Source organism: Corvus moneduloides, chromosome 6 (genome assembly GCF_009650955.1).
Source record: "Corvus moneduloides isolate bCorMon1 chromosome 6, bCorMon1.pri, whole genome shotgun sequence".
Taxonomy (NCBI): Eukaryota; Metazoa; Chordata; class Aves; order Passeriformes; family Corvidae; genus Corvus; species Corvus moneduloides.
The window spans coordinates 12,350,840-12,623,929 of NC_045481.1; the positions used below are offsets into that span (position 1 = coordinate 12,350,840).

Below are 273,090 nucleotides of genomic sequence, written 5' to 3' on the forward strand. Positions count from 1 at the left end.
TTTTATTTTAAAAATATCTGATATAATTTATCAACTGCAAACTAATTTCACCTTTTCTGTCCTATGAATTTAAGATTCATGTAAGACTGATCATGATGTAAATGAAAGCAAGTCCTATTTTTACTTAGCCAGAGGAATATTTGCAGTGTGCTGAAGCTATAGTTGCATTTCTTATGTTCCAAGCCTTTTGCATTTCAGTTGTCAAATGCAAATACAAATGTTGCACTTCTGAGATTTTTAAACTTCTGGTGTTGCATTGTGTTTCTTTCTTTTTTTTTTTAATGAAACTATTAGCCTAATATTTAAAGCACTTTAATGATACGATCAAAAAATTTCTCCTTAGTTTGTATTCTCTTTGTTTGTCTGCTGTAGATACAGATCTGCCACCTCTTGCCTTGTACACGTCTCTGGAAGGGCAGGGACAATTTCCCTAAGATTTAGGAGACTTGAGTATTTTAGCACAATCACAGTAAAGAGCAGGAGTGTGTGAAGTTGTTGAAACAAGGCCCGGTATCCCCAAAAGCTTAACCCTTCTGTTTATCCCAGGGGAAGTGAAGGGGCAGTATAGCACAAGACATTTTTCCTCCATCAGCACCCCCCACTCCTGGCTGGGACCATATTTCCAGGCTCATACTGGTGACTTGGTAATTCGTGTCTCCCTGTATCTAGGGAGGGATGAGGCCCTGTCAGGGATGAGGCCAATAATTGGTCTCTCTTTGGGGTGCTGAGATGGGGACACCTGTTAATGATAAAGTTGACCGAGGACACCAGCCCCGTTGACACCAACTATTTAGCAGTTGTCAGGCAGTAATGACTCCCAGTCTCTCCTACCTCGCCTGGGTTTGAACCAGTAACTCAGAGACAAAGGCCTCGTATCTCATTACTGCCCTCCCTTGGGCCAGCCCACTCCCTCGCAGCAGATGTCTATTGCATTAGTGTCAAAATCATGTGTTTAAGGGAAGAAGTTTGCAAAAGTACATCTGTCCAGCACCTAAAAGCACCCTTCTGCACCCAGAAAGCTCTGTCTCAGGCTGCCAGCTGACAGGGAGGCACTGCAGGGTCTATCCCGTCGTGGGCTCCTGCACTGCCATATCCCTTTGCCTCCCAGTGCCCAGTGTACTTCCAAACTAAAAGTCTCTACTACATTATCATTAAAAGCACTATGTGTGGCCTTTTAAAATAGCTGGGGGACAAAGGAAGGGGCACCAAATTACAGACAGGTATAAAATCCATTCAAGTTAGCTGAGCTGCTCCCACTTACCCTAAGAGAGGATTCAGCTCATCCAGTGAAACTAAAATGAGTAGGCTTACCTGTCTAACATACCTGATAAGTACAAGGGCTGCAAAATAATCTTCCTTTAAGGACATACATGAAAATATCAGCAGCCAAACACATTTTGGCTTTACTTTATCAGGAGTCTGATCCAGATAGTATTCAGTAGTGAGCACTAGCCAAGCTGTGTTTACAAGCTCCAAAACAATATGTTTCTGGGATAGAAATGGCAATAAAATGTTACCTGAAGACACTACATGCAAAAATAGTTCTTACATCTTCCTCTTTCTCTTCCCCCTGCCTTCAACCTGGCAATGCTGAGCTCTGCCTACGGAAATGAACAGCTCCTGCTCTGGTAGGGATGCTGCTTCCAGCAGGGCTGGTGCTCGATAGTGGGCAGGGTCCCCTCCCAAGCCCCACGGCAGCTTTTCCAGTCTGTCAGGTCAGGTAAGTGAAGTGAAGAACAAAAGCGTGGCTGGGTGCAGGAAGGGGAAGGGATGGCAGAAGTGACTTGTGGCTCCCACAGCCCACCCTGCCCCTGCCCCAGCCCCCAGCAGTGAGAAGAGACCTTTGCTCAAGGGTTAAAGCATAGGAAGCACCGCTGATGTTGGTGGTAAGGTGTAAGTAAGAAGAGAGTTGACATGTCTCTCAAATCCTCTGCATACTCTTACTACAATAATAATTATTATTATTGCTATTGTTATTACTATTATTATTATATAGTTCATACAACAGTCACTTCTGTGGTCCCCAGTTGCAGACTCCAGGCCATGCAGGGTAATAGTGACTGCAGAAAGGCTTCCTCTCTGATCAGAAAATCTCTCAAGGACACCAGACTTGCATCTAGGAACTATTTGCTTTGGATAATCTGTGTGAGAGCAGCAATAGCAATCCTTCTGTACAGTAAACCGTGCAAGATGGTGACATGTTCAGTGATCAAGGGGGTAGGAAAGGGAGATGCAGTTCTTTTGCCATCACAGATCTCACACAGATGTGGTTCTGGGAGCAGTGACGGCAGCAGACAGGCTTGAGGGGCTGAACAGATACGAGGTGGCCAAAGGGCCTGTCCCACGTGCAAGAGGATCAGGAGAGACTCTGACCCCAGCTCCCCAGGGAGCAGGCATTGTGATGGCTCCTGGGGGATATTTTTATTGCTCCCTGAGGAGTTAGGTCTAACCTAGACACATGTCCTGGTTAACCTGCCAAAGAAGTTTCCAGCTCTATTTTTTTTCTTTCTTTTCTTTTTCCCCAGTCCTCTCTCTCTTTTCATTACTTGCACAGGGTTTGCATGGCAATATGCCTCACAGTTCAGGTAGCATGAAAACTTCCTTTCTCCAGCCTCTCTCTTTCACTATTCTCTGCAGATGCCTCAGCTGCAAATGAAACAGAAGTACCATGTATAGCAGTAGCTACTCTTTTTCTTGGCACAGAGAAAGTCACTGCATGGGACCATTTCTAGTCCAAAGACAGACTTATTGAAACAAGCAGAGTTAAGGTAAAGCTTTGGAAGCTTTATTGGCAGACTGGACACAGCCTTCTGCTGGTGGCAATGTGTGATGCTCCCTTTTTGCACTACACCATTTGCCACCACCCTGCCATATTTTCTACTCTTGAGCCTCCAGCTGAAGGCCAGCCCAGGATCAGAGAGACAGTCCACAGGGCCCAGCTGGAAGCTCCAGGAGGGTTGTTCAGTCCACTGCACATTCTAACAGGCAGGCAACCAGACAAGAGTATCCTCATCAATAGGACTGGTCCTCGTGGGTGATGCTGTTGGTGATCCCAGCAATATGCCTGACCTAAAGGACAGGGGTTAAGCTGCAGGGAGCACATGGGCACAATAAATGTGCTTTGATTTGCTCTGTTCAGCAGGAACTTTGGTTTCCAGAGCTGTCAATGCTGGAAACTTTCCTGAGCATTACATTCACTTCTAAAGAAGGCAAAGCAGGGAGTACAACAAATAAACTCAAATGTGCAAGCAGAACTGATCAATTAAGCCTGGTACATCCTGCATGCTAGCAAAATCAATGTACATCATGGCTGAAAAGTATTATCTGCAAAACAAAGCTCGAGTGGTACCCAAAATGTAAACCCTCGAGTTTGTCTGCTCTGGAAATGAATGGACGAATACAAGATTATAAATATGGGGAACCTTGCTGCTCTGGCTGCTCGGTGCTAGAATGGCTCCTGCGTCTGACAGATTATCTCCGCGCCAGTAAAAATGTTCAGCGCCCTAAGGCAATTAATTCCTCACTTTCAGAGTTTTACTTCTGCGGCAACAACGCTTGCCATGGACAATAACGTGGGCCGCAGAAAGGGGCAGGTTTGGAGTGCAGGTAAACAACCCCCGGCAGATAATGAGCGGTGAGTACAAAGGTACGGCAACCTGCTTGCTGGAGGGAAAAGCCCGAGCCAGACCAGCGTTTCTGTGACCCACTGAGCCGAGGGAAAGGCTTCATCACGCTGGTGAGGGGGTGCAGGAAATATAACAACAGCCAGTGCCATGCTGGGAAAAGTACCTCACCTCACATTGGCAATCTGATCACCCCACACCACCTGGACATCCCCCGGGCTCCCGTGGGTGGACAGTGGTGTCCTGCCTCCTCTTGATGTTCAGACGGCATCCCCACTGGTAATGGTGACTCTGTCTGGCAGTGGCAGCAGATGTGGGCAGAATGCAGAGAGGCAACAGAGTCACCTGCCAGCAGGACCTGCTGCAGTCACCCAGGCCAGAAAGAGGATTTCAGCCACCCCAAAAGGTGTGTTGACTGAGATCACCTGTTAGGAGGTCTAAAATGACTCCACCTTCCTGCTTGGTTCACATTTGCAGAGCCCATCACATGGTCCCCAGTCCCCCACCACGGAGCTGGAAAGGTGTCAGTGTTCTCAGGGCATCCCCTGCCCAGCACCCAGCCTGAAATATCAGACCCAGCAAGGATCACCAGTCCAAACTAAGGGCTGAGAAAAACAGAGTAGAAAACAGATCTGCAAACTCCAGAGGATTTTTTACTTTCACACACACAAGAAGAGACAAGCTGGAAGTGCTACTGTTATAGCAGAAGCGCAAGTGTGATTTCCTGGAGGGCTTTCCCTCACTCAACTCAGTGTGATGGTAAGGGCCCTTTGTAAAACATGAGTCTGGCTTCAATCCAAAACATCCTCAGTATTCCCAGATCCCTGATGAACCAGCAGCATAAACACCTAATCTCCAGCCTTTGCTTTGGACTTAATTGTTTTGAAAGGCAGTCACTATCACAAATAGAAAGTGATCCATAGCCCGGAGACCTGCGACAGCAACCTGCGTTCTGCAACATCTCTGCACTAGAATGAGCACAAGAGGGAAGGGTACTTTTTGTTGCCCCTTTTTCCAATCTGAGCCAAATTCAATTTCATTCCATTTCAAATACACACAAGGCAAAGGTAACGAGTAAAGTGTTGAAGCACAAGGAAATACCCATGTTTTTTGTACCATGATGGATTTTGTGGAAGAAAGAAATATGTGGAGTATTAATTTTTGTGCAGAATGTACTAAAACTGGGTGTTGTCACTTAAGCCACTGCTCCTTTAAGTTGTGCTGCTTGACACCATGAATTATTCAGATATCTCTATGATATAGGGAAGTGGCGTCAGCATTTTAGGGCATGACTCTCCTATCTTCTATAAAATCCCAGTGGCTTCATTGAGCTATAAAAGGCAAAATAAGGTCCTCAGGAGCACTGTTGTCTTGCAAGCAGAAAATACACTTTACCACTGAGTGAAGGGCACCAACAGGCCTTGCTTATAGTATAAAACCAGATATTTTCTAAGTCCCTGGTGCATCAATACATCTAAAAGGTCATTTATTCATCTGGGAATGAGAAATCAGAGTGCAATGAAGATGGGGGATAGTGTAACATTGCCTACTTTCTCTATTGCAGAATTACTCAGGTTGCACCGACCTCATGCTGCTAATACCAATGGGCTCATCTGCTTGAATAGCGAGGTGTCTGTCCTGCAGCCAGCAGTGCTGAGCCTGAGCACAGAGCTGTGCCAGGGAAAAGGAGGGTGTATGTGGAGTGAAGGAGCCCAGAATAGCCCCGGGGCTGCTGCATCCCCCAGGACACAGACTGTTCAGGGGCAATCTGTCAAGCTCAGAGGCTGACTGGGCTACAACCACGTGCCATGAAACTGAACAGTCCCTGGGAATAGTGCTGATAATTTTTCTATCCTTGCATTGATTTTTTTCTCCTGTTTTTAAACCAGTGATGTTAAAGATAATTCAGTTGAAACTGTTATAAATTCATTGTGGAGCATGGAAGAGCACTCAGTCTGCCTCCCCAAAACTGAGGGTTTGTTAGAGCTGTAAGAGAAACAAGGATAGAGGTGTCAAAAGAAAAAAAGAAGCACGTGATGTGAATATACTCTTGGCAAAGCCACATTTTAAATCACCGGTGGCTTAAATGATAGAGGTCTAAATCCCTGGAGTTTCCTGTGCTTTGTGGGTGGGTGGGTGGGTGCTGCACATTCAAGAAAGATGCAACTATAAACCAGGGAGTGTTTTGTCTGGCAAAATAACCTCCTGCAAGTCCTTCAGCCTTCAGGAACCAAGTTCTGCCCCCACATATGCAGAGCCCCATCCCGCTATGAGCTCTGTGTGTAACTCAGGGCAGAATTTGTCCTCAGTGATGCACTCTGAAGTCAGGGTAACTGAGGGCTGCAGTTTACTGATCCTAAGGCAGATGTAAACTCTTACCTTCCATTTCTCCCATCTATGTGTTGCAACACTTGTGTAGGTATTTACAAAAGGGGTATTTACAAAAGGCAAAGACATATCAAGCTATCTCTGGCCTTCTTCCCATGTTAGATAGGATAGTAAATATTTTTGGAAGGGATGTAAACCTTAACGCTTCTGGGAAGAAGCCAAGCAGTACCAGATGGCAGAGGAGGAAACTCACCCTATGAGCAGGTTTTTCACAGTATTCTCATCAGCATCTGGTATTTGCCTTTGGCAGAGACAATACAGGGGCCAGCACTCTGATCCTGTCTGTGTGTCTCTCTATTCCTGCTATTGACTTCTTACCTATTCAGAATAACTTTTGTAAAATTTTTTCTTGGCACACACTTGATTCCAAAGTCTCAGTATCTCTCCTCTTTGGGTGGATGATGGTGGAGCATGTGACAGCTCCCCAGGACATGGCCTCAGCTCACAGGCATGTGGCAATCCTGATGATTCAAATCTTGTAAGTGGAGTTCGGACATTTTTCTTAATACTTAAAAAAAAATTGCTCTGATATTGTGTATAGCCTTCTGAGTGCACAATGAAGTTGGATCCCCACTACACACTAAATTAGCAGTGAAATTTTTGCTCCAGTTATTATGTATGTGTTTGAGACATGCCAATCATCTGCAGCTCCCAGGTAGGAGCAGCATTGCCTACTCCTTCTTAGGGTTTAGCTTCCAGTCCTTTACCAACATACAGATTAGGGATGAGGGAAAAAACCTCCACATCTGGAGTTGCACAAAATGGTTATAAACTTCCATGAAAATGAAGTGGTAGTTAACACTGTGGGTGAGGGGATTTTTATGGGCTTTTTCTTTTTGGCTCAAACATACTGTGTATGCCTACTCTGTAGCTGCCACTGCGACAAGAGATCTGACTTGGTATTGCTCCATCAGCCCTGTAAGGATGCCTGCACCGAGCAGATCTACACCCAACACGTGAATGTGCACCTCTTGGGTGAATGCAGGACACTTCAAAACAGGACTGGAAAACAGCATTTGAGGCACATCTTGAGAACACACACCTCCCATGCCTTCCTTCAAGGAACAGCTCTTCATCTCCACTGGCCTCCAGTTTGGATGCTGCTCTTTGTAGCAATGTTTAGAGGCTACTACTTATGCCTTTTGGAGGACTTGTTTTTCTGGCAAGGCAAAGAGTTTGCTGGTTACAATCATAATAATTTTCTGAATATCCTGAAATCCTTAAAACAAGTCGGTGCATTGTAGAATTTTACTAGCAGTTTCAGGGCACAAAATAAAAAGGCTTTGTGGACACAAGATGAAATCCTCCACTAAAACATACCATTTTCATAAGGAGAGAGAATGAACTGGATGGCCCAGTTATATTGCCAGAAGCCAGCATTAAGGAGTGCTGCATAATCTTCCAAGAGACTGCGTTTTCCTCATTGCTCAGCCAGATGGGCAAATGGAGGTATGAAATCTTTTCACAGGATGGTTCAGCTGATCTGGGAAAAGAAGGAAGAATGACACAAGATGGTTCTTCAGGTCGTTGCTACCTGGAAAAGTGTTCTGGCTGAAAATACTGCTTAATCAGGCTGGAAGTGAGGTGCCTATCTTGATAGCAGAGTTTGGAGCACTGCACATTTTTTGTTATCGCACAGCTTTGTCTCACAAAAGAGAGCTCCCATTGTTGCAATCTGGATGCTCCATTTCAAAACATTAATCAAGTATTAGGCCTTGGTGCTGATTTATGGGAAAACACCAGTGCCACAGATGATTTATACCCCATGTAAATGATTCACAGAGTATGTGTTCTATGAAATGGGTCCCTAGCACACATAAACTGGATCACAGTCTTGATGCACAGGCAGCGGCGTGTATTTCTTAGGCTGCCTAAGAACACCAGGGTCCGGGAGAGTCTCACTGGGATTAATCCTGCTCCTCTGCCCACTCCCACACCTCTGAGTGGGCTTTGGAAGAGCCACCCCTCTCCGGGGTAGGGAGGAAAGCGGCAGCACAGCTCTGAGCTGCGGTGTCTTCTGTAATACTGACATATCCCTGTAGAGGGAATGCTTTGGTAAGACTTCAATGAAGCTGTGTATCGCTGTGTTCTATCAGGAACCAAATTCATTTTTTGCATCACCTGCTGAGTTCAGGAGTTAACATCAAGAGCATTTTTACCCAGTATGCTGCTGGTAGTTGTTTTGTTGTTTTTTTTTTCTAAAATTCTTATTTTGCTGCAATTCGTTTTAAAATTTCATCCTTGACTGAAGAGGGTGGAAGTGCCCATCTGATTCAATGCAAGGGATAGGCTTTGATGCTGTCTTACATGAGCATCAAAAGCTTAAGATAACATGCATATTAAAAGTTTTTCACTGGCAGCTTGCAGAAGGCCCCATGGCCAGATGTAACAAGAGGGAATCCATAGCGTGTTGTTTACCAACTGCTCCTACACTTCATCTAAATTGGCAGGAGGAAATCACAATGCCTTCTGAACAACACTGGGAAACAGGGTTTTTTCACTAAAACTGAAACTACAAACCCATCAAAAATACCCCAACATTATGTATTATTTGTGTTGATTAAAAATGTGCTTTGCAGCATTGGATTTGTTATTGATCATAAAACTGTGCATTGACCTATTCCTTTCCCTCCAAGCTATCAAAGCATTTAAAATCTTATCCCAACCCAGCCCTTGGTTCCACTGTGCCCATAGATCACCTGGGCCACAGACAGTTTTTGATACCCCTGCTCTAGCACTGCTGCCTTGCCTTTCAAAAATGAAGGGATTTTCCTCTACACTGCACTGCAAGGTCCACCTTGAAGAGAAGATTAAGGAGCAGTACAGGTCATGATGCATAGTGTCCACTTGATTCAGGTCACAGTCACTCACACCAGCTGCCATCTGCACACCTGGCAGCTTCAATGCCACCTCCTGGGCATACAGGCCTCTGGAAGCCCAAGCACAGCAGGTCACCATGCCTCAACAGCCCCCTGGGCACCAGAATGGCAGCATTGACAGCAAACCCCTTGTGGACAGCATCAGGGTGGATCTGTGGTGTTAACATTTCCAAAAGCACAGACATACTCACTGAGTACTGAAAGCAAGTCTTAATCATCACAGGGACATCCTCTGTGGATATTAATAATCTCCTCACTTCCTCTGAGGAGCCCCTGACTGCTGAGCTCAGTTTCTGCATCAATAATGCTCAAACTTTGACAGGTCTCACCTAGGAAAGACTGCTTTTCTTGGGAGAGTGGGGAAGCAAACATCACGCAAGCCCAGCAATAAACTGCCCAGGCCAGGCACTGCCACAGGGTAGCTTCACCTGTGTTTGTAACGCAGCCGCCAGAGGTTTCTCTCTCTTTTCAACTTTGGCCAGTGGCGAACGATTGCTCTGCAATATCCCCCTGCTCTGCTCCTCCTTCCCCCGGCCACTGGCCAGGGACCTGCTAGTCAGATCAGCGCTTGGGAGGGTCTGGGAGAAGCACTTTCCTCTTCCTGTGGGGAAGGATATGATTAAAACCTTGTAAATAAAAGGCTTGGCTCAAAAAACGCCTGGGTGCCTTCTAGATACAATGCAGCCATGAGCTGTGGTTCAGGGTGGTGAGAAGCAGCAGATGGGACACAGCCTGATGCCATGCTATGCTGGCCATGGCCTGTCTGTCCCAGACCCCAGGATCAGTGACCTCTTGGCATGGACACCTGCTGGTTTCCATGTCCTAAGGGCTGACTCTGCTGCTGAGGTGGCAACCTCAGGAAAGCCTGACCTGCCACAGCCAGGACTGCACCTTCTGGAGAGCTGTCACCAAGGTGGAACCCAGGTCAGAGCACAGCTCTTGTCCTGCGTGGCCCCTGGCTCCTTGAAAGGAGCAAACAGGACTCACCACTGGGTGTACAATGGGATTCCCTCCTCTCTAGGGAACTACCCTGGTGTGGGTTTGTGCTAGGGGAGAGCTGTCCTCTTCACATCTTCACGTCTGTGCGGTGTGCTACCAAGAATGCACCTGCAAATCCCACATGAAGTGAACCAGTGCCTGTCCTCTGTCCTAAGCTCCTCTTACCCTTTTGATAATAACGGGATAAACAGCTTCCTCAGGAGAAAAGGGACAACAGCGCCCACGGAGGGGATGAACTCCTCCAGGAGCAGGGAGGGTCTGCTGTTTTGCTGTGGTAGGGAATAGGCAGTTGTCTAGTTTGCTGAGGGTATATCTGGGCTCAGAAACCCAGGATGATAGACTTGTGCAGAAAACCATGAAGAAACTGCAGCTTTACCGAGACTGAGAAAGATAACATCAAAAGGCAGAAGTTGCAATCCTCCATCCCTCTCTGTTCCGATGTTCCCTCCATGCACAGGCCATATGCTCTGCATCCCATGCTCTGGCATCAGATTTGATGTCTCTTTATAGCTAGAGGGTGTCTTGACCAGCTTTCCAGTGTGGTCAGAAACCTGACGTTGCACTGGATTAACCCTGGAGTCAAACCATTTACTCAGGTTCCTAAGGAACACAAAGCTGGCAATTCCCCACGGCTTTTTAAGGATGTTAGGTGTCCTGGTACACCTTTCATTTTTACAGTGTGATACTGGCCAAAAAGCATCCCACAGACAAATATCATAACCCAAGGAAAAGTGCATTAGACTGAAACACAGGGAATGCGATGCAAAGATACAAGAAATCTGCCCACATGTTGCCTAGGAAATTCACTTTATGAACTTTCCATATCCTTTGCTAGGTTCTGTCCGATGTACGCAGAAGTTGAGGCTGGCACGCCAGCCTCCGGGCAGTAAGGATGACCAGAACCTGGGAAGATTCTACCGAGGAATAAGCGTTATCTGAGACTTCGGGGCCGTTTCCTCCCGCGCCACTGAGGTCTAAAGGAATATGCCGTTCCCAGGAGCGGAGAGGTGGCAGGGATGCTGGAGGCAGCTCTTTCAACCTGCCGAGGCAGGAGGGACCGGGGACAAAGGCGGCCACCCCAGGGGGAGGGTGGGCAGCGGGGCAGGGAGGCGCGGGGCCGGGGCCAGGGCCGGTGACAAAGCCCTTGGCGACGGCGGCAACAGCGGAGATGCTCCGGGAGATCCCGCTCCGCTCCCGGCCCACGGCGGCCACCCGTGACTCTGGGTCCCTCCCCGCGTCTGGACAGAGCGGGACCGGGGCCGTTTCGGCGCCGCTTCCCCGGGCCGCCCGGCAGGCGCGTTTTCCTGCCTGTCCAACCCCACCCTTTCCCGGGATGGTGCTCTCTCCGGTAGCTTTTCTTTAGAAAAAGACGGGAAAACCTATTTAAAAAATAAAAACAAAAAGAAAAGAAAAAAAAATAGGCAAAAAGCGGGGTGGAAGCCCCGGGGGGGCAGCGGCGAGCCGGCACGGCCGCGGCGGGCAGGGCACGGCAGGGCACGGCGGGGCGGGCGGAGGGCGGGGGGAGGGAGGGAGCGGCCCCGTCCCTTTGTACCTGCCGTTCGAAGGCGCCAGGCGGCCCCGCATTGGCTGCGGCGGCCGCGGCTCCCGTAACCCGAGCCGGCGGCGGGCGCGGCGCACCGGGCCCGGCCAGCGCCCAGCCCGGCAGGCCAAGGGGCGGCGCGGCTCGGCTCGGCTCGGCTCGGCGCGGCTCTCTCCACTCCGCCGCCAGCAGCCGGCTCTCCTTCTCCGCCGCTCGGCTCGGCTGGGGCAGGGCCGCGCCGCCCTGCCCGGCAGGAGGTGGGACCAAGCCGCGGCGCTGCCGCCCCCCTCCTCCCTCGCTCTCTCGCTCCCTCCCTCCCGAGGGCTGAGCCATTCCGGGAAGGCGCCGGCTCCCCCACCGCTCCTCGGCAGCGCCGCACCGGCATCGGCCGCCACCGCGCCGGGCTCGGCCCCACGTCGCCCCGGGGCTGCGGGCGAGCAGCGGCGGAGCGGGGCAGCGGCGGCGGTGCGCGGTCCCCGCGGCGGGCAGCGGCGGGCGGGCGGGAGGACAAGTGGCCGGAGCGACCGGGAACGGTGGGGCGGCCGCCGCGTAGTTGTTTTGCCCGGGGTAAGTTGGCCGATCCCTGCAGAGGCTTCGCTTGGAGAGTGCAGCGCTTGGCTCCCGGCTCCCTGTCGCCCCCACCCCCCGGGGCAGGGGGGGCGCCTTTTTTTAATTTCATTTCCCCCTCCTCCTTTGGTTTGTGTTTTCTTTTTATTATTATGGGGTCTATGGGGGAGCAGAATTTCCAATCCGGCGTTGCTTTTCTTCCTTGTCCAACGCTTAACGGAGAACTATAATATTTCTTCCCCGAGATGCTGCAGTGAATTTTAGTTCTAGGAAATCAGGCGAACAAAATCATCCGAACAACCCGAACCATTTGTTACCCTGTGAGAGCAAACGCAGCCTAGGCACAGATGATGGCAAAAAATTCCTTGGAAGGGTCTAAAGAAGACCTGAGCAAAATTTCGGAAGAGGAGATGCTGAGATGGAGCAAGGAAGAGCTGGTGAAAAGACTGAGGAAAGTGGAGAATGAAAAGATGAACTTAATGGTGGAACACGGCAACTTGATGAAAGACGTGAACCGGCGGCTGCAGCTCCACCTGCACGAGATCCGCGGGCTGAAGGAGGTGAACCAGAAGTTGCAGGACGACAACCAGGAGCTGCGGGAGCTCTGCTGCTTCTTGGACGACGACCGGCAAAAAGGCAAGAAGCTGTCAAGGGAATGGCAGCGCTTCGGGAGGCACACGGCCAGCGTGATGTGGAAGGAGGTGGGCATGTACCAGCAGAAGCTGAAGGACCTGGAGGCGAGGCAGGAGACCCTCCTGCGGGAGAATGTGGAGCTGAAGGAGATGGTGCTGATGCTGGACGAGGAGCGGAGCGGGCCCGGCTCGCGGAGCTCCATCGACAGTCAGGCCAGCCTGACCAACCTCAACGGCGGCTCGGCCACCAGGGACGTGGGGGACGGGAGCAGCACCTCCAGCACGGGCAGCGCGGGCAGCCCCGACCACCATCACCACCACCTCCACCACCACAAGGCCGGCGACAGCAAGGCCGGGGCCATGCGGAGGTCTATGGATGATCTGTCCGCGCCCCTCCACCACCGGAGCATCCCCAACGGCCTCAATGGTGAGCCCCTGCCCCCTCCCCTGCCCCCCGTCGCTGGCCCCCGCCACCTCCCCCGGCATGTCCGGTCCCTCTTGGCGCTGGGGTGAGGGACTCCGGGGGAGGGGGCTCCTGACCATTCCCAACCCTGTCCATCCTTGGTGACCTCTTTGGCAGTGCAGCCCCGGGGAGCCGGGGAGGGGCACCTGTGTGCGGGCTGTGTGTTATCTGTGTGTTGACTGTGTTATCAACGTCCTGGGCTGCGGGTTGGAGCCTCTTTTATTTCCAGCAGTGTTGGTGTTAGGTTTTGTTTGTTTGTTTGGGTTTCTTTTTTGACAAAAACCAGCCTGAGTTTTCAGGGTTAAATAAACACTGGTTGTGTTCCCACTCTTCCTCTTCTTTCTCTCCCCCTTTAAATATTTTGGTTTATGTTTGGCTTGTTTGTGTGCTAGTTTGATAAGATTGATAAGGATGGGATGAAATCTTGGAAGCATCTGATGAAAGTGCGGGTTTGTCCCACAGAGCATCACCTGTCAGCTCCACAGGACAGGCTGGCTGTGAAGTGCTCAGCAGTTTTTGAGAGGTGCAACTCGGCTTTTCCCTGTCTCTGCTTCAGAAAGAGGAGTTTTGTTTGTAGAGAAGAGATTGCTCTCGAAGGGACGCTGTACTCACAATTTTGTTCAGGCTAGTCATTGAAGTTAGAAACAAGCTCCACAATGAAATTGTGCCAAGCCTCCTCTGGCAGTTCATATTCAAGCAAAGTTTCTCCTGTTGTCTAATAGTGATCAGGCATTAAAATAATATTGGAATGTCTTTAAAATGGAGATTTTTCTTAATCTTTCAAAACCAACAAGACCAAATACGTTACTTCTAGAAGGAGTAGTGTGGTCAAGAGGGTTCAGTAGGAATCAAACCAGGCAGCAATCTAAAAAATTCTTGTATGTAAGACTACTTCTAGTGTTCTTAGTCCTCTTTTCCAACCAGAGAGGACTATTTTCTGATTGGGGTGCCCTTTTCCCTCTTCTAAGCACACAGAGGGGGATGGAGCCCCAGAGATTGGCTCTGATTGATGTCAGCAGTGAATGTCTGTACCTGATAACCATGCTTTCAGCTCCCAGAGCTTTTGGCAGTCCTTTTCTTTTTGGTGATTTGTGGCTAGTCTTTATGTCCCAAGAGACCTGAGGGCATGGAGGGTTGATCAACTCATTTCACAGGTGGTCATCCATGAATGTGCTGTTTGCAGTCCTGTTGCCTCAGCTGTGTGTCTCAACTCACAGCTGGAGAAGTTCTGGCCACCTTGCCCAGTAGTCAGGGATTGCTGGTTTCAAGGGTGATCCAGTCATCAGACAGTGCAGGGTACAGCAAACATCTTTACATATTTGGTGTGGAATTTTTTAGTCTCTCTCTTGTAGAGCTGTGTAAATCAGAAGTATCTGGTTTGTAAATCTGCAGATAGCTTCTTGATGTGACTTGACCTTATTTTCATAAAGCATTGCTCTCCACAGAGGCTTGGAGAGCACATGACAGATACTGAGCATGCTGTTGTTGTTTTGGGACAGAAGGGCTTCACCGTTCTGGTTTGTGAACCTTAGACCATGTCCCTTTTAGGTATTGGTAACTGAATAGGACAAAGGCAGTTGAATTAATCTGTTAACTCAGGGCTCTTGAGTATACAAAACATCACCAATACCTTAGAGCTGTCCTTTAAATCCGGGGTGAAGGCACACTGGGATACTTCACCTGGGATTCAAAATCGTCCCTGTCAGCAGGAAGAGGAAAGTCTCTGCTTGCAGAGCTCGGTCCTCGTTGCCCTCCTCAAGCGCTGTGTGTGGGACTGTGCCCAGCAGCGTCTTTTGGAGGGGACTGAGATCCAAGTCTCATGTCCTCCCCTATGTAGGGTAAGAGTAGGGAAGGGTGGCAGAGCGGCTGCACACACGTGTTTCCATGTGTGCCTTTGCACCCCTTCTCATTTGCCATATCGGAAGGAGGAGTATGGGCTCGAGCATTTCAGACGTGACCTTTAGGTTTTAGTGACTTCTGGTTCTGGGGTGCCTGTGGAAGGTGCTCTCTGTGCGAAGTATTGAAGCTCTTTCCTGTGAACCTGAGCGACTTCAATTCTGAGGGTGCAACGGATATAATTAGCACTTTTAAAGCTAATAATCCTGTAAAGATGTAGACAAGCCTGATCTCTCCACTTAGGTAGTGAAGCTGTAAAATGACTTGAATAGTTGTCATTCTCAGATAGCATCGGTATTCAGCAAGGCCATTTCCCTGACTGTGCCTTTGGAAATGCCTCTCAATACATATGCAAATGCAGGGCTTATCAGGCCCCTTATTTGACTGACAGCAAGAAGTCTGGGAGGGGTGTTTGCCTGGGACCAAGCAACAATTCTGTTAAGCCTGTGACGGTGTAGAGGAGCAGGGCAGGAGCAGGTGAACATGAAAAACCACTTCAGTGAGTCAGGTGGATGGTGGAGCTGTCACGGAGCAGCCCCGCAGTGATCATCCTGCCGTGTCTCCTGCCCCTGTCCCTGCCTTCTGCGCGTGCAGCCGAGATCTCAGCCGCTTTGTACTCTTTTCTTGGTGAGTTGTTTTCCTCAGGGATAAAACAGAAGGAAGGCAGAGGAAAGAGAGTGCATGGCCCTTCATTGTTTGGTTGTAAGCTTGGGTCTGCTTTGCTGTTTGTCTCATGTCTTTAAAGCACTGGAGAACTAACCAGTGGGTGAAACAGATACTGCCTGGCCAGCTGAGCTAATACTGAAATGAACAGCCCAGTGTGCTTTCATAGGGAGAGGAGGTGGCTGAAAGGGATGCAGTGCAGAATTTAGCATCTGTAGTAAGAGCACAGCAGAAACCTTGGGCAGCTGGTGGGAGCAAGGTTGCTACTTGTGAGCTGCTTGCTAGAGCATTTTTTGCTTACGGAAAAGCTGGAAAGTCCTGAAATTGAGAGCTGGAAAATGCAAAACTATACCGCCCCTGCTAGTGGTATCTATTGAGCTTCACTTGTTAAGTGCTTTTCTAAAGGAGTCAGGAGTATGGTGGCTGTTAAAACACTCATCGGAAGGTAGATTCTTAATAGAATCTTAGCGGGCAAAAGTGGGTGAAATGTTTCTCATTTTCTCTTCAGCAATCCATGGAAGTGAGTTGTTGAACCAGGGCTTGATTTATTTGACCAGTGACCCACCCCAGTGTGAGGTGATGAACTCTAGATTTGTAAGGTGAATTCAGAATAAATGGTGTAAGTATAAAAAACAACCTCAACCCAACTGGTGGTCCACCTTTGCTTCACTTTTCTGAAGTCTATTTACTTATGCAAGTTGTCTTTTGGAAGCTGATGATTATTCACTCATGGAAGATAAGATAATAAGTATAACATATCGTGAAAATGGCTAATATTAGCTGACATGTAATCCTGCTTGTTCTGAAAGTAAGAGGTATGGCCATTCTCTGTGTGCACTGGGACCTGGGCTGTGGGACAGGGGCACCTCCAAGCTGTGTGATGGGAACTGGCCAGTTGCCTCTGTATTGATATGCCACAGTTCTAAGCCTACCCAGATCTAGGACAGAAATTGAGACTCAGCCACTGTGTGTGCTTGGGAGTGCTCTGGCTTTCCTTTTTGTGCATGGTGTGGATCTCTGTGTGCACACAGTCTTTCTGCCCATCCAGATTTAGACAGCCCTGTCGAAGTGGCTGCTTGGCTCCTGACAGAATTAGGTTTAAAAAAAGAGAATAACAAAAAAAAAAAAAAAAAAAAAAAATAAAGGCAGGTGCATTTGGTGATGTTGATATTAACATGGCCTGGGGGAAGAAAAAACCCTCAGGTACCACAGGATATGTCCCTGGACTGTGAAGTATGTGGGAACATTGGGAGGAGTGACTCAAAGCTCCCTGAGGCCAGGGCAAGGGCTTCCACTGGTTTTAGCCTTATCTAGATCTGACTGGGACAACTGTTCATCCATCTGCAAGCCTGGAGGCATACAGACTCAGCTAGTGATGTGCCCGGGACAAAATCCTGTGCATACAGGCAAAGCTTTCAGGCTTTAGTTTTATTTCATGCCCATCAACTGAAGTTGTCATTAGAACTTCACCTTCCAGGTGAACCTTCTAGGTTCCCAAAATGGACTGAGTGGTTTCCAGTGTCTCTGACTTTGTTCCAGTTGGGTGAAGTGTTAATTATCTTTTTTTACCTTTTTTAAAAAATGTTTTGTTTTAATAAATTATTGAGAACATCAACAATTAAAAAGTGGTCAGAGAGGCCCAGAAAAAAGCTGTGGGTACAACAGAGAGCCTGTAGTAGCAGAGATGTTAATCTATGGCGTCTTGTTGCTGTCTTCTCCAGTGAAAGAAGAATGGTCTCTCTGGGTGAGGGGGTGGGAAGATCTCTAGTTCTATTGATTCCCACTTGTAGATGTCCACATATTTACCTAGAGGGTACAATATATTGCAGTTAAAATGGTGGCAGAGAGAAATGGCTGTTCCCTGTGGGTTGGTATTGATTGGTAATGCAGCTACTCTCTACTTACTTCTCTTCTTTGCACACCCTTTATGCCAAAATACTTTCTTTTATTAGTGTATTAATAATCAATATACTTATTATTTACTATGGCATATTAATGAGGCCTTTGAGATGAGAATATGCAGGGGCAGAAGCAAAAGATGAGGGTGATCCCATTTAATTTATCTCCGATATAGGCTGTAACAGCTGCATTCCCTTGGGCTTCCTTTATCCGTGTGGAGAAAGGCACTTTGGTGTCATGATTTACGTGAACCATGTCTGCTTCGAAGAGAGCAGAATTGTATGCTGGTTGTGCTCCTTCTCTCTGCTGATGAGGAAGAAGCCTGGTCAGCTCGTTCATATGCAGCCATCTAAAGCCAGATGAGATCAGCCCTGTTCCAGGTGTTGTGATGACCACTGTCCACTTTTCCTGTGCACCTGTCCTAGATCTGGTGAAAGAGAGGAAACCAACTTTCTCAGCAGCACTCAGATGTCACCTCTTTATAGTCCCCATATGGCATGGGCAGCCCAGGTCAGAAAAAGTCCTGTTCTCTGTGCTGGAGGCCTCTCAGAGCTCAGTGGCTCTTGACAAGCTTAAGCACAGGTTTGGTTACTTGACCAATTATTTTCTTTCTTATATCAAGAGCACTTTTCATCCTCTGAAAATGGCTTTAATGTTCTTTTTTTAATACTGCTGTTTTTAATGTGTTGGTATTTTTGGTGCTGTAGGCTGTTACATACAGACTCCTTGTGATTAAGACAGGAAATCAGCTCTGGGGTGGTACACTAGATAGATGTAAGACCTCTGGAGAAACACCGGTTTCCACCTCTGCTCTAAGTTCAATGAGTTCTGCTAATTGGCTTGTCAATGCTGAGGTAAGGTACAGCTTGAGTTTCTTGTAGCCAGTAGTCATTGGCCACTCATTTGAAGGACTGCCATGGAGTGTTTCATTTGAGGCATCTTTGTCATTGCCTACTCCTGCCTTCTTGCTGGGGCACTGTCTGTGTGCCAGCCTGCTTGGCTGCCAAACTTCAGGGTAGCTGGTGTCCCTGAAAACAAGCTTCAGGATGCTTAAATTAAAATTGGGCCATATCGGGAAATATATTCTCCATGGCAATGTGTTCTAATTTTGTTTTCCTCTCTCAATATTCTATAGACATATCTTATTCTCAGCTGTCCTGTTGAAGGAAAAAAAACTTGTATTGATTAAAAGACAATTTTCTATGGGCCGTTGATGGAATTATCCACTTAGTCTTGTTGAAAGCAATCAGAATAAGGGAAGTAAACTGTGTTGGTTACATGTAAATGATTTGGTCCTCTGGAGACATTTCGTCAAATAAAGCTGAGGATCGAATCAAATGGTGATCTAATGAAGTGGCAGGCATGAAAACCCAAAATGCAGCCCTGGTAGGTGTTACACTCTGTGTGTGTGGAGATGAGGGGTGTGAATACCAACACTGGCAAAAGCATTGCATCTGAAAGATGAAGGGTTAATACTTTGTGGGGACAAGGGTGACTGCATCCATGTGACCTTGGGGATACTAGAGGCGTACCCTGGGAGGCATTGGGCTTTTTATCTGTCCCACGGCATGGCTGTGGCCTTGCTTGCATCTCACACAGACATATCCATGGCAGGGTCTGCTGATATTGTCCCAGCAGGCTGCCCTTGCTGCATCCTTCTGTACTGGGGCTGCCCTTCAGAGATGCTCTGGGAACAGAACGATGGACAATGGCTGATGGTAGGTGAGCTGGAGGTGAGGTGCTTAAACTGGCAAAAATGTCTAGTATACATCAGTGAGGCAAATGGAAAACATCTAAGCCCATTTAAAATACAGCTAAAACGCTTGAACCCGGAAAGCTGATGTTCTTTCCACACTCACACGCTGGCTTTAATGCATCCCACTGCAAAACACACAACATGGCTCGCCTGGAACAGGGAAGGTCTGGGAGCTGCACATCCAGTTTTTCTGCGAATTAGCTGCAGCTGGCTGGGTTTGCTTCTGCATTCTGTATTTTTAACCTGACTTTTTGTCTGCCAGCCAGAATTCATCCTGCCCTGTCGCCAAATGTCATCATCCCCTTGTGGTTAACTTACTGCAATTCATGAAACACTTGGCTGCCATAAATAGTTATGTGCAGAGGTTCCTCTGCACGCGGAGCGGGCAGAAATGCGCAGGCAGCGCTGCTAGGCACTCACACACGAACATGTCCACCAAGAGAAAGTTGACCCACTTCTGCAAATAGATAACTCCTGGCAGAAAAAGTAACACTGTCTCAGAGAATCCATCTTCCCCTTGCTTGCTGAATTGTGAAGCAAAAAGCAAGCCAGCTTCATCTTCTGAATTAGCAGTGATGTGAGCACAGTACTCCTCATTGAAACCAGGGTGTGTAAATCAGCCCTTGATCTGAGGAGGGCTTAAAATGGCCACAATTTGGTCATGATTTTTTTTTTTTCCAGCATAATGAAAGCTTTTGTTAGTGAATGAGGTGCATGGAGTTCAGGACTCAGCTGCTCTTAGGCATTAGGAAACATTTATCACCATGGCAATTGAAGGCTGCTGTGCAGGTTATTTCGAACACTTTTCTAGTGACTCATGTCTGGGTCAGGACCATTTATGCCAGGTTACTTCAGCCCCTGAACATACAGGTATATGTATTCTTCCTTCCCTTAAATTGTTTCTTGCCTTGCTATTTTGCCCCTCTCAGGGAACTCATTGCTTGTTCTGACTTATGTCTCCAAGGTGGTGGGTGGTGCCACGTGTTCACCTTGCTCGGAGACTCTTCTGTAAAGGGTCTTTGTGACCTCAAGTCCTTGTGAAGTAGGTTACAGGTTAGTTTTGACTGGGTTTGAGACTTCATGGATCTTGCAGTGAGATTGAAGCAGTCCTAAATCTGATGTGAGTTATCTCATTGTCTGCCTGGGCTCTCCTATGGGCTTGTAGGATGGGATGTCTCCTGTTTGCCTGGGGTGCCTGTGGTGGGAGGGCTGTCTGCAGTAGAGGGAGCACCGTCAGTGAGTGTCGGGCTTATGGCATCAGGGCTTTGGCCAGCTGCACACTGCAGTCACAGGGTGACACGCTAGCTGTCTTCTGTGGTTGTGTCAACGCTGGCTTGCTGGCAGAATTAGTTCAATCAAAGCTGGAGTGCTCTGAAAAGCCCTTCAGACTTTGCTGCATCCCCCGGCTCTGTGCAGTGACACTCAGGACTGCATGCTGCTGCCTTTTCCCCCATTTGATCCCAAACTCCTCTGCTGCTGGGGCTTCATTCATGTATAAGAAGGTCAGTGGCATCTGAATGTCTGTGGGAGATGAATGATGAAGTGTGAGGAACAAATGGGTGGAGTAGGGCTCAGAGTAGGAAGCAAGAGGAGATACTTAGCTGCTCTTTCAAACCATTTCCAGGACAGTAAGATCAAACCATCAAACCGTCTGTGTCTGGGAGTTTGACACCTGTCCCTGCATTCCCAGGACAATGAGAGCCCCCAGGTGTGATGGGGAAGGCTGCAGAGCAGCTGCTTCTCTGTCCTTATGCTGTAGAAGAGCCATGAAGAGGAAAGGAGCGGGCAAAAGGAATACTCAAAGCAGAGCAGCAAAACCAAACCATTGTTTTAAAAAGAAGAAAAAAGATTTACAGCATTTCCAGTCCCCAAAGCGTAATATTTCTATGGAAATAGCAGGAGGAGGCTTGCTGTCAGTCTCTGATCTAGTGGGACTGACTAGATTTTGTTTGTTCTTCTCCACATCTTCCATCCTGGATCATCTGAAGACAGGTTGCTGTGCATCACAACTGCAAGTTTCCTGGTTTCTGACTTTTGGTTAAGCTAAGCAGTCTCTGGAGGGCTGGCATCTATCTTTCATCTGCAGTTTTTTACTTGCTAAGGTACATTTCTCTCACTCTGTGACACTTACTGATATTGCCTTGTCCTTTCAATGCCACTTCTGTGACACTGTGCTCCCATCATCAGGCTGTGCACTGTTCAGTGGTGTGGTCCATCTCAGTGACCAGTGAAGTTACTGTGGAACACTGTTGGACTTGAATGAAATTGAGACTTGGACTCTTTACACTTGCTTTGGTATTTTTTTCAAAGGAAATCCAGAGTGTCTTTACTCTCCAAGGGAAGTAATCTGTCCTGTTTAGGCAATGTTCTGCTTGATTTTTGTGTTGTCAGAGGACTACTGCTGGTTATATACATGCAGGAATTTACCATTTTCATGTTGATGTTTTCACTGTTCCACCCCCCCAGAATTCTTCTTTTTAGTAGGATCTAATAGAATAGGCTCCAGGACAATCTACTTAAAAGTCTACTGTTTTCTGCCAGAGTAACATCGTCAGATGCTAACAGAGTATCAGTAATTAAAAATAACTAATTTTGGTTGATGCTGAATCTTTTCCAGCTCCTAACAAAGGTGTTAAGAAAATCTTATTTTTATGTACAGCCATAAAGGGCTATTGTGATGCACAGTGTTCTTTTGTCTTCTTGGTTTCCTTGTCTTATCTCCCTTACTGGGATTTGCAGTCTCATATTTATCTATTTCCCAGCAGCTGAATATAACTTTGATCTATGCTTTGGATCTATGGAGCTTTTAATCCCTTTCCACTGAGTTAAAAGCTTGTTTGCTGTTGAATGTGATACATAGTTATAGGTTATATGATCTTCACCAGCGGCTCATGCATTGCACAGTGATGGCACATTGTGAAAAACTCTGATAAAATGTTCCCTTGTTCATTTTCCTAATTGTAGCTGAAACCCAGCATGGGAGTGAGTCAGTCATTCACTCCTGGTCAAACTGCTGATACACCTGTCCTTTGCTGTTACAAATACCTCTGCATTTGCTTGCTTTATTTCAATTATTCATTCATTTCTCCATGATGTTTATTTTTGAGGCTACAAACCAGTTGAGTATTTCAGTCAGTGCAGCAGCCTTTCCGTATTTTGATTCTGATAACATTAAGAGTGTTTTCCTTTTTTGTCATTTAGCACCTTTTAAAAATAGGTATCCATTTTTTAAGCCTATGTGTTTATTCCTCTTTGATGTCCTGAAGCATGATATTATATGCCTTGTTTGTGGAGATCTTCTCTTCTGGAGTGGCTGCAGTTTCCACCTCAGGAGCAATCATGATTTTTGCAGCTCTGTTTTCCAGGCCATGTGGATGCAGCTGCATGTGTGTGACTGTATTCAACCATCTTCTGAAAGTTGTTCTTCTCGAGGTTTTGGTGCAGCTGTTTGCTTCCTGGATTCTGAGCAGTTTATTTGGAAGTCTCCCATGCTTGTCTCCTGACCTCTTGTAACAAAATGCAGTCCTCTTTTTATGATGTCAGTTAAGGCTATATTGTTTTAGATGTAAGCTTTAAAATAACAAAAGGATGGATGGTTCTGCAAGTTAGAGCACTGAACTGGGACTCAGATTTGGAGTGCTGTCACATTGTTACATAGCTTTCTGATGTAGTCTGAGCTAAATTATGTGATTTGTGATTGTCCTTTTATGCAACCAGGATAATATATTTCCTTTGTCTTCTCCAAGTTTTTTGTGGTTTGTTGGGTCATTGATAACATGCTCATACAGTGCTCAACAGAATTAGACCCTTACCTCAAATGGGGCCTCTGACCATTGCTATGATACCAGTGATAACAAACAGGTTTTGAGTTATACTGAACTAGCAAGGAAGGAGAAGTCTTTATAGTAACTCCACACATTGCTAATTCCCAGTTTTGGAGTTGCTTCAAATCCTGTTTCAGCTTTACTGGGATAAAAGCACTTTACATGTTGGGTCGCTTCCCTCTGTATTGTACATACTTCTTGGAACCACAGGATGATGAAGTGTGGTCAGTCTCCAGCCAACTGTAATAAACCAGAAACTTGTCAAATAATAATTCTCCAAAATGAGAAGATGAGCAAAATTAGATAAAAAGCAGTGTTTGCCTCTCTACAGACACAGACAAGTGCAGAAAGAAGATGCTGCTGCTGTGACAGCAACATGTTACCTTGATATCTTTCAGAGAGTGGGCACAGCATTTGTTATTTCAGCTCATCCCATCTATGTTGCCCAGTTGAGTATCATGTTATATATGTGTATTTAAAATGAAGTTTATTGTCAGCCTAGTGCAGTTTTGGCTGAGGTGAAGAATCACGGCTGTGAGGCAGAATGGTCCTTCTTGTCATGTTGCTCCCCGTGTCACTGCAAAGCAGTGGTGTCTTTGCTGTAATTGCTGAAGGCACCCTTCCTCTTTCCAGTTAAATTCTTACCTGATCCCTTGGTTGCTTTATTTCTGGTGCTGGTAATTCGGTAACTCCTAAGGAGTCCTGACTGAAAAGTCATCAAAGTCACTCTTGGGTGTGAACTCAGAGTTTCTTAACCACATGGGCTTTTATTTCCATTTGCGTGGTGGAATTGGGAGGGAGGATCTATTTGTCGGCGTATCACTGGCACGTTAGGAGGGTGACAAGACCGCAGTAACTCTTCCTAGGCAATTATGTATGAAAGGTTGTCAGTGTCAGTAGTATGGGAAGTTAAAAGCCTTAATTTTCGTTTGGAATTGAAGCCCTAATGACTTTCCACTCCCACAGCTCATAAAGACCATGTTTCAGCCTCAAGTTGACCAAGAAAAGAAGGGGAGGGGACCTCTTTTATTTCGGACTTTTTTGTGCGAATTTTTTATGAAAAAACAGATTTATGAGTCACTGTTCTTTGTATAAAGATAATTACTGGAGTATGAATCTCAAGTGACATTTTATGACTTTGCCACTAGCCATGCATTGTGAGCTTCTGCTTTCTCTCTTTTCAATTACTTAAGTTAAACAACGTCTCAGTTTGAAAGGACTAATTTTATTCCTGTTTGTTGTTTGCCTTATACACTAAATATTTTCTCAATGTAAAGCTAAACAGCAGAGAGGGGAAGAGAAAGGATCATCCCGAGTGAATGCTCTCTAATCATTCAAAATGGTGGGTGCAGATCCTATGGGGTTAAGTGAAATGTTGTATTCAGTCACACTCCTCACTTGCAGCGCAGTAAGGGAGAGAAACTGGATCACACAAATCCTTCTGTTAACCCTAGGAACATAATTAAGTTCCTCTGGAAATTTGTTCTTTTAAAATACAGCCCTCTGAACGCCTATGTTGTTTAATCTGTGCTTAAAAGTAAAGCTATGTTTTTGTTCACTTTGGTGTGTTTTGTTGTTGTGAGTTTTTTTTTTTTCCCAAGAAATAAGGGAGCATTTTGTAACTCAGTAGCATCTGCTGCTTAACACAAGTGAGAGCTGAGGGCAGGAGTGTTGGTAGAGGTGGCATGTGCAGGTCAGAGTCCTGCTTTGGCTCTGTAGCCGCAGGTCAAGAGCTTGCACAGTGGCAAGTGATCCAGAGCATCTGTGTCTTTGTGGGTCCACCAGGGATACTGAAGGGCATTTTCTGTTCAAAGCACAGGTGCTCAGCATTTTCAGAGTATTAAATGTTCTGAGAGTGATGCAGGCTTCACTCTTGGAAATGGCTGAGGGGACTAGCTAATTTTCTTGGCCATGGGGCTGTGTTCTTGAGAAAGCATTGCTCCAGACTGTAAATGCCCTCTATCCATAACAGCATAGGTCCAACAAGTTTTCTGATCCCACATCTGTGGAGACAAGTCTGCTCAGAGACCTGCAAAAAGAGGAATGGATCATGTAAACAGCAGCTGATGCAGTTGTTGGAAAGGCTTCTATTTTTTCTTTCTTCTTGTTACAGCATTTTGGCAAGGTTGGACAGAGAAGGTTTCCAACGGAAGATCTGCTGTCCTGTGCTCCAATCTGTGTTATTTGGATAAAAATTACAGGACTGTCCTTTAAAATTTTTTTTTATTTGGCAGTTCAAAGTGAAGGAAACACAATATTTTTGGGAAAGCCTTGGAATTGCCCCTTTAAAAGGAATGTTGTCTAAAAAGTAAAACTCTCTGACTCTGTTATGTTCAAGGTTGGCGATATTTGAATTTGATCTTCTTTTTTTTTAAAGGAGAGGTTCCATATCTGGATTTAAACCAAAACTGTGTTATGCACAAAGGGACAGGTTTCTTCTGTTGAAAACAACATCTGTAGAGCTGGAGGGAAGGGCTGGGCAGCATGGAGTATGTGTCCTAGCGTGGGGAGCCATGGAGGTGCTGACTTCCTGGAGCTGCTTCAGGAAGGTAGGGAGCAAGGGGGCAGCTGGGGGGAGAACTTCTGTCGAGCTCAGATGAACCTCTAATGCAGCCCTTGGGCTGAGCTGGGGGGAGATGGTCTCAGTGTGTGAGGAGTGGGCAGCAAGAGCTGCCTGCCTAGCTCAAGATGGGGTTGAAGACCACTACAAAGGGATGTGGCAGCAGCCGAAGGAGGGAATGGAGTCAATCACTGCAAAGAGGTGGTTTGGGAGCTAGCTGTTATTTTTAACAGCTGATTTCGTTGAACTGGGTTGAACTCCCTCCAGCTCAGCATTGATGATGGTGCCTGGAGCTATAAAGATTGTATTTTGATCAGCAAGTCAAAAGCAAGTGTACCACTAGTTATGAATACATTTTCAGAATTACGAGCAAAGGAGATCTCAGAATAATAATGGGCACAAAAAGTTGCCTGAAGGAACTGGTTTCCTTGATAAATGCTGGAAGAGGTGTAGACCCTAACTGTTGCACTCCTTCCCATATCAGCTTTTTAAAAATGTGCCAACAGATCTAGAATCTGAGTTTTGAACCTGTTAAAATCCTGACTAGACATGATGCAATATGGCAGGAAAACCAATAATGCTGAGGTTTTGAAAATGCAAATGGTTCAGTTGTAGATGTGTGATATGAGGAAAAAAAGGGCATGTGTGTCCTGTGCTGTATATTGTTGACCCAGTTGGTTATTCAATGATGAATTCTGATCTGTATGTTTTGAATGACAGATCTGGGTTCTGAAATGCTGATGATTAGATTAAGACAGTGTAGTAAACCCTAATGGTGCATGAAGAGCTACTGCTGGATTTGCAGTAATACGTACTTTTCTGCCTTAGAACAGCATGAATAATACTTTATGGTTGTATAACTCCTTCCAGACAAGGAGTCTAGGAGTGCTTTGTAAACGCTAATGAGTTTGGCCTCATAGCATATTTATAAGGCTGAGAAGTAGCATTATTCCCCTTTTTTTATAGTTTGGATGTTGACTAGCCTAAGCATGCAAAGTGCAGGCAGCAGAGCTTTCATCTTCTGACCCTCAGTCCTGGGCCTTCTCTGCAGGACTCTGTAGGCTTCCTAAGTGTGTCTGAGGCATGCTCAGAAATTTACTGCAGATTCATTCCAGAAAAGGGGTTGGGTTATTTTGCAAACCTCTGGGTGTCCTTTGTAAAGCATAAAGCATTGTAATTATTTGGTGATAATTTCTTGCTTGCCTTTTTGTTCTACAGCAGCAGAGATTGAAACTAATCCTGTACTGGAATGAAATCAGATTGGGCATTATGATTCCTTGCCCAGAACAAAGAGACTTAGTTAATGTGAATTCAAAATTCTGTTATCTTTACATGGAAGTTGCAGGTGGGTAAGGAATGTGAGGTCAGAAGGATTGGGAGCAGATAATTGCCCGTGTCAAAGGGCAGTGAGAGTGATGCCTGTGAAAAATGCCTTGCAAAGTAGGTGGGATCAAACACTGCAATGGGCACACACAGATTTTTCCTTAGCAGCTTCTTCAGATGTTCATCCCAGAATGTCTGCATTATTTCTACATATTTATGTAGTAGGATGTTCTGCAACATGAGCACCGTGTGGATTGTAGATAAATGTTATAAATTTTTTGTGTGTGAGTTCAGTGTTCGGTGACACATGCTTTAAAGACAGCTCTAGAGGGATAAGTCCCTCTTTAGCTGTGGGATAAGTATATGCAAGCACACATTTCACATAATGCTTTCACACCCCTAACCTGAAAAAACTGCTCCCAAATCTCGCTGCTTTTTCATGGACTGGAGACCAGTGAGGATCCCAGCAAAGAGTCTGTAAAGTTCTAGATGTGGAGGTGGTGATCTTCATGATGTGTTTGTTAGAATTAGCAGCATTTCTGGTCTCATAGAATCATAGAATAGTCTGGGTTGGAAGGGACCTTTAGAGGTCATCTAATCCATCCCCTGCAATAAGCAGGGACAACTTCAATCACATCAGGTTGCTCAAAGCTCCATCCAAGCTGACATTTCTAGGGATGGGGCATCCACCACCTCTCTGGGCAACCCGTGGCAGTGTTTTACCACCCTCATTGTAAAAAATGTCTTCCTTAGATCTAACCTAAATCTACCCTCTTTTAATTTAAAACCATTACCATTATCCCTTGTTGTATCCAAAAAGGCCCTAATAAAAATTTTGTCCCGTCTGTCTTATAATCCCCTTTAAATACTAAAGGCCACAATGAGGTCTCCCAGGAGCCTTTTCTTCTCCAGGCTAAACAACCTCAAGTCTCAGCTTTTCCTCTTGGAGAGATGTTTCAGCCCTCTGATCATTTCTGTGTCTCTCGTCTGCACCTGCTCCAACAGGTCCATGTCTTTCTTTTGTGAAATTGTGTTCAGTGTGTTGCTGCACTTCAGAGCTGAAGTCAGTGTCACTGAATCAAGTGCCATTAAAGCAGTTGCCTGTTCCTTATGACCGGACTGTTTTCATCTGATTCTGGTGTATTAAATGCTATATTGGCATGTGACTTCTTCCTTATCTGGCTACTTCTGGAGCGCAGCTTAGCCTTAGCTCTTCAGCACAGAACAAAGGCTTTCCTGAAACACTGTTTGCACATGGCTACAGATAGAAACCGCAGGTGATTAGCAAGAGGTTTTGGCAAGTCATGCAGATACACGGGGTATTTCAGCATGTGACGTGGCATCCTTGCAGAGCTGGGGGCAGGAGCATCCTGTAGAGAGGCTCTTAGTTGACTGTACAGTGCTTAATCTTTCTAATACACCCCGTAATGTGTAGTGGAAGATCTAGATAATGCAAGAAAACAGTTATTTATCTGGGATTAACCTACATAAAACATTTCCATTGAGGAGTAACTAGGCCAGAATACCATTCAGTCTGATGAGGAGTAGCTGAGGGACCTGGGGAAGAGGAGGCTCAGGGGAGACCTTATTGCTCTCTACAGCTACCTGAAAGGAGGTTGGAACAAGGTGGAGGCTGGTCACTTCTCCTAGACAACAAGGAATAGGACACGAGGAAATGGACTCAGGTTATACCAGAAGAGGTTGAGTTTGGATATTAGGAAAGATTTCTTCGGCAAAAGGGTTGTCAGGTGCTGGAACAGGCTGCCCAAGGAAGTGGTAAAGGTGGCATCCCTGGAGATACTTAAAAGACGTGTAGATGTGGCAGCTGGGAATAAGGTTTAGTGGTGGACTTGGCAGTGCTGGGTTAATGGTTGAACTCAATGATATTTGAGGATCTTTTCCAACTTAAATTATTTAATAATTCTATGATCCTATGAATTGCAGTGTGGTACATCATGTAAAATCAAAGGAGCCTTTGTAGTTCCTTCAGTGAGTGGACATTGGCTCTGAATTTTGTCTTAGTACCGTTTTTTTTTTTGGTTTGTACCCCTTGACTTCAGCTTAGTACTACGGTCTATGTGTATTGATGTTCTTGCATTTAAAAAAAAAATGAAGAAAAAAAATCAACTTTATCCTCCCAAGCACCCAAACAAACACACCAAATAAGGAGAGCACAATTAATATCTTTTTGACAAACTCTCAGGTTGGCTGGTTACCAGTACTCCTTATGAAGAATAGCCTGCCTGCTTTTCCAAATTCTTGCTCTGTTAGTGGTGCATAAGGCATTTTCCTGAAGATTTATTATGGTAGGAGCTACAGAGTAATCCTTGGTAAATAGATTTATACATGTGACACTCTACTGAATGGGAGATTTATACTTGGCTATTCCATTGCTGCTCATTACCATATGATGTTTCATTGAATGCAATTATATGTCTGCCTCTACTCTTTGTAGTCCAGAAAGGTTTCACAATATTACTATCTTCCTCTGCTCAGCAGAGCCTCACAAAGAGGCGCTTTGCCATCTGATGGATGGGGTTTGCGGGTGGCTTTGTCCCTGGCAGGCCTGGATGTGTGAGGGAAGGTGGCTTTTGGCTGCTAGCAAGACTCATGGAGCTGTTGTGCTGAAGGTGTTTCAGAAGTTTTGCTTAACTTTGCCTGAACTCTGAGAGATTTGCATTGCAGAACTGACCTGGTCTTGTATGTTGTTAGTTGTGAAGACCCTTGTAACTCCTACACCTCTTAAAGAGGTGTAGGTCTTTCCTCTTGATGAATTTAGTGTAGTGTATTCATTACACCAGCTCAAGATCAGAATAGAGTATTTTCTCTGACACTAGAAGGATGATTTAGATTTTTATTAGCTGATATTTTCCACCTAGTTTCTTTGGCCCATATTTTACTGTTTACTGCCATTACCTGCTACATTTTTAATCAGAAAGCATTAAATCAAAATAATTTTTTTCCTGCTTTGGAAATCAACACAATGTAAAATCTTTTCAAAACTGTGCCCTAAAGCAATGGAATCTGCTAGGTATTTTATTAGTATAGATATTTTGGGAGACACCTTGACTACACTGAGGTCTGTGGCAAAACTTTCCTTGGCTTTGAAAGGACTGGGATTTTACTTCTTATTTTCTGTTTGCCCGTAACTTTTTGTCCCTGGCTATTGCATATTACATCTTTAATGATTTCTCTTCAATGTGGCTTTTATAAACCATGACCTTTTTTGTCCACGGTCAAGCCCTGTGTTGCTGCACCCCTGTGCTCAGAGACCTCATTCATAAACATCCCTCCAAACGCGGCTCTTTATCCCGTGTCCAGGGATGCGAGAGAATCCCAAACAATAGCGAGGCTGAGACAAAAGCCGGCATTGTGGAGAGGGCGCCGGGGCGGGAGGGCTGAGGGGCCCGGGAGCCTTGCTGGGCTGGGACCATTGTGCCCGTAATTGGATTTCTGCTGGTGGTGGCCGGTCGGAGGGAGCGGGACCCACCGGGACCCGCTGCAGTAACCCTGGCAGGGATTGGAGGAGGCAGATGACCTTTAAAGTCCGTGTTGTTGAGCGAGACCTAATACAGTACAAATGCACCAGGTTGCAACTTTATTAGTGATTAGACACAGAGATAAGCCTCAGCACATTGCCTAATCTGCAGAGTCTAATTCCAGGCATTGAAGCCAGGGATGCTGATGCAGACCGAGCGCCTGTTCGGGCCGAGTGAGCTGGAGTGACTGCAGAGACAATGAGAGGGAGTTTCTGAGTGACCTGGGTCTGGGGCAGGTTCTGATCAGCCCCTGCTGTGGGGGATGCTGGGGCAGGGAGGCAGGCACTGAAAGTATGGAACTGGGGACAGAGTCATGCAACTGGTGACTTCAAACTCAGCTGAACATTTGGAATGGCTGGTCAAGAGTATTCATATTGAGTAAGGACTGCTCCTTTCTGACAAAAATAAAGGTGCAAGCTACAGCTCAAAGTGACTTGTGGAGTATTTAAGAGGGAAACAAGCTCTTCCACGTTTCATTTTTTCCATCTGAGGCTGTTCCTGGCGCTATTCTGAATTTTTGTAGTCTTCTTTTAGATGTGGCCTCCCTTTCCTTTGATCCAGGATAGTGTCTTAGGTGGGTTTGGCCTGTGGTGATTGATCCATGGTGGGTGTATTAGTCTGTGAATCCTAGTAATGTGTCTGCATGAATGGTGGTGGAAAATGTCAGAGGTTGAAGACAAAGACGAATCACCATAGGCCAAGGGCTAAGACAGCACAGCAAGTATGATGCTGTGGTATGCTCTGTTTTTGGATTTCCTCCAAGGACTGCTCTTTGAGGAGCTTTGGCCTCATGGCATGCTGCAGAGACCTGCTGCTTGGTGCCATCCTGTAAGCACAATGTGGGAACCTCCAGTTGGATCGTACGCAGATCTTGGGCTGTGCTACAAATATATGCATTGAAGTGTTTGGCAGATCCACTCTGCAAATCCAGACAAGCCCATGCAACCTTAACTTTTAAATCCATGGCTTGGAAATCTGCCTCTCAGAGCCACTGCAAACTCCCTTGTCCTGGACTCTCTTGGTTGGCATCTGTCTTGTCTTCAGACCCACCTAGACAAGTACACAAGTAGGATCTGAGAAACCAGCTTGCTAATAGCCAAACCCTCAAAACTTTGTTGTTCAGAGGAGCTGGTTTTGACCTTTATTTGGGCAAACTGGTATTAAACTAATCCCACCCAATCTCTGTAGTGACAGGGTGACCTATTTCTTTTTAATCTTGTAAAATTATGTTGTTAAAGTTACTGCATCTCACTGCTTTTGCCCCTTGCCTCCAGGCAAAACCCATTTGGGATTCCTGCTTCTCTAGTTTTTCCCTTAGCCTTTCCTAACTGTGTTTTGACTTGTATTTTGGAACACCTGGCTCTGCATTTGGGACTGAAAAGGGGTGAGAATCTTCATTTGCTGTAAGGGAAGTATGACTGGGCTAACATTTACCCCCAGGCAGTGGCAGGCCACAGAAATTACCTAGGAGAAACCAAAACCTCATCTTTGCGATGTTAAATTTTTCAGTTTGTTATGGGGGAAGTCAGAGATGTTAAATTCTCTGATTCTCAGAATTGGGAAGTGACCTGGCCAAGGCCTAGCTGTAGGCGAGACCTTGGCAGGTCCCAGGTCAGTGCCCCTGTCCGTGGGAGAGCACTTTGTTGGGCTTCTGTGTCAACTTCCCTGCGGCTTTGCATTGTTTTCCCTTTTATCACCCACCCAGGGCTTGTTGTCGGACTTTTGCCTCCGGAGTTTTGGAGAGGAGCCACTGACTTCCCCTTCTGTCCAAGGCAGCTCTGCATTAACTAGTCCTCTCCTCTGGCTAAAAAGGTGTAAATCAGGAGAAGTTTCTGTTGCTCTAAGTAAATGTTGGACTCAACCTCATTTTGTGAAGTCAAAATCTGTGAAGAGCAAACAATACAAACTGCATGTCTGGTGGCAGGTGGCCTGTCCAGGCCATTTGGGCATCTTCCCCTCAGGTGTAAAGTGGATATTGTTCCACCAACCTTGTGTTTCATGCATCACCTTCCCTCAGGACAGGATTACACTTTGTTCTGGAGGTGCTTGGAGAAGGTGAAGCAGGAGCTGAAGTGGAGAGAAGTTGTACAGCCCACAGTTCATGGCTTGTCTGTGGTGGTTGATACGTGTGAAGGTTTCCTGGACTGATGCAAATTTTGGCTTTGTATATCTGTTTTTGTTTTCTGCTTGCACGCTTTGCTCCAGAGCAGTGTTACTGCTGCTGTAGACACCTCTGTGCCACAGCTTCTGCTGGAGCTGATTAGAGCGGGATTGCACCTAAAGCCTTAAGAGAAGCCTAAAGCCTGCTGCCTCAGAAAAGGGGAACTTCTTGTTTGCTCTGTTGTCTTAGAAGGTGGTGGTGTGACTTGTTCCCACCCACTTCCTTGGTGGTAAGGACAGCAGAAGCGAAAGACACTTGAGATAACAACTTGTATTTTCCCTATGAGCAAGCATTCATGTCCTGGGAGGAGGTTCAGTGAGCAGCAGGCTCCTCACTGCCTGCTGGCAGCTCCTTTCTGGGATCCAGGGGTGCTGCATCCTCTGCTGTCAGCCCTCTGCCACCCGCGGCAGTGGGGGTTCCCCGGCACCGTGGGGTTGGGGGAATACTTTGTTCACTAATCTCCAGACAGTGTGGCCTTAGTTAGATAAATCCATGCTTATAGGCAGCTTTCTGGGGCTCATTATAATACTAATTCAGTTGAATTCCTAATCAGAGACCAGTGATTTCGTGTGGGTATTGGAAGTCGGTGTAACTTTCTTAGGGTGGAGGAATCATCCAGTGAAAGCTGCTTTGGGGGCAGAGGCTGAAATGAGATTGGAATCTAAAAAAGGATGTCTATAAAATAAAGCATCCATTTTAAGTGTGTTGTATAGCTGGTGTATTATTTCAGATCAGCCAAGGTTTGGCATGATTATTTTAGTAGACTTTTTTTGTGTGGAAAAATGTCCATAGGTGAGGAGATATGTCTACTTTGAAATACTAGGAAGGACAGTTTTCAAGCCCAAATCCAGCCTTTCTCCTTTGGTGTAGGTGAGAGGGCTGCTTCAGATAATTGAATTATGATTAAATAAAAGCAGGTTTCAAGAGACAGAGAGAATCCAAAGCAAGCCTTGCCTGACCTCTCGATAACTGTGGAGAAATCCAAGCAATATCCCTCTTTGACCATTCACAGTTAGATATGTCCAGAACAAGCAGAACAATAATTAATTATAGCCAATGTATTTTAATTTTGTAAATGGGAAGAAGTGATCTGTCCACACTGTACCATGTCCTGGTTAGGTTTATAATCTCTTCTATTTATATTGCCTCTTATGTTTGAAAGGGCTGCGTTGGAAGGGCTTAGTTCAGGGAGTGTTTGTGCGTGTGTTTTTATGTTGGTGTTGCACTCTATCATTGCTCTAATGGATCTCTGGGGAATGTGATACAATAGTTAATGCCAGGTATGCTGTTAAATAATAGCTCTTTCAGGAAGGAAGTGAAGAATAATTTATGTACAGGAAAACAGAGCAGGTATACAGAGAACAATAAAAACAGATAAGCTGTGATTTCATTACAACAGTTGAGCCAAAAGTTGCTTGGGCTCTATGATGCCTGCTGGTACCCTCCTGCATGCTTCCAGCAGTGACAGCTCCATGAGGATGCTCCATGGATGGCCATTGGCCAGGGCTCCAGGGGCTTGAACACTCAGGATGACACAGTGGGGAGTGGGCCAAAGCCTGGCGTTGTTCAGCCAGTGCTGAACACCAGCAAAGACATGCATTCAGCAGCCCAAATGCAGTGTCCTTGCCCATGCACTTCCAAAATCCTGCACCAGTAAGGGTTTCAGGAGGGAGAGGGTTTTACCCCTAAGTGCAATCCTGGTGTGGGGGGCACTGGTGGAGCTTGTTTATACAGAGAATGGATTATGGACTGTGACCTGCCTTTTGATTGTACCAATATGCTCGCTCTTATCCAAATAGATTTGTGCATTAGCCTACTTAATTATCTGCTGGACACTCTCAACTTTTGTTTGGATAGCCTTCCTTTTGTATTTAAAGGTAAATGAATACTGATAGAGTAGATTGAGCTCCATGTGGGCTATGGGGCTGAACAGGAGTCTGTGCTGTGGTTGTGCTCCTGTGAGCTCCTCAAATAAACAGAGACCTTCTCAAGGGCTACTGGGGGAACTCCCCCACCACTAATTTAAAAAGTAACCTATAAATCAAAGCATATCACTCTCCTCTAGAATTTCATTTTTGAGGAAGGTTTACTTTTGCAGTGCACAGCTGAAATGGCAGCTTTTGATTAGTCCTTGCCTTTAGTCGCAGAGATGTATTATTTAAGTGTAAATACATTCACATGAGAAGTGGTATCCTGTGTCTAAGCTGTTAGGAAGTGATCACTGTTTATCTCGTCATAGACACTTCTTACCCTTTCTGCAGGCTTCACCTGACCACCCCCACCTCCCCTTCCCTGAGCCCCAGCCCCTCTCTCCCCATTTCATGTGTGTGGTGGCCTCTCAAGCAGAGAAGACATGAAAGCAAAGAAATCCCATTTGCATTCTTGTAAGGGAACAGACCACCTATGTGTTGGGGCACCTGGGCACATAGGTGAGCAGTATATTTTGAGAATGTGGATTACCTGTGGTGGGGCTGCAGTTCACATTCCCATATGACAGGGGATGGGATAGTGCTATCTGGTACCTCTGGCTATAGCACCACTATCGCTTTTCTACTAAAGTTAAGATGGTAATTTTAAACCATGGGAAAATATTTTTTCTCTTTGAAGAGTATTGTTAGTCGCTTGAAGTCTCCTCCCTTGTTCCTTTGCTGAGTGCATCAGCCCTTGATCAGATTGTGTGGAGCCCAGGATTCCCCGGGTGGTGTGGGAGGGGACTGCCCACTGCTGGGGTGAATGCAGGGGGCACAGGGGACTGGCATCGCTTTTCTTCTGGGCTTGACTCATGTGAGTGTGCTGGTCTGTGTTTGTGAGGGCAGGAATGCGACAGACACTTTTGGAGTTATTCTTGGATCAAATTAACCAACATTTCAGAAAAGGACTTTTACAAATTCACAAATTACAGTTCGGTCAAGAAAATACTAATTGCCTGCAATTTTCCTTCTACCCTTTCTCACCTCCAAGCATATCTGTGTTCCCTCACTGAATAAAATTCCACCTCTCTGGAAACGTAGTCAAATGCCTGCATGAATTTCAATGGAAGTGTCATTACAGTAAAAATGCTTAGTGTGTTGTGTACTGCCAGGTGTTATTGGCACAGGGGGGAAATCTGCACTTTAACAGATCCTTGGCTTAATAAAGAAGTGAAAATGATGCCTGGTATCTTAGGGTTGGTTGGTTTTTTTTAAATGGAAAAGCTATCCCTGATCTCTTATGACCAATGCACAGTCACTATAAAGTACTTGCATTTCAATAGTACTGTTTTTTTTCTCTCAGTGCTGGGTTGAGGGAGATCTGATAGTGCAATTCAGGGTGGAAAACCTTGAAAACCTGAGCTGTGAAAATAAAACACAACGTACTGTGTTGTATTAAAAGATAAGGCTACAAAGGTGTGGTGCTTATTTTTGTGGGTTTTTCTTTTCTAGAGGCAAGAGGTGGGTTTGACAAAGTCAGAGCAGGGAGTGGGGTGGAGGCAAATTTGTTGCTGGTGGAATTGTGCTCATGATGAATGCGTGCTACCAGGCCATAGATCCATTTTTAGATGTTAGAAATATTAGGTCTCTCCTAGAAGATAATGAATGACGGTAGGAAGCAACTTGTGAGATTAATACCTTTTTGAAGCTTTCTGCCTTTATTTCCTGAGCTGTTTCCACCGAATGCCTCTGCAGTCCCAGGGAGGGTGAGGAAATACCCGCCTGCAGCTGGGTGTGTGCCGGGCGTGATGTTGCCCTTACAGTAAAAACAAACCTCCAAAACCCCAACAAAACTAGAGCTTGTGCAGCTTCAAAGGAAAGGCAGGGCTGCAGGCAAGGGTATGCTGAGAATCTGACCCTGGGAGCGCAAAGCCAAAAGGGCAGCGGCGGGAGCGGGTTACGGCCATCCCGGCACAGCGGCTTTCAAGCTGTTTGTTCAGTTGCAGTTTAATTAAAAGCTGGGGTGGTTGCAGCCACATTGTTGTTTATTTATTTGTGCTGGTAGAAGCTCTTCCCTTTAGGAGAGTTTATGTTTCTGGAAGGCAAGTGGCTTGAGTGTTGAAGAAGTCTTTCTAAAGAATTACTTGTGGCATTGCCTGCTCTCCAAGGACCTCAGTCCCGTCTTCTTTGGTGGGCTTGGTCCAGTGATAATCTTGCAGCTACAAAACTGACACTAATGTTGTTTAGCTAGAATTAATTAGCATAGTATCATAGAATCATTTAGGTTGGAAAAGACCCTTAAGATGATTGAGACCAATCCTTAACCTAGCGCTGCCAAGTCCACCACTAACCCATGTCCCTAAGTGCCTCATCTACACCTCTGTTAAATACCTCCAGGGATGGTGACTCAATCACTTCCCTGGGCAGCCTGTTCCAATGCTTGACACCCCTTTTGGTGAAGAAAGTTTTCCTAATAGCCAGACTAAACCTCCCTTGGAGCAACGTGAGGCCATTTCTTCTTGTTCTTATTAGGAGCATCTCCTTCTACTGGAAAATAGAGACCCAGAAAATGCCCTTTCTTGGTGAGGGATTATTGGTTGATTCAGTTTTCTTTCCCTGGTGCAGATGCCAGGTCAAAGCTCACCCTCTGCCATTTATGCCCCAGCCTTATTACTGCTGTTTCTGCTCCAGAAAGGTGATAGCACCAATCCAGATATCTGTGTGACCCAGTTAGATCTGGGCATGCACAAACATTCCCAAAGATGTGATAAACTGATAGAATTTTTTCAAAGGTATAGAGTGCTGTCAATCCATTCATACCAGAGGATTTTTAGATATATTTTGTTTCCGTGCGCCAAGGCCTGTGATCTTGATGACATTCACGACTTTTTTGTGAGGTTTTCAATTAGAATATTGCATTAAAATTCAATGGCATTCTGCTGTCTTTAATGATACTCATGTGGAAAGTACAGGTAGGTAATTAAACATAATTTTCATGAGGTTTTTTCTGAAATAGACAACAATCTTCACATATACTAAGATGAATGACACAGAACAATCTTTTATCGAGTGTGCCTTAATTAATACAAATGTTAACTACTCTTACAAATAAGTCTCATTTAAATGTCAAACATTTGTTATTCATTGCCTGTGAGTAATTTTTCTTGCTTGCATATGTGTGAATGAAGCATATGTTTTGAAATCATTAAGTATCCGAGGTCACAACTAAAAATAGTGAGTGTACATTGTTTGCCATCAAGGGTAAAAGAAATTCTTGATTGCAGACACTTTCTTGCTGCGTGGTATTCAAGAGAGAGAGAGAAGAAGTGCTCTGAAGCATTTGTGTGGTGCTATGGGACCTTCCTGAATGCCGGAATTCGTAGGTTAGGGAAGAATTTTTTACTTTCCATTACAAATTTCCTTGTTTGTACAGTCTGCACCAGAACCATCACTGTATGGGTGTCATTCCCAGTGGCAGAGCTGTGAATCCAGATATACCACTTTAAAAAGGATGAGTGACAAGGCAGAGTCCTTCTGTTTGCTTTCCCTCTGTATTCACCAGTGTATTCATCCTATTGCAAAATGGTCAGCAAAGAGGTAGTTACAAGCCTTTGGTTTAAATAGTCTTTATGTGGAAATGAGTGGCAGCAGCTTGAACCCTGCAAGCCTCTGATGGCTTGAACTCTTTGTTTCCTGGTGGTGGTGCTCCTGTAGGCAGCACCAGTGTCACAGTGACCAGAGGAGCCTGCTCTGCTGCAGGCTGATACAGGGGGGCCCTTCTGCTGCTGGGGTGTTCAGTCTTAGGTAGGGCAGGCTCCTTGGTGGCCTGCTTCAGCCTGTCACTGCTGGTGGGAGCATTTGGAAGGGTCTCTGTTGGGGATACTTGGAAAAGTCCTTGTTGGGGATTGTCAGAGAAGTCCCCAGTAAGGACACTTGGAAAAGTGCTGTCGTAACCAATCCTTGAAGCTATTTATCTGGAATGGATGTTGGTTTTATTTCCTTCAGGAATCTCTCACGTGCAGCTTTTGCTGTTCTATGAGGTAGAAAGTGAGGTTTTAGTGTGGTGAAGGAGGTGAAAAGGGAAGCCTTTGTAGGAAGCCAAAAGGCAAGTGCCAAGATGCTGCTTTCCAGTAGTGCTTTAAGGCTTTGTGCAGCTGCTGCTGAGATGACTGGTTCATGAAAATGCTGCTGGAGCTGTAATTCTTTCAGAGCAGCCATCTCATAAGCTTGGCCATGGGACTGTAAAAGCACCTGAAGGAAAACTAAGCTTGTTTTGCTAGAAAGTCCATCCAACACAGAAAGTTGATTTGCGGAGCAAGCCAGGGAGTCGGATCTGCAGCATTTGGACCTACAAACCCCCTCATTGCTTCAAGCTCAGCAGAGCTGGCTCTTTCCTGAGCTGGCTCTTTCCTGAGCTGGCTTTCCAGGTCCTTTGTGGCCTGGCCATTGAAACTGCTGGATGAGACGGAGGTGCAGGAACCAAGTAAGTGTCACAGTTGGAAACTGGAAGTGATGCTCTGCATCTAGGAATGCTACAGGGAAAAAGTATCCAAATGTTGGCCTCTTCTGCAAAACTTCTCATATCCATTTATACTTCTTACCCATAGCATTTTCTAATTTTGTTCTCTTTGTGGAAGAAACTGAGACAGAATGAGGGAGAGGCTGCAAGGAACAGCGGTCTGTGGAGGAGTGCAGGGGTTTAAAGTATGAAGCAAGGCTGCCAGGAACAAGAGGACTGGGGTAGTTGTTTTGGACCAGAACTGCTCCCCAGACAGCCTGGTCTGGGGGGAGACTGACCTGGCTAACCTCCTCCCCAGTGCCTGACCCTCTGCTTCCTCTGATGCTTGGTGTTGGGACCTGGGAAGAGGCCTCTGATTATTTTATTGCTGAGTTTAGGGCTACTTCTGTAGCTGTCTTGAGCACGATGCCTTTGAGGAGGGTTAGCATGTGCTTTGATTAGGCAATCTCTATATAATCTGAGCAATAAAGAGCCTTAATTCTTCACTGAGAGTCTTGAAAAGGAGACATGAGGGCTGGAAAAACAGATATTTTAGTCAAGGGGTCCGCCTTGGACTGCTCAGCTCCTTGGCACTGGGTAGGAAAGAAGAATTTCAGTGGTTCTAATCCCTTGCAATATCATGGCCTTAGGTGACAACAGAAAAAAAAAAAGATTTTTCTCCCCTGTAATGAAGGAAATGAGGAGTGACCCCTCAGACTGTCCATAACCTCCCAGCTTGTCAGTGATGCTCTTGCAGATTCCCCTGCCAGCCTGGGTTCCTGCCTTGAAACACATCTGATTTATCTAATCTCTGCTAAAGCATCTGAAGAGATAAGGGATGTTTTTATTTCTCCATTCCTCCTTGTATTCTCTGGGAGGCTGCAGTATTTCATAAAAGCACAAAGCTGCCGTTTTAGGCAGCAGCAGGCTTGTAAGTTACTTGAGTCAGGTGCCCTGTCTTTCTCCATGTTTTGTGCAGGACTGATCCCACTGGCAGCAATATATAGCAGCAGTTCCCTGTTGTGCAGATGAAGGTATTAAATGGTCCTTGCTTGGGGGTAGTGAGACAGCCCTGGGGGTTACCCACGGTTGGGTTTCCAATGGCTGCATTGAAATTTTTGGTGACATGGCCCTGTTTGTATCCCTCAGAGCTTGGTGTATATCAAGGGTGGCTGTCAAACTCTGAATTGCCATCCCTTGAGCTGGGATTGCAAACTGATCACTCTGTGGAGCTGCCAGAATGTGCCCGTGGCCTGCTCTGGGATGGACTTTAGCACCTGCCGGGCTCTGAAGTTGTACTTGTGGGGCCAAACTGGAGCTGCTCCCTCAGCCTGAGCCTTCCCTGGAGCCAAGCCAGCAAAACGGGTTCAAACAGGCTGCAGCTGCTAATCTGCTTAATGTCTCGACACGAAATAGCACACGAAGTAGCACATCGTCTGCTGCTGCTGGTGGGAAGCAGGGCTCTTATCAGTGCTGGTTTCAAGTGCCCGGTCATGCTGTTGAAACACATACAATTCAAGTCACAGAGCTGATCCAATCAAATTAAAATTAAAAATTGGGTGCATTTATTTATTTATTTATTTGTTTTCTACTTAAAACAAGTCATAATTCCTCAAAAGAGTTGAAATCCCCCCAAAAATTCTCCAGCCAAACCTCACCCTTTAGCTGTGTCTCGTTTGATGCTTTTTGGTCTCTTCTTGTGGTGTGTCCCTCTGGTTCCTCTCTGAAAGGAGAGCTGGGGGTGAGTGCAATGCTGGGAAGGAGGAAGAGCACATGGTGCTAGTCCTGCTCTGTTCTCACATGCTTCCAGGACTGGGAGGTGGAGGAGTGGGAGCCTCCCAAGGTGTGTCATCGCTGCAGTACATACCCTGGTCTGTGGGTTTGGTGCCTGGTTCTGGTGTTTGTTTGCTCTCTCCTGTGTAGTTCCTTCTGTCTGAGGCGTAACTTCGCTGCAGGAACGTGCTGTGCATCACTGTTCTCGGTGGAAGGAGTGTGGTGGAGGTGGTGAACATGAGTATATGCCGGCGTGATGGCGTCAGAGCAAAGATGGAAGGGGCTGTTTCTTCCTTGACTGCACTGGCATTGTTGTGGTGATGTGACTTATGTGTGTTCAGAAAAGGCTTTGGGCAGAGAAGTGGCATTTTTGGAGATGGTTGGCCTGGTGGAAGAAGTTGCTGTTCCCCATGGAGTGGGACCAGCTCATTAGTGTCTCCACTGATCTGCCAGTGGAGCACAGGTTGCCTGGATAAACTCTTCACCTTCCTTGGCCAGAGCCAGCAATCAACCTGCTGGGGCAGGAGTCTGTACTTTGTTATAAAGGGAGGAATAGGCATTTGTGATTTTGTTTGTTTAAGTATGTATTCTTGAAGTGAAAGTAAAGCATAAAACAGCAGCAAAAGAAGGCAGAGAAGCACCAAGAAATGAAGATGTTAAGGAGGAAGGACATCAGGAAATTATTCTAGAAGAGAGGAAAATGTAGACAGGATCTAAGAAATAGATGCAAGGCAAAGACATGGTCAGACATGGCTTTTTTTGAGCACAGGGTGTGCAGACCCTCTCTCACAGGTAGCTGTCGCAGCCGTGCCTGCAGGTGCACTGCAGGATCCGTCTGCCTTGCGGGTAGCGGGTGATCTCCCAGGTCAGGGTCCAGCCTCCTAACTCCCCTTGCGTCAGCAGGGATGTAGTCTGAGAAAGGACCACTTGCTGAGTACTAGAAAAGAGACCAGCAATACAACTGTGATCTCTTCAGTGAAAGAGTAAAGACTTCAGTAGATCTTTTTTTATGCTTGCATTTGAAAAAAAATGGTGATGAGAAGCCTTTTCTGAAGCATCTTGGTCTTTTCAAAGCCTACGTAAGATTTATTTTTGCATGTTCCACCTATTTGAAAAGATGTGGGAAGATAGGTAGTGCTCTGCAGCACTCATCAATGTGTACTTGAGCTCCTGGTACAATAGCTAATGAGATTGCTATCAAAACCTAGTCAGTGATTTTTACGAGGGTGGCTGCTAGCATCAGGCCTATGGGAGTGCTCTGGGATTTGAATAAAAGTTTAAATTTTTATAGGAAATGACTCTCCAAGCCTTAATAAACAGCATTTCGTTGTCAGAATTTAAGAATATCCAATTCCTTCATCTGAGGGCAGCATTTGAGCATATCACATCCTTATTTGTCTCTGATGTTCGCATTCACTGCCACTGTCCCACCGCGGGGTGAAAAACTTCAGTACAAAAGCCCAAGGGCCTTAAAACAGAAATCTCTTGTCATAAAACTATATTGCTTTCACACAAATGTGGAACACAAAGCAAACTCTTCCTTAACAGCCACTTAGAACAAGTTTTTAATTGATCAGGGAATCACTTTATTTTCTTTTTATTTTTCTTTTCTTTGAGCAGAAACCATCTTCTCTTATTCAGCTGTGTGGGACGAGTTGTCATCTGCTGCTCTCAGGCTGAGTTAAAGGTTTTCTGGGAGCCACCTGAGGCTTTGGAGACCACTGTGGTTAATGTGTTTAATCTCACCTGTCTCTGTGTTTGGGAGCTGACCTTGGACTCCCTGCTTTTATGGTGCCTGGGGTAATGGGGCTGTAAGCGCTTTAGGAGTCTTTAAGCACTTCCACAGGAGAAATAACAATTAAGTGTTATGCAGGAGAACATAGGCAGATCCCTGGTATGTACATGGAGAAGGTGGGATGGATTATCACAGCCCCAGGTGGGGCTGCTCAACCACAGTGGGCACTGCTGCAGGATCTCATGTGCTTGGTGCAATTATTCTCTGGGCAGAAACAGGGAGGCAGCCCTTGCACGGCTCCCACAGTCCACTTGTGTGTCCCTGCTTTAGCTGTGATATCTCCAGTCACTTCGAGATGAAAAACTTGACTTTTTTTTTTTTTTTGTCTGAACAGCAGCTCAGACAAGACTTGTTGTCTGTCTGTGACTAGGCTTATAATGCAAATAACAACTACATAATAATAATAATATTTAAGAAAAAGATTGCTAGCAGGATTAGGATTGCAATCTGGGTTTTTTTCCCAGTTTTTCCTGGGGTTTTGTTGTTAAGTTAAATGCTCATCGGCTCTGTCTGGCTGCTTGTCACGCAGCATTTACAGAGATGGAGTCTTATGCATTAGTAACATCTTTTTATAGAGGTTCGTGAGATGAAAGTGTGTAGCTGTTTCACTTTAGAAATGCTCTTTTCAGTACTTCTGGGGTTTTGTTTCCTGCCATTTTTCCCTCCCTGTAGGATTGCCATTTAATATGAATTGGAGCTTCAAAACAAGCCCAAAGATGTCCCTTTCTTACAACCATGCAAGTGATTTTCAGTACTTTGGGATGGAAAGAGGGAGTTTGAACCTTTTAAACTCAACAGATCTATTAATTTATTTTGCTGAAGTCAGACTACCTGCCTCCTTCCAGAAGCAAGGTGCCAGATCTGGAACTGGATTTGAGGAGGGGGATAGGAGGGAGCCTAAGGACCATGGCATTCCCAGTCCCTAGCCATGTCCTTCAGCTGTGGAACAAGGCTTTCTTCTCTCACACACTTCTTTTGCTGAAGAGGTGGCCAAGGGGAGTTGGTGCTAAAGCTGCTCCAGGCCAGGCAAAGGTGAGGTTCTCCCGCTTGAGGAGCACAGTGGAGAGGCTGGTGGCTTATGGTGATGTGGTTTTAGTCCCTTTTGAGAGAATGGGAAAAGCAGAAGTTGCTGGATTCTGGTTGTGCTTCTGCCTTAGCTGAAATGGCCCTTCGTCCTGCTGCTTTCTGATGTTTTCTTACCCCTCTTGTGCAAGTGTGGAAGTACCACGATTTCAGGAGAGTAGGTCTGTAGCCCAAATTCTCAGCAATGCCAAAGTGCCTCATACCTAAATGCTCATTGGTAATGATGTTGATGGCTTTGGTGTTTTGGTGAAGTGTTTGCTCTGTCAGTTGACTAATGTCCAGTTTTAGACATAAAGGAGGGACTGACCCTTGTGGCAGCAAAAATATTGTGACTGCTCCAGAGTGTTTTTATTTAGAGACTGGAGGCAACCAGGACCCATGGTCACTGCGTGTTGTATCATCCAGCCCTTAGCAGCGCTTCTGTAATACCGCCTTGGGGGGTGCAACCAGCAATTCTGCACTTGCATTGGGGTTTTATGTTCAGATTTTCCCTAGCAGTTCTCTAAAGTAAGGGATGCAGGAAATTTCAGATCTGGCAATCCCAAGCTTGGGTCCTCTTGACCCTTTCAAAAATGGAACAAACATTGTCTGACGCTTTAAACCTTTCCCCCCCGGGCAGTGTAGATGGGAAGCTGAGCGTGTTTAGTTCTTGCAGAGCTAAGCTTTTAAATTGATAGTGCCGGTAGTTGCTTGCTACTCTTGTGAAGGAAGAGAAACATCTTAAATCTTTAAACCTCTCAAGCCCATCCTTTGGTGCCATGCCGTGAGAATGTGTAACTGTATCAGAAGAAATCCTACCGGAATGTAGCCATGCCAAGATGTGCTTGCAGATGGCAGCCATCTCCTACAGGGCATGAACCAGTGCCTGCCACGGTCACTCGTGGGGGTCTTTTGAGGCTACTGAGGGCTGTTGTTAGTGCACCTGGCTTTTACAAGCATTGCACGTTTCAGAAAGCTATGGAGTGATGTTGTAGTTGCTCCATTCACACCATGGAGATCTCAAGGATTATTAGTTTCTGTGCTGAAATATTTTTTTCTAAAGTAACAGTGGATGGCATATATGTCTGACCAGATCTGTTTTGAGCTCTGGGATGAGTGTGCTTTGTGCTTTCATTTTATTCGGATTTGGTTTAACTAATGAGAAGCACAAGTAAATGTTCTTTGTCGCCTAGAGGGAGATCTTGAATGTGGATCATTAAGAAATGGGGTCAGATAAAGAAGAGAAAATACCACTGTCCCCAAACTGGAACTTGCAAATCCATGCATTGTGCAACACCCCACGGAGCTGGAAATCTTCTGTCAATGCTCATATGACTGTGATGGTCTGCAGTGATGATAGCAGTGCCTGGCTCCAGGGTCTGTGCTATCCCTACTTGTCACAATCACTGTGTTTCAGAAGCCTGGATTGCATTTCCTCCCGGAGAGTTTGTCTGATTGATTGCCCACAGCACATAACAATTTGAAAATGAGTTTGTTTTTAGTAATAAACCTTTATGGCTCTTGCAAAGTGGGTCTTTGCAGACTGTTTGGGGAAGAACAGCTCCACCTGACCTCTGGTTTGGGAAGACTGCCAGCCTACAGGGAGGTAAGACAAGGTTATCAGGAAAAGGGGAAGTGCAAGGTTTTTCTTATACTTAACACTTACTGTGAGCTGAAAACTCACAGCTTGGCAAAGTATATGTTTCTCCAAAATTCTGAAAAAAATATTGAATTAATGTAGCTGTAAGTTATGTGAAATGAAATCCAAAGGAATTAATTAGAATTCTGAACCATATGGTCATGTGAATCTAGAGACCCACACAACTGCGTTTTCATATCCGATGTTGACACATTAAAATTCATCAGTTTGCAGGCAGAGTTGTCTTAGTTAATTTAACTAATACCATAACATTCCTGAGATGCATCATTACACCTCATAATGTAAACATAAACCAGGATGATTAGTGGAGAACCACTCGCTTCAAAGAATTAATATAGCTGAAAAACTGCTTACGATTTAGAAGGATTAAAATAAGATGCTAAATATGTCTCCTTATGCCCCTTGTTAAAGCCAGACCTTTATCAGTTGACACAGTACCTGATTTCTGGTGGTGCGTGTAAACCAATGGCTTGTTTGCACTTGTTTCTGTGCCATCAAGGTGCTCGTGTGTTTGGGGCTGCTGTGCACATTCTGAAATGAGCTTTAAGGAAGAAGTTGTTCAGTTTGTTGAACTGAATTGGCCTTTTGGCTCCAAAAATGTATATTCCCCAATGCAAGCTGCCCCTTGCCATGCCTTGGAAGGAAGAAATGATGCTCTCAAGGAGGGGTACCTGGAAGGGAAGCCAGCATTTCAGCTGAAATGCTGACCAGTGGCTTGGCTGCACTGTGGTGGGGAGCAAAGCCTGGCCCACCTCTGTTGTCTTTAACCAGGATCCACGTCAGACCTTCCTGTTGGTATCTGGTTTTTGGCATAGGGAGGTGGAAGAGACTTGAGTCTCTTCTCATGCACAGGTTTAACTGGAGACTTTCTGCTCAGAGTTGAAACTAAGGCAGATGTGTGTCACAGGAGAGCTGGGTTCAGAAGGTTAATACATTCCTGATGTCTGCTTAGACACTGGGTTTTTTTCCCCTGATGGTTACTTGTCATGTTGTGTGTCTTATGTATCTGTGGTGTATGCATGTACCAAGAGACAGAACACACTCCTTGTGATAACAGAAGTCAGCTTGCAGACTTCGGTTGCCGGCAGCAAAAATGTTCATGGGGATTTGAAAATTGTTTTCAAAACCTCTTCATTTGTGTGCACTGGTTGGGGCTGCATTGGTCACAGGCTGAGCAAGGGCCACCAGTTCAGGAGAGCAGTGGCTGTGCTTCAGAGTTTTGTGTGATCCTCTGTCAGCTCCACCATCATTTGGAAATCTTGTCTTGTGAGCAAGACCAGCTACTCTGGACCTCCTCCACTGTGTGGAAAACACTGTGCAAAGCAGATATGCTCTTGTGGTTGCCTGCTTTGTTGGTAGGAGTCTGGGACCAGCCTTGTACAGAGCAGTGGTCCTGGGAGGACTGGGCTTAGCACAAAATAGGCAGACATCAATAACAGGCCTCAAATGAACCAATTGATTTGAAAATTGTGATATTGACTTGTGAAGCACTGTTACTAATTGATTAAGCAGCAACAGGATGTGAGTCTTCCAGGGGTCATTTAGCCCATCTCTCTGCCCTAAGGCAAGGCCATCTCATATCTAAATAGGTGTTTTTACAGCCTGGTCTTTAAAACCTCCACAAATGGCAATTCCATAACCTAAGTGGGCAATGGCTTCCAGTGTGGCACTGTCATTCCCAACTGGAAGGCTTTTTCTAACCTCTAACCTAAATCTTTATCACTGCAGTTTAGGTCTGGTTTTGTCGTGTCCAGTCTGCTGTGGGAAAGAAGAACAGGTTATTCTTTCCACCTATTTGTCATGTATTTTAGATACAGTTATCATGTCTATCCTCAGTCTTCGCTAGACTAAGCAACCTAGTTCCTTCAGTCATCCTTTGTAGGTCATGTTTTCTAGGCTGCAGAGAAGTCTTGTTCCCCAGTGGACTGTCAAATCAATGTGCTTCCTTTTTTGAAGCGTTATGCCCCAAACCAGCTGGCTGTGTGAGGGTGATGCTAAGCAGAAAGGGAGGAGCTGCTACAGGCCGTCTGCTGGTCACCAGGAGCTCAGTGTGTCCATCTCTGTGGGGAATAATAAACTCCTTGAGAAAGGTATCATACCAGCCTGCCTTCAGAGAGGGAGAAACCGCCTTGGCACAGGGGCTGCTGCCTTTGAGGTTCCACATGCCCAAGAGGGTTGTTGGAGCTCCAGCAGAGTTTGCAGCCTGGGCTGAGTTTCTTGGCAGGGCTACTGGGTCCCTGAAGTATCCATCAGCAGGTCCTTGCTTTTGTAGTCCTGACTTCTGTTTAGATAGTTGCTATCTTCTGTATCAAGCAGAAATAAATGAAAAAGAGGAGGCTGAGGGAAGGGAGTGGAGTATTTTGTTTCTCCCCTTGGCTCATGCAGCGAGTTACCCAAATTTCCAGAGAGCCACTCAAGATTTGCCTCTTTAAAAACTTGGCAGGTTGCCATTGCTTTAGGAATTATTTTTTTCTTTGCTCCTAGTGCTTCAGCTGATTTCATAAGAAACTGTTGGAGTGGGGGCAGGGGGAATACCTTGTGCAATGAAACCAAACCAAGGGACCATCCTTATTTTCTTAGTGTGACACCAGTTGAGGGACCTCCTCTGCCTTGGAATTGCAGTTTATGCTTGGGCTCAAAATAGACCTCACAGGGTGCCATGGAAGGGTCCAGCTACCCAGCACGTTTCCTTTGGTGGCAAAACTGGTTGCTTACCAGCCTCTCCTTCCTTGCCATCATTCTGCTTGTCCTCGTCCAGGAATTCCAGCATCAAAGTCAAGCCAACTCTTACATTCACACTTAGAATAAAGGATAAAACAAAGCAAGCTTCCAAAACATGGCCAACAGGTACCTTGCAGCCAAGCTGCTTGCCCAAAGCCGGCATCAAGCCCGTGTCCCAACTGGCATTACCTGTGGCAAAGGAATGACTACAGGAGCCCTCCAGCCTTTTTCCCAGAGCTTAGGATCACACCCCTGTGCATTTTTCTCTCTGCTTGTTGATGGATGCCCCTTCCGTGCTTTCCCCTCCCTGAACCAGTGGGCCGGGTGCCAGCCCTGGAGTTGTGCAAGCGCTCAGCCTCGCGAGGCTGCCAGGCACGGCAATGGTGCAAGAGGACACAGGGCTCTTCTTGCAGCATTTGGAGGCGATAATCCTGATTTCCCATTTTTTTCCCCAGTTCTGGCAACAGTTGTAAAAGATGGAAGATAATTACTCTGTGAAACAGATTTGATTTCCTACCAGGTCTTTTGTCTCTGCCAGACACTCTTAAAATTTGAGGGTTTTGAAGGGAGAATTTCATAACACATGACTGATCATTCAGCAGTCCACGTGTGGATTCGACCTTGGAGTGTTTATACAGACTTGGTGGAGCTGCTGAATACAAATATTTTTCTTTTTCCTCTGTATTTGCAAAACATTTGGGTCTCGATCATCTGCTGTGCTGCCATTTGGAGCTGCACACGCTGACATGCAGAAGGCCGTTTGTGGCACTGCCACTCTGCAGGTTAAACAGTAACTTGGTTGGGACACTCATTACTTGCTGAAGCATCTCTTGGAGCTCGAAACCAAGGCTCTGCTGCTATACACAGCAAGATTTATGGCCTGGTAGATAAATTGGATTTAGCAGAGCTACAGCAGTAATAAAATGATTGTATCAGATTGCAGTGTGTGAATGTGGGGGTGAGGGTCATATGTGACTCAAATACTTCCTGAAAATACTCACTTTTCTTGTATGTCCTCCCTCTCCTGTAAAACCTTGCTAAAGCACTGAGAAAAAACAAAGCAGATGGGTTTGGAAAGAATCACTTCTGACTGGCTGACTTCAGAAGAATGGGTAATTTTAAAACAACAGCATTTTTTCTTTGAGGTTGAACTGGCTCACAGCGTTTCTTCTCCCCCTTCTCCCACCCCGAGGGAGAGATTTTATTTTTTTGCAAGTACAGGTCCAATCTGAGAAAAAAAAAAAGGGGTTTTTTTCTTATTAAAGGTTTTGAGGGGAATTTTCATGGAGAATTCAACCTGTGTGCTAAAATCTTTGAGAAATGGTCTGTACTTTAGTGCATGTTTCTTTCTCTGCTCCTTCACTGTCCCTGCTTGAAACACCTGTTACCTGGAAGAGGGAGAAAGCAGTAAGAAAATTCTGGCAGTAGAGGGAAAGGAGGATGGAAGATCAACACTTCCTACTCTCTCCAGCATCCCACTGAGATTAATGTTTTGGCCTGTGATTGTTTGTTGGTTTTGGACAGAAGATGAGATGTTACGGATGAAGTGCTGGGTGAAGGCAGACCAAAGCTGTGGGGCAAGCTGGGCCAACAGTGTAGGCACAACTGTTGATGCATTTGGAAAGGACAGGCCTGTACCCGGCTTCAGAACTCGCTCTCAGGTTGTTGCTGTGCCTACCTGAGTATGCCTCTCACTGTCTAAGATGGCTTTTGATCTGTATTTTGGGTTTAACCACCCATTATTAGTGTGCTCTCCCTGGCTGAGCAGGGAAGACCAACACCATATCCATATGGGAAGCTGGTCCTATTTATTTCTGGATCTTCTCAACTCACAATTGATACAGAAAGCTTCTTAGACATGGTTGTGTTTTCCAGAGCTCCCTGGGAAGAGGATGAGAAACAGCCAACCACGCACTATAAAATCATTGGGATTAAGTGATCTCTTCCTCAGAAAAGAGGAAGGAGGAAGAGTAATGTGTTGAGGACATCATGATGAGGAGAGTTGTCTCTTCCCCTTTGGAGCAAAGCAGCTGCCCTTCCATGTACTTCAGAGCCCCACATGGCTTCCACGAGCCTCCAGCCACGCAGGCTAATATGGATTACATTTATATAGTCAATCCAAAGATTAATTTTGTAAAGGCTGCAAAGCGAACTAGATTGGGGGGGGCGGGTTAGCTTTCTGCCTTCAACTAGTTTTCATTAAAATGATTTGGAGGGTGTGCCTGTACCTTGTCATGGAGAGCAACCCAGGGATGGATGGATGCCTGTGGGAATGAAGGCTATAGCAGAGGATCCGGGTGTAATGTAACCTCCTCCAGGGATAGTGGTGTGTCAGGACTTGTTCACTTGGCTGCAGCACTATCCTGCTCTACTCGCTTGAGATCTGCCCAGCACTGCTCTTGGTTCTCCCTGCCACACCTTCTGCAGGCAGCAGATAAGCACTTTTTTGGGATGATGTAAGATTTTCCATGTATGAATGCTACAAAGTTGATTTTGGGGCAACACAGCTAAATTACATGCTACGTAATAATAAGGGGTGCTGCTAGCATAGATTTGACTGAGTTTCAGATTTTGTATAATCTAGAGAAACAGTTGCTGTTCCTGGGAAACGGGCGTTCCCAATACAAGTGCAATGCTGAGTGTGTTGACAGCTAGGGTGCACAGGAGATTTTTTTACATTATATACATATACATGTATATATAAATATTTACAGAGATAGTAATAGCAAATCAAGTAATAGCAATAGTGGTTGCAGCCTGAGAGAAGTGTGTCTGGACATTTTGTGGACAGACATTTTCTGGCATTGACGACTGTAGTTGGTAGAAGCCCTGCTCATTCCATTAAAAATAATGTTCGTAATTGGTCGGTTCAAAATTCACCAGTACAGATCATTGCTTTCCAGAAGCAGCATTTTATGATTTTCATTGGACATTGCTTACAGCATCAGCGGACAGTGCAAGGAGAAAATGGGCTCATTAGATATGAACTTAATTGAGAGTGACATGACTGGGTATTAATATTAGTCTTGCCGCAGGCTTTTCCTTTTTTTTTTTTATGTTTATAGTCATGCTAGTAGATACTGAGCGTGTTATCCATTTACCAAATAACACAACAGTACCTTCAATAAAAGGCATATTTTCCTTTTTTGTTTCTAAATGGAGATGCAGCATCTGATGTCCATCTCCTCCAGATGCAGGAGCAGCAAAGCAGAAGGGCAGGGCTCTGCCTGGCTCCAAGCACAGGTCACACTTGCTACCGATGTGACCTTTTTGATGGTATTTCTGTTTGCAGGAATCCGCATTTGTGGTGGTTACAGTGGCTTATGGAATTTAACTTGGCATTTATTTTTCTCAGGAATGGTCTGGTGACAAGAAGCTTACACAGATTTCTTTGGGGTCCTGTCCTGGCGCACTCCTACCTGTTTCCTCTCCCCCCTTAAATATGCTTGGGAGAAGAAACAAATTATTAGATGAAATGGAGGGGTCCATTTTCATTGGCAACAGGAGAAAGCACGCAGGGAAGGCGGGTGAACGCGGGCCTCCGATTGGCGCGGAGGGAGGCGCTGGTTTTTATAAATAGCAGGATGCGCTCCTTTGTGCTGGAGAGGTTTCCCGTGTAAGGCAGAGCACAGATGCCGGGTGTGTTGCTGTCACGGCCAATCAACTCTTTTTGGTGCCTAAGCTGTTCTTTTAGGGCCCGGCTCTTTCCCCCAGCTTTCCGTGGCCCTGCGCAGACCGGCGCGGAAGGCAAGGCGCGGGTGCCCCTCGCAGGGTGCTTTGCGGCTGCTCGGTGCCTGGCTCCGTGCGCTCTCCTCCCGGCCAGGATGAACAATTACCGGTCTCACAAGTCAGTGCCACCTGTGCAGGGCGCCTTGTTTGCCGAACAAAAGGATTTGGAGGGGCTGAGGGGCTACGGCTTTAAAAAACCCCAGTTGAATGGAAGAAAGGATGCTGTCACCTGCTTCTAACTGCACGCGGGAGCATTGTTCCCTCCCGAAACGTTCAGCATCTCTTTTATTACCTGCAGCCATGCCAGTGCCTGGCAGTGCGGTTCTTTATTGGGGGATAGGGTAATCGATTCAGTCATTCTTCCTGCTACTGATATGTTTTGTTTTGTTTTGTTTATAGATATTTTACAGGGTTTGGTCTGACGGTTTTGTCTCCTGGGTAATTAAGCTGAATTATTGAAGGCCCTGAAATTAACACTATTGTTTTTAATAATTAAAATAAAATAAATCTCAGCCTGTTTCTCAAGCTGGGTTATTTCCTCTTTCAGATTTTGAAGGGGTTTGTGAACTTGTTTGGAGAATGTAACCACTCAGGTAGCTTGGTTTTAAAATTTTGTTTAACAAAAATATGGGGAAAAACCCTGGGTCTAGGTAAGGTCTCTTAAAACAGCCAAGCCTTAAAAGAAGAGAGAGCACTAGGTGGGGAAAGTTTGGAGTATGGTAAGCATGGCTGGTCAGAGTTTTTCCTGCCCAAATATTAGAGAATAAGATTTGAGAATAAGGTCTCTTGTAGATTATTCTGGAGTAGGGAAGGAGCTTTAGAAATATATTTTCATTTTTTTCATTTAGATTGTAACACTGGCAACAAATTTTTTTCTGGCCTGATTATATGTGTGTATGGTTTAAAATTTTTTTCTTCAAACATTCAAATTTCTTTTGTCATTACATCATTTTTTAGTATTTCTTTATTCAATATTGGAATTTCCTATTTGCTGTGGGTTTAGGAATCCTCCTCCTTTGCTGTCTGGGAAATCCTCAGTGTTGGATTTCCAGGAGCCTGATTTGGTTAACTCCAGTGTTAACACCAAGGTTCTGGCTTTTGTTCCCTAGGTCTGGGTCAGCTGTATCCAGCTTCATGTCTATAAATCACTCAGGCTTCTTTCTCTTGGCAAGGATTTACAAAGTCTGGCTCTTACATCTCTGTACCAAGTTCTATCATTTCTTGAGGGACCAAGAGCTGTAAGCGTGGATAGTGACATCCACATGTTTGTGGAGCTGCAGCAAAGAAAGGGGCTGCTCCCCATGGGGGTGGTCAAATGGGGACTGAGACACTCAGATCCCATGAGTGCAGCTGCCTGTTGGGAGTGAGCATTTTGTGCCAGTGAAGGAGCAATTGGAGTCAGAACAATGACCATCAACAGTCAGAGGGTAGTTCAGGCTGGAAAGGGCCTCAGGAAATCTTTTCTCCAAAATGCTGCTCGTAGCAGGGTTGTCCATGAGATCAGAGGAGGTTCTCTTGAGTCTGGAGACCATGCAGCCTCTCAGGTCAGCCTGCTGCAGTCCTGGACTGAAGGAATGAGGAAGCTCCTCAGGCCAGTAAGTCTTTCTGTGTCTCTGCTTGTGCGTGTGCTAATGTCTAAAGCCACAGAGGAGGTCACAGGTGGGTTAGGACAGCTGGAGAACAGGAGGAGTGGCTCCAGGCCCAGCAAATTGAACTGGTTTGTCTGTGCACACCCAGCACCTTTTACTGATAAGCAAATTGTTGTATTTCTTTGGCAACAGTGTTATGGCAACAGCTGACTTCCAGTTTGCAGACTGAAGGTAAAGGAGAGGAGGCGGTGGAGAGCCTGGCATTGGCCAGGGCAAGGGCTGGGGCCTAGGGGCTGTTTTTTCTAAGGGGAGAAATATGAGCCACAATCTCCAGTTGCTGCATGGGGCTTCAGTGCTGCTCTCAAAGCTGCTGGCTGCTGCAGGACGTGTGCCAAGGAAGGGCTCGAGGATGTGGCTTTGCCTTGCGAAACGTCAGCAGCTCTTCAGCTTCTGCCTGGTCACCACATAAAAGAGAGGAGCTGGTGTGTGCTTAAGGCAGTGTATTGGGCCTCATGGGACTGGGATTGGCCACAGACTTCTGGTATGACCTTAGGCAAGTCACTTAGCTTCGCTGTGCCTGGGTTGCCATTGGCAAAATGGAGCTAGCAAGGTTTCTTCCATCCAGCATGTCCAGCTGAATTACACACCCTTCAGACAGCGTCAGCTTTCCTGGGCACTGCAGAATAGGGCTTCAGGCTCTGCCCTGGGTTGTCTGGGTGCTGCTGTCACAGCCAGCTCCAAGGCTCAGGTAGACCATTGCTTTACAAACAAGGAATATTGCCTTAGGAGCCAGGAGGACACGGTTCCTGAAGATTGCCCCCCACGGGTGGGTTTGGGTGGGCTGAAGTGCAGGATGCCTGGTCCCTAGCACTCAACATTGTATGGGGAATGTTTCTCCTCTAGTCCTGCAGAAGGAGGCCCTGTTCCCTTACCTCTCTGCAGCTCTGCTGTTTGTGTTCTGAGTTCTCAGAGCCTCTGTCCCCCCTGCAGAAGCAGAAACACCAGCTTATCCCATTTGGGTTCCTGCACAGCAATGAGTGGCTCAGACCTGCCTGGAGGGGGTTTCAGCGTCTCGCTTGGAGTTCTTTGTCTGACTTTGCCAAGCTCAGGGGAAAAAGGGGCTGGTAGAAGGCACTGGAGGTGCCCATCTCTGAGGCATTTGCAGGCTTCTGTGTCCTTGCTCCATCTTGCTTTTGTTTATTGCCCCTGAGCATTTACAGGAAAATAAGCAGTATTCTCAAATAATGCTGTTTTTAAAGCACATCTTTTAAAGGTTTTAATCTTTGTCTTCCTTCTGGTCTGCATTTCCTTTCATTCCCTCATAGAGGAATGGGTGAAATAGGGGATCACTTGGCCTGTGTGTGTTTCTGGGGAATATTCACTAGAGCATCTCCCAGATCACTTGCAAAGAAGCACTTTAGCATTCAGATGCCAAGCCGGTACTTCAGAAAGCTCCTTCAAATGAAGTATTTGGCAAATCCGTTTTCACATCTCTTAGAAGTGTGGGAAGATTTTTTTAATTGGAAATTCTGGTTTGGGCCCTTCCTAATTTTCAGGAAAGACTGATGGAGGGATTATGACCAACCCTAATTTTGCAAATGAGGTAAGGGAACAAAGCTAGTATAATAAAACAGGATAATGTGTCATCTTGTGCCCTTTTTTCACGCACTCGCTGAATACAGTTTACTTGTAATGATGTGTGAACTTTTCTTCAAGTGAATTCTGGAATATATTTTGCCAAAGGAAAGAAATCTCAGAAGTACCAGATCTCATGATACCTCCCTGCTGTTTGGGGCATGCAAATTATGGGCGAGTTTCTAATGTGTTAAGTTCCCACAAGCCTAAACCAAATCCTTAAGGAGAAGGCAATGGGAAAGACATTTCCCGAGACTGCAGGACCTTTTTTTCTTTTAGCCTTGCAAAGAGTCTTGGATTTGGTTTGTTGGGTTTTTTGTTGTTTTTTATTTTTAATGAGTGGCAATATTAGCTAAGATTCCTGCTCTTAAGAACACAAGGCATGAACTTTGCCATTGCTGTGTGGGCATGTTGTGTGAGCAAGGAGTGGTGGATTCAACTCACTGGGGCTCAGTGCTCCCGCTGTTTTCACATTGATGTCTTTGAACTGAATTTTGGATGCTGAACAGATGAAAGCCTGGGTGACCATGCAGGAGGGGGTGAGGAACTGCCCTGGAGTGAGTGGAGGGCAGCGGGGCTGGGAGGTGCAGGGCACAGGACTGATGTGCAGACAGGTGCCGCAAGAGCAGGTTTGGTGTCTCTCAGGGGCTGTGATGGCAGGGAAAAAGCCCTGCTCTGGCATCACACCTACCAGTGCTGGAGAAGCCTGACTATCTTGTCCTGCCTATCTCCCCAGTGCTCACTTTGAATTGGCCCTCTAATGTCTGTTGTCCTCCCAGAAGGCTGTTTTTCCAAACCGGTGATCCCCGGATCTGGCAGATATCCAGCGCTGTTGTTGTTTTCTTGGATTCCGAGGGCTGCATCCCTTTGCAGTCTGGAAACCAGGCACGAATTGTTTGCCCGATATCTTTTCCTCAGGTAAACATTGCTTTAGATGCTGCAGCTGTGTTATGCAACACAGATAGGTGGGATCTTTTCTTTCTGCCAGCTGTAGAAAGGGAAAGTTGTTTTGCTAAGATAAGCATGGGATGTTCTCCAATAGCTGGGTGCACAATATAACATCCATTTCTCAACTTTGTTATCCTTGGCAGCTAGAGGTGCCTGGAGCTCTGCTCCTGGGGGGCAGAGGTGGGTGAATCAGACAAGATTTTCAGACTGCAGCATTTTTGACCAGAGTTTTGTACAGATCCCTGTTGTCCAGGGGCAAGGCAGGGCACGAAGTGGGCTCTGCACGTACCTGGGGCAGCATGCAGGGCTGCTCTGGGTGCTGGCTGTGCCTGCCCCCTCCAGCTGCAATCCTGCCCGTGCTTCTGGGCCAGCATTATGCTCCTCCTGCCAGTGCTCTCCCCGCGCCCATCAGCTCAAATGCCGCTCCCGGCTGTGTCCTCGTGCTGTTACCGTCGGCGGATCTCACCAGGGGTTTGCTGTTGTTGGGGCTCTGCCACTGGCTGCTGGCTGCCTGCGTCTGCACGGCAGACCCCTTCCCCAGATGCCAGTAAGGCTGTTAGTGCTAAAATTAGAGCGGCGGGTTGTGGGTCCCCAAAGGCCGATGGTGGCGCGTCCATCGCCGTGGGGCTGCACGCTCCCCACTGCAGCAGTGCCACGGGCAGGGCTGCCTGCAGCCTGGAAGGGCCTGGCAGCTGCCTCTCCCCACAGCCTGGACTCTGTTGCCTCAGTGACACCCCGCACACCGGCGGTCTGAATGAAATAAAACCATCTGTGCCCTTGTGCAACAGACTCACTGGCAATCTGGGGGCCGAGAGGGAAGAGGACGAAGAGTTAAATTTTCTATCTGTTCTTTCTTGTCCTTGGTGATGTCCTTTATGGGCAAAACCGTAGACAAGTATGATATGCGTGCATCATTTTAGCATCATTGTTTCTAATTCACAAAAGGTTTTAAAAAGTCAAGGATGACCCAGTAGCTGTGGTAAACTCCCTATGATAAACTTTCCAAGGGCCTTGTGTAGTGAAGGCCTCATGGCTTTTCTGGTGATTGCAAATCCATTGAGTAAGTGTATAGTGCTTTAACAAGCTGCCAGTCATTTCATGGAAACATGAGAATATTTGTAAAATATTTGGTTTTTGTGTTTTCTAAGTTGTTGTCACTGAACCTGTGGTTCTGTTGTCCGTCTATTCAAATATTTAAAATAATACCAGTAAAAGCAAAAAAACCCAAAAAGTGGATTTCTACCCTTTGTCCACTGTCTAAATTAAAAGTAATTACCGAAAGCAAAAGTATTTGCACTTCATTGTATGAGGACTGACTTTTCCAATTGAGGAATCATGAGATTGTGAAGAAAATTCAGTTCAAGGATGAGCCCATCTTGGAGTCTGTTAAGTAGTGTCTGTCATCTTCCCTTCTTCAGTCAAGCTGTATTAATCTGTCTGAAACCTCATATTCCCAAGGGCCACCCAGCGCTTGCTATACTGTGGCAATGACCTGAAGGAAAGTGTGTTACTTGTGTTATTTTGAAGAAAAGCTGAAACTAAATTTTTTGCCTAAGCAAAAACATCACTGAAACCAGCAGTTGAGTGCTAGAGAATCCTAAGCCAAGAGGCACTTTTATCCATTTTCTCCATCCTGGACATGCCCATCTCTGTGTGTGATCACGCTTGTCCAAAAGAGCCGTTAGCCCTTTGTAGGTGCACAGCTCATCTGGTAATAATGAGACATAGGTATTCAAATTGGCCGGATTCATCCCTGAGGTCATTTCAGATGACTCCAGGAGAATTAAACCAGGACTGAATTTGCTCCTGAATCTTTGTGTTTGCAAATTAATTTCTGTGAAATCTATTTTTAATTATGCTGTACCTAATTATACCAGATTTACTATCACAAGGGAGAAATGTTCTAATGTCCAAACCACACAATATTTTCTAATATTCAAAGCACAGTGAGGATGGCCATCCCCTTAGATTAATCTTACACTGATGCTGCGTGTGACATGTGGTGATGGATATATGCAAAATGCACCAGTATTAGGACACAGGAGATCAGAAGGGACATTGGGGTTGGTGAATGTGGTCTTGTGCTATAGTGAGCACTCCCACTTGACACTGCCTGCCTTCTGAAATTTTTGCCCCTGTTGCTTATATTGCAAGGCACATTATATTCCTGAATCTCACACCTTACTTTCTGTTGTAAATGTCTTCAAATTTAGTCTGTGTTCATATTTTCATCTCTTTCAGTTGCTGAACATTTTGCTTTTCCTGCCATATTATTGCCCAAGGCAAACGCTGCTGAGTCCTGGAGGAACACAAGTCTGTCGGTGTGAATCCTGGGTTCTGCTATCATGATGTCCCTTTCATCCTAATAGCAACATCTCACTTCATGATATATGCTGTGAATGTCATAGGCAGCCTTGCAAAGTGAGCCCTTCAGCTCCCACCTGGGAACCTGTGCTAATGCATTACTTTGGAAGAAGACCTATAGGAGCACAGTCAAGGGCACCTTAAAATTCCCAGTTGGTTGGTACATTTATAGAGAAACATATTTGGGGCAGCCTTGGCTCACAAAAAAGGTAATGTAGCTCCTGTGGCATGCAGCATGCTGCTGTGCCTGGCAGCTCTGTGCTCAGCACTTCTACCTGTGCTGGTGAGCAGGACATGGCCCTACCCTGTGGGCTGCACCAGGCAAGGGAGGAGTGGCAGGGAGAAGAAAACCTGCTGCCTAAGGTGTGGGGCTTGGGGGCAGGCGGGGAAGATGCTGCTCGTGGCTGTGCTGGAGGCTTGTGATGCACAGGTCTGATCCAGAAAAGCATATGGAAGAATGACTGACTCAAGGCAATGGCTTTTTATCATTCCTCAGGTTACTGAGCTGTACAGCCAGGGTTTAACACTTGCTTAGCTCTGCAGGAAGTTTTGCTTAGCTGGCATTAAATTTATTCCCATTTTTTGTCTTGATGGGGAGGTCCAGGTTAGAACTTGGGGTGGGGAAGTCGTACAGCACCACTGGAGCCTGGCAGTGCCAGGCTGGTACTCGTAACTTTATCAAGCTGTGTGGGAGGTGCTGTAAGTACTCTGAAGCATATTGTCAGTCCCAGATTTGTTAATGCTGCAGAGACAGCAGGTCTGCTACCCAGTGTGGCTGGGATGCTATCCTGACTGAATTGTGCTGTAGAACATCACAGTGCACTTTCCATTCTGCTCAGCCGAATCTCCTGCGCTGTGGAGGGGAAAGAGCAGTGGGGAACCATTAGCTCCAGTTCGACGATGAAGCACCAGGCATGTGGTTTCACAGGCAGCTTCGGCTGACCTCGTGTTGGGCAGCTGCCAAAGGCTGGTGCTGGCTCCCCATGCCCAGCTGCACGTCCCCTCCTGCCTCGTGCCAGCCCCAGACAGGGATGCTCTGCGTCACCAGGTCATCCCGGGATGTCACTGGGAAGCATCTCTCCTTTAGGCAGCTGCCTGTGGTTGGATGGGCACAAAAGCTGAAGTCTTGCCCATTGTTAGTGGAAAGCTTTTAAGCAGAATGTAGACTTTCCAGGTCCTAGGCTTTGGCTCCCTGCCTCCCCCACACTCCACTTCTTGCCCTTTTTGCAATCACTGTTACAGGATTTCCCAGATCTGAGATCTCTAGCCAGCTCTGGTATCTTCTGTGGCCAAAACCAGCCCTTTCATGCATTGTGGAAGTGATTGCTTTTATTTTTGTGATACCTCTTAATGCATTTTGCTTGAGGAAGTGTTTGTTAAAAGGGTTGAGTAGGGTTAGAGACGATAAATTTGAGTCTCTGGGCATACTGTGGCTTGATGGGCATGAACCTCTCTCTGTTTCTGCCTCTGTCAGAGACTTGCAGTGCCATCATGTCGAAGGCTGACACCGGCTACTGCAGCACCATCAGGACTCACGTTTCTCCTCCTTCTGGCAAGAAATTTGCTGGGAAACCATTTGTATTATTTAACTAATGATGACTAATACTCAAGAGTGGGTATCTGAGCAATGTAGGAGTGTGCCTGTCTGAGGTCTCAGCACTTACCCTCTGGGTTTTGTACCTAAGAACACAGCCTTACCTAAAAAGATAAAAAAGCCAAAAAATATTTTGCAGGAATCCTTTCATTCCTCCTTTTTGAAAGTGAATCATCCTGAAAATGAGTTCTCTAAAAATTTTCATCTCAGTTTTTGTTGAGGCAAAACTGGGTGATAAGTAGTTTTGGGGGAGAAACAGACAAGTACTGGAGTGCCTTGCTTCTTCTGGGACATGGACTCTTTCGTGTGTGTGTGTGTTTTTTGTCCCAGCTCTGGGTGACAGCCAGCTCTCCAGCATGTTCCTCTTCAGTCCCTTGTGTGTAGATGCAAGTATAGGGTCTAAGGACATGTATCTCCCTGATTCTGAGGCTGTCAGAGGCAGGTCTTGGCTCTTGGCAGCAGCCAAGGATGGCTGGAGAACCCCTGGACTCTGAGGTTGAAGGGCAGACGGGCCTTTGCAAACACAACCCCATGCAGTCCTGTTCTGGTTGCTGCAAGGGGAGCAGTAGCCCACGGCCTGGATACCGTGCACTGGGCAAAGTCCAAACGGCTCCTTGGAGCCTCTCGTGCAGCTCAGGGTGATGGAGTAGCCTGACAAAGAAACCCAAAATGAATTCACTCTGGGACATGTGCAGCTGGTTGGGCGGAGCTCACCAGGAATGAAGCTTTTGCCTCATGCATGATATTTTTGAGCATCATGTTATGTCTTGTGTGCTGCTCTGCTTTGGCCTGAGTGTCCTGCTGTTGGGTACTCATGAAGCCTCCAAGATCTGAGAAGTCTCAGAGGTCTCTGCTTAATTTATTTATTTATTTTTAAAAAATTATTTACCCAGTTTACCTCTTTTCTCCACGTCACCTTTCAGGACAGCACCTGCTTCCCTCCTAAAGAAGCCATTAGCTTGCATGCTCCAAACCAAAATGTTAGCTCAGCTGTAACAGATGGATGGATATGGACATCATGTAGCAACTTAATGAATAATATCGATCACCTAATTTCCCAAAAGTTGGCATGTAATGAGGCTGGTGTCATGATTATTACCTCTGTAAATCATGACTTTAAGATGATGACAATCTCTCTTGCCCCAAGGATACAGGACAGCCAGACAGTGATGTGCATTTAATTGCTGTGTGAGAGAGGCGATGTGTTCAGAGCATGCCACTGCCTCTACATTATCTTCTGCAGCACAGACGTTGGAGGAGATTAGTGCAGATTGGAGGGGAGGGAGCTGCTGGGTGCATGTGTGTGTTTATTCCCTGCAGCCAGCTGGTGGAGGTGGTGTGAGCTGGCCAGTGTGGGGTGGAGGTGTGACTCCCAGGCTGGCCTTTTTGGTCTCTCCTCAGGACCAAAGAAGAAGGGGATGGAGAAGAGGTTGCTCACAACTGTGTAGAGATGCTTACTTTGTTTTTCTGATGAGTGTTTGTGGTGAATACATCTATGGACAGAGGACTTTGACCTCCCAAGCACAACCTTGGCTTCAAGGGTGAAAGCTGCCAAACCTCTGCCCAAACCTCCTCCCACTACAGGAAATCTCTGTCCCTGATTTCTTCCTACCACAAACCACATCTGGCCATAAAGCAGAGCCAGTGCCCATGTTGTGGGCTCTCAGCTTGCTCATGCAGCTGATTCCTAGCCAAGGGAGGCATCACTGCCTGCAGAGCCCTCTCAGACCTTCTCGTTCTTCATCAATTGATTGTAAAATTATTACTCTGATGGACTTTTAAGGTGTCTTTCATTAAATCCACTGCTACAACAGTTGATAGAGATGTGGATGAATGAGATATTGCAACTGACCCTTGGAAAGCAGCTACTGCCAGTCTGCCTGTACTGCTGATTAAAGCTGCTCTGTTTTGCTGTGTTACCCTCCCTGCTTGGGTACTTCTATGTGTTTGTTTAATTTCTCTTTTCCTTTTAATTCTGCCCCCATCTCATGGTGTGTGGGTCAGCGTGGTTATAGCTGGCTGAGTGTGGGGCAGAGCAATGGACATCCTGATGCTGTGGTCCTCTCCTCCACTGCAGTGCCTCTGAGCCATGTGATGAGCAGAGGTGAAAATGGCCTGAAAACTGACAGTGGCTGCTTTGGGTCAGACTGAAGATTCCCATGGCCTGATGTCCTGTCTCTAGAAGGGCTGAGGGAATTAGAACTAGGGCAATGCAGTGACCACATACGATGATGTGTTTCCCTGCAGTACTCTCCCAGCCACCAGAGATTTGCAGCTCAAGGACTTCCCAAGCCAGGAATGGTACCTTTGGGTTTGGTGGTCCCTGTGCAGCCACCATTGGCAGTATCACAGCTGCTCCCAATTCCTGCAGCTCAAAGCTGAAACCCAGATGCTTGCCTGGCTTGTGGGGAGATGGCTGTAAAATCGGCAGTACTGTGAATGTCTGGATGATGTGAGCCATAGGTCGTTTCCAAAGCTACTGAGTGCTCTGAGCTGCATGGGATGGGACTGGTCAGCCATGTGCCAGTGTCTGTGTGTTTCAGGGGGAGCCAGTGAGGTGCTGGAAGAGGAGACCCACAGTGCTGATGGACCGTGTCTTGTGCAGAGGATGGTGTGCCTGAATTAGCCTCTGTTGGCTTGCACAGCGGTGACCAATGTCACCCCAAATGGGTCAACTCCCACAGTGTTGGCCAGTGTGACCCTCATCTGACCCTGTCTTGCAGGGCTCTCAGCTAGAAGTTCGGGCAGGCACTGCAGAAGGAAGGTGAGGGGCCCCCCCAGAGGGGGCACATGCAAATACCACAGCTCTGAGAGCAGATACTCTCAGGCCTTTACAGCCAAAAGATGCCCTGGAGCATTTCCTTGCTTTTCTTTCTTCCCCCAAGTAAGCAAACACCATCCTGCCAATGCTTTGTGGTGTCAGATGTTCCCATACCTGCTGGAAAGTTACTGTCTGTTAAAGCAATGCTGGCCATGCTGATTGATTTCCCAACATAGCACCAGTTTCTTCTCTTTAACTCTCAGCAGTGAATTGGCTGCAGTTGGCCTGAGTCTGTGTTGAGCCTTTTTGTCACTAAAGACATTGTAGTGCTTATGGCATTAGTGGTTACATAAGCTGGCTGTCTCCAAGGGGCTTTGCTCTGGCACGATGCTCCTTTAGGGTAAGGGAAGAGCCAGCCTCAGAACAGGGGGACGTGAAAAAAATACTCATACGTAGTCGACTTATTTGAACTTAACACACCCCGCAGGAAAACCTGGATTTTGGAGTTTTCATGTATTCTCTCTGGCTCCACAGATTAGAAGGGGACCGTGGGAAAGCTGCCAGGGCTTGGAGATCAATCCAGCCTTTGTAAATCCTTTCATCTGACTGGCGGCTTCATACAATTGAGTATTACCCACTTTATTATTGTTGGTTGATTAAATTCCTGTTGGTCAACACAAATAGTGTTGTGCAGGTTGTGCGTTCATGGGATGGAGATTGGCATTGCAAAGCTCTTCCTAGATAAAGGCAGGGGCAACCTGTCATTTAAAACCACATTCAGAGAGTGTTTGGCAGTGATGGGGAGCGGGGGGAAGAACAAATCCTTCCATGCAAGCAGCTTCTCAGGAATTTCTCACATGCCTGTGGAGGTTCACTTGGCAGTGAGGGAGTGTGAGGGTTGGGCCTCCACTTTTCTGGCAGTGGGAGCAAGCAGCCTTAGCAGGAATGCACTCACCAAGCCCCCATGTCTGCAAGGCGGGGGAGGCATGGTGTGGGGTGACTCCAGCCTGTATAACCAGGATTAATGGGATGAAATTAGGTGAAGGAGAAAGTTGTCAGGAAGTGTTTCCTCAAGGTGAAAGCTATTAGGCTGCAGCACAGTTTCTCAAGGGAAGCAATAGGCACTTACCTAGTTGGGCTGTGTTTAAATTACAGCATGAGAAAAATCTGGCTTTGGGGAGGAGATGGATGTTATTAGTGACTTCAGAGGCTCCAGGGAGATATGACTTCTCCCCAGGGACAGTGTGTTTCTGGGAGGGATGGAGGGGACTGCAGGGTCTTCAGCTGAGGTTCAAGCTCTGGGGAGCTGTGGGCGGCTGTCTTCCAAAGCATGATGTTACCAGTAAGCCAGCAGCTGGGACTTGTCCTAGTGTGAGTCAGGGCTCTGGTAGGTCCTGAAGCAGCACCCCCTAAATTTCTTGGCCTTTCAAAATGCTATTTCTATGTAATGTCTGACTTGTAAGAAGGAGGGAATAGAACATATTTCTCAAGAGTTGGAATAACTGGCAAACAAAACCATTTGGGAGCCTCCGTGCTAGATAACCTGAAACATCTTTATGCTTTTATGAATGGCATTACTTTGACCATCCGTGTATTTTACTTCACTATCCTTGTGCCTGAACAATGAAACACCCTTTATCTTTGGCTGAATGATTCGTTTCCCATATCTGTTCAGTGTGCACCCCTAGAAAATGAACCCACCTGATTATCTGGGGGGCTGATAGGGGATATCAGCAGCTTTAGGGCGCCTGTGCTTAGTAGTCTTTTTCTTCTTCTAAGGGTGCAACAAATAACTATTCTGTGGAAATAAGGCCATCTTCTCTCCCTCTATTAGTTCTCAGATAGTCCTGAGATGTGGACACAGGTGATCCCCAGGTGACTCTCTGCAGTGAGCAGACAGGAAATGCCTAGAGCACCAAGTGGTTGAGAAGGAAGATGTTCATCACAGGGTCCCTTTCCATGTTCCTTCCCTTTGCCCCAACTCTGCCGTGATGTGTAGCCAGAACCTGCTCACAAATGTGACAGGAGGGAGCGAGCAGGGGTTCACATTGCTGAGAGCCTGCCCTTCAAGCCTGAAACACAGTATATGCATTTGAAAGCCAGCATGCAGAGGTGGATCCTCTGGGCTCCTGTGTGCTGCTGGAGCCGTGAGGCTGAGAGTCAGCCATGAAGGCTGCTTTGTAGCCTGGAGAAGCACATGTCAACCTGCCTGGCAGGGAGCCGTCAGCAGCCAGTCCAAAGGGCTTGAGTGAGAGGTAATAAGCCAGTTAATAAATAACAGGGAAAGCTGGCTGTGTTGCATAGTTTTAATTTCTGCATGTAACCTCAGAGAAACACGGCAAAGGTTTGCACAGCCCTTTGCAAAGCTGTGTGAGCACTTGTTTGGCTTGGGGGGATCAGAGTGTCTCCTCCAACTGCCTGCACTCTGAATCATTTTGGGATTGAATTTATCATCCCTGGGGGCTCTCCTTGACTACCCCAAGCAAGGTGATGGTGCAGCTTCCTGCTTTGCTGTGATCACCAGGGACTTTTCCTGTGGGGTGCTGCCAGGCCACCTTCCCTCACAGCGAGGGCTGCTCAGCATCCCCTGTAAGGCATCAGTTCTGCCACAGACCAGCTTTGTAGAGTGCTTCCCTAAAACTCCTGGTTCAGGGTGGTAGCATGGACAAGAGTGAATTACAGTTATTAGGGAAACTTATCTGAGGATAGACTTGCTATTTCTAAATGATATCTCCTATTGTAGTAGCACTGTACTATTAACTTGTTTTAAAACAGGTTTTGTTCCCTTGTGTCATTGTTTCAATCCAGCCCAGTGATTCACTGTAATCTGTGCCTCCACCTTGTTGCTACTCTCTTCAGACACTGTGCATTAGGAAATTCTTAGGTTTGTATTGTCTGGCCTTTCTTTCCAGGCATTAATTATACATTTGCTGTATTCAGATTCTTAAGCCATACCCTGTGTCACTTGTGTAGGTATCTGGAGTCCCTGTTCTGCTCAGTTCTGGGTTATAGCATATTTTTGGTTGGCCTACTGCTGTTCCCAGCTGGTCCTGACAAAGCCCATGCTGGTTTGGCATAGGCAACACATTACACTTGACAGCCTTTCTCTTGTTTAATTTCCTCTCTCTGACTCCCACGGCAGGGCAGCGGGTGCGGGCAGGAAAGGGCTGCAGGTAGGAGCAGGGGCATTGCTGTTTTCCAAAACGAGGATTTCCCCCCACCCTCAGGTAGGAACATAGGCAACTGTCTCTGCTCTGTTTGTGTAATTTGATGGCATAAAGGGTCTCCTCTGTGACACAGTTGTTAATGGCTTTTGGGTTGAAGTTTTTCTCAGGTAAAAGCTGGCAGGGATTGGATCCATGCCATCTTCCAGCTTGACACTGAAGTACAGGGAGTTAAGTGCACATACTTTATCAATTTTTATGTGTGGCTGTTTATCTTGTTTCTACTGAGTCCCTAAAGATGTTTAGGAAGAAGCACACCTTCATCTCATGATCTCACACTGCCACTGGATTGTGTTTATCAAAAGCCAGTTAAATTAGTAGGCAACTGCAGCATGTAGTGTTTAACTATGGTCTGCAATAAGAGAGTGTGAGGCTGAGGAGTTTCTGCTGCTGGATGGAAAGGAGGAACTGGGCAGGGGAAGACAAAATAAATACCTCAGAAAGCCCCGAAATTACAAGGGAGCGGGTGGAGGGGAACAGGGTCTTCTGCTCTGGACTGCAGCAGAGCATTGCTTCCCAAAGCACTGGGTCTCTGGGAGAGTCCAGCACATTGAACCAGCTAACTGCAAAACACACAGGATCCAAAACTGGACTGTAGGTGAACACTGGAGCCTTCACAGGTGCCCATCCTTGCTGGTAGGAATCACTCACTCTACAACTGCAGTTATTTTTGGCAAATAGGACCGGATGTGAGGTTTCTGCCTGCAGTTTAGCAAAGCTCCATATCCCTGGCCATAGAAATTTGACACATGCACATACAATCCCCAACTCCAGAAGAGCTTAGTGTGTAGGGATTTAGACATTTCCTGGTGATTGCCTTAAGCCATGGGCTCACAGCTATTTTAGGCTTTCTCCCCTTCTCTCTCTGAGGGTCTGACCAGAAATTTCATCCAGAGCTAAAAATTGCATGAAACTGAGTGTGTGGAATAAAAAAATGCTTTTTTGATAAAGCAGTGTTTTCCTACCAAAACCTGCTTTACCTAAAACTTCCCAACCAGCCCTCATCCCAAGCAGTGTGGCACTGTGAAATCAGGCATCTTCCTCGCCACTTGGCCAAGAGCCCTCCCCTGCCAGCCTCAGTGTGGGAATGAGGTTTGTTGCCATCCTGTGCATAAATGCCAGTTATAGCTGAGTAAATGCTTCTCTGGAAAAAGCATTAGCACCTTTGCTACCTTGCACTTTTTTAGGTCCAGGGAGAGATGGGCACAGACAGTGCAGAGGTTAAAGATGAGATGTAGGGCAGCCTGTGCAGTGTGTGGGGGGATAATGAATTCATGGGCACATGGAGACCATTCAGCAAGCTTTGGGCTCCTGTGGGCCCCTGGGTGGAAGGACTTTGATCTGACTCCAGCCTTTTCCCAACGAGGAATTGCCTTTGAATGCGTTCCTGCTCTCAGCCTTGCCGTGCGCAGCAGACAAAGACGAGGGGAGCAGGGAAGAAGAAGGGGGGCTGTTTACCCTCATCAGGAATGGTCGAGTGGGCCGAGTCAATACAGCCTATTTTTCATTAACTTAATCATTAGTTTTTTCTCACTGCCAATTAAATTTTTCCTGACAGTACTCAGAAGGGCATCATTTGCCTCTATGAGATATGTATATTTTTTTTTAATAGGGAGCTTCCTAGACATTGTGGGGTTATTTGAGGAGTGGAAATGAAAGTTTAATTTCTCTCTGGATGGAAGAGGATTTTTGAGTTTTAATTATCACGCAGCTTGGATTCCTGATGGTTGAGGACCGCATTGGAAAGGCTCGTTTCCATTGTGTGGAGTGGATAATTATTCAGCCCTCTCCCAGGCTCACAGCATTTATTGTCCAGAAGAATCTTCCCAAGCAAAAAGGGGGAGCAGATTTAAAACCCAAAATGCATTTTTAGAGCCTGCAAAAGTTTCAACTTGATGTTTGCAGAGGAAGACTTCTGCAGCTATTTAGGATTCTGTCTACCCTTTTAACAAAAAAAAAAAGCCCCATCAATTAATCTGGTAATCTGCCTTTCCCCTCACAGGTTGCTTAGGAAATAGTTTTGTAAACTCAAGAGAGCCCTTCTGCAGCTGGACTGCTTTGTGCTATCAGTTTCTAAGCAGAATTCCTTCAAAGGCAGTGGGAATTTCTGCATAAAATCTACTGGCCCATTTGTATGTGTACAGTGTCGAATAGAAGATTTACAGCCATCTGAAACTTGGCAGCGCTTCTTACCTAGGAGGTAATGTTAATCTATCCAGGAGAACGTGTTAAAGGATTCAAACAAACCTAAAATGTCAAAGCAAAGCTCAGTTACAACTGTTCTCTTTCACAAGCCTTTGGATTAACCTTGTGTCTTTCTCACTGGGTTTTGAACCATCGATGGTTAGAAACTGGCCATGAAAATGAAGACATTTCAGCAAAGTTCTTGTCAAATCTGATGAAGCTTTTGCAACTGCAACAATCCCACCAAATCCTTCAAGGATGGGATCAAATCTGCGTGTGTTTGGGTGGTTTCAGATTTGGGGACAAACAGCCTGTGCAACTTTGATTAGTGTGATGAGATGAAAGAGAAAAATGCTTATTGTGGATGCTCACTTTTTGTCTCCTTGCTGAGAAGTGGAGCAGCAACAGTGCAAACTGGGGACCAGGGAGGAGATTCTGGAAGCACTTGTGCTCATTTCAGTGGATTTGTAAGAGAGAATTTAGCAGGGCAGCTGTGCATGCAAACAGTTCGGATCAGCCTTATTTCCAGAGCTTTCTGACTGTGACAGGGTGGCAGAGGACTCTGAACCCAGCTTGACTTTCATTTGCAATTCTTTTTGGTTTAACTGGCATGAGTCCAAGAGCTTTTGGGCTTCTGATCACTACCTTCCAGTCTCAGAAGACCATGTGGTTGTTTTGGGGAAATTAGTAACTTATGGGGGTTTCTGGACTATTAAAATAGGTTAAAACAGCCCAGTCTCTGTTCCCCCATCCTCAGTTTTCAAATCAACACTTTCACTTGTGCTGCCCAAAGACTCATAGACATGGACTCAGATGTCTCCGTGGCCTTCTCCAGCCCTTTCATCTGACACGGTGCCTACAAGCCTTGACCACAGTTGGACTGTCAGTGCTTCTGAGGCTGTTTCCTAACCCACGTGGTTTCCTGGCATTCTCCAGCTTGCCTACATACTCTGAGCATCCTCTTTTTTAAGCTCTTTCGGCTAGAGACCATATGTTGTTACTATAGTCATACCAAGCCTTGTGCGTGTTGGCCTTCTGTGATTTAGGACTGTGAATTTATGTGGAAAAGCTGGATAACTCTTAAAGATAAAAACCCTCTTTTTTTTTGTGAGGAAGTACTAACTTTTGAAATCTCTGTCTGTATTTTACAAAGCCATCTGTTTCTAATATAACCTTTTTATTGCAAACATCCCAGCAGTGTCAGAGAGCTCCACCTCAGCACTTGTTTTTCTCCCCACAGTCTTTCCAGCCCTGTATTCTTCTTTGCCAGCCACTCTGCAATTAGGTGAGACTTTCTGCAGGTGATGGGAAACCAAAAGGCATGGATGGTTTCAGGTTGCTGAATCTGACATGACAACAGAACTTGCTTAGTGATTTTATTTTTGCTTTCAAATAACTTGTGTTTGCTTTCTGGAATTAAAGGGAAACATCCACAGATTTTCTTCATGTGATACTGTACAGGGTAGACATGGAAAACAGGACTGAAGGACTCTCAGTGTCACCTAACCAATCCCTTTGCCCCAAGTCAGACTCGGCTCTACCCAAACTGCTCCTGACAGATACTTGTCTAACCTGCTTGTGAAAGTCATCATCAATGGCAATTCCACTGCCTCCCAAGGCAACCTCTTCTAGTCCTTAAATATTTCTGTTATTAGAGACCTTGTTCTTCCTGGGTGGAGATGGAGAACAATTTATTCACTTTTTCTTTTTCTGACAATCATTTACATATTTGAATCCATTATTGGATCTATGTTTGGTCTTTTCTTCCCCAGGCTAAGCAAGCTGGATTCCTTCAGGCGCTCCTGCTAGAGTATACTTTCCACATTCTGATCCTCCTTATTTCTCTCCTGAAGTTTTTCCAACTAGCCCCCATGAGTCCTGAAGCGTGATGCCTAAAACTGGACGCAGATCCCTATTCAAGATCTTTAATAGCACTGGTGAAGGAGGATTATTTCCCCTGTTTATGTACAGATCTCTTGTTTCTGCATTATGATATGATCTTAGATATTGTTTTCAGTCTAACAGCTGGTTCATGCACAGTTTACAAATTGCAATAGTCTCCAAGATCCTTTTTCACAGGACTGCTGTATGCTGAATGAGGAATCAAAGGATGCTGCCATAAAAGTTTGGGTTGACCTTGGCAGAGGCTGTGAGCATCGCATGCGGGCAGTGGGACGGACTGAGCCTTTGGTTGATGCTGTAGAGACAGGAACAGCAGCTACCACAGCAGTATCCAAAGTCAGACAGGAAGGGTTGGGTTTTGGCAAAGGGGGAGAGGAATTAAGTAACCAGATTGATACAAAGAGAAATGAGTACAGCCTGTCCCATTGGTTTCAGAGAATTTCCCCTGGGACCATACTCTCTTGCTGACCTCTAGATGCTGCAGTGTTCATCAGTGCCCCCAAAAGGAGGTTGTGGAGAAAAATGGGCCGCTCTTGCTGAAACATCCACACTACCCCAAATGTTGAGTCCTTTGTAGCTGGTGGAAAGACACTAATCGGCTTTGGGGCTTTTTTTGACCTGGTCACGTGATCATGTTATCAAGATTAAAGCAGCACGAGGAAGGAAAAGAGGCTTAAACAGCTGAGGGTGCCTGGCAGGTCATTTTAACCTTTTCATAATCATTAAAGCTGCAGAATCCCATTAGCAGTGAGTGACTTGCTGCTTTGCTCCCCAAACGAGCGCTGGTGACACAACTTTCTGTTCACCTCCGTTTTCTCCAGCAGAAGAGTCCAACCCAGCTGGTTGCCAGGACCCAAACTTTGAGCAGAGCCTGGCCATTCCTTCGTGTGGGTCAAGGAGCTTGAGTTCGTTGTACCAAGGAGAAACAATCCATGGGTCTATCAAAAGCAGAGGATTTATCTCTCCGTTTCTAAAATTAGACTCTCATGGAAGGTCCTGCTCAGGCCATACTGTGGTAGATCAGCTCTTGCCCATCTGTGGCAATAGTAGAGAAGTACAGGATAAGGAAGATTATGATGATCTCCTAAGTCACTGCTTTGGCAGTGGTCAGTGGGCTACGGCTTTACTCTGCTGGGATTGGCAACAGCAGAAGATTCTGCAGTGGTACAGTGCAGCTCTGACATGGGAAGCAAAGCTTTTTGAATGAAGCTGTGTTAACTAAGGCAGGAGGCCCTCAAAGAGCCTCCAGTTTGTTGGTGTTACTCATCTTTTCCTCTCTTACAAGTTTTCATGAGAGCAATATCACATCCAGTAGTCACTCTGATCTTCCCTGGTCTTTCCTCCAACTTCTATATCTTCTGTTGTCTCTCTTCATATCATCTAGTAGGCTCTGGTATAGAAATGCTTGTCCCACAGTGTCTGGAAGACACGATCACTCTGATCCACCTGAAATCTGAACATTGTCCTACTTTCTTTAGAATTGTCCTTTCTGCATTCATGCAGAAATCATTGAGTACATCTCGTGGTTGCACAGCAAATGGCTTCTTAAAGAGGCCAAGGAAACCCTGAATTTTGCCTGGTGTCACTGAGCTATGATGGGTGTTTCAGGTCTTGCAGCACCTAGGATTGATCTGGAGAGCACCTACTTCCTCAGACAGGGCAGTCTTCCACGTGCAGGGAGCAAGAGCACTGCAGGGGATGTAAATCAGCTTTTCTCTGTTACATGTACACCAGTCAAGACTGTCTGGCTATGTGTGTCTTGGACATTAATATTTCTATTGCTGTGTTTGCTTATTTAATCTAATTACAGTCTATTCACTCTTGACTGAAAGCTTAGCCTGAGGCTGAACCATCAGAAACTCACACTGATTTTTCTCGGAGTGATGCCCAGAGTCAGGCATTAAACACAACTTGTAAAGCAAACGCATTTTTTTCCTTGGTTGTTTACCTTCGAAATTTCTGGGGGAATAGCAGGAAAGATCTCCTCAGTAAACCTGGACAGCCAGCAGTGACCAGTAACCAGTGCTGAGGCAGTCTGTCACACAGGCAGCACATCTGAGCAGCCTGGTGAAGGTGCTGTCCTCTCATGCAGGCTTAGAGGAGGGCTCTGGAGAGCCCTGGAGAGCCACAGCAGCACTGTGGTCCTTGCCCACTCCCATGCAGCAGAAGAGCAGCTACCGGTTGTCCCCCTAGGAGGGCAAAGTGTGGTTTCAGATGACAAGATTGGGAGATGTTTTACCACCTTCCTGCTGGGCAGGTTGCATGGGTTATGTGGGTTAGACATCCTCAGATGCAAATGTTCTCCAGTGGTGCCTGCTGTTCTGTGCTGTGATAGAGGGACAGCCACCACAAAGATTGTCATGTACACATCACCCAGGCAAGGAAGGGGAAACTGGCGGCCACTACGCTGCAGTACCTGGGTACACACACACTCCTCCTTCCCTATTAGCCACCTCCTAGTGAAATCCTCGTATCAGGAGCTCCTGAACTGTTGACAGGCGTTGCGGGCAGATGTTTTGCTGTGCGTGGAGATGATGTCATGGATGGAAGTCACAGTAGTGAGCTGTAACCACCAGTGTCAGGAGAGACCTTACCAGACTCTTACAGACAGCTTGAGGCTGCTAAGCACCCAGACAGGTCTAATGAACTGAAACCGAGTCGGGAACAAACAGTCTTGCAAACCTTCAGAGCTCATAGTTAGAGGCTTGCTATGAAATGTTAATTAAATAGTTGCAGTGACATGTGTTCCATCCTGTCAGAGCAGCACGTTGCAGCAGCACAGCCGTGTTGCCAGTGCATAGCCACTGTCTTGTTAGAGTTAAAAATGTGTGTATTACTCTGAGCATATTTCTTTGTTATTTGTGATTGGACTGGCTACACACTTCTCTGTGTTTTGACTGGTATTTGAATACCTAAGCTATGCCTTAGCTTGTGACTTGAAAATGAGGCCTGATCCTCTACCAGTGTTATTCAGACAGATGTTATCATGGGTGGCTTTGGATGCTACAGATGGGCCTTTTATTTATTTAGTGTAGTCTAAGGCAGTGTCTGTTCAGTAGATGTGCTGCACTTCAGCACCTCAGCTATGGAAATATTTAAGATTTGGCCTTAGTTCTCTTTCTGTAAGTGCATTCCTGCTACCTCTTTAACACTGGCTGGCAGAGTGCAGAGGAAACTTCTCCCTACACAACCCACAGTGAATGAGGTGGTGGGACAAGAGATAGAGCAGGTTGGTATGGTCTGCTTGCTGGGTATCTTGCAGAGGTACAAAACACTGGGAGCTTCTATTTACCATAGACCTTATTGTTGCGTATTCTGTTATCACATCTCAAGGGAGACCCCAAATTTTGCCTAAGCTGCTACTGGAAAGGCCCGGGATTTGGGATTAGCAGAGTATGGTATTTTGGATCTGATGATTGTGAAGATGATCAGAGGGCTGGAACACCTCTTGTCTGAGGAAAAGCTGAGAGAGTTGTGGTTGTTCAGTGTGGACAAGAGAAGTCTCCAAGGAAACCTTAGAGCAGCTTTTCAGTACATAAAGGGAGCTACAAGAGAGCTGGGGAGAGTCTTTTTACAAGGGTATGTAGTGATAGGAGAGGGGTTAGTGGCTTTGAACTGACAGAGGTTAGGCTTAGATTAGATATAAGGAAGGAAGTTTTTACGATGAGAGTGGTGAAACGCTGGCACAGGTTGCCCAGAGAGGTGGTAGATACCCCATCCCTGGAAACATTCAAGGACAGGTGGATGGGGCTCTGAGCCACCTGATCTAGTTGAAGATGTCCCTGCTTGCTGCAGGAGTTCGACTAGATGACTGTTGCAGATCCCTTCCACCTAGGTTATTCTGAGATTCTATGCCAGGGAAACCAAGGAGCGTTCATTCCCTGAAAGCCCTGGTGGTGCCATAGCAGAGGGCAGCACCTGTGAAACTAAAGTAACTCAGCACTGGCTTTGTGGTGGCCCTGCTCATGTTTGAGCCATCCACTGACTTAAGCCTGTTGTGAAAACTTGCCTTGCATACCAGTCTGAAACAGGACATTGGGAATGGGGTTTGCTGGTAAGAGCAGAAAGATGGGGGCTGACTAGGAAAAAACAAGGATGGTGCATTTGTCCATCTCTTCCAGTAGTTTCCTTTAATGACAATATTTAATATACGTGAGTTTCATCTGCTTCCCAGCTGCTCTGAAAGAGTGCTGTTGCTTTAATAAATCAACTTCTTTACAAGATATAACCACTGGCCATGTTTCAGCCTGCTGTCTGTGTCAAGATGCAAGACCAGTAGAGCAATACAAATCTGAAATATGGTAGTGAAGAGCAGAGATGTGATAATGAAACTGCCAACAAACAGCAAAGTGTTTTATTGAGCACAGGTGAAGGCCTTCTTTTGAGATGATCTTTGATGGAAGGAGAGGAAGAGAAAATGTCAGCATTCTATCATACAAACAAGGCAGCTGGCTGCCAGGTGCAAATCTGGCAGAGCATCATTCCTTCATGTGCCTTTCCTCCTTGGTTTGGGAGAATCCCTTTAGGGATGCTGCTTTTTATTAGGACAGGAAGAGCCTTGTTTGCAGGACATTGACAAAATATAGCTATGCTTTACTGTCTTAAATCATGCTTAGTTAAAGTAGCTTCCTAAGTAAAGGGCAGGTTTTTTCTCATATTCATTTAGGTGCTAACACCTCATTATGAAAAGGTCTTAAATAAAAATGTCTTGATCTCAACCTTGTAGCTGCCACACAAACCTCTGCTCTGCATGCTTGTGGTTGTAGAAGTGGCATACGAGGAAATAAACCCCTTTATTTTGCTACTGTCAAAACAAATGTGTAATTTATCATATTTACCCCTCTGACAGATTCCCCTGAAATCTCAGATGAGAATCAGAAAGGCTCCAAGTGTCTTTCCAAATTACACTGTTCTGTGCTCTGCAGGCTGCAAGATTGTTTTGTTTGTTAAAACAATTTCTAATTTATGTTTTTACAAAGCTTGAGGAGCCAGGCAGTTCCCTGCTCTCTGAGAGACCATTGAGTTAAAACAAGGTAGAGTGATTTGTCTTGCCTCCATTTAGCTGTAATGAGTATTAAGTGGTTTATCTACATGGAGAAAAGTTACTCAGCTAGATTAAATCCAAGCTGAATTACATCCCATTCCAGATGGAGTATGTTTTTTAGAACAGTAAATCTTGAGGAAGGTGGATAATAACAGCAATGCTCCTTTCTGAGCTGGAACGCAGCTCTTCTATCTCTCATGGAGATAATGTGGGGAGCTACATCCAATTAGTTTTTCCAAGGCTTTGTAAAGAAACAGGACTTCAGGTTTTACATCTCTGTGAACAATTTAGTTTGCAGCATTTACATTGTGCAAGTGAGCGATGGCTGATGGTGATTACAGTTTTCACCCATTTTGCTGTCGTGGGTAGCAGCCTGGCAGGGCACAGCACTGCCTCTCTTCCTGACTTCCTCTTCTGTGTGATGGCTGCCACGAGGAGGGTGCCGAGTGGGATGTGAAATGTTTTGATGGGAAATTCCTTCCCTCTGGTGCCATCTGGTCCACTAAGGCATCCACTGCTTGTGCAGCTGGTGCTCGTGGCCCCAAGGGGTAACTAGAGGAGGACGTTGGCCCCAGTGGCATTCCAGGCATCACTGAGTGCCAGAGAAAGAAAGAATGCCAGAAAGCTTATCCTTGACCATGTGTCCTTGACCACCATACTTGTCTGGTCATCAGCAGGGCACTAGCATATCAGTGCACTCAAAATGAGTGCCATGAGGTGTGGCTGGGTGGGTGTGCCTGGGGTATGCCCCAATACCTGGGTCTGGGAGCTGCTCATGCCGCTGAGAAGAGTGCTTCTGGGCTGGTGAAGGTGGAGCATTGCTCACAGCTGGCAGCAGGCTTTGACACAGCAGTGAGGACCATTTGTTTGATTTCTAATGAAAAGGGATGAGGGGGTCTGATCAGTTAGTGATCCAGCTCTGGTGCCTCTCCTGGGTGGGTCAGTGGAGCTGTCCTTGTCTCCTGGCTCTGGGGGAGGCAGGAGAGGAGGGAAACTTGCTGATAAGAGGAAGGTCAGAGGCAGAAAAATGTTGGGAATGTGCTTCTTGATCTAACATGGGTGAGACCAAGCCTGGGGTTTCACTGCTTAGCCTGGCAGTGTTACTTCCCACTGTTGTGAGATTTATGAGATTTTTCAAAACTGAGATCAAGATGCAAATGGCTCATCTGGCACCTGCCTCAACACAGGCAGGTCCAGATGATGGAGGTGATTCATCTCTGAGGGCACAGCAAGGACTGGGATGGCTCTTGAGCACTGTTTCGCAGCCTTTGCCCAAGATGGAGCATCTTCTGCTGACAAACCAGCTCATTTGGTTTTTGTTTTTCTTTCTTTTCTTTCCTACATGTATTTTATGTTGCCATAGGGCATTTTCTGGCTGAGGTCAGACATCAGACATGGTTTGGGGTTGAACAGTGGTGTCCAAAGAATTCTAGCAGATATCAGATCAGGCTTTCAGGACTGGTAGTAGTTGTGGTGGGCATTGGCTCCCGAGGATGCAGGGCTTGCCTTCCCATGGAGTACCCTTTTTTTGGTAAGGGGTATGAAACTGCAGAGAGGAAATAATTCTCTATTTCCTTTCCTTTGGCAGTCGTGCTCCATTCTTTCCATCAACCAGTCAGTCAGTCCTTGTAGCATTCAGGGTCTGAACAACAGCTTCTGTGTCACCATATATCCTCTTAACCTAAATTTCTTGTAGCTGCTGGCACAGTGAGGGTACTGGTGAAGCTGGAATGCAGGTGGGAAGGACACCTTATCTGACCAGGTCTACCAGTGGAAGCTGTTGTATTCAGCACACAAGTGGAAGTGGTGTAGTCTCTGTTTGTCTTCAGATAGAGACGGAGACTGATTTTGGAACTGTTTAGCCAAATGGGTATTACTGTACTGAATTTAGGGGCAAGTTATCCAAGTGTGATGGCCTGGGGGGGGGTCAGACCAAAGGATCCATGGTCTGCCTGGCTTTATATTTAACAATCTCAAACTCCCCTTGCACCCTTACACCTCCCCTTAACACCCCAGACTCCCCTGCTGGAGGACAGGTTTGTTACTAATTCAGCAAGTTCTTCAAGCTGATCCTGAAATCTTGCTGACTTCAGCACCCATCTACTGCAGCATTCTACTCTCCCCCTTTAGGTATGCATGGCTAAAGTTGTGGTGCTGGTGGCGTAAGGCCTTCACAGGGAAGGTGCTTTAGATTGATTCTATAACCTGCTTGGTTTGCTCTCTTCTCCTCTGACCTGGAGACTCCCCCCATGTTAGGGTGGTTGTTGGGCCGAGTTTGCTCAAGCCGATGTTGCTGTGAACCTTGTCACCACTTAAGCTGTTCACTGAACTTACACAGCTCCCTACAGTGTCTTCTTAACCTTTCTCATGAGGACTTGTTTGGATTTCCTGGGTTTTGACAAAGCATAATCCAGTCAAGAAACTGAGCATTTTTCCTCTGAGAGTGTGCTTTAGATGGGTACTTGACTCAGATCCATCCTGCTGTTCCTTTATGTGTGGTTTGGCACTGGTCTATGGTAGCACTTTTTTTAGCATATTCCAGTTTTTCCCTTGAGTGGCCAAAGCAGTCTCAGTGATTAGCTGTAGCTTCCCTGCTAGCTTTTCTGCTGAGCTGCCTCCAGAGTGGCCAGGAAGAGCATTCAGGCTTAGTGCTGAGTGCGTCTGGCAGCCACTGGCAAAGGCAGAGAGAAGCTGTTTAGCACAGAGCCAGCCTAAACCTCACACGTGTGCATGGCTGAGTGTTCGTGTGCCAGAGCTGCAGCCAGAGGTGCCTGCTCACCTTGGGGGGCTGATCCCAAATGGGAAACCCCAAGAGGGGGCTGGCCACTGGCAGCACACACCCACCAGCACCAGGGCCCTTGTGCTAACACCCTGCTCCTCGCCAGTTCTTGCTTGGCAAGGAGTCCTGGGATTGAACAGTGACTTCTGCAGTCATGCCATAATAAATGAGAAGAGGGAAATTATAATTTTGCACTTTGCAGAGCCCTTTCAGAAGTGTGGAAAATGTTTGGGGTTTTTCATATACTTATGTCGCAAAACTTTTTCTCCTGCTGTAAAAGCTCATGGCCTCTGCTACTCAAATTACAAGTGGAGGAGAAATTTTGCAAAGATCCAAATGTACAGGAGGAACTCACCAAGCTATAATGCAAATGGAGAAAAGGTTTTCCCAGGTTCTTTTATTTTCTTCCCTGTGAAATTTTTGAATGTGTTTCTTCAAAGCACAGTTCAAAACAAAAGCCAGATGCTTTGGACAGCAGTAAGCCACCCACAGAGCTCTCCAGCAACTTATCTGTGCCAGGCCACCCTATCTGGTGCTGTTGTCTTACTGCAATGGTAAACCAGCCATTGCATTCCTTCAGGTTGAATATTACCATTTTATGTGAGGGTATTCTGTGTTTTATTGTCCTGGTATTTTTCTGGTTAGTGTCACGTGCTTCCACTAGAAAAAACAGATGTCCTGGGTAGGCACTTTGTGTACTTCAGGCTGTCTGCATGCTGCAGCTCTGTGGCCTTTCTGAATACACTTCTCCCCCTTTTACAGCACTGGGAGCTGTGGCACTGACCTCCTCTTAGAGCTGTGCCAACAGCTTAGTTTTGTGAACTTCTCAGTTGTTTTTGAAAGAAAAAGGCACGTGTGTAGAGGGGTTGTTCATTCAAACCTAAAAGAAAACATCTTGTTCTCTCATGGAGTATTTTGGTGCATTCTAGATGAATGAGAATAGCTTTCAAAACTAGGAAATTACTTTTATAAAAATACAAAACACAGTGTTTCAACCTCACTTTCCTTCTGTATCACCCACCCCTCAAACTGGCATTGATGCAGATTCACAAAAGATATTGCTGTTGCTGAGTCTCAGCTTTTTAGTGAAAAAATCTTTGACAGAGTCCCTCCTCACCCTATACACTTAGGGTTTTATTCATTAAGTCTTTCCCAAACTGGCCTTCCACAGAGTGGGGAAACTTATTGCTGTCTGACAATACTTGCCTGTAACACAAGAGGCTTAAATATGTTGGTTTTTTTTTTTTCTCTTTTCTTAAAGATTCGTCTTCCAACTATATCAGGCAACTTGAAACAAAAGTGAAACTGCTGGAGGATGACAACAAGCTTCTTTCCCAGGTAGGTTTTTTTCTCTTAATAGATACTAGCATGGCTCAGTTCTCCTGTTTCCATACGGTTGTGTCTGACTGCCCCATTTGACAGCACAAGGGCTTTTGGTAAACCTCCCAGGAAGAACATAATTCATATTAATCCCACACAGGTAGAATTTGGTCTCCTTTTGTTAAAATAAAAAAAAAAAAAAAAAGGAAAAAAGTGAATCCTCTGTTAGTGTCTGTGTGTGTTCTGGAGATGCATTAATGCCTCCCTGCATAGCTCCTTGATCCACCTCTGCTCCGGGGATGCTGTGAGAGTCCAGCTCTGCCTGTGTCCTTGCTGTAGGAATTTGTCTTGCTTGCCCATTTAGATTGACTTTTATCTTGTTGAAAGAGGAGACTGTTGTCAAAGGACAGCCTTGGGAATAGTTTTGTGTGGTGCAGGCTCCCAGCTTTTATTTGAGATCTTACTTAAATCTGAACAGACTCTCTAAAGTGCCACTTTTTGCTTGCATCTCCCTTTCAAAGTCTACTCCACGTGCCACTGTGCTTTTGATCACTCATGATGCTTACCTGTCTTTATATAGCAATGTCAAGCAGTGGGAAGAAAACAGCCATTCTGTCTGGTATGTCCTCTGGATCCCCTGTAAAACACACCAGTTGGTGTAAACAGGGGCAGCTCTGCTGCATTCAATAAGGCACTGTCTATTTAGACCATCAGAAAAGTTACCCTTTGTTTCCTGTTCTTTGCATCCTTTCTCTGTTTTATGTTCTACCTTCATAGCATTTTAAAAGCTTTTTTTCCATACTTTGCTTCTTACTTCAAGCACTACGTTTCACAGTCATTTTATTCCAGATTCTTCCCAGTTATAAGGACTGGAAATAAAAAAGCCCTTGTAACGTTTTTTTAAAATGCCTTTTTTGCCAGTTTATGTTGTGCTGTTCTTTGCATTTCACCAGATTGGAGAATAGACTGTTCCAAGATCACATTTCTAAAATTCTCATTTAAAATTAACAAAAATAATAAAGAGCTCTATGCTTACTGAAATTTCAATAAAATAATTTTGACAAATGTTATTTTTTTCTGAAATACACATTTTGACCTGTCTGTGAGCTTTTTAAAAGATTACTCCTTTTTCCCAGCATGCTCATTGGCATTACTAGCCATGAAACAAAACTCATAGGGCACCAAAGGGTTAAAGCCCAAAAGGGTGCTCAACTCAACAGCTTTGGAGCTGCTTCATGTATTAATTGATTGCTAATTTAATTTTACCTCCCTCTGTCTTTCTCCCAAACTGAGACTGAGCTGGTGTCTGGTGGCGGTCGAAGCCCCGAGACTGTTTAATTGGAGCTATTGATAGGCAGATGGTCTGCATGGGGACAGTTGGGATGTGCATGGATTCGGGGATGGGCTCAATGTGCCCTTGGCCTAGCTTTGTCCTGCCACAGCCAAGCACATCACTCTGTCAGATCTGCCTTAGGAGGTCAAAAAAAAGTTGGTAATTATTGGTGATAATGAGTAGGGGCTGAATAGCTGCATGGGCTTATTGCATTGGGAGGATAAAACCCAGTTAGTTTTGGGGTGTGCAGGGCTGCATCAGGCTCATGCATCAACCCTTCACCTATGTGCTGCCCTGGGTGTGCAGGCTGGGCCTTTTCCTCCACTGTCCTCAGGTGTCATCACCTTTTGGGCTGTGTTAGTATAAATATTTGAATCCAGGAGGGAGGGAAATTACCTTAAAATAGCTCTGTGTTCTAGAGAAGGCCAGCCACCTCCCCAGCAGCAGCAGGCACTGATGCCAGCCTAGCTGTGATGTGCTGTGCAGCCCCTGTGTGATGTCTCAATGGTCCTCCAAAAAGACCAGGATCCAACCTCTTTTAGATCACATTCAGGAAATAACTTTATTTATTATAAACAGGGAGTCAGCTTTCCTTATGGCAACAGGAGTGTTGAAGCTACCATGGGCTGGGTGAACTCCCCGGGAATACTGAGCTGCATCACCTCCAGTCTGTCATGCTAACACACCTAGATTTGAATTTTTTTCTCTTTTAATGAGAAAGATTAGGAAAATCTGTATAGATACAAACTCACATGCATATGTACATATAGCTCCCAGCACCTTCCCAAAAAGTATAATCCACTTACTGTATTTTTACTTGCTTTGTCTGATTGGAAAGTGTTTAGCTGTTACCATGCAGATCTTGGGATAAGACTCTAGTCAAAATGATCCTGGCAAACTTTCTCCTGTTTTGAAAGTTGCCAGGTGATCCTGGCTGTTTGAACTCTGCAGTGCCAAACTGGCTTGTCAACACCAAGGTCACATTTTAACTCAGCTTGGCTTTCTCCCTGTGAGTATTGACTTTGCAATAATATTTGCAGCCTGGTGTCAAGAAGTTCTATCAGCAGTGTGCTGAGGAGCGATGAAACCTGACGGCCTAAGTAACAAACAGTGCCTGTGCATTAAGGGATTAACAAATCAGGGGTGGTTATGGAAGTCTTCCTGGCTTCCTTCCAAGTGCTAAACACAGAGCTGAAATAGTGCTTCATCCAGAGAAACCCGAGAAGGCTGGTGCTGCAAAGGATATTTGCAAGCTTTATGGCAGGATTTATATTCCAGTGGCCAGTGACACAGTACCCCTTTGCTGGCTGGTGCATCCTGAGTGAGATTTGTTGCTTTATCTTCTTCAGCATCTCTGGAGTGAAGGTATGCTGAGAGGTGGTGTCTTTGTAGCCCCTTCTGGAATCAAGTTGTTGCAGGGGATCCCAAGCCTGCAGTTTTTCTCCTGCTTCCTGACATATCCTTTCTCTATAAGCACTTTAGAAGAAAGCCTCAGTGGGACAGGCAAAAGCTCCCCAGCCCGTGCCTGGCAGCTGCTCTGCACTGTGCATGTCACCTGCAGCACAAGTGTGCTGGGATTCACACTTTGAACAGGTTAATGGAGAGAGACCTTTTCTTACTCTTGCAGATCAAGAAATACCATCTCACAAGGCACACTTTGCTGTAGGAGGAAAGTAAATGGAAATAAGGGTGTTATTATGATAACCATGTATGTGGGTTTTTTTGTTGGTGTTTTGACTTCTTTTGCTTTCTAGGGAAGGAGATGTGTATTTCCAGTTGGGAAATTATATGCTTCTGACTTTGCTAACTCATCAATAATCATCACTCTCCCCATTTTCTTTCTCTGAGGGGGAACTACTCCATCTTTTACTTTTTTGACTCAGTTTATGCTGTGATGGTTTGTTGGCATGGCCATGTCAGCTAGATGGTCATGCTCTTGCGATGGCATTGCTGTGCTGGCAAAATCTCTGGCAGCAGTTCTGGCAACCCACAACTTTTGTTAACCTGGTTTCTGTTGTTTGGGGAGAGGTTGTAGCAAATGCCACTACCAGAAAAGACCCCTCAATCCTGCTCTCCAGTGCTGGTAGGTGTCTGTGGTGTAGCCACAGTGGCAAAGATCCCACAGAGCTGGGTGGGGATGGTGTGAGCGTTTCTCACAAGTGTAGCTGGCTTCTGGAAGTTTTAGTTGTAGTGTAAAGAAGATGAATGTAAGCTCTGAGGAATGTTGGGTGTTGGTTTCAGAGAGCTTCATGGGCATCACTTTGTTGTCTCACATTCTCCAGGGAAGAAGTGCACTGAGTTCTGCTGTGTGCATGCATTTGGTCTGTGCAACATCACATGGGTGAAGTCTTGATTTTCCTCTGTGACACTGTGGGAAATGCCCAGGAGAGCTGGTGTTAACCTTTCCTTAGTGGAGTCTGGCTGACTAGGCGAGGGTACCCTCCATATTGCTGAGATATAGTCCCTGAAGTGGGAGACCATATTTGCTTTCCGTTCCTCTGAACTGGAAGTGTCCAAGCACAGATAGACCCCTTAAGCCTTCTCATGCTGCCCCTTGAACAAAAAGGAATTTTTAATTACACACTTTCCCATTAAGGTTCGAGAGACTGGTATTTACAACATTTAGGAGCTCCAAAGGTCAGTTCTGGATAGTTTCATAACTAAAGCATACATTTAGAGATAATACCAGTAACAAACTTCTGGCCATCCTTTCACATTATTTTGCATTTGCAGCTCATTCTGTACACTCATAAGGATTGAGCACTTTTAACTAAAACTGAAGTTTATAGGCTGTGTGGACTCATCACTCTTCTCTCTCCTTGTAACTAAGTACTGTGCACCATGGGCTGGCTGTCAGGACTCCTTTTGGTTTATAGTCCCTGCTGAGCTATGTCTACCTTTTCCCTTGAGAGTTGGAATGCCAGAGGCATTTTTCTGTTCAGAGATGCCCAGGGCATGTTACACACCTTTGTTTCAAAAAGCCCAGCTTTTAACAAAGCAGATGCATTGGGCAGGTGAGGCTCTAAGTAACTGGATATTTGACAATGAAGCCCTGGTGTCTCTTTCACAGAAAATTTCAAGTCCTCTGGTGCAGAGCAGAAACAAAAAAAATTCTTCTCTAGGGAGTGACAGCCCTTGAGATTTATGAGGAACGTAAGAGTATTTAATTAAAATTGCCAAATAGATTTCAGTAGCACCAGCACTTCATGGCGGTTCAGCCTGCTAGTTGCCTGGGGTTTAGAATATCCTTGGAAGATCTTTAGAGCATCCCTAGAAGTTCTTGAAAACTGTTATTAGTCTTACTTTTAAGAAACTCCATGCTTTTCCTGAATTAAAAGAAGGCTGCAAGCTCTAGAGTTAATAAAATGATAGTAGGGAATGCCTGTAGACACTGCTGTTAAGACAGCTGAGGTGTTTGAGCAAGGAACTTCCATGGTCACAGCATCTGCAGGCTGCCACATTTCTTAGGCAAATGGGATCTTGGCACAACCATGCACTCAGCAGGCAGTTTCTAGCATATTGTTCTCAAAACAAGGGGGAAAATATGGACCCCAGAGTCAAAAAGAGCCTGACGATCGTTAGTACTGCAAAGAACAAAGATGTAAATGCCATTTAGTGGAGAGCCTGATCTCTTCCCAAGGAGGAGAAAAAGAAATTGCCCACAATGTGCTGGCTGGCTCCAGGAGAGTCAGAGTACAATTTCCTCTGTTGTTTTATTATCAGTCACTTCTGTGCCAAGTCTGCCATTAACAGTTCCTGCTTGTAGAGTTTCCTCTCGGCTCTCAGAGTTGCTGTAAGGTCTTAGCATTTGGGCCTCTCTGTGAATTGGCTCTGGAGGTTTGTCTGAGGCCATGGCTTGTGCCAGGAGCACTGCACACGCTCACCATGACAGGAACAAAATTACAAACCTGTCTAATTTCCCCAAAGTGTACCTATTGTTTGTGCGTGAGGAGGATAAGTATAATTGCTTTAATTTAAGGTCTCACAAGGGAAATTGGATTTTTTTTTTGTAATACAGAGCAACTCAGACATGAAAGCTTTCCAGGCAGTTGGTCTCCATTTAAATTCAGAATACTGAGGGGGATGTGCCCTCAGTTACTCTATTACCAATTTTAGACAGTGTTTAAATGTTTAGCTGCATATTAATTTTAAGTAATAAAAAAGGAGATTCGTATTTGGGGTCACATCCAAATATTCCTTTCAAGTCAATGGTGAGAATTCCTACAGGACTCCATGCATTTTGGAGTATAGCTCTTGAAGAACCGGATTTTCATGAGACCTGCTCTCTTGAGACCAAAACTTTGATATAGGTTTGAGAGAGTGCACTGCATTGCTTACATGTGTAAATGCAAAAGATGGTAACAGAATCCCTCAAGTGTTTCTTCCTTAGCTGTGGCAGCAGAATCTTCAAAAAAACCATAGCATGCAAAACCAATCAATGTCCAAGCGTGTTCTGTTTCACCTCCTTCTTTTATGAATTACAGTGACAAGACTGATCTGACCAATTTGCTATCCAATAAGTTGGCTTGAGATGTAAGTAAACAGTATGTACTGATTGAATAAAGTGTTTTTCCTCCCCAAATAAAAAATGTACAGTTTCATAGGAGCAGTTCAAAATACCTTCCAGCCCTTTAAGACAGTGGTGTTCCTTCTGTTTACTTTGGACATTAGGGGCTTGGGCTGCCTCCTACCAAAATAAATATTCTCTCGCATTCATGCACATCTAAAATGCATGATCAGTGACAGAACTGAGCTTTTGCAACTTGTAATGAAATCTGGGTGGTGTACTGTGTGTTCTGGGGGTTGTCACCTGTGGTATCCAGGGATTTTACAAGAATGTAAATAGAGTTCCCTAAAAACCTAGGAAATATAATTCAAAATATCTGGATCCAGAAGTCGACTAACATAGAGAGAGACATACTGGGGTAATTGAGTCTTAGAAATTTGAGACCATCATATAATTTCTTGCAACTTAAAATTTTGGAAGGGCTGGAGCTGAATTTCAGTGTTCAAGTGTGTGTGAGAGAGATGCACACACGCAAAGCTCTGCCATGCCCCATTTGTTTCTGTTGTGGGTAAGCAAGAACATTGGGTTTAATGAGGCTCAGTTTAACCTCCAGCTGTGAAATACGGGATTAGTCATATCCTGTGCTTAACCAGCTTTGTAATAATTTCACTAGATTCTACTATTTTTCTCTGTATGAGGACAGGGCCAGGGAAAAAGCTCTTAATTGCAGTTAGATCAGGCTATGAAGAAGCAGCTTTTTGTGTCTTTGAAACATGTGGAGTGGTTCAAAGTACACAGAGTCTCAGTGATCGGTCCATCTGAGAAGTACTGAAAAATGCCTTGAGGGGAAACTAAGCAATAACTGCAGAGGCTTAAAAACAGATTTCTGCAATGAGTAAAATGCCAAATTCAAGCCCAGATCAAGAAAAATTCAGAGTCTGATATCTAAAAACAACTTGGGCAAGAACGGGAAGGATGCTAATCATTCATTGCTTTGAAAAAAAAAAAGCCTCTGTAAGTTTATGACAAGATTTTCAGTTTTGTTTTGTTTTTCATGAAGCCAAAGATGCAAATCTAAATCTTTATAAGAGAGTTCTAAAGAATATTCAGATTATCTCACTAAATTTGAGACTGGCTATAATTGATTCTCCCTGACTGTTTGAGTCCTGGCTCAGCAGAGAGCTTGGAACATCCGAGCGGTCCTCCAGAGGAGAGGGACTTGACTGCTCAGTAGTGCCTCAGTCAGCTGGTACCCAGCACAAGCTAAATTCTGCAAGGGACCTTTTCTGACTTATCAGGAGAGGTTTCAGGTCTTTATTTTTCTCATTCCCAGCAACTCTGTTGTTCTATTGGATGTGGGGAATGCCTTGAAGGTAGCCCAGCAATGTTGCTGTGGCTGAGATTTTGGGAGGAGGTGCGGTGGTTCCCTTTGGCCTCCTTGCCTGGCGTGCAGTTGACAGGAGAAAATGAAACGTGACTCCAGGGGATGGTCCAGACCTGTGCTTGACACTATATCCATATCTACAACTACTTGCCTGAGGAAACTGGGTCAGCATTCCTTAACTTCTCCACTGGCACCCCCAGTAAAGACACTGATTTTGGTTCTAATGAGCCACGATGGGCTCTATTAGTCTGTGACTCTGAAACTCATGACATGCAAGCCACGGACCAGACTTGGGCTACACCAAAGGCCAGTGGCTAAAGCTCCATTTGGCTTTGTTAACTATTGAGCTGCATTTCTATTTGGGTTATGGGCTGTGATACTTCAATCTCTCAGCCGTGCCAGCTCATATTTCCTCTTGAGCAAAGCCTGCCAGTTGTGTGATTATAATTATATACTGCAATTTGGTTTGAGCTGATTATCTGAGTCTCCTGTGAGTTATGGGCTTGATCTTTCTCTGCAGATCTAAAACAAGAGGACAAAAATACAGACATTCTTGAATATTAACAGTGTACTAAAGTTCCCTACCTCAGTTGCTACAGAGAATGGAGAGGTTTGAAATTTACCCTGCTTTTATTCCCTGTACCTCACTAAGATACTAATAAAAGTCTTTTTCCAAGAGTGATTTTACATGGTCAAATCTGCTAAGCCTCCTACTGACTGTCTCCTGCCTTTCCCAAAGTTGTTAGCTCCCCCAACAACAGAGAATTCCGGCTGTCACCAATGCAACCAGGTGAAATCTGGTTGCCCCTCCAGCTTCTATGAAAACAGATCATGATGTGAGGGGGAAGTCAGAGCAAAGGCAGAAGTGGGGATCCTCATCCCTGTGTTACGTTTGTGAATGGCTGAGATCCAGCCATGGCACCATGCCCAAATGCATTTCCAATTCCACATGAACCACTAAAAATGGATTTACTGATGGAACTGGCTGAGGCTGCGCTTGTGACCTCCTGGCTGAATACTGAAGAGGGAGTCAGTATCTTGAACAGACCATTATCCTCTAAAGTCTTTGTCACCAATTCAGGAGCGATCTCCAGATGTGCTGCATGTACAACAGGGATATGAACCAGTGTAAAGGAATTTAATCTCTCCTGTTCCAAAAAGCTCATATTATTGCATGACATGGAAGATGCTAAATAGTTTTAATCTCATCCCTTAATTTTTTTTCCTTATTTGCAGAGTTCTTTCAAAATCAAATACGTTGATTTTTTTGTTGCACTCTTATATGTGTAATTTCCAACTTGCCTGATAAATGCTGTTGAAGCTAATGGGACTCTTCACATATACTTAAAGTCAGATATGTGCTTTGCTGAGCTTATTTTTGCTTTGATATGTCTTGTAGTGATAACTGCAATTACTGAACCTTAATTCAATTATTTGCTAGCTTCACACAGTGAAATTGCCCATCCCTCAAATTCCTGGTGCATGAGACACTAAAACATGGATTAATGAGATAAGGGGGAAATGTTTGTGCGAGGTCATGTCGTAGGGGATGTTCTCTGGGGCACAAGGCTGCCTGACAGGGCCACTCACTTGTGGTGCTGAGGTCATGAGAAACAGGGGCCATTGCCCTGATGCCCATGTGAGAGCTGTGCAGGGCAGGTGCTTTGCACCACCTCCTGCACGTTATTTGAGATGTGTTTCTGCTTTGCTTTAGCTCAGCAAAATATCACTGCTCTGCTGTGATACCTAAGGCTAACTTGGGCCAGGTTGTTCTTACAGAGCTGTGTGCTCTGATAGTGCCATTGACCTCTGCAGGTGTGGTAAAATGCCTGTGGCTCTGAAGGTGATCAGGCTTTATCAGCTGTTTGGGGGGGGATACCATGCTCTGAATCTGGATAGTAAGATGTTAATGTTTGTGCAGATAATAATGGGTTCTGCAAGATTTCATTCATGAATATAGGAAAAGGGGTTGAAGTTCAAATAATAATATTTTCTTATCAAATGCTGCATATAAGACCATTTGGTCATCTGTGGTAAAGATACAAGTTTTTTTCAAGATGATAAAATAACTTTTTTTCTGCTAAGTTTCCACATGTATAAGGTTCTTCTGTTCCCTTTTAGCTGGTTGACTGCAACGGCTTGCCATGAAATTTCAGTAAGGTAGAGAGAGCTAATGCATCCACGGCAGCTTCTTGGATCTGGGGCTGCCTCTTAATACTGCTGCTGGTTGTTTAGGGCTCTGATTGCTTATTCTTTCACTTGCTAATGTTGGTGATTTCCATTTTTTAATCATCTGAATGTATTAAATATGCCACTAATTTATTTTCATTTCCCTCCTGTACTTGTGCAAAAGACGTTGGTTAGTAATATCTGTGTTTTGGCCAAGTTCAAATCAATGCCGTTTGCCTACATGAAGAGAAGTGGGCACTTTCAGCTAAATTGCTGCAGAATAACAGGAAAAGATTTTGATCTAAACCTTTCATTTAATTACTCAGTTGCGAACAATGAATTGTTGAGTGTCAAAATTGAGGCAGTTTCAATTACTGGAACAATTATGGTTTAGAGGATTGTTGCTGGTACGTTTAAGAATTTATATTACAGCGACAGGCAAGTAATCCAGGTAATGGGCAGTGCAAGAGTCCATAAAGATGAAGGCAGCCAGACAGAGTGGGCTGAAATAAAACCTTCTGTGTTTTTATTTTTCCTCTTCACAAATGTGTATAATCAAAAAGCCAAGGTCTCAACAGAGTTTTCCATCTAATGTCCAAGATTTATGGGATGAAACTATAATCTGAAGTAAGAATGATTTTTTTTTTTTAAATGTACACTTTTTTTTTCTCCATATAGAGATTTACCCAAATCATAAACCCAAATCCTTATGATCTTATATGGTCAGGCTGTGATGCCCTTGCCCTATTGCTAAGGACCAGGTTTATTCTGATGTTTAAATGATGGCTGAAGGAAATCCTGTGCTTTGTAAAAGGAGAGGTAGCCACTAAAAAATGGAAATTTCTTGTCTGTCAGCAGGCTGGGTGATGGTGTGACATAATAATTTGTCCAAAGAAAACCTTTTGAACTGATATCAATAAGGGTATGTTCTCTTGTCAGCCTCGAGTTCCTTGCAGTATTCCTTTCCATCTAGTTGCATTTCATGCTGTTACATAATTTCTTCTAAAGTTATGTTGAAAGCAGATACAATATTAATACATTTAAGTGGTGCCCTGGGTAATCTGCTGTCTCTCGAGCTTAGTGCAAGTGGGTCTGCGTTGTAGGAAAAAGGAGGTGATTATTATAAATCCTCGGAAATGACAGCCCTTTGGGAAGTCTGCTGTCAGTGACTCATGTACGCTTGATTCTCTGTGTTCTGGTCACATTCTGCCATCCCTTTATAAAGGTACTCCCCAGAAGTAAACAAAAAGGGGCTTTGTAGGACTCCTCACCTTCAAACTGGTGCTTTGTTGTGTGTTTTTTAAAACGACTTGTGGACCAGGAGAGAAAGCTTTCACCATGCAGGAGGTTAGAAGTGAGTTACAAAGGGGTGAAGAGAGCAGCGCCTCAGGTGCTGAGCCGTAGTCCTCGGGTGTCTCCAGGTCCGTCCCTCCTTGCTCCTGCTGTGCAGCAGAAGGATGCAGGTCTCGAGCAGCTCTTTATCCCATCTACCAAGGCTCCAGGGGTGCCTTGGATACGCTCAGGCACAGGATGCCCATGTTTAGACACCCAAATTGCTCCCAAATGACCCCATAGCCCATGACGAGAAGGGAAGCTGTGACCCTTTGGGAAGGCTTTAATATTTCCACAGGGCACAGGGTCAAACTGATCATTTATGATAAAATACTTTTTTTAACCTCTTTTCAGCCTTCATCTGTTACAACTTATGCGAAAGGAGAAAAAAGTGTTTTCAATTAAAGGCTACTTATGTAACAACCCTGTTTTGAATGCTAATTCATGAATTACTGGGAGCTGACAGCGCTGCTTTTTAATTTTCCTCGGTCACTTCAGCACATAATTCTAATTGAAATCGTTTTTTGCTAATCTCTTTCATAAATGCTGAGAACTCTCTGTCAAGTAAATTTCTGCCTTTCTGTATTTAATTTATGTTAAGAACAGTCCATTTTGTTGCATCAAAGTATTTCAAAATTAAATATTTGTCTCCTTTTTTCTCCCTTCTAGCAGAAGTACCACTGAAGGGTAACAGAAAAGATAATTTGTCTAACTTGTCTCTAAGTTTTCAACACTTTATCTTCACAGTTGGTACAACATGGCCACAGCACTGATCTGACTTTACTGGATAGAAACGGAGAGGAAAATAAATGTTTCTTTGTAGTACTTTGACCTTAAAATACCACAAACACCATCCATCTTCTTGTGTTATTTGTGTTATTTTTCAATTGAATCACTCAGCACAGAGGGTCAAAAAGTCAGAGGCCACCATTTCTTCTCTTTGCTAGCAGGACAGAAAGCTTTGATAGGAGCAAGTGTTTGCTGTTTTTTCATTGTTTTGTTTTGGGGTTTGTTTTTTTTTTTTAATGTAATTTTAGTCTTTGGTAAACACCAAGACTTTAGTTTCTATCTCAAGCGTTTAAAATTATACATTATTTGTTACAGAAAATACCACTTTCCACCCATCAAATTGCTTCTGTAATCAAATTGCTTCTGTTTTCTACACAGAAAAAAAGTCGGGTTTGCAGTCTATTTTTACTAAAAAACTTGATTTGCTGGCCCTATTTTTTTCTCATTGGTAGGAGTAGGCCAAACTCCCCTCCCTGGTGGGAGGGGCATGCCTGTGCCCATTTGCTTCATAGCAGGCTGACAAAGGTCTTGGGCTCTGGTCCAAGAACGGTACCTTCTGGGGTCACTCTTGAGCTCTGCCTAGCTGAAAAATGTATCAGCAGATGTTATGTTGTTATTTCCGAGTATTGAAGAGCGGTTGTGTCGGAATGACCACTGTGGGGTGGCAGTGCTGGCAGTGTGTGGCACAGGTTTGTGCTGTGGGCAAAGGTGTTGGCTCTGCAGGCTTGTCCCCGTGCTCATGAGCTGGGAAGGTGAGAAGTGCTGAGTTAGACCGAGGGCAGGTCTTGTGCTTCTGTACTGCTGTGAAGGTCAGGACAGGCTTTTTTTTGTTTTGTTTTTAGTTATGGATGAAACTAGAGTTTGAAAAACATTTATAGTAAGAGAGCAAGAGCCACTGTGGAGTAGTCAATGGCCAGTTGTTGGTGTTTGCTGGGGACAAGTGTGTGAGTCTCCTGAGGTCTCACTTGGTCTCCTTTGATGTGTCCCTCCTTCTGTCTCTGCTCCTCAGCTTAGGAAACATCTCCAATAAAAGTTCAATTGAGACTGCATGCTCCCACGGAGTTTTAGTTCAGATGAAAGTGATTGTGCTGATAAATTCCTTGAAACTCCAGAAATGTAAAGTGATTTTACCTGAAGGATAATTTATTATAGCTATGTTGCCCATTAGTTGAGATAATCTCCAGCAATGATGATGAACAGAGATGATCAGGGATTCTACTTTTAAAATGTCTTTCTGACTAGAAAAGCAATTTGGGATCCACTTACATCTCAGTAATGAAAACTGGGTAAGGTAATAAGAGATTTCATTTTGTGAGTGAATTGACAATGCAAATATCAGGATTTTTAATTTAGGTTTAAGTGGAGTAATGGCTACTCATTCTGATGCATCATTAGTTATATTGCTTTTTAATGAGGGATTCACTTTTTTTTCCCTGGTTAGCTCTAACACTGATAGCAAAGCCCAAGGAATGTGCAAATGTTTAGGGAGGTCTGTTGAATATGTGTCACTGCACCATTTCAATTTTAAAAGAGAAGGAAAAGCAGTTTTCTTTCTATGGTGAAAAAATACACATTTGCGTTTAGTGCAAGGAAGATAAATAATGCAGAGATGTGATTGGTAGCCTGTTGTAAAAAAAACCCCAGGCTATTAGAGTAAGATACATTTCCAAATAACTTCTAGAAAATATAGAAGGAAAATTGCATTGAGTGGAGTGCTCATGAAAGGGGCTGGCTTTGTGACAGGCAGTGGGAGGAAAAAGTTTACTCTGCCCATTCGTGACAGGGATGAATATAAATAATGGCAGGTGAAGACTCTTTTTGCCCTAGCAAACCCACTCTCTGCTCCAAACACTTCATTTCTCCTCTGGATAGATCTCTGCTCAGCGTTTTTATTTCTTAGATGTCTTTTCTTTTTCTTGTCCTATTTTTTCCTCTCTTTTTCCTTTCTGTTCTTTAATTAAGAGCTTGTTTTGATGTTGATTGAACTCAGTGGGAATCTTTCCATCAAATTGAATGCATTAGGTCAGATTCATAATCAGCAGTCACTGAAACAATCTAACAATAGTTTTGTCACACACTAGTGCAGTCTTAAATGGGATTTGCTTTAAAAAAGCAAGAGAACTAATCCATTATAAACACTTGTTAGAGCAGAGTTTTGACTGTATCTGTGTATTTACCAACACAATTTCAACCAATTTAAGCCAAATTGAAATTAATGCAGACTTTTGCTCCAGGCAGGAGCACAGGGCAGTTAATTAAATCAATTTAAACTAGCGTATTTTTAGCGACAGCAGTGTGATACTGGGTGTCGTCTGGACTTGGGTTTGGTTGTCTCCCTTCCTTAGGTGGGAAAGCATTTTGGCTTTCTGTGAGGACAAGCTGTAATGTAATGAAACACATGGGGAATCCTATGTAGACCAACCCATTCAGATTTGGGGGCAAGAGAGCAAGTTTCTGGGATGCAAACGTTCACCAAATCTCTCTTTCAGGCATGTTTCTAGACTTCTGGTGTCCCACAATCATGTGGCATCTTGCAGGTCTCAGTGTGGTTTGCAAAAGTCTGAGTAATCCATGGCCTCTAAACTGCTGAGGCAACAAACACGCTTCTGGAGCAGAGACTTCAAGGAGATCTGCAACCTCTGGGGTCTCCAGCACAAAGATATAACCTCACATTTTGGCTCTGCTGTTTTATTCTACTTTTCCCTTGGCCATGCAAGTGCCCCTCATCACGGATGCCAGGGAAGAGTGCCTGAGCTCCTGAGCTGACAGCCTAAAGGAGTGAGTGGCAGAGTGTCAGGACCCCTCCAGGAGGTTGCCGTGTCCCCACGCACGCACAAGAGTGAAGAAGAGGTTGCACACAGCAGGGCGGTGGAAGCATAACCAGCCAAGGTGAAATCCTTTCAGGATAACCACCAAGAGACATCACATGCCTGGGACACTGCCAGTAAGCTAAGAATCCTCTCATCATCTTCCTTTGTGACCTGCTAGCCTTTCTTTGAAATTATATACCTCCCGGGAATAGTGGTGGAAACTCAGTTTTGCAGCAGTCACTTTTCAGCTTCAGAAGGAGTTATCTCCTTCAGATCTCTCTCTCTCTCTGACTCTGTGTTGTGAAATGAGAAAGAAATATAGGCCACATCTTCTCTCTTCGTAAATTCAGGGGAATCCCAGACATCTGATATGCTGAACTCATTCTGTGTCACTTGGATCCATGTGAGACACAACAGTTCCCAGCAGATTGGGTCATACAGAACGAGCATCCATTTCTCATGATGGCTTTCTTCTGAACTGCCCTTCTCTTCATAGCTTGTAAAATGAAAGCTGATAGGGTGAGGGCTCCAGAATGGTTGTTAAAGCGCTGGGTCACTATAGAAATTTTAACCTAAGAAAACAACATTTTGAAATAAAACCAAAGCTGAATGTCAACTAAAACAGGCCATGTAGCTACAAGAAAATGTTTTTTGACTGATAGAAAATGATGTATCCACTCAGAGTGCGCCAATTCTTCTCTTTGAGCAGGAGATCGAAATGAACTTTCAATATTTCCAGAGATCTGTGCGCGGCAACAGTACCCAAAGTCTCTGTTATGTTCAGGCCTTTGGGTTACTGTGGGGTTTTATATACAATTGAGCCAATTTATGAGATTTCCTGTTAAATTTTATCGCTCCAATGACTTTTCTTTGGTTCTTTTGAAGTAGAAAACATCATTTCTGTAGCAAATGCAAGTTGAAAGTCATAATGGAGCATAAAAATATGAAAGGTCATGATTTTTTAGCTTTAAAATAGAGGACGGTGCACTGCTTGATACTCTCAAAAATATGAAAAGTTAATGAGGACATTTATTGGTGATAAAGATAGAATCTTTTCCCAGACCTTTGATTTTGGCTGCTTGTGTATTGGCTTTTTGTGGGTGTACTTTTATAAATGAGAAACACTTCTCATTCTTTGCATTTCAAGATCACAGAGAGCTAATAACACAAGGCAGAAACTTTGTCCCAGGGAGATTATTCGGTACTCCTAACACGCCGTGCTGCTTCTCCCTTTGAGTGCAGACTATTGGTTGCATTTATCTGGTTTTTAGGGTCATATAGACTACCTTCATTTATTTGACTATGTTTAAGACCTGTGGGTGCAAGCAAATTTGTAACCAAATAAGAAACTGTTCCTGTCAACACACGTTTTGCAAACTTAGGTGAATCATAGTAGCACTGTTCACAGACCCTTAATCTAGAAAATGTCTCCTGGTGTGGGTTTTTTTGGTGGTTTTTTGTTTGTTTGTTTTGTTTGTTTGCTTTGGATTTGTGGGTTTTTTGCTAATTTTGATTTAATCTGAAGTCTTAAAAATATTTTTTATGTGCATCTTATAAAATGATTTACTGAGCATGTAGGAACTTCAGTAAAACAAAAATGCCTTCCTGCTGTATCACTTTATGTAGCAGACGTTGAACAGTTCACCTCCAACTACTTGCAGGTGTTTTCTCTAGGACTGGACATGTAAAAAATATTTTATTACAATGTTCACCGTCACTGTTGGTGCAGGGAAAAGTAATGAGAACAGGTCAGGGGACAGATATGGTCATGGGAAAAGCCAGGACAGCAGAAGGGGCGCAGCTTTCTTTCTCTTCATTGATATGGACTGTCCTGTTTTCTGTTGTCTTTGCAGCAGTCCAGCACGGGGGACCTGAGGACTCTGAGGAAAGGATTGTCCCCGTACCACTCTGAGTCACAGCTCTCATCACTGCCACAGTACCAAGATGCCCTGCAAAATGTAAGAGACGTTTCCTTACCTGTACAGACAGAGCCATGGGTTCCCCTAAAAGTGGGCATGGCTGGAGGGGGCAGGTGAAGATTACAGGGGAGCTCTCCCAAGTGAGTGTTCCCCCTGAAACTGGTGTTGGAAACATGCAGCTAAAACCTTTAGCTGTTGAGAGGATGGGGAGCCCCTGGAACATTGATCTTTACCTGAATTTAGTTCATCAACTTCCCAGTATGGGTTTTCAGTCAACTGACAGTCACTGTTGTGCATCTTTTAAAGCTAGGGTGAGTCTTGTTACACCTGCAGCTTCTTCTTGGTAAATGCCCTGTGCCTGCAGTAAAAAAGCTGGTTGTGGATGAAGCTTGCCAGGTGTCTGGCAGCACATGGATAGGGTTGTTTAGTGGGTAAGGTCTTAGGTTTTTCTGTATCACAAATGAGGTTTGTGTTTCCTGTGATTTGCCTGCATTGCTTCTCAAACAACAGAACAATCTTGACTAAAGCCTCTTCCAAAGGATGGATACTGTGTTGCTGTGCCAGGACTCCTCTTGCACCCATGTGCCAGGCATGGCTGAGGATCCTGAGCCCTGCCAGGTGATTGCCTCCCAGATGTTTCCCTCACTGCTTGGGCCTCTACGTTTGCTTGGTGATACTGTTTTCCAGATTACAGGAAGAGTCTAGAAGTAGTCAGAAAGTCCTGCTAGGAGTGGGTTGCGAGTGCTATGAATGTGAGCAAAATCCTGATGGCATCACAGCTGGAGAACCTCCCTGCTCCATGTCTGGGACACTGGTCAGCAGAGCTGTAGGTCCTGTAGGACCAGTCATACACTGGCTGCTTGATTGGGAAAAAGTCATTCTGTAGATTTAGTGTACCTCTTACAGTTGTAAAGAAGAGCACAATAATACTTTAATAATAATTTAATAAAGTTTGTATAAATAAACTCCACCTATGGAAGCAGATCCCCTTTTTGTCCCTGCTGAATGGCAGGATGGACGGAGATGCTTCAGGCAAAAAAAAAGGGGGATAAAAGTGTCCAAGTGAATATTCACTTTTCTAGCTTTGTGCCCCCATGTATAAAGACAGGAGACTTTATAGGGAGTGCAGAGAGACTTGAACGTGGAGATGTTTGTCTGGCTGTGCTAGCCTTACAGTTTTGGAGATTTTGCTTTGCTTCCTTGGTGCTTAGGCTTTTGATCCCCAGCTTTGTTCCAGGTGGGCGATGCTCACTCAGTCTGTGCTGGTTGCCCCAAGGAGTGCTGCTATTCATGATTTTACATTTATCTTGTCAGTCAGGCTGGGATACATCCAGCAGCTCTCTGCAGAGGAGCTGTGCTGGGATAGGAGCTGGCAGGAGAGTTTTGTGCTTGAGCATTGACCCTCACAGCTCACTGGGGCTGTGTGAGGGCTGGCGGCAGATGGTCCTGCCTGCTGGAGCCCTTCCTGCCCACTTGTCCCTATTTTCTCTCCTTCCTAAAGGAAGAGATGGCACCTGGCATTTATGGAGAGGCCTGGGTGCTGTGTGACATTCACTTTCATCTGTCACCCTAGCTGTGTTCTGCCTTCTTTGCAGGAAGTTGATAGAGAAAAAACAAAACCAGCTTTGGATCCAAATCCACGTCATCTCAGATACTTACGTAGCCATTTATTTACTTACTCCTGCCAAATCCCTTTGGTTTGTGGCTTGACATGATATACTGTTTTTGTGACAAAGGATAATGATCACAAATTCATGCAAATGTCTTTGAATGTCTTGAGCATGCCCAGAAGTGGACATTTAGATGTACCTGAGTTTCTCTGCGGCTTTTTTTTTATAGACAGCAGGCATGTGTTTGTGAGAAATCATTTCTCTTTGTGCTGGCACATGCTTCATGTGAGTGAGTGATGGACAATTGGTGTCAGCTTCAAAGCTGTCACATCTGTTCAGGGTTTCATCATCGGCACTGCCTGTGCAACTCTTTGGGGAAGTCCCTCAGCACATCCCTCACTGTCACACAGGTTACAAGCAGGCATCACTCCAGCTCTCCAGGGCCCTGAGGTACCCCAGTTAATGACACAGCTGGGTGTTTCTAATGGGCTCTGGATCAGGGACACAAGTGCACACTCAAGATGCAGAAGCAAAAGACACTCACAGTTGCAGTCTGTGCATTGTGCATCATGCACATGGGGAATTACAGATTGGCTCTGTAGTCTGCGTTGGTTGCCAAATATCCAGCGGTCCTGCGGGTCAGTCTGGCCTACAAGACCCTGGCCTTTGCAAGGGAAGGTGTGATATGTATGTTAGCTTGAACTGAGAGCAGGTCAATCTTCTCAGCTCTGGGAACTGCCACCCAGAGTCATTTCATGGTGTACCAGAGGCTCCCTGTGTTCTTTGGGAGGTGAGGGTGATTTCCTCTGCATCCTCTGCATGAGAGGAGGCAGCAACAAGCTCCTGATGGGACCTGCCATTTCCCTGGGATGAGACTAAGCTAGATAGGCTGGCTCCATTTTTCTTGTTGCCAACAGCCTCATGTAAGCTCCCATTGCTCAGTCTCGTGTAAGTTGATGTCCCAGGCACGAGAGCTGTTTTTGAGGTACCTGTAAGCTGAGGTAACTCTGTGGCCTGCCTGGTATCTGGGTGTCATGGTTTAACTGCAGTTGGCAACTAAACCCCACACAGCTGCTTGCTCACTCCACCCACATCCAGGTGGACATCGAAGAGCCCTGCAGCACAGCTGAGGATGAATGTGGGGGCTGAGGCGCGGCCCAGAGCTTTCACCTCTCTCTTTTCTTTGGCCTCTTCATGGGTGCTCTGGCTGCCATGTGGACACATGTTCCTGCAGACCTGTACCTGCCCGCTGCCCTGTGGCTGTGCCACAGGCCCATCTCAGTGCCCAGGCATGAGTAGGTGACCTGAGGGCTGCTTATGTTCCTATGGCTGAAGGTACCATCACCTTGAGAAGCTCATAAACCAGCTGCCTGCAGGAACCATTTATCCACAGTGTTTAAGAACACAAACCAGCTTGTTACTAGCTGTCACGGCTAGCCTGGATGGCCTAGACTTAAAATCTGTGAGCAGTGTTCATGTGATTTATAATGGGAATCCTGCCTTTGGTGGGAGTAACTTCAGAGATTTGTAATGGAAATACTAAGGCTAGTGTGGATGGAGTGGGGGTGGAAAAGTGTGTGTGAAAACACCAGCAGAAATTCTAGAGGAAGGGGTGCTTTGGCCTGTGCTGATGGCCAAAGACATGACTGGCAGCAAACAAATGGGTAAACACCACAGGATGTGTGGTTTGTGTCAGGACTGGGAGGTCTGTGCTGTGATAAGGCCACAGCACAGATGGCTCATCAGCAGAGGACTTGTTCCCTGATAATGGGAGCAATGTCGCACCATGATTTTTCTTCCTGTGGTTCCAAGAGGAAGGATTAGATAAGGTGACCAAAATGATGTAAAGGAGGCAACAGGCAGCAGCTTTCCTAGGGGTTTTTGGAGGGTAAGCAAGATGCTGAGATAAAGATCAGCCTGTAATAACTACTGACTCCTAAGGCATGTGAAAAATGTGTCCCAGAACCCAGTTCTTTGCTGTCAATGAGGAGGGATGCCAGGGCTGTCATTAGGACTTGCTGGTGGGTGTCCCTTGTCCTCTGTGCCACACACGGTAACCCTGATCACCTTTTGGTGAACATGTCAGTGTGTGTTTGTAGGTGCATGGGTGTGAGTGACATGTTTGTTAGGTTAAAATAATCATCACCTTCCCCTTCCTTAAGGTTCTGTACCGAGTTTGTAGCATTCCCTTGCTGAGGAGCAGGAGCTCCTAGAGGTTCCCCATCTGGGTGCAGGAGGATGTGTCTGCTGGTGCCGTGGGTGGTGACTGGAGAAAGGGACTTGTGCTCATCCAGGGTCTGGAACTGGGAATCCCTAGGGAAAGTACCTGCAGATAAACTGTGAGAGCTAAGACAAGCTCTCTCTTTTTGAGAAGACAATGCTGATGATGCCAATACTCAGCTTTTATATATTCTCCTGAGGACTACAGTAAGTATCTCCAGAAAAAAGTGATACTTCTGTTAGAGTGTTCAAAACTACTTCTCTCAGGAGTCTGTATAGACTACAGACTAGGCTGGGGAGACACAATTTCTTTTTCACCTCTAAATCTATTCCAAAAGCAACAAGGTCCATAGGAAAATGCAAAGAAGTAGTAGTGCGGTTACGCAGTGGAGAGCACTCAACTTAGAGAGCTGCTGAGTCTCTGGCTTCCTGACACTGTCTCTGATTGTATTTTCTCCAGTGTCCACTTCTTGCAGGATGCAAAGCCTGGGAGATACCTCTGGCTGCAGCACCAGCCCCTTCCCTCGAATCTCACTATGCTGTCACAATGAGTCACGTTTTGTACCTCTGCCTTGCAGAGGTACTCGGGGGAAGTGTATTTCATTTTGCCATATGGCACACGTGCTATTACAAAAACAAGCCCAAATGTTTGTGGTCTGTAGGTGTAAAGAGAAGCCATTAGGTGGAGTGGGAAGGGATGATGAGTCCTTGGCTGAAGCGCTGGCTATCTGCTGAGCCTGTGAGTGTGGTGGTGAGGAGAGGTGATGTGAGGGCCCATAGTAGCTAAACCCCAGCCCCAGTGACAGTCCTGTCTCTGCCTTTTGGCCAGAAAGACTGTGGTCTCCATCCTGATCTGTACAAGGGCTAAGGCAGAAGAAAAGCGAGAAGGTAACTCTATATCTCTCCCTCAGCTCCCTGCAGGGGAAGGACCAAGCTGGCCCCTGAACCAACCTGGTGTAGGCAAGGACATGTAGCTGTGGCCCAAGCCTGGTCTTGGGTCTCAGTGGGGAACCCAGAGCAAGTCTTGCAGTCCCTCTTGTGGTCCCTTCTCAGCCTGCATTGGAGGAAATCTGTTCCTCTCAGGGAGAAGAACTGGATCAGCATCTTAAAGCCAACCTGATTTTTAAAATCAAGCTTGAAATAGCAAAAGATCACCACACTATTCTCATTGTGGTGTCCTGAAGATGTTCCCCTGTCTCCTCTGCACCCAAAGGAGTCAGGGACACTGATGTCCCTGCAGACTCACCTGGTGCACTGGGGACCTTAGCAGGGCCCCAAGGTGTCCCAGCACAGCAACCCCTCCACTGCCAGCAAGGAGCTCCCAGCCCCTCATAGTGCTGCATGAAGTCCCTGGGCAGCGGGATCCCTGGCTGCCTGGTGCCAGTGCCCAGATGCATTTTCAGCATCTCATGGCCTCTCAAAATGCCTTCAGCCCCTTGTGTTGCTCCAGAAGGCCATCCTGTGCAGTGCCCTGATGGTCCCCTGCCTTCTCCTATCCCTGCACCCCATCCCCAGTAGGTGTCAGGTGAGCTGAGCGCAGCTGGTGTTTGTCAGAGGATGACTCTAGGCTGGTTTCTCACCTTCCCACATCAGTGATGGCCATGGTGCCTTTTTAGGCAGGGAGAAGCAATGATTGAGAGAAGCGTGAGAAGCGTGGCAGAAGGCAGCTTCTTCCCACTGGCTTCACCGATACCACCAGGATGTTATTGAGCAGACAAAAAGAGAAGTTCAAGGCAGCTGATCTGCTGCTGCAGCTACAGTAGCTGTAGAAGAGAAAGTAAAATGAAAGGTTTGTTGGGATTTATGGCCCTGAGAGTGCTATGATGAAGCTTCAGGGTGTGTTACCAGCAGCTGAGAACAAACCAATCCATTTTTGAAGGCAGCTGCCCTTCATCTGCTGCTATTGCAGAGGCTCTGAGCAGTGGGTGGCTTTTTTCCCCATGGCAGCCAACCAGCACGAAGTTTGGCAATGACTAAGTTTGGGGATTTGATGAGCAAAAGAGGCACTGACAGGCCGTGCCCATAATCTGTCCTTACAGGTAACCACAGGAGGCAAGAAAAATTCATCTGCTTTGAGGATCTGCTGTAGGTTCTCATGCTCATTTTTCATGTACCTTTGTGTCGGGCTGGCAGTGGGTTGGGGGAGAGGCAGAGGCACAGCAGAGCCTTGCTGTGTCTCAGGACAGGAGGGGCAGCCAGGCTGAAATGGAGACCTGAGGCGCAATACAGATGTGCACAGGTATCCTCCATGCCTGCATGCATCATCTACCCACACAGAGGCTTTCACCTGCATCATCCCCAAATCAGATTTGCTTCAAAATCATGAAAGTCTTAAAAATGCCCACCGTTTCCTTCTGAAAACAAATGTGCTTGATGTTCCTTTATCAAAAGTAGTAGCACCTCTCAAAATCCTTACGCTGACAGTGCCCCTGTGAGTCAGTCAGAGTTAGTGCACTTGTCTGCTGGTACAACGTGGACTTGCTCTGTCCAGACAGACTTGTTCTGTTTGCTTGTGTCAGGTGGCTGTGGGCTGAAACTCTGCATATGTCATGTTGGTAAGGGTTTCACAGTCCGAGGGGGCAGCTGAAGCTGTCGCTGGTGCTTTTTACCAGGGTGCAGCCATCCCAGCTGCCCAGCGCTGTTACCAACCCATAGAGTGATCACTCCCCTCTCCCCCACCGCTGCTGGAGGAGGCTGACTCGCCGGCTCTGCATGCTTCAAGGAGTCTCCCGAGTCTGGAGCTGCGATCAGCTCAGTGCTGAGAAAAGACACCCTTCCTGTTTGTAATGACATCCAGTTGCAAACAATGTCCTGACTTTGTTTTTCTGTTCGGGGCAGTCCCTGAAATCTTCCCTTCAGTGCCCCAACACAACCCGTACAGCCAGTGCTGTGTCATGCCTGCCGGGGAGAGAAGCCGTTCTTTTGTTGGGTGTCTGTGATGTTTGCTGAGAAAGCAATGAAACAGTTAAATTGTTTCTTTATTAATCATAAAGTGCCATGTAAGTCCTTTTTATTACTTAAGTAGACATCCATGCATGCTGGGAACATCATGAAGATGCAGGAGGAGGTGGCTGAGACACACAGACAAACTCCTGTGTGGACCCAGAAGTTAATTCATGGATTTGAATGTTTACGTGACCAGCTGCTCTCTATGATTAAAGGCAGCAAATTAAGTAATGCCAAAGGAGATTATCATCTGCAATAAAGTCCCTTGATTTGATAAGGAAGATGCTAATACAGAGTCCTGATGGCTCTGCACTCACTCCCTGTCAGTGGCCAGGACCTGTGCTGTGCTGGAGAGCCGTGTCTATCTGAGGAATCTTCTGCAGGTTCCTTCTCCTGTGCCTGGTGGCAGGGTGTCAAGCGCTTGCAGCTGTGGGGCAGTTCACATGTGTCTTTGGGAACGTAGGACTGTGCAGCCATTTAAGTGCCCAAGAAGGGAGCTGGTGGTTCAATTTGAGCTGGATGCTGGCAGGCTTTGTGCACGGTAGGCATGGAATAACAACAGCCAAGCACCGTCACTGCTCTGGATCGGATGATGATGGAAGCCAGGCAGACAGGACACATAAGGGTGCTCCCTGGCCCTAGTGAGGGTGTCCCATGCTCAGATGTCAGAGGTCTGGCATCATCTGTATCAGGGTGGCAAAAAGGCTGTGCGTTACATGGTGTGGTTCGCAGAGGAGCCGGCACTGGTCGCTTCTTTGTGCCTCCAGGAAATCTTATTGTAGCCAGCAGGGAACCCCTGGGGCTGCTACCAGAGTGCCACCAGGTAGCCTTGTTCCTGCGGGGCCATGAGAGGAGCTGGGCTCCCTTAGGAGCATGAGAAGATGCAGCAGGGAGGGAAGGGACTTGGGAGGAAGGGAGGGTGAAATGTCAGCCTGGAGTCATGTCACGCTTCAGCACTGCGTGGCACCGGCGCTTTGTTTCAGCCATTAACCCCTCTGCAGCTGCGGGGCAGTGGAGCGCGGGAAATGTGGCCTGGGATGCAAAACAATGAGGGGAGCCAGGGAATTTCTCAGGCTGGTGATAACAGGGGTTTTTTTTTGTGTGTGTGATCACCCAGGAATGCCACTCATCTTTGTGTGAAGGGAGGTTTCTCATTCTGAATGGACCATGAGTCCATGTGAGCCCAGTGCTTGCCCTTGGTGTTGCCTGTGCTACTCTTCTGATGGGGACACCATGCTTCAGGGTTTTGGTGCATTCCCTGCCTTCCCTTCTCCCATGCCAGAGTGTCCTTGTGCTCTCAGTCCTTGGTTTTCCTGCTGGTTTTCCCCATCTGCCCCCAGCATTGCCTCTCTGGAGCTGCTCCAGGCGCTTCCTTAAACTTCTAGCCACCAGTGCCATTCACAAAACCAGTATGTGCTGGGCACCCTGTTCTGTCAATGTGCCAGGACTGGGGTGCCAGACACAGCACCTTTCCATGGTACTACCTGGCTCTGCCACCCACTTTCCATGAACTGTGGGCACATTACTGCCTCCTGCTTGTCTCTTAACAGTTCCTAATTTGCAGAGTGGCATTGACACCTTTATTTATTTAAAACACCTGGATGGTGACAGGTACTAAGGAAGGGTCCAAGCATAATTCAAACCTGGGTAAGGAGGCTGCAAACAAAACCACTGTGAGATAAATAGATGTGCCTGGGAATTTTATTGTGAGCTGTCTGACAGTGCCTGATGTAATGTAATTTTCTGTGTTCTGTCTCGACAATAAAAACTTCACGGTGTCTGATATGACTCCATTTAGCTTTAATGTTGTCTGAGGTATGCCATTAGAAAAGTGTGTCTTATTTAATCGGGTTTGAATTCTAAATGCTTGTTTTTTGAAATGGTAGACAAAAATTACTAAAAGGTAAGGGAAGAAGTGAGGTTCAGAAGCATTAATATTTGCTCATATGTTCCGTGTTGGTCTGAAGCATCCTCAGTGCCTAGGCTGTGCCTGCTGGCTGAGGTAAAAACAGCATAATGTTCTCCTCTGGGTTTTGAAACTTAGTCTTTTGCAGTCTTTCTGCAGATCAGGAATAACTCTCTTGGAGGTGAGGTAGGAAAGGGTGTCATTAAAAGACAGAGTATAATTGAGCAAAAAGAGATTGAAAACTTGGAAGGACCAAGGTCTTATGTCTTTTCAGATCCCTGGAGGAATCAAGGAGAAATTGTTTATCACAATTTCTTTGTCATTTTTTTGAAATTTCTGATCCAAAACCTCTAAAAGAGCAGACACCTGTTGTCCCCAGTTAGGCTCTTTTCTTCTTGGGTTCCAAAGCATTCCCACTGTTATTAAGAGATGTTCGTATTTTAAGCCTTACTTTACCTCTGTGGAGGTGTGTCATTATCAGGATTTCACAGTGTGCTCTATTGCAGAGAGTCTTACTAATTTTGGTCCTCCAAACACACAGGAATGGAGTATCCGTGGCAGTGGTTGTCAGCATCTGTGTGGGACCACATGCCATGCAGCCAGATAGAGCCAGCAAAGACTCATTAGGCAACTTGGTCTTAGGCACTGGTAATGACATCGTGGCATGACACAGAGCAGCAGATGTTTGCCAGCAGCTGCAAGTTGAGGCCTCTGCTCTTCATTTTTCTGGTGTGAGATTGGAAAGGATCATTGGCAGTATTGTGAGTATTCTCACATTAGCACTATTGCTTTACTGATGGTTTTTGGGTTCTTGGCTGGGGCAGTGAATGGGGCTACTTTGATTTGCTTTGTTTTCTGCTTTGCATTGGAGGGTGTCAGTGTGTCAAGTATCATTTTAGCAACAGACAACTGGGGAACTTATCCCCTGTGTGTAGCATATTGCTTCAAGGATGCTCTGGCACTAGAGACTACAGAGTTTCTCTCTCTTCTCTTAGTCAATTATACAGCTGGACTATGAATCTCCATACAGACTTGGAGACAAGCCCTGCAGGCTCCAGAGAGAGGTTTCTGGGAGGGTCTCAGGTAGAATTGAGCTTCTCTGGGGGATTTGTGGTTTGGGCGTGCATGATGTGGGGTGGGTGAGATGGGGAGGGGACTGATGCCATGTGGGAACAGTAAGCTCTGAGAAGTGCATTGGTCCCATCACTGATACCAGCAAATATTCAGCACTGATCTGCTTGAAATGGAGGAGCAGGTGAGGGCTGAAAGGGAAATGTGTCCCTTGGTGCTTCAGTACTGCTGTCTGCACAGAGGAAGCAGAGAAATAGCTCTTGTTGTGGTTTTCCCAGTGGAAAAGCGCCTGGGTAGGGGGGTACTTGGCACTGTCCTCCCTTGAGGGATGCAAAGAGCTTCACCAGGACCCTCTCAGGATACTGCAGTCCCAGAACCATCCTGGCAGCAGAGATATGGCTGTTCTTTCCAGGGCTGAACTCGTTAGAGATCCATGCCACAGAGATCTCGAATATTCTGAGCAGCCGCAGTGGTTTGGAGAGAAGCAAAAGCACCAACTTGCTGAGCAAGCATAGGATGGGTCACACACATCTCCACTGCCTCTGGTTTCCTGGGACTTCTGCTTCTTAAGGATGTATCTTGGAGAGCTGTCTTTGGGTCTCAGAGGTGCAGTGGTCAATAGACCCTGTGCACAGGGAGGAAGGGTGCTTCTTGCAAGCACCTGGGAACTCAGAGACATAACCTAGACCCCCTCTCCTTAATTAGACTGGTAATCTCACTGCTGGGCAGCTCTTCCTTTTGGTGGGGTGACTGCGGCTGTGGATGAAGCCTAAAGTGGTATGCTATTTCTCAACATCTTTACTATAAATTTTAAAGGCATTTTTGGTGACTTCTGAGCTGTCTTGTAGCACCATTCATTCATATAATTATGTGATGTCTCAGCTACATATCTGAGGATGAAGAGTGAACCACCTCTGAGCTACCAAACACTTTGAAAACCTAGCAAGTGGAAAAGCCATATGTCCATTTAATACAAAGACTGCATGCTCAACAAAACCAGACAGGGAGAGGAAACTGAGAGTGATGCATGCCTCAAAACACATCATACTGCTTTTTTCCTATATGGACAATTTCTGCTTCTTAGGATGTATCCAGATTAACCTTGCTATTATTGTCTGCCAGGGTGCTGAGTCAGTTGTGTTCCTATGTCTGTGAAAATGTCAGCTATAGAGAACAGGAAGGGCATGGGTTTCTGCAGTGGTGGAGGTCCTCAGATTAGCTGAGTTAGAGTGCTGGGGTGCAGTTCTGGGAATTCTTGCTTACAGTTTCCGAATGCATCTGTTCTAGGCATGAAGAGTCTCCTCCATCTGTGCAATTTTACTTACTACTTTGACACTGACTACGTGAGATTTTCCCTGCCCTCCTGCCCTCCTTCCAATCTCCTATCTCCAGTCTCTGTTTCCCTCTCCCCTGCATTTCACCTCGATGGGTTTCCTGCTTGGTAAAATACACATCCTCCTCTTCCTTCCCATTCCCTCCCTTCTCCCACTGTTGGCAGTTTTCCAATATAGCAACCTTGACCTTATCTCCAATTCCTTCCATTTCCTCCCCTTCAGCTAACAGTATCGGTGAACTCTGCCCATTTTCCTCTCCTCCATCCTCCAAAGGCTGGCCATGCATCCTGCTGGATATGTTGTCACTTCTTTCCTTGCTGACTGCAGTCATCTCCATTCTGGCCTCCTTTATGTGTGCCTCTGTGCAGGAAGCTGATAGGAGTTTGGCTGAAGCTTTTCTCTTTTGTTGTGAACTGCACTGAAATCAGTGGGTTCACAACAAAAGTGCTGAAATGAAGCACCAACCCCTCTATAAAATGCCGGCTCGGTGTGTGACTGGAAAGAGCCTTCCCTGAGGGTGCAGCTGCCCAAGAAGCACTGAGTGCAGTAATGAATACTGAGCCACCCTTAGCCATGTGTGTAGTTTACTGGTTGCATCCCGTAGCTGCAAAGAGCGGGGGTGTTGATGAGATCCTTGCTTGCTTCCCTACTTTCTTCACATCTGTGTTTGACCTTTTGTAGCACCAGCCTGGCATGGTGGGGAGGTCTCTGTGGCTTGGGGCAGTGGGCCAGTGGCGTGGCCGTGTGGTGCACTCACCATTGCTGATGATGGCACTCAGCAATTTGGACATCTCTTTCTGTTGGCTGGGGCTTTTGGCTTCCAAGCTAAGGATCAAGGATCATGCCTATTTTAGAAATGAAGTAATCTGTCACTTAGACTCTGACTGCAAGTTTTGGGTTTACCTCTTTTGCTGCATTTCTCATTCTTTAAAATTATTTTTCCCTTCTTCAGTCAAATTCTCTACCCGTGTTCAGGGGCCATTCAGTTGATTGCCCTTGTTTGAGAAGGAAGGTGATCCTTTCAATGTTTTTTGTGTGATGTGATATGATATATCCAGTATATCACTGTGTTTGCAAGAATGCTTTTATCTTGTCAGTATGGTGATTGGTTAAGTATGATCAAGCTCTTTAGAAAACATTTCTCTCTAATCATTTTTGTTTCATTTGTATTCTGTAATAATTTTGAGAGTGATTGTGATCGTGGAAGTGCTTTGTAGCTCATTAGTGACTTCAGTTATGTGAGGAGAAGCTGCTGCTGTCTTTCATACAGGAGACCTCGTGATCTACTCTAGTTTGGCCAGGAAACTGTATTTAAAATGTTGTCTGCAGCACCATCCAGCAGAATTCTTTTTAACTTTGTCATATTACTCTCAACTCTAAAAAAATATTGGTTGTTAGACCTTTGCTTGGCATTTCCTGTGTTAGTTCTGAAGACGGCCATGGGAGAAAATCCATATCAAGTATGACCAAAAACTCCTAAATATTCTTCTTTCGGTTGTCATGGTCCTGGTCATTTATAGAAAGAAAGCATCTTTCATTATGAAGCCTCAGTAATTATGCATGCATTGGTGTCTCTGACCTCTGTGGGAAGCTGATCCTGGAAGGACTCTCTTGCATTTACCAGCCCTGTGAGAAATTTGTAACCCCTTTTGCAGTCGTAAGTTGCAGCTGCATACTGGCTGGATCCAGTCCCTAGTGCTCCCTCCCCAGCCTCTGTCTTTTCTGTCTGACATTATGGACGGGGTGGCTGAGGACATGTCCCCAGGTGGCCACAGCTCCAACAAGCTGTAACCCTCTGCCACTAGGTCCAGAACCATGCCCAGCCTGTGAGTGCCTCTGCTTTCTCAGTCTGTTAAATAACCTTGGAGAATTATTGCAGGGTTAGCAAGTCTAACTTTCCTTTTTCTGAGATGCCACCCCCTCTCCAAAGGAAATTTGTGTATCACCTGCAACTCAGTTCATGAAGGTTGCTATTATGGGTAAATGGCTGTTGGTCATGACGTGGGTTTGGCACAGATCAGTGGCCAGGGCTTGGAAGGCTCCATGCCTTTTTGTCTGTAGCCTAATAGATGAGCCCATCTTTTCCTTTAATACAAGCACATGAACACTTTTATTAATAAAAAGGCCCCTACAACTTAAAACATTTGCAAGAATGAGAGCTGAGAAAGTGCCCCTCCATTGGTTCTCCTTTACTGTAAAAGTTGTGAGGCACTGGCACAGGTTGCCCAGAGAAGCTGTGGATGCTCCATCCCTGGAAGCGTTCAAGGCCAGGTTGCATGGAGCTTTAAGCAACCTATCTAGTGGAAGGTTCCCTGCCCATGGCAGGGGGTTGGAACTAGAGGATCTTTAGGGTCCCTTCCAACCCAAACCATTCTGTGTTTCTATTATTCTATGATTATTCTGGCACAACTAGCTTGCTGGCCTTGGCAAGGAAGGCAAAGTGATGAGACAAAGCATAAAACATGCTGTGTTTTTAAACGCAGAAAAGACGTGGATGGAGTGCCTCGTGTGTTGTGTGTGAAAGCATTCCTGTGATGGTGCTACATGCAGCTCTGCCATCCTAATTTGCTTTCAGAGGCCCCCAAATATAATAATTCTTTGTGTTTCCTAAAGGATGTGAAGACTAAATACAAGTTTGGTCAATGATTTCATTGTTGATTTCTCCTGGAGTTAAAAAGCAATGCAAAAATATTAGGGACAGGCAGGGTGCAACTCGCTGAATAAAGATATTGTGTCTCTCATAATTCAGGCTGGATGCCTGTAGAAAAAGGAAAGCCCTATGCTATGAAAAATGCTTACAAGGCTGGGTGGACAGTAGAAATCTTTTGCAAAATGTCATTTTGGCATCTTTCCCAATGGAATCCTTCGTGCAGGAGGACTGGCCAGCATTTTGGAAACGAACCCAGCCAACATTAGGTTTGGACATCTGCTTGTTTTAAGGTTGCTTTCACAATTTTCTCTGTAGCTGAAGATCGGTACTTGATGTCTATGTGAAAATGCTGCCAGAGAAGCAATGAAGTTATGCCAACTGTTTCTTTCATGAACACAGCTTCTTAGAAATGACCGTTTTATGCTGGAAAATCATCTTGTTTGCATTGCTCCCATGTCTAGAAGGACGAGTACTGTTTGATCTTGTCCTTGTACAAAGTTATCCTAAATGAACAAAAAATATTTCTTGAATCAATTTAGCTTTAAACCAGGGTGCTCTTCTGCCTGAATGCATCTAGACTGAGTGATGGTACATTTAAATGGTGTCAAATGAAGTGACTTGTGAGGAAGAGGTAGTGGTGGCTTTTGTCTTTGTAGGTGGCAAAGGGGATTGAATTTGAGACAAGCTAGTGGTCAAATTTTCTGGATATTTTCTTCCTCCTTGCTTAAATCACCCAAAGGGCAATTAACACATATCTTCTCTTATTTCCCCAGGGACCAGCTCGCATGACATCTGATCTTGCATCTTCTCCTGCAGCGGGGTATGTCCCTGTGGGTCAGAAGCCAGAGGCTGTGGTGCATGCTATGAAGGTAAGGCTGTGTGGGGCACTCAGGTGTCCTGTGTTGCACCTGAGTGGCAGAGCTGGGCATTGGCTCTTCTTGTGGAAACAACTGAACACAGAAAGTTAATACTCAGGCAGGATGTTGGTAACCAACACCTGTATCATGATGAATAAGCATTGCTTAAAATAGTTGCAGAGCTAAGCAAGATTATGCACAGCTATTTTTTGGGGGTGGGAAACATCCAGTAAAAGCTGCTGATGCTGAAGGTGTTGGCTACCCTTTGTGTTCACCAGTCCTGCGTAAGCTGGGTCTCAGGGGTGACAGTGGTGACTGAAATGCTGTTTTAAAAAGGGACACAAAACCTGCAGTTCCTACTATGCAGTTCCTATTTTGTTGTTGAAAATCCTGCAGCAGCCTTCAAAGGACAAAGATTTTATTTTATGAGGATATACAGCACACAGTGGCATCCTACCCACACAGGATGTGCATCATCTGTAGGGATTAAAGTCAGGACTGTTGACAATGGGACCATGGGAGACTGGTAGCTGAGTTAAAGGAGAAAACTTGCACCATGATTTCACAGCACCTCTCAGGTTCTAGTGACCACCCATTAGCAGAAAAAGTGTAATTCCCCAGTGCTACATGTTTAAGTAGTTAAGCAAGAGACTTCTGAGTATCTAAGAGACACAGAAGCACAAATCCTTTACAAGGTGCCATAGGGATGGCTGGAAAGTCTCTTAACTAAATTAGTCTTTGGTTGAAATATAATGATTTATAGATTCGGGTTTGCTGAAGCTGAAAAATTTTGTACAGGGTTAAAAAGCTTTCATCACCTCAAAGGAGGATTCCTGGGTGGCTGCTCTGGAGCTCAGATCCCTATGGTCATAGCTGGAAAAAAGGTCCAGCAGTGGCTTCACTAGCTTGGATGATCTTAGACCTGGAGAGAGATGCTTACAAAGCTCTTTGCTTTGTACCTTTCCACATCTGACAGGTAGATAAATGGCACAGATGTTGCTCATAGTTTTGATCTACAAATTCCCTAAATTTTCTAATTTTTAGTGTTTCTAGCTTAGTATATCGTGCCTGTCAAGGGTCTCTTGGCTCCAGGACAGATTTTGTGATGGTGGTGGTGATGGTGGTAAAACCAACAAATGTCAGAAGAAGCAGTAGTGTGGCTGGCAAGGATGTTGGTTCAACTGAGCAGTTCCAAGATCCTAGGAGGATATTGAGTGCCACTATTTCTGAAGTAGTTATTAAAGGCAGAGAAGTTTGGTTTGATTTAGGTCTAATTTGAATTTAAATTATAAATGATCCTTCAAATTGAAAATCTTGATTTTTCAGCTTTCTTGAGACTTTATACATCCAGATTGTATAACTCCTATTGATTGATTGTATAACTACCTAAGACAAGGATGTCCAGCATGGTCAAGGATTAAGAAATACCTTTAGTACAGCTTTTGCTTGTTCCCAAAGGAGCTGACCACACAAGTGGCAGTTCACTTGCTGACATGTATTTGTCCTGTGTTTTTCAACAAGTTTCTTCTTTGCATATTGTGAATGGCTCTGTGCTATCAGAAAGCTCCATCCTGTACTATGCTGCAATGTGCTTGTGGGTGACATTTCTCCTGTATGTATATATATATGTATATATACAGATGGATCTGCTAAATGTTGCCTTGCAGAATGTTGCAAACTCATGTGAACCTTTGTTTTTCTGTCACTTTGTACTGACTTGGCTTTGATTGCAATTAATCATCCAAGCCCTGATGCAGTCCAGACTACTGCTGCTGGCTTTTTCTTCCCAAACAGTGGGGTTCATACCTTTCTGCTCCTGCTCTTCATTGCATTTGGCGAGGTGGTGGTGAGGGATAGTATTAAGCAGAGCTGGTAGCATTTTTAAATTACAAGATCAAATACTTATGAATTGATTATGATCATATTCTGGGGAGTAATTAGTTTCCTATTTGCTTTAGGAATTACAGGACTGAATTTTTTACTAAAGGCAAGAAACATAAATGGTTTTAAGATGTGGTTTGATAAGCTTATGAAAAGGATTGAAAATTAATGAGGAAGATTCTTGGAAACTGGAATTAAGTTTGGAAGGTCTGGCGCAATGATTCATTTAAAGGAATTGAAAGGAAGTTGGATGACTGGTTGTTTGCACATATTAGTAATCCTTCTGCTTCAGAGCTTTGTGGATTCCTAGAAAGGGCTAGAAGAAATTCAGAAGAAATTCTCCTCTGTGATTTCATAGTTTGGCTGGTGAGGTGCACTTCTCTGTCTCCAAAACCGTGGAAAGTGTCACGGCTTGAGTGAGGAAGCAGGTGACATAGCAGTCACATCTCATGGGGCGTAAATGATCTCACGTGATGCGTCCTGCTCACTTGCTTGAGGTTAAAAATATTCTCACATTTGAAGTGAGGAGGAAATTCTCCTGTAGGTCAGTGTGGCAGGGAGAGATGAGAAGGTGTTTATTTTTCCATCCTGTGGCCCATTTCCAAGGATCATCGGGAAATTGAAAGATTGAAGAAACTGGTCATGATCTCAATCTCTCCTCCTCTCTTGTGGCACAGTGAAATAGTGGCTATTGGTCTCCAGCCGCAGATGTTTTTTTGGCCACATCATGCTGTAGCATATGGAGTGGGTCTTATTTGCACCCTGCAGAGCTGGGTAGCTTTTCCAGTGCCAGCCCCTGCATGTGGGAAGCTGGATGCAGCTGCTGCCTTAGACCCTCACCTCCTGTGATACACATCATGACTCTCTTGAGAAGAGAGCAGCCTACAAATGGGACTTTGACTATACCACAGCAGATATTGGAAAAAGCCCTTCTTGGTTGAGAAAGGAAGTCCTTATGGCTCTAGCAGGCCAGCTCCTTACTGCAAGGAAAGGCAAGGAGAGATGGAAGGGCCATGAAGATGATCAAGGGGGTGGAGCACCTCTCCTATGAAGAAAGGCTGAGGGTGCTGGGGCTGTTCAGCCTGGAGAAGAGAAGGCTCCAGAGGCGCCTTATAGCACCTTCCAGTCCTATAAAGGGGGCTTACAAATAAGAGGAAGAGGGACTTTTATGTCACGTAGTGACAGGGCAAGAGGCAATGGTTTCAACTGAAAGAGGGCAGGTTTAGATTAGGTGTTGGGAAGGAATTCCTTACTGTGAGAGTGCTGAGGCGCTGAAACAAGTTGCCCAGAGAAGCTGTGGATGCTCTTTCCCTGGAAGTGTTCAAGGCCAGGCTGGATGGGGCCCTGAGCAACCTGATCCAATGGATGGCATCCATGCCAAACCATTCTATTATTCTATGATTCTGTGCAGTTGGCTCCACTTGTGGAATGCTTGCATGCAAATCTGTGCATCACAAGTGATAAGGCTGCAAGGATGCATCTCTGTGCCCAAGCAAAAGTCACTGAGGGGCTGTCCACTTCATGTGGATCTGCAGGACTTCTGGACTGCCTCTATCTGCACCCACATACGTAATATCCCCCAGGCTTTTTCCTTGGGATTTTTCTGCCAGCTAAATTCTATCTATGTGGCTGAAGTGCTGCCTGCAATTTAGAGTAAGTTCTTCCTTGAGTGCATTTAGGATTTTCTTTATTTTTCCTTCTCAAATAGTTTTGTTTGCTTGCACCTACTAAATAAGGAGCAAGATGACAGGTTGGCACTCCTAACAGCTGTTTTTGCTAACAAGAATAAAAGGTACATATGCTACAGCTCAGTATCTCACTGAATATCAAAGCACTTTTCTTAGGAACTGAACAAACCTGCTAAAGACCTGGGAAGGTGATGGGGAGACAAATGTAAGAGAATGACATTTAGCCTATAACCCAGCTGCCCCCACAGCAGGAGCCTGGACCTCTTCCATGCACATAGAGCTATCAAGCAGGTGATCATCACTCCCACTAATTGTGGATAAGACAGGATTTGGCTTTCCAAAACTAGGGAAAAATTCTAGCAGGGCATATGGACTGTTTCCTTGCTGAAGCAGGATGCTGTGTTTCCCAGTGCTGTGTCCAGTTGACTTATGAAGCAACAAAATTAGTGAGGTTTCCACAACTTGGAAAGCATCCCTCAATCCCACAGTGCTTTGTGTTACAGGAAGGAATACCTCAACTTTCAGCTTCCCTTCCAAAGCTTTACTATTGTCATTCAGACTCTTTAGTGATGTTTTTTTGATTGAATACTTGTTGTTTCTAAAATATGTTTATATCTTGGCCATATGGGGTCAGTACAGCAAGTCAGAAGGGAGGTGGATGTGGTGGACTGGGTGGCTTTGTGGTGACACTGCCTTGCTTACAGACATCAGTGCGGTCTCAAAGAACCCTGGAGGTGTTCCCCAGTTTACTTATCAGTAGGGAGAAAGCCAGACAAGCCAGCAAGCCCACTGAGAGCAAGGTGAAAATTGTTTTCAGGAAGTGGCATCCCTATGCAGAAGAGCAGCATTTCCCAGTCTAGCCCCATCCTCCTGCATGTGGAACAGCCCCATGCCCGAGTGGAGCACGCTGCTCTCACTGGCTGGCATTTTACCCAGGGAGATAACAAAGGGCTGCTGTGTCAATGGAGGACCAAGTACTGTCAGTGCAGCTTGATGAAAAGCAGAAAGGAGGGGATGGCATGAGCCACTTTGAGCCTGGGGTACATTTGTCTGTTTTCTTTAGGCTCCTGGGTTGGGAGGTGGCAGAAATCACAGAAGGACATACCCCAGTTTCTTAGACCTACACTGAATGCAGTCCTTGAACTTTAGCTGATCCATAGATAGCTGATGTGAAGGCATGTCCCAGTGGTGTAACTGGAGGAACATTAACCTGGTTCTTCTAAATGGCTGAGGAGGTGTCTGGCAGTATCTGAGAATAGCTGGGCCTGGGTCAGCACTAAGAAAAGGCCTTCCTGTCTTGCTTCAAGAGGTTATTTAACTCTTCAGAGTGTATTTTCTTCCAACATGCCTTTCCTGGATAGGCTGTTGCATTTTATCACTATGAATCCCATTTTCCCATGCCCAAGATGCTAACGCATCTTTACAAAGTGCTTAGCCAGACACGGGTTGAGCCTGGGAAGCAGGATGGTTTCCAGAGTAAATGAGATTCAGAAATTAAATACAAACATAACTTCCATCTGATCATCTTTCTGCTCCAGCTCTGCCTGGTTAACTCTATTAAAAGACATTTCCACTGAAAGAAATATGCTGTGACACCTTTTCACACCTCCTGGACTAAGGAATGTGGGTTTAATTTAAGCACAAGTTGCAGGAAAACAGTTTATTTTAGTCCACTGAGAGTCTTGTGCCTGCAAGATGGATGGCTGTTGAAAGCAGAGGCTGGGGCTGATGTGATCTTTAACTAATCTCCCCCATGGTTGTCCTTGACACTTGCCCTGTGGACACAGCCATTGTTTAGCTGCCAGCCAGGCAGCCCTGGTGTTCCACGCCAGGATGTGATCCTGCAGGCTGCTGGCTTTGCAGCCAGCATCGGAAGCACACAGGCTCCAGACAAGCAAGTTCAATGTATGAGTCCAGCTGGATCAATAATTAATTCCCTCCTCTTTAGCAGAAAATAGAAGCTCTCTTTGTCAGCATGTACATGCTTTTTGTATCCCTCTTGCCCTTCCTGTCTTCTTAGAATGGATGTGGATAATTCCTATTGGTGCAAAGACTGGTCCCAAGTAGGCTGTGGGCCCTAGGAGAATGACCTATTTTTGTTTGTAACACGGTTTGAGTACAGCAGGATTGCTGTGCTGAAGCAGACCTGGGGATAATCTTCTCTGGTATCCCATTTCGTGGAGCAGCCAGTGCTGTATATACCTCAGCAAAGGCTGGAACCCATCCTAGCACTGCATCTGGCTCTATATCTCCCTAGGATGTATGGGAATATTTATTCCTACAACTACGCTTGTACTCCTTCATATGTGTGTGGATGCATCGTGGTGAATGAGACCATGCGCTGTTTGACGGCGTTGGGTGGTTGCAGGAGCTCTGACCCTGCACACTGAGCTGACCACCTGACTCATCAGTGGTGAAGCCCTGGGTGAGGTGTGTGAATCAGCACAGAGGCAAGAGTAAAACCTGGAGGCTCCTGTGCTGTGATATGCCCACCTTGTGTGAGATGCCTGTGTGGAGGAACTGTTGGAATGCATGTGGACGTGACAGAGGGGTATCCTTCAAAGTCAGTGTTTCCAGCTGGAAGTGAAGGCTGCCTTTACCCCAGGCAGTCTCCTTTCTGTGAGCAAGGGACCACCTGGCCACAGCTGGGCACTGCCTCCCTGAAGGAGCTCTGTGGGGGTGGCCAGGGCAGTGGGATGTGGCAGGCTAGGGCTGGCTCCCACTTGAGCTGCTCTAGAGGTTTGGGGTGTGGGCAGCACATTGGTGAGGCACAACATCATGCTTGTTGGGGTGCTGCCTGGAAGGTAGGGCTATCAGCAGCCTTCCTGGAAGAGATGCACTTGTGGGCACAAGCAACTTGCTGCCAATGGTCCCCAGGACTGTGGCAGCAGCCACACCATGCAGGTGGTGGGACAGAGGCAGGACATGGCTGGGGAAACAGGGAGGACAGAGGTACCCAGCTTGATGTCATGCTCGTCTGCTTGTCTTGAGGCTTTGTGAATCCTGCCAGTTTAAATACTTGTTAATGAATTTTTTAGAGACACAAATAATTATTTGAGGATCATAATGGTTTTGTAATATTGGGTTTTTTTTGTAGGTCCTTGAGGTCCATGAAAATTTGGACAGGCAAATGCAAGACAACTATGAAGAAGACTTAAGTGAAAAGGAGAAGGCAATTGTTCGTGAAATGTGCAATGTAAGAACTCCTCCCAGCAACTCTCGGGGTTCCTTTTGTGGTCTTTTTTTAGAAGTATGAGGGAGCAGGGATCTGCTGTGTGTAAGCCTTGTGAGGTGCACAGGCACAAGGGAAGAGTGCTGACCACTGTTCTGGGTAATCTAAGTGCCTTGTTCACTGCACAGAGCAGCCTTTGCTCAGTTGACAATTCCCACTTCACTGCCTTTCAGGCTGTGGAGTAGCTAGTCTAGCTGAACAGACTAGCTGGACTAGCTGGACTGAGCAAGAGGCTCTCCCTGTCTAGGAGAGTCCTGTTAGCAATTGTCTCCACCTGTACCCTTAAGGACCTGGTTTGGGCTAAGCAGCAATTGGTTGCCATCTTTAAAGCTGTACAGCTTGAATGGGTTTGAGCCTAAGCCACATGGTAATGTCAGAGGGAGAATCTTGTCTGGAGTCATTGAACAGCATCATGATCTGTGGGGTGCTATTAACACTGCTGTCATTTTGGGCAACCACACTGTTAACTGAGCTGGCCACATCCTGTACAGCGAGTGCTCGTAGCCAGCCTCTGCTCTGCAGTGTCTGCTGTCATTGCACTACCTCCAGCCTCCAAGCACCTTGGCCATGCTCTGGCTTTGAACAAGCTTTGGGATTTCTGCTGGAACACAGCCCGAGCTGCCTGTCACCTGCAGTTGGAGATGTGCTGTTCAATTGCCCAAAGCAGGGAGGAGGATGCTTGTGAGCCTTCTTTTTTCGAAGCCCACATAAGAGGACAGCCCAGGTGGCATCATTTAGTGCCTTCCAGCAGTTGAGAGAGGCCTAATGCTCTGTTTAAATTCCGAAACCCACCTCAACCCTAAAAACAAGGCGTAAAGAACACAAGTGCACCTTCCTGAGCTGAATCACTGTGAGCATCCTTGGCAAGGGCTGAGGCACTTCACTTTGATTGCTGGATCCCTATAAGCAAAGGCAAGACCAGAGTAAACGAGGGCCTGCTTTTTAGGATATTTTGTCTGCTCAAAGTCCCAGTCCCTTGTAGCTATGCTGGGGGAAAGGTAAAATACTGTAACTTTACCCTCCCAAACTGACTCATCTCTATTTGTCTATCATCAGCTGTTTTCTCTTTAAATATTCATTTCATGTAGATTCAAGGCAGCTATAAAGTTTTTTTCAGTTTATTTTTTATTTAAATAGTGGCCCTAGAGTGATAAAATGTATGTTTTTAGAAAGTAATGTATATATAATTTTAATCATTATCTTTTTCATTATCTTTTCTGTTCATGGTAGCATCTTTCCTGTAAGCATGGCAGGCTTGACCTACCATTGAACTTAAGTTCTGAATCTAGTGTATTTGTTTTATACTATTACCCCAGGCAAAACCGGTTCTAATTTCAAGAGAGACTAATTAGAAAAATGCATCAATGGTTTTTTTCCCTTGGAAACTGGTGCACAGATGCCATCCAGTGTCCCTGCTGAGAACTGCAGCCCAGCTCTAGGAAAGGGCTGGTTTTGTCTTTCAGACTGCAATTAAAAAAATATTACCATTCCTCAGTGGCTTTGTTGTTTGGATTTTTTTAAATTCCTGTCTTTCTCTCCCCAAACCCTTTATTTTTTCTTACAGGTTGTCTGGCGAAAGCTGGGTGATGCTGCGAGCTCCAAACCCTCCATCAGGCAACATCTGTCAGGAAACCAGTTCAAGGGGCCCTTGTAGGAACACTGTCCTGGTGACTGGAAGTGATGGATTCTGTGAACACTAAAGAGGCAGAACTCAGTGTTTCTGGCTGCCTGTTCTTTGGGAGTTGGGGTTGAGTTTTTTCAGGGTTTCCTTTTTTCTTTTTTTTTTCAGCTTTTTTTTTTTTTTTGGTAACAATAGTGTAAATATGGCAGCTAAAGGCCTGATTTCCAGGCTGTGGTGCTCTGGAACTACTGTTCACTGGGTAACCATCCAATAATGCCAGACTTGCATAATTTGTATTGTAGTTCAAACCTGCTTTGTTGTAATGGTCTGTTTGTAGAATTAACTAACTCAAGAGAATTTCTAAGAGGAACAAGAAGAACCCTTAACCTGCGGAGAAGTCACCATTTGTATTGCTCCTGTCCACCCGCTTGTCAGTGATTCATAGCTGGGTTAGTGGCTCCAGGCAGCCAAGGAAAACACAATTCCAATTCATTGGCTTACTGCCTGCCAAATTCATGAGCTGCTAACTCTCTTTTTGGAGGTCCTTATTTTGAAGAATGACATGAAACTGTTTTCACAAGGCTCTGTGTAAAATACTGAGTGGCAAGCTAAAAACACTTTACTGCCCTACATTGTATGGTGGTACTCACCACACAAGTGTACATAAAGGTTCAAGACTCTGTATCAGGTGTTAATGAACAATTTTTCATGATCAAATGACACAAGATTTCTGCAGTCATGGTGTGAATGAAGTCACTTAGCCACACACCAGTATTCCCTACAAATGCGGCAACACTTTTCCTGTAAAGCTTTCACTATGAAATAATTCAGCAGAAACTGCTATCCTGACAATGCTTATGGCTTTCACAGGATCTTCAAGAGCAGCTCATCGTTCACATAAGGAAGATTTGGGTGGGTTTTTAAAATGTTCTTGCTGGATCCCTCACCTATACTGGTTCCTGTGTAAGGTAACCAAACAACAACCTTGCAGAGCTGAATAAAATACTCCATGAACACGGGCTGTCGGGTGAGACTACTTCCTGCCATTCAAGCTTTATTTTTGTCAATGAACCAAAACGAGTGGGTTTTTCCTTCTTCAAATGGTTGTATATAAAACAATGGGACTTATATTTTGCTATTGTGGAGTAGCTGCCTGTGTAGTTGTAAGAATTTGACTCCCTCCTTTTCCAAGTTGTCACAGCAGCTGTCCCTGTATTTCATTAGATGTTCTTTCCCAATAGTCCAAGGAAGCGGGGCTTCGTTATTAGAACTCATTGGTGTAAAATAATTTTAAAGACAGGCATGTGAAAAGATCAAAGCCTCCTCTTCAAAAGTTGCATCGATTTTAGTGATTAATTGGAGGATGTAATGACCTCAAACACCATTACTTTCTTTTTGTTCTCTGCAAGAATCAGTCACAGATACAGACAACTGTATTAGCTCGACAGGTTCTTCCTCTAAGTTTGTTCTACCAGTTGAGTTCTTGACTTGTGGTATTGTATTAACACAGAGCACTGATACAATACCAAGGAGCCCATGTGGCAACTTATGAAAGGTAATTGGTCCCGTGGTGTACAATAAACTATAGCTGCCTGGCTGAAGAATTTGCTGTGTCAGAGCCGAAACCTGTAACCAGTAAAAAAATAGAGAAGGAATACAACCAAAATACACCGTAACCACTAGGAGTAAGTAAGTATTCATTCAGTATTCATTGCAGAAATGTAAATTTAACAGTTGAGTTGGTTATTTAAAAATAACCAACCAAGAACCACCCCCAAAACACAAGTGCATACTCTCACTCACACACCCACCAATAGATTGTTTCTTACTACTGCTCAGTCAGTGAACACTGGGCTAGATAGCTCTCAGTCTAATAGTATTTCCATTCCATGGAGTCTGGAAAAATCCATTCTAGAGTCTGACTGTCTCCTTTAAGATACAGCATCTCTAGAGGACTCTGGATTTCCTCCTCTTTGCTCTTTAACCTCCAGTTTCTAGTCACCATTGGTGATTACTTGTCTTCCTTCTGTACAATTTATACCTTGAGATTCTGTACCAGAAAAGGTGATGTAAAGCAGAGCATCATTATTCCTTAACATTTAATGTCAAACAGAGGGTTACTTTAATCTATCTGCTTAGCCCGTTTTAACTTTGGTGGCATCTGATTGCTGGATTAGGCAGAGTTCAAGTATATTTGGAACAAAGTTGATTTATGCCAGTGAATTTTAACTAAAGCAACACAAATGTTCCCAGCACTTGGAGAGAGTTAACCGTGTTCATGACATGCTTACTATTTAAGGGGTATATGAGGCTATTAGCAGGTCTTCTAGATAAGATAAGATAACTTAGATATCAAGATAAGAGCTATACTAATCAGATTACTAGTCTCACCACTATGTGATTCCCATTCGAATATTCCCTGCTATCAAATCTCTCTCAAAATCTATTCAATGACTTCAAGCAAAGCTTGTTTTGTTCCACCTGCACATCTCACCTACAAGGGAAGCAACTGCAGTTGAAATTAGCCCTGCAAACCCTGAAGAGCCAGTTTACAGGGTAGGCAGCAGTTCAGCTGAACAACCTTCATATTCATAGGGTACTGCCCTTTTTAAAATTTTATTTGGCAGCATCATTTTCAATGTAAGACATGCATCACTGATTTTGCAGAAGAACATGACAGTGCTGTACCTTGGGGTGTTACTGTTCAGGGGTTTTTAGGCTTGCTACTCTTCATACTTAGCTCCATTTGAGCTATAAAATGTCTTCCTGGGGTAAAATGATGCTCAGTGACTTTACAGGATGACTTGGGTGCTGAATTTTCAGCTGTCTAAAAAGATGTTTTATACACATATTTAAATTCACTTACCTATGCGCTCAGTATTCAGTGAAAACTACCTGAGGAGCTTTGTACATTAAGTTGGAGGGGAGCATCCCTTGAAATAGTGGCCATTAAGTTAATATATTTGGGGCAATAGCCCAAGATAATTTCCTCAAGATTGAAGCCCTGGGTTCTGCAATCCTCTGGCAAAGAAAGCATCTACTGTTTACAAATGGACTTTGCTTGCTTAAGGAAAGTAAAATCACATCCTTGGCTTTTGTTGGAGTGACTGGAGTAAGCAGCATTTCCCTAACAGTTCCTGAAATGCTGCAGTGTAAGCAGCTTCAGTTGGCTCTTTGCACCTTGATAAGACTGCTGAGCACAACCTTGTTTGAGAATGGCACATTTTTATCCAAATATTAGATATTAAATGAAATCAGTGTTAAAGTGACCTTTTATCTTTCTAGAAACTGGGGGGGAAGAGTACTACTGATCTTTTTCAAAGTGCATGACTGTAAAGTGATAAAATTGTATATTTTTCATAATGTGGGGAAAGTCTATTTGTGCTGCTTTAGAAATCAGTTTAAAGTTTGATTTCTGTTAAACCTGTGATCTTACAGCCCTGCTATATTTTCTGTATATGATTTACAAAGAACTGGAAAAGTTAGCACCTGCTGTTGTGTATATAGCAAAATTCTTTAGACCTTAGCACGCGTTTTTACCTATTATTGAACCACTCTGGCTTTTTTGGGGAAGGAAAGTAATAGTACAGTTTTTTTTGATAATGTGTGTAAAACATTCATTTGAAATATTTTAGTAAAAATGAAGTAAGAGATTGATTGTGATAGTGTATACTTCTAGCTGATAAAATAAAATACATTCTTTTTAAATAAACTGATGAATAAGATTTGGGAGACCACTGCTGAACTATCTTGGAGTAAGTATCTTGGAGTAACTATAGTGTTATGAACTCTGAACTAATATGAAAAACCTGGAAATCCACTAAATTCAGAATCAATTTTATTTGGGTAGAGTGAACAAAGTAGTCCCATTTATAACTATGATGTACACCACAGTAGGCTGTTACATTCAGACTTTCACACTTAGAAAATATATATATTATGTACAGGAATTTGCAAATAGGTGTAAACATATAATATTTTAAGATACCAGTACATTCCAAACCAAAACTATCAGCAAGGCAAACACCTCAAAATTATTCCAGTCAGCTAGCATTCAGAATCTCTCTTAAATAAAGCAGCTTTTATGCTTGACATCGTGTTGTTTTACTTACTATTAAAAATGAAGTTTCTTATTATAGATCAAATATCATAGTATCTGGCTATTTTGATACTCAAAAATAGGCACTGATTTCTAGAAGGAAATTTTCTTCTTACTGATATAATTGAGCCAATATGGCTGGTTTTGCTAGTACAAAGTAATCCAGTGCTGGAATAAGTCAAGACAATTTAAACTTAAGTCAAATGTATAAAGTTAGAATAGATACTGCAAAGCTGATTAAAATCTAGAAGCCTATATAACTCACCATAAACCATACTGCAAACAGATCAGCTAAATTTTCATTTAATCTCATTTCTTCATCTAAATTATACAGATTGCCCTCCTCTTCATCTTTACAATGTAGGTTTTGGCTGTCTACTCCTGCCTAGTCAACAGAAAGGTATATCGTGCAAATTACCTCATGCTATCTCATCCATGTAGCACGTCCAAGTCCTGCTACAGGTGGCATACCAGGTGGTGGAATTGGAGGTGGTACAGGTGGCTGTCCACCTGGGGGAACAGTAGGAGGGGGATAACTAGCTGGTGGCATTCCCAGCCCTGGAGGTGGATGAGGTGGTACTGCATGAGTTGGAGGCAGTCTTGGAGGTGGGAAATTAGGGTTGTATGTAGGTGGAGGAGGATATCCAGGAGTAGGAGGTGGAATATTGGGTGGGGGGAAAGAAGCAGGGGGTGGAGGTGGAACTGGTGGTGGAGGGTTGGGAGGGTAGACATGAGGATGATATGGTAGATGAGCTGGTGGTCCATAGGCTGGTGGTAAAGCTCCGTATGTTGGTCCTTCTGTTTTCATCATCGACTGGAGACTTTGATAACCCTCCCCTGACATGTAAGAATTTGTAGTAGACATCCCTGTAATATAACTGGTGGGGGGTGGGGGCGGGGGACGGTGTGGCAGAGGTGGAGGTTGATGTACTGGGGCAGGATGAGCAGGGGGAGGAATCTGGACCTTTGGCATATCTACTGAGTCCACAGTAGTAGATTGCTCTGGCTCTCCCATTGAAACTGCCGTTGTCAAAGGAGGCTTGCGCTCTGGAAAAGAAAATTTTGTTTATTTTTTTGAAGGATAGTGGCAAGAACAGCTTCTGAATACTTCGTATTTTTCTTCCAGTTAAATTAGCAAAAGACAACTCAATTCTCTAAGTCTCTGAATGCCATATGGGATCCAGTCAGACCTCCTCAGGTCACTAAAAACTGACTAAGCTGCCTACCAAAGCTTCAAGGTCAGCTTTTCCCATTCTTAAAGTCATCTTTCCTATTACTATTTCTTTATAATTTAAATATTGTTGTACAATCAGCAGAATTAATAGACTGAATGGATGGAGTCAGAACTAGTGGATTTAAAGTCATGAGATTCATGATACCAAAAATCTTTAGATCAGTGCTTCCATCTTCTTTAGTCCAGGCCTCATTTCTACCTCTTTGGTAATCCAGAAGGTGGCCTGGGATTACCCTCTGCACTTTACCTGCCTCCCAGATTGGGAAATATTATTTGAGAACACAGGCCAAAGTCTCAAGTCTTTAACACTCAGTTCTAAACCTGTTTACCAAAGAAAGAAAAGAAGAAAACCGGAAGGTAAGGAAGAAGGGCATGAAATCTGATCAGCTTTGTCCCACTGATTAATTTCAGTGAACTCAGTACCTGACACTCTGGAGAAGTTCATAAAAAGGTCAGCATTTTACAGAATTATACCTAGCCACTTCTGGAAAGAACATGCTTTAAGCTGTCTTCTCTTTAAATAAGAATAGGTTTTTTTCCCCTCTTAATGCAGACATTATGAAGTAAGTAATACCACTATGATGACTAATCTAATAGCAACCTCTCTGTATGGTCAGAGAGATTATTAAAACAACCAACAAAAAAGAATCTTGACATTCATCTTGCTTGTATATATAAGCATCTAAAACACTGTTAAGAAAGAAAAGCTCCTAAGTTAAGTAAGAGAAAGCTCATACAGGGCAGTCTTTTCTAGTGGCATACTACACTGCCACTGTTAAACAGAATTTGAGATAAATCCTCCTCCTGGGTCACTTGGTCAATATGCATGCTGTTTTCACCTGGTTTTTCCACAGAGCTGCTATTTATTTTGATAAGGTTGCAGTGCTTATACAATTACATCCTTATATAAACAAACTCCAAAGGAAAATTTCAGGTAACAGGGGAAATAAATCCATTACCTGCCTAAGCAGGATTTTAACAGTGAAACTGTGCCCTAGGAAAGCCACATAATTAAATCACACAAGATGTGCATGCTGGCTGTGGTACCCATGATTTCAGTGACTTCTAGCTCCAAAATTGTAGCAGGCAGTAACTTCCTCATTTGTTCATTTTCAGAACCATTCTGGATGCAAGATGTGCATTCAAGATCTAACAACTGAAGGAATAATGAGCATGGTATTTAGAAAAACTTCGTTCTTAATTAGATTTTAACAAATGAGAAAAACTATCCTACTATATTTCAGGGCATTGCTTTTCTCTCTCCTAGTTCCCTGTTAGAAGCTGTCATCTTACAGTTACATTATGGACCATGGTCTGTGAAATATTTATGTCATATTTAAGGGTCACTGGAAGGACAGCTAATGCACCAAGGCGCTGGGAAGCACATTTTTACAACAGTACAGTGTATTTTGCAAACGTAAGGCATGTGTGCAGTATTAATGTTCTCTGGCAGAAAAAAAAAGTCCTCTTTTGAGGTACAGCAATGAAAGTATCCCCCTTACTGTTTGGAAGTTGCACACCTGCAGAATTCCTGTACTACAGATACAACTTCTACAGGACAGCTGAAAGCTGCTCTAGTAATCTAATATGGCATTTACCACCCTTTTGAGATCATGAAGTCCCTTTTAGCCTGCTATTAACAATTAGTTTTAGTCTTTTAGACCTTTAACAGTTGCAACTTTGTTTTGCCTTTATCCACCTAGTATAGTCTTGTTTCCATCCTAAGTTTTTACTTCTGTCTGGAAAGCCTGTGCTACTATGATGAAATTCCCTCTAGAGCTTATCAACCTTTTATTTTTACCTGCCAAGCTGATTAATCAAGGCAACAAACCCCTGCCCCCACACCATTACTACCGCCTGAATGAAAAGCAAGTAAGTTAACAAAAATAAATGTGTTTAAGAAAATAAAAGCTTACCTGGAGGTGGATGTGCAGGAGGTATTGGTGGATGTGAAGTTTCAATTTTAGGAATTTTAGATGGTGGCGGTGGTTCTAAAAAACATTTGTCAGTTTGTGATTGGTTATTGCTCTGCAATATTTTCCAAATTCCAACTCTGGTCTCATGCAAATGATTATCACATCACATTACACTATGCAAAAGTACCATGGAAATCCTATTTACTAGGTATGTTTAATAAAGAAAACTAAAATCAACACCTTTGTATAAATAAAGTGGCATCAAGTATCACATCCAAGTCTTCCAAAAGGACGTATGCCTACAAGTTCAAGTGATTTTGTAACTAGAGACAAACTGTCCCAATAACAGTATGTAAGTGAAGATGAGCAAGTATATGTTTTCTAGCCCAAAACTTGTAATTAGTTTAAACAGCTCTCAAAAGAAGCTGACCTATGCTCTGCTAGGGAAATGTGTGTCAGAAACCAAACAAAATAGCAGCTGGACAGGAGAGAGGAGGGAGAAGAGACAGCTCACTGGAATACATCTGCAGAGCTACAGGGGAAGAAGTGCCAGACTTCCTTAGGAAGTACATCCTAGCTATCCTGAACTACTTTGTTCCAAAACAGCAAAATGAAGAAAAACCCCCATACAAACAAAAGAACCAGATACGGTCACTGCAGTGAGCCTGCATTTCTTAAGATACACTATGTATTGACACAAAATGGCTTTTAGTGGAAGCCATGCCAACAACCAATTACAAACACTGCTGATTACAAATTACAAACACCAACATGCTTACTGTTAGTGCAGCTATTTAATGACATGGTACCTTCAGTCACTTCAAGGCCTCACAGCTGGCTGAGGAACTACTCCCAAATGATGCATGGAGTTATACACTGAGAGATGACTAGTTTAGCAAGACTTCTACTGAACAGACTCTATTAAGGGACTCTTTGGGCACAGTTATACTCAATTTTTTTCAAGTTTTGCAGTTAGGAACATTGTAAAAACAGTTATAGTGTATCTTTAAGGTGCATTATCACAATCAAAATAGTTTTAGAGCTGTCAAGCCTGTAAGCAAACAAAGTGCACGTCAGCAGATTACTTATTCTGGTTTAAGCAGTAAAATAGAAGCATTGTGAATAGAATATTAATATTTACCTGCTGCCTTTGTTTCTTCTTTTGGAGATACAGCCTGTTTGAAAAAAAGAAAAAGAAGATAAAAGTAAGACCACTGCAGTCAGTCTCTTCTCCCAGGTAGCGACAGGACAAGAAGAAATGGCCTCAACTTGTGCCAAGGGAGGTTTAGATTGGGTATCAGGTAAAATTTCTTCACGGAAAGAGTGGTCAGGCATTGGAACAGGCTGCCCGTGGAAGTGGTTCAATCACCATCCCTGCAGGTATTCAAAAGATGTGTAGATGTGGCAGTTGGGGACATGGTTTAGTGGTGGACTTGACTGTGCTGCATTAACGGTTGGAGATGATGATCTTAAAGCTCTTTTCCAACCTAAATACTTCTATAGTCTCTTAACAACAAATGCAAGACAAACACTGAACAAAGTCAAATCACACTGGGAATGCCCAGCTTAACTGGCAGAATGAAAAGACTGGAAAAATAGCAGGTATTTTATATGCAGCATTTCCTGCTGTTCCCACTGTTGAGTATTACATCTCATTTAATGTATTTATCATCCACTGCTCATATGTCATGGTCCAGTACACTGCTCACTGAGCTGAAACAAGAGGCTTGGCCTCTGTTCCTGATTCTTCTTTGACCTGTCACTCAACCTTTGCCAAAATCCCTTCAGGCTCTTATGCTTTATTTACCAGGACAGGAGGGCAGTGAAAGTGTTGCACAGCATAAAACATTTCAGAAGCCTTCAGATGGAAAGCATTGTATAAAATCTAAATGTTATGCCAGAAAAAAAATGTATGCACACTGAACAAAGCCCACAAACCCTCACATCATCCTTCCAATCACAAGTTTTTGGCTGGGTTTTTTCTTGTTTTGTTGGTTGTTGTTTTGTTGTAGTCCTTTTAAATAATCACAGATAAGGGAATAAGAAAAATCTTCCCAGATTACACAGTCCCACTGAGATGACTATTCGATGGTTTCTGAGAAAAGCAGAGAATTTAACTGAAATTTAAGTACAACTATATTTAAAATGAATGATGAAGGTCAGAGGGGTACAGTACATAGCTCCTCTGTCTTTTCAGTGAAAAGGTTTTAAGGGACTGTTTTATCTCCAGCGGCTTTACCTTCACAAAATGTTCCTCTGTTTCCTTCACTTTCCACAGCAAGAATGGACACACAGTTCAATCCAACTTGAACAATAACTTTTCCTTAATTCTGATGGATATTCTCAAAAATTTTGCTGTGTAATTTCTGCCTGCTTGAGGCAACCTCATTCTTATATTCCTTTGACAGTCATTTCAATTTTCCAGACACCTTCCAACTGCTTTCCTGATTTTTAAGGACAATCTTTATCTTCCCATTTCAAACACACACACTCTTTCTTTGTGACTCATGGACTCATCTGCTGCCTTCATTTTACTTGGGTGGTCTTTTCTTGACTTTCTAGCACTACATTCCATGCCTGTAAAACTGCATCAATTCTCCCTGCACTTTCAAACAGAAGCAAATAACTACATGTTGGATCTTTTCCAAAAATCACTCATTTTGTGAAGTCAGTTGATTACTTCAGGTGACAAGCAATTCAGTTATTATGCACTTGTTAATATGGAACAATGTCCAAAAAACAACAACAAGGTACATCATTACAACAGAACAAGAAACTGGAGCAAAATAACTCATGACAGAAAAAACAAACATCAATTAAAACTGCATTTATGCTAAAGAAAAAAAAGAATCAAGCAGTAACAATTCTCTAATAATGGCAGCTGCTAAAATAGAGACGAACATTTATTTGGTCATTCTACTGCACTGTAGTTTGCCCTAGCCAGAACACCCACGGGTCATAATAAATAATAATAAATAATCAACATTATTTATTGGCACACTGATGGGTATTTAATACTTTCAGCTGAATCAACACAATGGAACTGTTCCTTTACTGCTGTTCCTGTGAGCAATGAAATTGTTCCCCCTAACAATTTCTAGCTTAATCCAACTGAAAATACTATTTACATCTAATGATTCACCAGTATATTTTTAGTGAAATCAACTGAAAATTCAAGTGCTCTTCACAACTAGAGATGCAGAGGATGTGCAGATGCTTTAGACATCTGGTATGGGTCTGTAAGTCATGGGCCAATGCCTCAGCTGCTTGAAAGCATTTTGGCTCAGTAGAAGGTAATGGAGTTATAAGAGTTCATGTAAATTGAAAATCTGGCCTCCAGGAACAAAGTGTATTTCTGTTCTGCACAAACCAAAGGAGAAGTCATGCAAAGCCCTATTTATAGAAGCAGGAAAGATCTTAAGTAAGGTTTATGGTACATCTAACTCCAGAACATTTTAGAAGCACCAAGTAAATCTTTCAAACACCACACATCTTGTTCTCCCAGACTGCTTTTTAGAAAAGGAACAATTTCAGATCACCACATTTACTTTTCTCAATTTCATGCTGCTTGTGCTGTATTCCTACAAAACTCCTTTGAGTCACCCTTTGCTTTTTATTTGTTGTGGCTGCCTACAGTGTATCTGTACTATTTATTTTCTTGATTATTAGGTGATGGACCTCAAACTAATTTCAAGAAAAGGTAAGTTTCACTGATGGCTTGGCCAGAGGTGACCATTCACGATTAACAGATACCAGTCAGGCAAAAGCATCATTTTTTTCCACAAGGTACTTCATTAATATATGGGATGGGGCAAAATCAGTAGTAAAGTAGATCCTTCACGTGAATGAGCAAGCATTCATAACATATTTATTGACAGCACAGAACCACGAATACTGAGAGCATGAACAGCTCATGTTGACTTAAAAGCCTCTCCATGGCTTTTGGCTCAAGTGGAGTAAGAATGTCATATGCCAGAACTGTAAAGGCTCTTCTGCATCAACAAAGTTGCCACATAACCAAATCTACTACATAAAATTAATTACAAGGCTCATTCTTAAAGCAAACACAAGTCTGCTGCACATTGTGGCCTTTAAATCAGATCAGCCTGAAAATAAATTGCAAGTTAAAGTTCAACTTACTGCTGGTCTTTTAATCTGTCTAGGAGGACTTGACTGGGGAGAGGGCTTTTTAGATTGCTGTGCTTGTGTTTGCTGCTGCTGCTGCTGTTGTTGTGCTGACGGTTGCGACTCTTTTTGCTGCTGTGTCTGGGATTGCTCTGAACTCTGGGATTGCTGTGACTGCTGTACCGTAGGTGCCTGCGGTGTAGACTGAAGAGATGGTGGCTGCTGCAACTGATGAGGAGTATGATGAGGCATTTGCTGTTTTCCCTGTGAGTATAGATCCAGGATCTGATGACAGATATCTTAATGACAAAGAAAGGAAAATCCAAAGTATTATAACCATACAATGTACAAGTGTATATTTAACACACTTATCTGATTTTTACTGGACATCAACTTTGGAAAAATTCATTGCAAATATCACTCACCATTATAGTGACCTAAATAACTCTTTAAAAACAGACTAATTTTCAACTTATGCTTGCACTTCTGAGTTTCTTCTGCCTATGCTGAGCAATATGTACATGCATATGCACAACTTTCAGAAGAAGAGCACAGTGTCTTGGTAATAACACACTGTATGTCATTACTGTGTGCCTGGAGAGCCAGGTAACCATGATCACAGGACAGTAAAACAGCAAGAAAGCAAGTAGAAGACGATTATATGTTAAAACGTAAATGTTGAGTTAAGCCAGTCAAAGAAGTTTTAGGAACTAAGTAAAAGACTAGTACTAAATTCTTCTTCCAACACATTAGGAGCTAAAGGTCCTCTGTAATCTGTCCATCATTCATGGTACATCACAAAAACCCCTCTATCCTAGCATAATTTGGTCAAAAAGATCAATTATTAATGGGAAAACTACTAGAAATTGGGCTCCATTAGTTCCTGCGTTTGTAGAACCACTTATTTAAAATGAGGAGTAGGGTAATCATTAAAAAAATAGAAAACATACCATGACAATTCAGGCTAATTAGATGTGTTATAAACTAAACAAGTTGTAAAGCAAACATTGAACAAAAGACTAATCATGATGATTAAATATGCCTCTAAGATAAGCCAGTTCAATTTAACACCTGATTAAGGGATAGCACATACGACCTGAGTTACGTATTTGACACAAGATTATTTTGACTAAAACCTAGATAGAAAGCTATATGCATTTACTTATAACCTAGGCCACACATTTAAAAGAAATTTTGTGGTAAACCGTTTTCATACCTTCCAAAACATCAACAGGAACATCTTGAACAAACTGCTCCCACCATCGTCTGTACATTGGTTTTGATGTCCATTCCTGTATTTCAAACTTACACAAACGGCCTGCTAAGTACATAACTGCAACAGCTATGATCTCAGGCTCCCACTGCAGGGACAGTGTAGTGCAGAGACTGCAATAGGAAATAAACCAAAACAAAACACAACCCTGGGGATTACCTGATTGTCCAAGAGCACTTTAATGTACAGCAGCTGTAATTAACAGGGCATAAAATCCCACCACACTTCTAACTTTTCCGGCAATTTTAATTAAGAGCCTTGTTAAACAAAAGAATTTACAAAACTAAACTATTTCTGGACTACCACTGTCATGAAATAAGGTCCCAAATCAGATTTTAGAGCTTCCCAATGTTTGTCAATAAAATGTAAACAAATACTAAAAAACCCCTGAAAGCCCCACAGAGCAGCCAACATGAACTCGTAAAGCAACTTGTCAAGCACAAGACAAGTTTTAGATCAAGATATAAAAGGTTATCTCTTGAACAGCCTTTGTTAAAGCTGATGCTAAAATAATTGATATTACAGGTATTATTGACATTAACTTTCTGTCATACTTAAAGTTACTATTTCCTGATATCAATTTTAAATTATGAAATATTTTTCTCTGTTTTCTCCACAGATTCTGTAACAATAATCTGCTTACAGAATGTTAGATCCAGCCAGCCAGCTGAATTTCCATGAATTCACTGTGGCTGTATAAGAACAGAATGCCCTATTCTAAAGGCCTGTAGTGCAAAGTACAGAATTATTTTGCCAGGATCCTAAAAAAAAAAGTAAATTTCTAATATGGTGCTTATTAAGGAAGCACAATACAGCCTCTTCAGAACAGAGATAACTATTACGCATGATTTAAAACAAACTCTCCAACTTCATACAAGTGTTTTCCTGAAGTGCATTTTAAGCGTTAGGTTTTTTAAAATACTAAATGCTATCTAATTTCAAGTACAATAGTGTCCAAACTTTGATGGATAAATTACAGTAGTTTAACAAACTTAACAGCGATGGTCATGCCATAATTTTGTTCTACCTGCAAGACTGACAGCAGCTGAAGTAAACATCTCTTGAGATCCACATTAATTTTGCTCAAATTAATTTGGAGAGTTTAGGTGGTATCTACAGAATCTGAACCCACACAGGACTAATTCAAATCAGGCATGTGATTAAAAATGCACCTCCTTTTTTATGATGTTCTACTGCTGTAGGCATGACTGAAAGCAATGTATTCACAACTTCTGGACAGTCAGGCCACTTACACATTTTCTTAAGGGTTTGCTATGGAAATAGAAAGTAATATTTAAGTCTTCAGTGAATTAAGGTGCCCAGCTCTGTAGAATCCTCCTGAAGAAGGCTAAAGTGTGTCAAGTTGATTTGATTGAGATTTTCAATACCACATGAGAAATCCTTCTACACACACTCCTGTTAATTGATGTGATTCTTACAAGTTCATTACTCAAGAAGTTGTAAATCTAGTGCTAAAAACTGTATTCCTCAGTGAATTTAATGGCTACTTCACTATTACCAAAATATCACATTAAAAATACATTGATGAACGCGATGAAATTAAGAAATGACTTTTTTTTTTCAGAATGAGCCACATATCACAGATTTGGCAAGAAGCCAGCTTGTAACCTGGAGATCTAGAATTTGGTTTGGTCCTTTCAAACAGTAACTTTCTTTTTAGTGCAGCACTATCAGTACCACAACATTGCAGAGGTCTTACTGATCTACTTCCATACCCATTCCAGATTCCATGCTCAATGGAACTATCATGGTAATGATGGACAGAAAAACTGAGGAACACAACCAAGAAAACATGTAACAAGCAGGGGAAAAAAAAAAAAATCAAAAATTTGCCAAAGAAATATCCAACCCCAGAACAAAGTAAGCAACAGTAACTATTTCACTTTCAAAATGTTTCCTAGGTGTATCTTACCTGTCATTGACAAATGTCCATGCCATTTGAACCAGTTTTTGAATTTTATTTTTGTCTCCTGAAAAACAACCAGAAAAAAACCCAAAAAGACATAAAATTAGGAGGGACAAACAGTTGGAAATAGAATATTCCTGCACTGATAATATATATTAACTTCTGGAAATCAATAACAGGCATTACTTGCTCACTCTGCAATATTTTACCTTTGAGTTGTTTGGCATACTTGAGAAGAAATTGGTATGGATGTTCCACTTGCAAATCAAACTTTATTGTTTGTAGTAAGATTCTTTCAAGTACCATCACTTCTTCCTATAGAGAGTTATAAAGCAACCACAGTATTATTCCTTCTTTCACTCAAAAATATTTTATGCTAGTATAGAGCATGACTACATAGCACTTCCAGGCAGCCATGTTTGTCTCCAAGGGGAACAGAAATCTCTCCAACTTGTAACACTATTTTAAACTCAGTTACCTTTTCTTCATATTTATTTTGCTGAGGACAGGGGATGTGGTATTTAAAATCCCTTTTTGTCCACAGAGGAATGAACTGAACCAGACACTGCATGAAAATGCCAGATATACAAAATCACAACAAAAATACAAGTTCTACCATGTTTCTCTCAGAAGTTTCAGGTCCCTCTGCTATTTAAAATAAGGAAATTTTAAGAGAAGCTAGTTTTGCTAAGCCAATACTGTAAACAAGAAACTTCTCAATACTTTCGATACTTAGTTCTCTTATTTAAGATTTACTATTAATTACTTCCTAAAATCCCATTCAGATGATTTATGTCTTGGTAACATTTCTTGCTCTGGCTGAAATTACTAAAATTTACTTTAATTTGCAAAATAATATCAGAATTTACACAAGATAAAATGCAAACTTTTTATAAAAACAATTGCTCCGGTAAGCTCCCAAAGCTACTTGTATTAGGAAGAATTACTTTCATAGCTACCTATCACATTACCTGAAAGAGCCATAGATGCATGCTGAACATCTAATTTAATTTAGAGCAACTGAAAATCAGTCAATGCTCTATTGAATGTATGTCACTTTACTACAGTACAACAGGATGAAATCAATTTCAGCATGAATATTTTTACCTTTGGGTCATCTCCAAATTGCCCAAACTGTACATCATTTAGCAAGCTACGAGCTGTTTTAATTATATCTTTACATTTCTTAGGTGTTTCTTCAACCTTTCCTGCTAGGAAGAGACAGCAGGCTCCTGTCACCTAAAAAAAACAAAGTACTTTCAAAAAATGGTCTGCATGTAGATACGCAATACAGTGTAGCATTATAAAAACACTGCCAGTTTCCATTAACAGTTCTGTAGAAGTCTCCCAGGAAAAACTTAATGAACATATTAATTTCTAATTTTAATACAGCGTTAAACTTTTATTTTCTCAGAGGAAAAATCCAGATTTTGGAGGACTGTCCATTTTATACAACTTTGTGTCAAGGCCAGAAACCCAAAGCACAATTTGTCCTGGTTCAATGTTGTCTGTCAAGCAGTTTTAAGACTGTATTACACTTCTTTTTTCCTTTTAGCTAATACAGAAGTGCCAGCACTACAGCTGCTACTCTTTCTAAAAAACAGTATCAGCAAGATAGAACTGCAATGTCAATGTATTTCCAAGCATAAACATAAATGTGTAAATACGCAAGAATAATGAATTTTAAGCTGTAATAATTAAAAGACAAAAGGCTAATTTTCCATCTTTCCGTAGTGAACAACAGTAGTACCCAAGTGACTAATCACCATTCTAAATAGTCCATGCCCAGTGCAACCATTAAATTAAGTCATCAATATTCTAAATACTTACATATCTTGGGAACTGTTTGAAGGAATGAAACATATAAAACCGATGGAAATAAATTATTCCGGTTGCTAGAGTGTCATAATGTCTGTGGTGCAGATTAAGGACTTTCAAGCAGCATATAAAACACATTTAAAACCAAACATGCACTACGGATTCTGCTTTATCAAGTACCTCAAGTCATTGGCTGTTCAGTGACCAGTTAAAAAACACTGCAAGTAAAGCAGGAGCTTCAGAAAAAAAAAGCCACAAAAGCCCTTAAAAGCTGTGTAAATACTATGATCAGGCCCAGATGCAGATGATACCTAAAGCATTTGTTGTAAGTGTGCAAAGTCCTGATCGTATTTACAGAAAGATGCACGTAAGGTCATCCCTGTGTTGCACCATACCTGCTTCAGAGAAGGTCAAAATCAACAGTAGGGACACGAAGGAACAGAACAATTATCACTTCACATTCAAGTGCTGGTGTGGAGGAAAGGTACTATTCACACCTACAAATGCAAATAAAATCTGAACATGCTCCCTACTCTTCACTTTAAGAAAAGTAAAAATTTTGTCTTCACCATGCTTTATTAAAAAAAGACCTAAGGAGATTAAAGGAAGCACAGGAATATAGGAAACAGAAAATTTAAGTGGCTGTCTATGGAAGAATGGGACAGTTGTAAATCCCAAACCAATGAAACAAAAAAACAGCCACCAAAGACCAAGACTGGGGAGGGCAGAGGTTGAAAGCCTCAAAGGCACAATCTAGAAAACTGAGGGAAAAATTCAAAATTTGAGAAGTCATATAGCGAAACACTGAGTTTCATAACTCACAGGAGTTACTCTTAATTGGAAAGTTTGTATCATCTTAGCTCCCTATCACCGAATTGGAACCTTGTTAATCCAATGAATGGATAGAACTGTGTAAAAACACATTACATCCAAAGGCATGTAAACACAAAGTAGTTTTGATTAATGACTAAGAAACATTTGAACAGCTGAGCACGTGACATTTCTTGTACATTTTATTTTGAAAACTCACTATTCATAAAGACATTTCAAACCAACAGGAGTTTAAAGGATACAGCCCTAAACGTGTTCCCACATCGAATATGAATCTGGCCCCTTCCCTGCGGTATCGTGCCTCTGTAGCTGGATCAAGCCCTTCAAGCTGTGACGGTGTATGTGCCAAATCTTTCTTATCCCAGTACCAGCATGGCTTTGTATGGTCCAGGTTTGCCAAGTTTACAGAAGGGCTGGAATTTTCTTTATTTTCCTTCATTTATTAAAACAGAATTGTCCTTGCTTTTTAAATTTTCAAAAACGAAGTCTTCAGAGAGTCACTTCAGGACCTTGAAGAAAAGGCAAAAGGAATTTAAAAATAGAGAACTGCCCCCCTCTAGTTCCTGCTCAAAGAGGAGTAAAGAGGAATAGTGTTTAGCCTGGCCTGTTGGAAAGAACTTTTTCCTATGCTCAAAGACAAGTAATAAAGAATTTTCCTTTATCCTCCCCATATATTTCAAATACAATCAAAGAAAAAGCCACCTGTTATCCTTGCTATTACCTGTTTAGTAATAAAACTTCAAGAATACAACTCCAACAATATCTGCTCTTTCTTAGTAGAACAACTTCCATCTACTTTGTCCATAAAAGTAGGAAAAAACAATTCAGAGATGGCTGCAGAAAGATTTGAAAAATTAGGGGGATTAGCTGACTATTGGTAACTAGGAAAGCCATTGGTGAGATGAGCCTAAATGGCCACTTAAATACCTGCCTGCTCTTCGGATACCCGAGCAGCAACCACTTGGCAGAAGCTTTGTAAAGTGATCTGTACTTGTACTGCTTAAAGAAAAAATGTAACAAAAGCAGTGTTCTTTCACATACCAAGATTAAGTCAACCGATGTGAGCTTGTAAAGTAAGGTAGCATCTAAAATCATACCCAAAACAAGGCAATTGAATACACTCCAAGAATCTCCTACTTGCCTGTGTTTACCAGCACTTTCTGTACATCGATGCAAATCACAAAGCTCTGCAGGCACCTTTCTGGTGTTCGAATCACGACAGATGCTCAGCCATGCCTCAACTTAAAGAATGAAGACTCACTGCCTTCATTTTTCAGGCACAAAACTACCCTTACTGTAATTCAACTAACTACAGATACCATGCACAGATTACTGCAGTCACCTGCAGAGGTTTGCATAACAAACAGTGATTGATACGATGCAATATATTCGCTCTAAGCAAGCCAGTCACAGCAAGACCCAAAACTTAAAACACTTAAATTTGGCTATTACTTTTCGAGACGTTTCCCTTCCGAAAACGGAAGGAAGATCACGTGAACGGCCAGGAAAACGGCCAGAAAAACAGTCAGCACCTCGCTCACCTTCAAAAAGCTTCTCTTTTTCAGAATAAAGGAAACTGTCTTTGCCTCACGGTGGTTTTGGAATCACCTTCAGAACTCGTGGTATCGGTCAGACAGATCTAAACTCTGTCACAAAAAAAGTAAACGGCTACTAAAAACTATTTCCAGAATCAAAAAAAGCGCGCCAAGCCACGACCACACATTCCCTTCGTATTTACTAGAAACGTGCTATTTTTTATAACTGTTATGATTCTCCGTCCTTACAAGCTATTTTGCTTCCTAACTTCTAAGTAGCTTAAAAACTAATTAACACTAAAAGCGCCTGAAGCGACGAGATCTGCTTCTATAAAGGAGCGAAAGCATTTCCGAACACGGAACCAGGAACGAAAATCATCACCCGCAAACATCCTAAATGAACCATCTCAAACGTCCCAATCCAGACCGCAACGCCCGGAAATAATAACGAAAGTTTTCCCTGCCTTTTTACGCACCCAGTAATCCGGAGGAGAGTTCCAGAGCTCGATCCCGGCTTTTTTACACCTTACCTGAGACGAACCCGTCGACCGCGACCGCAGCTCCGCCCCTGCAGCCCCAACCCGGCCGGGGATGCTCAACTCCTCTCAGACCCGCCCGCCTGCCCGCCGTAGACGGGGCTGCCGGTGCCCGGGGAGGCGCTCGCTCCCGGCCTCCCCGCTCCCTTCCCCCCTTCCCCAGACGGCGGCTGTCGCCGGCGGGGGGCCCGGGCGGGCTCCGCGCACTCACAGGGCTCGCGGGGAGCGGGAGCCGCACCGGAGCGCGGGGCCTCTCAGCGACAGTGCGGCCTCCGTGCCCTGTGCGCCGCCATCTTGGGAGCCAGGCCAGGCCGCGCGCTGCGTCATCACGTCGGAAAGGCGCAGCGCGCGAGGACGGAGGCTCCCGCCAATGAGAAGCGGCGCTCCCCCGCCCCCAGCCCAGTCCCCGCTCCGTCAGAGGCTGCCGAGCCCAGGCAGGCGGGCGACGCGCAGCCGTGCCCTGGGAGCGGACCAATCGAAACGCCGAGAGAGAAGATTGCAAGCCTCGGACGCCAATAGAAGCCTGAAGGGGCCAGCAGGGGCTGAATGACAGCCAACGGGAGCGCTGCCGTGCCCTGCGCCGAGGCCGGCCGCGAAGGCGAGCGGGTGGTCATTGGGGATTGGCCGCCACGCGCGCGGGAGGGGCGGGGCCTTCCGGCGGGCGGCAGCTCGGCCAATGGCGGCGGGGGGCGCAGAGAGGGCGGGGCCGGGCGGAGCCGCCGCCTCCCCACCGCGGGCAGTGGCGTCCGGCACGGGCTCGGGTGCGCCGCTCCCTCGGGCGAGGCAGGAGCGGCCGCTGGCGGGAGGTAAGGCGGGGCCTGCCCGGGCCCCCTCCCCTGCCTCAGCCGCCTCGCCCCGGCGCGGCACGGGCCCTTCCCCTCAACCCTCCGGGCGGCGTCGCCTTGCCGCGCTCCGCTGCCTTCTGCCCCGCGGGAGGCGCCGCTCTTTCCGGACACCCCCTCCCGCCACCCCGGGGTGCGCTCCGCGGGCCTGGCCTTCTTCTGCGTGGCCGGTCCGGGCCTCCTTCCCCCGGGAGCTTCAGCCTGCGTTCCGGCTCGCCCTGGCCTTTCCCGCTGCCCGGCCGGAGGGGCCGGCGCGTCCCCCGGGTCCGCCGTGGGCGGGCCGGGTTCGTTCCAGCCCGGCCTGCGCGGGTTTCAAGTGAGCCAGGCGGCGGCATTGGCGTTTTCTCTTGCCTCATTCCTCCTCGAGAGGTTGATAGAAACGATAGTAAAGAAGACGGCTTAAAACTATTTTCCCCATGATGTAATTTTTTTTTTTTTTTTAAATATGTGACACGGTTTGAATACGCCCTACTGCTACTTCAGCTTCCCGGAGAGCCTCCCATGCCTCCAGCTCTCGGGGTCTGGCTTAGGGGCGTCTTTGCGGGTGTGTGGCTCCTCAGAGTCCTCCTCTGGCTGTCGAGAAGAGTGCTCTGGTTTCTTTCGTTTCTTACCCCGTCTGCAGCCTGCTTTAGTAAAGGGGTGAAACCTTTGGAGAAAGAAAGGGGGAGGGGTTAAAATTAGAATAAATCGTAAACTGGTTATCGACAGGGGTGTTACTCCTGAAACAGCCTCGGTGTTTCAGCCTTCCCCTATTGCTACAGCAGCTGCCTGTCCCATGATCCTTTCCTCTTCTTCCTTACCCAGCAACACTTGATTAGAGTTGCTTAAGCTGAGGCTGTGCTTTGCCTTTAGTTCTTAGCAAATTCCTAAATTTTGAATTTGGCATAGAGTTTCTTACCCTACATTTATCTATCAGGACAAGCTCGGTTCTTCCTTTTGGAAGTTGTCCCTCACGGCTCAAAGATGTTCTTGCCCTAAGCTTGGCATCTGCTCTTCTGGATGGACTTGTCCTTGGAACCTAAGCTTGCTCCTTGAGATCAGGCTGAAAGTAGATTGTCTTTGTTCCTTCTAAGAGTATGTAATGTAAGCACCTGTCTATTCAAGTGACAGCTTTGTTCTCTGAAAATTGCTACAACGTTAGTTTAATGTCTCTCAGGTGTTTTCTGCTTTCAGTTGTTGTAAGCTCATAACTGTCATGTGAAACAAGTATTTTGTAGGTGAGTAAACAACTGTGGCATTCTGTATGTCCACTATCAGGTTCCTGGTATAAAATAGTAAGCCAGTGTACAAGTTGTTGGAGGGAAAGGCATGATGGGCTCAAAGGTGGGGGTGGCTTCCTGATATTTTTGCTCAATTAAGTAACTTAATATGGTAGAGACTCAAGTATTCTGACTTGTGCCTTAATAAAGTTTTCAAGTTATGTTTAGCAGGGATTGAAGTGTATATTGCAGTATGGTTGAAAACACATTCTTGGCATTGTGTGCCGAGAAATAGATTTAGGGTGTTGGGAGAAGAAATGCCACAAACCCCAAAATTGTTTGTAATCTGCATATCACTGTTTCCAGAGATGGCCTGATCTGTTGCTGAAATCAGATGTGCCTTGAAATAGAATTCTGGTTTCAGTGTGGTACAGAAATTAAAAATAAACCATGTTATGGCTCTCTGCATGGAAAAGTGTATATCTTGATGATGTTTTCATTTTAATAAATCTATCTAGACATGTCTACTGTATCTATGTAATACTTCATCATAGTGGTGCTGATTCTATAGTTAATCTGATAAATTGGGTTGTTCTCAGCAAGTGAGTATTTCAGTGGTTTCTCTTTGAAAATAAAATAGATGCTTTAAGGGTATTGGAAGTCTTGAGGGATCTGTATCTTTTCTGCTAGGCTGTCATAGTGCTTGGTGCATGAGACCTCATGATGCCTGTGGTGTAAGCTTTTGGAAGCCTGGGTGGTTCTGTTAAATCTGCCCATGCTGATGGCTGAAGGCAGGGTGGCTTGCTTTTATTCTCAATTAGGAGCTGTATTTTATAAAGTGAGGTTAATATTTTCTAAGTTAAGAACATTATTTAGGAACATGCAGGTAAAGAGAGTACCTAAAGGTTTTTAATTAATTCTGCTCTAAAGGAATTAGGAAAAAAGAGTTTGTGGGAGTCTTCAGGAGGAGCAAAATTCAAGCAAAGAAATAAATTTACAAAAGTGAGTTGGCAAATTGGTAGAGTTTTTCAGCTTATTTTCTTCAAAGTGTAAGTATTTTTTCTGATCAAATAGCTGTCTGAGGATCTGATTCAAGAGAGAGGCAAGGGAGTTAAGAGCTTGTTTCCTGTGGATAGTTAGTAAATTATCTTCCCTAGAAAGATCAGTAAGGTGTTGATAGTAAGAAGCACTCCATCTGCTTAAGAAAGCTTTAATGGGAGGTGAAGGGGTATAAGGACAAACCCATAGTAAATAATGTAATAGTTCTGAATTAGCAAGCTGATAAAAGTGAATTAAGAAACACATAGGGGTTTTTTGAGCTGTTCTCTTGGATATGGACCTTTTTTTTTTTGCCCTTCAGCATTTTGTGCTACCTTCAAATTAATTAATAATTTCTTACCAGAAGTTTATATTTAATTCATGAGGCAGTCTTGTGCCTAATATCTAGCTAGGTTCAACTGGGTGTGGGGGGAGATAATGTCAAAATGACAGTACTTACTTTTTTTAGTAGATTAGTACTATGTGAAGCATCTGAAATCAGAATACTGGCAAGACAGTTTTCTTTGATTCTAATTCTAAGAATAAATGTCTTTTGGAATTTGATTCCTAACAATTAGCTAAATTTGTTATAGTTGTTGTTTATTGTAGGTGTATCAAACAAATATTTAGCTAATTTTAGTAGCTTCTTTTGATATTATTTTGTAGATTGGCTTCTTCCCAGTATCACAGTAGTATTTATATACTGTCATTCTTTCCTTAACCTTACACTAAAATGGGATTAGCAAAGTTTTTTCTTTGCAGGGTAGATGTATGCAGTGCATACAGCAGTGGTTCAGTCTTTCTCTTTTCCAGATGCTTTAGGCTTGTGCTCATGTTGGCAAACCTGTGGTGGTACAGCTTTTTTAGTAAAGCGGATTATTTGATTCTGACCATCCTTTGTCAGATAATTTTATAGAGACACTTCAGCTTCCTAGGTTTGGTTTTAGATGTCTAATAATGTTTTTAACCTAGACTATTACGTAGAATATGAGAAAGGGCCTCTCAAAGTGAAAAGTACAGCAGGAGTTCTTCATTGCTCCATAAAAATGCCCCATTAGCGTTGTCTGGCCTTAGTCTTGTGTATTTGGAGCTAGACTTTGTAGAGACTTGTGTTTGTACAAATTAAGAGGCGAGTTCATGCCCAAGTGTGTTTTAACATTGCATTTTTGGTCTTGCCCTTCCTCTGCTTTAACCTTCTTTGCTCCCTTTTTCTGTTTTTAGCTGCTCTGCCCTACATTGCCTCTTGGTTGCATCTCTTCTAACAAATTACTATTCCAATTGCTCCATCTATCCATGTCCTTCCTTTACTACTTCCCATATTGTTCAGGTAGTCAGCTAATCCTTCTTTCTTTGAAATAAGGAAGAATTAGAGCTGTATTCTTTCATTTCAGTTCTGGGTTCTGTGGCCAGGCCAGAGCAGCAGACCTGTCACTGCAGGGAGGATTCCGCCTGTATGTCTAGCCTGGGCTGAATCATGCACAGATGTGAATGACTCCGCTTGAGATCAGTTTTGTCTCCAGTACTGGTGTTTACAGGCTCTGAAGTTGGCCAGATGTAGATAATACATAAAGCAGAAATGCAGGGAAAGACATGTTTCTGAGAATGTAGCTGCTAATATCCTATTAGGAATTAAAATACAATATAACTTGTAACTTGAGAGATCTTTTTACTCTTCAGAAGGATTTTCTGAGCCCAGTGTTAGAGTCTGTTATAAACTGGGGAATGACAGATTAGTATCCACTTCCTGGCTTATTTTATTCTTGGGTATATTCCCAATATCTCTGAAGGAGTTGGCTGCCCTGTCCTGGAAGTGCCTACAGCAGTGTTTGAACATGCTGTTTTTAACTAGTGTTTTAATGTAGGCCAAAATTGTTTTTGTAATTAAAGATGGACTGTAAACTCTGTCAGTTCTATTTAGTTGCTTTTTGATTGTTTCTGTTAAGAGTGCGATAACCTGCACTGAAAGGAGGGGAGTCCATCTCTGGGGCTCTTATGTTAGCTGTGTGATTGTAGCCTTTTGCATGCAGATCAGTTTGCAGGTTGTGCTTTTTATATGTTTGTATATATTTTAGAATATGATAAATAGTGATGAAATTCTCTCAATAAAACTGTCTCTTACGTTGCAAATGCTGCCTGTGTTTCTCAGTTAATATTGCTTTGTCTTTAATGCTTTATAGTACTAGTGCCTAAAGTTTTCAAGTAGTGTTTCAGCAGAGTAGGAAGAGAATGTGATGTGTGGATTTCTCCTTCCATGGAACCTATGTTACTGGTCCAGAGCTTCACGTATGCTGGGTCTTGCCTAGTATGCCCATTCTCATGCTAAGTTAAGGGAATATGAGTTACTTTGTGGGAAGGGGTTGGTGCCAACCAAGCATGAGGTGCAGGCTGTTTCCTGCCCTTGACAGGTCCTGTGGGGGTTGTCTTTGTGGCCTCTCTTAGAGGTGCTTGGTTATCTTCATTTGATGACTGTTTGTAGATGTAGCCACATAATAACTTCAAGAACTGAGAGAAGGAGATTTTGCATTTAAGAACTTTTTTATTGAAATATTTCTGACAAATACTTCTGAAAGACCTCTTTTTACAGGTTTGCCTCTAGGTAATTCAAATGAACAATGCCTTAGTGTCTGCAATTATATAATTTGTGGAACTGTATGTCTACTTTGTCCCACTGCTCAAGTCATCAGTGAGGATGATAATCAGTGTTAGTCCCAGTACTAATCCTTGGGGTATGCTGGTGTGACCAGCCTCCAGCTGAACTTTGTGCACCACATCCTCTTGAATCCAGCAGTGCAGCCAGTTTTCAGTCCACCTCACTGTCCACTAATTTAGTTGGTAGTTCATTAGCTTGTCTGAGTATGTGATGGTAGATGTTGTTAAAAGCCTTACTGATGTAGAGATGAACAGCATCCCCTGCTCTCCCATCAAGGTTACTTGCTTCCACGGCTTGCCTCCACTCAGCGCTGGTGAGGCCACATCTGGAGTGTAGTGTCCAGTTCCGAGCTGCCCAGTGTGAGAGGTGGAGTTACTGAAGAGAGGCCAGTGGAGAGCCGCTAAGCTGATTAAGGGACTTTCCTCATATGAAGAAAGGCTGGGAGAGCTGAGACTGTTTGGCCTAGAGAAAAGAAGGCTCAACAGGATCTTCTCAGTGTGTACAAATACCTGAAGGGGAGGGTGCAAAGAAGGCAGAGCCAGGTTTTTTCGGGGGTACACAGTGACAAGAAGTAACAGGCACAAACTGCAGCAGCAGATGTTCTCTCTGAGCATCAGGAAATACTTTTTTACTGTGAAAGTGACTGAGCACTGTTTGGAGACTGAGTCTCCATTCTTTGAAATATTTAAAAGCTGTCTGGACATGGTTCTGGGTGGCTGGCTCTAGGTGACACTGCCTGAGCAGGGGGGTTGAACAAGTCACTCTCCAATGGTCCCTTTCAGTGTGAGATTTTTTTTTAAAGTTTGTTTAAATGTTTGTATTCCTGATCCTATTTCACTAAAGGTAAGCCTTCCTTACATCAGATCTCAGGGCCTGGGATTCCTGAAGTCAAGTCTTGTCATTGAAGAAGACATGCAGTAGCAGTCTTCTTTTCTGTGTCCTTTGTCACCCGGTTCCCTGTCTCCATTCAGCATCAGGCTCACACCTTGCCTTGTCTTCTCTTCCTTTAGCTCCCAATGCACGCGTAGAAGCCATTCTTACTGTCCTTCTTTTACTTTGTCCCTTGCCGGATTCAACTCAAGTGGGCTTTAGCTTTCCTGTCCCCACCCTTGCATGCTCAAACAGTGCTTTGATTTCTCCTGAGTAACCTGGCCGTGCTTCCACCTCTTCTGTTTGTTTGAGTTTTGTCAGGAGTGTCTTTTCCATTCGTGCAGGCTTCTGGCCACCTTCGCTCAGGAACATCTTGTCTGCTGATGCAGACCTGCCACCTTCACTTAACATTCTGCAAAAAGGGATGGAGCATTCCTGAGCTTGGATGAAGTTATCATTGGAAGTCTTACCTCTTAAGATCTTAAAAATGATGGAGTAGTAGCGGAATGGCTTTATTTCCATCCTTCAGTTTTCAATTGTGTAGTCTTAGAAGAAGTGAAAGTAGTAAGCCACTAGAGTGTATTTTGTGAAACCATGCCTGAGACCAGATGCCTGCATTAACAAACACCAAGTTACCCTTGTGCATCAAATCTCTAGTTCCAGACAGTTATATGAGATTTGTTTTAGCATTTGATGTTACTTTTTTCCCCCCTAAATACAACAGAATATGATTTATCATTTTCAAAATTTATCATCCAAAAGTAGAAGGTGTTAGGCATATAGGTGATTTTGTTACGTTTTTGATACCTGTTCAGACAGCATTTTAGGGTTTGTCAAAATGGTTCCATTTTACTACTTTGATAGTCACTACACCTTATTCTGGTTTTAACACTGGTTTTTCCAGACTTTTACTGGGATATGATAAATTGTCACCAATATGTGCTTCCATTCTTTTGATATGTATCAGTTTTCTCAGTTCTTCAAAACCAGTGATAAAATGTTCAGATCTTCCAGTCTTAGCTGGTTCCCTGCACCTATTTACAGGTTTATTTATTCAGTTTTGTCAATTGAACCCTTGGTACAAAAGCATTTCTTTAATGCATCTGCATAGTTTCTTTCTTGTTGAATATGTTACTCAGAAATGGCTACTGGCCTGTATCTAAAAGCCTGTGACCCATTTGTCCAGGGCTTAGTTTTTTACATAAACAAAACTGACTTTTCAAAATAGACTCAGAACCTTCTGGATCTGTCTCCACTGCCTTGCACAGGCTGTGGTGTCTGGGTCGTCTGTGAGCTTCCAGGTGGCATGGTTAGAGCTGCTGGTTTAGGGAAACTGGTGATGGACACATTTCAACAGTCTTGTTGTCGTACTCCATCTCTAACCTCTGTAAACCAGCGGCCATTCTATAATTCTATAACTACTGTTTCTCACTTTGGAGGGTAACTGCCTGTGTCTGGATATTCCTGGAATGTCTTGATGTTTGGATACTGTCATGGAGATACATATATATAGATAGATAGATAGATATATTTAGATGTATCTTGCAACTGGACAATCTTTTCTTTGGAAACTGCCTTTTTCAAATGAAGTGGATCTTAACAGGAAGCTGAGCTGTGTGTGGATGAATTTCTTTGCTTCAGGAACTTTGTGTGCTGGGATAGTATTTTTTGACTTGTAGAAGGTAGTAAGGGTTGGCTGGTGAAGAAAGAAATGGCTGGTTACTTTGGATGACCACTTAGTGTTTCATTTTCCCCTTTGCTAACTAGAGTTGCATCAGTAGCATATTAATATATTAACTCTCCTTAAAATAGAGAAGCATCCAGTCCCTCTGGAGTATGCTGCACCTGATTCTGTCAGTCAGGAGCAAGTAGAATGGATGTTGTCAGACCAATTTGAGAAGCTCTGTGTGCTGATGCGGTGAGTACGCTGATAGAACTGTAAAACTTAGAGTTGCAGAAAATGACTGTTGGGTTTTCGTGTGGTTGTCAGATTCAGATTGTATCTGTTCTCTGCCCTTATTTCCAAAAGTCAGCATTCAAGCAGTTTTTTGTTCCCAGCTGATGCTTGGGAACAGTGAGCTCTGTAAGGGCTCATGAAATAACAATTTTTGCATTTGTCAATGCCCTATTAGAAAATAGAATTCCTGTTTTCAAGACAATGACAGATAATTATGATTTTCTTCTGTCACTGTAGGATACCTGGCTTCTACAACCTGCTTCTCTGACTTACCAAGTCTTTGAGTCCATGCCTGAATATAAAAAACTGGCCTGTTGCAATTTGAGTTTGGGCACTTAGAAAAAAAAAAATGAATAGACTAATACGAAAATTGCTTGCTCTGTTCTGTGATGTCTGAGAGTTGGTCTCTAAGTGTTTTGAAGGTATAGTGTAGAGTTTCATATAATGAGATGAACAGCCAAAAACTTTGCAAACTCTAGTAAACAGTGATCGTAGTCTTAAAGGCATGGTTTATGCCTAGTTTGATAGTGGGAAGTTAGTGTAATGATGCTGGTTTTATTTGTTGTACTGTGGTTTTACTGTAGCGCTCCAAGACAGCGAAATTCTGTACAACTTTGAGGAATATTTTACTGTTTTTGAGGAATATTTTACTGTCTGTAAAGATAAAGTTTTATCTTTCCCAGAAAACTCTTTAACAGCAGATCAGGTTAATAACAAAAAGCTGGTTTGAGCACATTTTTTCAGAATTCTGTCCTGACAGTGTATGACATGTTGGCCTAAGGCCTAGGACACGAGCGGTCTAGTTTTGGAGAGTACTGCTGCTCCCAGAATGCATTTTTCTCTGGTGGATAGAGATTTAGCAGTATGACCTGCAGCAATATACCAGGAGCAGCTACAATAGCCACGGTGTTTGTATTCTGTTCTCTCAGGAAGAATTACTTGGTCTGAGTGGAAGTCATCTCTATCTATCTACAAATTTGTCAGACTAGTAGATAATGGTTCTATTTGTGGTAGCAGGAAACTTAGCTACAAGAACTGGGAATCATAGTAACACTAACATCCAGTCTTGTCTGGAGTCATGCTGCTGCTTTTTCCCTCATTTGACATTATATTCAGTAGGAACAAATTTTCTTTTTGGGCTAATGTATATAAGCTTCATCTTGCAAGTGTTGCAGGTGTGACTTGTTGGTTAATGCAAAGTTCAGTTCGTGGTCCTTTATGGCCGAAGGAGACCTGGCGGTGTTGCTGGTGAGGGACATGGGGCTCTCACTGTGGCAGCAGCACCTGAGGCTGCTGCTTGAACTGGATCCTTGCTGCAGTACAGGAAACCATGCAGGTCTTGGATGAGATGGAAGGTGTTGGGTCTCCAGAGGCCTGGGACTGTTGAAAGTCCAAGCTGCTGGAATCTGTGCAAGTGGATTATTTTTGCTGGCTGTGCAGGAATGAGATAAGCCCAGGAAACTAGGAATGAAGGTACTTAGAAATAAGAACATTGAAATCTCAGTTTGGAGGGATCCGAGGCAAGACAAGCTCAGGCTTCCTAGAGTTTCATAGGGAGACTATAGAAGTCTTTGCAGCTCTTTATCTGAACATTTTGAAATACTGCTTCTAGGGTCTGGTCAGCTCTACTCTGTGATTCAGTGCATGGCTGGGGGTCAGAGGGATAGGTTGGTGACACGACTAGGGGTGTGCACCAAATTGGGGCAGGAAAACAGATTCTCAGCAGGCATGTTAACAGTTTATTAGTATACTAGAGACAGTTACCTTGTGAAAACATGCTGGTCAATCTTTCTGCCTTAATACAGAGAGGAGAGCTTTGTTCAGAAAGTTATATGGCCTTCCTAGGTGTTTTGGAACTGGAGTGGGCAATGTGCTTACTCTGTAATGTGTGTGCTAAAATAAACGTTTAAAATATTTCTGCTTTGGTCTGTGTTGTCACCTGCGAGCATACCAAAAAAAAAGTGCTGCCTAACAGTTCTCCCATCATTCTTCTGAATTGTGATGATTAAAATTCTGAGAAGTTGATGACAGTTTCAGTACTTTATGGTCTGCATATATTTTGTTTATTACTTTATCAAACATCTGAAAGCTCAGGGATGAAGCCAAGTTACACTTAATACTGCTGTGTCTTTCTTGTTCCTTAGAGCCCAGTAAATGTGTATGTTAAAAGCTTCTTTATTTCAAACCACTGCAGTGTTTGAGTAAACATGGAGGAGACTGTAAGGTCTCAAGTTGCCAACTATGAACGCCAGATATAAAGGGGCTTGAAAGAATATGCTACTTCATTTTCAAGGTCTAGAATAAAACCATCAGAAAACTGCCAGTTTTTCACCTGAAACTTCTAGACACCTTCTAAAATAATCACCATTTTAACCACTAGGTAGGGAGTGGGCTTAAGGCAAGTGGGTTTGGAAGACTTTCTGACAGTTGTTAAGCCCTCAATTACATCACTTATCAGGCATTCACTGCAGAAATTTTTTTTTCAATGTTCATAGCTCTTAAATGTTGCCAGAGGTTCCTCGCCCAACTGTCAAAATAGTACTCTTTTGGGATTTAGAAATGTGGAGTGCTTGGTCTGCCCCGGGTGGTTTCTGAGGACACTAAAATTGCAGTGAATTGAAGTGTAATCTTAACTGGGCTTGAGGGCTGTGATCCCTTCTGTAAGGGTTTGCCAGCAAAAGAAGCAGTTCTGTAATAAATGTATTGGTAAAATGTTTCTTTTAAGCTATTAAGGAGCATCCCCAGAGTATTTCTTATCAATTGCATTGCTATAAATCTGTGCACTGCTACGATTTATACATTGGCAACCATTGTACAACCTTGCTATATAACAAAGCACTCAACTCTCCTGAAATTTCACATGGGTATATATGGAATGAATGACAGTAATGCTCATTCATTATTTCCATGAATGGCCAGCGATAGACTTTTAGATATATGTTTACAATGAGTTGATGTCACTCTGCACCCAGAGCAGGAAGGCAGGCAGGTGTACTCTCTGTGTGGGTAAAGAACAGCATGTTCTCATGGAGGTGCAGTGCCACTCCAAACTTTTTGCCTCCATACAACTATGATTCTATTTCATATGTGCTGTCAGGTGTCCTTCAGAAGTGTACAAGGTGCACTGTATAATTTAACAGCAAGCCCATTAACTATTCCCACATCTTGGAAAGGTTAAGAAAAGGTACACAAATACCCCCTGGAATTCTCCAAACTTGTCTTTCCCTTGTTCACACTAGTTTGTTCTGTGGTTCTTGGCTGCAGCCTGGAAGCCCTGGGCATTCAATAAATACTTCTGGACCATGTTTTGTTTGTTGTGGTCTGATAGTGATCCTAAGCTCTCCTGGTCAGGGTGAAGTGCCGCCAGTACCACCTCTGACTGCATCTTCAAGGAATTCATCTGCTGCAGAAGCTTAATGGAACAGCTGTGCTTCATACTCTTAGCTAGAAAAAAATGCAGCAATTACTTAAAAACTGCTTAGATTCCCTTCTTTAAGGACAGGGTATTCCAGGAAGCAACATGAAACTGTAGCTGCATTCAGATATTTATAATTTCAAGCACAATTTAATTGTGCACACTGGGTAGTGTCAATTCAGTGTCCAAATATAGACACTTAAGTGGTTTTTTGTTTCCAGCAGTGGTATTGAAACACTCAGCCAATTTAGGTTGGTACAAGACATGAATGTATAATGAAACTTTTTGAGGGCAAGAATTGTGCATGTTGCCACATAGCCTAGAACAAGTCTTAAAGCTTGTAGAAACTTGTTTTCTGCACTGGATATCATCTTTCCTCCCTCCTTTTCATTACCGTGATTTGCAAGAGGTTTTTTGTAATTTTGTGTACATATTGCAAGGACTCTGTGGGTAGTAAGCTCTTTCAGTGAAAGTTATGTGATGTATCTGATGTATGGTTACATCTGCATCACCTGGCTGCTTGAGGAGTAACTTCAGCATGTGAATTAGTTACATTGGAAGGGCCCAAGGACTGTGGCTGTCCCTTTACAGGACGTGCTGCCTATGCTGAGACTGGAGATGTGGTTTGTCAGTATGATGGCCCTACATAATTATCTAATTGGAAGGCAGCAGTGTAGGAGGCAATAGTAAATCATATTGGAGTTGCTGTATGTGTGGAAAGCAGAGGGTAGGCAAAGGTGTTAAGGCAAAAACTAAGCTGAACTCAGAGGAGAATTTTTCAGTGCATAGCAATAATTGTGGGCCCAATTGCTACTAGGTTGCTTGAGCATTCCACTTAGGTGGAATTATTGTTGCAATTAAACAGTAGTCCTTGGCATTAAATGTCCTCATCTTTAAATCTCTTCCTTTGAGACAATTCAGTTAATTGGAATATATGTTATTTCCTAGTTATGTGTTACTTACACTATTGACTATAATGCAATTAAAAAAGAACTTTAAGAAGTCTACATAATGATACCCAAGAATTTTTTTTTGCTATTCAGCCAGGCTTTGTTCCTTCTGCTCTAGCTGTTATGTGAAGCAGCTCACAGTAAATATACAGTGATATATATCAATATGCATCCATCTTTTCTGTGCATTCTAGAGAATTTGAAAAAAAAAAATGGGTGGTACACACGCACTTTTTTTTTTCAGTAACACAAATGGAGGAATGGGTTAAATTTTTATTATCTTTCCCCTATTTAAAGAGGTGCTGCCTCTTTTTTGGTGGTTAAAATTACTGTGATTCTTGCTGACCAAGACACAGCCATGCGAAATGTACATTTTGGGTTAAAAAACAACTCCCATGGAAATAAATGCTTGGATAGCATAATCCTAAAGTCCTAATTGCATGCAAGGCCTTGCCAAAATCTCAAAGCGTGTTAGCTGTCTTGAACATGGACAGAACTTCTGCTCTTAGCTGTTCACTCTGGAGCAATGTATTGAGTGTTGCAGTGTTCTGTTGCACCTCTGTTAACGTAGTGTTGTTTAATTTTAACTCATGCCTTCATAGTCATCAGCGGTGACTAATTTTTTTTACTTCTGTTACTTAGTCTGACTAAGCAAAATACAGGTGATGGAAGGTCCTAGTTTTTGATCTTGTTAGTCATCACTGATGTTGAGATTTCCATGAAGACACTTGGTAAATGTGCCAGCATGGGCAGGGAGTTGCAGTCTGAAATGATATGCTGAAGTGATTTTGAGCCTTGTTGGCACATTGCAATGGCAAGTAGAACAGGTTGTGTTAAGCCATCACAGGACCTATTTTTGAAATTTGTGGAATATTTAGATCTTTACAAAGCTGCTTAAATACAGCAAAGGTAACACATAATTACTAGTTCTTGTCTTAGCATACAAACGCTTTTACTTAAGCATTGTGTAGTATGTATGTGCACAGGATTACAGGTAAAATCAAAGTAGCTTTTTAACTGTAAGTCTTGTGTAGCTATGACATACTGGCTAATAAATATTTTGGGCCATATTAACATTTCTGTATTTATGGTTTTACCATTTGGGAAGTTTTCTTATGTGAGCATAAGATCTTGACAACAACTAATCTTATTTGTTTTGTAGACTAAACTTTTTCAAAGTTTCTCCTATATGTTGAGGGTGTTTCTTCTGGGATTACACTGTCATAGCAAACAGCTATTCCAGGATGAAAGATGTAAGTAGTGTTCTCACAGGCAATCAAAATGTATTTTACATCTGGATTTGTTGAAGCACTTGTCAATCATGTGACTGTCTTGTGCCTTAGTAAACAGCCCAGATGTAGAATTAAGTAAAAAGATGGTCTAGCTGAAAAACAGATGCGTTGCAAGAACTGGATTTTTCTGAATAAGTAAAAAAGCAAAAATGTTATCTGACAATATATATTTTTAATTCACTTAGTTGATGTTAACTGTTTTTAAAGCAATGCCATGCATATACTGTAATTGTACTCAAACCCATCCTGTAGGAAGAGAAAGCATTCATTTGGAGGCATTAAGAATATAGACATACATTTCTAAGGATTTTTTTGCCACTAAGTTCTTTTCATTAGTGAAGACATTTTCTGTATCAGTCTTTATTTTTTTTCCCCATTGGGGGAAAAGTTTATTCCTAATCAGTTATATTTATTTAGATGATTGTACTTTTCATATGGTACTGTGTCTGCTTTAAAGAACAGCAAAGCTTACAACCTCTGGTGTGGTAGATTCCTTGAAGAAAATAGATGCGTGTTGGAAGCAAGTATCCTAGAGAGGAGAGACAGAGGTAAATGGTACCTACCTCCTGAAGGGAATAAAACCCATTGGCTAAGTGATTGTGAAAGATGAGAAAAGGTGTGGGAATGAATTAACTGAATGAAAAGACATGAGGCTTTCAAAGACTTTTTCTCAGGAAGACTGTTCTTGTTAAGAAGTGATGGTGACAACTTATTTAATTTGCTTTACTTGAGAGAGGAAATGTTCAGAGTCCTATTGCAAATAGATCATGTGGTTAAATCAGGGCTTTGAAAAGAAAATAAAACTGAGTTTGTGTTTGAAGTAGGCGAAGCTGCCCTGGGTGATTTCACAGGCCTCCTGAAGAAGGGAAGCGTACTACCCTGCAGCTTGGGCCGCAAGAAGCAGCATGGACATATTGGAGAAAATCCCTCTGTCCTGCTTTTCCTGTAGGTCTCTAAGTAGCGTTCTCTTGGTTGCTGTCACTGTTACTTTTCCTCTGGTAAATGACAGGCTGAGGAGAGAAGAGAAATAAAGCCTGTGGTAAGGATGAAAACTGTAGGCTTTACAAAGAAACAGAGCAGAGCAACTTCTTACTATTAATCCAGGAGATGGTGGGTGCTGTTCAGTGCAGTTCTTTATAGATGGGAAGATACAAGGGAATGGAGTAAGTGTTTTTTAATCAAGATGATTGTGGAGGAAGACCTGTGACTTTGGGGGGTCTTGAATCCAGGAAGCAGACACTAGAAAAGGAGAGGGCAATGGTAAGCAGAACCTCATAAGAGGGAACTGGAAAAACCCTGCAGTGTGTAACCAACATATGTGTGTTCTAGGATCTCTCTCTTCCTGCAGAACATGCGTATCTGCAGCTGTGGGTTGCTACTGGAGATGGGTTTCTTGACTTGATGTTCAAGTGAAAAGAGAGTATACAGATTAACTAGCAAGAAGGGACTGCATTTGAGGGGTGCAAGTTGTTTTGGGAGAGCAGAAGATCCTAGGGCACTCTGTGTTAGTTGTGCTGTGCATTGGGCTCTTTCTGAGTACAGCGTCTTGCCACAAGGAGCATGTGTATCAAAGCTAGCTCTTCAGGGAAATTGTGTGGGTTATGGCTAAGGGAAACATAAATTCATATTGTATTTTAAGTGGAATGCAATCATAAGTGGAAAAAATATGGGCTTTTCTATTATTAGTCTTATTAGTGCTTTCTGTAGGTCATTTTTGTCAACACTGTCATCAGTGTTACAGAAATACTTCAGATCCTGTTTAAAAAAATAGGCTGCCTTGTTATTATTACTCTATATAATCACAGAAGGTCCAACTTCCAAAAGAGCTTGCAACTTAAACAGAAGAACAGAGACATGCTGGAGAAAGAAAATACACAAAGACAGTGAACTGCAATGACATTTGTGTTTAGAACAGCTTTTGGGACAAGTTTGTAGAAGAAGTGGAAGAAAAAGGAAAAGGCAGTCATAGGAGAAGAGAATGAATAGCAAGAAGAGGAGGGGTGGAGTATATCAAAGGTGAGAGAGCTGGGGGAAAGGAATTGAATCAGTAACTAATTAGTCATTTATTTAGTGGGTACATTTAGATTAATACCTTAGGAGTGATGAGAATGTTAATGTGGTTTCCAAGTGACATGATGTAGGTGGTTTACACAAGAAAACATAGCATTCATTGTAAATGTATAAGCTGAATTTTTCTTAAAGATCACAGATCTCTTCCTCCACCCACACTGTTCTTACACTTCTTGATTTCATCTATTTGCTATAAAATGTATTTATCTTTTTAGCCACAGTCATAAGATTCAAGTTTAGGAGAAAAAGCGGAACTTGATCAGTGGAAGCAAAAGATCACATTCTGCATAAAACTGGTCATAGCAAGTGTAAAATTGTGTTCTCCTACATACAGATTGGAGAACTCCTGTCAGTTTCTTAGAAGCATTAGGCTTGCTTGTCCTTTAAGACCCTGGCTTCTTAACATATGTTGATATAAGAGATGATACACTTCCCTCTCTGAAGCAGAGGGGAAAAGGACTTAGGCTAGGCAATCAAACTAGAAAAAGAAATTGCAAGCCTCATTTATGTACATCCCACTCATCTGTCCCCCCTTTTGATGCAGCCACGGAACATATCCCACGGCCACCTACTATACTCACCTCTCCTTGCTCTTTGCATGGCTTGAGAATTCCCTTGTGTTCTTGTCTGCTCTTGTTTACCCGTATGTGTCCTTCTAATACAGATTCTAGATCTGCACCCCTCTGCCATCTGTGCCCATATGTGCCAAGTAGATGCATGGAGTGGTAACTATTATGTAATAATGAGAACATAATATAATTAGCATCTACAAGGATCTGAATTAAAGAAGATACAATGTTAAGATATTGCACTGAAATGTACTGAGTCCTTGAAGCAAAGTTAAACTTGAAGAGGTAACTCTTGCTGTGGGAATTCCTAACTTGGTTGGTATTACGAAGGCCTGGCAAATTTTTGGGTAGCTGGTTTAGTACTCTGTAAAGTAAAAGGTAATAGCTGAAGCAAATAAGGCTTGTCAGTTCTCACTGCAGCTCAGTTCATCCTGCTTCACCCATCACCTTATTGGGTGTTTTCATCAGCTTTGATGGAGGGGGAGTATTCTAACAGAACCTGACCTGCTCACTAGAGGAAAAGCTACGTTGAGAATAGTTCACCTTCTTGGCCTGTTGGTTAGTTAGTGACCACGTGTGCTAGTGGTTTTGCCCAACATGCACAGTTATATTGAAATCTGCAAAAGAAGATGCTGCCTGGCTCGTGTGGTCGTGTCGGGAGGGAACAGAAAGCAATGTGGAGTCCTGAAAGAGATGAGGAGGGTGACAGAGCACTACAGGGGTTTTGAGGCTATTGGGAAAGAAAGCGAGATACTCATCCAGAAGAAATCAGACTCCGTGTAGTCTGCATCATGTTGGATAATTTTTTTAAAACCAGCACAGTTAAAAATTAACATAGTGTTTGCTTAGCGCAGTGATCATTTTCACAGTTTTGTGACAAAGGCTGCAAACTTGTATTTTCACCCAGTCAGAGAGAAGGAGAGGTAGGTGTCTCTACAGTGCTTAAGGATAGATTTTACAATTTTTTTTCCTATCAAACCTGACTGCAGCTCTGTGTAGCGCTGCAGTGAACTTCTTGGTTGTCATGTGAATGTGAAAAGCTGGGGGGGTTTGTTAATGATTAAATGGATTTTTTTTTCTGACCTATTATTTGGCAAGATCTATATTTTATCATGCTAGCTTGGCATTGCGTCCATAAGGAAATGTAGTCCTGTGATGAAGTCAAATTCTCTAATACCATAAGTACTTGGTTTCTTAAATAAAATGCTAAAGCAATCATGGGGTTTTTTCTAACAAAACAACAAAAATGCTTTCGCTTGTTGGCAGTTCTTTAGTACTTCTGGGGTTTTGTGCAGACTTCTCATGGTTACCTTCTAAAGCTGTGAACATGCTCACTTCTTAAAGATGTAAGTAAAGAGGAGGCATATTTTACAGCTCATTAAAATATTATTTTTGTGTGTGATGTGGAAACCAGTTCAAAGTCTGACCCCACACAACTGCTCTTTGATAGCAGTATTGGAGAGGGGAGATGGATCATTTACACCCCTCACTGCCAGTTTTGGCGTGATTCTTTTTGTCAGCCAGCTGATACACTATATTTGGAAATGTGGCTGTGTTCTGTATTACTAAGGTTATTCATCATTGCTGTCAGTGTACTCGCTCTTTGGAGAATGCTTTCAGGAATTTTCAACAGCGTTCATATGAAAGAAAACATGGCATAGTACTTAAAAGCTATTCACCACAATACAGCCAGAAAACCAAACACAAAAAAACCCATCTGAATCACTTTTCCACTGAAATGTGTGCTGCTTCTTCAGATGTTCATAAAGTTTGTGGTTCATCTGAAGGATTTTTTGTTTCTCTCCACTTAGTGCAGCTATATTTTTTATACATATATATATATACACACACACATATATATATTTTTATATGTATTTATTGCTGGTTCTGTTGTCATGCAGGTACTGGAAAACACCTATTTTTTTCATTGCTATGTCAAAAAGAGGGTTCATACTTTATTTCTTTCTGAACAATAGTTTTAGTCACTTGCAAAAAAAAGATACTTTTTATCTGAAATTTTATTTCAAATGGAAAATATACTGCGTTTTTTTCCTGATGTTACAAATATTTCTTGGAATTCTGGGATTTTTTTTGAATTGAAATTTAACTCTAAAATCTATTTCATGAACTGAATTACAAAAGGTAGTTTCACAAAGGAAACACTTCCTCCATATTGGGTCTCCTGCTATCGTTACAATTCATCATTTGCTGGTTAAATACAGCAGAGCACTGCTCAACTAAACTGTCTCTTTTTCCAAATGTGAAATTGGATTAAGTTTTCTGTTAGATTTCAAAAGTTTTGAAAAACTTTTCATAAGCTATTTTTATATTATATATTTTATGAAATATAGTGTGTGATTTTTTTAATGGTACAAAGACTTCACTGTGCTGGTATTTGGAATACATTTTCTAGACAGCTATGTATAGCAGCAAATCCTTTCAAATTATGACTTACTAAACAATACAGCTGTCAGATGCATTAGGTTTTAAATAGTTATATATGTTTCATGTAACTGAGCAGTGAATGAAGCTAAGTATGTAGGAAGTAGAAACATGGTTTTTGATTAGGAATTGGATCAAAAAAGTACAGTTTTGATCAAGGTAGATGATTCCTTAAAAGGAAATACTTCCTTAACCAGATATCTCAAGATATCAGTCTGACGGTTTTGCTTTTTTTGTGAGTGAGAGAGACTTGCTGATTTAATCATGCATGCAGAATATTTTCTCTGTAGAAATTGTGATGACTAAGAAGCAATAGTTAGACAGGATGCATGTATCAAAGGAGAGAGCAGAGATACTTAGCTTATTTCATATTCATATGCTGGTAGCAGTGTACTGAAAAAATGCATTTCTGATTATGGTGCCATCAATCTTAGAGTTGTGTTCAATGAACTTGGTTTTTTTCTATGGTATGTTTGCTGTGCGTTATTTGAACATTAGTAGTAGCTGAGACAGATCTTGTATTAGCCTTGAATTTCTTACTTGTGTAGGCCAGATTTCAGCTAGATTTTTGGGTTTGGCCTCTGAAACAATATTCACCCAGGATAGTAATACAAATACAAAGCATTGTTCAAATTTTCCTTTTCATTGTATTTGGGAAGCTGAAGTTCACATCCTCTGAAATCAGCTTTATCTTTAGACATAATTCTTGGCAATACTTTCATTGGAATAATGGATTCTTGCTACTAACATGTTTCATAGAAGGAAAAATTCAAAAATTAGTGCTGACTGTGTACCATGTTTGAACACCTTCATGTATTGCTGTATTGTTCTGAATCCATGGTGGCACTTTTCATGTCTCCATGTATAATATGTGCACAGGTTTTTTTTTTGGTTTTTTTCTCATAAATTTACTGATGGATGTTTATATTTCAAGCAGATTCTTCCTCTCAATACAACTTACGAAAAAAGTAATGGAAAGAAAAAAGCCTGCAGTATATTAGCAGTTGTTTATACAGAGCATCTGCTAAGATTGTTTTTCCCCAATTTATTGATTGATTAGCTTGCTTCATTCTTGGAAATGAGAAACCAAAATCCTTCAAAATATTTTCATTTGTTCAACCTACATATCTTAATACTTATGAGCATCTTGCTATAAACTATAGGTTATAATTTATAACTTTTATCATGAACTACATACTGTGTGAGTGCTTTTTCTGATGATTCTAAAGATGCAAGGAATTGTGCTTAGAGGGAATGTAGAAAACATTTGTATGAATCAACACAGAACTGTGTTGTTCTTGCTCTTAAGATTTTGGACTCCATCTCCAAACCTGCTGTTAGATCCATTACTGACCCATCTGACTTGATTTTTCTTAAGAGCAGAAGAGTCTAAAATAAATGTACCAGGATGGCTGTGGGGGAGGGAAACACTCAAGTGAATAGGTGATGTGCAGATAAAGTCTTTGTGAAGGATATGTACCATGAGAAAATTACTGAGGGGTAAAGAAAAGCACAAACCAGAAGGAAAGACTGTATAATGGGAAGACCATGAAAATAAACTCTTAAGTTCCTTTTTTGTTGGTATTGTTATTTTTTATCTTTGTCTCACACTGCATTATGGCAGGTTGACCTTTTATATTGATCCTGTTTCCAATTTGTATTATTATAAATTCAGCATGGATTTCATAATGAGCATTACTGCCTCCTTCATCTGAGCTGAAAAATATTAAGAAATCTCATATCGAATGTAACTGTTTGTGGTAGATCAACACCTTTCAAGAGGATGTCCAGTGTTCATTCATAAACATCAAGAGATGTGATCAGACAGTGATTCTCACATTGAATCTGTGGGATTTCTCCTTACCAGCTGCATGTGTGGGCTTTTCATGGTAGAAATTGTATTGGGAAAGTAAATTTTGCAACTCGAGGGGAACTCATAAAATTAAGCAGCACAGGTGGGTTGTTTGAGCCTCTGACATCTATCTGTCAGAGACTGCTAAAATCAGGGGCTGTGGATATGCCCCAGGACTTCCCAGTTTCTGGATACTCAGAGCTAGTCTTGTTCCTGTGTTGTGTTTAATGTCAGAAGATGAAAGACTCAGTTTCTTTGCCTTCCCTTTGGAAAAAACCTTATAGTTTTGCCTTACCTTTTTTCCCCTGTTTTATAAGGTATTGTTTTTCAGTCAGTTTTGAGCTCCTTTAATTTTGAGTTAATAAGTTAGCTATGTTAACTTAGCTTGCTTCCTGATCATTCAAAGTTACTATTTAAAATAAACCTTGGGTTTGGTAGTTTCTTGTTCTCACTAATCTTAACGGAAAAGGAAAGCAGCCAGATTATGTACCTTTCCCACTAGAATTTTCAGCAGCAATACAGCATTGCGGTATTAATATCAGTTGCCAAAAACTTTTTGGTAGCATTTGAGAGGAAACATTTAATTTTGGGCCAGCTAGCTACACTGGCCAAGGATAAAATGGTTCCTTTTATATATACAGAATCCTCAGAACATTTTTTGTTTGAACATTTTATGGATTTTATTGTGCAATGTGCTGTAACTTAAAGCTGCTATGGCTGTGGTGATCTTGATGACTTAGGCAGATGTTTGAAATCTTTCAGATGTCCAAAGCTGTGGACATGACTGTCCCACTCCCATCTCACTGCAAAGTAACTGGACATAGAATCTTCTATGCTGTACAGGAAGATATTATTTACTGTATAGACTACGTATAGATATGGAAACTTCAGTTGCAATAACGTGAAATTGTAGGAAAAAAAGTAGATCTGGAGATTGAGAGGCTCCATTTTCTGCTTTAGCTTCAAAGTTAAATCAGGTTGCCTAGGGCCTTGCCAAGTCAAATTTTTTAATTCTCCAAGGTTGCTTGGAGATGCTGTTAAATCTTCATCCTATTCAGTGCTCAACCATCCTCATGGTGAGGAGTTTCCTTATGTCTATGGGGAATTTCCTTTGAGGCATTGTGTGTCTGTTGTCTGTTGAGTTTTTGCTGTGTTTTCCAAGAAGAATCTGCCTCCACCTGTTGTATAATTCCTTGTCACATAGGTGAGGGCAGTAGTGGACTCCTTTTCATCTCCAGACTGAACAAATGATGTCTTTCATCTCACATGTTAGCCTTTTTAGTGGTCTTCCTCTGGATGTGCTCCAGTTAGCCAGTACCTCCTGTGCTGTGTGGCCCAAAGCTGCAGTACTGGAAATGTGGCCTCACCAGTGCAAGCAGAGGGGAATAATTGCTTCCCTTGACCTGCTGTTTATGCTCTTGCTTATGTAGCTCAAACTGCAGTTAGTTTTCACTGGTTTAGGGGTGCACTGCTGGCTTTTGTTGAACTTGCTGTCTCCTAGAGTCTCCAAATCCTGTTCTGCAGAGCTGCTGCTGGTCCAGTCTGCATGATGCTGTATATGATCTTTTCCTTCCTAAATGCAAGATACTTTACCTTTGTCTTTGTATAACTTAACAAGGTCACTTCTGGCTTCTCCTTCCAGTTGGTTGAGATCCTTCTGAATGCTGGTCCTGCCCTCCAGCATGTTGACTGCTTTTCCCATTTTATATCATCTGTAAATGTGCTGAGGATCCTTTCTGTCCTAGCATCCAAATCTGGTGGTGTTGGCCAGTATCGACTACTGAGAAATACTGTACCTAATCAGTTAGCATTAAGGATTGTGGACCAGAACTCTTTGAACTTCATGATTCAAGGATTTTTTTTGCCTGCCTGTTCAGTCCATGTCTCCTCAGTTTGACAACTGGGGTGCTATGGAAGATAGTGTTAAAAACCTTGCATAAGTCAAAGCACTGGCCCATGAAGCCACTTACCCTTCTGCTTAAGGCAGTGCAAGGTTTGCCTTTAGAAGTCTGTTTTCTGATCCCAATCACATTTATGTCTGTCATGCATGGAAATAACTTCCTTTTAGAACTCTACGTTTTGTACAGGAGATGAGGTGAGACTCACTACTTCCTAGTTCCCTGCATCCGTTATTCTCTCCTGCCTCCACCTTGCCTTTCAGTTGGATTTTGTTTGATTTTAAGTTACTGGTTTCTTGTCATCAGCAATTGCCATGGCTCTTCAAAGATGGTAGCCAGCAGCCTTCCAGAGACATCAACTAGCTTTTTCAGTACTTTGGATGTTTTCCATCTGGTCCTATGTACTTGTGTAGGTCCAACTTACCTAGATAGTCTTTTGACTTGATAGCTCCTCTCCCTCAAACTTTGCTGCTAGATGCAGAAACAAGGTAAACCTGGTAGTAGCCCTTGCCAGTAAAGCCCGTGCCCAAAGTGTTAGGTACCTCAACTTTTTCTGTACCTTTCATCACTAGGCTGCTTCCTGATTTAGCTGCTGAATTCCACTTTCCCCAGTATGTCTTCCACTCATGTTAAAAGCTTTTCTTCTTGCCCTTCACATCCATCTTCAATATCAGCTCCAAACAAGCTTTGGCCTCCCTCCTTCAGTCTCTGCTTGCCCAGACAGTGCATCTATATTCTCCTGCAGATGCCTGTCCCCACTTCCACTTTACATATGTTTCTGTTTCATTTGAGCTCTGTCAGTGAGAAGTCCTGTGTACAGTCAGCTGGCCTCCTGCTGTGCCTTCTGTTTTTCTTTCATGTTGGGAAGGCTTGTTTTGTGCTCAGAGAAGAGAGTTCAGGAAGATGACTGGCTGTCATGGACCCCTTTGTAGCTTTCAGGTCATTCTGCTTACCATTCCCTGATCAAGCCCCAGCTCTGTCTATTGTAGTGAGTCCAGAGTCTTTAGTCTGCTTTTTCCCTTCCTTTCTTTTTTCAAGACTTACACTACGATTTCACAATTACTGCATCCAAGGCAGTTGGCTGTCTCATGCATGAGCAGTTCTTCCTTATTCATGAGTACCGTATCCTGCACAGCCGCTCCCCTAGAAGCCTGTTCAGTGCCAGCATCAGAAATTGCTCCCAGTGCATGTGAGAAATTCCCTGGATATTTCACACCTTACTACACTGCTCTTCCAGGGGGCGTTGTGTGATTTAAGTCCTCCATGAGAACAAGGGGCACTGAATATTGGAATACCAGCCTAAGATGATGTTCCATTTACTTTGGGAACTGAAAATAAATTTTCTTTAACTAGTTGTCTTGAATCACAAGAAGCTGCAGCAAAGATATACAGATGGTATTTTGATTTTATTTTGAAATGGAATACTTAATTTTCGATTCATTTTGAATTACTATGTAACATGCAGTCAAAATACTAATTCAGCTGCTGTTGGCCATGCAGCTGATGAGATAAAATAACCTGGTTTTCTATAGCATGAATACTTTGGAATCCATAATATTTGTTCACAACTAATGAATTTGCACGTGATTCGAATCATTTTTCTTTTTGTCTTTAAGATTTCTAGTTTCTAATTACCCTGAAGTAATTAATGTGCAACTATGTGAAATACTGCTTCTATGCTACTATGTGAAGTGCTGTATGGCTCTTATGTTCAGGCTATGTAAATAATACTTGCATGTATATATGTCCAATAAATAATTTCTCATACTTTTCTTTTTGACGTGACTACTAAAAGAAGATCTTGCTCATTCATGCCTATCATATTTTGTTTCATAGTAATTGGTGACAGTATGCTTCTTACTCTGTTTTAGTTGGAAGATGGGGAAGAAGAGCCGAGTAAAAACTCAGAAGTCAGGTACAGGAGCCACAGCGACAGTATCTCCAAAGGAAATGTTTAATCTAATTAGTGAATTGTTGCAAAGTAAGTTTCGTTTTTTGACTGTCTGGGAAAAGGGGTGGTGTGCAAACCACTCAAACATTTTTTTGCTGAAGCCAGTGAGTTACATTTTTTCTGTTAAGTGGCCAAGCTTGCTATTTCAGAGTGCTCAAGATAGATACTCTGAGATACATACTAAACTACCTCTGTTAATATATGCCATCACTGGCTTATTTAAATGTGTATTTATTGGCCAGACCACATTTGTGGCAGCATTTGGCTTTTCATCTGAATACAAGCATAAATGCTGGGTGAGATTAGACTTTTAAACAACTAGATAACTTGACACTGAAGCTTTGTCAAAAATGTTTTTCTTGTAAACTTGAAGAATTACACTGTTTCCATTTATCACTTGAACAGTACTTTGAACTGATACCAGAGCAGAGGAATTAAACAACTCAGTTCAACTTCACAGATATTTTTGTTGCTTAGTTAAGTTTTTTATTGTTTTTGCTGTTTGGAAACTTTTTGTAGTGCTTAGATCTTGTGTATAGACCAGAGATTGCTTCACTTGTTGAGGAACTTGGAGCTCATCCATTATTTCTAGTAAATATGAAAAGCAGAGCATAATTTCATACAATGATGCTAAAATACTATTGACGCTTTCTACTGTCATTAGTAACTCTGCTGTGATATAGTTATTTTTAAAACACAAGTCCAGATTTTCATATTCTGGACACATCTAAATGTTGGCTTAGAAAAATTAAAATTTTTCTTAGCATTGCTCATGAAGAGGAGACAAGGAGTTGGCTAAGCAGTTTGATGCTTATGCTACAATTGGCCTCTGCTTTGCTACCAGAAATAAAATGTAGATCTAATTTGCTCAGCAAAGACAAGTATCAGCTGTTCTTTTTGTCAAGCTTCCATATTTTATTCAATGCTAAGATTTTTCAAATCAGTTGAGCAAGGTAATCTTCAGCTGTCCACTTGGATTTACATGGCTTAGATCAAGAAATCCACACACTGACATTTAGAATATTGGCAGAGACACTGTGGATGTAATCTAAAGCTAAAGCATGTCTTTGTGTTCCTTTGCTTGTCCCTCCACTACTCGTGCATTTGTGAAAACAGTATTGACTAGGCAGGTCAAATGTATGTACCAGCAAATTTCTCAATTAATTAAGGTATGCTCTGTACTATTATTATCTGCTTTCATTACAGCAAGAATAGCAAGCAGACTAATGTAAACAGAGTGCTTTGCTTGAGTTATTGAAAACAGACACTTTTTTTGTTGTTTGTCTTATCTGAGATACTGTTTACTTAATGGCCTTGCTGTTTACCTTTTTTTCTTCCAAGCTTTTTAGACATCTGCTATTTCTTATATCTGAAAGAATATTAAAAATAAAATAAGTTATATGATGAAGATTTCAAAAGTCTAAATTAATTACCTGTCATATAATGGGATGTTTATAATAGTGGAGATTGTTTCGTTTGCCATGTAAACATATTTGAAGGACAAGTAGTATTGGGGTTCAGTTAAGTTACTGTGAAGCCATAATTCTGGGGTTAAAATATATATATAATGTGTGTGTGTGTGCATATGTATATTATATACTTTATTAAAGAAAACATTTTTATTTCCAGAATGCAGCAGTCCTCCCCCAGGTCCTGGTAAGGAATGGGAAGAATATGTACAGATCCGTTCGCTTGTGGAGAAAATTCGCAAAAAGCAAAAAGGTAAATGTGAAATGCTTGCAAGTGTTTCTGAAATGTTCAGGTAGGCTTCACCACTGGCATTAACCATTTTAATACTCAGAATTCTGAATGATTATCACAGACAGATCCTGTGAGAATTCTGTCTGATAAGTAGAAAAAGGAGCTTGAAATTGTCTTCTCATCACAATCTGAAGGACTAGAAGTAAAAATCCTTAGAGAATAATAGGCTGCCTTGGTTCCTGATTGCATGGTCTGCTGCTCTGCCTCTATAAATCTGGACATTCTGAGTTTAAATTTGTAACTGTTTCACATCAAGACTTTACTGGATGTTGAAACGGTTTCAGCAATACAACATCAGGACATCAAGTGATGACGAAAATATATAAATGCACAAAATAAATACATCAGCTAATGAGTCTATATGCTCTAAATGAAGCACATAATCAAGATAAAGAAATGCTTATTATATAACAGTTAATGAGGAATTTTATTGCCAATTTTCCAAAGTTCAAGGTATGTTTATTTTTCATACTAGACCAGTTTTCTTCTATTATGGTCTGTAACATCTTGCTGTTGATGACACTTTTTTAATATTAATTTTGTTTATATTTGGAGGCATGCTCTAAAAAATGCTTTTCATATAATTTTAATAAAATTAACCTCTTTTATGACTGATGTGTTTTAATGACTGAGAAATAACTTTTTAACTTTGCAATGAGTAGATTTGGGCTGGATATACCTGAAAAAGTCTTAAACAATTTTTTCTTCTCTGGTATTTTTATACCAAGAAAGCCAGACTACATAAAAATGGAGCTTGACTAGTTCATGGCATTACTTGATAAAGCAAATACTTAAGAGGCTTGAAATTTCCCTTTCACACCTGTTTTTAATATCTTTTGACTGATTCATAAAAATCTTACTTCATGAAAGGACTTAACAAACCTCTGAACATCAGTTTTTTGGCTGAGGGTATAGGGAAGAATAAATGCTGCTGTTTGAGTGACTTCATTCTGTAGTGATGTAGACATGAACTTGGTTCATTTTTTAACTGTGCCATGACTTCTGTAAACTTATTGTACATGTCCAGGTTTTTATGATGCAATATATGTGTTAAGGTAAGTCATAATTCAGGTTGATAAGAGCAGAGTTAGCACTGGGGTTGGCCTCTTCGCTGTATCTTTCTTCTGCACCAGAAAGGTCAAACTGTCCACGGGGAAGATGCCGCTGGCAGAGATGGTAGAATTAGTGTGACAGTATTATGTTAATAGAGCATATTGTTTTTGTTTGGAAGATACAAAACCTACTAACCACACTCCTATTGATATACAATTGTCTTTTAATGTAACATTTTTGTGTACATAGTGAGTGGGAATAGTATGGCATATTTCAAGATTATTTTTAATGGAACATAGTAGTTAATACTACACAGTTTGCTAACTTAATAAAGGCTTTAGACAGTTAGCAGAGGAAGTTCCTGTTGGGAGCTCTGAGATGTATAAATTAATATATATTGCCAAAAGTGTTACAGTTTGTGCTTTTCTTGACTAGAACACTGGGTTGCAGAATGTGAACTAGAATGGTCTTCAGTATAGAAAACTCTTAATTTGATAACTGAATATTTTTAATTTCTAAAATTGTCCTCATTTGACTCATTAGCAAAATCTTAAAGCTAATTTTAAATATAGATTTCATCAGTACAGCTATATTTTGTTCCATATAGAAACAATTTATTCACCAATGGTGCTTATCATTTAAAGGAGCTGGTCTTCTCTTTAATTTGGAAAAGTTTGGGAAGTATTGGACCACAATGTATATGAGGAACAGAAGTAGAATTTCAGAGATGCTTACTTGTCCCAAGTACAAGCTGGATGTTAAAAGCTTCCAGTAGCCTTATACAGTAGAAAAAGTTGGAAATCAAAAGGGCAAAGTCTTGGACAGTATAAACACCTACCAAGTTCTGTAGAAACTATGCAACTAGTCTTAATAGGTTTGTGAGGTCATTATATTCCAAAAAATACTTTGTAAATACTTAATAAATTTTTATACTGCATCATCAAAAATGATAGTTCTAAATGATACTTGCACTTTTAAGTTAACTATGGATTTGATTGGTTCTGGGTCTTGAAATGCAAAATTTGGAGGCAGGAGTGGGATATTTCAAATAAACTAGTGCTACTTCCCTAAAATCATTTTAATCTCAAAAGATATTTTATTCCCTCTGCTTAACCAAATGAGGCTTGTGATTTCACTGGTGGACAACATGCTGTTGGAGAAGCAAAGTGTAAACATTTGGATGAGCTCTGTGATGTCAGGAGGATGATCCTTAGATATTTCAGATCTATCCTTAGATATTTTATTAGATCCGTATGCTACAGGAAAAGGCTAACTGCCTTGTATGTGAAAGAAGGAGCTTGAGATCTGCTTGTCATCAGTTGCAGTGCTGAATTAATGAAATTACAGCTTGCCTCTCAAATTCTTCCTTGTCTGTATCAACATGTTGTAGTGACTGCATTTATCACTGATACTAAGATTGGAAATATTTTGGCTTTTATTAAAAGGGGAAGGAGAGGAGAGTTTCGTATTTCATTACTGCTCAGTTTGGGCAGTTGCATTTTTAAGATGACTGGTGAGCCACTTTGGCACAATATTGAATTTGATGAAAATTGGGTTATGACATTTGTATAGTATTGAGTAACACTTAACAGAGACCAGTTCTGACTCAGCTACTTCAAAGTAGCACTACTGCTGTGAGGTAGTCGATAGCTTTTTACATGGGCTTTTATATTGAACTCCTTTGTCTTTCTGGATCCTCTTATTTCTGCATTTGTTTTTCAATAAATTGTATATATAGGTTTGTCTGTTGTCTTTGATGGAAAAAGAGATGACTATTTCCCTGAATTGATAAAGTGGGCAACTGAAAATGGAGCATCCACAGAAGGTTTTGAAATAGCTAACTTTGAAGAGGAGGGATTTGGTTTGAAAGCAACAAGAGAGATAAAGGTGAGCATATGAACATGTGACTTAGATTAGAAAATCGTGTTTGGAATGTATCTACAGAGCTCTGACATGCTCACCCTTTTCCCCTTTTTAACTGCTTATGCTGTTCTGAAACATTATCAACTTTGTGTACTTGAGAATAACATTATTGATAAAATTGAGTATTATTTCTGATGACTACTGATAGTACTGTGAATTTTTAATCAGTCTTTTTTCCTCTGTGTTGCCTATACTCTTTACCTAATTACTAGAGTACTCTACCCCACTGATATATCCCTTTCTTCCATGTATTCTAACTATTTAGTTTCTTCTCTTCTTTCATGTCCCTTTTAAAGAACTGGGTTTTCTGCCTCAAAAAGAGGTATTTGCAATACCTATTTAGTCTCTTCTCCTCTTCATTCATGTCCCTTCTTTTAAAGAATTGGTCTTTTTGTCTCAGATAGAGGTATTTGCAATACCTATTTTTCAGTGAAAATGAAAAACTCCCCAAACTATGATAATTGTAAAGGATTTTTTTTTTTAATCATCAGATAAGGAGTATAGACACACACAGTTAGCTAACTGTTAAAAGGTAAGCATTTGTGTCTTCCCATTCCCATTTTGTAGGTGGGAAAAGCATTGAAGACCAATCAGCTGTTGTAGAAAAACTATTGGAAAATGAGTGTAGTTTAATCATTTTAGAGCTTCATTAGCACACAGTTAATGCATTGATAGAAATCCTGAACAGTTCTTCTAGAATAAAACCAGCCAATATTAAAAAACTCTACTGTGAGAAAATACACGATCATGTAATTATTAGCAATATAATGTATCTGGTAGCTTTAAAGTTGTGTTGTACATATTAGCAGCTCCAAAGTGGAAGGGCTTTATTTTGTGTCTGTCTGTGTTTAAAGCCTTGTGTAATGGAAATTGGAACATTTGGTTACCACAATATGAAACACAGGTTGTTTGTTGAACTTACAGTGGAAGAGAAGGAAGAATTTTGATTCAGAATGATTTTGATTTAAAAAAAAAAAGTAAACCGCTTGTAATTTAAAGTTGGTGTGTATTTGAGACACTTGGCAGATCATATAATTGATCTGTGCATTTCTTTCTTTTCTATAGGCTGAAGAATTGTTTCTGTGGGTTCCTAGAAAACTGTTGATGACGGTTGAGTCAGCTAAAAATTCTGTCTTAGGTAAGAGCTTAAGGAAGTTCTTAAGCAAGAAATGAATATTTATGGAATCATTCAGTAGGAGACTTTCTTTTTTTAGTTGATCTTCTTTATTACAGGGCTTGCTTATCGTGCCAGCCGTCAGGTTTGGAATACTTAGAAACTTGAAGTGTCAGTGGAAAGAATTTAATTTCCCTGTTAGTTTCTGGCTGAGTGCACTGGATATCTTCCACAAGTGTGTGTTATTTTGAACACATATCATATAGCTTGTATAATGCTTGGAGATAAAATGTTCTGAGGTATTGAGAATATTGTTCTAGTTTCATCATGCAGTTGTACACAAGGCATTTGCTGTGTCAAAAAACTTGCAGTATTGCAGTGTAGGCAGCTAAATATTTTAGAAACCCAATAAGCTTTTTTTTTTTTGGTTAAATGCTTACGTATTATTTAATCATGTTAATTTAAAGTAAATCTAGGATGAGATTTTCCATGGACAATTAATGCAGTTCCTCACTTTTCTTGGTTAATTTAGGATCTCTGTATTCTCAAGATCGAATTCTGCAAGCCATGGGCAATATAACACTGGCATTCCATCTCCTTTGTGAGAGAGCCAACCCCAACTCTTTCTGGCTGCCCTACATCCAGACTCTCCCCAGTGAATATGATACTCCTCTCTATTTTGAAGAAGATGAAGTACAGTATCTTCAATCAACTCAGGCCATACATGATGTCTTTAGCCAATATAAAAATACAGCTCGACAGTATGCCTATTTCTACAAAGTTATTCAGGTAAGAATCTCAAATATAGTATGTACGTGTTGTTCTCGTGATCTTTATTGTGGAAGATGTGAACACAGTGATGCTGAATAATAGCACAAGTATATTGCCCTTAGAAGTCTGAGTCATTAAAGCAATTTCCTGCTGTTTTTTTGAACCACTGTTGAAATTTTGTGGTTCAGTAGGCTTATGGATATATAAAAATTTATTGGTTATATTTATATTTAGTTGGTTGAGAGAAGTGATTGCTGCCCTTTGTTTAAAAATGGGTGAGGCTTTATCTGCAATACTGTACAATTTTGGGCCTACCAGTGCAAAAGACGTGTTGACAAACTGGAAATTTGTTGACAAACTGGAATGAGATCAGAGGAGAGCTATTAAGATGTAATTGGCTTCAGCCCTTTATCCATATGGGAGACTAAGGGAGCTGAATTTCTTTGTTCTGGGGAAAAGGAGATAAGGGATGATCCAGTCATTGCTTTCATCTTGCTACTGTTAGCCAGTCTCTAGAATTTTGCTGGGTGGAAGTTTTGCTACATAACCTGCAGACATCTACAACCTATGCCTCTATGATTCTTTGAAAAATGTGTAGTTTGCACTTAACAAAATAAAATGAATAATTGTTAATTGACAGAATAAAACCATTGCATATGTTGTATTTCCAATGAACATGGATTAACTGTTGTTTTCTGTTCTTTTTAGCATAATTATTTTGATTGCTTTCAAATACAAAGATAAACCCATCTGGTAACAGGGTATGGAGAGGCTTGAGATGGGTGAACTTTTCATTGTCTTCTGAAGTAATGATTTAAACCGAGTTTCTAAGAGAACTCTGTTATTCTGACTGATACCTTGATATCATGTTGTAAGTGAATGTTGATGTGCTGTTCTCAAGGTAGTGCTCAATATCCAAACATCCAAAGCTTTTTTTGTGGCACAATCTGTGTAAAAAACGTATGGCTCTATGTACTGAATCTCCCCAAATGTGTGATCTAGAGACATTTTGTTTGGCCATGGGAGAGGTCAGAATACACAAGGCAGTTCTATTCTGCTTTAGTATTATCCAAACTCTTCTATTAACTGTTTTAATTCAACAAAAGTTACATAATTTTGTGTAGCTGTTTGGTGTTTCAAGAACTGAATATGTTTCAAACACATTGTCAGTTTATGGAGTATAAGGAGCCAGAGGGATACATTTTGAAAACTGAAGTAATTGAAAATGATGGGTGAAAACCAAATCAGATGCGCAAGGAATAGGCTGGAAACAATGGCTTTGATATCAGAAGGGAACTGAATTCTTCCTTCTAGGTGTCACAATTCAGGAAACTATAGTTCAACCAACTCTTTTTTTCTTGCCATGTGCTATCCTAGGCTGCCAGTCCACACTTGGCCTTCCAGCCTTCACTTTGTTTCTCAAAGTATACTGCCTGCGCAAGCAGAGCTTCTAAATTTTTGTCTTTAGAACATCTTTTTCACCCTAAAAAAGTCTACTGTTTTTAACAAGTTATTAGCAGAATATTGTGGAACATTATCCAATTCTTCTAGCTGCTGTTCCTGCTCCTGCAGTAGTTAATCAGAACTGAGTCATCTGAATCAGCTGAACTATCACTATGACCAGTTCCATCATTTTCCCTGACTAATCCTGCACTAGTAGTATTACGTGAGAGGTTATGTGACCACAACATCGATTAAGAAAACCTCTGAAATGCAGAATGGTCAGAAAACTAGATCAGTTTTTTTTTTTTAAATTATCTTTTTTATTTATTGCTTGTCTTGTGTTCTTGTTATATATCTTGTTCTATAGCTGTTGTTTCACATTGTTGAACATGAGCATGAAGGTAGATCAGGTAGGGTTCATTTGCTTTATTTACTTTCCTTTGTAGAATGAGAGGTAATAAATATTAGTTAAATTTTAGGTGGGTTCTGGTTGTTTGGTGCCTTACTTCAGCACTACCATTTAACCACAATTTCAGCTGAATGTTTCTTTACTCCTATTTGGCAAATACTACTATTCACATTAGAAAGTTAAATAAATTCAGTTGGCTCCAGGAATGCCAACTGTATGTATTGGGTACCTATTATTAATGTTTTTGATGAAAACTTATGGAAAAGTTTACATTTTTGCCTTCTGCTTCTGCTCTCAAAAAATAAGAGCTTGTAATTTATGAAATGGTGGAGGAAAAAAGTTCATAGAGAAAAAATAGAAGTCTCTTTCTTCCCTAAAACAAAGTACCATTTTTCTTTATTCATAGAAGCTGGAATTAATTTTAGTATCAGCTTGCATGTGCTCATATCATTTTGTGAACAAAATTGACCCACAAAATACTAATGCTAAGGGTAATTCATGAGCAGATGGAAAAGGGAAGAAACGGCCAAAGAGAAATTTGTCATATAAATGAAAAAAGCAAAGCAAACCCACTTATCTGTGAAAGGCAGTGTACTCTGCAAGCTCAATGAAATGAGTGTTAGATTTTTGTATACCATAATTTCATTCAGTACTACTACTACTTTAGTAAAAGTGTTTTAATGAAAGCTGTCCTGTGTCACCAGGATTTTGATAATGCTTTCAGTATGCAGACTAATTTTTTTTTAAGTACAAGTACCTTTTGAAGTATATTTTAAGTACAAATACATTCTTTGTAATACAAAAATCTTAAAACTATGTTTACTTTATTGATAGTTGTTCTACTGAAGGAAGTAATGCTAGCAGCATCTCGAAATAAAAGTCGTTTTTTTGCTATTTGAAGCTACTAAAAAAGGGACTACTTTGTGCAGGCAAAATATTTTAATTGCAACATTTTTAGTCTACAAAATATTTCTAATGGCAGGGGGAATAAAAGAGTTAACAAGTCGTTTCTTCAAATGCTTCTTTTTCTTTTCCAAATAGGATTGCTAGACTGCTTTTAAAGTAATTTGGCTTCTGATAGGTGTGCAGTTTCAAACATGGTTTGAGAGGTGCTGCTCTGTTTCTCTAGCTTATCCGTAGTGGTGACTGCTGGAGTTCTGACTCTCTTCAAGTGCTTAGTCTGGCTACCTATGAAGAATGGACAGATTTATGAATTTCACAGCTGTTGCAAGCTAAACTGTAGTCTGGTTTGATAAGCAGAAACAGGTGGGATGTTGAGCAGACAAAAATAAACCCTTGAGCATGTTAGCCAGGCTGTATAAACCGCACTGACACCTCTCTAAACATATGTAATTTGATAACTAAAAAATAGTTAAAAGTTCTTACAGATGTACTTTAACGATGCATTTGGCCTCTGCATTGGTATCAAAATACAGGAATGGTCAAAAGACTACTTTCATTGCAGCAGACTTGTAGTTTGCAAGATTTTTTTTTTATAGTTTGTACCAAACAGAAATTCTGTAATATGCAGGGTTTTCTCTTCTCGGGAAGAGAAAGGAAGGTATGTCTGTAACTTCCTTATGAGCATTTATGAGCATTGCATGCCTGCTGAAGGATGAACAAAGCCCAAATATTTATGGTTTAATGTTAAAATTTTTTTGTCCACTGAAATGTGGTATAATAGACACAAGAGGGAGCCATATAGTTTACAGTCAAGTCAAAGTGAGATTATGTTCCTAAAGAAAATATAGCCAAGTTTGAAGCTTTTTAAAAAGAATATGCAGTGGTCTTTGTGTTTGATTTTCAGGTGCATCTGTATGCCTGTTTGTAGTCAGCTACAGAGAAGTTTTTGTGAATCAAAACAAGATATGAAGACAAGGAGTGCACTTAGAGAAGGTGGAAGTGCCCAAACTATTTACATTTTGAACACGATGGGTTTGAAGCAGTGTTGTATCTTTTCCCCAGTTGTAGTAAAGGCTGTTACTCCCTACCTAAATAAAAGACAACTTTATGATAACTTTAGTTGACTTCTAAAATCTTTGAAGTGGTAAGTCCGAAACCAGCAGAGCCCATTATCTAGCCATAGCTTTTGCTGTGGCTGTATGCATTCAGTGGCACTCTGTAAGTAGTATCTGTATGTGGCTGCCTCTCGTGTCCTGGATAAAACACCAGTTTTGCAGGACTGTCCAGGATGGCAGTTTGGCATTGATTTACATAGTGTTTTCAGCTTGTAGTCTTTGGACCACTGAAGGACCACATTTTTTTTCTGAAGAGCACCAGCAAGCTGTCTGGAAAAAAAAAAAAAAACCAACCAACCAAAAAAACCTGAACCTATACCAATATGGTCGACATTGTAGTGGACCTCTGCTATTAGGCTGCGTGATCAGGAGAAAAGAAGAAGTGGGTGAGGCCTTCTACAGATAGCTAAAAATAGCTTCACATTTGCAGGGCCTGGTCCTCATGGGGTACTTCACCCCAGTATCTGTTAAAGGAACAGCACAGCAGGGCATAAGCAGTCCAGAAGGTTTGTGCAGAGCTTCCTTACCCAAACAATAGAGGGGCCAATGAGGAGAGGTGCTATTTGCATTCACAGACCTCATACATGCAAGCAAGGAAGGGTTTGTTGGGATGTAAAGGTTGAAGACAGCCTTGGCTGTAGTGACCATGAGGTGGTAGATTTCAGGATCCTGAGAGGAGGAAGCAGAGCAAACAGCAAAGTCACAGTGCTGGACTTCAGGAGAGCAGTAGTGGCTGCTTCATGGATCTGCTTGGAAGAGTGCTATGGCATATGGCTTTGGAGAGAAGAAGAATCCAAAAAAGAAAACATGGTTAGTATTGATAGATCACTTCCTCTAACTTCAGGAACAGTTAATCCCAAAAGCAGGAAGTCAGGCAAAAGTGCCAGAAGGCATTCATGAATCAACAAGGAGCTCCTGGCAAAAACTCAGGCACTAAAAGGAAGCCTAGAAAAGATGAAAGCAGGGACACGTGACCTGGAAGGAATATGGAGATATTGTCCAATCATCCAGGGATGTGGTTAGGAAAGGTAAAGCCTAGCAGTAATTGCATCTTGCAAGGGATATCAAAGGTGACCAAAAGGGTTTCTATATGTACATACACGACAAAAGGAAGACTAGGGGAAATGTGGGCCTGCTGCTGGATAGACAGGAGACATGGTGACACAGAACATGTAAAAGTCTGGGGTACCAAATACCTTTCTTGTCTTAGTCTTTACTAGTAAGACTGGCCTTCAGGAGTCCCAAGTACCAGGATACCATCCAGAGGTGCCTGGGCATGCTTGAGAAGTGGGCCTTTGCAAACCTCGTGAAGTTCAACAGGGCAAAGTGCAAGGTGCTGCACCTGCATTGAGGCAACCCATCCTATCAATATGGCTGTGGGTTGAAGGAATTGAGAAGAGCTCTGCAGAGATGGACTTTGGGGGTACTGGTGGATGAGAAGCTCAGCATGAGCTAGCAATGTGTGCTTGCAGCTCAGAAAGCTAGTTGTACCCTGGGTTGCATCAAAAGCAGCATGGCCAGCAGGTTGAGAGAGCGGATTCAATCCTTCTGCTCTAGTGAGACCCCACCTGGAATACAGCACCTACCTCTGGGGTCCCCAGCACAGGAAGGACATGGACCTATTGGACTGATTCCAGAGGATGGCCACAGAAATAATCAGAGGGCTGAAGCTCCTCTCCTGTGAGAAAATGCTGAGAGAGCTGGCCTTGTTCATCCTGGAGAAGGCTCCAGGGAGGCCTTATGTCAGCCTTTTCATAGTTAAAAGGGGGTGAGAAAGATGGGGACCAACTTTTTATCAGGGCTTGTTGCAAGAGGGCAAGAGATAATGGTTTTAAACTAAGAGAGGGTTGATTTAGACTAAGGAAGGCATTTTTTACAATAAAAGTGGTGAAACACTGGCATGGGTTGCCCAGAGAGGTTGTAGATGCCCTGTTCCTGGAAACATTCAAGGACAGGTTGGAAGGGGCTCTGAGCAACCTGATCTAGTTGAAGATGTTCCTGTTCATCACAGTTGGACTAGGTGACCCTTAAAGGTCTTTTCCAATGCAGACTCTGACTCTCAGTGATCTTTGAGTGATCATGATGATTGGGAGGCATTCCTGAGGACTGGAGGAAAGCAAATGCCACTCCTATCCTCAGGTTAGAAAGATGACTCAGGGAACTACAAACCTGTCAGCCTCACTTCAGTTTCTGGGAAGGTGCCATCCAGTGGGAGTTTGACAGGCTGGAGAAATGGGCTGCCAGTTGATGTTTAGCAAGAAGTGCAAAGTCCTGCACTTGAAGTGAAATAATCCCATTATTATGTTGGGGTACAAACTGAACATGAGCCAGCAATGTGTCCTTGCAGAAAAAAGGGCTAATGGCATCCTGGCTACATTAGGATTGTTGGCAGTATTTTGAGAGCTGATCCTTCTCTTCTATTGAGCACTGGTAAGGCCACACCCAGAGTACTGTGTCCAGCGCTGGGCTCCCCAGTACAAGAGAGATCAGTTTAACTCTAAAATTGTTACTGAATGGGGAAAGCAAAGTCACCTATTTAAGTAACATTTTAGCAAGTAAACTTATTTTCTTTGACTCAGTTTTATGTTTCTTTGCAAAGTTAATGAGCAAATACTTGCTAGTGCTTTCTTTGCCTTCTGTCAAGCTACTCTTACTCAAGAAGGCAGAAACTGCCCCATGAGTGACACTCCTTTTAATTTTTTTTAATAGAATCTCTTCAGTAGAAGTTGTTAATAATTTTTAGGTATTATCTGTAGTCTGGTTTATTTCCGGCATTTCACAGGAGCACTGTCATACAGTTTTTTGACTAGTGTTTATTGACATCTGGACACTGTGAAAGTGTTGTTGTAGTCCCACTGTGAATACAAGCTTTGCAGTAATCTGTCTAAAGATGTTTTGATCTGTTTGTGTGCAGTACTGGACAGAGAACTTAATTTCCTGGAAGCTGTAATCCCTTTTGATCAGATACTAAATTTCATATATTATTCATATAAAATTTGACTAATTGATTTAGCGTGAATGAAATTCTAAAATCCAGTCATTCGCTGTTGGGGACTGGAATATCATTTTAGTTAGGATGTTTAACACATCAAGTTCTAGATTTCAAAATAATATTATAGCATCTTTAAAATCTGGTATCATGTGTGACTCTTCAATATTGGGTATATTCGGTGAGATTTCACATCTCTAGCATAATTTTTACACCAATTTTTGAAGTTGTGATGGTGCTTTCAATATGACTTATGTTGCTCTTACATTATTTTTCTGTGTTGTTTTTAATCTATCCTATTCCAATAAGCATATGATTTTCCAGGTCAGCGTGAAGTACATCATCTGGTGTCTCTGTTCTTGGCTTGAAGACACTGCCATTTAACTTTTGTGTGCTAAATGATATTTGAGTTGAATGCAGACAACTATACTGTCTTTTAAAACATCCTATTCAAATATTCAGAAAGTGTTTATTATTTTTAGGTTGATATAATAGGGAATATTTCAATGCATCTGAAGATTTTAACCAATATGCAGTCAAAAGCAAATGTATTTGAAACAGAATTCAGTTTTGTTTCTGTACAAGGTAGGTCTTTAGGATTCTCAGTTTTCCTCCCTGCTTGATTTATACTCATTGGCATGCCAGTCAAATAGCTTTTTTTCAGAAATTATGTCAGCAACACTGTGAAAAATGGGTGGAAGAAAGATGGCACAGTTGTAAACCCTGTAAAATATTTCCCTTTTGTTTACTTGTCTACTATTCATGTCACCTTAAGGAGAGATTTAAAATTGCATTGTGTGGGCAGTTGCAAAGGTAAAAATAGTGTTGCTATTTAATTTGCTTTGTGTGGATTTCAATGCCCAAGTTCTTCTTGACCAATAAGAAGTCAATAGGCAGTTAATAGTGAAATATATTTATGCTTTTCTGTGTTTTTCCTCTGTGTGAAGGCCAAAATATTGTATTAATCTGTTTTGCTGGCAGCAGATTGAAGATTGACAGTATGCTTGTACTGTACCACTTAGTGTATCTACTGTAAGGTGGTTTAGACTTTGCAAACATGTGCCAAATTCCTGATTTTTATGTCACTTCTGGTATATCCCACCCCCAGCTATGATGACAGTAGCAGCAGATCCTGGGGCTTTGTTGGGCCATTCCTGTGGCTGCCCCTCTCCATGGCAGAAGCAGCTCCAGGATTTGCTGGGTTGCGTCTGTCCGAGTCAGGCAGATGAAGAGCTCAAGTCCTTGCGTGGGTGGGAGGTTCTGCTGCCTTCTTCTCCCATTCCTTCCTTGCCTTCCACAGGAACACGGCGACAGCTCTGGGCTTTGAGCCAGCCGGACACAGGAGGAGGTGTTTGGCTGTTCAGGCAGCGTTTGCTCCTCAAACAGCTGTTCCCTATCTCCTCCAAGGAAAAGGTGGCAGGCCATATGGAGGCATCCTGTGGTCCAGATTCAGACGATGGGCACCAGTTGGACCGTGCTGGCCTAGATGGAAGTACAGGCACGTCCTACTTGGTGTCTGCTATTTCTTACAGTCAAAATGATTCAAAGTTGGAGGACAGACAAGATAAAACATATCTTTCATTTTGGATATAGATGTTATCTTTCATCGTACAGACTTTGTTAACATCTCCTAATCAGCAGGTTTTAATTTATTTTATATTCTGAATGGATTGGATTCGGCTATAGTAGCCTAAACGCCTGCTTTCCTCTAGAGAAGCAGAGATGTACTTCAAAGCGTATATGCCAGCGCAAAACAAAATTTGTTTCTGCACAGTTTAAACCACATTTGGGAGGAATAATACATTCTCTTGTTAGTAGTATGGGCTTTTAAGACATTTTTTTGAAGATGGGGTTCTCAACCACTCTCCTGGTTGAGAATGCAGATAAGCATCTCTTTTTACAGCCAATAGAGTGGAGACAGTTTTTTGTTTGCTTTTCTGTTAGTTGCCTTTATTTTTATTTTTTAACTGAGTTGCACTTTCTGGGACATTTGAGTCTATCCCCAGAGATGTTGTCTGTGTCTTTTGTGGAAGTCAGTGCCTCAGCAGACATCAGGAGATCATCATGGACTTACAAGTATACTTTCTCATATAAAGTTTGTACTTACTGTGCAGATTTAATATTTTTCCTGATATAACAGCAGTTACAAATGTTCCATAAATTTAAAATATTATAACAAGCTGATGTTTCTTAGAGCGGAATACTCAAAGGATGTATTCTTTAAGCACTGCAAAATTATACAGGGTACTTATCTTTGTTAAAATTAGTAATTTAACTAAATTACAAAGTGGATTATCCTCTTCAGTCAGACCCAATGCTAATACTCCACACAGTAGGACATTGATACGTTGCTAAGTAAACCAAAGTTTATTTTCTTGTACTATTGTTTGAATGAGAGTTGAAGAGGAAATGATAAGTTTTTAGTTTTGGATGCATGTGCCCCTGCAGCCCCAGTACCTCTAGTTACCATGGCCTGTGAAAGCTTGGTTATGAGGTGATCATGATCCAAGCTTCCATCTAAGTGGCTTCTGATATGATTTATTGGGTAACTTAAGTAGTTGATTCACAGGTAACAAAACTTTGGCCATACTGCATTATATTAATGCTTGTTAGCAAACTCTTTGATTGAGGAGTGAGTGGTTTTGAATAGGAAATACTGTTGCTGTCCTTTCAAAGCAGTTTTTTTCAGGGTTTCCATCACGGCATTTTATTTGTGGCTTGTGATTCACCTAATAGTGGAGTTCACTAATAGTAGAGTTGTGGGATGAGTTTGTGCGTGAACATAGTGCCTGTGTGTTGCACTAAACAGAATCATAGAGTATCCAGAGTAGGAAGGGACCCACAAAGGTCATCAAAGTCCAGCTCCTGAAATTAACAAGGTAAAATGTTTCCTGAAATGAAAAATGCTCAAGGTAAACTTTGTACCTCTGGAAGAGCCTCTCTGGAAGAGAGTAAATGATATGTTGTGGTATGCAGACATGGACTCTTGCAAGGAAGCTGGCTTTTGTAGCTATCTTACTGTACCTGTGTGAATGAAACACTGCAGACTGAACCTATAAATCTAAGGCTCAACATGAACAATAAACTATTGTTTCGCAAGGAGATTTACCACAGGAGATAATGGAGCTCGTGTGCCTTCTGTTATGTGAACTGCTTCAGGAGGGCCTCCGGAGGCTGTCTCATTGCAAAACACATCTAATCTCAGCCCAGCTTCTCCCACTTCAGCCCTTAATGGGGCTGCACTCAGCTCTAAGTGATTTTGTGAAAGGACAAGAAATGGTATAGAAAACTTGGTCACTTATTTAAATGCTGTATCTGAGTGTCTTCTGTTTTGGGAAAGATAATGTTTCAGAATTGTGTATGTATGCATACACATATACAGAGTAAGTCGTATTCTGAAATGGAGCAATCAAGAAGTGGGTGTTAAGGAGTTCCTGGCTGTCTTGCCTCTATTAAAAAAAGGAGATGGCACAGGATTGGAGGCAGGGTACTCAGCTGCAGTCAGTTCAGAGTTGTTTCTGTGTACTCAGTCTGCCAAACAGTACTGTCCATGTTGTATGTGAAGTGGGTTGTCAGTCCTTCAGACCCCCTTGAGTTAATAGTTAATGGTTTGAGTTGTCTGTTGTGCCTCTGCTGTCTCATTAACGAAGAACAATTTTTGCAGGTAGAAGGTACAGAAAAAGGGACCGCACAGTTAAATTCCATTGCACCAGAAGGAGTCATTCCACTTTGCTTCCGCTGCATGAATCCCCTAATAGTCTGGAACAGTGCTTTCTTGTGTATATTGGCAGAAAGTAAATAAAAATTGCTGACATAAAGAATTAAGCAAGAATATTACTTAGATTTATTAAGTTTCAATCCTGTAGTACCTTTTTTTAATATTAAGATTCATTCTATTAGATTTTGCAAAGTAGAATTATCTTTCTGTTAGAGAGGTCATATAACAACACAGGTTTGTGGACATTATTCCTAGTGCTTCATGAATTGGGCTGTTTGACTATTCCAGAGCATGCCTCTGTAGTTATAAACTGTTGTTACAAAGTAAAATAATCTTTGGCTTTGTCTCCTGTCCTGTACAGTGAACTGGCTTCCCTCATTAGGTTAGGCAGCATATGTCCAATGGAAAAAGTGAATTCTTGTTTCCCTGTAGATCACTAGGATCCTCCATTCTGAATTCTTTATTTTACTTAGCTTTAGGGCAGTTAAAGCCTCAGCAGCTCCACAGAGAGGAGTTTCTCTTCAAGGCTGCTGCTTCAAAGGATTTCCAGAGCTGGGAAAGGGACAGTAACCAGCAAATGCTGACAGATCTTCGTGCTTCTGGCCCTGAATGTATGTGTGTTTGTGTTTTTGTACACCTACACATTGGCCTGAAACCATCAAGTAGCATCCACTAAGGCTCATAACGAAATCTCCCCATGTTAATGAGTACATTGGAAAGAGGGAAGAATCTGCAAAGAAGAGGAGGAAAAAATTGTTTGGTCAAAAGCAACTAACCCTTGGGGTTTATGTTCAAAGGAATGAAAGTTAACAAGGTGGAAGCTTGAAGTGGTTTTGGCTTTAACTGTTTCAAGCACCCTTAGTGTTTTTGGGGGCTGTGAGGGGAGTGGAGCGATGGCCTCAATATAATCTGAACACTAGGGTATGATGGTTTCCTGGGGTAGAAGCGGAGCTGTCTCCACTTTAATGGGAATATAAGAGGTTTCTGAGAATACTGAAATGTGATTTAGTGATATTGATGCAGTGATTGCCCATAACTTTGCCTTGGACTTGTGAGTACTTGAAATAGTCTTCACAGAAGTCCAACCATTTCTTTGTCTACAAATTCAGGAGACCAACAAAAACAAGGATTTTTTTTAAAAAACATTTTTTAAGCTGTGAATTACAGTGGAATAGTGGATGGATGTGATGATCAGTGTATCTCAGCTTGGAGGTGGTGTCTTTTTAAAAAAAACCCTAACTTTGATCCCATCTAGTGATTAAAGTAATTTTTTCTTTCTTGGATTATACAAGGGTTAATAGCACAAAGGAATATACTAGTCAATATGACTTCACATAAAAATACATCAGCTCTTTTCAAGGCATCTAGTAGTGTAGATGTGAACACAAATTTAAGACCATGTAAACTTTAATTTTTCCTTCTACTCAGACATTGTGTTGTGTGTTACAGTAATTGGACTTGTTCTTTGCATCACTTGGTAAACAAGCAAATATTAAGCCAATTTTAATGGAAATTCACCATCAAGATTAGGAGCTCTGATAAATGAGCTTTAGCTTTTTGTGATTGAATAGGGAAAAGGGTTACTGTCTCCAGAAGTCTGGCCACTCTTTGATGGGAGGTGAATGCCCCTAGGCTGGAAAGCAGAAGTGAAGGTTGTGATGGCTTTTTAGCTGGAAGGGCACCCACCTATTTTACACTGCAGCCTTCATGCCATTCAAATGAAACAAACCCTCAAAAGTGGGAGTCCTTTAGCATCTACTTTCTGGGACTTGAGAATCATTACCTTGTGATACCCATCTAAAAGTGTGATAGAGAAATTAATAACGCAGAGGCCCCTATGGCACATCAGGAGTGTTGCTTGTTTGTGAGGCATTAAACATGAGACATGAACCCCTGGATATTTTACTGCTTCACTGAAAGAGAAAGAGTGTTTGGAAGTGTCCTTTTATTTTTTAAATTTTTTTTCTTTTTCTTCTCCCCCCCACCCCCCCTTCCTGTGATTGCCATACTGAGTAACTGTCTTCTAGTCTGATAGTGTTTTAGGTGACTAGAATAACAGTCTGTCTCTTTCCACAGTGGCTGCAGACAATCTGGCAGCAATCACTGTTACTTTTTAATATTTCTGGTTATTTTGAGATATCCTCCAACTGTCTCAAAGAAGGCTTGGAACACTGAAGGGGAAAAAACCGTTTCTTTATTCATTTTTTTTTTTTTTAGGAATAGCAGCATCAGGAGGAAAATGAAATTCAGCATGCCACTATTTGTTTTTCCAGTGGTCATCACCCTGATTGCCAGCTCTGACAATATTTTCACAGAAAGGGTAACGAAATAGATGGTATTTGTTCTTTATAATAACTCTTTCAGTAGAATGTCAGGACCTGCATCTAAATGAATATATTCACATTTTCATGTTCCCATTTTTTATTTAAAGCTTCCCCTCCCAACTTTCTGAAACTACTTCATACAGACTTGGTAAGTTAAAATTAGGGTTCATGTAGTGGATAATGTCACATTTGAAAGCTAATCTGTAGAGACCTAGCTGCGTGAACCTGTAAAAGCTAGATCTGATTTTTTTTACGTATTAAGTGTTTGTTTAGTTTAAATATGTCTGTATCTTTTTTGAGCCGTCTGAGCAATTTGCATGCTACACAGCAGTCATCTTCTATACTTTATTAAATATCTGTCAATTATAAATATCAAGGTTTTACATTAATGTCAAGATAGTACATCAAAAATTCATGGAATATGTGACTTTTTTCAAGGGTATTTAATACTTAATGCATTTGTGTCATTTTTCTTTCTAGATATATTGACAGGTTTTATTAAGTGTTTGTTAGGGAGATTTCATTTTTACCAAGGGACTATAAAGAGAAGCTGCATACTAAATCAAATTTTTAATCAGAATATTGTTCTTTTTTGTGTGTCTTCAGATTCTTGTAATCTATAGGGTTTTTAAGTTACATAGTGAAATAGACCAAGTCAGAAATCTAACATGATCGAATATACTGACGTATCTTAACTTTAAAAGAGCTACTAGAATATTGTACCATGGAATGTTATAAATATGGTAATTACATATGCTGGGATTTTATTCTGCCCTGTGTCTTTTAAAGACCATATATTTTGTCCCTTACTGTAATTTACTATTGGTTTTATGGGAATTACGTCTGGATGGTGTCCACATAGGGGCAATCCCGAAGTTTCACAGATTTACAAATGGGGAGGGTGACAGAGCGTTTGGTGGCATCCAGGATCTTTTCCCCATGGGATGCGTGTTCATGTTGGCTATTACAGGGGGACTGCTTGTGTGAAATGAGCCATTGATCTCCCTGCAATTCATTGATCTAATACACGTTTCCTACAGAGAGGACAATGACAACGTGTATATATCTTGCATCCCGTGGTTATTTGCTCCAAGTTCGGGTCGAGGCTGTTGGCTGGTGCTCCCGGAATGGAGTGTGGGCTGGAACTGGGTGCAGCGGCTGTAGCAGTCGCTTTTTGTCTGTTGAGCCCCTGCAATGCATGCGATGCCTGTTTACTTCCAGTGCTTTTTGACCATGGTCATTATTACCCTTGGAAAAACAGCATGTTCCGCTAAAAGCTGCTTGCTGTTTGAGGGGCAGGAGGAAAGCAGAAGAGAGCAGAGGCGACAGACAGGGGTGTTAACGTTCCCGCGGCCTTCCTCCTGCGATGAACAGGTCGGACCGCCCTGGGCCGGGGGCGCTTGCTCACCCTGCAGGTGCGCTGTCCCGCACGGGGTTTGGGGCCGCTGCAGGCGGTCGGTTTCGTGCGCCTGCCCCGCGGGCCGGGCGGGAGGGGCGCGGAGCGGGCGCGGCGCTGGCGGCGGAGCGGAGCAGTGCGCGGCGGCGCCGGCAGGGGGCAGTGCTGGCCCGCGCGGCCCGCGGTGTGGGGGCCCGGCCCGGGCTGGAGCGGGGCCGGGAACGGCGGGGTTGGAGCGGGGCTGAGCGCCCGGGCACGGGCATGGGCCGCGGGGAGCGGCACCCGCAGGGTCCGGGGCGTAAATGCGAAACGCCGGCTGTAAACTTGAGGCGCACAGTGAGACCCGACTCCTCGCACCGATCGCCACGGGCCGGAGGGAAACGCGGTCGTGCTGTAAAGGGAAACGGAGGGGCTGATACTCGCAGTGTTGGTGTTGTCTTTCCCTGCTTAATTATCGAGCTTCTGCAAAATAGATTAATAATAGGACTAATAAGAGTTGAAATTAGAGTGTCATAAATGAAAACTATAGGGAGGTTTTTGTTCGTAATAATTATTTCCAGCTGAAGGCTGAGTTTCTGCATTCATTTCTGGACTCGGGTCTGGACTGTCCTGCAGGGAAGGTGCCTCCTGAAATGTCTTGGCTCGGGTCTCAGTCCTGGGTTTGTGCTGAATGTTTTTGTGAGAAGAAACAGCTGTACAACGTGTTGCTACAATTAAATTCGAAGGGATTTGTTATACAATGACCGTGTCATCGATGTGAGTGAAAATCATATGGAAACGTAGAGTGCTGTAAAAAAGAAAAAAAAAATTAAAAGTGAGGGGAGGGGCAGGAGCCACTGGAATTGTTAACTTCAGTCGTGTTCCGGAGAAAGCCCATCGCAAGGGTTAACCGGAGGGGCTGAGGCAGAGCAGCCACCTGGGACCTCACACCCAATTGGCAGTCTTTTGTAATATATAATTTGCCTAAAATTGCGCGCTGAGCACAAGCTTTTGTTTTCTAATTGATTTACGGTTTGAGCCACTTTTACCTCATCCCCTACTGTCCTGCACACAGTGCCAGCAAGTACATTACAGTGAGAAATGATAAATTACCACGCACTTGTGATGCTAATGCATCAAGAGTAAAAAACTGCGTACTACATGGAGCTTCATGCATTAAGAGCGTCGCAAAGATAGAGCTATGCAAAAAATCATTTGTATCTTCGGAAATAACCGTTTGATCATTTGCTTCAATTCATCTCAGAGACCTAATTGAACCAGAAGATTAAAATTTATGCTGCTATGGCTTTCCATTTGTGAATTGGAACAAAGTTCTAAAGAAAACGTGTGAATGTGGGTTTAAAGCTACCTGTATTTTCAAGACTTTAAATAAGTTAATTAATCAGAAAAATAACTGTTATCAGAGCTTCTTAAAGCCTTTAGAAATTAAATGTTTGCTTGTTAATGAGAACTGCAGTATGCATTCACAAATGACACGGCTCCACTTTTAGATAGGAGAGTGTGTAGATGGGCTAACGTAGATACTGTCTAATTGGTGTTTGTCACTGAAGCCATTTAAATATTTTATAATCTGTTTTTGTTTCAGAGGTGTAGTGCAACTTTACTGAATAACACTGTTACAGGTAACAAGGAAGAATTGAAAATCTTGTATAATATTCCTTGCATTTGTGAAATATCTCACTGATATCTCAGAGGAGAGGAAAATATGGAAGTTGGTGAAAGCTAATGTACGCTTATTGTCTGATTTCTTTCCCCCACTGTGCATCGAGGGCTGGATTGTGTTTTACCTTCACATACTCAGTCCACCTTAAATTTTATTTTTTTTTTTTGTACAATGTCTGTGGGTTCCAGTCTTGAAATATGAAGAAACAGATTTATGGCGGCTGCTGGGCACAACAAATTAAGTTGACAGTGATGTATGAGAGCATAATAGCATGATGATCCCTCTGTAGCGCGGCTGGACGCCTCCTGCTTCATTTGGCTCTTGTTAGGATCTGTTAGGCAGCTAAATAATGAAATTCTGCTGACTGATTTCTGATTTCTCTTTTCTTCCTCTTTTCACCTTTTTATGCAACTTATATTTTGCAGACCCATCCTAATGCCAGCAAACTGCCCTTAAAGGATTCTTTCACTTATGACGACTACAGGTTGGTCTGTCTTTAAATTTTTTTTTTCTTTGTTTCTTTTCTTTTTTTACTATGGTAAACTGTGGGGCCCTGGAATTCTTCATTGTTGGGAAAGCCTTATCGTTACTGAAACGTTAGTTGTAAGATTTGATACTAATACACTTTCTTAATGAAGAAGAAAGTGAAATAAATATGCAGATTTTAATTGTTACAAAGGAATAGTCATTCATTATAAGCAGTTAGTTTAGCCAACTGGCACACATAGTCAGATTACTAAGGTAATTCCTTGTTTCTTAAGAAAATAATTCAGTTGATGTGGCAGGACTTTTAGGGCTTGGGGAAATTTTTTTCATTTCTTTTTTTTTTTTTTCATAAAAGGCTCTACCAGCACATACTAGTAAAAGTTAGTATCTAGAGCTGCTGCTGAACAGGAGAGCTGGAGAATGGAAGTTGCACACATGAAACATGAGTGTCACTTGGAGGTGCTATAAGGGGTGACAGAATTAAGATAAAAAGAATAACAATTAAGATAATGAGAGCTTTAATTCTGTTACATGGTTAAAATAGCAAAATAAAAGACATTCATGAGGGATTTTTTAGCCTAGTTGTACTTGTGGGTAAGTCTATGAAAGTGGGATTTCCAAAGCATGCCTCCTTCATTTAAAGGGTCACTGGGGAGCACACCAACTTACATGTGAAGTGGTCCAAAATTTTAAAGACAAATTACAACAATTAACAAGAAGCATATTGTTACTCTGTTTCAAGCAGTGTTTGTATGTCAGAATTATCCACAATTTAACTTTTTTTTAGAAATTAGGTAGATTTCAGTTTGCCACTGTCTTTGTTAGCAGTCTAGTCCTTCTGAAGAAATCCTTCAGAAAGTCTAATTCTGTATACTAAATGCATGTTAGTAGTAGAGTCTGTGGGAATTCAAATTATTTTGACCTTCTCCTAGTGGCATCATTTTTTCCCCTCAAAAAACTCCACAACACATATATGTATTAAAGCGAGAATATAGTGAAACTAAGATTCTTTTTTCCACTGGTGTTTAGTATTAATTTTTGTCAGGTATAAAATAAAAAATGAAGTTCTAGAGACTACTGAAATTCTAAGCTTTTCTAAAGATTTTTATGTCTGAAAGGGTAGCTTGCATTTCATTTACTTATCCTGACTTAGAAGGGTTTTGAATGATGTCCATGTGCAAAAGAACTATGTGATACTCTCTTCATGGTTTTTACCTGGATATCTGTTTGGAATGTTGTGGCTTTTTTTTCCCCCTCTCAATTCTATTAAGCAGAAAATTTAGCAATACTGGCCTAAGCCAAAAGCTTGCAGATTGATGAGAAACACTTACCAAAAGATCATGCATGTGTCAGGTGGTTGCACTGGTTTCCAGTTCATGCAGGACATGAGGTTTTTAGAGAGTGAGAGGGAAAATACATCCTGGGTCTTACAAGAGTTTGCATGAGAGCTCCTGCTGCCCAGCAGGAAAACCTGCAGGAGCAGGTGACCCTGGGTTTGGGATGTGTAGTGTGAGATACATATGCAGGGAAGGGCTGGGGAAGCAGAAGGTTACATAGGGAGTGGATCCTGCTTGAGGAATGGAGCCAATGGACAGTGTGAAGATTCTCTTGCAAAGAGAGGAGGGATCTCAATCCTGGTTTGGGATTTGTTCTGTGTGCATGTCCCGGAAACCTGGGAGCTGCTGCTTCTCCTGGAAGTGGTATTGCCTTCTGCTGTTCCTATAGTCAGTGTGATCTTTAAGGAAACTATGTTTGGAAACTCCCAGTCTAAATGATTGCTTCAGGTGGGACTATGGCCTATCATACTTTAATGCTTTGAACATTGACCGTCTTGTGTTTTTAACTTTTGCAGATGGGCAGTTTCCTCTGTTATGACACGGCAGAACCAGATTCCAACAGAAGATGGTTCCAGAGTTACACTGGCTCTAATACCTTTATGGGACATGTGTAATCATACTAATGGATTGGTAAGGATTTATTCAGTGTTGGTGAAAGACTTTAGGGCTTAAGTATTACACCTTTCAACTACTGTGGAACAGTTTAGTAACACTTTCCATTATGCTTCTTAACACAGGTATGTTATCTTCCCAAGAGACCCTAAAAAACTAATATGTGAAAGAAAGGTTTGTCAGTTTCTCAAATATCTTATGATAGCTTTTCAGGGAGAGCTTTCTTCATCTAGAGAACACTTTACAAGTGATTGGATACTTGTGTAAAGTTATGTCTTATGTGCATATAATGTACTTTTGAAAGTTTTCATTTACATGAAATGTTTTGTCCAGACAAGTCTGAATAGTCTCCTGACATGGAGCTTTGTTTCTCATGGGCTGAAAAAGATGCACAGCACTGGACAGATTTGTTCTGAGAACAGAAAGCGGGCACTGGTGGAGGTTGCCTCTTGTAGCTACCACTAGGGAAAGTGGTTAGAGATTTGCAACTAAGAAATACTGCCTGCTCTCCTAACTGTGCCCAAAGAGCCTTGTTATAGAGACAGCAACAACAAGAACAAAGCCGAGTTCAACAAAAACAGTACATCTGTTACTACATCAAAGAAACAAAATGCAAAAATACTACTTTAGGGCATATTAAACATTTAAAAGGTGACATATGTATATAGAAAGTCAGACCTGCTGACACTTTGGCTTACGTGCGCTCGTTCAAGGGATGATTTCTGATTTCATTAACAGACTAGTTAATGCTGAGATGAGGAAATGGAAACCCAGAGAGGCTGGTTTATCAGTGTTACTTAGTCATACTCATGTATGCTTCAAAAGTCATACCCCTTACTTGTGTTTCCAGTAGATAATATTATTTATTGTCAGCACTGGATATGACCATACTATTCAAGTGATCTGATTCTTTTGTGAGAGGGTTGACCTGAGTGTTAGGACAGCAGTATGTGTTAGTGCTGTTGGTATAAAAAAAGTCTATTTTAAATGAACAAACTGTAAAGCAAGTTGTTTTTCACTTGACATTTAGCTAATTTAGTGTTACTATGACTGTATCAATTACAGCACGGTAGGCTAGGCTACGAAGTTGCAAGTGTTTGGGGTTTATTATTTATTTATTTTTCCTTATTTCAAGGTGATTACGTGTTGTTCTTTAACAGTGATTCTTGCCTTTCCCTATTTGTTATGCAATCTCACAGCTTTGATTTAGCAATAAAGTTCATATGAGAGTCTTCAGTATAAAGAAAATTGCTTAAAATTCAGAAATGTGTATTTTTGTAATATAAGTCATAGCTGCAAGCGTCAGTACTTCCTGTACCCTTTTCCTGCTGGGCATCTCTTTCAGATGCTTTCGCAGAGACTTGTCTGTATTCATTAGACAACTCTTAATGAATGCCTTCAAAGTTGGGATTAGAGTAAAGAGGAAGAGAATCAAGGTTCTGTGAGGGGAAAATTTAAGTAGCGTATATTAAAAGAGCAGCTATTTATGTTGTTTTACTCATTCAAACTTCTATTTAAATTGATAAAGTAATTTTTATTTTTATTATGCTGTTTAGCAATGGGTTTGATATGGAGCCAACCTCTGGAGCCAAACCGCCTAATGCAGTAGTATATCAGGATTGGAAACACTTTTTTATGCTGAAGTATATCCTAAAGGGCAAAGGTGGTTGTGCTGAACTTAAATATTTTGTATATATGTAAAGGTTTTGGTCATTTATTTCGTATTTCTACAGAAAGTAATTTAAATGGATATAAATTCAGGAAGGATAGAAAACTGTAATATTAGTAATGGGCTAAGAAAAGCTACTATAAAGCTATTTCTGTTGTGTGCTAGTTGCCTTGTACTATTAGAAATGGAGGGGGGGTGACTGCTAAGATAACTGTAAGCTGCCTGTACTGTAGTTTGTATTATTGTAGAGTGAGATCAGGGTGGGTTCTGCTCTAATCATAGCACAATCCCTTTAAAATACATGAAGGGAATTGTTACTCATTGCAGGAAAGTAAGAAACAAAAGATGGCATTGAGTGCACCCCTGTCTAGTTTATTCCAAATGTAGTGCTAAAATACTTCTCAAGTCAGTCAGCTACCATATATATCCCTGTTCTTGCTTTATTCCACAGGACCCCTTTCCATGAGCTAGATAATAAAATGCTCTTTGGATTTTAACTGGAGCTAGGTCCATCCAGCTTTTTCTTGCTTCTGACACTATTAATTAGATCAACCTGCCTCTAAAAACTATTTCAAAATGGTTGTCTTCATGCATTTCTCATTGTTATTCTTTAGTGGGATTGTATTTTGACAGTCAGAGGTTGATTACCAGTTCTGACAGAGCTTTGAATAAGCTACATTCTGCCTGTTGGGCTGGGTCCATCCTTAATCACTGACCAAGCAGACTATTGCATGCTTTATACACAACTTGAAATTCATGTATCAGTCTGCTTCAGAAATAAAACTGAAGGGATGCAATTTGTCAGCTATCATGTGGGAAGAGAAGTAAACACCCTGTTAATTCTCTTATGTGACTGCTATTAAAAGAAAGAGGAAACAGGAGTCTAGCATTCCATTATGCTTTATAGAAAAGTCTTTCAGAAGTGCTACTCAGTTTTGTGTGTTGTTTTGGGGGTTTTTTTTAAGCAAAAATAAAGAATTAAAAGAAGGATCAGTACTCTAGTGAGGCATGCTTAAGCTGACAGAATTCTCCTCTTAAAATACTGGAATTTCCCCAGTCTGTGAAACCATCCTGTTCCACCAGCTTTTCTAGGGATTGGTGTGGACTTTTCACATCCAGAACTATTTCATTGAGTTTACACACTAAGAAAATTTCAGGACAGGTCAAGAGTTCCTTTTTTTTGGATGAAAGGTACAATTTTTTAGAAGATGACTCTATTTGAACTAGGAAGGTAGATTTGTCATCCACTAGCATTCAGGGTAGGATAACTTTCTAAACCCAAGATCTTAATTTAAATTGTGTGGTTCACGTTAGAGAATGCAGAGGAATTTCCGTGTTCGAGTACTGCAGCCTGTGTTTCTCAGTAGGCTGTGTTGCATGGCTCTCGTGTTCTTTACTGATCTCTACATGCCACAAACCCGTTAATAGACCTGCAGTTGTGGCATCTGCACAGGGAGGTTTCTGCAAGTGTCTGCAGGGCCAGGCTGCCTGTTCTTGGGGCTGACATTTTGGATTTGCTCCATTTGAAAGCACTGTTTCAGCTGTTTTCAACAAATGCACATTTAATGATGCAAGCAGTGCAAAACTATTAATGTATAAGCCGTCAACCAAGCTTTTGAAATAATCTGAGGAATTCTGTCTTTGGACAAGCTGCATCCAAGATGAGAATCAGGGTATACTGCAACTCATGTCAGTCAGCTAACAAAAAAATGTTTTCATTTTCAAAGGCTGAGAGAGAATCTTTGGCTTCTTTTAGGTTTTTCCTTAGGCCCAGAACATGTTTTTCCATAAGTTACCTCTGTCAGTACTGAACTCAGACTACCTCCCATAAAAGTTGCTTTCTGATTTTTCAGCAGCTTATGTTCCATCCTGTGGCTGCATCTCTGGTAATACTATTCAAGAACATGCTGTTTGTCACTTGGTAAAAATATTACATTTTTAGGATAGCTTTACTTGTTAGTGTGACCCCGTTACAGTTTAGTAATTGTTTTTGGGGAAGTACAGGTTTGTCAAGAGGGTTTATCATCTTCCATTGCCTGCTACCATCACAAAAATCCTTTTAGCATTTTAAGAGTATTACTTAACTTTTAGATAAGGGGATTATTTTCAAGTAAATTATAATTCTCTGAAGATTGTATCCCCTAAAGATCCACAGTTATCTAATCCTTTTTCATTGAGAAATCAAAAATGTGTTGGCAGTTGAAGGATAAAGCACAGCATATAGAGCTGTCAGTGCTGTGCTCCCTTGGGCCTCATGGGAGTGACTGAAAGCTCTAGAACTTTATAATAAACCGCTGGCTTTAGCATGGCACTTTGTTGTCTATGGAAGGTACTTTTCTCAGAGCCTTCTGTTCCCTTCAGGTAGGTTATTTCCTCTGTTAGATTTCTTTATTGTAAAAATTTTTTTAAAAAGAGATTGCTCAGGAATTGGAGAGCGATCACTATCAGCTATATTCTATTGTGCTGAGAAAGAAATGTATGCAATTCCTATTGTTAATGTTTATTTCCAATAGGAAAATTTGTCAGTGGTGGGAGAGAGAAATATAAAATGCTAAAGGTGCTTTTGTCACTCTTTTCCTGGATAGATCACTACAGGCTACAATTTAGAAGATGACCGGTGTGAATGTGTAGCACTTCAAGATTTCAAGGCTGGAGAACAGGTAGTGTGAAGAGTTATCTACATTATTGTTGTTTCATAAAGTTCTGTGGACTCTTGGTGACTCGCTAGAAAATTTCATTAACAGTGGTGTGGATGAAACCCTGCTACATTTGAATTTTATTACGCTGAGCTAATTTTGAGTGAAAATGCTACCAAACTAAATACATGTACATTTTTCAGAATATTTTCTATCACTTGGTAGACCCCAACTGGAGGAGAGTTTTATTCCTCATATTTTAGAGAACTAGTTGAAATATTTAATCATTGGTAAGTGTCCATACACAGTCACCAAGTTTGGTATTTTGGAAGAGCTTAGTAAAAGGCTATACCCAAAGGACCAAAGATAAATATTTTTTAGTTATGTCTACAGTAGTAGATTGTAGAGTCTTTTTTAACAGTGGTGTTTGTTGGCTTATGTTTCTTGTTAGTCTTCATTCGTATAAAAGAGGTGAAATACAGTACGGTTGCCAGTCATTTTAACCCATGCTGCTGTCATTGCAATGTTTAGTGGAAATGAGAAAGGCCCTAAAAACATACTCCCTCCCTTTCACACAGGCATGCGTGCTTTTACTTCTTCATCCTGAGACTGCAGGAGAGTTTTGCAAAGATGCATGGAACAGTTCAGAATCCAGTATTTTGATCAGAACTGCTCAAAACCAAAACGGAGTGTCCAAACTAGTGATGCATTGAAGGCAGTGTTTCCAGGAGTGTAGGAATCCCCTGTGCTGTGTCAGCAGCCAGCCTAAACCCTCAAGTGGAGCAGCACTCCTTTACTGACTACTGCCTGTGGAAGTGCAGTCAGCATGGCCAGACAAAGCCTTTGTCTAGGAAACATCCTGAAATGTTTTGTAACTCAGCCTCTGAGTTATTACTTTTACTGTATTATTTTGCCAGTCTTACAATTGATAATATTTTGATTTTAATTTTTCTTACGTATCGTTATCTTTTTTTAACGAAGAAGTGTCTGAAATTTTTTCTTTTTTGAGTACATCTTTCCAGAAGTGTATTTATCCTCATTGCTATGCTGGAGTTTACAGTGATTGTATATTTTTGCTCTCAGAATTTGTTATGGTAGTCAAATATTTTCTGTTTTTTCCAATAGTGGTGTGATGAGTTAAAAGGGGTCCACAGTTTTTCCAGAAGTGATCCAATTTATAATTTTCCACAGCTGGCAATGGATGTGTCATATAGCTGTTCTGGTTGCTCTCTCCATTTCAATTATAGAGGGTTCCTATATTTCAATTTTATTTTAGTAGTTTCACTTTGTCTGCTATTTATCAGGATTTTTAAAAATTTCTGTGCAAACTTTAACTGTTAGTGACATCTTTAAAGCACTGTAATTATATAATGCTTCAGTCCTTTAATATACCATGCAGATGTTATTTCTTACAGTTTCAGCAGGAAGAGTGTATGATCCATGCTTTTACTACTAAAAGGTGTGAGGCAGTGGAAGTCCACAGAGTCTGTCAAACACTGGCCTGAAATAAAGCAATTCTCATTCTGTTTAATTGGATTTTTTGTAGAGCAGTCTTGGGGTGTAAGAGCATACTGTGTAATGTACACATGATATGTGACTTTTAGTTTATGAGATCTATCACAGTAGTTTTAAAACTTGAGAGGGTGAGCAACTCTCTTCTTACCCACTGCCTTAATATATGTAGGCAGGTCACCTGTTCATCATGAGAGTGTGATATAGTATGATGTTTACTATAATTCAATATCATACTTAAGCATTTAGTCCTTAGGATAAATAGTCCTAATATAAAATTGAAAACAAAGAAAGTAAATGGCATCATTGCTGTTACTGAGCCCTTTAGAGAGCACTGTGTCTGTCAGCTAGAGAGGAATGGAAGCTTGCAGGCATCCAGACCACGGCTGTACACTGAGGTTCTGAAGGGAATTCTGTAACTGCTGGAACTTTTTTTTCTGATTGACAATTCTGTTATCAAACACAAATGGGAAAATATCTTCTTGATGTGGGAGAATACAATTGCTACTCTGACCTCTAGTCCCATGCATTTCATACAGCCGAGCCCTGAATTAAATACATTCCGCAGGTTATATTTAGGAACTTCTTTTGAAATGTGAATTAAAGTAACTATATGCTTTATATAAAAGAGTTCAGAGTAAAACAAAAATAAATACTGGCTCAATACAGCTCAGATCTCTCTGTATGATGTACTGTAGTATATCCATATCTTAAGATAACATTAAAATGAAAGCAAAGTTGATCTATCAGCAGTATAGTTTTGAGTGGACATTTGGTTGGGAAAAATGACTCCAGAAACACAATTTCTTTTAATGGGCCCTCCTTGTCTCTATTTTTTTTAGCCTTTAAAAAGCCTTTGAAAGCTTATTTCCATATGCTGGTACTTTATGACAGTGTGAGAAACCAAAATGTTTTTATTTTAAAGTACAGAACAAGAATTTCTTCTCGCCTTTCAAAGTCCCTGTTACATGGATACATTTACATCTACCTCTAAAGTGTAATTGCCACGTTATATACAGCATTTGAGTCAATACCAGAAAACAAAGCATGTTTCTTCATATAACTAAATATACCTTGTACTCAGAATAGTAATTCTTTTGCAAAATAACTTTCAAATTATGTCAGTTTTTTGAGCTGATCTTAAGCTTTTTTCCTGTCCCTTCACTTCTCTTTTCATCCTTCTAGATTTACATTTTTTATGGCACTCGGTCAAACGCTGAATTTGTGATCCACAGTGGTTTTTTCTTTGATAATAATTCACATGACAGAGTGAAAATAAAGCTTGGCGTGAGTAAAAGTGACAGGCTGTATGCTATGAAGGCAGAGGTCTTAGCTCGTGCTGGTATCCCAACGTAAGTAAAACACAATGCCGTGGGTTTTTAAAAATATTTCCAAAGTATACAGTGTCCAGTAGAGCATATATGAAGCTCTTCTGTGATAGTTTTCTAGGTGTAATATTGCTCCTGTTTGTATAGCAAATTAAAGTTATTGTAATAATATTTACAGAAGTTCTCTGAGCTATATTATCATCTAATTTGAACCATATATAAGGAAAAAAGCCTTTGCTTTAATAACCATTTGAACAAAAACAGAGCAAGGATTAATTTGAAGCAATCTGTGGGTTTTCTTTCTTTCCTATCCCTTGCAGACATACTACAATGCTCAGTATGTGAATCACAGCATTTTCCTTTAGTCTTTTCAGTCCAGAGAGTACTATTAGGAGCAGCAGACATGAAACATTGCATTTTCATGAATTTATTATGAAAGCTGTATAAAATAATTTTAAGTGTAAAATTGTACAGATAATTGTTCTTTTCAGATACAGGTTAGGGAAGCTTTTCAGTTTGAGCTAATATTACTTAAGTATTTTAAAGTTACTTTTGTAGCAGTACACCTTTATGTTGAAATAAGTTCAAAGATACAACAATTGAACTTGCATTTACTGTTGTTTGATTGTCTCTTTTATTAGTTCAAGTGTTTTTGCCTTGCACTCCACTGAGCCTGCAATCTCTGCCCAGCTCTTGGCTTTCCTTCGAGTGTTTTGTATGAGTGAAGGTAGGATGTTTTATGAAGATGACCTAATTTATGATTGTCTTGTTGTGGGGATTTTTGATTGGTTTTCTTGTTAATGCAGGAATGTGATAGACATTTTATATAAACATTAAGATAGAAGATCAGAAAAGTTGAGGAATTTAAGTTAAAAAGGAATCTGTAAGCTACTGAGAACCCGAATCTTTGGCCATGTCATCTGAGGGAATATTTCAGTAACTCTGAGAGCATGAGATGATGCAATTTTTTATTTCTTTTAATCTCCCAGACTCTTGTGAGTGAGTGAGCTTTGGAGTTTGACCTGTGGTTCTTAGGTTTCAAAATAGTTTGCAGAACAAGATCATGTAAGACCTAGGGGTTTACATGCTTAAAATCACAGCATTTTAGCTGTCACTGTGGAATTGTTTAAGTATGAAATTGGAATATTCTGTACTGTATACAGAGGAAATATGGAAGAGACATTTCAAAGTTAAGTGTTTTCATTATTTTGGTAATTGGTAATCTAAAAGTTCTGTATTTTCAGACTGTCTTTCTAGTGCTTCTCTTCTGTTATTTTTTTTTTGTGGGGCAAAATACCTGTGCATTTAATAAATATTCACCTTATTTGTGCATCTGAAACTTCTCATTAAATGTTCATAATAGCTTCTTGCTGGTTAGATGCAGTTTTGAAGGTTATGGATGTGGCAGTTTGTCATAACAGTGAGAGAATTCCCTTACAGTTAGGAATACTGTGCAGACGATGTGGATTTTTTGTGCCAGTAGGAGCACAGAAGTAGTTGAGTTTTTGCATGTGGTCTATTTGCTTTCTTTAATAAAAACAGTGTAACTTAGTGTCATGCCTTCACTTCCTCCTGTCATCCATCTTTTAGCACTTACTAAGAAGTTAGAACATACCAGAATAGTTCAGTTGGAGTGGACCTACAACTACCATCTATTCCAACTGCTTGATACTTCTGGGAAGTAAATTCAAGGGAAGAAAATTTTAGGATGCTGATGAGGGAGTTAATTATGGCTTGGAGAGGAAAATAGAGCTAGTGAATGTTTTAATTGCACATATCTGGTATATGATTGTGCTCAGTTTATTTATGTCTTAAATACTGTTTAAGAAAACTTTTTTGAGAAACCACATGGAAGCTCTTAGTGAAATTTGTGATAACTGCTTTGCCGTATTCAAATTTATTAATTAAAAGTTTAACAAAAAAAATTACGTAATATCAAGGAGCTGATTAAATGCTTTCTGCTCTGTTTCTGCTCAAACTCTGTTTGAGTTTTGATGGATGTCTTTTCTGACCACCTGTAGGAAGTTTCTGCTACTGAAAAAGATTACCAAAACAATAGGAAAAATAATTCCACTGCTATTTGCACACTCTCTGGCCTATTCCTTTTTTTCTCAAAAAGTTCACTGAACTCTTTAAAAATTTACTCCCTTTTGTTTATGAATGATTTTACAAAGCATTCTGTTTCACTGTCACAGATTTACGCTGTGTATGAGAGGCTGTGGTATCTAAGTATCTTTATTTCCAAGTGGTGAGAAGGCCCATTTTCTGCTGACCTCAAGACTTCCAGTTGTCTCTTTCAGGCAAATCCTAGAAATAAGCAGCATATCTGATAATTCTTATTTGAGGAGAGGGTTATTTTTTGCTAGCTGCTCAAAGATATACGATTGAAAATAAATCTTTCTGCAGTTTGTCAACTGACAAAGTGAATGATGAGATTGTTTTTTAACAGATTGGTTTTATACTTATTGCAGAAGAGCTGAAGGAGCACTTGATAGGTGAGCATGCGATTGACAAAATTTTCACTCTGGGGAACACTGAATTTCCTGTTAGCTGGGACAATGAAGTTAAACTTTGGACATTCCTGGAAGCCAGAGCATCCCTTCTTTTGAAAACCTATAAAACAACTGTGGAGGTAATATTATCATTATGTGTAATTTAAATGTCTGAATTCTTCTGTGTGTTGTGATGGTAGCAAAAGATACTTCGTCGTTCATCTTGTCTTTGCAAACTTCAATCTGAATGTTAGTACATAATTCATTCTGTACTTTTTAAGTGCAGAAACAGTTCTGCATTGTCTAAGGAAAATCAAATAAGATTTCAAAAAAGAAAATTTTGTTAATGTAATTTTGTTAATGTATTTTTCCTTTGATTCTCCAAGTAGAGACTACCTGCTTTTTTCTCTGCAAATAAAATGGGGAATCAGTTTCAACTTGTTGTCTATTAGTTGCATTCTCCAGACTGCAAAGAAATGTGCTCCTATTGCAAATGTATAAGTGAACCTACATGCTGCATATATTTGTGAAATAACCTGACTTTGCTTGTCATGCAGACTGATTTATGTGCAGAAATGCTGGGCTTTTTTATGATTTCATGACAAATTTCACTGGGACTCCTTGCAGACACCCTCATGTCCGTAGTGTTGGGTGTTACTAACAGACTTGCTTTTTCTTTTCTAACAGGTTGATAAGTCCTTCTTGGAGACTCATGACCTCACTCCACATGCGGTCATGGCCATCAAATTGCGCTTAGGTGAAAAAGAGATCCTGGAGAAGGCAGTGAAGAGCGCAGCTGCCAGCAGAGAGTATTATACCAAACAAATAGCAGATGGAGCTCCGCTTCCGAAGTACGAAGAGAACAATATTGCCTTGTTGGAGAACACTGTGGCAGACTCTAAACTCCCTATTGTCTTGAGAAACCTAGAAGATGTGGAAGAGCAAGGGGACTTAAAGATTGATGAAGCCATTGATGCTGAAGTCACAGAGAATGGGTTTGTAAATGGTGAAAACTCTTTATTTAATGGGACCAAATCAGAAAGTGAAAATCTTAGTAAAGAGAAAAGCAACAGAGGGACTGAAGATGCCAAAGAATCTTCTTCAGAAAGTACTGATGAGGTTAAAGAATAGTCCTAAAATTTTACTTTCTTGTGAAACTAAACTAGCTGAAGTTTATGAAGAGTGCATTTATGTTGGTGTGTTTCTTTGTTAACATTTCTCTTTCTGCAGAGAAAAATGGTTTTGCTGCTTTATATAAAAATGAATTTTTAAGTTATTTAAAAGATTTAGCATCCCTTTTCAATTAAGATTGCCATCTTGCTTTCAGGCGAAAACTGGGGAAAGAGGTGCCTTTGGAAGATTTTGCAGCCCTTTGTTGAACCAAATGTATTTTCTTCCTGAGGAAGAATTAAGCTCTTCTATCTGCTGTGCGTTTGTTGTTCTGTCACTCTGACTACCGAAATTAAAAGCTTGCTCTGCCTCCTGCCAAGAAAAGCAGAAGGCAGGACTGACTCGGTATTCAGCATGAAGGTAGGGGAGCAGTACAGCAGAAAACTGAATGAGAGGATAAGAAACTTGGGAGACTGGAGGAAAACCTGTTTAAAATCAGGTGTGCCAGTCCAGAAAAAGGTAAGGTGGCAACCTTATGATTGGTAGTTTTAAATGTCAATGGGAATCCAAATTGTATACACTTAAAGTGATCTCTGAAGATTTCAGTTTACTGTCTTTTGTTTACTGTATAAAATATCTTTCTTCTTCAGTCAGAGTTAGGCTGCTACAACACAACGTTCACGAACTTTTAAAGGCTGACTACTTTTTATTTCCAGGCAGTAGTTTTTATTTACAAGATTGGCAGAGCTACTGGAGATTTTGAAAGCAGATAGGCCAAACCACAGCTTTAAACTGATCAAAGTGAGGTTGCTTCCCAGCTTTTTCAGGTTTTCACAACTAGCTAGAGATTTTCAAAGCTACACTTTTGACTAAATCATTATTAAAAGGAAAATATTATTAATATTCCTGTCTGCTACTCCTTCATTTCTGGGTTGTTGAATGTAACATTGAATGTCACATGGTTACCTGATCTTACTCAACTTTGTCTTTTGGTTAAGATATTAATTGATCCTGCTTCGTCAAAGGAAGTGGCAAGCAGGCTTATGTATTCTTGGCCCAAGTCCAAACCACAGCCAAGTCTGCAGTACTTTTTGCCATTTAGATTGTGTCTTCATCTGATGCACATTTCTTGGGGTACCTCCACAAGTTAAGCAGGTCTACTGTCACCAGCAGTTTTGGTCACCCTCATAGTACATGTTTTAACTTCTAGGTGGAAACAATACAATCCTAGCACTGTGCAATATCAGAGTAAGGGTGATTCCATGGCTTGACCTTGAAATTACCGGGGTATTAGGAGGAGAGGAGGACAGGATATTTTTATTTTGTGGATCAATTGAGAGGAGTATAAAGTGATTTAATTCTGTTCTCAGTATTAAGGACTTTGTCTTTTACTTTTGTATCCTTAAGTTCATGATAATGGATAGAATGGAAAGCTTGGACAGTTGTTTAAAGCTCAGTAGAGGTTGCAAACTGCTCATATAAGATCAGTTGCAGTAAAATGTCTTTTGGCACATTCATAGTTTTATTAGACTTTGCTTCTTTTATACTGCAACCTGGAAAATGTGTTTTTGCATCAATCTTTGGTGCAATACACATTTAAGTAGTGACTTTCAGGTTGTTGTAGAATTCTAGTGTTCAGCTAGTATCAGTGTGGGGAAAATAGAAAAAATAGTTTTTTAAAGAATATTTCACTAAGAATGGCACGTTGCCATTGCACCTTGGATATTGCTTCATCACTAACAAGATGCTGGACCAGTATTTTTGTAACTATATGCTGCCTTTGGTAGAATGTTATGAATTGTTGTCTTGACTATTTAAATGTCATACAAGAGTCATTACATTTTGGGTTTTATTAGGACCAATACTCCATTTCTGTTTCTGCCACTTACATTGCACAACATTGTACTAGATACTATGATGCAATTCTGAAACTAGCCTTCCCTGAAAATTATAACTGTAATTCAGAATTTAAATGCTTGGATTCAATCTGATACACTGTATTTTGTTCCAGTGTTTGCTAATATCTATGGCTTAGCAAAGCCTGTGGTCACCACAGGGCAGAATGTGTGGGTTTTCTTGAATAAAATATAGTTCTACCATGTCTTCACTAGTGAGTGTATTATACAAACAAAACCTCTACCTGCTACTGACTGCTGTATCTTTTGGGGTCTGTGGGGAGAGGAATATCTGTCCAGGTGTACAGAAAAAGATCAAAGGACAAATAGCTGGGGAAAAAAAAAAAAGGGATTCTAGTAAAAGAAAGGGAAAGTGTTCTATTGAGTGCATGGTCAAATTCTTACTCTTCATCTGTTAGTGTTATTTAGAAAAATATGTTACACACAATAAAAATAGTGAGTAATCTAATTTTGTAATTTGCATTTTTCCTCTGTGCATGTAATAGTCCCTTCAGAAGCACTAACCTAAAACTTAAGCTTTTGAAAACTGAGGTGGAAACAAAAAAAATTGGCACTGATGAGCCCTTATTACCATCTGTCATGAAAACAGACCTTTCAAAGCATTTTAAAGTTAACTTTCTTCATAATGTTTGGTTAAGAGGCTGTTCACACTAATCCCAGGCTAAATGCCAAATCTTGCTTCTGTTTAGCTATCTAAAGTATTCCTGTAAGAAAGACATCACTTGCATTTCTCGGACTATTCTCCAAAAGCAAAACAGGGGAAAAAAAGCCTTTTGAATTTTACATGAACCTACCTACTGATGAATCATTTCCCTAACAACCTGTAACTAGTTTGGGTCTGTGCCATGAGGTGATGTCCATATTTCCTTGTTGATAAAGTCAAATATACAAAATTGAGCAACAACCACCAGCCTGAGAAATGTTTTTAAAGTGTAAATGCAACAGTAGCTTAAGTGCTGTCATGAGTGAAGGAGAAATGAGAGCCTTCTGACTGGGGAGGGTGAGATGGTTTTTGTTCTTGGCTAGAATAAGTATTCTTTGCCTCATACATCATTATAAGGTGATATGTACAGAAAATCTGTGCAACTCAACACTAACTGCCTTCTTAAGGCTGATTTGCCTTTAGAGAGGAATGATCATCATGGAGTTATGAAACTCATATGATTCAAAAGTATTCTGGGAGATTTAGGTTACAAAATCTTCTCTAGTTCACATGTTTAAAAACAGTATGTAGTATCTACTGCTGTCCCTTCTATCTCCCTTGTTTTATAGAAAGGCGTGTGAAGTAATTAAGAAACATCATTTGAAGTATTTCAATCAGACAAGCAAAAGGTGGTCCCAAAATCTGCTCCTCTTTCCTGATTTTATGGACTGAAAGTCAGTCCAGCTATTGCTTGTACTCTGTTCCAAACAGGAGTCTTCAGTAAAAACATTGCCCTACCAAATCTATCTGATGAAGCAATACCCATCCCTCTTCCTCTAGAAGATTTTTAACTGATCCTTGTTGAAGTCAGATATGACCACATGATTTTCACGTAATTACCATCCTATATTTAATATTCTATTGTGTTTCCTTCTTTGCATGCACTGCATGCTGTGCATAAATTGGTGACTCACGGTTAGAAGAGCTTTCTTAGCATTTTACGGGTTCTACGTCTATTTCCTAACAAATGCCGCAAGTTTGGAAACCATGTGGAGGATTTTTCAGTTAAAATTAAAAAAAAAAACCCTCAGTCCATAATTAAGAAAAAAGAAAACCACAAATGGTCCTGGTTTCTGGAGCTGGTGTCATTTTTAATCTTGGAAGATTAAGTTAGCTCGGAGCTGGGCAAGTGAACAACAGTTAAGTTTGTCTGGGAGGCAAGGGTTGCTGTTATGAAGAATAGGAAGTTCAGGAATTATTTCAGTGAGTGTTCAAAATCGTCTCCAATTAGTTCTGTAATTACTGTGAAATTTTAGAATTAGTCTAGGGCTTCACTATCCCTAGGAACAGGTGAACACAAAGGGATCACAGCCTGTTGTAATGTATTGAACCGGCAGCGAAGAGCAGATGTAAGTGGCTGCTGCCTTGTTGTTGGTGCAGTGCTGGGGTAACCTCAGGGAGCCTGGGTTGGAGTCACAATTGTCCATTAACTGCTCCTCTGCCACTGTGGGGCACCTGCTCAGTACTAGGGATTAAGGAAATGCTTTACAAATCCAGCATGGAAGGACTGGATAAAGCCACAGAGAGCCGTATGGGGATAGGAGAAAATGTTGTATTCAGATCGGTCACCTGAAACAATGTGTCTAGAATTAGGGACCTGCATCCACATGATTTTTTTGTCTATAGGAGTATTTTATTATTTAGTGTTGATCAAGCACAGAAGAAGCTTTTGAACCTGAGTCTTCTGTCTTCCCAATCTGGAGAAACCAGACAATCATTTTCCGATTAAATCCAATTCAGACATGGCAAAATAGCTGATGCTGACCACCACATCTTGTGCCTTTGAGCACCTTAATGTGAATTAGAGTGAAACAGATCTGTAGCCCTTTGAGACTTGACCTTGCTTTTTCAGAAAGGTGCTTAAAATCTGCATGAGTATAGGGAATAGAATCTTGCACATGTGAGTAATGTTGATTTCCCAACTGAATCACCATTACTTAAGCACAGATTCAAATGCCAGTGGAACTAGATAATTGAACTTAAACAGTGGTATTTTATTTAAGTTTACTGTTTTTAAAAATGGGCCAACTTGCCAGCTCTGAACACACAAATCATTTGTCCTTTGAATAGGATTAACAGGGGCAAAAAGCAAGTTTCCCTGTAACATCCCATGCATGGCAAACACCAAGAGTAACTTCATTCCAGCTTGCAGCCTTGTTTTACTTGCACACGTTACTGACCAGGTACTCTCTTGCTTTGTGTTCAGCTGGGGCAACCTACCTGTTCCCTAGATGCATTTCTATCCATGGAGAAGTGTGGGCTGTCCTGTTGGCCAATTCTTCAGTGTTTGACATGGTGCTGTGGGAGTCAGTAGATTTCACATTGTACTGCTACCTTGGACCCATGCAAATGGAGTATTTCTTTCTTCCTTTTAGCTTTCTTTTTGCAAATGCTGTTTGATTTAAATATGCTGTGGTTCGTTGTGTTCACAGAAGTTGCCTGTTCCTCCTATGTAAGGCTGAAATTTGGAAACTGTGTAGGTGTCCTTCATCCAGCAACTGCTTTATGATATGGGTTAAGGGAAATTCCATTCCCTTTGCTTTATTCCACACTGGTTCACCGCTGTCAGTAATGTTAATACCTCAGCCAAGGCTCCTAATTTCAGCACTAGTAAGTGGGCTTGTATACAGATTTGTGGTCCAAAGGTATGAATAATGTGCCTTAAAACTGAATCTCCACGCTGAAGCAGGCATGCACAAACAGCCTCCGATGAACTGCAAAGGAATTTTTAGATTGCCTTGAATATCTGCAAGTCCCACTGCCTTGCAGCAATTAATTCAAGTGATTGGATGCTAGGAATGGTTTATTATAATTGCACACAGGTAGTAATTTATTAGGGTGGCTGTTTCTTTTGGCATATGTCAAGAAGGTCAGAGTTTAGGCTTTTTTGGACATTAACCTAGTCTTCTGAAACTCTGAAGTTCCACTTTTTGGTCATTAATTTTGTACATGCTGAGATTGTGACAATTAACCCACTTAATAAAGGTCAAGTTTCAATTTTTTCCAATTTCTGGAACACTTAACTTTATTCCTTCTTGAAAATGGGCAGATACAGAATGATAAATAGTTATTAAATGAGAGCGAAGATGTAGTTCTGCTGTCAAGATACTATTGAATGGTTAGTAACAAAAGGACCAGAACTGCTATGGATTTGAAATAAGAGGAGTAGCATAGATCAGACTACAGGTAAATTAAATAGAAAAGTGTGCATCACAGTAAGTTGTTTAAAGTAATTTTCACCTATGTCCCTGTTAACTTACTCTACCTAAGGTTCTAAATTAGGCAAATCCAGTATTTGTCCCTTTAATTTTTTTCACGTACAAATGTGATTTTTCCCACAGCTGTAAAGCAGCATCAAACCACAGCTGAAAGGCATAAACAAGCAAAGTGAGTAAGGAAATGGTGGTGGTGTTTTCAGATGACCAAAACCTAGTTTTGGTTTCCTTAATAATTCCTGGATTTAATGAGCCACAAGTTAGGTAAAAATAAACCCTTGTTTCTGTGTAGTGGCATCCTGAAGGCTACATTGGCATGTTGTGTCTCTTAAGCTATCACTTAAAAATTACGTTAACATTTTTGAAATCTCTGAAAAGTATCTGCCAAAAAGCATATTTATTAATTTAAATTGTATCATTCATTGAAGAAGTGTCTGCAGATGAATCAGAAGTAGTCATTTGTTGTGTTAATAAAATCATTGTACCTTTAGCATTATGCCAGCACTGAGTTATGTTTGAAAACCTATTTTGCACATTCATTTTTGAAGTTTTTAGGTATTGACTAAGTGAGTCCTTTTGGAATATTACAGCAGCAGTTTACAGGTCGGTGCTGAACACTTCAATGCAGGAATGACACACAAATCTTTCAAATGACAAGAAGCTGTGGAATGAAAATAATAGTGTTTCCTGTATAATTTTTTCATTAAGTAGTACAAGTACTGCTACCCAAACCTAAGAAATGGTGGTATCATTTTCACAAATTCTCAGTCCTTTGCTGCTGAACAGGCTCACTTCAAGTACAAGGGTACAAACTGTCCAGCACTATTAACATGTGCACCAATGTAATTGCACAACATTCATATTCAAATATCATCGCTCAGGATTAGATGAAATTATTTCCCCCGGAAAAAACGTGTGGCTTTTGAGTTTAAAATGCAACACAGTTTGGCATGATGTGGCTTATTTTTCACAGGAGAGATCTAGCTGTTGCTTTAAGAACTCTTGCCTCATCTCCAGAGGTTTTTACGCGCACACGCACACTCTTGAGGTACTCCCTGCCCTTTCTCCCTTTGAGAGGAGTTATTAACCTGTGCTAATGCTGGCTAAACGCTCACTAGCTGGTAGCAATACTTGTGGGACAGACGATTTAGAGCCACTTGATTCAAAATATTCTCAGTTAAATCTAAGTAATCATTTCAAGTGATCAAATATCATCTGCTGCGAGAAGCAAATACACAGCACAATGATAGTTATCAAGCTTACTCTCAGCAAAGCATATTAATCTTCTCTTCGGATTTTACTTTTGGGAGTAGTAATATCCTCTGACAGAAAAATTCAGTTATCTTAAGCTGAGTTTCAAGAAGCAGCAGCATTTTTCCTCAGCAAAATGAGGTTCGACAGGTAGAATTTCAGCCTAAAATGATGTGCAGTCTTGAGGTGGACCTCATGCCTTTGCATCAGGAGAAATTAGCTAGTATTTTCTTTCTCTTTATTAAGAAAGCTATTTTTGTCATCCATATTGGGCAACTGTATAAAAATAGGCAAGTTTTGTATCTTGGCAGGATTAAATGAGAAGTAATGTGTGGTTTTTTTTTTCATATCCTTGAATATCAAAGCAAGACAAGCCTATTTAGGAAGTAGAATTTTATTGCTTAACATATATTTGCATCCCGCAGTGAAGACATTCACTTTCATGGCACGTTTTCTCCCAATGGTTTCTAAATGCCTTGCAGCACTCACAAAGCTGAATTTTTGCAGTATTTTTCTGAGATGAAGAAGCATTATTATGTTTTCTGGCATGAAGAAGGGGCTGCAAGAGGGTGGCAGAGCCTGAATCTGTAGTTGTGGTCACAAGACATGGTTACATTTTTAAGTTCATCTGAAATAGTTTTGTGAACAAACTACAAGATTGTTTCTAGAAAGAGGAAAAGAGATGGGCCTGGTACTTGTTTAGAACAAATGTTTACTAAAATAAGCACTTCCTCTTTAGGAATAGAAGATCATTAAGCACTGGGATTTTTTCTCCCTAGCTATGGATTGAGGGCAGAAAGTATTGCTGTAACAGCAGTGCTAAGCCTCCTCCAAGGGCACACTGGGATCCACTGGGTGTAATTGTACCTGCTCTGATCTGGCATCTTCCCTGAGCTTGCTCAGTGGTGGCAAATACAAATAAAGTGTTAACTTGGAAAATACTGAGAAACATCCCATTTCCAAGAAGATGTAAAGAGTCAAATACAGACAATGAAGTCCAGGTGGAACTTCTATATGAGAGAGCCTTTAATGACTCTTTAAGGTAATGAGTAGTTGTGATACAGATATATGAAGTAAGAAAAGATGTTTAGGGAAAGCCATAGCTGGTTTACTGACAAAAATGTTCTCTCATGGGTGTGTTAGTCTAAACTTCACAAATCTGCAGGAAAGGGTGAGATTTAGCATGTCTTCCTCATGTACAAAACTGAAAACATTTGATCTGTCAAAACATCCTATTTTGATGTTTCAAGGCTGATTTGTTAATGAAAAAACCCATGATCTCTGCATTTCCCTACATGTTGTGTAAGCATTTCATATGTTACTTAAGTGTCAGGTGTTAAGAATTTGCTGGTCATCTTCAAATCTGGCAAAATTATGGAAAGCTCAGAGATTGCTGAGTCCCATTAAAATCGCCAGCCAGGTAGTGCCCTGCTTTAGGGACAGACCTGCTTCATGTGCTCTTATGTTGCCAATAGAAAATCCATGTGGAGACAGCCCTAATCACAGTTCATGGTTAGTCGTGAGAGTCAGGAGAAATCTATGCCTTGTTCATAAAAGCAACTTAAATTTAAAACCTCTGCTATGGGTTTGAAATTACCTTTTAAGACTATAAGCTTGTATGATTCTATGACTTCAACTCTTTTCTTTGAAATGTTGAAGTCAAAGATTTGAAGAGATCAGTATCTTAATAGCTTTTTGTCCTCTGCTACAAATGGTCAAGAATGAATTTTGTTGCAAATTGAAGAACAAACTTGAAGCTGAATTTGAAAGTTGCTGTTTGGTCCAGCTGCTGTCCCATTCATCCTCCTTTACATAGGAGGACCAAAGGGACTCTGAAAGGCAGAGAGCCCCCAACTGACCCAATGAAACGTAGTTGACCACTGGCACTTCATGCTATGGCAAACAAAACAAGAAACCCACCACTCAGGAGGAGTCTGAAAAGGCTAAGCATTGGTCTCAGTGCTTCAGATTTCTGTTAAAGGAAATAGACTAAGGTGACAATTAGCCCTCAGTCCTAAGATTACAAGCATATTTAGATTGAGGGGGGAAGGTAGAAACTTATTACATGGGCAAATAATTATGTGGTTGTCTAAGGAGCAAGATTTTTGCATTGCTTTTGATGCTTTTTCTATGCATGACAGAATGAAAGTTCAGTGGTCTGGGCTGGATTTCCTACATTCCTCAAAAGACCAGTCAGACCAAGTCTTTGATAACAGACTCATCAGTTTGGCAATATGGAGCTTGAGGAAATGTGCATAAGTTTCCCTCCTATTTTATTTTATTTGACAACCTTTTCTTGAAGATCAGAGAATACTTACAATTTTTATAGAACTCCTAAATCATTTAGCTTACCACATATGCTTATAAATGCTTTTTGTAGTCTGTTCAGTTTTTTCATATGCTGGGTTTATGTCAGGTAAACTGGAATAAATGCAGGCTCCTGACTCCCACCTGATTATTAATATCCCCATGAACGCTTGCTGGCAAACTGAGTTAACTCTCTACGATTTGAAGTAGCCACTAAATAAAATCCACTTACTTTTCAGCTTTTGGACCTTTTTGATCTAGTTTCAAGTCAAATGTAAGTGATATATCAGCCTTGGTAGAGGTTGATATGGCTGTCTGTCATCTTCAGCCTTCTTGGGCTCCTAGAGAGTACAGCTGCTTTGGTCAGCTGGAGTTTGGCTATAGGATCTCATCAGTTAAAAAATGAAGGAGGACATGCCTGGAGCAGGTGCCACCAAGATGTTTGAAAGGTTGCTAGGAAATAATACAGACAGAACAATAGTAATGAGTCAGTTAAAACCTCAAACATAGAAATGTTAAACCTAATAAGCCTAAAAATCTGAAGTGTGTCAATTCTCCTGGTTTTTATGTTTGTTGGTTTTTTTAAACATCTTTCGTATTTGCAAGATCTCTAAAGACACCCGTGCCCTTTCTGGTAATGGGATAAATACGGTGCTTACTGGAATGAGATCTCATTTTGTTCCATTTCAAACCAAGTAAGTGTGCTGTAGAGATCATGGAAGTCTGTAAAGGGATTTGCCTCCAAAGCTAATGAGCCAGCCAAGGAACAAAGGGAGAATAGCCCTAGTTTGAAGTCAGCAGTTACCAAAATGCAGTGTGTTGGCACTCTGAGTGTCAGTTTTGCCTTTTGTAAAGCATGCTGCAGCATTCTGGAGCAAGTGCCTCATGCTGTGGTGCAGGATCTCTACCTTTGCTCCTCCTTTTTCTCCATTAATTGACATTCAGAGAAAATGGACAACATGGACAGTCTTGGCTGCATCATTCTCCATAGCTGCATACAAGCATTTTCAAATGTTGTGCTGTATCTGTCTGGTTCAGATGGGTCACAGGAGAACATTATTTCATTAGTAAATGCAAGAACTGCAGAAGGACTTGGTGTTAGCTAAATATCAGGCCAGAACCTTGGACTTGGGCTCCAGATTATCCACTGAGCCCACAGCAGGGAGCAGCGGACCAACTGTGTCTCCAGAAGTGCCTCACTTCAGACATGACCCAGCCAGGCTCACACAGAGAATGTGCATCCCCAATTTCAGCACAAGTACTGTCACCCTTTGTTAAAAAAAGGGACCTGGCCATTTCCTGTGCTCTCTGAGGGATCTGGGAAAAAAACCAAAAAAGCCCAGCAAAACATAACACCCTAATTCACAAAATGTTCTGTTGTGTTTCTGCCTGAATCTCATCAGGCACTAGCTAGTGCCACTTTCAGAGCACTATTTCTTAATTCTCTCTTCTTCACTTCATACTTATCTCACTTTAGAGAGTGTGAAATTTTTCAGTTCATTATGTTCTGAACTGTTATTTAATTGAAGCCCCTAATGTTCAGTCAGTACACACTGCACACAGTCATTTAAAATATTCCAGCAGTGCACATTTTTTATAAGTAGTTCAATTGGAAGTGATCAACGTTTGAGACTTCCAGCCTATAAAGGCTTCTGCTGTGGAAATGTGAAGTGCTACTCTCAATAATTTCAAACTGCTTCCTAAGCAGGCCTTCTGTTCCGACTCCCTTAAACTGCAGCATAATTTCTCAGCACGGTTTATGCCCAGAACCTTCATTTAATGGCTCGCACAGAGAGGAGCAAGTTGCAGGATTTGATGGAGACCACTAGCAGTGGAGCGTGGTGGGAAGCCCTGCTCTCTGAACAGAGAAGCTGGGTGGGAGATTTTTGTTTCACTCACCCCATCTTGTCCAGAACTGCTGGAACAGAGTGACTGCCCCCACTGCCCTTTTTTCTGTATGGTGTATGCCATACTTGCAGCTTTGTCCTCAGCTCCATGGGACCTGGTGTGACTGAAGTGTGAGCACAAAGACTGTCTCTAAATGGATTTTTTTCCAGTAGCACACTCTGATACTCCAATGTTGTAAGGTGGACAGCACCTAGAAGAAACTAGAATGAACCATGGCATCGAGGAGGGCAGATCACAGCCAGCTGCAGTCTCACTGCCCCGGAGTGAAGCTGTGGTGCAAGGAAGGTACTGCCCAAGGATAATGTGCAGTTGTGCAGCTCCTTAAAGTTTTCTCTGCCTATGTTTCAGACATGGCTGCTGCCTGTGACAACACAGACTGAAAGCTCACTTTTCTTCCCTTTTCCACAACCTGTGTGTTGACGATAAAAGGCATTGTGCTAGGGATGGTTGTCTTCAGTCTTCCCAAGCCTGATTCTGTGCAGCAAAGGAAAGGCTCTGCTTGTGAGAGACAAAATGAAGCTCAGCACCTTCCTGCTCCTGCTGCTCGGAGCAAATGATAAACAGGGGTCACCAGCTGTCTGCTATGGTGGGACTGGCTAGTGGCAGTGGTAGAGGAAGAATCTCCACTACTTTTCATTGTTCAAATTTAAGGCTGAAGAGGAGTCAGAGATTCCAGTTTTATTGAAAATGCTTGGTAATCTCTAGTAATGACCTAGTCTAACTAAAGAACAAGCACTTGTTAAAGGTCATTTTCCAAGTGCTGTCATCTTCTACTCTAATTAATATCAGCCCTGTATGATGTTGGCAGTGGCTTCAAATATTTTAGCATGGGAAGACTGGACTTCCAGTGACAATTTTAATGAAAAAATGTAAATCATCTCTCATGAATGCCACAATCAAGGTATTCATTAGCTAACCCTGGACTGCAGAGGAAGACCTACAGAAACAAGCTGTGAATCTTGGATAATATTGTAGGAGTGAGAAGTCTTCCAGACATAACCCAGTAAGCTGCTATCAGCTAGGGACATGTCTAAAGAAGTAGCCAAAAAGACCGTGAAAAAGACAAATTAAGCACGAGGAGGCAGGGTCTACACTACTGATACTTAATGAAAATATAGAACAAGTAGCTCAGGAACCTGCAGATTTAGGAAACTCTTTCCTTGAAGATCCTTATCCTGATCCTTTAAAAAGACTGATGAAAGCCCTGAAGCATGAGCAGATACTATTATATCCTTTCCAGAATGCACTAGGAATAGCCACACTGACTCTAGATTTATACCTTGAGGTAGGAAGAGTTCACTAGAACACTGACCCTGAATCCTGTTACGTGGTATAAGTCTGTAATGTGAATTTGTCCAAGACAAAGGCATCTGATGTTGATACAAAGGGGAAAATGGTGATTCTGTTGCTATTCTTGGCAGCTTGTTTCAATATTTGATGACTCTCACTTTCAAAAACAAAATTTTCCTATTGCTTCAGGTCCTAATGGTAGATTTTGTACTGCTTTGTTTTGTTGGATGCAAAAGCACTCTCTCTAATCCCTGGAAATTTCCCTCTGTGAATATACTTGTATGGAATAGTCAAGTTTACCTCCCAGCTTCTTCTTTTGATGAGAGAGGCACAGAAGGCCTCTTGCTGTAAGTTTCTTCCAGCCTGAAATTCATTTTAGGGTCTCCCCTCTGTGTTCCTCTAATTTTTCAGTACTCCTCAAAGATTCCTCCACTGGAATATATATGGTTGCTCATAACACCAAGGCTGTTTATGGTGGTATTTCTGTCTTTGATTGCCATTTTGCCTGGTCAAATATCAAAGTCCTTTAGTACTCCTTTTTGTCTTAATGTTCCTTGGCACCCCCACTGAGTTCCATGCTTATAGTTTCAATCACTACTGTTGATGATACAGTTTCCACAGTTCACAGGTGGAGCTTGTATTCTGGTTTCTAGACATCTGGCTTTGAGTTCAGGTGCATTAAAAAGTTCTCAGGTTTCATGATCCCATTTAACAAGTATTTTGGACAAGAATGTAAGAGCTTCATGATTGCCTTAACTTATAGTGCCTGCAATTGTTATGTCTTCTTCAATTCTTTTTTCTTTTAAAATGAATTTTCTTATTTTCATAAGTCCGGTGTTGCTTTTTTCTAAAATGTTATTAAGTTCATGTTCTGCATGCCCTGTTTGTACAAGAAATTCTATAGTCAAGTTTAATGTCTCCTGGAATATTTTTACTTACATAGATAAAAATAGGGACATGTTCTCCAGTACATTTTCTTGGAACAGAGATTGCTAAACTCCACACTTTTCACATTTAGCCATAATTTCAGAAAAACAACAGTACATAACTCCTTGCAAAGTTTGTGAAGTTCAGCTCCAAATTCAGTTTTCCCAATAGTAGGTTGAATCAAAAATTGTCTCTCCAGGTACTTTCTCTTTTTGCTCTACAGGACAAGAACTGCACAGAATGAGTGTTTGTGGCTCTTGTTAAATGTCTTCATGCTCAGGAGGTAGTTTGTACAGCCATTCAGTAAAGAAAAACAGGCATCATCTGCATTAGGCAGTTCTTGAGGTAGGCATCTCCTAAGAATGGTCTGAAAGAAATGCCTCTGCTCAGGCCGTGTCAGGCCAGTGATGTTCACAAACTGTGTCAGAGCTGTAGAGTTCTTTACCAGGGTCTGTCAGAGGCCTTCACAATCATAGAATCATAGAATGGTTTGGGTTGGAAGGGACCTTAAATATCATCTTGTTCCGACCAGCTGCCCAGGGCAGGGGCACCTTCCAGTAGACCAGGTTGCTCAAAGACAGACCCATCCAACCTGGCCTTGAACACTTCCTGGGATGGGGCAGCCACAGCTTCTCTGGGTAACCTGTACCAGCGCCTTCCCACCCTCACAGTGAAGAATTTCTTCCTAATATCCAATCTAAACATCCCCTTTTTCAGTCTGAAGCCATTCCCCCTTGTCCTTGTAAGCAGTCTTTCTACAGGTGTCTTGTACCCCTTCAGGTACTGAGTGGCCTCAGTAAGGTTTCCCTGGTGCTTTCTCTTCTCCAGGCTAAATATCCCAATTCTCTCATTCTTTCCTCACCAAGGAGGGACTCCATCTCTCCAATCGTCTCCACAGACCTCCTCTGAATTAATTCCAACAGGTCCACAACCTTCCTATATTGTGGCCCCCAAAGCTGGATGCAGCTCTCCAGGTGGGGTCCCATGAGAGCAGAGTCAAGGAGAGTCACATCCCTCCACCTGCTGGTCGTGCTGGTTTTGTTGCAGCCCAGGACTAGTTGGCTCTGTGTGCTGTGTATTGAAGTTCACTTGCAGAAAAGACCATGGCCACGAGTGACCTGAAGTCATGCAAGAAAGAGCAGAATCTGATCTGAGTGATACTGCCAAATGACACACACGAGGAGCAGAGGTGCAGCCCTGCCACCTCTCTCCATCCTGAGCCAAGATTTTCATGTTCTCTGTAGCTCAGATGATTTCTCTCAATTCCTCCTGCATTTTCATCCAGCCACCCCACTGTGTACCTGCCCTCACAGAAGCCGTAGTCTCTGTCCTTCGCGTATGTCCTTCACACTTATCCCACACAGAATCCAAACACAAACCCAAGAACTTAGGTGATTCAAAAGTGTGAAGTATTTCCCAGTTTTCATAGACATGTGATACACGTTTTGGTGTGCACACACAGATGCCAGCTTGTAGCAGCTTCTTGCGATGTTGAAAACACATACTGGTAAGTTTTGCAAACAGGTGGGAAAAGAAAATGTAGCACTGGTTGTTTTTATTGCCTGTTGCTGGAGGCCATGGCAAACTGGCAACCAGTCACACTAGAATCAAATTCCAAAGAGCTCATAGCCTGTCAATGCTTTGTGTGAACACTGCATTCCACTGTTCCAAATCCCAATGGCAAGTTGGCTAGTGAGAGGTGTAAAACTCTGGAAGAGAAGATTTCTAAATGAAAGATCACAACTCTTTCCAGTGTATTTACCCCATTAATACCCAAAACCTCTGGTTCATGCTATAAACATAATGAGCTAATAATCTCCATTTCACCATAAGGATGTATTTGTATCAGAAACTTGAGGTATTTCTCTCAATGACAGATTTATTATACAACATTTAAAAAATATATTGGAAGCGGTTTGATCCTTATTTGGTTAGGATCATACAGAATCAATATTGGCACTGTGAGATTAAAATTTCTCCTTATTTTCCTCCAAAGCATAAAAATTACTGGAGTCCATTGTAACTATCTTGTGTCTGAATCATGGAAACCTTCCTATGCAGTTACCTTGGAACAGCTACCCTAATTCCCAAGATGGATGGCATGCTTACTGTACCAGGAACCTCTGGATGAGTAAATCTCTAAAGATTGCTTTTCATATTTATTTATAATCCCATTCATAAACTCATAACCTTGCAGTTTAAAGTCTGCTATGTTTCTTGACCCCACCACCTGTACTCAAGACTTGCTTCCCAAAACCCTGTTGATGTGGATGTGAACAGTCAACTTCTTCTGCTGTTGAAAATGGGGGTCTTTTCCAAAACACCGAGAATGTTTTGAGAGACATCTCTGTCTTGCATGCAACACGTTAAGCCTGAGGCTGGTTTCATAGCAAGAAGGGAAAATATGGTCAAAATGCAGTGAATGAATGCATATATCAGCACACTGCACTTACAGGTGGAATTAAAGGAGAAATGCTCTGTGAATTGTGCCATACCCACACTGCCTTCACTTAAACTCCTTCTGCTTTCACACTGCTTTGAGCATCAGCATTTGAGCTGATTTGTGTGGAGAGAATTCCACTAAAATATACATTTTTACAATGTGACAAGCTTGGGTACTCTTCCCTAGTAGAGACATGCAAAATCCAGTTGAAAGCTGTATTAGGTGGACAGCCCTGTTTGGTATTTTTTAACATGCAGATTTTGGTAGACCTTTTTGGTCATACAACCTTGGGAAGTTTTAACATCTGTAAATGCCTGAGCTGTCCAGGAGCCAAGTGAGCTTGGGAGGTGGTGAGTGATGCTGAAACAATATTTTGCAGTGGCTCAGCTGATGAAATTACCATGGTGTGTGGAGGTGGTGCTGGCTGAGGGCAGGACCCATAGTGATAACTGAGTTTCTCAGCTCTTCCACTGATCTACCCTGTGACCTTAAAAAAGGTGCTCTGTTTTTCTGTGCTGGCTTCTCCACCTATAAAATGACATTTTGACCTTAATGCTTGGAGAGTGACAGATACTGTCCAAACTGTCCTGGAAGAACTGAGCTAATTTGGTGCCTAGGATGTAGTAGAGTCAAGCCCTGTTTGGTAGTATGGTGGTAGGTCAGCACTGGTAATACTGGGAAAGAAACACTCTTCAAATCTCTGCAGTTTCTCCTTGCGACTGGTGAGTCTTGGCTTAAGGCTACAGTGCCCATTCATGGAATGAGTAAGAAATGCGTCTGTTGAGATATGGCCTAAACTCCCTCCCACAGGAAAATGGGCAACGATGTTTGTAGCCACTTGTGAGTCATGGTACCGTGTACCACAACAAATCACAGAACCACTGACAGACTGGCACAACACTACTCTGTGCAGAGAAGGCACTGTGGACCTGCATTTCAGGAGTGCTGTCCACTTACACTGCCAGCCCAGTCATGAAGAGCTGTGGGTATTTGAAAACATTGGTTAAAACCAGGGGTAGAAATGTTGGAACCAGTCACTGTGGGCAGGATGTCTTCTGAGGAGCCCTGGTAGACCTCCAGCCCCAGTAACATCCCAACGAGGGGATGCAAACAAAACTAGTGCTTCTAATCTCAACACTTGCTTTTATCTGAAAATAATTAGCTGAAGATAAATAAAACTCCTTCTGTCCTTGCAAAACTGCGAGGGAAGGGAAGTGCATCTAAGATTGCTTCAAATGAAACAGTGAGGCTCAGAGGAACCAGAGACCTCTGCTTGTATGCTGCATTCCTTACTCTTGAGACAAGTTTATGAAGGAATGGAGGGTCTTTAATCATTTAATTTGGCTAATTTAAAACTACATATGCATAATTTATTTACAGAGAGGTAAAACCCTCTAATTCCTGCATTTATTATTGTAACATACAGTATTAGAATGATCATTTTTTTTTTACTATTGCAATCTGCACACTGCCTGAGAGTGTTAGTGTGCTACACATCATGCCTGAGTGAGTGTGTTTGAGGGGGTTTGAGACTCCAATTCACGTATACCACCCTCCATAAATTATGTACTTAACTTCCATTTATATACAAAGGCGTTGCAGAAATTATAATATAAATTAATTTACAGGGCTTTCATTCCCAGCCATTGTTTTATGCCCTTTGTTTTAAAGGAAAAACAACAAAACCAAAAGAGGGTCTTCCCTTTCCCACTCCAGGGGGGGTTCAGTTTTGGTAATAGTGCAGTAGTGCCTTATGATAAAGGTGCATTTGGCTCATTCACAGCAAAACCCAGGGAACCAGCCTTGTTGAAACTACCTCCAAATACAATTTATGTAATCTATTCATGTAAGTGGGACACCTTTTCTAATTCCAGCTCATGGGAATTTAATTGCCAAGTTTGAGCCTTTGTCAGGATATCTATCACTTTTCAAGGACTTCATGGATGGAAAAAGAATTCAGTGAGGTCCAGCTCTTTTACAAGGCTTGACAACTATTCTGACCTTCTCAGAGTGTAAGATGTGAGAGCCCCAAAAGACCTGGCTGTGGCAAAGAGAAAGAATTGATTCCAGAGCTGCCTCATTCACAGGTACCTTTAAATTATATTCCAGCCTGACCCAGAAGGTTTCTGCCATGCAAGTATCACCCCACTCACCTTTAGATAGGTGAATTTCCCCTCATTCCTTTGCTGACCTGGGCTGTACTTTGTGCAGCCAGCTTCACTGAAGGCATTGTGTGTCCACCATAATGCCTCTCATCACTAATTCACAGTCCCTTGGCATGTATGAAAGCTTAAATTATTTCCTGCAGTGTGCATTAACTTGCACATGTCTACACTGAATTTCATCTTCCATCATGCTGTCTGGTCAAGTCTTTCTGGAACGTGTTGTAGTTCCCCATAGTCTTGAGTAACCTAAAAAATTCTGTGTCATCCGGACATTTTGCTAATTCACTATTTACATACCTACTCCCAGGTCACTAAGAAACATCTCTTACTACAAACTTTGGGCTGACAGGCATAAATTCTTAATGCGTATTGAAACCATGAGCCAATCTAGGGCTATTTCTTAGTTTGATATATTTGAAGTAGCTTTTAATGGCTTATCAGTAGGTGTTGAAGGAAGTGAAATCTGTGATAGCATTGCAGGTTGTGTTTTCTTCAGCTGGGATTGCCATCAGAGGCACTGGGGCTGACATTCTGCTCCCCTGGACAAGAAACTACCTCTTTTCTAAATCTGCATGGAATTTGAGTCTCTTGCCTTCACTGTATTTTTCCTGTGCAGGAAGGATGACAACTCCCATAGGCAGCAGCAGCTACTCAAGGTGCAGAAGGAGAAATATATGCCTCTGTTCTAGCAAATTGGGTTGACCTATTCCCCTGGAGCTTGCTGGCACATGAGGAAGAAACAGGAGCTGACAGAGACCAAGACCATGCACAGGGGCAGGAGAAAAGATGTGGGCCAGTGCTGGCTGTTGTTGAGCCTCCCACCAAAGTTATCTCCCCCAGCTCTGCTTGCGTGGTTACTGATGTGCCCCTCAGAGTGGTTCCCTGTCTGCTCTCCCTAGAAATGCTAAGGGCAATATATGGTGATGGGGCTCTTTTTCCCAAAAATGGGTGATAGGCCATGTTGAACATAGCAGGTACAGTGTCTGACAGTGTCCCTTTGCAAGAAAGTATGGCATGGCCTCATCCTTTTAATGTGAGGTGCACCTCAAGAGAGTAATTTAACCCACCTGGTTCCTTACTTGCTATTTTACTTTGCAAATATTTTCTGTTTCTTCCTAAGCTATAGGAATATAGGACAGTACTCGTAGTGACAAAGAGGGAGGTGCTGTGGGCTACAGGTTGCTTTGGAGGAGAGGGCAGGATCTTGACAAAGAAGGTGATGTAGAGGGAAATGCCGGATTTTGAAATTTTAATAAGTAAATTTTACAGAGAAGGAGGAGGAATCTCCTTTTCTCTCTCCCTTCAAAATAATCTCAAATGATATAAAATACTTGAGGGTTGTTAGCTCTCCTGAAAATGCCAGCACCACCCTGAAAATGTTACCACCAGTGCCCAATGTTATGTCCAGCAGCAGCAAAGCGAAAACCTGAGCTGAGCACTCAAACAATGAATGGTTGCCACTAGCAATGATGCTTTGTTGACAGCAATAGAATGGTATCTATTTCTCAGAGGTATTTGTCATTCCAGGGTATATGCAGGCTCAGGTATATGAGACTGATTTGGATTATGGTCGGCAACACTTAGAAGATTATCTTTGTAATCAGAAGAAAACTTTTAATTACAAGCAGAAGACTTTTAATTACAAGCTCAGTAATATATCAAGCTGGGGCTTAATCCTGTACTACTGCTCTGGAGTTCTGCCTGGTTTGGATACTTGTCCTCAGCTGTTTCCTCATGAAATCACTTCCTGGACTGGATGTTTTTGGTAGAATCGTTTTTGCAATAAAATGATGGAGGGCAGAGAAATATTTGACTCTCATGCTGAGCACACTTGGGAAACCACTGCTCTGCCGCAGCCCCTACATGAACACAGGGAGAAGGTCACAGAGCTGCGCAGGTGCCTTTGTAAACCATTGCTTGTTCCTACCATGGTAAGGGACCAGGGTCCCTCAGCCACCGGCTCAGACCTCTGGTCTGCTGGGGAAGCCAGCAGCATAATCCCCTCCTGCTGCCCCAGCAGCACACCAGCTATAGAAGGGGATAAAATCTCTGTTTTCAGCTTGTCAACACTCCCGTATGAAGCAATGCTTGTGTGATCTCCTTCCTGTGGTGCCCAGCTTTCCACACGTGGGCTGCACCGATCCCGAGTGCTTTGGCAGGGAGCTGGTAGGTGCTGTGATCCCTGGGTGGGGGCTGTGCTGCAGGTGCAGTGAAGGCACCTGCTTCCCCAGAACATCTTCAGTCACTTGGTTTCCAGCCTGGAGGCTTTGGGCAGCTCTGTCTTAGATTACATCTCCCACATCATCTCATACCTCATTACTCTCTCCACCCTCCTCCTTGTCCTCCAGCCTTTCCTCTCCCCTCCTGCCCTCAGCCACCCTCCAGCTTCCTCCCTGTCCCTCCAGCCATGCCTGTCTGCATTCCTCTTGTCTGCTCTGTTTGCCTCCCACCACAGCATCCCACAGGCTGTGTGCCTTTCTGCAGATGGACTGGGCCAGTCACCCACGGCTCTCCATGGGCCACTGGCTCCCAGCAGGCATCAAGGGCCCTTTTCCTCCTCCTCTCTTTGAGGTGACTTGCAGCTCCTGGGGGTTCTGTGAGCACTGGAGCAGTCTTCGGGAGTTGGAGTTCAGCAGTGCATCCCTCCAGCAAGATTTTTTGGGGGGGGGCTAGGCAGACAGGGTAGACAGTCTGGGGGTTGCCTTGTTAAAAAGGGGTCTTTGGGGTTTGTGGCGGTGCATGAGGCAGTGGGAAGGGGAACAAGGGACAGGAACCCTGTGGAACAGGATGCACACGAGGCTCGAGGCTGTTTGGGAGCTGTGGTTTCAGGTATGAGCTGAGCCATTAAGCAAAGCTGCCTCCAGCACTGCTCTGTCAGAGCATGGAAATGGGGCCAGCCCCTGCTCAAAGGCAGCATAAAGTCCCTTTTCTTCACATGGTGCCCTGGCCAGGCCTGCCCTTACTTGCTTCACAGAGGGCTGCGAGCCCCGGGAGGAGCCCAACCCTGGGGGCTGTGCCATCGCACCAGCCAGGAGCTCTGCTCATCCCCTCTGCCCCTCGGAGCCCGTGAAACCTGGCCGGCTCCCCCAGGCCCCGGAGAGCCCACGGAGTGGTGGGTGCTTGCCTGGAGCTGGGGATTGTTAGGGGAGGAGGAGTTTCTCCCTTGACATTTTCACAGCTCAGGAAGGAACAGGAGGGATTGATGACTCTGAGCCCAGGAAAGACAAAGAGGTGATACTGCCCTACTGGGCTTTGATAAACCCAGGCAATCAGCCACCACTTGTTCTTACAATCCCTCACTCCCACATATGCATGAGAAACGCTATTGTGGGGCTTTTTCAACATTACTGCATACTTATTAACTGACGTGCCTTTGTTTTCTATCAAAAATCTTGTTTCTAAACCTCTCCTTATAACTCACCACACAGACACATGCACATACTAATTTTTCTGTCAAAGAAATCAGTACTGTAACATTTGAAGGGGAAAGTAAAAGACCATTTTAAACTGTTTTTTTTTTTTTTTTTTCTTTTCACCATTTTCTTTCACCAAATGACTCTTCAGCTCTTAATTTCACAGACATTGTGCTCAGTTTCAGTAGCCTGGAGAGGTCTGTGGGGGTGTGATTGGGCAAGCTTTTGCTAACAAAACCCTCTTCATTTTTTTCTCATAAGCAGAGTGCTTGCACCTTGCAAACCTGACACTCATACTGAGGCACAGATTTGTAAAGGTATTTTGGCATCTCCCTCCCAGCAAGTCAGACTTGGAGATTTGGCTTTTCCAGTATGATAGTTTGCTCTTTTATTGGTTGAGTTTTCCTCCTGTTGAAGGAACGGCAAATCTGATTTGACTTCTCTGGGGGTAAAATCACAGGACCACAAGGCAAAATCTTTTAAAAATATCACTTGATTAATTCTCTCAGATACCCATCAGGAAAAACAGGCACTTTAACTCATTTTCTCCCCACAAAGCAACTGGCTCAGAATATGAGAACCCACTTCTAATTCAGGGTGATGGCTACCTGGCTGGATGCAGCAACATGCAGATGTATTGACGAAAATGTGGCACAGCAGCTTCCTAGCAGGACTTCACAGCTTCCAACCCCTGAGTGCTTTTTAAGCACTAACTCAGTAATTATGCATCATGGACAGGCCTACTTTTTCACCATCACTTCTACATTTCACCGCAACTTTGCAAAATGATCAAATGATTGCGATCTGGAAGGTTCATGCTCTCTGTCTTGCATTCAGGCTATTGCACGACACTATTGTGCCACTGAGGCACTTAGTGAAACTAATTGTCTCTGCTGCTGTCCTGCCTAGGGGGCCACAGGGAACAGGACCCCGTTGTGCTAATTTCTGGATAAGCACATGATGTGAGTCCCCACACTGATGAATATATTACATAAATGGAAAAAGAGCTCCAGAGAGAGCAGAGACACACAAAGGAGTGAACAATACAGGAGCAGAGAGTGCCAGGTTGTATCAGTGGGCATATCAGCTACAGGATGTACTGCTCCCACTTTAGGCCAATGATTGGAATACCTTTCACAGGGGTGGAAGTCTGTTGGATGCACAAGCCACAGCTGAGACTGCAGCTCAGCATCGATGTGTATCTGAAGGGATTGTCAGGCTGGAGGTGCTCTGCTTGCTGTGTTCTGTAGGATGCTGCATCTGAATAGCATCTTTTGTGCCGAGCATCTCCATGATGGAACCTGAGACATTATAATTCCAAAACACCCACCAGACCCCAGAAAACTGCTGAAATGCATTTGAAATGGCAGAATTTTGATGTGGTCAATTAACCCCCTGCTATGTAGAACCCTGATATCTCTGTATAAATAAAATAAAAGGCAATAGTGGTGGATTGATAGCATAGCTGAGGAAGAAAGCAGCGATACCATGAGATAGTTCCTTATGAATTATTGATTGGGCGCTGTGATCAGAGCTCTGTTTAGCTTCTGTCCTGCTCTAGGTCATCACAAGCATACACCCCATGCCCTAACTCAGAGCATTAAGCAACCATGCCGAAGACAGGATCTTTGCATGACTGCCTCCAGATCCCAACACATACCCGTGTAGCCCCTATAATGGACAAGCACATGTATTATTAAGCAGCAGAAAGCACTTGTACAAGGCTGACGGCACACATGACTTATTTACACTGACCTAAAATAGCAGCACTTTAAATGATACAAACACAGAAGACTTTAAAGTGCTCCATGGAGATTTGTGAATACAGAAGGACCCTTTGGCTAATCCTGAAACATTGTTTTCTTAAAAAGTCATCTGATTCTTTTTTATGAACCTGCCATTACTTTCCCTACCTAGCAGTGACTTCCTTTGGTTTTCCCTATATATTGGATTATTAGCAGCTCAGTTATTAACAATCCTCCCACTTTTGCTGGCAGATGCAGCCTTTCAGAGTTGACAGCTCCTAAGGGCTTAGGAATACTCTCCTGCAGGCTTGCAGAGTGGAGGATTCATGGGGTTTTCCCTTCTTTTAGCTGAGATTCCTGATGGAAAGTGGCTTTAAATGGCCTCGCTTCAGCTATGCCCACTGGCCAGGCTTGGCACATTTTGTCCCCACTATCGCTCCGTGTCTGTTCAGGGACAGGGGCTGTGTGTGCAGATGAGGAGGGAGGTCATTGCCAGAGTGGCTGGGAAAAGCTCCTGGGGGTGTGCCAGGATCATGTGGTGAAGGCCAGAACCAGTGAAACCTTAAAATGTATATATGTGTGGGGGGGGTGGGGGGGAACCTTAAAGATTATTTAACAAAAAAAAAAACCCTCAGAGTCTGACTTATATGAAATTTAATTTAATTTATTTTTACACCAGCAGCTGTCAGTTCAAAGAACAAAAACAAAGTAGCCATCTGTGCTTAATTTCATAAATCTACTGTAGATTGTCACATGATAGTGGAACTTGGACAAAAACATGTCATGTGATTGGGTCCAGTCCCTTTAAAGTCAGGCTTTCATATATAGTCAGATGTAGTTGCAGCTATAGGCGTGAGGCCCAATCAAGCAGGCAGTGACATGTCATGAACTGAAAGGGGTCAATCTGACAGAAATCCTGATTTCTAGGACTTGTGACATATTCCCTTCTTTTTGTGGCAGAAGGGTTTTGGTCCTTTTTTCATTACATTATGTTTTTAATTATCAATATTGGAGCAAAACTATGAGCTTATTAGATAAAAGCAATGCCTGCAACATGAAATGCAACATGAAATAACTCCCCTCCCATGAGAGCTGCAATGGCATGGAAAAAGCAGAGTGCCAGGGAGCTGTGAAGGACCAAGGGTGCTTGCAGAGTCAAGCAGTCTCACCTTCCATCGGAACCCTTCCCTGATTCTTTACATGTGACAAAAAAGCATTTTCTCTAAACCTCCACCGAACAGAGGTAAATCAGAAAAACATAAGGAAATTAGATTTCTTTATCCATTTTGAGAGGCAGGGCTAATAGAGAAAGTCAGAGTGTGTTTACTCTCCAAAATCGTATTACTAAGAAAGTGCAAGGGAGAGAGATCAGAGGGGGTGTAATTAAAATACAGATCAAAAAGTCACATTTTTCAATTTGCCATGTGAAAAAAAAATAACAATCAGCTTGTCATATTCTCATTAAATACCAGATGGTTGAGCATGAGTAATAGATCTTTGGCTGACAGAAATCTGCAAACTCTTTTCTTTTGAGAGTTTTTAACTTCAGCAATCCTACCATATCGAATAGTCGATAGCACTATCAAGGTGAAAGGATTTATTTAGTATTTACGTGCATGTATTTGTCTGTGCGTGCCTGAGCGTACGTGCGTGTGGGGTGGAAACCAGAGCTGGGCCCCAGAGAAAGTAAAATTGATTCTTAGCAGGTAAGTTTATCTGCCTAACACACTTTTACTCTCACACACACAGACACAAGGGTTTCCCAAGGTTTAATGCTTTCCACCTTCTCATGGATAATTAACTGATGACCACAGCCAGGCTGAAAGGAAAAGGCCACAGCTCCTTTATCTAATGCAGCCACATAACTATAAATCAGGTTGTTGCTCTTGCTCTGAGCCCCGCAGATCAATCTCTTTCTTGCACCGCTGCTGTTCCCTCCAGTGGAGATCCAGCAGCTGCAGGCAGCCCTGTCCCGCTGCCTTTTCTGGGGCCAGGTCACCCCCAGACTAACTCCAGCAAAAGTTTTACCATCTTCAAATTATTTCTCTGGTTTGTTGTCACTAGTGCTGTAGTACAGTGACAGTGACAGGATCTGGCCATAGATCACCACGGATGACAAATGCAGAGAGAATGAACAAGATGCTTCTTTTCTTCCCCACATGATTTGTTCTCTCAGGGTGCAACAAGATGCAGCACAAGGACGCGGTTGGGTGGGGAAGCTCAGATCTATCAGAGGGTGCTCATGGAGGCAGCACTGCCAGCATTGCTGGTCTGCTGGAGCCAAACCTCCCTGTAGCCAGGCTCCTGTCTTGATCCCAAGTACAAAGATGCATCTGATTACTCACTCGCTGGACTTCAGCCGTTTGCAGGGCTTGATATCAGTGCAGCCAAATGACTGGGAGCCCTGAAAGGCTGATGTAATAAAGGAAACATTTAAGACTGCCAGCAACATGTGGAATTTTGAAGAAATCCTGCATGTGTGCAGAGGGGGCAGCCATGCTCCTCTTGCCTGCTCCAGCCTGTCGTGAAGGTGAACACACACTAGTCTCTCTTAGAGACCTTGCATTTTATTTTAATCCCATCAACACCACCCCCTCCCCCCTTCCTCTTCTTGTTGCTGTTTTCCCTTAACCTAAAAGAAGTAATTTTGAATTAAAGTAGATTATCTGGTCCTTGTATATGGAAAAACGTCAATTACTGTCAAAGAACAACAGTTTTTGTGGTAGGAGTGTGGTAACTTTATTCTACAAGTTTGGGCTGGACTGATACTTAGAGTAATAGTTAATGCCAGAAGAGAGCTTGTGAGGTTTCTTGGCCTACTCTTTTTTCCAGTAAGAGATATTTCCCTACAGGATATTGTAACCGAGCTTTAATTAAAAAAATTAGAAGGCATTAAAGCAGCACAAAGTAATAGCTTCCTTCGGTGTACCTCATATTACCAACCAACCTGTTAGTCTCAAACCTTCTTCATTCAACCTACTGACACATCTGTGCTCTTGGCAGATCCAGATCTCACAACACTGTGTTGTTCAGGGATACCTAGAAGTGGTATAGCTACATGAGCACAATAAATTAGCATGGGTAGAGAACCATGCTAATAAGTCTGGATTGCTTCTCATCCTCAAGCTAGTTCTTTTAGACCTACCCTCATTTAGCACTACAATGTGCAGTGCAGATCTATCCACACACTACACAAGTCTTTGGGAACAATGCTGTTATGTGGAGTTCAGAAAATCCATGGGTGGTGGGAAGAGTGGTGAAGCTGAAAAGCTCAGGTTCTCCCCACTCAAACCTTCTAGTTGGTTGATAGAGTGGTGCTTTCTTTTCCTACAACAAGGTCTTGGTGCCACTGAGATCTGTAGAAGTTTTGATACCAGCTACAGCTGTTCCAAAACTTTATCCTCTGCATATTTTTCTAGTCAGAGTAAAAAGGTTTTCCCAGTGATAATACCTTAATCTCTCAAAACTGTTGATTTTGTCTTAAATTCCGTTCAGGTTTGCCAGTTTCACAACATTTTCCTTATGCACTTTTAATGTTTTTAGTTAATACCAGCATATATTACTGCCTGAATCACCTTTTTTTGGGAATTGCCATCTTATCACACCAGCCTCGTTTTTCAGCTGTTACTTTTTCAAGAGTTCACCCCCCATCTCCTCTTTTTCTCTTGGATTGACAAGGCTGACAGAGGCACCTGTAAGCACTTGCTTTCTTGATCCTGGCTTTAATGATTAGCTAAGGAGTCTCATATGCTCCTGTCAAGCCTATTGCTACCTCTGTCAACTTTCTTTTCAACACAGCAGACTTTGATTGCGCTTAGAGACAAGGTCTGCAGCACCTGCTTGCAAAGGAAATGGAAAGGCAGATATTCTGCTCATGAAGATTGACTTAGTAATGGAGCCAAGGTTAACAAATTCACCTGGAGATTTCCTATGGCTCTTGAGTCTGTGCTTCTCTAGTCTGGAAGGATGTACTGATGATAAGATAACAGTATCCTCACCTGCAGACACTGGCAGTGGTTTTTGGCACCCTCCACGCTGTTTGGCTTCTCTTTGAGATCTGTTCACTCTCTGTTTAGCAGACCATGCCTTGCTTGCCTGCCTTCTGTCTACAGGTAAGGTTTTGGAGGGCTGCTGATGAGACTCTTTCATTGGTTTGCCTATACTGCTTTAATCAAGACAACACGTCCAGCCACCGATACTCCAAGAGACACCTAACGTGGCACGAACCTGGAGGAAGTTTCCATGTGGATTTAGCCCACCTGACAGCTGTTTCATCTCTCAGGTCCTCACAACCAAGGTCAGAGACTTGGGCAGAGTTGCTATTTGCTCATCAGAACAAAGGAAGTCTTTAAGCTGGTTTTACCACCCTGTCAAACCTCTGTGGGCGAGGCAGGAGAGAACAAACTAGTTTTCAGGACCACAGAGGTATACAAATCTGAGGGTAAGCAGATATACATATAGGTGTCTGATGACTCGTCTGATATACCTGATTAGTGAGAAAGGGTGCTTTTGAGGTTAAGACACTGGAGAGGATTCAGGAAATCTGGATTTTGTTCCCAGCCCCACCACAGATTGCCTGTGGCATCTTGAGTAAGTGTGTTTGCTTGTACCTCAGCTGTCTGTGTGTGTAAAGGGGGCACAGGGCTATTTACCTCCTTGCTTTTCATCCAGAAAGACAGAACAAGCACATGGGTAAGTGTCCCTAACCCACGTGGGCTCTCATCTCACTGGGATCTCTTGATATCATCAGCATGTGAATCACAGTGCTCAAGGGAGGAGAGCCACGTATACTTAGCACATGTATGTACAAAGGATGAACGGTTCCCAAAGTATCAGACAAGTATCAGAAGCTGGCCACTTCTGGGAGCAGTAATCATCTTCTGGCATCTGTCTCTGGCAATCTCAAACTGTTAACGAAAATTTGCATCAAACTAGGACTATTTTATTTCATGGTTCGACAGGCAGTAAAGTATTTAAACACCTCAATTTACCTTCCTTCATGACAATGCATATCCAGGTCCTGTCTGAAGAACAACGGAATTGAAACAAATGCAGAGCAAGACAAAACTACTAGGACAACACTGAAATTGTGGTCAGCAACACTATTTCTCTTTGTTCATTGGTCATATCAATTACATTTGTTACATGGTCATATCAGTCATATGGGTCACATAACATTAATTTTTTGATGGGCCTCAGGAGGTGGCACTGAACACCAGAAAAGTCTGGTAAAATAATTTGTCCATCCTCCTCTGATCATCCTCCTAGAATTTGATAGGTTCAAATCCTATCTTTGCTGGCTGAATTACAAATACGATCAAACCCAGTCATTCAGGCCTCCATACTCTCCTGCAACGAAAAAATAAGCATTGTTATTGTTATTTGCAATAGCAGTAACACTAATGAGTGAGAATCTCCAGAGATGGCCTATTATGTGTTTTTTTGATTGATTCAGTGGTCTTTCTACCCTTTTAACCCATTCTAGGTTATTATTCAGAGATCCTGCTTTGAGGTCCTGTCTTGCAATATCTTGCTTTAAGTCTGTTGTAAGGCACTCTTTTGAGAGTCCCTTTCTTGGCAAACTCTTGTAGCAGCAGGCTTTGTAGGCAGACTTCTTTCATTACATAACCTTTTCCTCTTGATAGGGCATCTGTAGTACTGGAGGGAGGAGGGTGCCTGATGCAGACAGGTTTTATCCTCCCACCTTATTTTCACGTCCATGCATTTTCTTGTCTTTAAGAGAACTCTAATACTTCCCCTTGCTACTGAAAGTAGGTGGAAGAACAGTCAGTTTTTCCTATCCTTGGCAAAATGTTTTCCTGGCACTGTTGCATAGTGTGGAGCAAGGAGCACAAGCACCCTCACTGTTGCAGTGATGCAGGAGGAGGAACAGTGCTCCAGCTAGGTTACCTGGGCAGGCATCAGACCTCCACTGACAGCATCAATTGAACTAGTGACATGAGCACCTGTGTTAGATTCTGCAGGTACAGCTGATACTAGAGTGGTGCAGGAAGACACATGGGATCACCTCCTGGCACAATCTGAACATGCACAGTGGAGTGGCAAATGCCGTAAGGTCTTCTGGGAAACAATCCTTTCAAACCTCATAGCTGTCTGAGCCCACCCCCTTGGGAGCAGAGATTTAAACTTGAGTCTCTCACATTCTGGGGGTATATCCTCATCCTTTAGCCTTACAGAGAAAGGTGAGAGAGTCAGGTTTGGTTTATAATTGAATGCAGGTGTTTAATTAGCTATGACAAAGTAGATCAGATTCAGCAGGGTATATTAAGAAAGTCCTGTTCCCAAATACCTGAGAAGGTGGTGATGAGGATACTCTCCTCAATGGGAGACCAAGGTTCGAATCTGCCTTTTAATCAGATGTGTGCGTGAGGAGAGAGGAGGAAGACTTGAAAGCAATTTCCTACCTCTTACGTGGCTGAGGGAAAAATAGAGGGGAGATAACTGTTAGTTGTTTTTTAGTATTTTTTCTTATCTCTGGGAAAGGATTTACAGCCAGGACTCCCAGAGGAGATAGGTGCCACCTTCTCTCCCAGTGGTAGCTGTAACTGCCTCTGCTTAATTGCTTCCCCACTAAATACTTCACACCACATGGCCTCTTGTAGACATTTCTTATCCGTCAGCTTGGGCAGCTTCTTTTCCTACTCTCCAGCTTCTCTAATCCCATCCTGAGGCATCAGATTTACTTTCTCCCTTACAACAGACCTGGCACTTTGGGATGCCAGTGTCTCTAACCCAGGGCTGAGGATTCCAGTATGCACTGGGGTAGGTGGAAGTTAGGTATTAAACCAGTGTGGTTTTCCTCTTTTGGTGTGAAATCTCCTTTCACCTCAACTATCAATGTGTTGGACGTGGAGGAAAGCAGTACTTCTGGCTGAAGCATGCATACAGTTAATCAAGCCTTGTGATCACTCTTTGTCTCAGATCTTCAGTAATGAATTCCCTCTGGCTAAAATGACATATTTAAGGTCCTTGTGCTGTTATACTCAGCCTGCTTTATACTTTCTGCTGTGTGTGTGGCACTTGCAGGGAACTGGTAAGATACAATGCTTATACTCCTACTGGTACATGACTCTGGCTTTATAGATCAAAAAGGATTTCAGATATCAGCCAGGAAAAAATAAATATATTTCTTGAAGGTTTTTTCTTCTAAAGGAACAAGTTTTGTTTGTATGGGATGTTTCTCAAATTCTTTGTTTTGCCATTTATATTCTGCCTACTTACACTTAAATTACATTTACTTCAGTGGAAAATGTCCCCATTCCCACACATTTTAACCTCCACTAACTTTCCTATGAGAAAAAGTAGAAGCACGGAGGAATAAAGCAGTGAAAAATAACAGGGTTAGCTTGTTTTTTAGACCTATGATTCTGACACCAGAGCCTATCTGACAAATAGAATTAGTCACATTTTGTAACATTTTATTTCACTGCTTTTACTACTCTGGTCACTTTTCCTCTAGCCTTGACATCTCAGGAAGAAGAAAGAGGAGAAGGAAAGTGTTAGTCTTTGTTTCAGGATAGAGTCACCCTTTTCCCTAAGCCAACTCAAAAGTTAAAGCAACATGTTCCTGTCACAGATCACCCTATAAATACCCCAGGCGCATCCTTGCTGGCCCCACTGAAGATTCCCCCTTCAGAAGGATGCTAATTTTCATTGATGATTGAACAAGTCTTCAGATTCAAAGTTCTCAGTGTTGCTCCCCACATGCTGATGTCCCTGGACCTGGCACACACAGCATTACATGTGTGCATTTTCTTTGTTTGCTTCCATAGCAAGGTCAGGTTTTCCATCTCTTGCAAAATGTGGAAAAAAGTGATCCACAAGTCTTGTCACATTCTGGTTGGCTTGGCACCATTTTCTGCCACGCTGATCTACGGCTCTATATCATCCACCAAGTAACCTTTTAAGTGACACACTTCTACACTCTCTCCTGGATCCAGTAGCTGGTGTTAGGAAGCTCACCAGAGCTTTACTTCTTGGGTTCCTGTTCTGCAGGTCTGCAGGTTAACGTTTCTAGCTTTAATCAAAAAAGATTATGTCAACAGGAATCATACTGTAGGCTTTCCCAGTGCTAATTGTAACCTTTATTGGTGGTTAATTGATAAAAGTGCTAAAAGTCTGTTTCAGAATTTCTGTTTCATAAAAATGTCTCCTTTGTTGAAGTATCAATTAACCATCTTGGTTCAAAGTTTATTTCTCTTGTGTGGAGCCATGTATTCTGTAATAATTGTCTAGATTCTGACATTAAATACTGTGATTTCTCCTGCTACATTTAAAACCACTTCCAAAGGCTTCTAAGTTTTATTTCCTTCCCATTTTCTACATAAGTAGCTGGAGTTTGTTCATGCTTGGGGAGATTAATAAAACTATAGAATAGATTGTGAAATTCATCCCAAACCAAAATACAATGAGCTCCATTCGAAGACCTCCTGCAGGCTCCATTTCTTTAATTAAATATATGCCAAAATTCCTCTCCATGAAGTAAATATATAAAACTGCATATTTGAGAGCAATTATAAGCTACTGTATTTTGACATTTCTTCACTGCAAATCTTTTAACCTTTATTAAGGGAATTCTGGTTGAATGGATTTCTACTTGAGATATATATAGCAAGAAAGCTTAATGTCTGTGTGAAATTATGGACAAACTAAAGAGAAATCATAGGAAATGTGAATAAATGAAACGCTGATTTTGGTCCTGCCAAAGGCTGTGGCCAGGAAATGTTCATTGTTAGCAAGAGCTACATGATTGTACTGAAAGCAGAGAAGGGTATTTTTGCTGGGGAATCTTCACCTGTCTCCATTCACAGTCTGGCTTTGCTGGTGCACAGAACAATGTGTTAGCAAGCCTTGTGGCAATGGTGTCATAGGAAAGAGATAGGGGTGGTTACAAATGGGGCAGTGTAGTGGCTTGATGCTGACTGGATGCCAGACACCCACCAAAGCCTTGGTATCACTCCCTGCTGCAGCTCGACAGGGGAGACAAAATATAACAAAGAGTTCATGAGTTGAGATAGGGACAGAGAGAGATTACTCACCAAATACCATCACGAGCAAAACAGACTCAAATTGGAGATATTAATTGAATTTATTATGAACAAAATCAGAGCAGGATAATGAGAAGTAAAAAAAAACCTTAAAAACACCTTCTCCCCACTCCTCCCTCCTTCCCAGCTCTACCTCCTCCCCTCTGGCAGCTCAGGGAGACAGGGAATGGAGGTCAGTTCAGTCAGTTACAGTCAGTTCACCACATGTGGTTTCTCCTGCTGCTCAGGGAGAGTTGTCCTTCCCCTGCTTCGTTCTTCTCTGGCCGCAATTACAACTGTGCAGTGTCTTTAATTTTTTTCTTCTTCAATATGTTATCACAGAGGTGTTACCACCATTTGGAATTGGCCCAGCCTTGACCAGCAGCACATCCATCTTTGGACCTGACAGGGTTTGGCTCTGCTGGACGTGGAGGAAGCTTCTGGCAGCTTGTCACAGAAGCCACCTGGGTAGCACCCCCACTACCAAGGTTTGGCCATGCAAACCCAATACAGGCAGATGCTGTGTGTATGAGCCCAGTCAGCCAAGACAAAAGCCCTCTGCTCCTGCACTGTTTTGTTTGAATGGGAGCAGACATCAGTTTCCTCTTTCGATTTGGTCAATCTTTCAGTAGATTCTTCTGACAGTGGGTGGTGTGAAGTGTGAGATATGGGTGTGAGAGGGACCCTGGACAAATAAGCAGGGCAGGATGGCCTGGAAAGAAGAGCACTGAATGGGGAAGCATTGCTCCAAGAGAGGGATATTTGCAGGTGTGTTGACACTAAAGTGGAGGACACAGGAAATTCCAGGAGTGTATGGACCTTCTGCCCTCAGGAGTAGGGGGCTGATGTGCTGTCAATGGCCACATTGTGAGTGGGATGGCCAAGGCAGAAGAGGGGGCAGTGGATGTGCAGGAGAGCCATCAAAGTCCTGGACTGCATCCAGATTTCCACTCCTGGAGGAGGCCAGAGTCCTGCTGACCCTTGTATCTTCATCTCAGATCATCAGGCATAGCAGGTATTCTCCCAAAACATCTCCGGATGTCAGGGAAAACGGATAGAAAACTTTTCTGGGGAGGACACAAGAGAGATGAAAGCAGAAGGCATAGGTAGGGTTCTGTTTCAGACGAGGCCTAGAGCAGCAGAAGCTCCTGCAGCCACCACTGCAGACACTGGCATGTAGGTTCATTCGTGTGGGAAACCCCTGTGATGTGGGAGACTTCCTGGCAAAGGAACTGCAACTCCTGCTCGAGCCAGGAGACAGCAGCATGCCCACAGTTTGGGTATCATTTTGAGCAAACCAGCAGTTTTTGGGAGCTGCTTGGAGGCTAGTGGTTCTTCACAAACTCCACATTTTTCTGCCTTGGGTACAACCTTGAACTTTGCTTAAACTGGGGTTCTGTCCTGGAAACACAGACCAACACATGCAGCACTTTATGTACTATTAGATCTGAGCCCACTCAAACCTGCTGACTTGACAGCAGGCTACTAGATGAAAGCAGGCTTAGTTCACTTGTAATCCAGAAGCAGAGAGCTCCAGATGAATTTTCTTACACAGCGTAGTTTTCAACTTTTTTTTACTGGTAATCATCCTGCCATAGGGAAGAAAGACAGCAGAATAAAACTTGAGCTTGCCATTCTTAGCTGGTCAAAACAGAAGTTGTCTCTCCAAAACTCCAAATTTCCCTTCCAATACATGTGTTGAAACTTTGCCATGGATATTTTTCTGCCTCTTAAGAAAAAACATTAGATGATCTATCTATAAGAGGATCTCTGACATCAATTGGTAATGGATACTGCACTTTAAAAAGATTCATTCTGAACAGCTCCTGCCCCACACAAACCCTAAGCCTGTTTGGCCTGACCTTCTGTGGCTTTTCTTGCCTGCAGAATAACTCATGAAATTTTTAGCATTCCTACAATCATAACATCTGGGCCTCATTGTTCTATACCTTGGGAAAAAGGGGGGCAGTGACAAACACACTTTGAATTCACATCCTCTTTCATCTGGTTTTCTACAAGTTTTGAATCCAGATGCTCAAGCATAAATTTCTGCTGGTCATTTCTGGCTGCCCTCCTGAGGAGCAGCCAACAGAGTGAAAGAGGGAGATGAGCCAGCAGAGTGATCCTGTGCATACAGAACTGGGGTTCTTCTTTGTGTTGGGCAAGTAAACAGAGTCACTTATTCAAAATATTCTGTGTATTGGGGTTTGTGTGGCAAGCTTTTGGTAGCAAGGATGGCTATAGGGGTGACTTCTCTGAGAAGCTGCTGGAAGCTCCCCCTGTCTAAAGTGGAGACAATGCCAGTCAGCTCCAAGAGGGATCCGATGCTGGCCAAGGCCGAACCCATCTGCTACAGTGGTAATGCCTCTGGGGTAACGTATTTAAGAGAAGGGGAAAAATTGCAGCACTGGAACAATTGCAGCTGAAGAAAGGACTAAGAATGTGTGAGAGGAAAAACTCTGCAGGCACCAAAGTCAGTGCAGAAGGAGGGGGAGGAGGTATTCCAGGCATCAGAGCTGAGAACCTCTACAGTCCATGATAGAGTCCACAGTGAAGCAACTGTGCCCCTGCAGCGCATGGCAGTCCAGAGTGGACCAGAGAATCACCTGCAGCCCCCAGAGGACTCAGTGTCAGAGCAGGAGGATGCCCAAAGGAGGCTGTGACTCCGTGGAAAGCCTGTACTGGAGCAGGACTTACAGACCCGTGGAGAGAGGAGTCCATGCTGCAGCAGGTTTGCTGTTAGGACTTGTGACCCATGTAGGTGACCCATGCTGGAGAAGTCTGTTCCTGAAGGACTGTGCCCTGTGGTGGCGACCCACACTGGAGCAGTTCATGAAGAGAGGCCTTGGGAAGTACTCAGATTGGAGAATTTTGTCTCCTGTGGCAGGACATTGTGGAAACAAGGGAAGGAGTCCTCCCTGTGAGGAGGAAGGAATGGCAGAGGCAGAGCGTGGTGAACTGACCACTGCCCCCATTCCCCAGTGCTATTGGTGGGGAGGAACGAGAGGATCTGGGAAGAAGGGAGGTGTGGAGAGGAGGTTTTTTTTTAAGATTTGGTTTTATTTCTCGTTGTCTTACTCTGACTTTATTAGTGACAAAATAAATTATTTTTTTCAAGTCAAATCTGTTCTGCCCATGACCTCTTCCTGTCCTTATCTCTACCCACGAACCTTCCCTTGTATTTTCTATCCCCTGTCCAGATGAGAAGGGAAGTGACAGAGGGGCTTTGGTGGGCACCTGACATCCAGCCAGGGTTAGCCCACCACATGCTGGAAGATTTTTTGCAATCTATTAAAAATGCCAAATTAGTGCTGGTATGTGAATTGTATTTCCTCTAGTCCCTTTCACAGACCTGCAGGAGTTTCTCTCTTGCACATCACTAAACTTTGAGCTGTGCACATTAAGAGGTCTTCGGTGATTTGAAGAAAATCATCTTCCTGTACTTGTTGCAAAAAGAAGTTGCATAGTTTTAAAAAAAAAAAAATTATGACCCTTAGTATTTTACTCTTCTCTAATAATTTGCTTTTGCATCAGCTGCACTTTGTGGTGTTACACAGTGTGTAGGAAATGTCATCAATAACCTGTAACCTTCCAAAGGTCTGGAGTCACAATGTCCATTCTGATGGGCTAAAGCATTATAGAAGCAGTGCATGCGTTTGGAGCTGGAAAGGGTAAGATTTTGGTGCAGCTGTAGGCTCATTAACTATAGGAATACAGTGTTGCTTTGTTGTTATGATTTGATAGAATGCTTGGAAACAAGCAAAAGATCAGTTTGTTTGGGAAGGAATAATTCAGCTTCATGTGGATGCCTTTTATTTTTAGAGAAATGTGTCTCCCTTAGACCCTTGTAAAAATAAATTGTGTGGAGCAGAGGGACATTGCCTGCATGCAGAATCAACTATTTGCCAAATGTTTTCTTTGTTTAAAATATGCACTTGCTAGACTGAAGCCCAAACTGCAAAGTTCAAACCAACACTCAAATTCTAAACAGTGCAGACTTTAAAGTCACTGAAGTCCAACTGGGAATCATGGCACTATAAGCTGTCCTGGAGTTAAATTTTTACAGCAGCCTTTGCTTACAAAATATCAGAAGAGGTGCAAGTGCTACCACCTGTTTCCTTCGTCACCACTCCCAGCTTTTGCAACAGCTCAGTGGTTACTGTGCTCCGCCAGGATGGGAATGCCCCAAGTTCGGTTTTGGGAGAGATGGGAAAGCTTTTGAGCCCATGGACTCTCAGGGGGTGCTCAAGAGGGTCTCCTTCAGACAGTCCTGCAAAAGGACACTGTTTTCATCCCATGCTAGACTAAAAACAAAAGAATTTGAGCATGACTATTTTTTATCGCAGGCAATATTACCTGGAAGAGAGAGACAAGGGTAGCAAGCCTTGCTCCAGCAAAAACTTCTCTGGGGCAGAATACTGGAGCAAAGGTTGAAGCTAAGAGCTGGAACCAATTTTTTTTTTTTCCCTAAGTGAACACCTTCATCCTCACTAAGTTGGTGTCAAGGACGTGCTTTGTGTGCCTGTCTGGCTCCCTTAGCACACAGGAGTACTGTGGGCCGGGCAGGGCAGGACAATAACTGATAGCCTGGATTTGGGAGGGGGTGATGGCGTGGGGGAGCAGGGAAGGGATGTCTCAGCGCGGGAGGGGCCACCCTTTCACATCCCTAGGGAAGTACATCAAGCCATGGGACAGAAGTGCAGGGCAATCAATGGCCTGATATTCCTTACCCACCCCAGTCAGGTACGCACAATACTAGATACATTGTTGATTGGGGACCAAAATCAATGACAGCCTTTGGGGGAATTTTAGGTGACTAGTAACACATTATTAGATCATTTAGTTTAATAACCTACGAATAACTTTGCAGATGAGGAGTTATTTGGTAAAGCGGAGGCTTTTTCTTTAAATCTAATTTTTATTTTTAGTGAAATATAACACAGGACAACAACTAGTGATAATAGCTCCAGTATATGAAAACAGGAGGTTTATCATTCAACATATCACAGTGCATGGCTTGAACCTTCAGAGCTGCTTCTTAGCAATTTTAAGATGATACCTGTGGGTGTGGGGCACTTGGATGCTTCTAGATCCTTGGCTCAAAGTGTTTCTTCACAAGGCTATTCTGTGAACCAGGTTCAAAGCTTTCAGTGGGGAAATCTCCCGTGAAAGGCTCGTGCTTCCTCTGTGATCCCTGGTAATCTTTCCCTAAGAGAAAAATCTGCATTACTGTGGCCTGATTTAAATATGCAAGCAGAGTTTGACTTCTTCCCTTACTCTGTAATTAATGTATAAAGTACCCATCTCTCGGCAGTATCTCTGGGTGGTGTGTAGCACAGGAGCACTCAGCCCACCTGGGCTGCAGAGCTGGGGTTTGCTCCTGCCACCAAAGCGGACACTACTGCGCAAGGAAAAAGCAAACTGAAGGAAGGCTGCCGTGCTCAGTGACGAGGTGACCTGAAGAGAAAGGCCTGATGTGCCCAACTGGGATGACAGCCATCGAGAGACCTCAGTGGACATCCTGGGGGAAGAAGCTCCATAGATGGAGTCCCTGCCGAGAAGGTTCAAACAGCAAACCCAAGCGCAGCAAAACTGTACAGCCAAAAAAAAGAAAGAAAAAAAGATAGTTTTCATGTTCCATAAGGCTATGATTATGTGATATACATATTTTTATTCAAGATCAAAGCGTTGTTTTTAATAGTTAAATATTCACATATGCAAATGAGATTTGATTTGCATAAAGTGATAATTATGTTATTCATTAGAACTTGGTAAATGTTGTGTTCAAATTCCATGATCATTTTGCTTTAGGGTTACTGAGAAACAAGTTTATGAGTTTGAGGGAAAACCTATTGTGAAAGTAAATGGAGGAGTTTACTTCCACCAGGCCGGGATGATTTCCCTACCTCCTACGTTCCCAGGGTGGCATGTCCAGTCTAGCCCATTATATCAGCTAATGTCTGTGGGGAGGCCCAGGGCTGCTGTCCCTGCAAGGTCATCTGTCAATGCCAGCCGGGGAGGGGGAGCTGTCAGTCTCCCCGTGTCACTGTCCCTTCCCAGCTGCCCCGCCGCGCTCTGCCCGGCCGGCTCGGGGCTGCGGCAGCGCTCCCGCTTCCCTCTCCGCTTCCCTCCCCTCTCACACGCGCCTTCCCCTGGGTCAGGAGGAACAATGGAGCAAGCAGGACAGGGCAAGCCTGTGCCGAGCTGCAGACACTTGATAAATGGGTGGGCAGGCGGCAAGTGACAATATGCAGACAAGTGATATCATTTGCAAATGGATCCGGCAAGGGAAGCAAGAATACAGAGAGGGGGAAAGACAGAGTCAGGGGCACGGAAAAGGTTTCTCGTTAACCCTTGCAGGAGAATGGGAAATGTGCTAGCTTGGATCTCTGGGAAATAAAAGGTTGGGAATACTGCTTTTTGGTCCCTCGCCTGCCACCTCCGCGGTAGCGGAACACCCCACAAGCAAGGCATATGACATTCATTGCTTTCTTAAAAATGCATTTTTAGTATCTTTTGGCTTCTCTCCTGATGCATAGAGATGGAACCTTGGGAATTACCTGGGATTTACCTTCCTTTACTCCTTCTTTGGAGAGATTCCCATCTCCTTGTTCACAAGCGGAGATCAGTGCCTCAGAATAAGGCCCAGTGCTTGGGCTACAGTGACCTCACCCTTCAGTCACCCCAGTGTCAGCATTACCCCATCACCCTGGTGAGTCAGCATCCCAGGAAGACCCCACATCCCACTGGCAGGCCAGCAGAAACAGGAAGGGATCAGGACAGCTGTGTGTGCAAATGGCTCTTCAGGAGTGGTTTACCAAGCCAGACAAATTAGCAAATAGGAGAGTTGTTATGCATGTTTTAAATACTTGTGTATGTAAATACTTTGTAAAAGTCAGTCATGAGATTAAATCCCCTCCTTTCCCCCAAACCCTTTCTAAACACTGGAATGAGAAGCAATCATCATCCAGTAGATTGAATGCAAAAAGGACTGGACAGTCTACTTAGGCTGTAGGAATAATTTTTTTCATTACATAACTGTTATTTGTCTCTCCTAGTGGCCAACAATCTCCACCTTTCTTTCATGTGTGTATTTTTTCTGGCACCAGTCACACAAGAAGTTTTATATCCATGCTATTTGCTTCCAATGGACATAGGCTGTGTTCACACACCATGGGATTTGCCTTCCTGTCTCATAAGCCCAGCTGTGCCACTGGAGTTGATCCTGCCCTGCTGTGCTCAGGCTGTCATGGTGCATGCCAAGGAAGTCAGACCATCTGCTTGGAGAACGTGATCAGGGATGGCTGCTGGGACAGAGCACTTTGGTATCATGGAGTTACTATAAATCTGCTTGTGGCAGCATCACCTCTGCAAATGAGCCTCATGCAGAATTTTCAAGACCATCGGGATAGGGATTGTGTCTACAAAAGCTGGGTCACCTACAGTCACAGACTGTGTGTTGAGGCAATGCTGTGGCCAAGGTTTGGGTTTATGTTTTGTTCTTTGTACGGAGGAGGTTTCTGACATGAGCTGAACAGATCTGTAGGATGCTCTCTAGTCGTCAAAAATTCTTCTCTGCTTATGATAGAACCACTGTCATGGAGGTTTGAGGAGGTTTCCAGCACAGAGACCACAACTCATCTAAATGAAAACAACCATCAGCCCCTGTTTCATGACAAGTAGCATTGGCTTGGAGTGAACACTGGCAAAATAACTAGATCAGGATATAATTCTTCCATGGTGAGATTTGCAACCAGGGTTTTGGGGTGACAGAGGTTCTCAGATTGCAGTATTTTGTGTGATACAACCTCTCCACCATCTTTCCTGCCACTCTTAAACATAGTGTAAACTTTGAAGTAATGCTTCCAGCCCTTTTCCCTGCAAAGACATGTCATATTCCTTTTTCTCTCTCTCTCTTTACTTACTGGATATCAGCTGTAGTTAACATATTTTAGTCATTCTATTTAAATGCACTAAAAATACAGGTCAAATAGCTGGATCATCCATCGACTGCCTCATTATCCTATTGAATGAGGACTCTTTTTGACTTTTACTGTGGACATGGACAGGATATATTAGAACTTGTCTGTCATTAATAACTTCACGCACACCCATCTAAATGGCCAATTAATGTTCACATCTGCCTTAAAGTTATTTATTAACTTGTGTAACCTGTAACAGCCACTAATACTTTTGGAACTTATTTCTCTTCATTCCTGTCTTTTCTTCTGTTCTTTGGCCCCACATTAATACTATATTTCTTTCAGAACCTCTCTCACTGTAAGAGGATGGACAAGATGACCTGATAGCCTTTCGCATCTCTAATTTCTATATGCACACTTCCCTCATTAGGACACTCCTGCACAATAAAAGGCAGAATACCAGACTTAATATCTGAAAAAAATGTTCTTCTTTTCCCCAGCTGTCTTGCTGTGCTGTCAGGCCTGATTTAGCCTTACCAGCTGCGCATCTGTTGCTCTTCAGGGCACTGAGAGCCCGAAGATGGGAGGAGGTCATTAAGGGTCGTACAGACTCCATCATTAGAAACAAAACTGCACATCTCCTTTCTTATCCGTTGCTAGCTTTTTCCTTTTTTTTTTAGGAGTCTTTCACATTGGTCAGAGAAACAAAATGTATGGGTTTTACTCTTCTTAGACCAAGCACTGTCTTTCTAGCCATCAACAGCAGTCTTTCCCTTAACTGGTGCTGTACCAGATCACTCAATTGCCCATGGAAATCCTCACTTCGTATGCACGTGGCTTCAGTGCTGAGGGCATGCATTTTTAGGGTTGCTGCTTCTACATGTCAGTGACTGCAACAGTAAAAAAAAAAAAAAAAAAAGAGGAAGTTGGTCTCACAGTGCAGTTTTTTGAATTATATTTCAAATAATTGGTTTTCCGTTGCTGTTTTGTGTGATAGAGGAAAAAAATTGAAGAGTCCTCTCTGCCTCATTTTCCTCATCTGACAATGTAGATGGCAAATTTTATGGAATTAAATACCTTTATCTTTGTGATATGTGAAAATCACACTTGGCTGCTCCCTGTTTCATATTATCTGCATTAGGGGATGAATTTGGGCTTACTCTGAACCACCCTGGAAATCCTTGTTATGACAGTTTTGCTTGATCTTGAATGTGACTGGCCTTTCATTTCACCTGAGGTGACTGAAAAGAAACTGAAGAGTGGCTGAACAAACAAAAAACTTTGCTGTAGTCTGAGCAAGTCTCAAAATGTGATATTTGGGAAAATGATAAGTAATAGTAAATTCCTGTTCAGGCTATTTCTTTCTGTACCAACCCTTTGGAGAAACTCCTGGGCTCAGAGGGGCAATGGACACCTTTTTTGGGTGTCACTGAGGACCTGAACTACAAGCCACTAAGCAGTCTTGTACATAGCTCTAGATGTGATCTAGATCTAGATCTAGATCTTGTACACACCTAGAGATGGTTCTAGGTGTTGGTCCAGGGCCCTATTTTGAGGCTTGTCAAGTCCTTTCAATGGGATGACTTTCAGTTACTCTAAAGCCACTTTGAACATAAGGGAAATGTTAAGGTAAGTGCAAAGGAGACTGGTTTTATTGCAATCCAAATTTAACAGCATAGTTACTCAATTTCAAGACAGGTGGATAGAAATAGAAAAACATAATTATAACTATCTGTATGTTAGATCACCCAAGAGGTGTCTCTCTCTGTTTCATCCAGCTAGCAAGCTGTCAGATGCTTATGCAATGGCTTGGCATATCCCTTCCTTACATAGAAGCGTAGTCTCAGGCTGAGCTTTCAGATTTAGGAACAGGTTTATCTTTACAACCCCCAAACTTCCCTGAGGACCCATTCTGAATCTGATATCTATGCAGGAGAAATGCTCCCTTCTGCCTTGCAGAGCAGGGGATCAACCTTCAGAATATGCCTTCTTTATACATGGAGACCGACATTTCCTTTAACCACCTATACTTTATTCAGCCTCACTTCTACAAAGAGAGAAATGAGAATAGTGTGCATAGTGTTTTCCAATTTCTCATCAAGATCAGACATGATGATAAGTAACCACCTTGGAGTGATAGCAGGTGTTAGCTGGGGTGAATCAACCTTGGGCTGGGCTCTGAGGCATTCTGGGGCAAGGAATTCCAGTGCTATGGATATTACTGACTAGTGATAAAGAAGCTTACATTCCTGAATCATCTTTTTATTTTGTATCCGTTTAATTTTAATCCTAATTTATTATAAACAGGAGAAAAAAAAAGCATATTCAAACCTCTACAAAGGCAGAAGATTCTGGTTTTAATATTAAAATATGTCATTTGCAACAACCTTTATGGCTTTGTCATATACTCTCAATAAATGACTTCTAAGATTGATTAAAGACCTTAGCTTTGCTTCACGTGTTAATCAATCTCACCAGCCAATTAGAGCTTTGGTGCTAGAGAGCAGCAGAGATCATCTCTCTGGCAGCATTTATTGTGCAAGCCAAACGTTTATGACCTAATACTGGTAGGAAAACCCATGGCAGTTTATGGAAAAAGAACAGCAAAGAATTGAAATGTTATTCATGCTGATACTTCACAAATAGATATTTAGAAGTTGTATTTCAGAAGTGGTAAAAGTTAATGCAGAATTGGCTTTTCTGGACTGAAGCAGAATTGGTGCTTTAGAACAGCAGACTCCTAAGCTACCCATGCTCTTCCTTCTTTTTATGACTCGGAATATGTCAATTAAATTTGCTTCAATTTCGCTACCTGTAAAAATGGAATAAAACGACCTGGTTTTCCATCTGGATGAGCTGAGGATGAATTAGCTCATGCTGGAAGTAAATGAAAAGCAAGACACCCGTTCCAGCGATTCTACAGTTTCCCACCTGAACAATTTAACTGAAAATGAATTTGGAGCAACAAGAGCAGAACTACATCAAGCTTGCAGGTCACTGCTTCCTGGTCCTGACTGCACTGAGCATGGCAGGCTGTGGGAAATGAGCAGAAGGGGCTACAGTCCATTTTCTGCCTGTCTCCACAGCTGACCTGCTTAGTAGCTTTTATAACAGTGAGGCCACAAGCTAGACACGGAAAATCAACACTTGTTGTGTCAGTTCAGCTCAGTGCTGAGGCACACTGATGTGCCTGAGTTATACATGAATAAACAGACGATTTCAACCACCAGGGCTACAAGTCCCTGCATTTTTCAGAGGATTTTTAACTCACTCTAAACATAAAGAGAAATTCTGCACTGTGTAGGATGTAGTGATTAAGTGGCCAAGCAAGAACTGCCTTTTTAAGTGTATGTGCCTTGGACCTTTTACAATGGGTTGCTGTGCCCTATTGGAATCTCTGAGTATAATATAATTTAAATAAAAACGAGTGATAATATATAAAGACGTACAGTAAAAATAAAAATTGAAAATAACTGCAAATGTCACAAAAAGTCTTTTGTATTTTCCATGGTGAATATTTTTTACAAAATTCTTTGGTATTGTGAGCTATTGCAAAATGCTTTATTTCACAGAATATACATTTGAGAGTGTTGAAAGATCAAATTCCTAGAATTCATCTATTCTTGAGGTGGATGCTAACAACATGTTAGGACTAGACTGAGGGCATTATCTGAGTTCCATGTATAGCCTGAATTCCAGACGAGACTGAAGCCAATTTTATTTATGTTTCATCTTGGTATAATATCTTCCCGTCATTCAATTGTCTCGGTCTAAACACTGCAGGAAAGTTACTTTCAAATGAATGTCTGGGTGTCAGGGGCTAGCAAGCTAATAGTCTAATTACTTTTGTAGTCTTTATTAGTTGAAATGTTTATTAGAAAGGCTACTTTTTATCCAATGAAAGATGACAATCTGGGTTTGATTGAGCTCTGTTTGTTGTTTTAATATTGTTAGCTGTGTGAATGGGTTAACACACTTCTCATCTTCCAGAAGCTGAAGGCTATGAGAAATCCCAGGGGCAGCCACTCCTCAGCCCACATTTACTGCCTTTGCCAAGGAAAGATCCCATAAGATTTCCCCCCCTCCATCACTTAAGGGTTGTGATGATTTTTAATGTCACTGCCTAGATGGCCTGGAGATTTTTATCTATTGCACTTACAGGTCACCTTAATATTATCTCACTCAGAGAGGGGAAAAAGTTTCTAGTGGGATAATATTAAGTTATACAGCATGACACAAGGTCAGACTGTGAGAGACAGGAATATATGAATAAAGCCAGTGGCCATGAGAGTCACCAGTGTGAAAAAAACCCCAAACAGAAAAAAAAAGAAAGAAGAGAAAGGAACAAAGACGAAGAGGGGAAAAGTGCTGGTGGAGGAGAGAAGTGAGGAGGGGGCAAAGAAGAAAGATTAAAGGAGAAAAAGAAAAGATCAGGGTCAGAGTGGGTAATGTAAAGTCATCCTTCTTATCCCAATCAGCAGCAGAGTGTGCTCTCAGTGGCCATGTTCATACTGAATTAGCTCCAGACTGTTTCTTTTCTCTGGGACTCCATCTTTTTGAAAATACATCACCAATACAACTCCATCCTGAAGGCATATTACACTAATGCATCATTATTGCGCTGGCTGACTGATGATGCTCCCGTGTCATACATCACCAGAGCTGCGCCTTGCTCTGATGAAATGTTGGTGTGATACATAATCAGGGAGAGGCACACAGGTCCCGTTTCTAACAACTCCAGAGATGTAAACTATCCAGAATTAAAGCTAAAGCCTAGGAGAAGGGGAGCCAGGAAAAGCAAGCATCCCTAAGAGTCTGGCAGCAACCTGAAACTCCTGAGAAAACCTGCAGTAACTTTGAGTTACATTAGTGGAAGTGCCTGGAAGGCTGCCAAAATCCAGCTGCTGGGCTTGGACGAAAGTCACAAAAACCTTAGCAGCATGGCAGCAATGAGAGGCAGCTACCAGAAGCTGGAAAGGGCATACAGCAACATCCCACTCCAGCCCTGCCTGAGAAGGCAAAATCACGGCTTGACTGATAAGCAGATACACAGGAAGGGAAGGGAAGGAATGGGGAAGGTGAGGACACCTGTCATGGGTGGCTGGCCTTGGTTGCCTTCCAGATAAGCATCTCTCCTCTCCTCCCTAAAACACAGTCATGCTGCCTCTATGGCTTCCTGTGGAAGCCAGTGGCTGCTGTGATGGATGGGCTTGCAGAATCCAGCCCTGGCCAGTGGGAAGTTGCAACACCCTCTTGTTAATCTGTTTTGGGAGAAGGGTGGAAGACGAATGGAAACTTGGCTTAATGGCAGCCTGAAACTTGGCATGAAGCAATAATTTCTTGATCCACACACACATACACTCTTCCTGTCCTGCAAAGGGTTTGCCCAATACCAGGTAAAAGCCCAACCTTGTTTTGTACACACCTACCTTTACCTCAGTGCTTCCTCCCAATCCAGCCCATTCACCTGTCTCCAACTCCCAACCAGAGTCAGTTCTCCCTCTGCTTGTGGCCTCCCAGTGCCCTGCAGCAATTTCTGTCTCTGTGCCCCAGTTCCCCAGCAGCCAGAGTGGGACCTGTGGATAAACCTCTGCAAGACACAGCACTGTACTTCTCTGAGCAAGGTCTCTGTTTCAGATTGTTTCCTACAAAACGAGCCTGAAATAAGGCTTTCTTCTCATAGGATATGTCCCTTGCTTCACCAGTTGTAATTCCCCTGCGGATAAACATATGTAATGGTCAAGCCATTGGTAATCATAATTCCATGAGCTGGATTCCTGTCAGTCTTTTTTCATCATGTCACCTATGTAACAGTGGAACTTGAGCACATCTGAAGTATCTCTGCTGTTCAGAATGGAATTACTCCAAATTTACACCCACATTGCTGAGAGTTGAATTTGCTCCAATGGTGCTAACCAAAAAGGATTTTTACCAGATAGGTTGGAAATGTAAACTGTCGAAAATTAGAAAAGGCCTCAACTCAGCATAGAAAGACATCATTTTCTCCCTTAGTCTTATAAAACTACTGTATAGCTGCCATACTCCACATATCTTTTAATGGACTTGATATTCTGCTGTTTCACAAGGGAAATAATCCCATCACAAGGCTGCAACCATATTAAGGAGCATTGGTTTGCAGTGTTCATCATGTTAATACCAAATTTGGCTGCATGCATGGAGTATGATATTTAAGAATGAATGTGCTGCAGGAAGAAGATCTGAGACTTTGCAAGAATGAATGAATTTTAGCACCATTAAACAATAGTTTTGCTTTTAAAGCACGATCCCTTGCAAGCCACTGCTGGCTGTAAGTTCTTGTAATGTATTCCTTCGTAAATTCTCCTCTAATACAGAAGGTCCCAGAGCAGGTCTCTGAAAGATTAATTTCAGATCTTTGAGAGATTCATTGACAACTGGGGTTCATCATCTGTAGGAATGACAGGCAGGGAAAGCCTTCACAGCAAAATCAGAAGTGTGTGTGCAAACACATACTTGGAGAGCTGTCTCTTTGCAAAATAATCATTGTCTCTGAGTCTCCAACCCCTAATTTACAGTTTCTGTATGGCTATAACCAGGAGCCAGAGTTGCTGTCAGCGGGTCAGTGGTAACAGGACTAACAAATAACTGCCACAGGATACCTTGAGGCAAGTCAGTCCCTGACAGGTTCATCCCTTCTGTGGAAGGTTGGAAGACAGACTGGGCCAACAGCTATGTCCCTGCCTTCCCTTCCTAGACCTGACAAAGTTCTGTTCAAAGCTAATGATAAGCCTGAAATAAAATAATGACAGTTCAGTTCAGGTAAGCACTGTGAAACACAGATGGCTATGTGGGCTGTCCAAGTAGCTTTGGCCTGCAACAACAGGGACTGCAAAATTAATCTGAAAATATCCACTTTTTCTACTTTTTGTGTTGTCAGAAGCCCTGTTGTTTCTCAGGTGATTTTCCAGCACTGAGACTCACTCAGTTTATAGCTGTGCCCCTCCAGTGCTGGTCAAGATCAGGAGAGAGACTCTGAGAACAATAGTTAGAAGACAGTTGAAGAATGCCAGGAAAGGAGCGGTGATGCCCTCAGGGAGAGACAAAGTAGGTGGCAGAAGATGGGGCAGACAGGAAAGCGCTGAAAATGTTGATAGTGCACTGCTACATTGGCTTGAATTCAATTCTGATTTTAGACAGTGGTTTGTGTTGCCTGCACACCTGGAGCCATTTGCCTGAGCACCTGGAGCTCCACAACTTTTTGATATTTACTTCATAGCTTGTGTCTGTGTCCAGCCATATAAGAAGACAACACAGAAGTTAGCCTGAAGTTAGCCTCTGAAGAGGTCACAGACTTGTACTGCCTTTGCATCAACCAGAAGCATCTCCAGGGAAATCAGTAATGCAACTTCTTTCCTTTGGATTTAATTAAAGAAACATTTCAGACTACAATTTGAAAGCAAACAAAAAAACCCCACCTTAACCATTGGCTTTCTCTTACAGCTACTCTCTTCCCTGTGCACTGAAAAGTGAGGGAGAGGAATCATTCAATGATAACACGTAGAGGGTAATTTCTAATGTCTTAATTATTTTCCATGTGCATAAAGCATTGTAGTCCTATTGTTTCTGTTCACAATCTGTTTGGGATCATTGGTAAGTAGATCACTTTGCCCACCCAGAGGACTGTGAAACTCTAGGAAAAGCTAGAGAATCGCATGTAAATTGGCAGGTCCAAGGCTATCACTTCTGTTGTTTATAGTATCCCCCCACGTCCTTTGAAAAATCAATTTATAATATACATCTTCAGTGTAGTTAAGTGCCGGTCAGGACAACACAGTTGGTATAAGACCCTACAGCAGTGCACAGATCATCAAAAATACACTGTCTTCCGTGATCTTTAGTTTTGTGCTGGACAAACATTGAGGAAAATGTCAAGCCTCAGCTATTTTCTCAAGAAACTGCTCCTCAAAAAATCCAGATTATTATTTCAACCTCCTAGATAAAGAATGGCTGACAGCTCTGAGCCTTGGGCTCCCTGGCTTTTGCTGTTCTAAGACTGAAACTAGGCTGAAAAGAGGCTGACATGGAAGACAGTGTTAAGGCCACCAAGAGCAAGATGATCCTCTCCTGCCAGGGCACCACGCAACTCTTTGCTGTCTTCTTACCAGCATTACAGAGGAAGAAATCCTTGAGTTAAAAAGATGGGTCAATTTATTCTAGAACAAAATGTCCATGAGAAATACTAGTCAGAACTTTAATACTTCTGCTTTCTTCCATGGAAAGTAAGAGTGGGTAAAGCCTGAATTTCTCTGGATTTTAAAGGCAAGAATTAAATTTGACTCAACACACTTCTAACACCAACGCTGTACCATGTAGGTTCAAGCCAGTTCTAGTCAAGTACTTTGTGCTTGAGAGTGTGGAATTCCTTTCTACTTTCCACAGAATTTAATACTCTAATTGAGTTGTAGTCACCAAACCCAAATAATTACAACTAACATTCAGTCTGTTTCTGCTGGACAAGTTATGTTTGAATTTATTTTGAATGTACATTTATTCCAAATGGAGGTAAATAAATGAGTGACACTATGGTGTAGGTGGGATCTGTGAAAAGAGACATCAACTGTGGAATATCTTCTGGAAAAAGAAACACATATTCATCTTTGAGGTCTTTATTTATAGCATATACACACACATATATATATATATATACACACATGCATCACCCAGGGTTATTCAATCACATGTAAGTTAACCTCCCTTTCAGTAAAGGACTTTCTCAGGGAACACAATAAGCAATTGAACATTTTAAAAATTTCCTGCTGTGCTGTGCAATGTCTCCTCATTTTCCAGTTTTACTACTTTGGCAGTTCTGAATTAGCATTTATTCATAGCGATCCCTAAAGTGTCACCAAATGAATTCTGCACTAAAAGTATATGCTCTGTCTGTGTTGCCTCCCACCTCTATGTGCAAACACAATGGGGCAAAGAGCTTTCTCTCAGTGAAACTTCTGTCAGTCTGGAGCTGGGTCAGAGAGTTTGTGCAACGGCGCAGCTGTCCCACCCTTCTCACTCTCACTCTTCACTAACAGGACCCTGAGCACCCAGAACAGTCTGAGCACTAAAGTTCAGGACAAGCAGCTTGTAGATAGATGTGGCAGTGACTCTACTGTGTTTGGAAAGCAGCTGCCTCGGGTTAAAGATTAAAGACCAGCCATTTTCCATTCTGAGCAGAGAAAGTAGAAATTTAATTTTTTTTCCTCTGGGTGAACAGGAATGGGAGTTTGATAAGAAGGCACAACAGATGAAGTTGAGAGCTATTTCAATTTTGTTTCCTTCAGTGGGGGAAACAATTTGTCCTTGTATCAGAATTACTCTTGGAGATGAGAACAAGGAAAGCGAAGCTGGGACTTGTAATTGTTAGACATGTCACTGCACTCTCCTTGGCAGCATCTGCTTCTCAACAGCCCCAGTAAGCATGGAAGCTTTTAACACAGGAGGTTGTACACCTATTCTTTACTCTTTACAGGCCAGAGTCTGCATGTTCACAAACAAGGGCTGCAAATCACCAGAAGGTCTTGCCAGCTTTCTTTAGGAAGGCTCAATACATTAATGCAATGGGTGTGATTCAAAACATTTTGCAGGGAGCAGGAACAGTTATGAGGTCGGGAAAAAACCTCCAACTTTTAGCATATTTTCCATCTATATTTTTATTTCTTTCACAGGCAGTGAGGTATCATAAAGGGTAAATTTCTTGGGCAAGCGGAGACAAATTTTCTTGGGGGTCTTAGGGAAATTTAAACTTTCCTCATCAAGCAAGAAGACACTTTCTCAAGCTGTGGAGATGACTGCAGCTGTGCATGTTCCTGGGGAGAATGACAAAAATTTGGATATTCAGTTTAATAGCACAAGAGGAGTAGAGGAATGGGGGAATGGAAAACTGTCACTTTCATCCTTTAGCAGTATCATCTAATAATGCAAAAGTCTCCTCAAGGATTCCTGGGGTTAGGATTTATAACATCATGGAAACATCTTTCCTAACCGAAGGTAGTTTGGAAACCTGTTACAGTATTTGGAAGGTTTTTTTCCAAACAGCAAAGCTGCACAGAAAATCTGCAGACATCTCTAAGACATAAATATATGTCCTGATAGACCTGATATCCCTCCTGGGTACAGGTGTTTCAGGCAGAACTGCCAGTAGTTTAACACAGTAAGCTTAAGACACTAATTTCTTTCGGAACATATAGAAAGGATATGAATTTACAAAGTATATTTACCCAACCTACAATTTAGCCAGGGGTAAGGAGAGAGTATTTTTGGCAGCCAGGTGTGGTCAGTATTCCAGCCTTATCCCTCTTCCAGGTTGGTGGTGTCTCTGAATGGGTTCTCCTCTCCCTCATCATGTTCTTCCAAGATGAAGTGCTCTCCGCATGGCTTAGCCACGTACGGAGCGCACACATCTCCCATCCCAGCAGCTCCTAGCACACCTGTGCAGCCTGAGGTGACTACATAAAAGAAACTCATAAAGCAGCGCTTACATTTCATTCATTTCATTCACCAGCTCGAGATTTTAGGAATGGAATGGAGCACAGCTGGCCTTTGGATGTCGGATATACTTCATAAGCCAACACTGGTTCAGCACACAGGCAGAAGCCTTCTCGTCTTGTGGCTCTCCACAAGCAATAGAAAGGAAGCATGTTGGCAGTCTCACAGCTGGCAGTGGGGCTGGCACAGGAGAGCTGTAAATACTGTGTAGGCATGAAGGTGCAGGCTGCCAGGGTGAGAGAAGGTCATCAAGCCTCCAGGGGCTCCCAGCCACCCACTCAAAGGCACCGTGGAGGGTGCTTTGCTCTTCTTTAACTGAAGGGCAGAGGGTATGGTGGGTAACAGACACGTTGGATCAGGTCTGGTCTGATGGGGACAGATGCTGCTGGGAGTGGAGATTCATGTCAGGAGGCTTTGGGGCTTTGATATGTCACTGGAGTGAGGAGCTGCTTCTGCTCGTGACAATGGAAAGCTCCACACTCAGAGGAACTCTCTGGCCTAGGGTTTCTCCCTACCCTGACAGAAGTAGCCTTGAGTACCTGCTGTCCTGTACCTCTGGATCCTGGTCTGCCTATCTATTCACATGGCAAAGGGAATCTTCCCTGTCTACCCATCTCACCTGAGAATATGCACCAGGATGGGTATGAGAGTACCACTGAAAGCCATGCTTTCACACATCTCTGTGTGATTTGGGCAGCTGCTGGAGCAGAAAGGAGACAGGGGAGAGAGATGTGTTATATCCTTTGACTCTTTCTTATTGATTTGCAGATCAGAACATACTTTGTCAACTTGTTCTTTTCCCTCAGACCAGGGCAATTAAAGAGGACAGCGGTATGTCCAACAGAGGGAATTAAAGGAAAGATCCCTGACTAGGCAATGTTTGTATCTATGGTTCTTGATGTGTAATACGCTCCTTAGGACTATGGGCAGAGCCCCAGTGAATTTCTGGGTTTATTAAATTATCCACAGCATTTCCCTTCTGGATGTGTGTTGAGCTCCAGGGGAACATCCTTCAGACGGCTCTTTCCTAGAGCAGAATGACTGCTCGCGGAATGTGCTCACCCTGGCTGGGTGCCTCCACTGTCAGGGTGTGATGATGTGATGGTGGAGGCTGTCTGATGGAGCTTCACTTTGTCAGGTACCAAAATCAGTGTACAGATACCCAGACCTATGGGCTGAGTGCAGAAACCTCTCAAAAATAGACTGTAAACATTCAGAATGGCTGGTGCTGAGCACAAGTGAGAGGTAGGAGACAAAAGTGACCTGTCTTGGACTTAAAGTTTCTTTCTCAAACCTGTTTTCTCCCCAGACTTATCCACATATTTCTTCCTGAAACATGTGAATAGCCAGTCTTCAGACTCAGCACAAAGCCCCTCTTCAGGCAATGCTACCTGAGTAGCGTCCATAAGGAAGGAGAAGGCAATCCAGAAGAAATTTATATGCCAGGCAGTAGTCACAGTTCACTTAAAGTAGCCCATAATGTCTTTATTTCTCACAATAAACTTAAAAGAATTTCCCTGAATTTCCCTGAGGCTGATAAATGAATAGGACTATATATCCAGCCTCTATGAGCAAACACTGCATCAAGAAAACCTCAAAACAATAACAGCAGAAAGAGCACTGATATTCAAAAGGACTCGAAGTGCAGAATATGACTCCTCATTTCAAATGTCCCCAAGGCTGTGGATGCTCACAACTGAGATTCCGTGTCATGTGAAAAAATCGAAACTGAATTGCTTAAATTCAAGGCTTTTCTCAGCCATACACCTTCTTTTTTTTAGAAAGGGTAAACTATGAGCCTTCCCTTAGAGCTTGCATTGTCAAATAGCATGCTGATCTCAGTATTACCTTCAGCTCGTTAAGTCAAGTCGTGTTTTCACGCCATTTACACATGGACCATGCCCAGCGGTTTAGTAGAGTTGTCCATATTGCTGTAAAGAAGCAAATTAGGGTCTAACTTTGTGAGAAAGAGCATTTTTCAGGCCAAGTGTTTTCATTTGCTTCTCTTCATGGTAATCCACCAATGTATCCAAACTCAAATTTTAGTCTTTCTTTATATGCTTGTTACCTGAAGCAGTTAATCATATTTAAAATTTATTAAAGAAGCTCTGGGAGCCTCCAAGTTGTAACACTGCAAGTATTTTCCCCAGGACACTTGATTAGAGTAGAAATTTTTTTTTTTAGTTTGCAGAACTCAGAAAAGTCAGAAGATGGCAGCAGCTCATTCATGCATTAAACAATCCCTAAATCTCATGAACAGAACAGCTCTTCCTTAAAGTTATCTGAATTATGCAACCACATAAGAATAGAGATTGATAATTTACTAAGCACAATAATTCTGCTTATCCAGGCTCTGCAGTCATCAAAGCTATTATTTCTCATATTCTTTTTTTTTTCATTGTCATGAGTGCAGTGGAGAAATTTACAAGGGTGAGGGAAAGCACATTGTTGAGAAAGAGTTGTTAGATGGATACTCCTAATTCCAGACATACGTTTCCAGGATCCCTAAACTTTCTTCCTTATTTTTTTTGTTCTATTTTGCAAATATCATATTACAAAAAAAAGAAATAAGATTATTTTGCTATTTCCAAATAACATGAGATGTGAAGAGGAATTGTTGTTTTTCCCCTGCTTTTACAGTTGAATGTTTTTATCTTACTCTGTGCTAATCTACATACCTCATCATTTTCACACTGCCAGCAGTGGGATCTCTTCCCTCCAAAGATTTAATAGCGTTAATGTTGCAGTAATGACCTATATTACTAAATTTTCTCTACCTTGAGAAAATATATCATAGCACATTTAAAGTATGGCACAAAGGGTTAGCATAAATAATTAAACTAAATTACAGCAATCAAAAACACAAGGCAGGCCAGATCCAAGCCGCCTCAGAAGAAATCTAGTGTAACTCCATTGCTGTCAGTGGGATTATTCCCAAATGACATTGGCTAAAGGGATGCGGCATCGTAGCTTTTGTAACACAACCTCCTTGTCATTGTGTGTTCACTTATTCACTTAATTCATAAAATTCAATCAATCGCAATGGGCCACCCAGCAACTGGAGTGAAGAAAAGAAAATCCATTGTAAATGATATTTCTTTGATCAACTACGTCTGAAAGTGCATTTCCCCCTCCCACCCCCCAGCAAAAGAATGCATCAGAGACCGGGGCTGACACTGTGGTGCAGGGAGCTGGTATTTCCCTCCAGCCTCATTTGTATTGCTTTATTGACATGTTAATGACAAAATACATCCCCAGGTCCTATGAAGTACAGAACAAGTCAGAGAAATTAGAATAATACCTAGACCTAATTAGAAGCCAGGTACCTGCCTGACATGCTCTCTTGTTGTATTTAGCTTCAGATACTGGTATGTAGATTGATTGCCTGGTTGTTTGATTGATTGATAGAGAGGCTTCACCAAGCTCAAAGACACACACATGAAGGAAGCTTTTGATGTCAGTATGAACAAAGGTAATGATAGACTTACAAACAATGCCAAATGCTAAGTCTGTGTATTAGGCTTAATGCAAACAGAAAATGTGCCCGCCACTGTTCTAAGAGCAGTGAGACTAGAAGGAAGACGTGTTGTGTATGATTGAACCTCATAGCTACAGGCAAAATTGTACTGTCAGGAAGATTTGCAGGTGATGTTTCTGATTGCCTGAAGATCTCTGCACATAAGCAGGGCAACAGAAATTAATCCAAATCCTTCCTTTGTAACATCACAAACACTGTTTTAGAAGTGGGCTTCTAGAGCTGGTCTGCTCCAGCAGGCAAGGGCTTCTGGAAAGGAATAAGACTGATTTTCTGTATATGAAGATCACAAATGTAGTTCTATGTGGGTGCTAAGGCATTAATGACAAGGCTCAGTGTGCTACAGGCAGAAATGCTCAGCAGCACACAGAACTAGAGGGCTGCAGAGCTCTCTGTGCATCTCCCCCCTCATATGTCCCCAAATAAAAATATTTAACAACAAATAGGAAACCAGAAAAACTTTAAGGGGCACCTTGATCCTCGAATGCTGCTGAGCCCATCTTTCTCTGATGCCTTTGATCTGTACTCCCCTCCTCTGTTCTGCACAGTGACAAATGCACTGCACACAGGGCACAGAGTGCAGCACAGCAGGACAGATCCTTTTAGCTAGAGCTGTGCAAAATGCTCATAGCAGAGCCCCAAATCACAAGAAACTTGCCTGGCTTCGGGTTTCATTGCAAGCTTGGAACTCAGACCACGTTTTTCAAAAGGTTGCTGAGATTTGCTAGCCCTTTGAGAAATTTCTCTTTTTTCCCCTTGTGCTCTCCTTTTCTCTCTTTCCCTCTCTAATCTGCCTGAATTTCTAAAACTATTTCCACACTGTTTAGGAGCTAGGAGGACTCACATGTTTGGACTAAAAAACCTGCCAAAAGTACTGTCTCATGATGTCAATTTAAAACCAGGTGAAAGTAGACATTTCTTTCCAAGAAATACCCAGATCCCAACAACTCAAACCAAAAACACCCCCCCCAAAAACCCCCCAAAATCCCCTGAAACAACCAAACAATAACAACAAAAAAAATTCCAGCAGCCAACACACATTCTCTCCCTTCCCGCAAATTTGGGAGCCACAGACTTGGCTCATCAAAGGTTTTGAATATCTTCAGAAGTGTCTCAGCAATCCTACTGATTGTCTGTATTAGGGCTAACACTGGATTTTTTTGAGCCCCAAAAGTCAAACCAAAACAAGGTTGTGTAATTCCTTTGCAGACCAAATTGAAATGAGTCTTTGTGAAATGAAATCGTGTTTTCGCATACCTCCATTTTTTCATTATTCAGTTAATCAGAGATTAACAAAAATGTGCATCACCTGGCTCTTACACGATCACTCACTCAAAGGTCTCACATCACTTTGCAAAGATTATCTGAGCAATTAATTGACATGTGGTCAAACAGGAAGTCAGTGCTGAGGTTTGAGCCCAGGTCTCCTTAGAGCCTTTAACTGAAGCTCATCTGCCTTGCTGGCAGAGGGCTGTCTAATTCAGTTTGTGCCAATGACATTTCATGATTCCGCTTGCATATTTAAAGAATAGGTGAGTGATCTCTCTCTGGACATACCTTATGTGCTCTGGTGCACATAATATCAAGTGGCATATGAATTCAGTACAGTGATATGCACTTTTTCAGAGCTTTTTGCACAGTATCTGGAGTATCTACCCTTTCAATACCTAACAATGAGGCTGGAATTTAGCACAGACTTAATGAACATCTTCAGTTCAAATCAGACTTTTAAGCAATGTGTGAAGTTATCACACGGTGGTAGGGGATGCTTTGGGTTTTGATTGGCCAAGACCCATGAATTTCAGAGAACCTAACACTTCCACAGATGCTTCATGGATGAGATCACCATGAAGCTAACAAATCTTTTGTCCTGATACAGATGTCAAGCTGGCTTTATAATCTTGGAAGGACATTTAAAACAAAAGAAGAGAAAATAGAGTCTTAGGCTAGTGCAGGTTCAGTTGAGTCATTATGTTTTAATGCCCAACCTTTGTTTGCTTTCTATTTCTCTTTGGAGATCTTTTGCCATGGAAGGTTAAAGATTACTGAGATAACTAACAATAAATGTGTCTGGCGTTGTGACTTTTGACCAATAATTATAACTTGGATTGACTGAAACAAATCTGTATCCAATTTTATTTTACATTCTATTGCAACAAAATTGACAAGGGTGTGAATTAAAACCTTAGCCCTGGTGATTAACATAAAAATGAGGCTGGACATTTCTCTGAGCTTTGACAACCTGAGCCCTTGTCTTTTATCAGCAGTGTGGACTGCACTGTGCAGTAATTGCTTAACTGCTCCTTTGCCCGTTAGGACTCAAATTGGCTTTGGAGTGGACTTGAGAAATGACTCAGAGTTTCAACAGACACACCCAGTTACTGGCTTTGTACTACACTAAATGCTTTCCAATAGAACATATTTTTTAAAAGAAAGGCTGTATATTGCTCTCTGTAGACCTGAGGGCATATATTCAGTCACAACCTAGGTGCAGGTTGAACTATGTCTGTGCAAACTGGTGTCTCGCACCCTGCCAGACTGCTTCAATCCTGCTCTGAAAGGGTGTCTGATGTGGGGAGAAGCCCTGTGTAAGCCCCACATGACTGCTGCAGCTACCAGAGTTAGCAGCAGGGATGGCTTACGAAGGAGGCAGTGCCCTCATGCCCCGTGTAGGGTAGAGGCTGGAGCTGCAGGTGGCCATCAGCACATGTCCTGGTGCAGAGACCAAGGTTAGGTGAGATTTGCATAGGTGGTCAGTCATTAACAGTTGTGGCTTTGATGGTGTACTCTGAAAAGAAGCACCTTACAGCCATTCCAGTTTGTGGAGCTTTAGCTTAAGCCAAGCCCAGTGGTGGTCATATCCGAGGTGGCAACTGGCTTATGGAGAGCAACGGTCACAGGTGGGTGGTTACAAACCAGGGCTATGTTGGAACCAGGCACTGAAGCAAAAAACATCAGAAATTCTCATCACCAAAGCATCCTGTTGCCCAAACCACACAATCTTCACTATCCAGCCCAGGAGCCAACACTCTGGTCCTGGTCAGAGGCACACAGCAAAAATAAACATAAATTCTTCAATATGTGCTTTCTCCTATTCACAAATATTGAGTCAAAAGAGCTTGAAAAAATAAATGAACTTATTTTCCAAAGTTCTTCTTGTCTTTTTTTTTTTTAAATACAGATTAAGTGATTTGTCAACCAGAAAAGGTCTAGAAGCTCTGTCTTCCACAATCAAACATGTTTATTAAACAGATTATTATCTTTCCTGCTTTAAGTAGTTTCTAGCATTTTGGTGCCACAGAGGAAGAACAGCAGCAGGTTTAGTTATTAATAATGTGTTGTCATGACAATTTTTCTTGCAATGTTGGAAAAATACTCTCAATAACATTGTAGGTACAGCCAACTTTCAAAGTAGTTGCAAAGGCTGATTTCTTTGGGGAAGGGTGGTAAGGGGTAGGACTTGCCCTCTGTCAAAGTTTGAAAGATTTTTTAGGAGACAAACTCTGATCTTCTTGCTTAAATTTGTAATCGTCCACTCATGCAAGTGGTCACGTGAGAATTTCAAAGATTATTGGATAGGAAGGAGAACACAGAATTTATGATACAGTGAATTTTCTGTTTATTTTCAAGATCACAAATGCCAAGCAATTTCAGAATGATCTTTGAGTACTTCTAAAATTTTCTTCAGTCTTTTACTCAAGAATTCAATGAAAGAAATTCTCAAACAAAACTCTTGAATTCCCCACAAAGAGGTTTGTGTCAGGAAAGAGGCACCATCTAAGCCAAGAGAGATAAGGAGGTGGTTTTGGCTTTGGGTTTTCATCATCCCTAGGCTCCATGCCATTTTTAAGGAAAAAAATTTGATAGACACTGTGACTCTGTCAAGGGAGTAAACTTTACATCAAAGGAAGTCCTTTCATAGTTACATTTTAAACTATTAGATGCCCTCTGTATTTGGGTTAAGAAGGCTGCTGAGCCATAGAGGCATCTTATTTTACCCCATGGCAACCACACAATTTAAAATGGAAAGCAGAGACCACCCTTCAAACTCTTTGCCTGCTTGCTGCATGTCATTTCAGCACAGTGCACTGGCCCCAGGTAATCAGATACTCTGGTTTTCCAGTTAGTCTACTTTATATGAAAAATAAATATCCATTGAAGTGAAGGAGGAGAGCACCCGCGCGTGATGAGGGGGAGAGAGACTTACTCTGCTGCCAGTGATTAGCACACTAATGTGAAATAAGGAAGAGAGGTCCAAATCTCTGGGCAAATAAATATTTTATTATCTACAACAAGTGGAAGGGCTTCCGCAAGAGAAGTCTTGCTGGTGGAAACGGAGTACGGTGGATTGTGCCTCTTCTCAGGGGAAACCTGGCCTTGAGCTCAGGCAGGATGGTAAAGAGGAATGCAAGCCTCCCCTTCTGTGTTGCATCTCTATCCAGGGGATATGGGAGGAGACTTTTTCTTCTTTCCACATAGTTTTTATGAGGGAATGATGACCTGCTTTAGGCTTCTAAAGCAGCCCCTAGTTTCAAATGGAGATAGATCCTTATCTGCTTTTGTGAGGCAGGACTTAGATCTATTTTCTCTTCCCAGCAGAAATACCTCTGATTTCAGCAAAAATAACTCACCACATCATAAATCACTTCTGGCAACAAAGAGCCGGGTGTGGATGTGGCAAAAAACAGTGGGGGAACCCTCCCGCAGCAAAACTGACCCCAACAGTCAGCTTGTGTCCCCACTGCCCAGACAGGGATTCGCAGAAATAGGGGCAGGATCAAGAGGCACTTTTGTGCTTGCTCGGCCACACTCTCATGACAAAACATCTCAAGGCTTACTTGTCCCAACCATCAGCCCATCCAGCCTTTATAGGTATCTGACTACAGCAAGGTACCACAACAGGACACCCTGGGCACACTGAGTTGTTTTTGTTGTTGTCCAGATTGGTATTGAATTTATTTCTAAGTGGAACTGGCAGGTTTAATGTGATCTAAGTGAAGAGCTGATATTAAATGTACATTCAGTATAAACTGTGTGCCACCTCCTTACATCTGAGGACCTTGGAAGGTCCCTTAGGTATCTTAATTTCTCTGTTTGTGTGGGTGGGTACCCCCAGGAGGGACAGCACTGGGCTGCAGCTTCCCTTGAGCCTGAGGGAGACACAGGATCTCTAGGTAGGGGAGAAATACAGTGCCAAACTGCAGCAAAAGGGTTCTGATAACCCACTCAGGGAGGTTTGGTAATGGGTTTAACAGTGGCCTCCATTACACGGCACTGACATGTGACATTGGCAGAAAAGGGCCCTTAACCCTCGGATAATCTCAAAGATGAAGCAGGGAAAGTTCTTAGCATGGGACTTGAAAAAATGTTTCTTTTGGAGAGATAAAAATCTTTTTCTTTATCTTCAGGATGTTTGTGGGGAGAAGAGAATAGGCTCTGTTTGAGGGATGGTTTTTGTATTTTACAGCAGGCCCCTGTGTGTTTGTCCTTTCTGGCTACATGGGAAGGGGAGACAGAAGTCTTGCTTCTATCCTTCATACCAGGAGAACAATGCTCTACTGTCCTGGCAGAAGGGAGGACTACTGTTAAATCTGTGAGCGTAGGGTTTATGAGTACTGATAAAGTAGCCCAATTTACCCTGAGTAGCCTCAAGGTGCTGTATGTTAAGACTCTTTCAGTTTTAGCCGTGAGCTGTATATTTGCAGATGGCCATGAACATTTCCTGGCACCCCAGGATACCAGGCTCATTGTGGCAGCACTGCCCAGATATGCCGAGATGGATAGACTGTCTTACAAAGTCCTTGGACTAGCCCTGAATAATCTGTTTTACAGGAGTTTGAGGACCTCAGCACCCAGCTGTAGTCACACAACCCATGGCAGCAACAGTATTCACACTGGGATTCCTGGGGCTGCTTTGGAAGGAGAAGGTGATGGCCTTTTCCTGCCAAAAAAATTCTAAGCTGCGAAAAAATTTGTAGACCATAGCTGTAATCCTGGCACGTGTCAGAAGGGCTAGATCTCTCCATCTAGGAAAACCTTGACAAAGACATGCATCCTGTGTCTTTGCCTCTCAAGCCCTGGGAGGAGGAGCATCAACAACGAGGATGCTTTCACATGCAGGTAGCAGATGCCTGAGTAAGGGATGGCTGAGAGAACACGTGGTGGATGGGTGCTATAACACAATGAAATCAGATGTCATATGAGGCACATAAAGCTGTGCTGAGGAGTCCCAGTCTGTGTAGGACACTGTGGGACAGACATTACAACAAGGGGTACTGCAGCTGGGATGTGGTTGCAGGTTCCAGTAGTATCTGGAAACCTAGAACGCCCATGGGGAATGCAGCCCAGGGAGTCTCTCACCTGATTTTTCTGCGGCGATGGTTTCAGGATGGTGGAGGTCCCGTCTGCAGTACTGACAGGCATTTCTGGGGGGAGGATCAGGTTGCAGCACTGCCACAGCTGACGAACACAGAAGGTGGTTGAGGTCAGCCTGTGTTCCCATAACATATGGTTGGGCCATGACGGATTGCAAATGCCATCTCTACTGCACAGAGCAACTGGAGGCATTTAAGCCACTGCTCAGCTTTTATGGCACTGTGTTTTACTGTTTTCCTGAGCCATGCTAGCACCAGGTATGTTTGGCAATTAAAGCATACCTTGGGTACCTGAAAACTACCCATTGTCTTGTGGCTACAGAGTGGAGACATGTCCAGGACATAAGGTTAATATTACTCACAAATAACACTTCGGGCTCTAACACCTATCTGTGCAGTGGCTAAGCATGCATCAGGTGTCATGAGGTTTGCAAGGATGAATTATGTTTTAACTAGGAATGTGGCAGACTTGTATAGAAATGGACAACGTCCCAAGCCCAGGCTCCTCCTTCCTCCAGGCTGAAATGAGAGCAACAAACAATAAACATATCCCCCAAATCCCACCATTTCCTCTAATGAAAGGTTTTAGCTCTCCCTGCACAGCTTTCCCTTCTTATATATTAATCAGGGATACAAAACTAAAAAATCCAGTCTGGTGGTGCCATGGTGTAATGGGACTGCCTTGCAAACACACCAGTAACCCCAAGCAGGAGGTGTTGGTATGTCCCCAAACACACCACTCCTGGTGTCCTCACGGGCAGAGCTTCCTCAGAGAGGCTGCCCATCGCTGAAAGAGTTAAGAACATCTTGTCAAGGATATGCAGTTATCTGGAACTTTTGTTTATACAGAGAGGCAATAAAACATTCAGCGCCTTAGACCAGTGTAAGAAGGGTCAATACAAGCTCCAGCAGTTGTATATAAATTAACCTTTTAAGTATGGCCTAATCCATAATGATTCATTGACAGGAATTATTCTGGGAGGCTGAGCTGCAACAAATTGTAGCAGTTGTAGCCGACTACAGTATCTCACAGCTGCTGAAAGCTCAGCTGCCTCTTAAGATGAGGTATCTAAGGGAACATTTTAAAAGTCTTTGACAATGTATTTCCACAATACTTGTTAGAACTAGGACGTCTCCAATGATCTTATGTTCCTAAAGTGGAACAAAAGTATGAGGAATCTGAATATACACATGAAGGATGTTTTGAAAGGTTTTTGCTTTTGCTCTAGCGCTGACAGAATATGAAAAGGATGCTTCACTCCTACACACTGGAGTGGTCACCCAAGAGAGCTCATTTCTTCTCAGTAGGGTTTAGCCAGGATAGTGCACTGAGCGTATGAGCTGAGAAGCCTGCAGCGTATTTGCAATTGTCAGAATTAAAAGTGAAGGAAGACAAAACAACCTCTCCCCTCCCACCCTCTGTCAAACATGCCTAATGAATAGCTCTACATGCACTGTATCAGAAACCCCAAACGTTGACGGCGATGCGAGGCACTAATTTGTTAGTTATCATATCTGACAAATTGTCATCATGGTTCCACTCCTTCAGAGGGTGTTGTGCGTGTGACCCGGGGAAGGGCTCTCAGGCTTGAGCTAATGGGTGTGCGACTTGGAACAGGAGATGATGTGCCAAGATGGGAACCACAGAGTGGGCTGCCAAAAAAGAACAGTATAATTATCTGTGCATAATTCACGGCCGGAGAATAAGCTTTCCTCCAAAGTTGTCTGCAGTAGAGCTGTACCAGATTCATGGCTTTTTCAGTGAGTATTCACAAAGTAGTGACAATCTGTGCAGAAATGTGCACTTCTCCAAACTTTTTTTTTTTTAATTGGACTAAAATAGACATTTCCATAGCACTCTTTGCTCTCAGGACTGGTCTGTTAAGATAAGTGATGACTCACAGATGTATATTCTTACTTTCTTGGGTAGTTATCTCTCCCCTCACCCCACCTAATCCCTTCACCAATGGGCTTTGAAGGAAAAAAACCTCTTCAAGGAAAAGCACTATAAATACGAACTATTACAAGAGTATTGGCTCATTGAATCTTCCGAGTTGCTGCTGTACTGTGAAAACAGTGGCCCTAGTTCTCAGATTCTCAGGACAAATAGTCGGACAACATGAGCCAAAGGAAAATTTCCTTTAATTTTTAGCACTTTTAGGCAAGATGGCTTGCCAGTTCAGGTTCTGTTCAACAGATGGCAAGATATGAATGCATTGGTGAGAGTGTACGTATATAGCCCACTGCTCTTTCAGTTATTATTGGACTGGATGAGGGTTATTTGGTTTCTTTTGCCCTAATCACAGCAACCACCTCTTCATCCATATCGTAGAAGATGGCTATTTCTTCTCAGGAATAAGTAAAAACTCATTTTACAAAACGTGTTCATTTTCTAGAAGGAGATTCAGTTTCCCAAAGAGAAAGCTTGGGAAATTCCTTAGCTAGTAAGTCTGCCTGGAAGAGATCAGGGTGAAGGACTGAAAGTCCTATAAAGTGAATTCTGAATGGGAGGGAGAAGGTTCTTAGAGAAATGCAAAGGAGATGGAAAATGTTCCTGCAATTGCTGGCAAGGAAGATGCAGAGTTTGCTTGGGCACATTTCTTTTTGAAAGCTGATCCTGTTTTGTAAGGGCAGACAAGGAAGAGTTGCCAGATTCGTAGGACAACGAAGTTTGGAAAGCGCTGGCAAAATATGTGGAATTGGATTAAATTTGACAAAATGTCATATGGCTTTAAGGCTCCTCAGGGTGTCCTGAAACAGTTTTGCTCCACGTAGCGCAGATTTCCTGTAAAGCTTTGGCACCACCACCTCCATCCTGAGCTGCTCAAAAATGTTGCCGTGGCCGTGCTGAAGCTGCAGGGATTCCATATCACCGGAATTTTCCCAAAGAATAGGTGCTGATCTCCCCGTGGTCTATGTGTAGGTAACCCCTCAAGGGAAGTTCTGAGGTTGCAGGGAGCTTGTGGTCATGTGCATGGGAGCTGTGCCATCCAGGAGTGCTTGGGCAAGGCTGACTGGGCCCAGCTGGAGGCCAAGGGGGACAGTTCTAAGTGGACATGAAGGTTTGGATCTGGAAGTAACATAAAGCACAAATGTGCTTTCCAGGCCCCAGCTACCTGTCTCAGGGGCTGGTTGTGGGGGATGATGCTTGTGCACTTGTGTTGCAGCCTACCCTGTGTCACTGCCTTGTCTTCATTTACTTTGATAATTTATAATCACAAAATGAAAAGCCAGGACAGGAGAAAGATGTCCTGCTTCTCACAGAGTGCTTCAGTCACAGGGATAGTTTGTAATTTTAAGCACATGCATAATGGCTTTGCTGGATCAGGGTCCAACTTTCTTGGTAGATACTGCAAGAATTTCTGGGAACACTCTTGGAAGGAAGAAACAAAAATATTTCCTCTCTAAATGTTTGTGGAAAATGAATAAAAATGAGCATGCAATGAAAATGAATTCCCACTTCTTTATAGAGAAACCCAACGTAGCAATGAGGATCTAAGCTTTTATGAACAGTGAGGAATGAGCTCTGCAGCCTATTAAGCTGAGTAGGAAAACCTTGGGGTACAGACATGTCCTGCAGTTTGCACTCATGTAAGTAACTTTGTCAGACTGACCAGCTGACCAGAGGGCAGCAGACTGCTGCTACCTGGGGGGTGTCTCCTAGAAACTCTTCAGAAACTGGATGATGCCACACCAGAGTGTGCTCTGATGATAACCAGATGACTTCAGTTTCCAGAGACCTCAACCTGAGAGCTTTCATCAGCATTGCATTCACTGAATTGAAATTAAAAGGAAAAAAAAAAAAGTACTGGAAAATCAGGTGCATACACGTAACCAGCCCCAGCATTGATCTAACATAAATGATGGCACTTATGAGGCAAATAATCCAGCTTCTCATTGATCTTGGCAGTACTAGTAGGGGGCAATATTTACATTTGATTGAATTGCTCTTGGACAAATTTTCTCCACAGTACTAAATACAAAGAAGACTTCCATTAACACCAGGAGAGCAGAGCTTTTCATTCATCTATTTTTTCCATCTATTTCTAAAAAAAATACACGTTCTAGTTCTCTGTTCTCTTGCTTATACTTATACTGGGTCTTATACTGGGATAGATGCACTGAGTAAAGTAGCCACTACATCAAAGCAGAGAAGATTTGGATCCTGAACATTTGCTGCAAACAGCAAGTTCTCTCCTTTTCTAAGTACAAAAGAACAAGGAATTATTATCCTTCTCCCAGCAAAACAAAGCAAAATCAATATTCTTCCCTGGGTCATTTCTCTGAGCTTCCTTCTTTCTTAAAACTTTCTCCTCATATTTTCTCCATTTTGGAGATAGCCTGCTCTTTTGATGAAAAAAGGAGGGAAATAAACATTTTATGATTTTTTTTCCTTGTGGAGTAATTCTTTGCATGCATTTTAGGCTAGGTTGAATTGTGCCAGGTCTGTTTCTTTCCATGTGTGATAGAGCTCAAGGCCTACATAGGTGTGTGGGGGACTGCACAAGTCCTGCCCATTGCACATAGTCTCACCATGTCTGTCCAGTTGTATCCTTCTGGCTGCTAGAGGCCTGGACACCTTACTGTGCTCAAGAAGGGACTAAAAGAGCAAATGAGTTGCTGTCCCTGCATATCCCATCTCACCAGGGATGTACACCAGCAGCAGCTCAGGGTACTGTGATGGATGATGGCTGGACACTTCTAGCCTACCCCTGGGAACAGGACAGGGAGATGAGAATTGCAGGACAGAAGCATTTATCAGCACCAGGAAGCAGTGTCTGTGGAATATCAGCATAAACAAAGAAATTGTCTTAACAGAAAGCCACACCTAGAAGTACTACAATCCTCTCATGGGATCACACAGCATGTGGCACATGAACCCAGGTAGTCGACCCAGAGCAAGCAAGGAAAAGCAAGTTTATAGGGCACAGACAGAAAGAACAAACAAGTAATGTGAAGGTAGACAAAAACCCCCAACCCTGTATAGTAGAAGGGAAGCCAGAACCAAGTCTGTATGCAGAGCTGACCATGAAAGATAAAGATGAGAAAATGAAGGTAAAGATTTTTACTGTCTCACTGGGAATTAAAGGACAAGAAGCAAGTGAGATGCTGTTGCCAGGAATAATGCCTGAAACACTGGAATAGCTGATAAAGGTGTTTGATTAGAATCATGACCCTGCAGACAGAATGAGACTCTGGAGAAATACTGTATTTTTTACCCCACCTCAAGAAGCAGGATCTGAGATAGACACCTGCCTTAGAGAGCTGCAAAATCTATAACTCTGGAGATGTTAAACACTCCCTAAATGGAACCAAGATCATCTGTAGGACATGAGTCCCTCTTACAGAAATGTATAAAAAGAGGAGATCTAGCCCTAGAGAAACACCTCCAGATATCAAGGGAACAGCTAGCTATCCCAGGAAAAGGTCAAACCAATACAGCAAAGGAAGGCAGCAAGCAGGAGGGAACAGCCTACCAGTAACAGAGGCAGTGGGGGCCAGTGTGGGAGCTCTGTAGTGAAACAACAAGAGAGGCTGGAAAAAAACTACCTGGCAAGGGCAAAGATGCAAGAGAGGTAAAGAAACAAAACATTTGCTTCAATCCTGCAGCTCCCTAAGGAATTAAAAAGCAGAATAGCCTTTTAGACACCCACAGCATGGCTTCGACAGCAAGAGGGACTTTGGGGGTCCACACACCTGACAGAGCACAGCCACCAATCTTCAGGCCCCACATCTGTCCTTACATCAACAGGCAGGCCAGAGACAGCTGGGTCATGAAGCTGTGATGTCGTTGAAAGAAGCGATAAGCAGCAATTCATTCTAACCTGGAGATATGTGACCACAGCATGGTGATGTACAATAAAACCACCTCGAGGTCAATGGGCAACACAGGCTGTTGATAATAAATCTGTGAAACAAGAGATGTTATTGCTCAGAGTTTATAACAGTTGACATTCAAGATCACCACCCAGGGCAGAGCACGGGGCAGTGCGCAGCTTTGCTCCGGTCACAGTACAAACCCTCCGTACCCTCTGCTTGTTCAAGGAGACAGACAGGCTCTGTGGGCCACGTCCAGGGCTCAAACAGGACTAAAGGGCGTAGCTCTGTTGCCTGTGCCATGTCAGAAGAGATAACATTGCCCAGAGAATCTGGCCCAGACACAGTCTGCGCTGTGATCAGAGACCTCCTGACTGCATGTTTCTGCACATCGTGTGTAAAGGGTAAAGGGTGGATAAAATATTTTGCCCTGAGCTGGTTGCTTTGGGCACTCATTTTTGGACATGCCTGAATGCCTACACAAGGTACCAGACAGAAATGGATCAGGTCCACAACTTCTAAGCTCCTGTTTCCGAAAGTGCATTATACACTTTACAATAGATCTTATGCCGCTAATTTATATAATCATCAAAAATTATTTCTTCAGCCTGTATTTTTAAGAGCTAGCTAAATTTGTGGTTTGCCTACTGTGCCAAGAACCTGGCATGTGGCCACATGCTTTCACATATCTCCTTGCAGACTATGGGCTTGAAATCTAAAACCACTGGTGCCATCCTACAGCTGAAGTACTTCCATCCACATGAGCTCAAGTGCATTCACAGTGGGACCAACTGCCTCTTTGTTTGGCATCAGGATGTATAAATATCTGACACTTCCTATGCAGGTACCTATATATTTCAAAGCAACTGACAGGCTAGAATTATCTATAAAAGAAAAATAACTTACACAATAATCATCACTTGCTGACACCTGAAATTTCAGAGGAATCAGCCGTGCCCTTCTTTTAATGAAAATGAGTAACAAAACCTTACCTATGTGAAGCTCGTCTCTCACTATCAAAATAAATCAGCTGACCTGTGTTAAAGACTGTGTGAGAATTTTGGGGAATAACAAGAGAGGAATAGGCAGAGATTTTAAGCTAGACATTGTATCCAGTAAATATAAGACAGCACCGATGACCGAGCTTTAAAATGTGGGCTCATTGAACATCTGCATTTTTATTCCAATACATAGTAGGTAAAGCATAAAACATGTATTTAAACATGTATTTCTTGTGTAATTTTTGAAGTACAACTTGAGATAAGACATCTGTGCAACAACTGTAGATAAAAATACAGTTGCCTTAATTCTCTTTGAAAACTTATGCTTCACAATATTGTGCGATGGGCAACCGCAGATTTTTTGTGCTGGTAAGGGAGAAGTAAGATCCAAGAAGACAATCCAGTGCAGAAAGTGCTTACACAGCACAAACCAGCTTCTTGTGTACTAGAGACATTACTGCATTCTATTCTAAGCAATATTTAATCTAGAATCTAAGGGGGGAAAAAAAAGATAAGTTTGTTAAAATGAGTACTGACATCGATAGTGGTTGTTACTAAGTGCATCTGCCTCTCGTCAGTCCCAGCCTCATGCTCTGGCCAGCAGGATTTTGAAAGGTATATGCGTCTCTTAAAAATGTAATTAATACCTCCGAGGAGTCTTCAAAGCACAGAAGTTCCTGGTTGATATCTGTTTCGATGAAAACAGAAAAATACTGGGCATCTCTGGTTTGAAATGGAATGGAGATGACAACCAAAGGAGAGGGAGGACACGGGTAAATATAGTGAAACCAGCAGGATGGGAGACAGCAGTGCTAAGGATGTGAGCGCTCTGCAGAGATGTGGCAATTCCTTTAGCCTGTGGCAGGAATATCTCTCACTGATTAAAACTAATTAGGGAGGAAGAGGTTGAGCCTTTTTATCCCCCTCAGTAAACCTGCCTTTGATGCAGACTGGTTATAGCACAGCTCTGGTTCTGCAATGGATTTTGAAAGCCTTTCCTTCACTGGTCCCTTTAAACAAATACAACAAGCTCTCTAGGTTTCTTATGCACAATAAATCTATTTTGGTTCCTGATGACTGATCTCTTTGGCTCTGCAAGCGAGGTGAGAACACCAGCTTTGTTTCTTTTTAGCACTGTAAAGGAAATCTTGTGTAATTTTCCGAGAGCTGGGAAAGGCTTAGAAAAGAGGTAAGGAGGTGATTTGGATTCTGAATTCGGCACCTTTTATTGAGGCACCACAACTGATTTGTTGATGACAAAGTTCAGGAATTTTGTGACCAGAAATTGGGAATGATGAGTATTGGGAAAAGGGTTCAGTTCTCTGTCCTAGCACAGATCAGTGGGTTGGAAGATGAAACTGGACAAATTCAGGTTGGCAATAGTTGCATTGGTTTTTAATAAGGGAAGCAATACCTCATTGAAACAATTCACTTAGGGTTGTTTTGGACTTTTCCTTAAGACAGGGTGGCTTTCTACAATTCAGATGGGAGCTGTGGGTTTGGTTGCTGGAAAGCCTGAGTGAGGTTCTGGTACCTGCATTATGCAAGTGGCCTCTAGCCTTCAAGCCGACTAATCCAAGCACTCAAGAGCAACGGGCAGAGTTGAAAGGTTTGAATTGCACATGTCCCAGAGACATGCAATTTGAATACTAAATGTCCCAAATGGCCGTAAAATGAGCCTCTTGGGGAATCCAAACATTTCAACATATTCATCATAAAAATTAAGACCTCAAGCACACAGGAATATGCCTGTGGTGATGTGTGATTACATCCAAGCAGTAGCCAGCAGCACACAAGCACATGTACTCTGTATCAGAGAGCAGCAGACAATTTACACAGCACCAGGCAGCACAAGTGGCCAGGGAAGCCAAAGCAAGGTCAATGCTGGCCTGAGCCAAGCCAGCATTGGGCCTCCCACCTGGTTGCCTGCACGGAACCTCACCCACTGACCTCTCAAAGGTGAGACAAGCATGGCTGAAGCTTTACCTCTCACACAACCCATAAGACTTTTGCTGTGATCAGAATTGCTGTGCCCCAGAAGGTGAGATTTTGGTCAGCCAGAGACCCCCAGCTCTGCAAATTTATGCCTTGGTGGGTTCTGGCCAACTGGGAATGATTTCAGGGTTCATGCTCTCAAAAGCAGATGAAGCCCAAACTGATAGAGAAGAGCAAGATGATAACCACAGGCACTCTGGATTCATGAGGTAAGACTGAGTGCTGTGCCTGTGACTGAAGAAACATTTGCTGGTTTAGCTCCTTTTATTGTGTTTAGCCAACTGTCCTTTTTTTTCTTCTGGAATGCTGAGCCTTTTGGTTGGCACAGTTTGGGGTTTTGGATCATTTAAATTTTCTTTTATTTTTTTCCCCACTGCCGTTAGAAAAAACTCTTTTTTTTACTGTAAACTTTTTTCACAAAAAAAAAAATCTAAATCTTAATAAAATCTGAAGGTGGCAGCAATGAAACAGTAGCGAGGCTGTGACTACAACTTCTAGGGCAAGTTTGCATCACACAGTGAAGAGATCCCCAACCCCCTGCTATGCAGAGTTTGTAAGGTCTCACGTTTCGGCAGTTTGTGTCAGGAAGGGTGTGTGGCTGAGCTGGCAAGCCCTGCATCTCTAGCAGGACTGTCCAACCTTGAGACAGGAAGAGCAGTGCTTGCCTACCACGGATGCCAACAGGCAGAAGCTGCATATGCAGAGCCCACAGACATGCCCAGCCTTCCTCAGTGGATTTGAAAGCCCTTCTGCAAACACCACAAAGGTGTGTATGCAGGCATGAGCGTATCTGCAGGTTTTGTCTGTAGAAAGCTGATGTGCACAGAGGCTTTTAGGTCCAATGGTTTTGCTGTGTTCATTTTTTATATCCTTATAATATCATCAGAATATATTATGCTGGAACCGTAAATTGATTTGCATGGGTTGGTCACCTCAGAACAATCTCCAGCCTGCAGCAACAGATATGCTGTACTTTGGTACAGAGATAAGGCTTGGTTTGTCAGTGGTAAAAGTATTGTCACGGGTGCTGCTGGCCTGTACCTGTAGTCCAGAGCACCCCATCTCCCCTCCTGCCAGTCCCATGGCTCCTCCTCTGACTTTCCCTGTGGTCAAAGGGAAGTGTGGAGAAGTTCAGCAAAGTACATCCACCCCCACTAGGAATTGCCTGAGCTATGTGGCTCTGATAGAGAATGATAAAGCAACACCCATGGCTATGAGTGACCAGCTCAGGGTTAGCCACAGTGAAACAAGCCCTGAAAAGTCAGTCTGTGAGGTTTCATCCTGAAAAAGGCACAGAACAGTTCAATATTGCAGTGAACTGCTTCAAAGGACAGGGGATAGCAGGTCCAAGTGCCTCATGGAGCCTGTTTTGAGATTCCAGATTTCCTGAAGTATTGCAGGTGTGGCAGCAACAACCACCTTGTTGGGGGCTTCGAGTGGACAGAACATCTCTCAGCTGCCTGACACTTGTGTCCTTGAGTGCAGTGGGTCCAGAAGGTGCCTGCATGACCTGGCTGGGTGCTAGTGCCTGTCTCCCCCAGGTAGTTGTGTGATGTCGGGTGGGGCAGGAGGCTGAGGGGGTGAGCAGGTCTTCCTAGAGGGCACAGTGGGGGATGATTAGGCAGGGACTGGCAGTGTGCTCCTGCTGCTGCTACTGCTACCGTGCAGTGCTTCATGGAGGGGATGCAGAGGCGTAGCAGGCAAGCAGCAGGAGAGTAGGATGCCACATGGCGAGGAGGAGGAAAAGAAAGAGGTGGAGGAGTAGGCAGAAGGGAGATTCAGTTTAACATGGCATGCCAGGCCTCCACTGCTGCTTCCCTCCCTCAGGCCTGCTCATCATGAATTTAATTTGCGCATGGGGTGAGGGGGATTTTGTTGGCATAGTTTTATTCTTATTCGATGTGCTCCTTTGCATGGCAAACACTGGTAGTGTGCTCATCGCAGTGCATTCAGGCAAACACGGCCTTGGGTGTACTTAAGTCTAAGGCCCTGGTTCTGCAAACACATGAATAATCTGAAAAGCAAGACAACTTACTTATATGCTTAAAATGACACCTGCTTTTATCTTCATCTCTTTCCTTTCCCCTATCAGTATACTTCTGTTTCTGGATAGCTACTTTGAGCTCAGTGTCTCAACTAAAATTTGAATACAGAAAAAAGAGTGATTCTTTTTTTTATCTCAATTGAGAGGCTGATCTCATCTACATATATTCAGTAAAATAAATAAAATCCACTTGTGCCCTGTCCTAGCTAAGATTCAATATATGACACCTTGTCTATCAGGAATGGCTCAGGAGGGGTCACGCTTCCAATGGCAATTGATATGCAAGGGTTTTGCCATTTGGAAAGATTTGCCTTAACCTGACTCAGAAGAATTCAGATATGTACTTTGGTAGATGATTGTTTGCTTTGCTTATAGGCATTAATATACTCTCTTAAAAAATATTCCTTGGGAAAGTATCTATTGAATTCTTGAGCAATTTAGTGGAAGGCAGTGCAATTATCTGTCATTCTGAAGGGGGATCAGAAAATTCACAAAAGATAGAATGAGCATATGTATGTATGTATATATATATATATATATGTTTGAAAAATAGATTTCAAAAAACATTCCTGGGCTTTGGTGTGGAGGCTCCGAGCAGCAGCAGAGCTCCCTCTTCTCAGTAGCTGCAACATCATTACACAAAGATACAGAGACACAGGAGCCCCTATTCAAATGCAGCCCCTCAACTTTGTGACCACAAGTGGGTTCTATTTTGGTCCTTGCTTTTGAGGCTGCTTTTGATGAAGGGATCAGAGTTTTTTAGCTCCCTGCCACTACATGTTGCTGTTGACCTCTACCTGCTTCTAGTTTTTAGAACTTTGTTTCCATTTCCATTTCTTTAGTGTGAAGGTTGGGGATGGGATCTGTATTTTTAAAACCTTGGTGCCAACTGCTGTGCGCTGTCGTACGGTGGCTCACTTTTACTTCCCTTACATTTCCTCTTGTGTTTCTAGATCTAAATTGTCCAAATTATCTGCTGGAGTATGGCCTCTGGACCTACATCTTCTGGTGACCTGGGACATAAAGTGTTGTATGACAAATTCTGACTTGATGAAATTGGCAATAGTCTCAAGAATTATTTGCTTACCTAATGACCATTGGTTTCAGTATCAGGCAAGCCCAAATTGAGAATCTGTGCGTTGTTTTTCTGTGGTTTGATGTGCCCCTTCAAAATCAGAGTCTTTTCTAGACTTTTCTAGCCTTTTTCCTTCCTCGCCTCTGAGCAGACAATAGTTTTGGTTACCCAGCACTGCTGTTGTAATATCTCCAGACAACATTTCCAGTGGGCTGTCATAAACCTTCAGTCCTCTTGCATTCCATGTTATCTTCAGGCAGCCTTCAGGCAGGGTTACAGCACAGGCCATGGGTAAGGAGCACTCACCCAGCAAATTCAAGGGTGTGCAGGTGCAAACCCTGAGTGCCACCCCTGTATGACATTGGGGGAACTTATTCAAACTGATCCTCTTCTTGTACAGCTCAATTGTAATCACATGACATTTTAATGTTGCTGTTGTTTAAAAAGAGAGATAGAGATGCTATTGGGAGGTGGGTTTTTAGCAGTTAAGAGAACTGTTTTTCAGCCTGGCAATCTTGCATTTTTGCTTCAGTCCCACAGCTAGGCTGGGTGACCTTGCAAGATTATAGGAACACCTTTTATGTCTCCTTTTGCTTATTATAAGGACAAGCATTTCAATCATTACACACCTTTTTAAACTACCTGGAGATGCATGGGAGACATAAATGCAAAAGTAACATTACTGGTATAGTATTATTATTTTTCCTAAGCAATTCACTGTTTTCCTCAAATCCAAGCACATGATTTCTTGTTTATTGTGTAATAACAGCCTTGTGTTGCAATGGTAAGTAGGACACAGATACAGCTTTTCAGTGATGTACAGTACTCTTTCTTATCTTTAATTAAATGCTATTCCCTTGTATTGGAACACATTCTGTGATTACACATGTTTACAGTCTCTAAGTAACTTACCACCAAATACACTAATGAAAATCAGTGCCCCAAAGCAACTTGTGCCTTTTGTCCTGTACCATACCCCACCTCTCTCATATTCTTTTTTTAAAAATTTTATTATTACTTCCAGTTTCCATTTTAAAAATTAAGGGGTTGAATTAAGCACTTTTGTATGAATTTCCTCCAACCATCTCTGCTTTTGATCTAGGGACATGTATCTATCTAGCTCTCTGCCCCTCCCCAGAACAGTAACCCCTGGGGATACCATAGAGCATAGAGATTATAAAATTTAATAAAGTCACAATAAAACATCCAAGGCCTTTCATACTTTTTCACTTCCTTTAACTCAATTTATTTTTCATTTCATGGACAGAGATTTAGTCCTGGTATTAGTTTATGATTTTGCTGAAAGAATTACCGAACACATACAAAAAGGAAATATTATTTTTATTATTTATTTTGTGCCATGTATACCATAGGAAAAAAAAAAAAGAGTTGAAATCACTTCAGTACCGCTGTGTTTTTCATTACAAAGTTATTACATATAGAAATTACTCCAAATTATCTGAAATGAATGGAAATTATGAGGTTTAAATTCCCCAGGTTACTGCAAGCACAGCACTGGAAATTTATTTTGTCATCTTGCTGAACATAATTGCTACAACAAAATTTCTTCCATTTTACAACCACAGCATAACTTATTTATACCAGTGTTGTTGTAATTTTACATCAATAAGTTGCATGGGAAGGAGTACACAGGTGGTAATTGAAAGCAATAATTTGTAGTGGGGTCCAGGTGGAACAGTTGGCTCAGAGAAGACTTCATTTGCTGCTCTGTACATACTCTGCTTCTCGGTGGCCTTTGACTAGGATGCTATCAAACCTCTGGTCCACCCAGCACTGAAGTGGCCTGATCACCCTAAATTACCTTTCAAAGCAGCAGTGGAAGTGAGAGAAAGAACTGATCTGTCTTTGTAGCACTGACCCGCAGCTCACGTGCAGAAGCTGGAAGTGAGGTGCATGGGGAGAAGGTGAAATCACAACTGGGAGAGTGGGAAGCACAATCCTG

The 273,090-nt window shown here is 42.7% G+C and overlaps 3 protein-coding genes across 9 annotated transcripts; 2 read left to right on the forward strand and 1 right to left on the reverse strand.

Annotated features, from left to right (window-relative positions):
• The first annotated feature begins 11,923 nt into the window (after positions 1-11,923).
• On the forward strand, positions 11,924-122,118 carry CCDC85C (coiled-coil domain containing 85C). Its single transcript, XM_032112718.1, has 6 exons — positions 11,924-13,055; positions 79,146-79,222; positions 95,382-95,486; positions 109,958-110,053; positions 116,708-116,806; positions 118,407-122,118. The coding sequence occupies exons 1-6, from the start codon at positions 12,344-12,346 to the stop codon at positions 118,494-118,496; spliced, it is 1,179 nt and encodes a 392-aa protein (XP_031968609.1). The 5' UTR covers positions 11,924-12,343; the 3' UTR covers positions 118,497-122,118.
• A 166-nt stretch (positions 122,119-122,284) lies between these two features.
• CCNK (cyclin K) lies at positions 122,285-138,093 on the reverse strand. 6 transcript variants are annotated; one of them, XM_032112713.1, is made up of 12 exons: positions 137,969-138,093; positions 137,228-137,332; positions 135,929-136,195; positions 134,868-134,949; positions 134,145-134,276; positions 133,247-133,352; positions 133,044-133,101; positions 131,054-131,223; positions 129,853-130,136; positions 126,854-126,887; positions 125,713-125,787; positions 122,285-123,609 (listed from the first exon to the last, which is right to left on the reverse strand). In XM_032112713.1, exons 3-12 carry the CDS (start codon positions 136,123-136,125, stop codon positions 122,987-122,989), a joined length of 1,761 nt encoding a protein of 586 aa, XP_031968604.1. In that variant the 5' UTR covers positions 136,126-136,195; positions 137,228-137,332; positions 137,969-138,093; the 3' UTR covers positions 122,285-122,986. The 6 variants fall into 6 exon arrangements, with proteins under 6 accessions (XP_031968604.1, XP_031968605.1, XP_031968603.1 ...); XM_032112714.1 differs by lacking the exon at positions 137,969-138,093 and adding an exon at positions 137,752-137,950; XM_032112712.1 differs by lacking the exon at positions 137,228-137,332.
• Positions 138,094-138,461: 368 nt separating this feature from the next.
• Positions 138,462-200,623, forward strand: SETD3 (SET domain containing 3, actin histidine methyltransferase). Of its 2 annotated transcripts, XM_032112709.1 has the most exons (14): positions 138,462-138,563; positions 146,169-146,274; positions 162,673-162,782; positions 164,382-164,474; positions 167,305-167,453; positions 168,555-168,627; positions 169,136-169,392; positions 185,760-185,818; positions 187,673-187,787; positions 192,024-192,098; positions 194,772-194,938; positions 195,556-195,641; positions 197,386-197,546; positions 198,094-200,623. In XM_032112709.1, exons 2-14 carry the CDS (start codon positions 146,234-146,236, stop codon positions 198,535-198,537), a joined length of 1,830 nt encoding a protein of 609 aa, XP_031968600.1. In that variant the 5' UTR covers positions 138,462-138,563; positions 146,169-146,233; the 3' UTR covers positions 198,538-200,623. The 2 variants fall into 2 exon arrangements, with proteins under 2 accessions (XP_031968600.1, XP_031968601.1); XM_032112710.1 differs by lacking the exon at positions 146,169-146,274 and having other exon boundaries at positions 138,486-138,563; positions 198,094-198,582.
• Positions 200,624-273,090: the final 72,467 nt, after the last annotated feature.

Coding starts and splice junctions, on each gene's coding strand:
- CCDC85C (XM_032112718.1), top strand. CDS start 12,344: ATGATGGCAAAAAATTCCTTGGAAGGGTCTAAAGAAGACCTGAGCAAA. Junction 95,487..109,957: donor ACCAAGATGCCCTGCAAAAT/GTAAGAGACGTT, acceptor TTATTTCCCCAG/GGACCAGCTCGCATGACATC. Junction 110,054..116,707: donor CTGTGGTGCATGCTATGAAG/GTAAGGCTGTGT, acceptor TTTTTTTTGTAG/GTCCTTGAGGTCCATGAAAA.
- SETD3 (XM_032112709.1), top strand. CDS start 146,234: ATGTTGTCAGACCAATTTGAGAAGCTCTGTGTGCTGATGCG. Junction 162,783..164,381: donor AATTAGTGAATTGTTGCAAA/GTAAGTTTCGTT, acceptor TTTTATTTCCAG/AATGCAGCAGTCCTCCCCCA. Junction 164,475..167,304: donor AATTCGCAAAAAGCAAAAAG/GTAAATGTGAAA, acceptor TTGTATATATAG/GTTTGTCTGTTGTCTTTGAT.
- CCNK (XM_032112712.1), bottom strand. CDS start 136,125: ATGAAGGAAAATAAAGAAAATTCCAGCCCTTCTGTAAACTTGGCAAAC. Junction 131,224..133,043: donor TGGACATTTGTCAATGACAG/GTAAGATACACC, acceptor TTCCTATTGCAG/TCTCTGCACTACACTGTCCC. Junction 125,788..126,853: donor AGAAGAAACAAAGGCAGCAG/GTAAATATTAAT, acceptor AATGTTTTTTAG/AACCACCGCCACCATCTAAA.